Source organism: Epinephelus fuscoguttatus, linkage group LG22 (assembly GCF_011397635.1).
Source record: "Epinephelus fuscoguttatus linkage group LG22, E.fuscoguttatus.final_Chr_v1".
Classification (NCBI taxonomy): Eukaryota; Metazoa; Chordata; class Actinopteri; order Perciformes; family Serranidae; genus Epinephelus; species Epinephelus fuscoguttatus.
The window spans coordinates 18,200,635-18,453,977 of record NC_064773.1 but is presented as its reverse complement, the minus strand read 5'-3'; the positions used below and the strand labels follow the sequence as shown (position 1 = coordinate 18,453,977).

Genomic DNA, 253,343 nt, shown 5'->3' with positions numbered 1-253,343 from the left:
CTAATTTATACAATGTAAAATGCCTTAGGCTTGTGCTAATAACGTTAGCATGTCGTATTTGCTTGGAAAACGTGTTTAATATAAGACAGTTGTTTTGTTTGTTGGTGAACCTTGTGAGTTGTAACGTTACCTTTGTAAAATATTGCTGTTGTGACTGGCTTCATATGAGAAGAGGAAAAGTCAGTTAGCCGCTTATTCAATGTAAAATGCCATAGGCTTGTGCTACAAACATTAGCCTGTTGTATCAGTGGGGAAAACATGTCAAGCAAAGACAAGTTAATGAGCTAAAATTAGTGTGTTAACTCAGGTATTGTGCTCCATGACTGCCAGTCAAAGCTGGAATTGATACAGTCCCATGACTAATGCTGAGTCATTTGACCTGGGTGCGAATGCCAATTATAACCTTTCCCATTACATTAAAAAGTCAGATGTTTGTCTGGGGTTTTTTGTGCAGTGGAAAATGGGCTTTACACTGCTACAGGTAGCTACATGCTTACGTCAGGGGAACATTTCATCTTGGTTGCTGATGTTGTTAGTTTCTACATGCTTTTCTACAAGCTTTTATTGGTGATTTTTAAAGGCAGATATTGCTGCTATTCTTTGCTACACTATTTCTGGTTGCAATGACAGAAAAGGCAAGATATAGAAAAGTGGAAATGTTGACTATTCAATTGACCAATTTTCAGCAGGGGAACTTAAAGAGACAGTCGCTAGACAGAACATTTCACACAGAGGGTGAATGTGCAACAGTAAAGGAGTATCATTTGGCCATTAAAGCATGTAAACAAGTTCTAGTAGGAGCCAAAAATATATGTATGTACCTGACAATGAGTATAAAAGGTCCTCTTTAAGAAAAACATCCCACTAAATGTCAGTAGAGAGTACCTGTATGTGTTTTTAGGGTCACAGTAGTCCTTCTCAATTGTCTCATTAGCAGGCAAGGCGTTCCAATGATCGTTCTCCCAGACCTGCCATCTGTACGGCAACTTCTCATGAGCTTTAAAACATCGGTCTGAGAACACATCGACCATAAAAACAAAATTAAAGATGATTAATATGACAATTGTACTTAGGTACACAAAATAAATGTAGTGGTCAGCATGATGATCTGTGATGTGTTCTTGATTACTCACCCTCATGTTTACAGTGTCCTTTGATGAAGTACATGCATATCTCAGTTTTATCTAAAGGAAACAAACAAAAAGTAAACCGTAAAGTGTTTTTTAAACATGTCACAGTTCTTTTAGACAACTTTTGCAGCTGGTGTAGTTTACCTCTGACAGGCCTTTGCCTTGGCCTTCTGTTCGGTCCATCATCACCGTTTGCATCGTCATTGACAGCACCAGGGATATCATTAGTCGAGCGAGTTTGTTTCAGGTCTTGATGGTTGCCCTTGTTTCCTCTGTTGCCCCTGTTGCCGCCTCTGCCTCTGACAGCTGTTGAATTTTTAGTTTGCTCTCTGTTGTGACCGCTGTCGCTGCTCGCATCAGTGTCGTTGGCAGCAATAGAGATATCACTGGTGGAAGAGTTCATTGGCTTTTCTTCGGTCGTTCCATCTACGCTGCCCCAATCCATGTCATCATTGTCATCAAAGATGTCACTCGTAGAGCTGGTTCGTTGCAGGTCTTCATGATTGCCCTGGTTTCCTCTGTTGCCCCTGTTGCCTCTGTTGCCCCTGTTGCCCCTATTGCCTCTGTTGCCTCGGTTACCACCTCTCCCTCTCCCTCTGTGCCAACTCCTTTGTGGTAAATTCTGACCATCCTCCCTGCCGGCGGAAGCAGAGTATTCACCGGTGGAAGAGTTTGGTTGACGGTTGCCCTTTCTGTCATTGTACTTCAAAGCCATTTGGTTTGCATAAACAGTCTTCAAAGAGCTGAAGATCTCGTCAGGCACGCCTCTTTTCTGCAGGTTCTTGTATGGCTGTAGAGCAGTAAATTCATGAGTCTTGGAGCAGCTGCAGTCACGGTTCAGGAACTTGTCACAGATATGCAGCCTGTGGCAATCAAAACCTTCCTTACACAGGCCAGACTCCCCGCCACCATTGTTGTAATCGTGACATATCTGGTACAGGGAAGAAAGGTGGTTACAGTCAAGCAAAGCAAAAAGTAAGGAAATACTGTTGTGATATTGACAACATTACATTTTTCAATAAACAACTCCTTTAAGATGATAAATACAGATACTGTCCAACTAATCCCCAACAATCTGATTTGAGAAACTCCTGTGGATGAATCATCTGTATGAAGTCAAACTTACATCAGGCAGCAGCGACCTGTCGCTCTGCAGCAGCAGTGTGGAAAGCTCCGCCATGCTCAAACTGTCCAGCCCATGAGCCCTCAGCAACCCCGCATTGTGTTCAGAGTGCAGCGTATGGGAGAATCTGCATCCTCTCCTGTCACCAAAGAACACAACGTGTATAATTCAGTCATGTGTTGGATTTTTTTCAAATATATAATTGCTTGATAAAAGAATAAATTACTGCGTGACATTTTGTAACTATAATACATTTAATTTAGCTAAAAGTACATCTTACTGGATGTTTATGAAAGTCTTATATATCCTCTTGAGACCTGAACTTATGTTTGGTATGCATTTTTAATTTCTCCTAGATATTTGGGATCAGTTGGACCCAATAAATATAAATAAAAAAACTCAACATTGTCAACGATAATAAAGTCCCAATGTCCTCAAACGAGACAATAATAACGTTACAATGTCTTCAAACAGTTACTTTATAAATAACAGCGTGTTAGCTTGTTACTGTTGATAAAATTGGTCAAATGTGTTGCCATATCAAACGACATACATTATTAACCATAAAATGTGATCAGGTTTTGGACCTTGTCCACTTCTGCGTCGGGATTGGCTGCAGACTGACTTGGCAGAGATGGCTGCCATCTTGTTTTTACATGGATTAGTGTATTGTGGTCTCACTACCACTAGATGGCATAAAAAAGTGTCCACGAACGAGGACAACAGGTCTGAGTTAAGTAGAATGACGTATAAGGTCAAGTAAACCCAAACTGTGATGTCCATGTATAACAACACGGGGTTTCAGGAGGGTATAATAACCTATATGTGTTGGTCCCTCAACACTTGGGACTCTGGGCCTGTGCCCTGTGGGCCTGTTCAATAATCTGTCCATGGGTACTGAATATGTTTAAGTGTCTTACTCTTGACTGATACCAATCTAATCTAAAGTAACATGTTCACAAGGCTAATGGTCACCATTGCAGCAGAGCACTGAAACACGGCTAGCAAGATACAACTACTGTAATTAAGTTCATATGAAATTTACATTATATGTACAGTATGTGACAAATGTAGTCAAGGAATTGCTTCTTTGCTTTCTTGCTGACAGTTATGAAAAGCTTACTTAGCTTACTAGCATGAGGACTTACAACTAAAACCCCCCAAAACCAAACCATAAAATCTGTATGTCCTGGAAAACTACAGAAAAATACAGCTTTACACAGCCTTAACCTTTGAGTGACGTGCTGTTCTAGCCACAGTGTTCTCATTAAGCAAGTGTGAAGTGTTTTCATTAAGCAAGTAAGATAGGAGAGGCTGTCTTGAAGCCTATCAGCAAGGACAGTTCTTTGTGTATCAAAGATGCAGCTGCAGACTGTCTGTATAAATAGATACTAAGAGAAGAAGAAGTAGCTCACTGAGCCTGAAACTCTGGGGAAAGTTTATTGTGCCCGCTTGCAAATGTGATGATAAAACTCAGAAAGACAGTCTTCGTTTGTGAGCTCTTTATCACAGAGATTTCCACCACAGTTTACAATTTGTTTTTACTTTAATATAATAAATATAATTTTATAACAGTGTAGATACAACTTTATTATTCTGCTTTTGAGGTGCTGGAAAGGCTTTATTGCTTTTGGACAGAGTCAAGCTTCTGCTTCCAGTGAGACAAACTTCTACCATGTGATGTTTGTTGCTTTTATATTGTTATATTATATATATTTTAATTTAATTTGTTTTGTTAAATTATTTTATTTTATCTTATGTGACTTATTCTTATTTATTTATTTATTTATTTTAACAGAAGCGTGAATGTGCATATGTGTAACTGTAAAGTGAAGACATTGGAAAGACGTGACATGTGAATACATAAATAATGTAATATATTTTAGCTTTTGATTACTTTTTTTGTAAGATTGACATTAATTTCTTCAAAATACAAATGAGACTGACATGAATAGAAATAAAATAAAACAAAACAAAATTAAATTAAATAAAACATAACAAAATATAATTGAATAAAACAAAATATAACAAAATTAAATACAACAAACCAAACCAAACTTAAACAAAATAATAATAATAATAATGATAATAAAAGCAATACTACTATGTTTAGTAATATTACAATAAAAATAACATATCACTGAAAAAAATAAAATAAATAATTCAAAACAAAAGCAATAATACTATGTATAGTAATATTACTACAACAATAAGATATAATTGGAAAAATAAAATAATGAAATAAAACAATGAAATAGAAGAAAATAAACCAAGAATAAAAAAACCCCCAAAATAAAATCAAATAAAACCAAACATAAAATATTATTAAAAAAAATAAATAAAATATCACAAAATGAAATAAAACAAAACAAACTAAACTAAAATAATAATACTAATAAATGCAATACTACTACATATGGTAATATTACAATAAAAATAACATTAAAAAATAATAAAATAAATAATAAAAAATAAAATAAAAGCAATGATACTATGTATAGTAATATTGCAACAACAATGAGAAATATTATTGGAAAAATAAAATAAAACAGTTTGTGTTTTTAATATCAGAGTCGTAAGCGCATGTGTCCTTGCACGCCAAGCGTCCCTGAACACATCACGTGTGTCAAGGCCTGTAGAACAGGGCTTTAAATGCAACCAACCGCGTCATACTTGACTACAACACCTAAACAACCCCGTGACAGCGTCTTTTTAAAAACTCAGTCGCTTTAATTACACACCAATGATGTTATTACTTTGGACTTTAACATTAAGTGTTACTTTTAAAACAGCTGAGATATCTCTGAGCACGTCACGGGTCTATCTGGTCTGAACCCATATGACTCACCTAAGGCCTCATACTTTGAACAATCATACTTACCTGGTCTGAATGAAGGGGCAGGAGCCGGTCATCAGGTACTTTTTGCACAGGTGTAGCCCACTGCAGCCTCCAACACACTCCATTGCTCTGCACAGCTTCAGGCTGGTCCTGGCCACCACCTTCGGCTGCCCGTAAGGACAACACAGAGCAAATTTCTCCTGGTTATTGATGATCTCATTCGTTGAGTCGCCCGAGCCGAGGTTAAACATCAGAAAATCTGTGTTAACTGCTCCTTGATTGGCGCAGATGAACTTCAGTATTTCTGACTCCATGGTTTTAACGCTTCCGTGTTTGCCTCCACCTGCACACAAAACAACACAGCGACTGCTGAGTGTCTGCTGGCTTCACTGAAGTAGGAAAGTCCAGAATCATTTCTGATGATTGGAAACCGAAACTTAACTATTTTTAGCAGGAATAAAAACTGTAACGCTGCTCTCGACCGCTTGGGGGCGTTGCTGTGCTGTGTGACCTCATGCAGCCCTGTATTAACAGGAGGACAGAGGAGAGACATTTATGTTTTCATTACTCTTTTTTTTTTTTGGGTAAGATCAACATACATTTCTTCAAAATGAAAAAAGACTGAAATTAATAAACATAACATAAAACAAAATAATATAAATAAAATGAAAAAAACAACAACAACAATACACTATAAAACAAAATTGAAATAAAATAGAATAGTACAAAATGAAGTAAAAAAAAAAAAACTATAAAATGCAATAAAAACAAAATAAACTAAAACAAAAAGAAAAAAGACAAACATAAAATTAAATAAAATAATATAAGTAAATAAAATAAAACGAAAAATAAAATAAAAGAAGCCAAAATAACATAAATAACAATACAAAAACAATAAAATATAAAACAAAACAAAATAAACTAAAACAAAATAAAATAAAATAAATAAATGAAATAAAATAAAACAAAAAAATAAAATAAACCAAAATAAAATAAAATGAAATAAAACAATACAATATAAAATGAAACAAAACAAAACAGAACAAAATGAAATAAAACAAAACAATATAAAATGGCATAACATAAAATGAAACAAAACAAAATAAATTAAAACAAAAAGAAAAAAAAAGACATAAACAGAATAATATAAAACAAAATAATATAGATTAATAAAACAAAACAAAAAAATAAAATAAACCAAAATAAAATAAAATGAAATAAAACAATATAATTTTATAAAATGAAACAAAACAAAATAAAATGAAAACAAAATAAAATATAATAAAATCAAATGAAGGGCGGCACGGTGGTGTGGTGGTTAGCACTGTCACCTCACAGCAACAGGGTTGCCAGTTTGATCCCGGGTGTGGGAGCCCTTCTGTGCGGAGTTTGCATGTTCTCCCCGTGTCAGCGTGGGTTCTCTCCGGGCACTCCGGCTTCCTCCCACAGTCCAAAGACATGCAGATTGGGGACTAGGTTAATTGATAACTCTAAATTGTCCGTAGGTGTGAATGTGAGCGTGAATGGTTGTCTGTCTCTATGTGTCAGCCCTGTGATAGTCTGGCGACCTGTCCAGGGTGTACCCTGCCTCTCGCCCGATGTCAGCTGGGATAGGCTCCAGCCCCCCCGCGACCCTCAAGAGGATGAAGCGGTTAGAAGATGAATGAATGAAAATCAAATGAAAAACAAAATCAAATAAAATAATACAAAAACAATACAACATAAAATAAAACAAAACTAAATAAAATGAAATAAAAAATAAAATGTATTGAAATGGAATAAAACAAAACAAACTAAAATTAAATAAAGTAAAATAAAATAAAACTGACAATACACTGAAAAAATGGTGTCATATTCATTTACTGAATTATCTTACTGACACATTGTGCCACTGAGGAGAGAGAGTAGATTAGCCTCGCTGAAGTTGATGCAGTAGTTTAAAAAGAACTTTTCTAACTCAAAGCAGAGTTACAAAGTGCTTTACATGTCAGTAATTTAAACAGACGAGACATGAAGACAACAACTTTTAGGTAAGGTTAAGTTAGGTTTTGGTATATCAAAACTGAGGGCATAAAAGACTAAATGAACTTCAGACTCAAGGCTCTCTGATAAAAATATGTTTTAAGAAGGGACTTAAAAGACATCACTGACTAGGCTGACCTGATGTCCTCAGGCAGATTGTTCCAGAGCCTCTGGGCCCTGACAGCAAACGCTCTGTCCTGTTTAGTTTTCAGCTGGACCCCTGGAACAGACAAAAGACCTCTGCCCAATATAGCTAGGTGAGAGACCATGAAGAGCCTTAAGGTAATCAGTAAAATCTTAAAATCTATTCTAAAAGACACTAGGAGCCTGTGTAAAGAAGCGAAACCATAGACTATATAAGGGCTAAACTGGAGTGATGTGATCATGTCTCTTGGTTCTGGGTTCAAGTGTCTTTACACTGTAAGTGTTTTCACAGTAGGTGTGTAAAATTACGGTTGCAACTTTTTAAAAATCCTATTACTGTAATCCAGTTAATGTCATGTGTCAGTGCCACCACCTATAAAACATGTGCAACATGACTCCACTGTGGTTACTTGAAATTTAAAACACTGTAATTCTCTCATACTGTCTGCCATAACGTACCTGTATCCTAATGCTCCGTTTTATTTCCTATCTCTTCAAGCCCCCATCTCAAAACAGCAAAATCTACTCTGATCAGTCGAGTCTTCTGCACCATCACTGCAGCGGAGGCTGTAACACAGTAGTGACACTCTCTACCCTGAAAAATCACAGATAAAAGCTTTTAAACCCAAATCGTGTTTGCCTGGTGTTAGCATGTAGCTACATGTAGCAGTGTATGTAATCTGAACCAGTTCCCAGCTGGTGGGTCGCCGTAAGTGACTCGTGAATGTGCCAAGTTTGTAAAAGACACACTTTATTTTAAAGTAAAGTGAATATCTGGCACAGAGCTTTTATTTTGAAGAGCTATTTCCTGTTGTAAAGAGACAGACAGCTACTGTACAGAGACAGCAAACTAGCTTGAAGACACGGCCAAACACAAGTATGACACTATATGTATTAAACTGTGTGGACCTTGAACTAATGACTACAGACAAATCTGGACCCTGTGGCTGGACCAGTTGGGAACCACTGTAATAATGTCTACCATTGCAAAAGCCATAAATCAATTTAATGTTTTAATTTTGTCCTAAATTTAGATAAACTTCTGTGGATTTGTTTTTGCAAATTTAATTTTTCATGATAAAAAAATCCCGATTACATCCGCTGTCATTAAACATAAAGAAATAAGTAAATGAAATAACATAAAACATGCAAATCCAATTATTTACCATGTCTGTCTGCAGCATCAGGAGATGAGCGTTCATCATCCCTCTGCTTGCAGCACATTTCCCATCAGCCTCGTTGCTTCCTGTCCCCCTCCCTCTCCCTCAAGTGAATATAAAGTACATGTTGGAAGTGATTTTTCCATGATCTTTTACACCATCTGCTGCCACCAGAAACTCAAGCTTTAAATTTCATCCCTCAGGAAGAACGAGAGCTTTCTCTCTCTGTCAAGTCTAACCTGGAGTCTCACAAAGGCTAAAAACAAATTAAAGGGGCATCAATGTGTCCAGACTGGGGACCTTTTCTAGATGCTCCCATACAGGGGATGGATCATATGTAGTCCCCAGTCCTCAACTAAGTCAAACACTTGTGGATGATTTTAGAGATTATATTCCCTCCATCAACACCAAAACACCAAATAAGGGAATATCTGTTGGAAGAATACAGACCGTTCCTCCAGTGGAGTTTCAGAGATTTGGAGGTTCTGTGCCAAAGAGCACTGACACTGTTCTGGAGGCTCATGGTGGCCACATTACAAAGACATTTTATATTGTTTTTCCCTCTAATTTGTTACTCATAATCTAGCACTGCACCATCTGTGAGGGGAAACCTGTGCCAACAAAGTTGTTTCTATGGAAATAACTTATCGTGCAGCAGTTAAATCTATTTCAAGCAGTATTATCAGCTTTTTGGCCACTTGGGGGCAGCAGAGCGAGCATAAACATCCAGCAGATACAGCACAACATTGACATTCATTCAGATATTTAAGTCTACTAAATCTGAATTTCCACATTCCACATTCCAGTGCAGATGCAGTCCCCTTTGGACTTTTACCCTTCTGAAGAACTTCACCAAACTGAAAGAGCTCAGCTGGACTGGACTTCACTCTGACGACCACTTGAACCTACTTAATTTATTTAAGGCCACTGCACACCAAGTCCACATTCATCTGAAACTTTCTGGCATCATAAACATCTTCGTAACAGGTTTGATTTTCTGCGTTCTTTAGCGTGCGTCAAAAACCTTTAGAGAGTTGTTTGACTGAGAAGCAGTGATCACCTGAAAGAGAGCGGAACAGGGTGCACGATGGTAATATTCAGGTGGATGATGATGACGAGGAGGATGATGTGGACTGCACACAGACAGAGAGCGACAGCGTAGAGATAGATGGAGGATGGCTCATCCCCTTGAGCCAAGGTACCGAATGCAAGACACAAGGAGAGAGCGGCAACAGCCAGGGAGGTAACTCTAGGGGAGAGAATCAAGGGAGCAAAAATGTCTTTCCATTTTGTCTTGTATTGCGAAGTTTTGCACAAATAGTACAATAAAACACTTTGGAGTGTGCAAGATTTCCAGACATAACTTGTTTGCGGATGACAGATCTAAAAACACATACAAACAGGGCGCCCAATAGCTCAGTGAGAAGAGTGGGTGCCTCTTGTTTTTTGGTCATGCTGGCAAATCTGAATGAATTACAGTATTCTGTTGTGCTCATGGTTTCAGTTAAATGAACCGAACGATTGAATTGTGGAGAATGTACCCGAGCTTACGATTTGTAGCATGTCCATATTGACAAATGTTTAAACATTTATCTGCGGATGCACAGTCTAAGCAGCTAAATAACGTTAGCTCAAGTGGGTAGCCAACAACCTGGTTTTAAATATCCAAAGAACTTCTATAAAAATGAACAACTTGGCAACCAGACCGGCCGTTTTGCTAAGCCCCGCCCCTTTTTGATGGTCCGATAAGATGTGGGCCTAGGCTTTTAATCTAAGTTTTAGGGGTTTATTCCCTAAAGCAGGATTTATAGTTGTGTGGCAGACCCTACGCACGTCGCCTACGCCGTTGTGAGCATTTATACTTGTGCAGTGGTGTATCTGTGTCACTCTGCAGTTACACCTCCGAAACACTAGTCGGTGGTGGAGGTTTCTGTGAAGTGCTGTAAAGATTTAAAACACACATTAAACATGGCTTAATAGAGACAATTTCGAACACAAGTACACAAATCAGCTTCAAATACAACATGCTAATGTTATTAGCACAAGCCTATGGCATTTTACACTGTATAAATTAGCCTAGCAGCTAGCAGACTTTTCCTCTACTCATATGAAGCCAGGATAAATCACACACAAGAATTAAGATGCTATTTTTGTAGAGGCTTTATTGTCTTCACAATTTATTGTTTGTTCTGTCAAATTAAAGTAAATAAAAGCTTCGTTTCCACTGAGGGAAATGGTTTCAGCTTATAGAAATAGACAAGAGGTCTGCATCCCCGCAGCGTTTCTGGGGAGGTGCACGTCAGGCTACGGTATAGCTACAGCGTCGATTCAAGGCAGAGGTATAAATTCTGCATTAGGGTCAATGAAGCAGAGCTGTGTTGTCGGAGCCTGGTACTAGGTTATGATTGGCCAGTATGTGTCTGGGGGGCGGGGCTTAGCAAAGGGTCAATCGGGCCTAGGCTTTTAATTGAAGTTTTGCGGTAGTATTTCTTTAAATGCATTGTAGAGTTTTGTATTAAATCTTTTGAATGAAAGTCAATGACTGACTTTAAATTTAGTAAGTAAAGGCGTTATTCAATATTTATTATGACCAGAATTGTGTTTCATGGGTTCCTTTAAACCCACAGGCTGATATTCCTTTATCTAAAGTTACACTGCTGCTGCTTGCTTTGTAATTAAAGCATGGAGGTTTAGCTTGTTGCGTAACCGCATTTGCATGAAGCTTTGATTAAAAAAAAAGAAAGAGGAAAAAGAAAGAAATAGAAAAGGCAGTGTGTGTCTGTCAGAGTGTGTCTGTGAGCCTCTGCAACTGCGACCTGCTGCGATTTCCTGCTTCGGGTTTCCCTTTAAAAGGGGGCAAGGCTCAATGCTGGGAATTCACGTCATTTCGCCGTTTTACACACATCCAGATCAATGAGACAGAGAGACAGGAGGAGGGGGGAGAGAGAGAGAGAGAGAGACTTGCTCTTCCAGGAAGGGATTATTAACCAGCACGCTGCCGACCTATGAAGGGAAAACACACGCAGACAAAAGAAGTTTTCACACCGACAGCCGCGCTATGGAGCCGGCCAGCAGATAAAACACAGAAAGCAGGCTGAATGCAACAAAAACAACTTCTCCCACAACAAGAAGCCGAGCAGTCGGGCTGCTTTCCTGCTCCTGCTGCTGCTGTGTGTGTTTGTGTAGGGAAGGGAAGGAGATAAAGAGGAGGACACAACGGAAAAGTGGAAGGAGAAGGAGAGAAGTTGACGGGAGATAATGTCTGAATCCTCCTCCGCTGCGAACAAGGTAACACACTCCCCTTTGTTTGCCTCTCCACCTCAGCTTTTAATCCCTCATAGTGTATCCTCCGCTCTGCAGGGATTTATACCTCCTCTAAAAACAACCGTGGAGCTCGCGCGAGCCCGCAGCGGCTGCAGCGCCATTCAGTTGAGGCGCGTTTGTTTTGCTAGTCATCTGTTGCTCGCGCGGCTCCACGCTCGCAGCTCGCCTCCACTCCGCTGATGGGAACAAGTCGTGACTGTGTCTGTGTGTGACACGCTGAAAAAACACGTTGCGTTTACTGCCTCGGAAAGTGACCCCGAGCCGGTGGGCGAGCGTGGTGTTACCCACGCGTTTGCGAGCGCGAGCGGCGACGAGCGAGAAAGCGTTTAAGAGGATTCTCGTGCAGTCACAACACAACAGCAGGGGTCATAAAGAGGAGCTGTTAAACTCACTGTAGGATAGGCCTATTATTAACACCACACATACTGTAATGGGATAGGAGGCCTGCCATTGACGAACTCACTGTACCGCAGTGTAAGTCACCACATACATAAATACAACTGAACAAGTGCTGAAATGAATGGCCAACTTTTGCATCATTGATTAATTGTCATTTATTGAGAAAATCCAGCTTCTCCGATGTTGCTGCAACAATTTGCTGCTTTTTTGTTCATTATTGCAAGCTGACAAGTTGGAGTTTTGGCCAGTTGAGAATTGTACCTGGCAGTTTTTAATAGGGTTGGTGGGGATCGGTAGTATCGCGATATTTTGCGTGGCGATATTGTATAAAAAAAATGGGCGCCAAGTATCGTTTTTTTAATTGGCCTATCTAAATTATTATCTCAGCAAATTCAAAGTAAACTTAAAGTGTGTGTTGTTTTTTTTTTTTTGGCTAGTTTTTTTTTTTCGTGCTTTGTTGTATTTGTGTAATGTCTTGGCCAAGGGACTACAGATAAAAAAAATAGCCTTTTGACATATTCTCGTATTTTTATACCATGTGTATTTATTAAGTTTCACTGTCCCTTCTTAAATAAACAAAACTAAACTTTTGCAAGCCTACTAAAATAATAAAATAAGTTGCTTAGCAAAGTTTTCAGTCAATACTTTGGCTTCTCCAATGTGACAATTTGCTACTTTTTTTGTGTATCATTGTTAGCTTACAAGTTTGAGCTTTGGTCAGTCGAGAATTGTACCTGGCATTATGTTTTTACAGTTTTTTTTTAATAGGGTCCGGGAAAAAACGATACAGCATACCGAAGTGAGATGCTGATAAGTTGGAGTTTTGGCCCACAGTTTTTTTAATATGGTGGGTGAAAAAAATGGATACAGCATAGTATCGTGATATTTGTGTGACAATATCATATCAAAAGAGGGGCGTCAAGTACTGATTTTCGTTTATTAGCCTATCTAAACCAAATCAAAGTTTTGGTAGCCTACTAGAATAATAAAATAAGTTGCTTTTACATTTTGCTGCAACAAAAATAACTGAAGTGAGATGAACCAACAGACAAAGTTTTCAGTTGAAAAAGGGCAATAAATCACAATATATGTTAGCACAATACTCAGCATAGTCCAGCTTCTTCAATGTGACAATTTGCTTTAGGTAGCCTTGACTACGGATAAAAAATAGCCTTTTTGCAACTTGTGGCATTTTTATACTATGTTTTTTTTCATGAATTTGCATTGTCCGTTCTTAAATACACTAAACTAAACACGTGCTAGTCTACAAGAATGATAAAAGTTGCTTTTTTAGCCCCCTAGCTACATTTTGCTGCAACAAAAATAACTGAAGTGAGATGAACCAGCATCATTTGCAGTTAAAGAAGGGTAATACATCGCAATATACGTTATTGTTATTGTATACTCAGCATATCACAAAACATTTAAAATCTCAATAATATTGTACAGGTGGGAATCACCAGAGGCTCCACGATTCGATGTTATTGCGACACGCAAGTCAGGATATGCTGAGTATTGTGATAACAGTTTGCGACTTACCTTACCTTTTTACCAAAGGAAAACTTTGCCAACATCTCTTTTATCTTATAAGGCAAAATTTTCAGTTTGTTCCTCTCATTTTAATCATTATGATGGCAGCAAAATGTATCTAGTAGACTGGAAAAGCAGGTTTTACTATTCTCGTAGGCTCCCAAAAGTTAAATTTATATTTGCAATATTAATAATTTATGTAGACCTATAAAATCTCAATACTTAACGTCCATGTTTCAGTACAATATTGCCATGCAGAATACAGCGCAAAATTACTAAGCCCTATCGTGACTTAAGTATTGTGCTAATATTGTATTGTGGGGTCCAACTGTGTTTTTCTAACATGTTACAGACTGAGCGACTAATTGATTATTAATTTAAAAAAACAACCAACAGATTAATCCATAACTAAAAGATACACTAGTTGTAGCCTTGCTTTGTAAGAAACTTACTAAATGGTTATTTTGGCTTTTGCGGCTGCTGATCAGACTGTGTAAACAACCTGGAGACACTTTGTGCTGGCGACGTGTCATAATGTTTGACATGTTGACACTGTTCATTAATCAGTAATGAAAGTAATCTATAGTTGCAGCACCAGGAAGAGGAAGATGTGAGAGATTAGAGAGGGAATAATCATCAACACAGATTGATCTGAGTCCCAATAGGAAATAGAGCTGAGAGATTAGCTGATTAATCAGCAGCAGGGTTCATAATCTATTGTTTTTGTCCTGAAATTAAGCAAAACAGGTAAACATACACTGGTTGTGGCTTGTTAGATGTGAGAATTTGCGAGTTATGTGTGTTTTCAATTGAATATCTTTGAGTTTTAGATTGTTAATCAGACAAAACCAGATAGATGGAGGTGTCACTTTGGGCTTTACGCACTTGTGACGGGCATTTTTTACATCTTTTTGACCTTTCGTTAGTAAAAAAAAATTGTTCGCCAGGTTAATTGTTGATATAATCGTTAGTTGCAGCTCTAATAGGACCATTATAGAAATATTATTTGGAAGTCAAGGTCAGCCTGCAAGCTGTTCAATGACAGCGTAATATGGTGTTATGAGGGATTCTCATTGCCGAGTCTGATGTCACTGCACGACTGCATGCTGGAGAACAATCAGCACTCCACTCTGAGAAGTTTTCCACCACAGGCACTGGTCGACAGCACTCCCCTTCACCTTTATACTGCAGCCCAGCTCTGTCATAAATGCAGCCTCTCTATCATAAGCTGCTTTGCCCTAACTGCCCCATCCCCTTCCCCCTTAACTCGACCTTTGTCTAGACAAGTGAATTTTAAAAAAAAGTGGACAGGAGAGAGGGCTTAGTCTCTGAGAGGAGGAAATAGAAGACTGAAAGATTATTGCTTGGCTTCCACAGGAAATTCCTGGTGCATACAGTTGGTGTGCAGGTTTCAGACTGGCTGGGTGGTGACAGCTGCCTGAAACTGGAGGGAGAAGCAGCAAAAACCCAGCTTCATTTCCTCAAGAAACTAAAGTGGCTTCATGCTCTGCCTTCATTTGCAGGAAAGGAAACCAGTCAACAGAGAATGACCACAAACTGGAAAAACTCATACCTTAACCTAGATTCAATAAGAGCACAATAGCAGAGCGAGAGTGTCTCAAATCTCGGAGTATCCTGGAGAGGGCTGCAACTAACTGTTCTCATTGTGGGAAAATATGCAGATTATTTTTATGAGTAATTGATTATTTGTTTAGTCTTATAACAGAGGTCTAAACAAAGTAAAAGGGGCTGTTAGAATGTTCAAGAGCCCCAAGGTGACCTATTCAAATTGCTGGTTTTCTCCGACTGTTGGTCCCAAAATCTAATCTCGGATCATTTAAAACAGAAATGTGCAGCAAATGTTGGATTAGGGAAACTGAAACCTGGAAATGTTTGCCCCTTTTTTGATAAATGACTTCAACAATTGATCAGGATTTTATGGTCTTCAAAACATCCAAATACTCACTTGAATATCCGCAGTTCAGATGAGGGTGGCTGCACATGTGGGTGCTGTCTGCTTTGTGCCTGGAGATGTAACAGGTGTTTCTGTGGCAAAGAAAGAAAATTGGGGAAAACTCAGTGATACAGTTATTCCTGGCTGCTGTTACGACTGCACCTATCTGTACCGACTCATTAAGAAAAGGGCACGGCATTCGTCCTCTTTTTAGAAGGTATATACTTATCCCCCTAAAATGAAACATATGGAAGAAACAGTTTCTAAAAAATATGTGCTCTAAGGTTGGAATTATTCTGATAAGCCTTAAAATGAAAAGTTTTGGATGACGAGATTAAAAATGACCCATTTATTACTATTAACTTCAGATCAGACATCCAAGTGGGTCATTTCCATACACTTGTGGGTTTATTATTGGGCAGCAATACATTTTTAAATTAGAGCTGCAACAATTAATCAATTAGCAGTCAAATATAAATTATAGCGAGGTTAACTGATAATTGATTATTTAGTTTGAGTAAAAAAAAAAAGTAAAAAGTCAAAACTCTCTGATCCCAGCTTCATAGATGGGAATATTTTCTCGTTTCCTTACTCCTCTGTGACACTAAACTGAATATTTATTGGGGTGCTGGACAAAGCGAGACATTTGAGCAAGTAATTTTGGGCTTTGGGAAACACTTAACGACATTTTTCACCATCTTCTGACATTTTACACACCAAATATCCAATCGATTAATCGAGAAAATAATCAACAGATTAGTTGACAATAGAAAAAAGTTAGATTCAGCCGTAGTATCAATTAATTGTTGCAGCCACAATGCCCAAAAAATGCTCATGAGGGTGACATCTTGAATTGTCCTTTTGTTCTGTTTAACCCAAAGATCTTTAGTTTAATATAAGACTAAGTGAAGTGTCAGATTCTCATGTCTGAGAAGCTGAAACCAGCAAATGTTTGACATTTATACTTAAAAAAAAAAAAAAAACTTCACCAAATCGGTTTTCAATGTAGTTGACTGAGCTCAGTAACATATCTATGTTATATATTGATACTGTGATATGAGACTAGATAATGTCTCAGATTTTGGATATTGTAATACCGAAAGTGTTGTCTTTTCCTGGTTTTAAAGGCTGCATTACAGTAAAGTCATGTCATTTTTAGGGATCGACCGATATGTTTTTTTCAGAGCCGATGCCGATACCGATTATTATGAAACAGAGATACCGATAGCTGATATTTACAACCAATATATGTCTGCTGAAAAAATCATAGCTGACACAGAATTAACACTAACAAAGTTGAAGAATGTGCCAGCTAAATAAAGGCAGATTTATAAAAAATAAATACACAATAATCATAAATACAAAATGTAAAAGATAAAATGAAAAACAATAAATAATAATAAAATAAAATAAAATAAAATTTGTTTATTTTTAAGAACCTAGAGTGGTACGTGCAGGCATTGAGAAGCACGCCAGGGGCAAAACAGTGCAGCCAAGGAAAGCAAAACTGTATATCGGCATATCGGTGGAAAAAAATCAGTGATACCAATAACCCTAAAAATTCATAATATCGGCCCTGGTAATTGGCCAGGCCAATTATCTGTCCACCGCTAGTCATTTTCTTAACATATCAGCCTGTTGTAGCTGTTGTATTATTTGCCTTTACCCATGTAGTCATATTTCCACATTACTGATGATTATTTATCAAATATCTTGTGTAAATACGTTGTGAAAGCACCAGCAGTCAACCCTACAATATCATCGCAGTATTGCTTGAGTTATTGCTCAAAAATATTGTGGCATTGTATTTTCCTCATATCATCCAGCCCTAGTGGTTGCCTAATGTTCTTCTATCATGCAGCTGTGAAATTGTTTTGACCCTAGATTGGCCAACTGATGAAATCAATAAAATGTATAATGGTACAATATTATGGTAAAACAATATGTACAGTTATAGCAAATTAATAAAATGATAATAAAAATAATGATACGATTTTAGTTTGTCAAAAACAAAACTGAAAAAAAATTGCGAGCATTTGCTGTGTGTCTTTGTCATGTCATTGTAAGGGTGACGTTCGGGGGATTTTGGACTCTTGGTCAGACAGAGCAAGCAATTTGAAGTCGTCATCATGTCAAAGTTTGGAGAGTTGTAGGGCGTTGCAGCTAGGACTATTTTTGACCAATTTGAAAGATATCAATGTTGCACGATATTGTAGGGTTGAGTACTGGTGCTTTCACAAAACATTTACACAATGATATTTTACATAAATAATCATCAGTAATGTGGATATAATGACTCAGTGGTTAGAGGCAAATGACAGAAGAGCTCGAACAGTTCAGAAAGTTCAAGAAAATGACAACACTTAACTGTAATGCAGCCCTTAAAAACAGGAAAGACAACACTTACAATGTTATGACATCCAAATTTTAACAGAATATCTTGTCTTATATCAACGTATTGCCCACCCTCGTTGTGTACTGCCTTGTGTGTGCTGTACCCAAATGTTTTTGCTGCAAAGGTAGTCTGTGATTGGCAGATTTATTGGTTATTATCATCATTTATTGGGCAAGAGCGTCAAACATTTGCAGGTCCCCGCACTCTTAGAAACTGTGATGGAAATGTTTTACCGTTTGCAGACATTTTATAGAGCAAATGATTGATGCTAAAAATCCAGCTGTGTTGTTTCCGAGCCACTAATGCATCTCGAAAACCTTTGCAAACAGAGTGTTGGTTGGTTTAAGACTTAACTGCGCCGCAAAGCAACATGTGCCAAATCATGTTTGGCATTCTGGATATGTGCGTCTTCAGAATATGTGTACACAGCGTGACAGTTTATTAGGCGCACCTACTCCTCTGTGTGCAGAGATGAGACCAAGGCTAGCCGATGTTGTGGGTGCACGGTGAGGTGAGGCGAGTTGGCGTGGGGCTGTTTGGGTTCAGGGCCGGTGCGTCGTGGAGCTTTGTGAGCCATGCTTTGTGTCTCTGTGTCTATTCATAGCAGGAGAGGAGCTCTTTCAGTCCTTCCGCGAACCCGCTGCCAAACTCCACTTCCTCCCCCGTCCATGCTCCCGCCGCGAGGCCAGCCAGCCGAATGGAGGACGAGCCTGCCAGGCTGCCTGCGCACCTGCGTGAGTCACACACACTCTCTCCCTCACACACACACACACAGATACACAGATGAGCAGTGACTCCTACACGCATTGATCAGTCGGTCATTTGAACAGGACAGATTGATTTTCGTTGTGTTTTTAGCATCTTGCGCTTAAATGTTTGTTTGGTTGAAGTGGTAATCTGGGAAGTCAGGTTTTTATTCATACCATCCACCTGTCAATCAAACCATGTGGGCGGGGCTATGACGGTTTGAGCTTCTGCAAGTGGCAACATAAGAGTGTTTAGACAGCGTTTTCGGGCAACATGCACGAATTAAAATGTTGTGGAATATCACTTTAATAGCTAAAACCACATCACACCCTATTATGATGACACACACCACATTATTATCACGGCACGAGTGCAGGCCCTGTCATGCCGGACCTCTCAGCTGGGAGGCGTTGAAGCCAATCCGGGGTCAGACACCTGAACCGTACACGCCTCCACTGGACCAGAACTGACAGACCTACTGCACTGGAACAACCAACAGTTACACAGCAGATAATGTGGAGCAGGGGACACACAGGGGCTGGGAACCATAGAAGAAGAACAGAGTGATGGGGAATAGAAAGGGTTGAAGAAGTGGACGGTTAGGGTACGAGGAAAAACCCACAGAAGTATATGACATGGATGCAGCCTGTCATAGCTGGAAAGCTAAATAGAATAAAATGATGTCTGGCCTGATGCTTAAATTAATCTATTTCTGCATGTTTTCCTCTTCAAGGATTATGTTTTCAATAAACCCATTCATTACACAAGATGTTTACTTTACATTTTTTCTGACCATTGAATTAGACGTGTCCTTGAGCCTCCCGAAATGCATCAGCAAGGTGAATTAGTCCTTTCTTGCGACTGCACTGCGAATAATTGAATGGTGGAGAAAATAAAGGCGGTGAAATGTTCACCATTATGGAACAAATTTAAATCTGAATTACTCACCACATCTCAGATTTTGTTGGGCTGGGTGCTCAATGACGGCCACTCTGCGGCTGAAAGGCAAGTCAGCCAATCGGAGCTTTGTAGGCTGGGTTGAGTTGAGTCATCCTCTTGTGCCAGAGCCTGAAAAACAGTGGGTCTGCTCCCTTTCAGTGCGCCAGTGCTCGACGGCGAGGGCCGGGAAAACTGTTTAATGGAGTGTAATGTGTCGGCCAGCTGCAGCAACCATGTAATTGTCAGAGGGCAACAACAACAATGTCACCGTACAGGTCAAAAGCCATGGTAGCTTTCGTAATTGCCTGCATGGACAGAGATGTTCACAGTGTGATGTTATTTAAGCCTGAATGACACTCATCACTCTTCCTGGACTTGATTGTGTTTGTATGAGCCATGTGGTCGTGGTGGCATACATGTTAATCTTGCTGCTAATATTTAGCAGCTGATGTGGCCAACTACTAGTTAATTTTCGAAAACTTAAGATAGATATTGTTGTATAACTGACATCATAGAGGCAGTTGGCTGACATGATGACTCTTTTCTGCCTGTGCTACTGTTGCACTGAAGAGTTAACCTGTTTTCTACCATTGTTGAGCAAAAAATTGCCAAGTCATGCCTTAAAATGGCCAACAAATGTTGCAATGCACCAACAAAGAAGAAGACTGTTAGCAGGCAAATATGTAAACAGTGCAGGAGCTGAAGTAGTTAAAAAACTGCTTTGTGAATGTTTCATGAGGAAGTAAATGCATTCAGCATATCTGTCACCTCAAGGATGAAACACTGTTTATGTGAGTAACACTGATGAAACATAACTTTTCTTAAACATGCTCAACAGCCTTAATGTTAGGCATGCTTGATTTGTATGTTCAAACACTGACAGCTTAAACTGATATGAACAGCATGATAAGCTAAAGCTGGACTTGCTGGATTCAGACTTACTTTTTAAGACACCAGTACACAAGCTCATTGAAAGTCAAGTTTTTTTTTTAAATTTGTTTAGAAGCACTGATTGTCTATCAATTATCCACAAGATGTAATCCTGGAGTGGATTGATGTGTTCGGTCATGTATATGTGTGAGTGTGTGTATCTGCCTGTCCGCAGCTAATCTTGCAAACTACTGGACCAGTCAGCCTAACATTGTGTGTACATTTATGTTGGGCTGACCCAGATGCTTCAAAGCTTGGATTGTTGCAGTCTAAGTGTTTTTAGTTATTCTCAGACAAGGACACGTAAACTTAGTGATAGTTTTGTAACGTGTCATCATAATGTAGATTTACTGTAGCAACTCCACCTCGTCGTCCATCCAGACAAACGTTCATGCAGTTGCCATTTTGTTTGTTTATGCATTGCCGTTCTGTAGAAGGAAGCGTAAGTGTCACACCGCCAACTACTGGCTTGGCATGTATACTACAGCGCTTTTGGTCATTTTTGCGGATCTGTGTGCACGGCGATTGTTATCAAAACATTGTCATCTAAACGTGGAACTTTTTTCAAAACGAAATGAAAAACAATTCTGTTTTCAGTGGATCATTTTCGTGTAAACATGACCTGACTCGCTCTCATCTCGCAGTCCAGCACAACTGAAACTGGAACAGTTTGACCACCAGGCACACAGATACACTCACAAGATATCAAGAAAGTCGAGCGTCTGGAGTAGTTTTGAATTTTGCGAAGGTGACCCCCAAAAGTCAAGTGACTGATATGCCAAAGGAAACTGATATGCCACTAATCTACAACAAGCTAACCTCAAAACTAGAACAAGTTTGACGTGTTGTAAAGTGTTCTTTTGCCCAGCTATTGTGGCTAACTGTCACCGACTTAAGTCCCTGTTGTTCTACATTTATGACTGTATTATGAACATCTTGTAACTGCAGTGACTCACAGTTGTTAAAAAGCATGTTTACTGAAGGTTTTATACGGGCTCCAAGTTTTCTGGAAATCTGCTCAGCTAAAAGCAACAAGCCTTACTGTGTTGGCCTTCACCATGGCTCAAAAACTGACATCTACAGAAAAGTCTGGTCTCATTTTGAACCGAAACATCTGCAGATTAATTCCATATCCGGTATTTTACGATCCACTAAAGTTAGGAATGATACAAGATCAACAAATCACCATTTTTTTGTTATCTATACTGCCATCTTGACTGTAAGGGAGCCAAAAGGGACAATTCCATTGGGTGGAGATGCACTGCATTCTTGCTGCGACCTGGTTTGGTTTCTGTTCTGTCGTACCACACCGAGAGAATTGCTTGCCCGATTTTGGTAAACTTATAGGTTTAGTTGATTTGGTCATTTTTCTTGATATTTGCAGTTAAACGGTTTTGTTTTTTCTGTTTTCATTGTTGTTATTTCCTACTTTGTAGTGCCGTAGCCCACAGATAAAGTTAATACAGTTAAAAGTCCAGTTATGAACGACATGGATCAAAGACTTGTGGTTTTATTTTAGTTGTTAACAGTCCATACATCCTCATATTTATACTGTATTTCTATTTAACATACAGTGCCTGTTAGCAGGACAACTTGATCTCCTGGGGTGCATATTTATTAGCTTCTGGAATGCTTTTTGAAAGTCCTGTGGCATGTCAGGTGGAGTTACAAGAATTGTGTAGAGTGGCTGCAATCAGCTCGGGTGGACACATGTTGGAGATCTACACTTTTCTTCTTGGCTTCTTTGAGTCTGAACAATCCAAAACTGAAGTGGCAACACAACGAAGACAGCTTTTAGTCTTTGCTTCAGACCAACGAAAACAAATTGTCGGTGTTAAGTTGACCTGAACTGGTCAGCATTTGATACCACCTGAGCGTTCCTGTGTTAATTGAACCAAGAAAGAAAGCAAAGTGAGAAGCAAACAGTCCGCAGGTGGTTAACCAATCGTAAAGCAGGCGGGGTTGGAGCTGTGCCAAGAGATAGGCTCAATGTTCAAAGAGTAACCCTGAGCTGCTTTGTCCATGCGTCCGTCAATATTTAACCAGCTTATTTTTTTTTTTCTGGCAAGTGTGAAGTTCAGGGCTTCACATGGGGCTGTACCGAGGCTGGATGAGACGCACAGGAAACTCCCTCAGCCCACTTCCTCTTTTGCATTGTTGCAGAAAAAGGAAGAACGCTCAACAGGTCCGCGTTGAGTTTCCTGTCGAGTAAACCGATGGGTCAGTTCACATCCGCAGACATGTGGAAGTCCTACTTTGTTTTAATCAGATTTCAAACACAGTTCCTCACACAGCCATGACTCGCGCACATCTGCAGATCAGGAAAATGTCACCTTTTTTTTTTCTCCTCAGTGTTTAGGTTATGGCAGCTGCTGGTCGGGATCCACTCTCAGACAGACAGCAACATGTCTTTGTCACGGAGCACACAGTCTGAAACACCTCTGCTCGTCCTTTCTCCTCCCGCCTATCTAAACACATGTGCTGGAAAACAAGCCGTCCATTAACCCCCACACTCAGAGGGAGTTCTGTCCTGAGGGGGGAGAGGGGAGGAAGAGAGCAGGAGGAGGAGGAGGAGAAGGAGAAGGAGGAGGGAGGAGGAGAGGGGGGAAAAAAAAGACAGAAAGAAAAAAAATGAGGGAGGAAATTGCAGTGTGGGCAGAAATCCGCCTTCTCCATTTCCTGGGGAGGAAGTGGATTAGATCGGGGAGAGTTGCAGCCTGCTCCTCACACTAAAGAATGCTACCAGGCTCGATATTAACCCTTTCAGCCAGACACCACACTATAAACCCTAACCTTGTGAAAACATGGAAGACATCGTCTTTTTTTCCTAATTACTCCCTGAAGCAGATTTTTAATAAGTTGCCTCCTCTTTGTGTTAAGATCCTTTATCTTTTTTTGTATTTCTTAGTTTTCATATTGTCCTCTCTATTGTGGTTTAATAACTGTAGTGATTTTTTTTCATGCATTTGAGAAGACATTTCAATACAAGCTGATTTTGTGCAGTCAAGTGTCACTAAATGTAGTATAGTAACATGTATTTAAGATAAATATACTTGTTAAAAAAGTTTTTGCTCCAAAGATGCTCAGTGTCCATGGTTAAAAAAATACATACATACTAAATATGATAATTTACATATATAGAATAAGTGTGTACTTAAATTTAAATAAAGTTAAATGATATAAAAGGAGGAGGATAAGCGGGGTGCCAGTTACAGTGTCTCAAATTAAAAGCAATATAAATAAACTGTGCAGAAAAGTGCATCTATGTTACTATGTAATAAAAATAAGATTAAAAAAAAGCATTTACATATATAAAATATTCAAAATGAAAAGCTCAGTGTATAGGCTGTACGAAGGGATGCATCATACTGCAAGTAAAAGTATATTTTGCATGCACCTATATTCAGTTTATGAAGTCAACAGCATGTGAAGGGCAGGGCTCATTTTCATTAATGTGATGCTGAATCAAAATGTAGAGGCACAATTTAAACAAAAGAGGCATCATTTCAAAACTGTACATCAATAGGATGACATTAATGACCCATAGTAGAATAATGAATAATATTTCCATTTGAGGATATTTGATAAGAAGCCATACCAACGTTAGATGGCTTCTGACAAGTACTATAGAATGAGTTAGGTCTGTGCTTGTTAGTCAGTTTAATTGGAGCTAAGGAGCCCAGAGAGCACAGCGCTCCCTGACCCTGGTAATTAGGTTCGATTATTTTCTTTTCTTACGTTTCCTTTAGATTTCTTTGAAATATGTTTGTTTTTTTCTTCAGAAAGCACATGGGCTATATGTTTGGACTCTAAAGCTTAAAGGAATAGCTCAACATTTTTGGATGCTTATTCGCTTTCTTGCCAAGAATTGGATGAGAAAATCGATAAAAAGTCTTATCTACTGTATCTCTTTAATATACAGCTACAGCAGCTGGTTAACTTAGCTTAGCAAAAAAAAACAATGGAGATGGGGAAACTGCTAGCCTGCCTCTGTCCAAAGTAGGCATGTCACAATAGCAGAAGTTGAGCTGTCGATATTAATACCAGTAAAAATCCACAACTCTCGATACCCAATGCAATGCCATGGTAAAAACAAGGACAAAACAACAAATCTCATTTACTTAAAAGTACACTCCTTTACACACACTCATACACTGGTGGCCGAGGCTACCATACAAGGTGCCACCTGCTACACACTCACACACTGATGTAACAGCAATCAGGAGCAATTTGGGGTTCAGCATCTTGCTCAAGGATGCTTCAACATGCACACTGGAGGAGCTGGGAATCGAACTGATGATCTTCCAATTAGTGGATTGGAAGTCTCCTTCACTGTTGGAGGAGAAATATGTAACATGTGCTGTTCAGCATTTGGGCATGTTAAGATGTGAGTGTTGGCCTTTGTGGTTATAGGTCCCGCCCCTCCTACACTGTGATTGGCTAACCGGGTAAAAAGTAACAGTACTGACCCAAAGTTTACATTTTCCAACTCTTAGCAACCAGAAAAAAAGTCATACATGCAGCACTGAGGGCAGAACACACGCTCAAGTCTTCGTCACGCTGTTGGTGTTTGTAGAACAGTGTAAATACACACTGCTTTCTTTGCAAAGAATTTAACAGACAAATTTGACAAACTGATTTTTTTTTTTTTTTTTTTTTTGGGAAGAGCTGAGGTGAAGTTGCTCCACCTGCACTTGTCGCTGTCTTCCATGTGTTGTTGAGCTTTTGTTATTCTATACTGGCAGGCCTCTACTTCTTCCTTTGGCATTTAACGGCAGACTAGAACTCTCATAGGCATATATGCCGCTCCATCAGGCCCAGAAGAAGTGCAGCTACGGGACTTACGATACTGGAAAAACAAGCACCATTATGTTTTCAGAATTTTGGTATCGACTTGGTCGCTAGGTATCAAGGTTCTCGTGACATTCCTTGTCCAAAGATAACAAAATCTGCCTACCAGCACCTCAAAAGCTCACTTATCAACATGCTATATCTTGTTTGTTTCAGTTACTTCCTGGAGTCTGAACCGGTTGCCTGGTAACCTCATGATGACAACAAGACTCCAGGAAGTCACTGGGCCCAACCGAGAAATAGTTGAGCAGATTATGCAACAAACCAGATTTAATTTGTTAATTAGTGAGCTTTAGAGGTGCTGGTAGGCATTTTTTTTAACTTCTGGACAGAGCCAGGCTAACCTATGCTGAGCTAAGCTAACTAAATCCTGTCTGAAGCAACATATTTAGCATGTAGACATGAGGTATTGACCCCGTCTATCCAAATCTTGGCAAAAAAGGAAATATTTCCCAAAATGTGAAAGGAATACTTCCACATTTTGGGACTACAGAGTTTCATTCATATACATGTTAACTATCTGCTAGCTTGGACTCTTAGCTTGAGAGGGCATTTCAAGAAATAGACATAGCCACACACAAGCACTTGAATTACACAGTTATCAAAAAGGAGACAACTTTTTTTATTCCATTGTGTCCAATTGAACACGTCATTAAAGGAATGATCCAGCAGAATTAGTCTGTGAGAAGACAAATGTGCAGCTTTAAACAGCAGGCGGAGGAGTGCTGTCAGCCACCCATGATGTTTCGTTTGTTTGTCTGTGTCAATAGCAACTCAAACACTAAAAGGCCTGGGAGGGATTTCGCTGCCGCTCACAATGAGGCAACGCCAATGCTCGCCGACAGAGTGGATTTGTCGGGTTTTTAATTCAATCGCAATCCAGGCAATGTTGCTCGACATGGCTCCCACGTACTCGGAGCATGACGCAACTGCGAACGAGTCAGTGGGAGAACACTGAATTATTTAAAGGTCTAAAACACAAGGCATTCCAGTATTATTTTACAATAAACATTCATGAAATACAACAGAAGAGTGGCTGCAAGAACAGAAATATCTTTGTGGATGATTTAAAAAATCCATGTCCATGGAAACAAGACTGGCTGGTTTCCTTGGGTGGGTGTGTGTGTGTGTGTGTGTGTGTGTGTGTGTGTGTGTGTGTGTGTGTGTGTGTGTGTGTGTGTGCGCGCTCACAGCTGGGTTTGCACTATGCATGCTTGTGTGAGTGGGTGGATGAGTGTGAGTGAATCTTGTGTCTTTGTGCAAAGCTTGCCAGAGGTAGTGTAGGTGTATACTCTGTGTGTGTGTGTGTGTGTGTGTGTGTGTGTGTGTGTATGAGTAAGAGTGTGTGTGTGTTACCGTATATGACTGCAACCCCCCCGCCAGCTTCCTTTGGTCTCTGTTTCTCTCTTTGTGGTATATTACCCGTTTTACTGTGTGGGAGAATTGGTGTTATAAAGAATGTGTGTTTTTTTTTATGTTGTGTGTTTGGTCTTTCTGAGGGGAAATTTCCTGCCCCTGGAAGCAGCTCTTGTCCTCAGGAATTTCCTGAGTGGGCAGACGGCGCTTCCTGAATAAATGTTGTTGTTGTTGTTGTGTGCGAGTGTGTGTGTGTGTGTGTGTGTGTGTTTGAACTCTTTTCTCTTCAGAAAGGGAAACTGTTCTCACTTGCCAGCAAGTGAGCTGAGCGCAGCCCCCTTCTCTTCCTGTTAGCGACACACTCCACATGGCATTTCTGACAGGGGGGGTTAGCTTTACTCTAAACGTCACAGGGAACACACACTCGTATTACTGACTGACGACTGGTATGACGATTTCAGGCTTTAATGGGAAAAGTCAAAAACACAACTCCTCTTCCTCTTGATAGATATCCAGTTATTTAAATCTTTTCAACGTGCTCTGTAAACACTCAGTTTGGTCGTGATGCATGTTTGGAGGCAGAAAAGAAAGAAGAGATGCGGGGGTATTTAGCATGAGCAGTAAACACACCACCTACAGAAACTTAAACACTGCTTTAAAGGGGCATTCCAGAGATTTTCTATTGCACTTTCACAAAGTTTGTGGACATGCAAGAGACAGATTGAAAACAAAACGCTCATACTAAAGCTGCAAGGGCTGAGCCATCCTCTTGTCCCTAAAGCCACATTTCCTAGAAACACTTTCGGTGCAGTGCCAAACTGGTACTTAACCCATACGGACATCTGCCTAAACCTTAGATCTGTTAAGCATCTCCACTGCACACAGTACTCTTACATGTAGGTGGAGTTGATACCAGATGGTAATAGCCGTGTCACTGCTCTTTCCAGCTCTTGCTGTACTTCTTCACGGGTGATGCAAAGGAATGTCTGTACCTCACTGATCCTCAACGGAACAGGGTTGCACGCTGGCATTTTAAGAAAAATAAAGAAAAGGCTGTGGTGTTTACACAGGGTGGCGGCAGGTCGTTTAAAAAGTCTTAAATGTCTTAAATAAACATTAACTAATAAAAGGCCTTAAATTCACATTGAATGGGTCTTAAATGTTCACTGATAGAATTTTTAGGGTTGGTGCTGAAGGAAACATCATTTTAACAGATGAGAAACACTATTCGACGTGGAACCATACTTCGACGTAACATCTGTATGTGTGCAATGCCCCTATTTTTGCTCCCTTAATGTACTTATACCTCGCAAAGAGTCTGCATTGTTAAACAAGGATCTTGCAAGCTATGGAAAAATAGAAAAATGCAAGCGAAATGGCAAATAGCTTAAAAGAATAACAATGATTACCCTGTCTAAAAGCCAGTGCCCCGAAATGTTGAAGCAGACTGTACCGTATGTCTGTAGGTGTTTCAAACGTGGTAAAATCGTCAGGGTCACTGTTCATTTTGAACTGACATTAATGTGTGTACTCAGAGTATATTTTCACTTTTAGCAAGTTTGGTCTTAAATGTCAAAGTGGTATTAAAAGGGTCTTAAAATTCCTAAATTTAACTTGTTTATACTTGTAGACACCCTGTTATAGTCTCTGTCGCAGTCAATGGGATATTAAAAACAGTGGGTTTGTGCATTGAGTCCTTGTAGAGCAAGAGTGACAATTCTCTTTTGACCAATGAAGGGACAGCAGTGTTTCTAGCTCCACCTTTTAGCATAGGATCAGCATGTGAGGTACTTCAACAGAGGGGTGATGGAAAAAAAAACAGGACGAGATCGAGTAGTTTGTTGGTACTATTCAAAGCTTTTCACAAGGGAATAGCAAAAACTATCGTTCTACTGTGTAACGTACCGAACTGAATCGGACTGCTCAGTGGAAACAAGGCTTAATATGGTCCAAAATTCAAAACCAGTGGATCCTACACTTAGCATAATGCAACACTGTAATGCAGCGTATCAAACTTAATACCTCGTTGGAGTTTAATTCTACAGACTTACTGTTATTATTTGCATTATGCATCTTTATATTGTAACTGGCAATTTTGTCTGTTGATACAGAAAGTGGAGACTGACAGGTTGAGACAGCAGGAGGACATGCAGTAAATGTCCCCAGCTGGACTGTGGAAATCAGGGATGCTGCGATAATGCGCTATGCGTCTTAACCACAAGGCTACCAAGCCTATGTATAAAGATATCGGCTCTTATATAGATATAAGAATTTTTTTACTCCCTAATATCAGAACAGACATTGGCCACTAAAATCCAGTATCAGTCTGTCTTTAATAAGCGCTTCGGATTTATTTTCAACACAACAAAATATTTCTGGCACTCCTCTCCCCAACTCTCACTCACATGCAACAAGTCACCTCTCGTGAGATTTAAGTAAAGAGACTTCTCCTTCAGGCCCAGATACATCAAACTGACTGTAAGGAACTAGTGGTGATGAAGGTCGACTGTTGCGTCGCCTCAAGTTGCCTGTGTCTTGGCCAAAAAGTTGCTCTTGAACACACTGCAAAGACCACAGCCAACAGCCAACTAGCATTTACATTCTGCAACTCTGTGTGAGGAAATAACTCTCCATACCAGCAGGTGGCAGTAGTCTGTATTCGTCATGAAAAAGGGAAACTGGAAGACTGATAGGATGGATTCAAGATGCTAGTTAGCCAGTTTGCACATTAACAAGACAACCTGATGTCAAAAGAACAAAGCGTATTTACCGTGCGTTAGCCAACAAATAACTGTTTGTTATATTGAGTAAACAGAAACTTCTCTTTAGCACAAACTTGTTTCAATCTCATGCAACGGTGCATGACACACCGATGGCACGACATTGACCAACAGCCAACCACTGGCTTAGTGTATTAGGGCCCTGAAGCACAACTTTGACACAAAACAGACTGGAACAAGCTTGAGATACAAAGAAAGTTTCATTTCTCTGCAAGGTCTTTTCTACAAAGTTGTCAGACACCTATAAAAACAATCTGAGCCTGTCAGTGGCAAAAACAAGTGCTTTTACTGGACCTAAACTTACAGTGCATGCTCCAAATGGTTACATTACAACCTGTTTTGCGGCTGCTGGCTGCAGAGCTCTCTCTATCAGTACTAGATTAATTTCAAAAGTTGTTCCCATAAGTCACTTAGACACAAAAACATGGAGAATAGGGTCCAGGCTGAAAAATCAAGAATACTGGAGTTCCCCTTTGAGAAGAAAAAGGTTGTGAAACACAGCCTTGCAGTAGAAGTGATCCCTAAAGTGTTAACACTGCAAAAAATGCTGAATGCACTTTCTCCACATGGATAGAGAAAAAAAAGGAGCATAGTAAGAGGGTGTGTGTGGGGGGTTCAGACAAGCAGGGGCCTTTTGATTTAGTGAACAAATGTCTTTGAAGCTTCTGCATTTAAAAAAAGAAAAAGAGAAAAAAAATTGGCCCTTGAACAAAAGGAAGAGTGGCAGTTGACGCTGGATTCAGGAACTAACCTACAAGAGCCGGCTTGCTCCTGCGCTCAACAACAAGCTATCAAAAACAGGTCGTGCTACTTCCTGGCCATAAAAGTTGTGTGTGATTGATGATCTGTTTTATGTTTGTTTTGACTGGATGAAGTCCAGATTTGCTGGACGGGGACAGGCACGTGCATGCTGCTGGAGGAAGTGCAGGATGAATATGAGGAGGGGGGTGGCTGGGTTCTCTTGACTGAAAAGTAAAAGTGTGTGTGTGTGTGTGTGTGTGTGTGTGTGTAGGTGGATTTCCCCTGCCGCACCCACCTGACAGGGAATCAGTGTACAGAGACACACAAAGCGAGGGGAGATGAAGAGTGTGGGAGCATTAACTGTAGAGACATGTAGCTCTCATACCCACATGTCCCTGAGTCAAAGTGTCAGAAGGTCATGGTCAGCCCTCCTCCTCCTTCCTCCTTCCTCCTTCCTCCTCCTCTGTCTGGAGAAAGAAAAACCTTTTCATTATTGAGATAGCAAGACCAATATCCGCCTACTTCTGCTTCGAGAGAATAGGCAAACATTTACCGAAGAACTGAGTGACTAAGGAGCTTTGAGTGTGGAGAGCAAAGTCCCAGCCTCGCTGATGCAGCGCTGCATTTTGTATTTATTCAGTTATAGTTCATGCAGGTCAGGCGAAGCTAGAATCCTCTGTCTTTGGTTTTTATGTGCATCAGTTGTATCTTTGTGTATACTTGGGAGTGTTGAAAGTCAGGAGTTTATCACAGAACAATATCAGAGACTTTCAGATTCCAGTATGACTCAAAATAGAGCATGGGTGCAGTTTTGTTCCAGGTTTACAAATAAAGAGAAATGAAATGGTGACGCACTAGAAAAGTTGAACACAAGGGCTGTTTTGAAATGATTCAAATTACACATCACCTTTGGTAAACATTACTCGTTGCACTACACCGATGGGAAATAGAAGTTCAGTTAACATTTTTCCCGTTCAGTACTTTTTTGTTTAGAAAATTCTCTAATCAAGATGATTTGTTTCTAATTGAAAAATGTACCCAAAACTGAGATCTTGGCCTTCACATGTAGAGACTTTACTTTTGTCTTATCTTAATCAACCAGTGCTGCTGAAAACATGTCTACTTAAATGGCTAAATATCCGCCAAGCTGTTTAGAAACAGAAAACTAGTTAAAACAGCCTGTTGTGTGGCTGTAGATCCATTCAGGAAGCTCCACTGACAAAGTAAACAGGCTGCTAAGGAAGTAGATTTGTGTCCAAATGTAGGTACACAAAGCAAAATGTCTCTGCTTTGCTCTCAAAATGCTGTGAATGAGCTAAATCTCGAAAAGTCAGCTCACTTCGCCTGTTCAGGCCAACCAGCAAAAACTTAATAATTAAAAAACTAGCCTCTCACAAGTTCTGCCCCAATTTCATACTAATTACTAAAGCTATATAATCAATGTAGCTATGTAGGTTAAAGGAGCAGTTTGCCTCAAATTCAAAGATACATAGTTCTCCTCTTACCTCTAGTGTTGGAGATATTGGTTATAGAGATGTCTACCTTCTCTCCAATATACTGGAACTTAATGGTTCTCGGCTTGTGGTGCTCAAAGTGCCAAAATAATACATTCGCAAAAAACTTAACAGCAATGTCTCTTTCCAGAAATTATGACCCGATTATTTAAAATAATATGCAAACCTTGTTGTGAGCAGTTTTCTGTTGGTAATGTTGTCTTTGTACTAAACTACACCCACTGATCGAATCACTGCCCAGAAGGAAGTGTGCATCTACTCATGAATGAGAGGCTCGTGCTTGTGGCGTCCTCCTCAGATGAGCTGTAAAGTCAGCTAGCTCAGTTATGCTAGGTGAGCTAGTAGTGGATGCATACTTCCTTCTGCGTGGTGATTTGGATGGCGGGTGTAGGTTGTGTCTTTGATTTTGGGATAACTGCACCTTTTAAATAGCAAAATCAATGTGTTTAAATGTAACATTGTAATGATAGTGTTTTCGAAATTGTGTCCCGTTTCGTGACCTCATACCAACACTGTAAAGCTACATACCAAGTTAAATATACTCGCTAGCCATTTTCCAAAGGTAAAGTCGGCTACAATCTATTCAAAACAGGGTTAGAATAAGCATTTAATAGCCGATAAAATTGGGACAAAGTGATGCATTAGCTACTGTGCAAAACAGAAGACTTTAATGATTGGATAATTACCTTGCTAACAAAGCAAAATAATGTCGCTGAATATCTATCAGCTAGATCAGTGACAAAATTATCAGTTCCCTATCAGAAAAAGACAAAAAAAGAACCACATCTGTTCTTCTTTACTTATCTTACTTACTAACAGCCAGTGTAGGGAACTGTGCACATTTGACGCGATTATAGTACCCAGCGGCACCATTTTTTGGTGCATTACTCTCTCTGAAATCCCACTAAATTCAATTTTTGAACACGCTGCTGAGTGATTCTGCTACTCTGCTGTTTTCTAATCACACATAGAGCTTAGTCTCTGTCTGTCTTTCTGCTGGCTTGGATGCGTTAGTGTGCCTGCTCATTTCTCTCGCCAGTATTGCCAACTCTAGTAGCTAGCACTAGCTCAAAGTCACCAGATGATGTCATATACTCATTTGCATATACATGATGTCATTATGCATTAATAGAAGCATTAAAACTTTGCTGAATTAGATTCAGTAGAAAAATCATCAACAAAACAGAGCCGTGTCGCTGATAGTTCACCACTCACTCACGTTTCCAATCCAGAGAGAGCAAGCGTCACTGTAACCATAGAAACTCACTACAACTGATCTCCGACAGTGAGTGGCGTCCCCTCTCCTCCTACCTCTCCCACACCTACTGCACGGCGCAAGAGGAGAGAGGGGGAGAGACCCTGTGCTGATGGCAGAAGTCCATGCATCTTTTTCCTTGATAGTCTGATTAAGTCACTAAATTTGTTGCCAGTCACTATCTAGAAATTAAGTTGCTAAGAGGGTTTGAACAGTCACTAAATCTATCAAGAAAGTCGCCAAATTGCAAAAGTTTTGGCTTGTAGGGAAGCTGTTAGAGTGACGTGGCCAGCTTTCTGGCTCCGGGGCACTTAGTGACGATTCTGCCTTCTATCTAAACCCAACGTTCTCACCCAGATACACTCTCAGGCACTGAAATTTGGCAACCCCATTGATTTAATGTGAACGCTACTTGGTGGCACTGACATAACTCGGTTGGTTGCCCGATGTTTGTCCAAGGAACATGGACCTTTAAAATGGGACATGATGGAAATTACTTAAGCAATTTTTTTGTCAGTCAAGAATCAAGAGGCAGTTGTTGTAGTTTTCAGTTGGGTGAGAGAAACATAAGCAGCAGTGTGAGTGTTAGTGAGACGTGCGGAGTGAAACTGTGAGTCTGGACAGGACCTCTAAGCTCCACAGCGGGACGGACCTCATTAACTCGTCTGGCTGCGAGGGGAAGTTGAGGGCTTCTGTACCGCAACAACGAAACAAGATACCAGTGATCTCATCCTCCTCTTCCCTTCATTCATCCCAAGCGCTTATGAGTTGCCTTGGCAACTTGTGCGCTCTGTGTGTGTATGTGTGTCAGTGTGCATGAGCGGGGGCCTGAGAAACCACAGAGTGAAAATTATGTGTCATCAGAGAGGATTAGGAGCCCACGGTTTAGTCAAGGGCTTGGGATCCTGCTGCTGTCGTGCTTGAGGGTTTTATTCAATGTAAACACACACATACTCGGAAACACACACACACACACACACACACGCACATACACGAATTCACTCGCATGAACGCTGTGAATCTGAGATGCATTCAACAAAAGCAGACACTGATGACAAGGAAGACTGGAATTGATTTTCTTCCTGTAACCTGCAACAAATCTGTAACACATCTGACAGAAAACAACCAGAGAGGACAAATTTATCAGCTCAAGGAAGTGGCAGAACGTCTCGAAGGAACAGAGTGTCAGGGTCCAAGGTGCTCTCTCCGTTCTCCTCTTACTCCACGTCCGTGCCATCCATTTTCCTTTCCACCTCTAAGTAAGCAAAGGATGTTTGTGTCTCACTGGCCACACTGCAACAGAAACGCTTCTATCTTTTCAAGAATCAGTTCCTGTCGAGGTCGCATGGATGTGAGATACAAAACAAGATTCTGAAACTCGCAACTTGAGCGTGACTCAGGTTCTACAGCTGAAATCAGATACGATCAGCGCCGACATGACGGCAAATAAATCTTTGTGATTCACTTACAACTGTCACAGTTTTGGCAGCCTGCTGAGCAATGTTAGCACGGAGGACAAAGACACATGTCAGTGCAGAGAGGAAAAAAAGAAGTGACTTTTTGTCAATTAATCTGAGTAAGATATATGGGTACAGGGTTTAATTATTATTGGAAAAGATTTTTTCGGATTCTGAGTTTGATCTTGCTGCCAATGAATGCAGTACTGTGAATTTTTATAACACATTGCAGTAAATACTTAAGCATCCTACACACACTTCCTCCTGTGCATGAAATTAATTTGATTACATTTCTCTGCATTACAACTATTTTGTAAAATTTAGACACACTCCTGAGTGCTGAATACTATCTGCCACATTGCAAACACCACACTTGTACCTTGACTCATGAGTGATGTAAGCAATGTAAGCGATGTAAGTACAAAGATTTGGATGCAGGCAAAGCTGTCCACTCTTGTAGTAGACTTCAGCCAGGTCTACACATAAGCAGGTATTTTTTAAAAAACGTTATTTTCCCCCTCCATTTAAAAAAACATTCTGACCGGACGACCTTCATTCAGTCAGGACCACTTTAGTCAAAGAAAACTTAATTTCCATTTGCAGTATTATATTTGGCGGTATAGCTCCGTTCTGGGGCCTCTCTGCCTTTCCTAGGTTTACGCAGAAAGCCTTTTCCATGTGCCGACATGGAAAAGGCTTTAGGTGGAGAGAGCACACCTCTCTGCCTTCCATGTGCACACAAGGAAAGCCTGAGGCAGAGAGCGCAAACCTCCCTGCCCTTCCATGCGCCTACATGGAGAGCCTAAGGCAGGGAGAGCACACCTCTCTGCCCTTCCATGTGCACACAAGGAAAGCCTGAGGTACAGAGAGCAAACCTCTCTGCCCTTCCATGCGCCTACATGGAAAGCCTGAGGCAGGGAGAGCAGCAGCAAAGACCCGCCAGGAACAGAACAGAGCAGAGCATGTCAGTAGAAAAGTGAGCAGAACACTGACTGCTTACGTACACCACCATTGGTTAGTATAGGAGTAAGCCATGTGAGTGCTGACTCAGGTTGACTGCCTGAACTAGCTCACAGGCTTTATATATTTGTTACATCCCAGAATAGGTAAGAGTCACAAGAATCAGATATGAGCAAGAATTAAGGGCTGAGCCTGACGTCCTACTCTGTGAACTGGCTTAGTATCTGTTTCCCTTCCTGTTTGACTTTCCTTCCTCTTTTTGCGTCTTTGTTTGCGATTTTCATCTGCGAAATCCCCCCCCCCGGTCCTCCTCACACACTGAGTGCTGCTGCAGCTCTCATCACTCTTTCCTTTCTGTTTCCACTCTTCCTTTTCTCATCTCCGTCTTGCTGCTGTCTGTTAATAAACCTCCCGGTGTCTCTCTCTAACCTTACCGCAGGAAGTTTCCTGTGCTGAAACAGAGCCCACGCTGGATTGCTTCCTGCCAAAGTACGTTGTGGGACACGTTTGTTTGGGCCCCCTTCTTCCTCCTCCTCCTCCCTTCTGCTCCCCTTGTTGCTTCCTCCTTTGGGCTCTGTGCAGATGGCGGAGGCCGGCAGACCGGATCTCGGAGGGGTTTTGGCAGAGCAGCACCTCTCTCCGGCTCTGGAGAGAGCATACCGCAGCCGTGACCCCGCGACCCGGGCTGCACTGCTGCCCGCCCCGGCCTCGCTGCTCTCACAAGTCAGCCACGGGAGACAAATGTACAGCTGGTGCACGTATTGCAGATGGCAGCTTGATTCAATATTGATAGAAAGTCAGTCATGTAGTCAGTCAGGAGTATTCCAGTGCATCCTAGATCTATTCCTGTTATATAGTCCAGCTAAATTTAAACATAAAGTCATTTGAATATGCTACAAAAGGGACACTATGCTTTAGCTGTTCAAGTCAGACATCACTGGTTTTCTGGGAATATTAGTTCTCTTACTGCTGAAGTTAATCATACGTCTGGAAACAGGCAAAGGATTCTTTAATAAAAGCACTAAAACATGAGGAAATACAGTTCCTTATCTGCCCACCACTAGCTCCTGTGGTTGTGAAACACCTGTATCCCATTCCCCGACACTCTCCGAGGATGTCTGTTGACAAGCTGAGGGTCAGAGCCTGACAGACCGTACGCTGTGCTCCAGATAACCGAGGCCTTCCCGGGCTTATCTGCAGGGCTCGTGCCACTATCTGAATATGGAGGACTAGGAGGAAAGGGAAGAAATGGGAATCTGACAATCTAGACAGGGTTTCATTTTATATTGATTGCTCTCTGTGAAAACTTCCTCTGTTTGACGGGTCGGGGGAGCTGAGTGGGGGGAGAGAGGCCTGAAAGCGAGCACAGGGTTCCTATTACTTGTGTGACAGTGACATTGGTGGCCAAAGATAACAGCTGTCCGACTCCCAGAGGAAGTGTTTGAGGCCGAGCGATAAGTGAGATGTTAGAAATGAGTAGTTATTCTCCGTGTGGGTGTCATCGGTGTTCTGATCGCTGTGTTGCAAGTCTGTTTTTTTGGGTGTGTATGCGTGTGAAAGAGGAGTTAGGAAAAAAAGAGGGAGGTTAAGTCATATTGTAGATTGCTGGGTTATACAGAGAGTACAAAATGATAGGATGAGGTGGCAGTATCTATGTTAACTGAGATAAGGGGTAAATAATGGGTAAAAAAAAAAAAGAAGTGTAATACTAAAAATATACATCCTGTTATGTCAGGAAATAAGAATATCAGAGATTGAGAACAGAAATAGTTGAAAAGAGCTGAAAATAAACCTCAGAGCAAAAGTTCATCTTCCTTGATAAAGTTCCTTTATAACTCTATAAAAAAGACAATAGGTGAAGGAGGATGACGCTTTATAATGAAGAGCAGCACTCTGCTATGGACTGCTGCGGGAACGACTTTGGTGTTTTTGTAGGCTGATGTGGAAGTTGGTGGCACCTTGGTTCCCTCTTCAAAAAGTCAATGGGACTTTTTCCATTGGATTTTAGATTAGCAAACAAACATTCATGATACTCAAACGTTCTGTTAATTAATACCACTTTTTGATTTTTGAAGCATAAATGCAATCACCAGAAGTAAAAGCTAATGGCACAAGGATGTTCTGTAGTTTCATTTAGCCACTTGTTAGCAACTGCCTTTTTTGCGAGACCTAAAAGCTTCAAAATACACAAGTGGGGTATTTACTGACTGTATTTTATGTCGTAGAACAAAACGTTTCTGGAAAAGAACAAATTACAGTCAGTTTTTTGCAGTCAATATCTTTTTAATTGTTGTTACCTTAACATAATAGCGTTAGCATTGAGCCATGGTGGTGGCTGCAACAAACTGTATAAAATATTGTACGTAGGCACCATGACATCACCTATTGGTTTGTGGACTCTGGTTTTAAAGCCTCAAGTTTGGCATTTTTGCTGACACCATCTTAGATTTTTGAGCCAGAAGTGACCATATTTAGATGTGAGGATGGAGTTACCCCCAGTGCTGGCTGCTAGCTTGGTTAGCACGGTGTATATACAGCTATGGTTAACTGATAAAGCTAATGCTAATTTTTGCTCCTGAAAAACAGGCATAAAAGCATTTAGATTTGATTACAAATTTTATTTTGTTGGTAATACCACGCCTCAGTCCTGACCACATCTTTGTCATGTACAAATAACGTTAAAGCGCACCCTCTCGCGTTTTTCAAATTGTAACCAAAACCTAGTCACAATTTACAGTACACAACATTGATGACAGGCTAACTGAATCATTGTGCAATCATGTTAGCTAGCTAACGCTAAATCCTTGTGTAGCACCTGTCCAAAATGAAAATGATGAACTAGAACTAGTTAGCTAACAGTTACGTACTATTTAAACACACTTACCTGTATTTTTATTTCAGGTGTTCGGACATTTTTGTGAGCCACAATGGATCGATTTGTAACTTTTTGAGCAAGAGACTCTGAAATATCGCCCACCTCAGAAACAAACATGATGTATTAATATATGAATCCGCCAATAATAATTAATGTAGTAGCTCAGCACTGTTTGGACCATTAAGGGTTAAACTTACGTAGCACTTTAGAGCACTCTTAGTTATAGTAGGCTCAGTTCAATATGCAACTCAGTTTTATACAACATTTGTAGAAGGTGGTCCCTGCTCCATCTCGGTTTACACTGAAATAGAGACCGCTACGGCTACATCTATACTCTGTGAATCTGGGGTTACACCATAGTCACGTTCCCTAAATAACGTTGTCGTAGTAGTAGTGTCACTCTTGAAGTGGCCATGCCCTTAATATGCATACATTTCAGGCTGTAAACATGATTATTTTTGCTTTAAAGCTGAATATTTAATCATGGGGGTCTTTGGGGATTGACTCACACTTGGCGCCAGCCTCAAGTGGCCATTAGAGGAACTGCAGTTATTGGCATGTGCATGTTGGCTTCATTTTTCAGCCCAGGAGGTTGCCGTTGGGTTGCTGCTGGTGTCAAATTGTGTTGCTTTCTGTGTAAACTATGATTTATGAAGGAATTTAAGTGTGACTGCTTTCTCAGTTTTATTTCAGATTTTGTCCAGGATGTCATTATGCCAGAAATGTTTTTACAACAGAACTCACAACACATTTTCACAGTCTGTCTATTCTTTCCCGCTGCCTGTAAATGCTTGTTGGTCACCAGTGCAGATGTTTTACACTCCTGTTCCCACGGCAGTGAAAGAAACATCTCAGAGTGTGAGGGAGAGAGAGAGAGAGAGAGAGAGAGAGAGAGAAAAAAAAAGACACTGTCATTGCTGTTTCCTCTGCTCCGCTCTCCCTCCATGTGTCCCTGTCCGTTTATACACAAACTAATAAACTGTCCGTCCTCTGATGTGCCTGTCTGGGGTTCAGAAAAGAGCAGCACAGATCATAACGGATCAAATAAAATAACAGTCCTACCATTTTTCTCATATACCCCCCCCCCTCCCTTTTTTATCCTCGTGATTCATTCTGTATTCTTCCCCTTAACCTATCATCTTCTAGTCTTTTATTCTAACCTCCTCTCCCTTTCTGACTCTGTCTCCTCCTTCATCTTTTTTTTCTTTATCTCTGCTGCCGTTCCCGTAATCACTCCCTCCTTTTGGCTTTTATCTCCACTTCCTCAATATCCTTTTTACTGCCTCTGCCTCCTTCCTTCCTCTCCCCCCTCCTTCCCCTCCCCCTTTCCTCCCTCCCCCTCACTCCCCTTCACCCTCCCCTCCTTCCTGCCTTTCCTTCTTTTCTTCCTTCCTTGCCCCCAACCCCCCTATCCTTCTGCCTCTTCTCCACTGAGCTCATCCTTCTTTTCTTCCTTCCTATCCCCACATCACCTCCACTTTGTTGCCTCTTTACCAAACCCCGGTCTCAACTCATGTTTCTTTTCCCCTCTCCCCAAATCCTTCCACCTCCAGGTTTGCAGCCAGTGTTTTGGAGCAGGGAGGACGTGGCCCAGTGGCTGCGATGGGCCGAGAAGGAGTTCGCCCTGCGGCCGATCACCAGCGGCTCTTTCCAAATGAACGGCAAAGCCCTGTTGCTGCTCACCAAGGAGGACTTCCGCTATCGATCCCCCCACTCCGGTACTTGTCTTCTTTCCACCTCTTCGTGAATTTCTTGGTGATACTCGAGGTGTATTCTGAAGTGGGAAAACTGGAGACGAGTTTTTCAAATGAGTCACTTTTATTGATTGCATTAGTTGGTTCCTTTAGTCCAACTGGAGCAGGACCCAGACTGGAAAACAGGATTTACCAACTAGGACGAAATAGCAGTTTTAGATCATGGAAACACTCTGACTAGGTGCAGAAAAATCATGGAAAATTGTTGCTATTATAAATACATTCCCTTCTCTGAGGGAAAAAGTGACATTAGCTGTCACAAATTGACTGATAGGACTAAAATAAAACTGGAAATGCACAGTTTGGGGCCCTCACAGATGAGAGTAACTTGTAATAAATCAACATCCACGATCATATGTTCACTCACAACAAAATGTAGCACTGTAAGTCTTGATCAGCTGTTGCCCTTTGTGGTTTGGCCCAACATTAGAGTTTATTTGTCCATGAAAACCTGCGCCAATGTAGCTTTAAAATCAATGTGTTTACAGCAAAACTACACCCTTCATAAAATCAATAAAGTGCAGAGGAGGGAAGGAGGTGTCAGGCGACAGTGTAGGGAGGCAGCTGTTACAGCGAGGCTGCAGGGGGAGGAAGTAGGGGACGGTTGAGCAGGAAGTACAAACCAACCTCAACTGTCGCCCCGGCAACGCTAGCGGCCAGGCGAATGAATATAATGCAAAAAAAAGTCAACGGATTTCTGTTTTTTGAAATTAAACAGGATTCAGTGTCTCACAGTTTGACCTGGATATGTTATAGTTCACACAGGCTGTCAGGGCTGGAGTCAGTGCTGTGTGTGTCAGGGTGATAGTCACAGCAGTGGGATGAAATGAGCTGTCAGGGTTGTGAAATATAAAGATAAGACACAGGATCAACCCTACACAGCCTGGGAAAAATATGACAATGTAACTATGGGTCATTTTAAGTCCAGAAAAGTGTGGGAGTTGTATGAAGGACTAAAAATGCTGAAATAAATACAGAAAAAAATGTTCGACAAAGGCGAGAATAAACAAATGAAAGCTGAACCGAATGTATAAATAATTAAATGACCACATGAATCAATGTTGCTAATTAATCAGGGAATTAATAATTCATAATATAGTTCTACATTCCTATCTTATTTATGTGTTTTATGTATTTCTGTGTCTTTATGTTAACAATGTAAAACATGGAGATATAACATAATTGGTCACAGGGTCGAGTCAGCTGCCTTGATAGTGTGCTCTTTGCTGCCATTGATGTCGGTCAGCTGGAGAGCTGCAATGCTTAATCAATATGTTGTCAGTTATTAAACAGATTGCCAACTCAGTTTGATAATCGCTTAATCAGTTTAAGTAATTTCTTAAGAAAAAAAGTCAAAATTCTCTGGTCCTAGCTTCTTAAATGTGAATATTTTCTGGTTTCTTTACACCTCTGTGACAGTAAACTAAGTATTCCTTGGTTGTGGAGACATTTTCAAACGTGGTTTTGGGCTTTGGAAACAGTCATTAACATTTTTCACCATTTTCTGACATTTTCTGGACTAAACAACAATTGATTAAAAAAAAAATAAAAACAGAACAGAACAACACAAAACAAAAATCAACAGATGGATTGGCAATTAAAAAATCGTTAGTTGCAGCCCTAACTAGCTGCAGGGTCTGTATCCGGCTGCACACTTTCCCAAAAACAAGAACAACAAAAAAAAATTAGGTGATTAGGTGATGATATGAGTCATAATTTTAGTGTTAATGGTATTTTTTTTATTTTTTTAACCATTTTCATATTTTATATATATATATATATATATATATATATATATATATATGTATATGTATATGTATATATATGTATATATATATGTATATATATATATATATATATGTATATATATGTATATGTATATATATATATGTGTATATATATATATATATATATATATATATATATATATATATATATATTAAATTAAATAATAGGAACTAATACTTAAAATTAGAAACATTTAATTTAACATTTTTATATATTTTAAATATGTATATAAAAATAATGATTTTTTTTTTTTTTAATTTAATTTAATTTAATTTAATTTAATTTATTTATTTATTTTACTGGGGTCTGCACCAAACAAGCATGTTCTCTTACATCTGGAATATGACTTGTAGACTGGGACGTCTCTGTAGCATCAGTGTTACATTAATAATGTACCTTTTCCAAAATTTGCAGCTCCTGTGATTTGGATATTCCACTTGGTCATATTGCAGTTTTGATAATAATTCAATTTATTGTGCAGCCCTAATGGAGGAAAACATAAAATAATTTGAGTTGTAAAAATGTAGAAATTTTTAAATACATTTTTTTTTTGCAACTGACCACACACATTATTTATTTAATCATATAGTTATTTTAAAAAAAAATTAAATTTACGTATTTATTTAACACATACAGTAATTAGTTGTTACAACCTTTATTTATGCGTTTGATTTAAACGTTGAGTCATTGAATAAGTCATTTTTAATCCTCCATACAGCTGAACAGGAAGCAGATAAAGGGTGCTCGGTTCAGTTGAGTACATATTTCCTACAATCAGAGACTCTAATGTGCCCCTTTAAATATTATTACATGTTGTGAGGAATGATCTGAGTTATAGAGAGACGTGGCCCAGCTGACAGCTGTTGTCAAGCTTGTTTTCACATCCTGTTAAGAAACTGAGGTCTGGGGAAAAAAAAAAAAAGGAAAATGTGATTCATCATCGCAGGTTTTTTACTAGTTGTCTTCACTTGTCTGTGTGACACTGACATCATGTTGTTGTAAAATGGCTCCATGCATCAGCAACTGTACATGTTTGAAATGTTTTTGTGTTCCTAAAACTAAAACACAGGGTGTGGGGAGATAAAGCTGACAGCGATTGATTACATTTTAATATCGGTGGTTGTTTTGGCCCCGTTGTCAGTGACATCAGTGGCAACGTCATTTTAGGGAACAGAGCAAATGCCTTGGCTTGTGATGTGTCTGTTTCCTCCTTTAGGGGACTGTAAGGGTGCAGTTCCCATCAGTCCCTGCTGTGTGCCATATTTTCCTTTGTAGAAGCTCTAAGAATAATTCTTTTTTCCTGGAATGTCTTAACCTCACGTCCCACAATAAGCTGCACAGTCTGTGGAGCTACAGACACATTCTCCTCTTTCTTTATTTTCCCAGTTTATAAAGCCAAACATATTATTTGTGCAGGTTTTAGTCAAACTGTGTTTAAAAGTAGCATCTAAAATCCAGAATCAGAACTTGAAAACACCAGGAAGCGGGAATTTTCCCCACAGTGCAACTCAACGCCACAGGACCAGAAAGTGAGAACTGAAAGGGGTGTGCGCGTGTTCATCATGACTTCCTTTATGAGAATCATTTCCTTGTTATGGTAATCCTTTTAAAAACATCTTTCAGGTAATGTGTGATGGCAGTCTTTGTTAACATCACAGTCGCTGCACTCGGAGTTATGTTGTTAGCCATGTAAATGTTTTGTCACGCCGGGAGAGGAGCCGGTATTGTGGGGTGTTGAGGCAAAACAAACAGCTGTTAATCATTCAGTGAACTTCCTGCTCAGGCTCTGTGTCTGGTGTCGCCACCACTGCAGAACCACTTAGAGGAGAATACCAGGGTCATATAGAGCTACGGCCCATTTACTTGTATCAACAGCTCGTGGTGTCCACTTAATAACCTGCAATGCCTGATGCAGAAACACAGTCTTAAAGGGACAGTCCACCCAAAAATCAAAACTACATATTTCTCCTCATACTGTAGTGCTTTTTATCAGGCTAGATTTTTTTTGGTGTGAGCTGCAGAGTGTTGGAGATATCGGCCGTAGAGATGTCTGCCTTCTCCCAAATATAATGGAACTAGATGACACTCGGCTTGTGGTGCTCTAAACTGCAAAAAATACATTTGGAAAACTCAACAGCTATGTGTCTTTACAGAAATCATGACCTGGTTACTCAAGATAATCCACAGACCTTGTTGTGAGCAGTTTCATGTAGGAACTATTTTCTTTCTACCGAACTACACCCACCAACCGTATTGCTGCCAGCATATTACATAAATTACATTGTCTGTAAATTAACATATAACTGTTATACATTCAGTTATCACATTACATTTGTTAATCAAACTCATTGTCACTTGTGTTACACAAGTTCTTCGAGAATCTGCGTAATGGGCAAATAGAAAAAAAACATCAAACGCAGAGACGCCGTCAGTTGCACCGTGAAGAGGTTTTTCAGCCTGTACAGTCTGGTGGTGTCTCCGAGAGGAACAGGTTGTCTGAAAAACAGTTTGAGGATCACCTCCTCATGAGGTGTCAGTGCTGCTTTAGTGATAAACAAGTGAAATAAACCGGACTAGTCAACTATGAGGCCATAATGTGGTGAGCTAGCCTCTCAAGTGAGTGTGTTTGGCCTGTTAAATGCCACTCATATGCAGTTTTTATGCATTTTTTTCCTTTTACATCATCATTTAATGGCGTTAGGAAGGCCACACTCTTCTATTAATTAGGCCTACTGATACATCATTTTTAGGCGATAGACATTTGTACTATGCTGTGAGGAAGGCCAGGCTTTTTATATATTATTATTGCCGTCTGCAGTGCTGTCTTAATTCTCCTGAGCCTCGTTTTGTGCTGATAGGTGGGCGTGTGGAAGGTTTAATGTTTTAGTACTTAGTATTAATTATCACATGACAATGTGACAACAAACTCAGGTGATGTTGCAGAGTAACACAGAAGTAATGTAACAAGTAGCATAACAAATTACTGTCTACAGGAAGTAATTAAGAGAAGTAATGCAATACTTTTAAAAGAGTAGTTAATATTCACATTTCGCACTGTCACAAGCAGGAGCCTCTTGTCCATGAGTAGATACACACTTCCTTCTGCACGGGGATAGGTTTGGCAGGTGTAGTTTGGTAGAAAGAAAATAGTTCCTACATGACACTGCTCCCAACAAGTCTGTGGATTATCTTGAGTAACTGGCTCATGATTTCTGGAAAGAGACATTGCTGTTGAGTTTTCCAAATGTATTTTTTGGCGCTTTAGCACCACAAGCTGAGTGCCATCTAGTTCCATTATATTGGAGAGAAGGCAGACATCGCTACAGCTGATATCTCCAACACTCAGCAACTCACACCAAAACAATCTAGACCGATAAACAGCACTACAGGTACGAGGAAAGATATGGATTTTTGATTTTCAGGTGAACCGTCCCTTTAAGCTTCATAGTGTGTCCTCACTGGTTCACCAGATTAGGTGTTGAACATCTAGGAAATGTTTTTGCAATAACAAAACAAGTCTGGAATTGCTATGACGCCCTGTCCTGAAACGGTCACCCTAACATGGCATCTGCCCCCTCAGAGACTCTTCCATTATTGCTCAAGCCTCCCCGCTGCCTGGAAAGCAAAGGGAAGAAGACGGTGAAACTGATTCTGTGGATGACGACAACACTAATTTCCCTTTTTACGCAGCTGTGAAATGCTACCTATGCTGAACTCTGACCTTTTTGCATTTGTGCAGGGGACGTCCTGTATGAGCTGCTGCAGCACATCCTGAAGCAGAGGAAGCCCCATGTGTTTTACCCATCTGCCTACTTCCCTGGGAACTCCTTCCACTCGCTGCCTGAGAGCGCGGTGCAGCACCTGAAGCTTGAAGGTCAGTCCAGTGAATGCTATTCATTTTAGAAGGCAAATACTTCATCTTATGTTATTATATTCTTCATTCATTCATCTTCTAACCGCTTCATCCTCTTGAGGGTCGCGGGGGGGCTGGAGCCTATCCCAGCTACATCGGGCGAGAGGCAGGGTACACCCTGGACAGGTCGCCAGACTATCGCAGGGCTGACACATAGAGACAAACAACCATTCACACTCACATTCACAGGATCGAACCGGCAACCCTCTTGCTGTGAGGCGACAGTGCTAACCACCACACCACCGTGCCGCCCGTTATTATATTCTTCCATGATATAATTTTGTTAATATTATCACATGCTATCATCTCAGTTTTGCTCAAGATAAGTGACTCCCCACACGTTCGGCTTCTTTCCCCAGCCAACACTTGCATGTGAGGCCCATGTGGGTAGTAAATGGGCTGAAAAAATGGGCCCTATATTGGATTGTTCACATGTTCCATATTGGCCCCAGGCAGATTGCACATATGGGTGGGTTGCCCAAGTGTGCCCCACATGGGTCTTGCTGGCACCCACATGGGCAAGTGTCATGGGGCCAATATGGAACCCTTGGGCCCATATAGGGCTCATTTTTCAGCCCATTTGCTACCCACATGGGCCCCATATACAAATATTGGCTGGGACCCACAATCTGTGAGACTGATTCAGCTGTATCTTGAAGCAATGTGAACAAAGGAGGAATATAACATAAAGAGAATGTTTAAAAAAGCCTGTAATCAATTATACATGCATACAATGGCCAAAACTGTAGCATCTATGATCAAGAAATATTGACACTAGAGATCAACCAATGATACTGAAGCTCTGAAGCTTGTTTCACTCCTGTGAACCTCAGTTTCAATATACTGTCACAGCTTGTGTCAAATGGGGGAAAACCATGTTGCATGATGCTGATGACGTCTACCACTTCAGACGTCACTGGTGCTTCGGAAAGCACTTCATTCGGTTTGACCATTTTGCAACTAAAATATGTTACTGTAATAAGGATAATAACTGAAATACAGCCATGTGTGTGTACACTATAAAGGCATAATATTAAGTATAAGTACACTTACACCCAACACCATTTAATAAGGTAAAGAAATTAATTAATTTTTATTTTACTATAACATTACACAATACCATCTTAATGAGTTAGTCAGTAGCAGTTTATTTTCAACATATAAGTATCAAATAAACATAATAATCATATTAGTAGACAGCATGGAAACTGAAAACAACATAATGATTTGATCTACTGATAGCTCCTTATCAGTATAAAGCTGTACAATAATTAATTCTCCCAGACCTATTCCGATATATTCAATTAATTACCAATAATATTTGTCTTACAGCAAGATATAAATTACTCCAAAAATAAAAGTATTACAGATTTCATAACACAGAGGTTTGTCGAACTTTTTTTAAGTACACGAGACCACAGATGCTAATATTCTAGAGGCGTTGTGGTGAAGGGCGGCTTTATGTTTAGAAAACCACCAGACGTCACTGTGTTCGCTGCGTTTGAAGCCCCAAAGCTTTGATTCTTTTTCAGCACAAGGAGAAAGAAACCTTCAAAGCTTTATAGATTTCATGCACCCATCCTTAATTTACACTAATGATCATGCACTATAAAATGTAAAGGTCATTGTCTCTCTAAATTAGCTAAGTGACTTTAAGATATACTAAGTAGGGCACTTTATAGTCTCACACAGAAGTAATCCCTCTCAACCATCACTTATGACCCACTAGAAGTGTGTGGTGGTGTATTTTCCTGCTGAGACACTGCACTCTGCCTGTAGTTTCTTATTCTCTGCGTTAGTGGTGTTGATGGCCGTGTACCCTCACAGCGCTCAGGTGAGGTCGGGGCTTTATAAAAAGGTAGCGACCAGTTGCCAGACTGAAAAAACGCAAATATAAAGAGGGGAAACGCCAAACAAGAATCTAGGATTGGCTTTTACTTTAACTGGTTATATATAGCAGGCTAACTTCACTATCATAGCAGACACTTTTTTAGTACAGCATATAGAGTATTTTTCCGAGCTAAGAATTAAATCTTAAAATCGCTGTTTAAAATAATGTAAATGTAAAATTGTAGCTAAGCATGGCTGCTAACGACAGCTGAGGTGGACTGTAAGCATGTAAAAAATATCTGATGAGGATCATTAAGCATTTCTCCAAAAAAAAAAAAAAAGGAATTGTATATTGGTCATTTCTGAACCATTTTGCAAAGTCAGGGTCAAAATTAAAAACTTTAAAAAGTAAAAGAGTTAAATCAAACATTAAATTCAGGGGGCGGGGAGTTGAAATACCTGAGGGTGTTTTTTGCCTCTGATCTGAGGAGTAAGATCACATGTTGGCTGTAAAACCTGCTCCACAAGGAAACGCTGCTTTATTTAAACAAGCTGCCGAGCACCACAAACTGCCCCATTGGCTTGCCGCAGGTCTGCTGGTATTTATCACTACTGTCTTCCTTGTTGCGAGTGCTACTTTGTACGTGTGGTTTTTTTTCCATCCATTGTACGTGAATAAAGGAATCAAAGTTCCCATCACTTCATGTCCAACACAAACCAGATAACTTTGACTGATACTCTTCAACAATAAGCAGCAGTCTCGGCCTAACTGCAGGATATCAGTGACACCTAGTGGTCTGTATGTGTAAAGCCAGAAACACCAAGAAGCCAGTGATGGGCACTTTTTTAATTTACTGGCAGAGGGGACAGATTTTTGGATACTAATGACATGAAAAGCTCTGCTGCTTTTAACAGATGCAAGTAAAGAAAGACTTAGTGGAACTTGATATACATGTGCAATGAGTGATTTAAAAAAAACACATGGACAGCCTAGATTAGACAGGGTGGCCGCAGGTCCTAAGAAGCCTTAAGAAGTTCAGTTGTTTTAAATTCAGTTCGGCTGCACCATCTATGTTTTTTAAGTCATGTTTCTGCTGTTGGCACGATGCGAAACATAATGAAAATACACAGACTTTTATAAGTTGAACAAACACATTTTAATTTTCCTGAAATTATATCCCCTCTTCCTGTCAAACGTATTGCCCAAAAGTAGATTATTTCTTACTTGTACATTATTTGTACTGTTTTAAATTTAGCCAAGTCCCCGAGTTTCAAAGCATGTGACTTTAAAAACACTGTGTGTTGCCTATATCCAAAATTCTGTACAATCCTAATGGCTTTTCTTTTTGTAATATGTGTAATGTGTATAAATAGCTTTTATATGTGTTACCTCAGACCTCCACACAGTAATTAAGATACAGTAAAATGAGTGAGCAGTAGATGATATATAGTGATCTATGGTCCAGTATATCTTGATTTTCCCGTAACTGCAGTGCTCCTCGCCAGCTTTGATTGAAGGTTACTTATTTGAGGTTTCCATCTGATTTTGTGATCCAGTACCACTCCCATAACACTTTTTCTATATCAACATTATTATAATAATCTTAATTTGCACTTGCATATCAATTTTTTTTTTATTTCTAAATAACATCATGTTGGTCTTAGTCAAATTTAGCGACAGTTTGTTTTTGTCAAACCATCAATTCAATTGTGATCTCCATCAAAAGCAGCTGTAAATCCTCTCTGGAGCATGAACTAAAAATGTCTTTAAAACTCTTGAATCTAACTTGTTTCTACCTGTAGACACTCTGTTGGATTCTAATGTCAGCCAGCACCACAGTCTTGAAGTCAGTAACACCTTTATCGAGCTCATACTATTAAATTTACGCTGTCACAATCAGAGGTGTTGATTCATCTCTGGTATTTATGAGGACACAGTCGGTCACAGTGTTTTCTCACTCTGCTACTGACAGCCAATATGTGTTTACTGTTGGCACACCTGTATGGCAAACACAGGAAATGGTGTACACCCAAAAGCTTGAGACAGAAAAAAGAGAAAAACAGACATCACGATTTCTCAGAGCTGAGAGTAACGTCCTCCAGTTGCTTTTGAGTCTGCCAAAATTCAAAGATATTCAGTAAATATAAAATATGTCTGAGAAACTGAAACCATCAGTTGTTAAACTTTCTGCTTGAAGAATGAAAGTAAGCTTTATATTTATAAAAATTGTGTAACATGGCTGTAGATATTTATCACATATTGTATCTTTTGTAACCCCAGAAACGGTACGGCGGGCCCCACGTGGTACAGAGCCACTCCCCCAGCATCCACCAACCATCGAGCTGCGGCACCGCTCCCGCTCCCCCCACCATCCGACCACCAGACGATCCCCTCCGGAGCCCAACCACCCCCGCGTAGCCAATGAAGACCACCTCCAGACCTTCTCCCAGCTGCCAGACAGCAACCACCACATGCCCGAGGAAATGTACCCTCTGTCGGTGTCCCCGGCCGCACCCAACGGCCGCTGCGCAACGCCACGAGAAGCCCCCTGCCCGGGCAGCCCTGGGAGCCAGGAGGCGGGACCTCCTCGCGTCATCCAGCTCATGCCCAGCGCCATCATGAACCCCCTGCTCCTCAGTCCGAGCAGGGGCGGCGGGGGTGCCGCAATGGACTTCAGGCACAGCCGAGTTGGACCCCCGTCTCAGGCAACGCTCGAGAACGGGCGTGAGGGGAAGGTTCAGGGACACCACCATCAGATACCACTGTCCCAACATCAGCAGCAACAGCAGCAGCATCTCCTGCAGCAGCAGCAGCAGCAGCAGGAGGAGGCGCTCTACAGGAACCACGTCATCATGCCCGTGTCTCCTCCAGAAGAGCAGCAAATGCCCATCGGACGGATAGCAGGTAAGATTTAATCCTCATAGCGTTGAGCATTGGCATTACACCTGTTCCTTTAGTCACCATGTGAGCACATGCTTACAGGATGTGAGTTATTTATCTTGTCCCTTCGGTATTCTCTGACATGTAGCATCACACAGAGCAAATACCTCCGCACCTCTCATGCAAACTCTGTTTCCCTGTCGTTTCCTTGCAGACTGCAGGCTGCTGTGGGACTACGTCTACCAGCTCCTGTCAGACAGCAGGTACGAGAACTACATCCGCTGGGAGGATACAGAGACCAAAGTCTTCCGCATCATGGACCCCAACGGCCTGGCCAGGCTCTGGGGTAATCACAAGGTAAACACACACTCAGCAGGCTCCAGGTGTGCAGTTAGTGCTGTCTGTGATCAGACTGCAGGCGGCGAAGAGTCAGTGAGCAGGGCTGTCCCAGATCCAGGCCAGAGAAAAAACTGTCGTAGTCATTTCAGTTTACAGTTTAAAGCTGCATTAATCAGTACTTTTATATAAACAATAGCATGATTAACTATGTAAAATAAAAAGGTGTTTGACCCAACTTTGCAATCCCCCTCAGCTCTACAAGGCCCCTCAGCCAGAGTTAAGTAATTGCTTTGGCTTTACGGTCCACAAACTTTGTTAGCTGGATGTCTGAGGAGGCAATTGTTAGCTAACACATTTGCCATTACAGCTTTATGAGGTGGTAGATTCTAAAGCCCTAATCACACAGGACCACTATTACCAGGGGACCTCAAGTCATTTAGAAACTACACATTTCTTTTAGCAGGTTTGCCTCCATGGTGAGCTGCCATCCATCTGTTTGTCTGGGTTTAGCACCAGTGCGTCAGTTCGTGCTGCAAATCTATTGGTTGGCTGATAGACGTAGGCCATAACAGCAGTCACACTGTATGTGATTTTAAAGTGTACAAAATTAATTAAGGCAGGGATTGTGCAGGGGACGTAGGAGGTAAGGCTTATGGTGAAAACCTCCCTTCTAGAATTTCAAATCTAATCTATTACAAATAATATTTATCTCCTAAACATGAGAATATAACAGTCAAAACAATAAAATATAATCAGAAACGGTCATCCCATATTTCTAACACTCTCAGAGGTTTATCCCAGGCTGTCTTTGATCGCAAGACCACGACAACAGCCATCCTTGAGCCTCTCTCACTGTGCAACGTAGGACCAATATTTTAGAGCCACAACCAAAGATATCGCCATGCTTCTTTCACGTTGGTCATCTTTCGTCTAGGACAGCCCAAAATCACAGTGTATACTGGGCTTAATCCGTGGATATGATGTCAAGACCATAGCTATACTGCTGCCGAAGAGCGCAGTACAGTGAGGAAATAAACTGTTCGTAGCTGGCACAAATCGATTGGATTTTCAAGCGCTTAAAAATTGGTATGCATTTCAACCATCACTGACGTGTGTGTCATGCAAGAGAGACAACAAAAACAAGTGGACTGATTCATGACGTCAACTCATGCACTGAGCAACATGCGGGGTAATGTTCCACCTTAAAAGTTGCAGGTAGCGTCAATGGTAGCCTTTGAGCAACACAGCGAATTAAATTGTTTATTCTCAGTCTCACTAACTATGTGAAATGCTGCGCTCATCTGTGTTACAATAATAATATGAGCCCAAATCAGTGAGATGCAGATTCGCACAGGGCTAATATTATAACATGTCGTCTGTGTTTGGTGAAATATGGTAGGTAATTTGCCATGGAATTTAACATGACAAATTAGAGATTCACACGGGATTAAGATCAGATGATCACTGTCATTACAAATTACTAGAGGTCCCTAGGTAATACTGGTCCCATGTGAAGAGGCAGAGGTTGTGTTTTCAGCTTGTGAAGTAACCAATAACTGGTGCGGCTTTCAAAGGCAGAGAGCATTTAAAGATGTAGAAAATGCCTCATTTTGTAGATCAGTAGCATCACATTATTATTGTTGTTGTTGTTATTAATAATGACACGTTTGTTCTTTTACCTCTACAGAACAGGACCAATATGACGTACGAGAAGATGTCGCGAGCACTGAGACACTACTACAAACTGAACATTATCAGGAAAGAGCCTGGGCAAAGACTTCTATTCAGGTAAATCGACTGAAAGGAGCAGTGTGAGGGATTTAGTGGCATCTAGTGGTGAGATTGCAGATTGCAACCAACTTTATACCCCTCAGCTCGCTGTTCCTTTCTAAGCATATGTAATAGTACATACAGTGGCCTACAGGTAACGTTAAAATGCAAAAGAGCCCTCTCTATAGCCAGTGTTTGGTTTGTTTGGTCCAGGCTACTGTAGAACGACATGGTGGAAGAGAATCTGCTCTGTGTGTTGTTATAAACGGCTCATTCTAAGGTAAAGGTTAAACACAATGATGGTTGGGAAACAATAGTTGTGGGGCCTAAATGTAGTTTTACATTTGTAACTTTTAAGATAAGGGTCCTGTTATTGTTGTATTGTACCTTTAATTGGCCCTTTTTTACACTTTCACCAGTAGGGGGAGTTTTGGGATCTGAAGGAGTTAATTGCAATGGAGACACACAGTTTTTTGACCTCCTATTTCTTCTATCTTTTATCAGTTTCTTTACCTTTTTTTCTGGATAATTTTAGATTTGAAAGTGGATGATTGTTTCTGTACCATCTTTGAGTTTTAAAGTAAACTGTTAAACTTTATCGAGTGGTCCGGTGGAGTTTTTGCGTGTGGATTAAGAATAAGGGCATGATTTGTGCGTCAAGCTATGCATCACTTATTGGAAACCTACAATAGTTATGAATATTGTATTCTATTTCTGCCTCTAGATCCTGGTAAATCCTCACACTGGACCTTTAAGTACACCTTTGTTTCAATCAGGCTATTCATAATTTATTGATCATGTTTTAACCCATTCTGTAATAAAATGACTGACCTTGTTTCCTCATCTGTGTGGCGTTCATCAGGTTCATGAAAACTCCCGACGAGATAATGAACGGACAGACGGACCGGTTGGAGCACCTGGAGTCCGACACAGACGAACAAATCTACATCAAAGAGGAATGCTGAGGAACTCTGGGAAAAACAAGTCCATGAACTACTTACTTCTACTACTACAGCCGCTGATGCCTTTCAGAAGCAGCCTGAACAATCGACGTTAAAATCTGGAGCGCGGGGATGTTCGCCCGTATCAGTCCCACACAGACAGACACGAACTCTCTCTTCTTAAGATTGCCTTAGGATGACGTTTTCCTAAAGTCAAAAGAAAAAAACAGCATCAGTTGTTGTGATTTTCCCGACGGAGAGCTAAAAAGACTTTCTGAGTGTTCCCTTTTATTTCTGAATGAACTGCAAAAGCCAATCACTTTGTGCTTATGTCACTTTGATGATTTTATTGTCTCCTCACATGCATTATACTATGGAATTTTGCTGTTTGTAAAAAGAAAATTGGGTGTGTGCGTGTGTGACAGGAATGTTTTCACCATGGAATAAACATTTTTGATCAAACTGTATCCTCTTAGTGTGAAGTGTACTTAAAGTCACAGTGAAACAGTAGTTAGAGCATCTTCAGCATGGACGTATAAAAAGAACTGGATACAAGGATTGTCTTTGTTCCTATGACAGTTGCTCAGTGGTTCATGAAGCCGAAACAATTATCAGGATGACCGACACTGCTTCCACATCGTGTGGCTCATAGAACACACGCACTAGAGACTTCTGCCAGCTTCATGTGAGCTGTGACGCTCAAAAAAATTACCCTCCTTATTTACAGACATTTCTTTCACCATGTAAGTCAATGGGGAAAAGTCATTGGTGGGCCACACAGCATCACATGACAGATGTAATTACACTGTTTGACCACATGAAAATTGGTGTCAAAACACGGCACACTTCCTGGGGGCCTTGTCTTTAGCTTCCCTACTGTGACGAAGTTCCCAGTGAAAGAGAATACTGGAGGGTGTACCAAGCCCCCAGGATGTGTGCCAGGCTTTGAGGCCAAAAGTGGAATTTTAACACCCATGTCCATTACGTGATGCTATCAGGCACATAAAGAATTTTTCCATAGACTTCCATGGCAATAATAAGCAGTCAATAAATTCAGTCTGGTAATATTTGTTGAGTCTAAAAGAGCCACACGATTAAATCATTTTATCCCCATTCAAATCAGCCAAGGGTTAAACAAGAAGTTAGCCATTTGGCCACCTTAAGTCTCTAGTGAGCTTGCTGTATGGGCCCAACGATGCTGAAGATGTGGATAATTTCATACTGTGGAAACTGAACTTTTTCTCGAGCTTCACGCTTCCCTGAGTAACTTTAATTGGAGTGAACGTGGTGCTGCATCCAGTTCTCTTTACACGTCCATGTGGTGTACATTTACAAGAGGGATTTAAATCAAATCCCTTGCATGTGATTGGACTGCTTTAAAGTTTAGCGACAGCTTACTTGTAAAAAATCTAATGGGATTTCCATTGATTTTGGATTATTACAGAAAATAAGCTCTGTGGTAAACAAAATTTTATAAAAAAAAAAAATGTATGAAACGTTTTGTTGAGCAAGATAATTTCCACAAATTAACACCACTTTTATGATTTCCCAAGTATAAATGCAGTCACCAGAGGTAAAAAGCTAAAGTGTGGCTATAAACAGACTACACCATGGTTGCATGACTTCACCGCTGCCACCACAATGAGGCTGTAAAGCTGTCTTTGTTTTGATAAACTTCCTGCCAAAAGCTGCTGACTTAGACCTCTGCTGACCTCACCAGGAAATAAATACATCAGCACCATCTAGTGGACCAAAAAAGCAACTGATCTCATTATTCTAGTGCCTAAAGTTGTATTAAAAATGTGTATTTGCCTAAATCTAACTAACCCAACCAAAGAGGGTCAGTAAGTTAAAAAAAAAAAGTTGTGCCAACGGTGCACATAAAAATATCTGCCCCTCTAAACATCCTGCTCAGGCCCCCAGGAAATGCGCTTTGAAGCCAACAGAGTGCTCCATGGATGATATTTTTTGTGGGCTTACACAGTAGTAGCATTGCACTGGTTTTCTAGTCAAAAAGACAATGGGATGTGTCCAATGGGTTTTGGATTATTGCTGAAAATAAGCTCTGTGACAAACAAACATTTATGATACTGACACGTTTTGTTCAGCAAGATAATCTTCACAAATGAACACCACTTTTATAAATTTTGAAGCCTAAATACAATCTCCAGAAGTAAAAACCTAATGTAAGGCTCTGTATTTTATTTAAATTAACTGTCATTATCCCTGGATATGATGTAAAGGCCATAGGTGTAGTGCTGCCAGAGAGCACGGGAAAGATGCTCTGCCACTTTTTTTACTCACAGTAAGTAAATAGAATATTCACAGTTGGCATAAATCGGTTGAAATTCATATACATTTTTTTTAAGTGCTTGGAAATCCAGTCATCACTGAAGCGTATACGCCATGCAACAGAGACAATAAAAAATAAATGGAGTGTTGACTGATTCATGACGTCAACTCATGCATTGAGTAACACGCAAGGATACATTCCACTTTATGATTTATGATGCGTAAATGCAATCAACAGAGTTAAACTGATGTATGGTTATACACGAACTACACCATGGTCGCATTCTCACCACAAGGAGGCTGTAAAGCCATGTTCAGCATAGTTTGCTGTGATGATGCTCTGCAGTCCTGTTTAGCCACTTGTTAGCAACCGCCTTTTTTAGGACACCTGAAAGTTTCAAAATTTACAAGCGGTGTATATACTGATGTATTTTACATTGTTAAACAAAACATAAAAGCTTTTGTTAACCACAGACCTCATTTCAGGCATCTACCCAAAAGGTAATTCAAAGAACCCACTGACTTTCTAACACTGATTTTATGACATATATCTGGCGTAATAAAAGATAAGTGATCAATTCACAAAGATATAAGATATTTACCTGAACATTAATCCCCCATTTCTCCATGTTAAACTGTTTTGTTTTTTTTTGTGTAGTACATCAAACGTCCACATGATGGCAGTACTGTGCCGTTTTTGGTGGGAGAGGCGCAGCAGTGGATTCTGTCCACAGTTCAACAGTTCATCAAACACGCCTCTCATTAAAGGGTCATTTACAGGATCAAATGTGGCTGCACTTCATTATGTTGCTGGGACTTTTGGGGAGATTAAAAAATCCTGTCATATTTGTGTTTTTTGTGAACTGATTGCTTTTGGTGGTGATGTTTCAGAGGGAAATAATCACTGTGGAGTTATGTATTACTTATTGACTGCCATTCCCGTGTCGTGATTCATGAATTGCGCCCCAGCAGGGAGACTCTGAAATATAGTTCTTTTGTGTTTCACTTCCTAAATTAGTAACTTTAGTATTTTGATGTCATCTAAATGATTATATTTTGTGAATTATTGTTCTACACATGTTCTACAAAAGAGCTACTGATGGTGTAGCTGGTCAGTTTGAGACCATCACGACATGCGTGATTAAATGACTGATCACACTGAGATTCATTTGTCGGTGATATCAGAAGCTCAGGATCAGTCACGACGTCCAGATTAACAGGTCACATCTAAATATGACACAAATCCCCGTGAGTAATCAGACTACTGTAACGCGTTACCAGCGGAGGTACAGCGGCGGTGCGCCGTGCGCTCCGGAGTCTCCATAAAAGTTAGTGCGCACAGAGCTGAGCTGTCAGACTGGGGAGAGACGCGGCGGAGCAGAGACTGCAGACTCAAGTGATTGATCAGGATCGATCCCACTTTGAGAAATTAATACATTCATCTCCAGTGTGTGGTCTGATCCTCTGGGTGACCATCAGCCACCAAAGGCGCACCAACAGGACGCAATTAAAAGCTGATTGAGTCCAAACAGGCTGCGGGTTGTTTCTGGACTATCACGGAATAAAAAGAGGGGAGCTTTGGATGCGGGAGGATCTCGGCTGTGCGGTGGATGAGATGCCCATGGTGCCGCGCCACAAGACGAATACTCGTGTGTGATTGTGACAAGGCTGTTTGATTTCATCCGGACAAAAACGAAGCACCACTCCCGTTTTTTTCTCTTCTTCTCCTCGCCAATCCAAATGTCTCCACATCACAGACACGCCACTGGATTGTAGCAGCAGCCCCACCGATGGTTTGAGAGGGCGTTAAGGTGCGGGAAGGGAGTGGGACAATTACAGGTAAGAGCCGTGCACGCGACCCCGACGGTCATTTTGTGCCCTCTTTCGGGGGCTGCTAGGAGTTTCCCCGGCGCTCAGTACGCGCACAGACCCACTCAGGCTCTGCAAGTCTTTGCTTTGTAGATCACCAGCACCGCATCCATATCCAATCAGGACTGAAAGTGTTACCGCAAAACAAGTATGAGGCCCGTCAGTCACTCTTCATCTCCTCATCTCCTCATCCTCTCATCCTCTGGGGTGAAACAGAAATTCATATTTTGCATTTTTCAGTTTTTTAGTCAGTCACTGATCTGTGACTGATTCCTCAAACATATTTCTTAACACAGCAGAACAATTTAATTTCACTTTCTGACATCAGATGCATTGCAACTATTTTCTGACAGTCATACCTGTACATGCTCATAGTGCAGTGATGCTTTCCACTATGCTTTTTTTTAAAAAATTTTATGTAAGAAAACTTAATCTGGGGAGAATTTTATTATAGCCTTTATATTATTATATTTATTATATTTTATTTATTTTTATTCGAGAAACTTAACTTGGAGAGAATTATATTGTAGCCTTTTTATTTATTTATTTATTTATTTATTTATTTATTTAATTCATTCATTCATTTTAGAAAAACTGATTTGGGGAGAATTTCATTATAGCCTTTACATCGTTATAGTTCTTATATTTTTTATTTATTTATTTTAGAGACTTGATTTAGAGAGACTTTTATTTTAGCCTATCTATTGTTGTATTTATTATATTTAATTAATATATTTATTTATTAATATTTTAAATTGTATTTATTATATTTAAATATTTTATTTATTATATTTTAGAAAACTTGATATGGAGAGAACTTTATTACAGCCTATATATTGTTATATTTATTATATTTTATTTATTTATTTATTTTAAATTTTTTTATTTATTTTAGAAAACTTGAAGACCATTTTATTGTATCCTATATATTTTTATATTTATTATATCTTATTTATTTGTTATTTTTTGAATTTATTTTAGAAAACTTAATTTGGAGAGAATATAATTATATCCTACATATAATTATATTCATTATATTTAATTTATTAATTTATTTAATCTTATTTTAAAGCCTTGATTTGCGGGCGAATTTTATTATAACCTCTATAATTATATGTATTTTTAATTTATTTTTTTGATATTATTACAGGATTTGTCTGGATTTGAAATTTTTCCATGAGTGCTCTTTGAAACGTAACCTCATAAAACTTGTATTAGTATTTTAGTTAAATTCAGTGTTTGGCTTTATAAGTGCAGTTTACCAGTTGACAGTCCTTTTAATGGAGCTTTACGATCCGTGCAGTTGGCTTTATTTCACCAAATCAGTGTTTGCTACCACACAGTCCTCAGTTTATATACAACCAGGCTGGGCTGACAGAGATGAGACTGTTTTATGGAGTTGATAGAGATTAACAAAGTCCACACTGGAGGCTGTATACGATGAACACGTCTTCAGAAGGATTTAGTCTTTATACTGTAAGATATGTTTTGCTTATAGCCTTCATTTAAACTCCACTGTCTGATACTGCATGTGGCAATACGTCTCATGGTTTGGTGTTATTTGCAGGCATCACCAAACAGCTGTCAGGAAGTTAACCCATTTTAATAGCGCTGTATCGATTTGACCTCCTGCACTGAGACTAACGTCAGCTCACCTCAAGCAAAACGAGTGAGTCTTCTGCATGATGAAATACAGTGACACAGCGGCGGGAGGTGGAGGCGGGCTGGTCCGGACACTTCCTCTTCCACCTGCAGCCGCAGACCCCGATGCTTTTAATTAGGAACAAAAGGAATTGGACATGATGTCAGTTTACAAGAGAGGGATGATACAGTGGATGAAAGGCAGCAGGAATAGACTGCAGACAGAAATAAAACACTCACCAGAGAAGCATACAGAGGAGCAGCGGAGGGGAGTGCAGATTGTAGTATACTTCAGGAATTTCTCAGAGGTGGAGCTGCTCAAAGAACAGCACATTTTCACAGGGTTAATTAAAAGCAAACGAATGGTTGAGAATAAACTTTGTGCAGCTGTTGGAACATAACACTTGTCTTCATAACAATAGCTTCCCTTCCTTTCTTACCCTGACCTTTAGTTTCACATCACACAGACAGGAACACTGTGGCTCCACAGTTCGTCCAATTAAAATCACCAGTCGCAACAATTCTGCCTTTAAAAACTCTGAATTAAACAAATGTTGGTGAAACTCCCATTGCTGCCGTTTGTATTTCTAATTCAGCCTCTCAGCAAACTCGTCACAATATTACTTGTTTAAAAAAAGTATATTTTCAGTCCTTAAAGTAATTCAAGTACTTTTGTGTCTCAGTGGTAACTAAGTAGACTAGTAGTTAAGTAGATTATCTGGCTATAATATAATTACAAGCTACTTTTCAAATTAAGATTTTACATTAAAGGTGCTGTATGTAACTCTAGAGAAAGATAGCTGATTGTTGAGTCTCACTCCAAGGTCGTCAAAGACAGATGCTTTGGTTTGGTGGTTTGTGGCAACACATTCTCACGCCGACCTTGTCACATATCGACGTTTGGTCATGGACTTTCCACATCCAGAAAGGTACCCTGGGTGCGTTGGTTGTTGACGTTCTGGGACGCCGTGTCAAGTTCAGCCTGTTACATGCATTGTCTTCTTTCGTTTTCACAGGAAATTTACTGTTTACATACAGTCTCTTTCAAAATAAAAGCCGGCAAAACACAGCAAATTGACGTTTTTTTTTTTTTTTGCCTTCAACAACTAACACGTGGTTAGGTTAAGGAATAAAGAACAGGGTTTGGCTTTATTATCTTAGGGGAGGTGAACACCGGCCTCCCAGGTGAAAGTCGGTTTTTGTCGACCCATATACCACACCTCCAACCCACCCTACTTGGACTTTCGTCAACTTAACTTTTGTTCGTGTCCCACTACATTTCCCGCCGTCGATCAGTCTTGGCCGTCGGCCAGTTGCTGTTGTAAACTGCAACAGCGACTGGCTGCATATCATGCTGATGTTAAAAGACTGCTTTTTCATCAGTGTCTGATGCTGCAAGTCAGGTTGTTCAGGCCAACTACCAACCCACAGGGTCTATATTTGACAACCTAGGAATGAGACTCAACAATCAACTATCTTTCCGTAGGAATACATACAGCACCTTTAAAGAATATTTGATGGACTTCTAAAATACAGTAGTATACTGGCAAAAAAGCAGTGTCTGACTGGGTCATGTTTCAGATGTCTATGAGTTGTTAGCCATTCCACCAATGAGACATTTCACCTTTTAAACTTCTCATGTTTTTTTTTTTTTTTTCCAATAAAACACCCTAAGAGGTCAAATCATCCAATATTAAAGCAAGATTCAGTCAAAAAGTAAATTTTAGGGCTGTACCCGACTCAGAATTATGTCAGTGGAATCAGATTTGACTGTTCAATATAAATATTTGACTATTCATCCCTTCTTTTTTTCCATGAAGAGTTTGAAAGTTTGAACAGGGTTTAGCGGGACGTTCGGGGTCACAGTGACGTTCACATAATATAGTAAACAAGTCAAGTTAGGCTTCTGAGCCAAAGCGTGCTAACTATGCTAAAAACAGGTTGGAAATGTTATCGTATAAGGTTGCTGTGAGCTGTAAATTCACCACTTCTAAAAAGAAGGCAGAGGATAACGTTATCTTGGAGTCTAACCTGGCAAAGCTTTTCTTCCTCTGGGCAGCTGCCTCGTCTCACTCAGATTCACCTTGGGTCTGTGTCTGCAGCTGCCTGTACCGGGGAGCAGGGTGGACATGAGGAGCGCTCACTCTGCAGCTAAATCTGGGGACTGAAATGTCTCCAGATGTACACCACTTAAAACCAACTGGAAAAAAACATAAAAAACAACCCAGATTGCTTGACTTGAAAAATCGTATCTATCTATCTATCTATCTATCTATCTATCTATCTATCTATCTATCTATCTACTTTTAATACTTAAAGTACATCTTGCTGCTCATATTTCAGTCAGCTTTTGAGTACTTGTAAAAGAGTGTTTCTACCTGAATGAGTTGGGACTGGGATGTGGATGCTGCTGCTGTCTCTCAGCACAGAGCAGAGGGATGCAGCAGATCACACATGACGTCATCTGGCACTCTACAGCAACTTTCTCGCAGCCAGCAGCTACTTCCTGAGAGTTGGCAGCCCAGGCAGTCCCCAGTTAGCTGGGAGCTCAGGTTTAAAGCTCTGGGCTGCCCGCCTCGGGTCAGACCGGTTCCCCCACCAGCTGGGCGACCTGGTGCCGACTGTCTGGCCAGCGCCGGCGGATCAGCCAATGTCACCTTTTTTTTCCGGAGGGTCACGTGACCTCGTCCTCGCACCGCCTCACCATTGATCCAAAGTGATGACACCGAGGCTTCACGGTCTGCTGCTCCTCGCCAACCAGGCCGAGGTAGCGCTGCCTCTGAACAGCTGTGACATGAAACACACCAGCAGTGGAGTCTTTGAATTAGTCTGTCTTTGTGGGGGCTTCATCAAACTTTTTTGTTTTAAATTTATCAAGAATATAATAAATTGTGCAGCTACATTTACAAATAAATCTATGACAGGTACAGCAGGAACAGCAGAGACAAACACTGTAACAGAAGCAAATGAAGGGACACTAGGATGTCAATAAAAACACACACAAACGATGCCAGACAGTTGTGTTAAAACAAGCATTTATGTAACAGCATCATGTCAGGGTGATACGTGTCTATAGATGACTCTGAGGAAGCACCAGAAGTAAACTAGTACTGTGGTGGCATCTCCCTAAAATACACACATGTTTGAATGCCAGCTGTCCTAAGTTCAGTTCTCAGCTTGTGCAACAGTAGTGTTAAACTTCTGTTTAACACTACTACATTACATTAGCTACATTAGCCAAAACACTGTTTGGCTAATGTAGCTAATGTTAACGTTACTAAGGGCTGCGGTCATCCCACAGAATAAATATAATTAATCAAATAACTGTGGTGTTATTGTGAAATTTCTCATCATCTGGCTCCAGTGTGGGATTTCAGATTGCATCCTGGCATCGCAGAATCAAAAGCGACGTGACAGTTCTGACATTTATCACAACAGCCTCGTCCTTTAGTGTGTGACATGTAAAGTGTCAGCAGTGTAACATGTAAGAGTTTATCTTGTTCTCTGATTTGCGGACAATTTTTGCCGCTTTTCTCCTACTTTGAGTTAGCCGCTAACTGCTAGCAGCTACATTTTTAATATCTCATGGTGGGTCACATGCATAACACGTCATCAAAACATCACGATGACCTTGTTTCGGCACATTTAGTACATCCGTTCCCAGCTCAGAGGCGAGAGAAATCTGTCCCTTTGTTCCGCAATTGTACCTTTCATACAAAATAGCGAGGCAGCATAGTAGCATGGAATTCCTGCCTTGAAGATAAGGTGTGAAAGGGGCTAGTGTCACTTGCCAACGTTGTTATTGCAGTGCCTCAAAGTGGTGGAACACACAAAAGGTTTGCTGAATTCATAAATAATCTCACACTTTTTTAAAAACATTTTAACCATTAAAAAGCTCCTTTAATACAAAATAACCATGTACACTAATTATTTTGTCGTCGTAACATGGTAGGAAAATGATGACATTAAAGACAGCTGGATTCCATTTAGCTGCTTCACTGTGCATGCTGGCTGACTGTCACACTGAGAATTACTGACGCACTTCAACACAACACAGCCATCTTGAACGTTACTAGTTACACCTGTGCTTTTCCTGTTATGATAATTCCAAATGTTTGCTGTAAAATAGGCCTGTTAGTGAACGTTAGAGGCGCTGGTGGATGGATTTTGTTACCTGTGGACAGAGCTGGTGGTGCAGTGGTTAGCACCGTCACCTCACAGCAAGAGGGTTCTGCTGTCCGGCTTCTTCTTCTTTCTGTGTGATGTTTTCGCGTTCTTCCTGTGCCTGCATCACTTTCCTCTAGGTGCAACAGTTTCCTCCTACAGTTCAAAGACATGCAGGTGAATTACAGACACAGATGGGCACAAATACATCAAAAAATATCTTGAAATGATAAATACTTGCTCGTCAATTCTATCAACACACAAGTATTTATATCACTGGTATTCTGTAATCTGAAAACACAAAACTACATTCTATACAAACTGATACTATCACATTTGAGGCATTTAGTCTTAATATGGGTCTGATTTGAACCCCTGTACATTAAAAAGATGAGCTCTGCTAATTTCCCACGTCATAGATCTAAAGTGACCGATCAGGATATCTTGGAGGTGAGAGGCTGTGAATTCAGAGGTGCATGCTGGGGGAATTCTGTCAGTCAAAGCGACCACTGACTGACTGAGTGAACAGCCAATTGAAATGCACCTGGGGGAACTGAACAGTGAGACCACGGTGATGCACTCGTTCTTTCAGATGACAAAAAGAGTGGGAGTAAATGATACATATAAGTGCAGAGGAGGAAGAACATCTCTGATATCTCCAACTTTATGAGAAGCCAACAGATCGAGTACATCAGACAGAAAACAACACCATTAAAAAGTATCATACAGTGCAAGACAGTAGATCAGAAAAGAAGAATGTCCCTCCCCTTCTCCTTAATATCAACAACAACAACAACAACAACAAGTACTCTCCTAACTCTGCAGTCCAGGGGAACACAAATGAAATACAGTAGTTCACGATGAGTGCACCGCTGGACCCAACAGGATACTTCACATGATTCACTTGCATTTAGCCAAAGACTATGATTGGGCTAACTGTTGTACAGTTTCCTACAGTTTAAACTAGCTGCCTGTGCTATGAAGCAGGATTTGGAGCTCGCAAGGTAACTCTGGGTTTTCAGCACTTGGTACGCTGTGGTTACCATGGTAACTTATGCTGAACAGTTCTTTAGGATATCAGATCGCAACCTGTCAACACCCCGACCTCTGACCAATCAGATCACTGAAGATAAAGTCTACATATTGTTATAGGTCAGCAGAATCATTTCATTGTTCCAGGGCTCTATTTCCACTGGTTTTAAACAGAGCTAACAAACACAGAGATCATATACAACACTAAACACACAATTTTAGCGCTATTTGAAATCATGCAAAGTTTATTTTAGTCCACAGTGACAGCTCTGCTATTTAACACTCTGCAGCTAAAAATAACACAAGACACCTGTGGTGTGAGAACCAGGGGAAAAAAGATTATGTTTTATTACAAAAATAATCCACACACTGTTAATTGGCCCCCGTTATTATAAACTAGTCCATACACTTTGAGTGCACAGTTGCCCATGTACAGTTTCACATGGTGTGTGTTTGGGATACAGGTCATAGGAAATTGCAGATTAAATAGTAAACTGAACCCATTAAGAAGAGCAATGTATTCAGACAGAGTTTGAAAATGTGGAACAGACAGAATGACACACTGACAGTTTCCGTGATTATGTACAGCATACCATACCATGACTTAGTCATACCAAAAATTAGAAAAAAAACCCTCAAAACATTCGGCCACAGGGAGAGCCACAGCGATCAGTCGCATTTTAGCCATTTTTAAGCATTTTTCTGTTGTTATAGCGCCACCCAGTTGCCAATTAGAGTTAAATTTCTCCAGTCACCTTGAGGCGTCCTGTTCTACATATCTACCAAGTTTAGTAAAAATCGATATGGCGGTTAGGCCTAGATAAGAGATTAGCTCTCTAGTGCCCCCATTTTGTTTGATGGGGTCAATAATGGAGGGGTCCCCTCAGATTATGTGTGGTCATATGCCTACAAAGTTGCGTGGTGATCGGTGAAACCCTTGAGATGTTAAACACCTTTATGTGATGAGCCACGCCCTCCGCAATATTCATTGCCTTATAGAAGCTCAGTTTTAGTAAGTTTTCCAACTTTTGCCAAGAGGGAACTTTAGATATTGGTCCCTAGATTATGTTCACCGAGTTTCATGCAGATCGCTCAAACTTCCTAGGAAGAGATCGATTTTAAGTGTTTTTCAAAAAATTCAAAATGGCAGAAAATCTATATAACTGGAAGTTATGGGTTCTTGAGGCAAATTTGTTCCTCATGAGGAGAGGCATCTCTATGTTTCATGTCTCTATGACATACGGGGCATGAGATATGCCCATTCAAAGTTTGTGATTTCAGTCGGTTGCTATAGCGCCCCCCTTTGGCCAATTGATGTAATATTGCTTCATTTGCATCCTCCCATGACCCTCTACCACTGTGCCAAATTTCACATGGATTGACCAAGTCATTATATAGAAAGATGCGTCACTTCAGTCAGACAGACTTCATCGTTCAGTAACTAAACTACATTTCCATTCCTTACTTCAGCAGCAGAAACAGTCTGACATCACTTTAAAGTGTTTTAGGTGACACATTCGGAGTAGTTTTGTCATCACTGAACTAAACAGCGGAAAATATAATATATAAATAGCCCAGTCATATCTACACTTAATGTAAGTCTTGGCCGACGGTGAACTTTTGGATAGTGTTTTCAATGTTTCTGCATTTTCTGGTTAAAGATTGCAGAGCTTTATTTACATCCCACGCCACTGACGTTTTACTGTCTCACAATCGCAAACACTTTTAGCATTATTTTATCTCATATCATATGAAGCAGCCCACTTCATTCATGGTTCTGATGATGTCACTCGTAATTAACCCCGCTTCTTTCACATACACACGCTCTGACATCACCACTTGCAGGTTTTTCCCTCATTGTTCTAAGAAAACAGTGCTGAAGGTGAGAGTGGACATGTTCGATGACACGTTAGTTACACTGCTCAGAGGTTTCTTCTTGGTCCATACGGAAGCTCAGAGAGGAGGTCGGGTGCTCGGCTGCAGCACCTTGATAGCCGACTCTGTGCTTCTCCTCAAACTATTGGAATTTGTGTAATATATCATCGGCTGATTGGCACCCACTGTGCGGGCGTTTGATGTAAGTAGGAAGCGAGGGCTGTTTTTTTTCCCCTCTCCCCGCCACTCTCTTTCACATTCTATTTGATCTGCAGCTCACTCTGCTCTCCCTCTGTTTCATTTGGAGTAAAACAAATTCACCAGCCGCTGAATAAACAGCAGCTCTGCAGGAAAGATGGAATAATAACAAAAGGTTCCGATACATTTTTCACTCTGACCTCTGTCTTCTTCTCCCGACTTGGCCTCCTCTTCCTCTGATTAGATTTTTGTCTCACTTGCCTGCCCAACACATGCTTTCGGCTTTATTCTGACTGGTCATTTCACTGTATTTTACTCTGGCTGCTGTGGACGTTTGTGTGATAAACCTGACTTTAACCACCACTTTTGATCTGCTGTAAACTCTGGATGCTAAAACTGTGACCAGCAGCTTCTTTGTTTTAATCCCCTCACCTGCTGGGAGAGTTCAGGTCCATCCAAAACTAAAAAATAATCACATTGCAATGATCTTTTCTGGGGGGAAATATTTGCAGCAAAGTGTGGCTGAATACACAGACACAGATCTGGCTTCTTTCTTGTTTTTACTAATTTTAAAAATGATGTTTTGTTTATGTAGTTAATAATTTATGGACTGGAAAATGGGCCCATTAGCAGAATATGATGATCGAGATCCATCTTAAGCAGCCAGCATTGATAAGAGAATAGCAGCATATTTGAAAATCAAAGCAGTTCATAATGGGATTTTCTCTCTTTTTACAAATAGTTGCACAGACCCTTAGAAAACATGTCCATAGCTGTCAATAACTATGTTACATGTACACTAATTTTTCCACTATTGTTCCAAACATGACAACATTCTGGATTTGATATGGGTCATGTAAACAGCAATGTCTGTTTGCATACAGCACATACAGCACTAGTAGAATATTCATTTTCGTTTGCCATGTACACAACTTAACAGGAATATTGTCTTTTTTGGAGTAAGGGTAAAAGTAGTCATTAAATAAGGAGCATAAAGGAAAATTACCCCTTTTTTTGGAACCTTAATAAATGTTTTTATAATGTTGACCTTCCGTATAATTTTATAGCTTTATTTATATCTATGTATTTAAGGGAATGTTTAGCTTTTATTTTCTTCACATTGACAACATGATAACATTTAATTAGACAGTGGAGAGGTGACAGGACTGTTGGGATTAAATGTTCAGTGTCTTAAATCTCCACCATGATGCCATATTGACCATCATTTTACTCATCCACATGACAACAATTTCACACCATAGTCATATTAACTAAAACACTTAATTCCAAATAAAGAAGAGGACTGTTAAATGTTATACTCAAATTATTTGTTGGAAATATCTATTAGATTTTGCAGAGCATTATAATGTAGTTGTGAGCAGACTGAGGCATTCATTTTAGTATTTAAAGTCAAATATTACCATTGATGTAAAAATACAAACGTCATAGGAATCTATGAACATGAACTACGATCTCCGACATGAAAGCTACACACCCACCACCCACATGCCTCTGGCCTTATTTTAATACTCTACAGCAGTGGTTCCCAACTGGTGGGTCACTAAATGGACCGCAAGTGACTCCTGAATGTGTCAAGTTTGTAAAAAAAACATGCTTTATTTTGAAGTACAGTCAATTTCCGGCACAAGCTTTTATTTTAAAGTGCCGTTTCCTGCTGTAGAGTGAGTGACTAAGTGACAGCTACTTGACAGAGACAGCAAACTGGCTTGACGACATGGCCAAACACAAGTATGACCCTGGATGTGTTAAACTGTGTGGACCTTGAACTAATGACTGAGGAGAAATCTGGACCCTGTGGCTGGACCAGTTGGGAACCACTGATCTACAGTGTGTGGTCTGAATATGTGCATTTAGGGCGAGCTGGACTCTCTTTGCTAATTATACAGTACATAATCAGGGCGCAAAGTTAGCTGCAAGGGGCAAAGTGTAACATTAATTCAACCAATCAGAGTGTCATCTCCCATTCCCTTTAAAAGCCAGGTGTGTCTGCACCTGGTACACTGCTGTTTACATGGTGGATTCAGCAAATTGGAGAAGCAGGCGGTGTTCTGCTGAGAGTAATGTAGTAAGAGCATTATAATGTCACTGCAGCAAATGCTGTATTATTTTACTGTATTATTTCACCCACCTGCTACTCATACATGTGTGTGACAGAGCGTACACGCATTGTGATCCCGCCTATAGGGACATCTTACTATCTGTATAATGCACCCTTTAAAGGCAGGAAACTAGTGTGGCATTCTGACTTTCGACCAGTTTTTTCTTGGTCACTTTCTGCTGCCCAAAATAGCAACATACCAACAATGTGCCTGACTACACCTCATTTGAAGACCTACACGCCCATGCATGCACAGATGGGTGCAAATTATTACACGGTGTGCAGGCTGGCGGTGAAAATGACAACTGCGTCAGTCTCAAACTAGCAATGAAAGTCGCGCTTCGCCTTGCACCGCTTAACGCCAGGTGTAAGATAGAACCTGTACTCTTCACCTTACAACATCAAGGGCACACTGAGTGTTGGCACTGCACACGCACTGTATTGTAGAATGGTCCAACATATATGTAACTCCTGGGGATACTGGGCTGCCTGCTTGGCCTATATGAATGAGTTGTAAAGATGTGGCTGTTGATGCCCCGTGCCTCCAGATCACAGCAATGAAATTGGGTAATAAAACATTATGGTAACTGATAAGAATGACGACTCCCAGAAGAGAGCAAAAGCTAGAAAATATTAAATATTCCTTTAACCCCTTAAAGCGAGAACACTCAACTTTGCACGGGGCCACTTCTGCAGAATAACAGGAGGCCAGGGGCCGGACATTTATAAATATATAATAGCTAAATTGCATGTTTTCAACCTTTTGACATTTGCTGTCCTCACTAAGTCTCAGCAGCCCCCACAGGTCAGGTGAACACAGGGGCGTTTCAAGGATTTACAGTATTCACAGTAAAAAATCCTTTTGTGAATCAGTTTATTTTCATTGTGAATTAGAAAATGGTTGACAGGCCATCAAGTACCCTATCATGGGTCAGATTTGGCTCACGGGCGTAAGGTGACCACTAAAGAGATGAAATGACTTGAAATCGCTCTCGATGAAAATCTTGTTATGCAGCTGTGAGGACGTCAGGAAGTTACTGTAAAGTACAGAGCTCTCCTGCCTCCAGAAATTAAGGCTTTTTAAAAACGGACTTCTGCTTTCTGTGCATGCTGCGACGGCGTGTCTTGTCGTCTCGTGTCGTCCCAGAATCCTCCTCTGCTGGGACAGCCCTGGTCTTTGTAGTTAGTGATCACGCTGTCCTCCCCCTCATCCAGCAGTCCTACTCCGGCTCGCTGTGATCCTATTTCATGCAGAGGGAGAAGGAAAGGATGAAGAAGAGGGAGAGTAACTGAAAAAGACAGTGAGAGAAAACGGAGATCCGCTGGTCTGTGTCCAGGCTTCTTCCCCCCGCGTGGACGTTTTATCTCTTCAGCAGCGTCTTAGTGTTGCTCTGTGTGTGGCCCAGCGGCTCATAAACATGTGCCGGTCACGCAGGATAAGCCCAGCCTCCGAAGGCCTCCAAACAAACACACCGACGCACATTTTGGACGGCAGGAACATCTTTCTTCCCCAAGTCATTTCATCTCTCCTCGTCTCTCCCAGCCATCCCCTTCCCTCCATTTCATTTCGATGGCTGATGGTTTGTGCAGAGCTTTGGGCCTACAGTACTTTCATGATGTGAGCCAAACCCATCTGGGACTCAATATCCTGTTTACCAGCTCTCAGCACTCTGAAAACCACAACAATACTGAGCTGAGGCAGAAGTTCAGAACTCATTACAGTTTGTTCAGGTCACGGCCAAGGTCGAAGTCTTCTCCGTTACTCTGCCACGCCGCCTTCAGAGAGCAGACTCTGTTACTGCTGCCTTTTTTCTCCCCTTTTCCAATCTACACATGTTGTCATGTCATGCTTTGTGAGCAAATCTCCCAGAAACCTCATCTGAAGCCGTTATGGTGGTCCAATAGATAACTGACTGAGCCCAAGAAAAACTCAGCTGTTTGATATTGCCTGTAGATCTGAAGCCTTAATAGAAAAATAAAACTATCTGATGTGGTGGATTTCTTTCAAAGCGTAGTTCACTGTGACCCAGTTAACTTACATTTAGTACATCATTCCCCGTGTTTCACCGAAGGTCTCTTAATGATACTCGCTTATTTTGTTCTACTTTATTTTTTTTTTCTTTCTTTTGTTCATTGTTATCGTTCAGATTATTGAGGCTATTGTCTGCTGCTGTATGTGTTTGTCATGAGGGGGATGTGATCTGTCTGCTACATTACCATCAAATGAGACAGGAAGTAAACTGACAGAACAGAGAAGAATAGAATGGAAAAGACTTAGTGGTTACTGTGACACAAAACATGGAAGAAACTTGAGTAGAGTCAACTTAAACCGTATGTCACGCCAATGACCAATGAGACAGATTGGGGTTATCTGACCTGTGTTCAAGCCAAGTCAAATCAAACCAGCCAACATGGGTTAATCCCAGGTCATCACAACTCAGATACGACCTGGGTCGCAACCCAGGAGCAATGCTGGAAATGGGCGGGGGACATATTCAGTGGACAGTAGTGATGGAAGTAATACGTTACTGTAATTCCACTACTTTTAGCGGTAACTAGACATGTAACTTATTACTTTTTCAAATAAATCACACAATTACAAATGTCTGAAATTTAAATGGGCTTGATACTTGTTACTTTTTTGTGTGATCAAAGCAGACACATTTTTTTTGTAATTTAATGTCGCTCATAGTGATGCGTGGCTCAGGAGTGGCGCTCAGTCCCTCCGTCTTGTGTGTTTAAGAGAGAGATAGGAGAATGTAAGGTGGACTATTGCACTCAAGTGAAGATGACCTTTGATCTTCTGGATATAAAAGGTCATCAATTCATTATTTGATTTGATTAGTTGTAAACAAAAACATGTTTTGTGAGTTCACAGTAAAATTTTCTCAAGGTGTTCTTGAGATATCGCGTCTATGACAATGAGACGGATGAAAGGTCTCTCTGTATTGTGATTTGGGCTGCAACTAACGATCATTTTCATTGTCGACTAATCTGTCGATTATTTCTTCGATTAGTCGACTAATCACTTCATTGAAAAATGGGTTACAATGTTGAAAAATATCTGTCTGTCTCTCCCAAACCCCAAAATTATGTCATCTAATGTCTTGTTTCGTACTCATGCCAAAGGGTTTTAGTGCACCGTCACGGGAGAGTGTGTAAAGCAGCCAATATTTGAACTGGAGAAGGTGCAATAAGAGTATTTTGGGGTATTTTTATAGTACTTTTCTATGAAAAATGACTCAAACCTATTAGTCGACTACTAAAATAGTCACAGATTATTTTAATAGTCGATTAGTCAGTCGTTGCAGCCCTAATTGTGATACATATCAAGTTGCCAGATTCTTGCCAGTACACAGCCTTTTTTGATAGTTGGACAAATTCATTAGACAGACTTTCCATTGACCAGAAGACAGTGACTGCTTCCGAAATACTCCCTCACTCATTTTAACGACCCAAGCTTTTGTTTGGTTTGCATTTTTAATTTCTTCTAGGTAAGTATAAAAAACTAAACATTGCCAATGATAATAAAGTCCCAATGTCCTACAACAAGCTGAGATAAATTCCTTATGTCTTCAAATGAGTACTTTCTAATTAACAGTGTCTTAGCTTGTTACTGTTGCTATAATTGGTTAAATTTGTTGTCATACCAAACTATAAACATTATTAACCATAGTTTAACAAGTTTCAACCATAAAGTGTGATCAGTCTTTTGGACCTTGTCCTCGTTTGTGTTGGGGTCGGCTGCAGACTGATTAGGCAAAGATGGCTGCCATTTTATTTTTACATTGATTGGTGTATTGTGCTCTTACTGCCACTAGATGGCACAAAAAAGTGTCCACGAACGAGGACAACAGGCCTAAGTTAAGTAGAATGAATAATAAGGTCAAGTAAATCCAAAATGTAATGTCCTCATATGAGGACACAGGGTCTCAGGAGGATATATTCTCAGACAATAAACAAAGGTCGACTCTATAGCGAGTAGTAACTTAGGATGCTTAATAAACCACAGTTACTGAGCACCATCCACTGAGTGAATTTTAAAGGACCACAAAACAAAAGCAACACCAGAAGTGCAGGTTAAACATCACACTTCAAGATAGGATGTATAAAGCAAGTAGTGACACAAAGAAGCAAATGGGGATGAAGGGAATACCATGCAGCTACCAGCTATAGGAGCAGTGATTAGTTTTATTGTAACATTAAAGCAAGTTCTTCCTATGTATTTCATCACTGAATGCAGTGTGTTGAGATGGTATTGCACCTGCCTGCCTGTTAGAAATCAGAGATGGAAACAGGCTTTGATGTACAGACATGAAGAACTTCACAGAGAATTAGTTTCGTTCATTAGACATGGAGATATAATGTGAATATATTACACTTATATCCACCTACATGTGAACACCGAAAGGTATCTTTTCTATTTATACCCGTCTTTCTTATGATGGTGGTTAAATATTAATTCTGGTGTGTATTGGTTATGTGGAAAACATACAGAGTGCCCTGTGTGTGTTTCCCTCTGGCAGAGTTTCAGCCCCTCCACACACACTCACACTGAGCTGTACGCCTCGTTTGGCTCACTCTGCGCCCCCGGGCTATTTAACCCGGGGGCTGTAACCTAAAGACCTGATACTGGCAGCCTGTGGCTTTCAATCTGACCACTCTCCCCCACTTATCTGGCAAATAAGCTGTTTTAATTGCTTACACACAGAGCCCTATCAGGCCATGTAGTGAGCATGGAGATAAGGGTTACACAGACTCAGGCATTAGTAACAGGATGAGAGGACCGCAGAAAAACAGAGCTGCAGGTTCCCAAGAGGACGAAGAGTCAGGAAATAGCTGTGGCCATCCTATTAATTTCAAACTCACAGAGCCGTTCCTCCAGCTCACTGTGGGGCTCGGGAGGCAGCTGTTGTTCCCCTGAAATCAAAGCAAAATTTGGATTCTCTCCTCGAGATGATAGTGTGCGGTGTACTGACATTATCAATGGGCCGACAGGGAGTAAAATTACACAGGTTATTGTGCAAGACGACCTTGACGATTTCAGCTTTTTATTCGCGCAGATAAAAAAAAAAGAAGAAGAAAAATGTGGAGCATTTGCTGCTAATTCAGAATTTTAATTAGTCCAGCTGCCAGGAATTTGTCATGCTGACAACTTACAGATGCTTACAGTACACACGACACAGCAAGGACATAAAAACACCACCAGTGGCAGAGCTTTAAAATGTTTTTTCACTTCAAATTAGACCAGGCATGTCATTCAGAAAGGAAAGTGTACAGTTTTTTTTTACATTTTAAAGACTTATTTTGGTATTTTAGTGGTTTTTTGTTTTGGTTTTAGCCAACATTCAGTCATTTCTCAGCCTCCTGCGACCTTCCCTTCCAAAGAAATTTGGACTGTTGAAGGTTCACCATGTATTGTTTTGACCTGTGTGGCCCGCATGAAGAGCTAGTCAACACAGCGGCTGGGTAAATGTCAGCTACACTAGGCTTCTAATGAGACCAGAGACTAAGGAGAGGGCTGACACATCATAGGCTCGGTGCTGAGAGGCTCATTTACATTCTACCAGGCGACAGCTGGAGATATGAGCGCAGAGAGGGAGAGAGATGGAAACAGAGAGGGGCGGGAGGGAGGGAGAGCTGGAGAAACCAAGAGGCAGCAGGAGAAAACATGTTAGCTTTCAGTTTGCAAACATTTCTCAGGAGAGGAGATGATCTCATTGGTTGAGTTAAACCTCAAAGGGCGGAGTCTGGATTGATTAAAGCTGCACAAATTCATGTTTTTATGTTAAAAAAGGAAAAAAAACCCAATGAAAACAAATGATGCAAGTCCCCTGAGAACTATGTAGCATCTTTCAGCTGTTTGGATTTTTACATCTGCAACTCTTTTATTCTCACTGCTCTCTTTACAGACAAAGTCAGCAACTGGCTGATGAACACAGAGGAGCATTTAGCAGCTAAAGAGACGGATATTTTCTCAGGAGCTGGTAGGGCTCGATTAATCGAATTTTTGTCTAGATTATGATTTGGGCTTTCAACGATTATGAAAACAAAATAATCTACATAAAACAATTATGCACTTCTTGTCAGTTCACTTTCGTTGTCTTGTGTTGCAAATCAAATGCACCTGGAAGGCGCGCACGTGCAATACCGCCCCCTCCCCTCCTCTCCTCTATTCACTCCACGATCCAGTCAAGTAGTTGAACTCGTATAATGCGAGGGGCAGGTGATTGTGGAGGATTTCAAAAACAGCGTGCGGAAAATGGCAGAGGGAGAGCGAGAGAGGTTGGTCTGTGTGTGTGTGTGTGTGTGTGTGTGTGTGTGCATCAGGGCCAAACTCCGCCGTGCGCGATACAGAGAGCAGAGGAGAATTGTAAACACGTGACCATGTGGAGAAATGACATGCCATCGTGTAAATAAGTCATCACGTGCGCCGCATAATTGTTTGCATAATCGTGATTTCAATTTTGACCAAAATAATCGTGATTATGATTTTTTCCATAATCGAGCAGCCCTAGGAGTTGGTGGAGACCACAACAGAGCTAAAAGCAGAGTAAACATTTATGTGTAAACTTCACATGAACTCAGAATAAATGCTAATGTTGCTGCCTGTCTGTTGCATGTGTAAATAGGCAACTGTTTGCTAGCATGTTATCCACATCAACTCTATGAAGAGATTATCGATACAGCATTGTATTGCAATATTTTTGTGTGGCAATATCGTATCATCACACACAACCAAGTATGGATTTTTTTAAATTATATAAATTATTATTATCACAAATACAAATTAAACTTAGGCTATTTGAATATTAAAATTAAATGCTTTCTCAGTCCACTGCATACATTTCGGGGACATCATTTACAGCCGAAAAAAGGCAATAAATCACAATATATTGCAATATATATTTCATCGCAATACTCAGCATATCGCAACACATTTAACATCGCAATAATATTGTATTGTGACTTAAGTATCGTGATAATATCGAATCATGGAGCTTCTCGTGATTCCCACCCCTAGTAACCATGGGTAAAAACAATCGTGGCCCAAAACAGGAACTATTATAACAGATAATCTTTTGTTTAGGAATAAACCCGCCTCCAACTGTCTATAGCTGAGTAGAGCAGGCTTATGCTACTGTATTTAAATGTCAGTCGTAGTGGTGCTACTAAGAGAGCCAAATATTGAATGAGGTGGTTTGTGGTGTAAGAAGTTTAAGAACCACTGGCTTACAGTAATGCAAGATGAAGTAGCTTTAGGCTGAACTAGATGTTACCAAAGATGGTGGTTTCAATTTAATAACAAATAATGTCAGAGCTAAAACCACCAAAACAATACCCTATAAATTAATTTTCATTATTATTAGAGACCCAGTGAAACAGAAGTTAGAGCGCCTTTAGCTTCTGTCCTGTGATGTATTTCCCAGTGAAACTGATTACTTTAGCAGTGCACACTTACAAAACAGATTTAAATCAATCAATGGTGTGTCTGTATCACTCTGTAATTACACCCCCAAAATAATAGTTGGTGGCTAAATTTCTGTGAAGTACAGAAAATTTTGATTGATTCAACCAACCCACCTAAAACACACAGACAATATGGCTTAATAGCACCAATATTAAACAAAAAAATCCAGCTCCATTGTAACTCACAAGGTTCACAGACAAAACAGTAGTCTCATATTAGACATGTTTCCTCTACTTATACAACATACTAACATTATACTAACAAGTATATGCATTTTACACTGCATAAATTAGCCCAGAGGCTAACAGACTTTCCTCTACTCATATGAAGCCAGGATAAATCACACACAACACTTAAAATGCTTTTCTGTGGAGGCTCTATTGTCTATAAATTATTGTATCTTGTCTTAAGGAAATGATTGAACAGCATGTAGTCAGGCTACAGTGTGGTGTAGGTGTCTGGGCAGAGCTTATGTTGTAGGTACGGCATCGCTTCCATGCAGAAGTATCAACAACGCTTTCGACCTCGGCCACACTGTTTTGCCCAGTGACATTACAACACACATCTCTTCCTATCTCTCTTCATATTGCTCTGTTACCTACTAAAGTATGGTTTTGAATGACCAATGTGGCGAGCGAGTTATGCAAAGTCTCATTTGACTGGATGAGCTTTTGTAAACACCCCTGAGTGCAGGACGACTCATCATACATTGGAGGGAAGAAGACAGGGATTTTAATGTAAAAATACTCAACTTATATTTGGCATATAACCAATGATAAAATATCACATAACACAGGGACAGAAAACTAAAACTTGAAAAATGTATTTGTCATTTCACTGGGTCTTTAAAAGGTTTATGTGCTATCATATAGGAAAGAAGAATGTCTTGTGATTTACAATGTAAATGCATTATTGACGTGCTACTTCCTCGTACACTTCCACATCCTCCAAATGATCTGCCAGACATTACAGAAACAGTGAGAAATACATTTATGCACTTTCTTGGGAGAGTTAGATGAGAAGAGGATCGATACCACTCTCATGTCTGTTCGCTAAATATGAAGCTACAGCCAGAAGCTTGTGATCAAACATCTGACAATCACAACAGAAAGTTTTGTTCTCAGGCAGTTCCCCTTTCTTTAATGAAATAAAAATGGTTACAACCAAGAGGAAAGACAGATCCATTTTTGTATCACTCCTATCGATGCTCAAAACAACACTTGTATTGATAGTATTGACACTTCAGGTATTGATCCAGCCAACCCTAGACTGACGCTCAAGGAAAGGCACGACATACGTGAGCAGAGAGATAATACTGCGAAGCCTCAAGGTCTGCTGCTAAACTCTGCAGACCTTTCAAGTTCAGACCAGTCGTATTAGCTCACAGCGACCTAGATAATCTAGTTTGCTGGCTCGGTGACCTTTCAACAACATAAATGCCATGATAATCAATGAATAATGAAATAGGTCACTGTATTTTCATATATGTGTGTCGACTTCACTTTCAGACTTTTACTTTATGATTTATAAATATGTTACTGATGCTGAGAAGTTTGTGTAAAATTAAAAATTGTCTATGCACAATATTCTCGACCGTCAGCCTGCAGTGTTTAATCAAATGTCACGCAGAGTGCGAATTTAAGCGTGATCCTGTGGTCTTACATCAGCTGCAATTCTCCCAATCTGACAGAAAACTGAATTTCTGATGGAGAGTAAGGAGGAGTGGAGGCGGTGTTGAATGTACTCTGCATCACGTCCTTGCCTCTGTAGCTCCCTATCCACTCTGGCTCAACGTCAGGCTACTATAAGCTTGTGGGAGAGAGAGAGAGAGAGAGAGAGAGAGAGAGAGAGAAAGAAGGAATGCAGTCACATTGGCTTGTGAGTACAGTAAAATGCCAGAAATGAGCACCAGCGAGTCTCCAGACAACAGCGAGCACTGAGCTGCAGTCTCAAGGCTCTGTTGATTTGTTGATGTACGCGCCAGATGTTCCAGGTGGCACTTGGGATGCTTGCCAATCTGTTATAGTTGCCGCAAAGATTCATGTCCAAATTATTCAGTTAGCAATGTGTTTTGGCCTGCGGATATTATCACAGAATGAATAAGTGGGTTTTTATTACTTTTTGTTGAACCAGAGCAGGAAGTAGAGACACACTGAACTTTAAGACTGAACTGTGGACCATCACACCCAGGTCAAGACCTTGTGCAAAGTAATCATAACTGGTCTGCTTGCTGATACATTTGTACATAGCCTATATAAAAATAATGGTAGTAGCCACCATGACATCACCCATTGGTTTGTGGTCTGAGGTTTTGACCATCTCCATCCTGGGTTTTTGGAACCAGAAGTAACCATATTTGGACAACGGTGTTGATCTGACTCATAGATTTTGGTGGCGCCCTTAATTATATGTAACTTTAAGCCTTAATAACATTTAAACGGGTGAGTTATATAACAACTTAGCTTCTGTTCAGTTGTTTTGAATGGTAAAATTAGCTATAGTGTCAAAACTGTTTTATATACCAGGCTGTACACAATTATTTTTGCTATGTTGGGCATTTCAACATAGTGGTCTCTGGTAGGGGTTGGCAACCTTTACTATTGGGACACATTTTTACAATTGGACAATGACAGAATCACTTTAGGGCTCATTTACGCTCAACGTTAAATACGGATCCGGATACGGACAGAGCCTTCTGTCCATCATTTCGTCCATATTTTTATCCATATTATACGGAGCAGTACCATCGGGAATCGTGGGGGCATTGTTGCTGTCACTACCCGATATGTAGCTCTAGTGAGACATGAAGAAGAAATAACAATTCAATTTCTCTCATCAGCAGTACTAGAGAAAAGAATTCTCCGTCCTCCAGTTGCGATGTATTCAACGGCCTCACCAACCACCGCCTCCTACAACGCTGCCCCTGTTTTTGTCTTTTATGCAAGAGGTACATTATCAATATCTCCTCCACAGTCGCCATGTTTGTTTTTGAGTTTGTTGTTGTCATAAACTTTTGACTCTGGGCTGCCTCCTGGTGGATATATTGGTTAACATCCATGCCAACGTAAAGGGCGCATGGAAGTATATGAGCAGTGACGGTAACATCGTTTGAAACGGACGTATACATTTTCGTACGTAAAGGGAGCATAAATGAGCCCTTAGGCTTACAATAGTTACGAATGACAATTAACAGTCATTCATTTCTATATAATTTTTTTTGTCAAGAGCAACAGAGAGTCACTGGAGAGGGGCTAAAGAGCTGTATGCAACTCCGGAGTATGGATGTAGTTGCAGCTCTAGTTGGGATAGTTATGAACAACACATTGTCACGCCAATCTTGCCACATATCGACGCTTGGTTACGGACTCTCCATATCGACATGTGAAGTGCAATGTACCCTGGGTGCGTTGGTTGTTGACGTAAGTTCTGGGACACACTGTGTGTTTTCAAAATACATTTATGTTTTCACAGGAATGTACAGTTTGCATACAGTGTCTTTCAAATAAACGCACTACAATGGTACAACGCACGCACATGGTCAGGTTTAGACAACAAAAACATGTGGTTGGCTTTAAAAAGAAATAACAGGGTTTGGCTTGACAATCATAGGCGAAATGGACACTGGCCTCCCAGGTGAAAGTTCCTGGTGGTCGGACCCACCCACCCTACTCAGACTTTTGCCCCCTTAACTTACGGTGTTGTCCTGCCCTGGTTCCCCCCATGTAAAAAGAAGGCTTTTTTTCGTTGGTGTCTGACACTGGCAGCCACTGTACAAGTGCCGGTATTCGATGACTTCGGAATAGCACGAAGGCGCAGCAGATTTATATGAACACTTTTACATTGACACTAATTTAACATTCGTGTTTTAAGGACTATGAGTGGACATTTAATAGTGGTATGGTTGGAAAAATTTACTTATTTAATAGTTATTTTGATTTACATTAGTTTACTGTTTATATTTGGTACCGTCAATTTGCTTTTATTTCACCTTTTAATCAGTCAATCCTTACCTATTTTATGTTATCATTATTTTTCTAAGTTTCTCGTTTTTGTATTGAAAATTTTGAAAAAATAAACTTTAAGTCATTAAGACCCGGATAATTGATATTGCTTCCATATTAATGGGCCCATAGAGCAGACACATTAGAGGCTACCGCCAGTCGAGGAGGCTACTTCCAGTTTAGCATTACACTAACTTGGATGCGGATAAAATGATTAAAACATGCAGCTTTTCTACTTTTCTAGACATTTTAAATGTTACTGAAATGAGTGGATCAAATTCTGATACTGAAATGAGTCATTTCATGTGGGCTGTGACGCTCAAAAAAACATATCCATTGATTTACAGGCGTCTCCTCTGCCATGTAAGTCAATGGGAAAAAGTACTTTTTAGCCACATGGCATTATGTGATGGATCTGGCAATTGTAATGCCACTGTTTGGCCATCACAAAGTTGGCTTCAAAGCCTGGGGCACTTCCCGGGGACCTGCTTCAGAGCCACAGGTTGCCTACCCCTGGTCTAGGGGACTGACTCTGATTTTGGAGCCAGCTTCAAGCTGCAGTTTTTGGCACTTCCAAATTTGCTTTATTTGTCAGCCCTGGAGATAAATGCTCAGTTTGAACGATAATGCAATCACAGTTCAAAGCAAAGAGGTTGGAACAGTTGAGTTACAGCGTGTTAATTAGTAGGATTTTGTTACCTTTGGACAGAGCCAGGCTAGCTGTTTATCCCTGTTGTCGATCTTCTCATCTAACGGTTTACAACTTTACAGTTTTTATTTCATCATATTACTGTCATCAATCCTCAAGGCACAGAAGGCAGTTGTTTTCAGTAAAAAGTGCTGATAAACCTGCTGTATGTTACTTCTTCAGCACCAATTGACAAACAGACAGCTGGCGACTACCTCCTGAACAAAGCTAAGTACTTAATGAGACAGATATTTTTCTCAGATGTTGGTGGAGACCAAAAAGAGCTTGAAGGTGAGTGAATATTGGTCTTTCCTATTGATGCCTAATGATTATGCAGAGGTTCCAACATTCAATAACCATACGTCCATGCTGAAGTTGCAACATGTGGCATCTTTTATCTAGACATAATGGCCATTATAAATGTACAGACTTTAATGACAGCTTTTTACTAATGAAATTCTTACATCAGTGTCCAACACCAGAAGCCTGGCTTTATATCAGGACTGTTTGATGTCAGTTCAGTCCTGTTTCAGTATTGTTTTGGAAGTGGATGGTTTATTTATCTGGAACAGCAGATGTTATCTCTGCACCGGCTGTGGTGGAATCCAAAAATAAGTGATATGCTGCACTGATGGAGGGTGTCATATTTGCGATAGATGAAAAGCAGTGCCACACACTGTCCTGTGACCTCAGTGCTGTATCTGACTCCTCTCAGCTGTGTTCTTCTCAGCTGCCTGCGTACACTGGTGGGGGACTGGTTTGCTCCTGATGAACTGAATGTTTCCTTTTCAGTCTGAAGGACAGCACACATCAAGTTCTCAAATAGTCAACTTTAATGAGTTTAAAGCAGCACAGGAACCAATTACATCGTCAAGCTCAAGGTGCTGACAGCTAATTACAAAACCCAGAGTGAAGAAACACTTGCAATGAGCAAACTCTCCTCCTCAGACAACACACCTGACTGTTGAGAGCCATCATATTCAAGCAGTACTGTATGTGAAAATACACCCCTCTTATCAGTCTCAAGAGGAGACAATCACATCCTCATCAAGGGAGCTACTAAAGACCGAATCACAATGTTTATTTACAGTAATATATTACAATAAATATTACAATAATGATAGAAAGTCCCTGCATCAGGAAGGCCTCATAAACTGACACGTTGCTGAGCAAACGCTGCCTTAATTGAGCCCTGTTTCCACCAAACACTTTGGGTATGGTACCATTGGTACCAAAAGTAACCCTTCAGACATGGTACCTAGACCCTAGCGCAAACAGGACCCGTAGATGTGGGCAGGGTTGTTGTCACTCACGGCTCAGTTCAGCACTCACTGTATTTCCTCCTTTATCAGTCTGCGCCTCGTTTATTGTCCACAGAACCTTTTAGTACCAGACCTGTGTGCTAGGTACCCCAACAGAGGGGGGACCAAAAATGGGGACGGTACAGAACGGTTCCATTGGTACCATCCACAACTTTCTAGGAGATGCACTTGACACCATCAGCCAGGTTGAGTTGAGCTCAGATGGCCAGTTCACACCACTGCAACTTTTCTCTGCAATGTTCTAAAAGAGTTTAGTCTCACTGCAAATTTTTGGTCTGAACTGGGCTTTACTCCCATGATACTTTGCCTCATGGTAACCACTCTGCTTCCAGCTGGCTACATGCAGCTGATGCTGCGTGCATATGGAAATCATGACGGGAAAAGAAATTGTTTTCTCTCAATGGAAAAGTGTAGTCTCCTCAAAGCTTATGGCTGCTAGTGATGGTGATAGACAGCAAATGTGCGCTGGGAAAGCACCTGTGGATTGATAATGTCCCCATAATGAAACAGCTCCTGTGTTTTGAAACAGTCACTAAAATTCAGTAAATAACAATGCTGTGTGTTTCATTAATTTATATTGATGAACTGTCAACTATAAAAAAGGTAAACCGACGACGATACTAAAAAAGAAAAAAATCAGTTATAGATTTTGATCTTTGAAATCATGGAATACTGAAGAGGTACCAATTTTGATTGATCCAAGACAATTCCATTACTCATTGGAATACTCATTTCTAAGAGTATTCCATTACACTAAATGTGTGATGCTATTACACTTTACAAGCAGATTGGTTTGGATTATGAATAGATTGGATATGAGGACAGATGTGAAGACTGAGAGGTTTAATAAAATGTTCTCTTAACATCCACTTCATGAAGGCACTCAGGGTATCAGCACACCCTAGCAATTTGCAGTTGCTTCCTGAGGAGCCTTTATTCAAAGGTGTAAGATCTGATACATGCTGAGGAGCATCTGCTCAGCATAGCACTTATGTGTGTGTAATGAGACTGAGAGGTATGTGTGTGTGATTTTGCACATGAAGGTATCAGACTCCCGTTAAAGCTGAGGTAGGCAGAAATCTGTTAAAAAAAAAAAAAAGGCAGAATTTGGAAATACGCCTTACTCCTGCAGCTCTACACTCTTTTTCCTAAGCCCCTACCATTAGAGGAACACGGGCATATACATACGATTCTTATCGTGACCTAGTGTTTCTCACACACTGATTTATTTATTCTTATTTCATTCTACTCTCTTCCTTAGTCAACTAGCCACCCCGCAGCCTCACTGAATATGGCTGTGGGCTGTAGCAACTCTATTTCAGCCAGTGCAAACCCCCCAGCGCATGTCACAGCGGGCTGCTGGCCAGTGGCAGTGTCAGGTCTAACCTGTGTAACAGCAGCAACAGAAAGTTTGCTGATCCTGCAGGGCACAAAATTACCCTGAAAAGCTGCAAATCTGAACAGAAGTACAGTGAGTTGTTGCATAGAGATGATACACCATCTCATCTAGTTGCATTGGCGTGAACCGGCAGGTTTTTAGAACGTTGCAGAACGGTGCAATGCAAGTAGATGCCTGTTTCAACATGTCTTGTCCTGAATCTTTGGTCTGAACTGGGCTTTAGACTCTCTTTTTGACAAGTCTGTCCTCCTTTTTGAGTTGCTTCACACTGTAGGCAGTTGTTGCCAATGCTGGAATAGCAACTTTCTCTGCAGAATTCTTCAACATTGAATCGGGCTTTCACCATCTGAAAGGATGTGCACACACATCTGCATTTGTAAAACAGCCTGAAAACAGAGCTGAATTCTAGTTTTTCTCAGTCCTCTTGAATATGCTCAAAGTTTATTATGTATTTTTTCCCCAGTGATGCCAAAATAGAACTGCCTACTGATGGAAATTCATCTGAACTAACAAGAACAGTTGAGCAAACTATGCACACATGTCTACTGATTTTTGATTTCAACTTGAATTTGAAGAGATCAGCTCTGACATATTATTTCTGGCATGTAAATGAACCTCATATCAAACACAGCTGAAGTTGTTTGCTCTCTCTGTCAGGATGTCATTCAGTCAGTCGTCTGGTTTATTAGATATGAAGCAATGACCATCAGCTACAGTAACTCTTTTTGGGAAATGTATGTGAATCGATGAGTAACTAGCTCTGTGGTTACCAATTTAACATCGTCCGCTGTGCTTAATGTGAGTTAAATCTGTGACCGTTCAGATTATATTCTGTGATGAGTTTTACTGCTCACTTATGTGCTGTTGTTAGTCTGTCCCCTCCAGTCTTCTGTCTACTGAGCAAATAATCACAAAGTGACAGTTGACTAGTAAATGTGACCGACTGCTCTCTGATCAGAGGCCTGGTGTCTATTCGAAATCTTAATGGTGCCTCCCGGTCACTGCATTGTGTACAGAAACCAGTTATCAGAAATTCATGACTCAATAGCATGAAATGATTCGAGGAGTTGTTTTAGGGTGCGTTGAGTAATTATCACTTTTGTTGCCTGCTACAGGCGCCAGTAGGAGCTGCAATAGGTTTATCTCTTCCAACAAAAGTTTGTGGAACACTAAACCATGACTACATTCTCCTCTCATTCACTTTGGCTACGGTGGCTTGACAAAAAGGTCCCTCTTGAGAGAATAGTGATATTTTTTAGTATCGTCCTCCACTGCTGTCTTTGGACCAAACGTGCAGCAAAGTTTTTGTGGAGTGCGATTAGATAGAAAGTCAGTGCAAAGATAGACAGAAAAATAGATGACAATATGTACATGTGTGAGTTGAAATGTTTCAACTTGAGCATAAATATTCCTGTCTGTGGGCACCCAGAGCTCTACGACTCAACATTAGTACTATTCAGAGACGGAACAAAAAAGGGGCTTCAAGAAAAATGAATGAAGCCACAGGACTGCAAGATAAATTTTGAAAACATGTATTTGTTACTTCCAGGAACAAATACCAGCCAACTGCAACACTGCACAGAAGTAAGCGTGCATCTACTCATGGGCGAGAGGGCTGTGCTCGTGACACCATGAGATGATCCTTGGCTGAGCTGTAGCATTAACTAGCTTAATAGTGCTAGGTGAGCTAGCAGTAGATGCACACTTCCTTCTGTGAGGTGATACGGTTGGCAGGTGTAGCTCAGTAGAAAGAAAATAGTTCCTAGATGAAACTAGTCACAACAAAGGCTGTGGATTATCTTGAGTAACCTGGTCATTGAGTTTTTCACAAAAACTTTTTTTGGTGCTTTCAGCATCATGAGACTAGTACCATCTAGTTCCATTATACTTGAGACAAGGCAGACATCTCTACAGCTGATACCTCCAACACTCAGCAACTCAAACCAAAACAATCTAAACTAATAACTACTGGGAAAAATACTTTTTTGATTTTGGGGTGAGCTGTCCCTTTAAGGCTGTTTGAGCATGGAAGCTCATTCTTGGCCCTGGGAACAGTATGTGTGACAAAATATTCGTAACTCAAAGGATTGCTTTCTAGCTCACAGACTCGTGAAGACAGCAGCTGAAGAAAGCTTCTAAGGCCATGAATGTTGAAAGTACGAGCTCCTTAGATATTTTAACTTGGCCACATTTGGTCCTGTTTAAAAAACCCCTGAATGATGCCCACACAGAGGGCACAGAGTACCATTCCTAATTAAGTTTCACATTTTTTTTTTGTTTTGTTTTGTTTTGTTTTTCTGCAACGAGGCAACCAATAAAATCTTACCGACTTATGACCTCTCTGGTTGACGAACATTTGGTTGACTGTTAGGGGGCAGCGCCTAGTCAACACTAACATGAACAACCCGAAAATGAACGAGGAACAGGAGGGGAGCAACATAAAGGAGCCCCCTTACTTGGGGAAAGCCACATGCATCCTGACATGACATGTTAGATCACTGACTTCAGCCTGGATAGAGTCAACCAGTGTATTAAACTACCTGAAAAGTTGTTTTACAACTTTTATCATTATTATTATTATTTTCTGTGCAGATGCACTCGCCTACAAAATCACACATCACACCAATAATTCTAGAATAATTAATTACTCCCAAACAGCTCTTCAGGTCATCTGGTGAAAACTCCTGCTTTTTCATATCACAATAAATATTACATAAAAATTAAATATTGCAATGTCAAGTTTTTTTTCCAGTATCGTGCAGCCCTAGTAGTCGTCAAACGTTTAATAACCTTGTCGTGCGTAGGTTGTAGCTTTTGCTCACATTGCTGTTTACTTCACAAGAACCGAGATGGAAGAAGAAATTAAGGCTCATCCTTGTGCAAATCTGCTTTTATAATGGAGAATAATGTAAATTCATGCAGTGTCATTATGTCTGACAAGCCTTTAAAACTGGACTGTGCAGTTTATATTTTCTCAGTGCCAACACAACAACACCAACGCAGACCCTCGCTGTGATTTGCTGAGGGCTATATTCAGGCTGAATAGCCCTAGTGGGTGGCATTCTGGTTGGTCAGTTAGTCAGAAGGGTAATTGTAACATCCTGCTTTCTTAGTGGAAATCCTCTCTCTGCTGTCTCTCCATCTTTATAGCCACCATCTACTTTTAACTATCTTATAAAAGCTTAAAACATAATGAGCAAGGAAAAAAGTGTGCCAGTAAGTATTAAGATTGGAGTTTTAAACAGAGGCTGCAGCTGTGTGGAGAGGGAACATATTGGTGGCTCACTGAAGCTGATAACAACCCTGTTATCAATTGCAAACATTTTTGGGCAATAAGGCGGAAAACTTCCTGCTTTTTAAATCTGTGATCACCAGCTTATATACATGTGTCTCATAACAGGGCTGACTGAGCTTTCCCTACGCGTGCATTCGCATGCAGTTGAACCTGTGTGTCGAAACCCCACGCTTTCCAGGCTTGCGACATGCTGAGCGCAATCATTTACCCGTCCAAACAGCACATCAACAGCTTGCAGAGTGACAGCCCCTTTAATGTCGGCCTTTCAAGAGATTTCAGTCGTCGGTTTACCAAATACGTCGAGTCATGTGGCTGCGGAGGTTTTTAAGGGGAACTTCTGAGTGATAGTAATGAGCTCTAGGAGACAGCAGCGCTGTGGCTGTAGCCGGCACGGCGCCCAATTATCCGCCGGCACCTGTCGAAGTCGGTCGTGGCTGTACGGAGTGGCGCCTTCAGACGGCACGCATGCAGTCCCACACCTCTGCTTTCTACTGTATGTCCTCTACTCTCTTATAATGAGGGGGGAAGGGGATTGCTATGGCAAAAGCATACTGAATTGTATATTTCAGAGGCTCTATGAGAGAAACTCACTTCTCTCTGAATTGTCCATTTTTTGTGCGGTTCTCATCATATTCGGACCTGGTCCTGACTGCTCACTAAAGAATAACTGAAATGTGACTGTAGCCTTTAAAGTGGAGAGATCCCAATCAGCACCTCTTCCAATTAGTCAGCTGCTGAGCAGTGTCGCACTCACATGCATCTAATCAGTTCTTTATATGTACACGTGTGAAAGGAGTGATGAGCAGGTGACACTGTGTTACATTCAATATACTTCATCCAAACTTTAAAACTGAACTAACATAAAGTAATGTCTCGATAGGGCTGCTCGATTATTATTAAGAGCATGATTGTATTACCAGCTTACCCTTCCTCCCCTTTAAGGGCAGTGGCCTTGTGGGTAACCTTCTCTCTCCGGTGTGTCATGGTGAGGACTGCATGTGGCAAATAGTAATGATAGCCAGCAGAAAACAGTGTGTAGATAAGCTCAGGGTTACTGTTAAACCTCATGAGAAGACTGTGTTTATTTATTGTTTTGTGGGGAGTATCACAATAAAGCCATTGTTGGTGAACGGCACCCGAACGCCTCACAATCCTTCCTTCAGCAGAGTGGTTCAGACTGCAAGAAGCCAGTGACCAGCTAACAGTTTGGAGCTGGTAAGCTGTCAATGAGAGAGGTAACATTTGACCTTTCGCTAAGCCCCGCCCCTTTGTGATGGTCCAACAAGCTGACAGAGTTAGCATGGAGCCCACACTGTAACTAATTAACTGCACATCCTGAAGAAATATGATCATATTTTTGGAAAAATGAAACAGTGATTCCAGAGAGAAGCAGACAGAGGGGTCTACAGTCTGTGTTTGAAGGATATATCCAGGATGTCAAAGTGACTCAGCAGCAACAACAGGTTAAAAAGACAAAGATAGTTAGAAGCTAAAGCCGAACTATCGGCTACAGATCACAGTGTAAAAGTGAACCACCACATCACTGCTGATCGCCACACAAGACAAAGAATATAAAGGGAAACTTTGCTGATACTGAGCCAGCTGTGTGTGCAGATAAAAAGTGTTTGGCCTCGCCCCCGTGCCACTGCCAGCACCCGGACCTCCACTGCTGGACTAGTCAAGAAAATTGCCAAGATGGCATCACTGAGCACAGCGCTGTGGAGGAAAGGGTCACGCTGGATTTGTAACATAAAACACAAACACACACATGCACACACAATCAGCAAGTAGTTCAAATAAGTAAGTAATGCTTATAAAGTAAGTTCTTGGGTAGGGGAGAAATCTAATTATTGTCCTAATGCATGTATATACAGATGCATGGGTTTACAGTAATCAGGTTACTACAGTGCATGTAAGTGGATCGTCTGATTTCCTCTGTAACCTGATTTTGGAGTCTTCTGTTGAATTACTACAGAAATACCCTGCTGTTCAGAAGAACTATTAATACTTATTATTTCACAGTAATCAGTATCTAGTTCCTAAAATGTTTAGGCAGAGGGTACTTGCTGTAGCTCTGGTTGAGGGTGAGAGGTTGTCAGTAAATAGTTTGTTGGTCACAGGGAAACAGAGATCTGTGTGGGTACATGAGACCCTAATAAAGAGGGTGGGTCACGGGGAGTACCACCAGCTAGTCCAGGAGCTTCTCCTCCATGATGGCTGTTTCCAGGCATATTTTAGGATGGCCCGGGGGCAGTTTGACAACCTGCTGTCTATCGTCAGGCTGTATAGCTCTGGGTATCCAGCAACTGCTACCACCAGTTTCTCCTCCATTGTTTACCAACTGTAAACTTGTTGTCATGACCACTACAGAAGGCCCGCCTCGAAAATCATCCGATTGGACAATGGGAAAAAAGAAGATGAAAAAAGAGATGGCGTGGGGCGCTCTTCTGCTCTGAGTTGAAGTTTTTTCAACTCCAGGGGTTAAGAGCGCTCCGGCAGAAAAACACCAGGTGCTTCGAGCACAGAAATGCTGGGCGTGTTGCAACGTGCCTCACACTAAAAACATTTACGTTAAATATAATTACTGTGTTTTAGCTGCTAAAACGCTTTCTGTGTGATCGGAGCCTCATACTAGAAACGCTTTCCCTACAAATACAACATGCTAACATTATAAGCATAAGCTTACAACATTTTCTGTTGCATAAATTAGCCTAGCAAGTAGCAGGGAGCAAGACTTAAAATTTGATGTTGTACGGGCTTTACTGTCTTAGCAATTTGTTTGTTATCGGTAAAATAAGTGTAAACAGAAGCTTTGTTTCCACCGAGGGAGATGGTTTTCAGCTTTAAAAAACAAAAAAACAAAAATAAAAACAAAATCAAACAGGAGGTCTGTGTTGCCGTGACGTGTTGTTACATTTCTGGGGAGGTACATGTTAGGCTACGACTGTGTGGCCTATACACATCGATTCAACATAGAAGTACAACCCTGCTTTAGTCTGGCTATGAGATTCTCCTCGAAAGAAACATGGAAGTAGTTATTTGTGCAGATAGGTTGAAATGGCGTGTTTAGACCCAAAGTAACATGATGCTCTTACAGTGCAGCAAACAGTCAGTGGGTGGAGGTCAGAGTGGATGGATAAACAAAAGAACACGCTTGGCTTATTACACTGGAGATCCCAGTCCATAAGTGGCCTCAGATCATGAAGGTGAACCCTCCTTAACAATAACTAGGTAGTTTTAATTGACTAACTTGTATTTCTGAAATCCAAACATGCATTTTTGACAAACGGCCCGCTCTGTCGTTTAGATATGACACATACATAACTCTGGGATGAATCATTTTTATAACACGGCTAAAGAAATTTGTCCTCTGACTCTGAATGGCTTCGTGTCAAATTTGTAACTGTGTAATTTGAATTCAGTCTCACTGATGTGTCAGACACACACACTCACACACTCACACACTTACACACACACACAGCCCTCAGTGCTTCCCTTATCTTGTTGATAGATGATGTAATAACTTGGTGAAATGTAATAAATTGTCTTTACATGGCTTAAAAAAGCAATAAAGTTCTTCAAGGCGTTCAATTCTCAGATAACATAACATCCCAGTATTACATTACCTGCTCTCATAATGTTAACTGATGAGCCAATAAAATTAACAATATTAAGAGGGCCACAGTATTATTATTGCGCTTCTACTTGAAAACATGCTACCGCACTGATTTAATTAGCACTATTAATCAGCTCAATGTCTCCCCCCCCGAAGCACAGTAAGTCTCACTTACGTACGCTTTAAACTGCTGAAATAACTCATGGTAATATTTATGATGCATGCTGTCTGTTATGACTGTTAATTTCACTAATAATTAGTCCCGAAATAAAAATGCTGCTAATTGGGTGAGATGATTCCTCAACACTGTGTCATGTTTTAAGCGAGTGTTTTTAAAAAGGGTTTATGGAGGTGAATCAATTCAGTGGCATTGGGAAAAATATATGTAAAATTAATTAAAGTTAGTCAGGAAAGTGTTCAAACTTTATCATAACTATAATTTGAGTCAGTCCAACGCACCACGCCCTCTGCATCCCTGTCACTGCCGGCACGATATGCATTCACACAGCATACGTTTCCCTAATCTCGGACGTGAACTGTACCCTGAATTCTCCGCGTCGACGGCGACGGATTCTATAAATGTGGTATTTCATATTTTAGCATTCATTGTCATACATTACATTTCCTCCGACAAAGGAAGAACCGGGGGGCCACCATGTTCTTAATCACTTAAATCCACATGCAATCTGGCTCAGCCATCTTAGCCAGGGCCGCGGATCCATTAGTCCCTTCTCATTTCAGGGGGAGAGCTGCCAACCCATTAGTTCTGCTATGCTCCGCTAGATTTCCATATCCTTCCATTTCAGCATTTTCTGCAAGAAAATGGGAAGAGTTGCGGATTAATTTGAACTAATCCTCCATTTTTCTATTGCCTTTAATTACTTGTTCCGGCCTCTGACACTCTGAATGGTCATCAGCAGTAAGTTGACTTAGCATGGGTCCCGTCTTATTGTTAAAGCAAACGGTCCTGTGTCTGTGTTTAAGGGTATATCTTGAGGCTTTAGCTCGGCATTAACGACCGCCAAACACACTCACGGACTTTGATTTCTTTATAGAGAGATCTTAAAGTGGATGTCTTTGTCTCACTTTTGAGCCACTGCTAGAGTCGCCTCTTGTCCCTTTTGATGGATTTCTAACCCTGCTGAAAACCTATTTTCCCATTCTACAGACCTTTAGTTCAGTGTAAGTCTCATCGCTCATTATAAACAGACTAAATTCAGACTGCGATTACACTGAACAGTCGACTGATCTCGGCTGGTTGGAAGTTTCCCCCCGCACTGCTCCGCTTTCCCTCCATTTGCCTCAATCCTTCTTGCTTGTTCTCTATCTGCAGTGAGAAGATTGAACACGACTCAGGAAATATGGCCTCTGAGAGCCTCTGTAACCCCCGCCCCTCTCCAACTCCCCTTCCTCCTCTGTTCCCGCTTCCACCCCCAGCAGTCACACAGCATACAAGTCAATGTGACCGCTGAGGCAGAGCAGCCTTTTCATACCGCTAACGTTCAAAGCAGGCCCAAACGACCCGATGAAAGCAATCTAATACCACAAATTAGCCTGTCACTTAGCCTGGATTATAAGCCTCACGAGGGCCACGGCTAAAATAACTTGAGCCTCGTTGTTCCGTGATGTAAAACAGCAGAGAGGAGTGTAACCAGAGAGAGAAGGGGAAAAAAAAGAAAGAAAGAAACAAAAAACAGGTGCAATTTAATTTTAAAGCCTGTGTGCTCTGCTCAATCGCCTTATGTAATTAAATTGATTTTTTTCCCTCCTCCCCTTTCGTCTGGCCATTCTGTCCCAGCAGCCCTTGCCAGATGTCGGAGAGCGGAGGCGCTATTCAGGGGCCGACTTGCCGCTGCGCTTCCGCTCTGACACTTGAGAGAGGTCAACACGAGAGAGTAGGAGATAACAGGGCGAGAGGAGCTGTTGATTTATGGCTCGTGTCGACGGAGCTCGTTGCTCGCGGCGCATTCATGACCGCCGTTGGTGTTGTAATACAGAGACGGTCGGAATGTAAATGCAACCGGTGGAGGAGTGTGAGGATCAGTTATGATAAGCTGCCAGGGCTGCCCTCTCTCTCCAATTTCTTTTTCTTCCTGTCTGGCTCTTTCTTCCTCTCACACACACTCACACGCACTCATATACTATGATTACAAAAGCATTTATTGGCCAGACTCACTCCGCTTCACCTCCCTAAATCAGCGTTTCGTTGCCCTCTCTGGTTGACAGTTTCCAGTCTGTTTGACCTCTAACAGTGATGGCTGAAAATGAACAACAATTTTGAATGACTTCTTTTTTACAGTCTGGTATGTACCGGGTCAGACTGTTGAACATCCGAGAGCTCATGAATCCCCATCTTTTCCCACTCGCCCACTCAGTGCTATTGTAGGGTGCTGCCCATGCTGCCTGCTACAGTAAGTAAACAAGAAGCATTGAATCAGACTTGAGTACAAGACCTCTGCAGGCCAAGGCCAATGGTGCATTCATTTGCTCCTCCGAGGGTTGTTCTTCACGCAAAAATGCTTTTCTACATAAATTTAACATTTCCGATATGGGACTAGTCGTAAAAACAAGATATATGATGACACTACCTTGGAATTTGGGACCTTCTGACATATACATATACATAGACATATATCACCATTGTCAGACGTTTTATAGACTATGAATGGACAAAACAATCAGCACATTAAATATCATCAGTTGAAGCCCTGAATATAAGATCAGAGCTGGAGTTATCCACTAATCACTGTGTAGCCGGCCTCATCTATCTGATTTAGTACATTTTCCAGAATGCTTTCCAGAGACGTGGTGTTGTTGTTGCAATCAGCTGGAGCTTTTACACAGCAGGAGACAAAGACAAAAATGATGAGAGATTCCCCAACTGACCCTGATTCAGAACCAAGCCTGTCTTGTTGCTGCATTGTGCGCGGGTCTTTTTCATCTTCTGAGGGTGTATAAATTGGCCTCCATGGCTCTTCTACAATGGATTTCTACCTGTGTTTAGTCTGGCCCACTGGTTGTAGACTGTGGCTGTAAACCTGCCACTGGATGGCTATTTAGGCCCGCTTTCTCCCTCCCTACACTATGGGAACAAGTAGGGCTGCTTCCTAATAGTCCACCAAATGTTAGTCAACGGTCATTAGTCGGCAAGATTTCATTAGTCGCTTCGTCGCAGAAAAAAATTGAAACTCTTAGGAGCTGCACCTTGTCAAAATATATCAAAACCTATATGACTGGAACATTTGGGAATTTAATTTGAAAGGAGAGACACAGGACGTCCTGAATCCCTGTTGGATCAGCAAATTTTCTTTTGCTGCCGTTCCAGAGCCGCTTTCTGCCAAGCAAACATTTCAATGTTTGCCCAGTTAGCAAAGCTAAGATACCAGCAGTAGCTAATATCTAACACTAAGCTGTTTAACAATCCCAACAAACACACATCCACACTGGTGTTGACTCTGCTGTTAAACCGGTTATCCTCCTGAGACACTGTGTTGGGAGCAATTGGAGTAAGGAGCAAGGAAAAATTCATCCAGTGTAACAAAATGAACCTTACTTCCAGTATGAAGACTTTGTTTAGTTTTTTTAATACTTATCAGCTCCTACTGATCCAAAATAGCTAGGAAACCTTAAAAATGCATAGCAAACAGAAGCCGGGGTCTCAGGAGTCCAATCACGATGCTAACAGTTAGTCATGTCACTGAGTGTGTGCGGCCAGGCAGACTCTCGCAACTATCCCCAGTGTGAAGCTCACACTCCTGCGGCAACAGCTACAACCCTTACAGGTGTGATGTGGTGAAGTTGAGCGCTGTGTATTTGACAGAGATGTCGCATTTGAAAGTATGGTTATACTACAAGCTATTCAATTCACATTATGGGTATCCAAAGAAGTACGCTTTTGGTATTGGCATCACTTTAAGGGTACCTTCATTTCTTTTTTACAATGTCTGGTTGTAGACAGATGGCCCTGTTCTTGACAGGTGATGTTTTAGATTACAGAAACATTTTTTGCTGCAACCCCTGGAGTTGCTGAAAATGTCTGGACAGGATGTCACATTGTCTACTTTTGCTCAACTAATACTCTCTATTCCACATGGATATCCACATGTTGACAGTGACAGCAGTGGGAGAGCTGGTGAGGACTCTATGATGTACATTTTTTTTCTCTGGCTCACTGGATGAAGATGCCACTTTGTCATGCAGTCTCCACATGAAAAGTCCTGCACACATAGGTATTAAGTCATAAATTAATCCAGGTTTACATGGTTCTTTGACATAAAACTGGGGTGGGAGGAATCACACATGACGTTCGGTGATGATAACTGGCTAGCAGATATACCAGAGCTTGGGAGCTAATTAAAGAGTATCATAATCGCCTGTCAACTTCTCTCTTGTCGTCCGTGCAGCGCTGAAAAGTTTCATTAGACGCCTAAAAATAGATTCCCCCGTGCTCCGACACCTCACTCCTCACCTTTTCTTCTCATCAAAGCATGCGGGAGCCGACTCTATTCATGTTCCCCCCACGCTTATTGGCTGCAACTAATCCGAGGTGGGAATTTTTGGGTTTCCGATCACACAGACAGAAGGAAGTGCACCGAGGTTGAGCGCGCTGAGCCTGTCACCAAGGAAAGCATTTATAGTCACAAGTGAGACGGCGTCGCACAGGAACAACAAAAATAAATAAATAAATAAAAAAAAGGGAAAATTGCTCTTAAACATGGCGAGACAACTTGAGAACTCGCGATCAATGCTTTTTATATCACCCTGTCGTCTGCTGTGTTCTTCACAGCTGTGCCGTTCACATCTGAATTTAGACACAAATTCTCTCCTTGTTCATATCTGCTTACTTTATTTTCCTATTTAGCTTTACAAAGAGTGAGGCAGCACAAGCCTTGGCAGCTATTTCACACAAAGCACGCGAATATCACAATGTTTTGATTGACACTCTCCTCTTCTGCGGCTTTGTTGCTAAGTGTATACTTTCCATTTTCCTTCAGCTCCATGTTGAACCTGAATAAAATCTCTTTAAAAAACAGCGAGGATTTAAAGCCAATTATATCAGTTTAGACTAGAAACCCTTCTTTTTTACTTATAATGCAACCTATTATTATTTCACAGAGAGAAGAAAATGTGCCAAAAGCTCCTCTAGGTGCTTTAACTTGTCAGGGACAGAGAGGTAAGAGGCGGCGGAGGGAGGGAGAGTATCCAGAGAACACTGCACACTGACACGTACAGGCGCAGGACTCAGGCACTGGCTGTTTGTTTAATAATGATGATAAATGGCAGGCTAACTCAGAGTGTAATGTATTCCTATTCTCCTATGTAATTTCTTAAATAGCTTTTCTTCCTTGTTTTTAAAGAGAAGTCGACCCCGCTGTGAATTTGAAATGAATAGCAGTTGTTACAGTGATCAGTCCCTCCACACTGCAGTCAGGATTTAGCTGTAATTTGATTGTGTTTAAGTTGTTTATGCGCACAGAAAAATGACATAAACCACACTGTGAGGCCGCCCCTCAACACAGCTAATCTTATCAGCTTCTTATTTGTTCTAGCAGTACATTTTCTCAGAGGAAACAGACAAAACTCTTGATACAGAAACGTAATCAGCAAAGTTAAAGATGTTGTATCAGAGTCAAACTAACACTCAAGGCCCTTAAAATCCATTCTCCCACTCAGCTTCTTACTGAAGGGGATTCCTACACAATAGGTTTTCATATTCGGTACGACTGCTCCGCCCCTCCACTCCCCCGCTGCTCAGCTTTAACATTAGCAATGTTGTTTCATACCTGAGTAAAATTGTGTCAACATCTACGTAACATTTTTGTCCTGCTACAGTGTAGACATTGGCGCCGCAGATGGACACTGCTGCCCCAAGCACTGTAATCAGCAGGGACTGGGCAAAGCAGGCAAAGCTCCTGGCCGGAGGTGAAGCCTACAGTTGGAGCTCTCTGCTTCACACCACAGCTCCAACTGTAGGCTGAAAGCAGCAGTGAAATCAGTCTGTAGCCAACCTGGTCTCACTGCAAAGTCGTCGAAATCCAGTGCTTGGCACTTCCAAAAAAAGCTGTCCTTTAACTTCGCCACGATATGCGGCCCCGTTGCCGGTATAGTCCAACGGCGTTTGGCAGTCTCAGGGGAAACGTGACGGAACAAGCACAAAAGTTACGTTGGCAAAAGTCTGAGTAGGGCGGGCAGACAAACACTGACTTTCAGCCAGGAGAGCAGTTTTTGCAACCCGTAAGAATCTAAAGCCAAACCCGTTTTCCCCTCTAAACCTAACCACGCACTTTTGTTGTTGGAGGAAACGTCAATTAACTGTGTTGTGCCGACGTAATGCGTTTATTTTGAAAGAGACTGTATGTAAATGTAAATTTCTTGTGAAAACAGAAGTGTATTTTGAAAGAAGACAATACATGTAACAGGAAGAACTTGACATGGTGTCCCAGAATGTCAACAACCCAGATATCCAGAGTACCTTTCACATCGTATCTGGACGTGAAAAGTCCATGGCCAAACGTCAATATGTGACAAGGTCAGAGTCAGAATGTGTTGCTGTAGCAGGTTGCGATGCCATCTGATACAGAGGCATCAGTATTAAATTGAGACTGTGTCATATATGGTTAAATACGTATTATCATATTAAAGCAGTGGACTTCCATGTTTTGATACAGTTGGTGATCACACCTGATGCATACTGTACATAAGTACACATGAACCATACTCTAGATCACCTTTTCAAGTGGACTCAGGCTCGGATCACTGTACCGTGCCCCAGTACTTTGAGTCAAGTGTCCTCGGATCGGGGACACTTGGGCCCATTATATTCACAATATCAATATAATAACAAGAAAACTAGTAATGTGACATGCATAATCCAAATATGTACAAATACACTTTTTCGTTTTAATGGCTACGACAGTATCACAGAAATACATAAGTTCTTTATGTAGTCCCTTACGCCCACATGACTAACCTGTGAGGTAGATTATCAATCAAGGACTGAGCACCACTGTGCTCTCCAAGGTGTGTGCATGTTTCAGAGATAGAGAGAAAGAAAGGGTGGAAGGTGGACTATTGCACACAATGTTTCTGTAAGTTATTAGTAACAAACTCAGAACGCTGCTTTGTCACCTTGACTTTCCTGAACTTGTAATATTATCTAGTAAGCTTATCCAAACCCACCTGACGTCTGTCTCTTTTTTTGTCAAATGAACTACACTCAAAATACAAGTGTAGGGAGGCGGAGAGAAAGACTGTAACCACAACTGTACAAGGGCACACAAACAGTGCAGTTATAGTTAATGGGTGGTGAAAAGGCAACCAGATGGTGCTGAGGGAGGGAGACAAAGCCAGACCGACAAGAAACAGAAATGATTCAAGAGGTGCTGGTTTATTTACACAGTGTAATCACATGTGAATTATTAATATGATATTAATATTTCATTTTGAAATATCACAGTTATCTTTATTCCAGTATATCCTGAAACACCTATGTATTTATCAAAATTATTTAATTCTTTTATTAAATGTCGGGAAGCAATATTTCAGATTTAAAACCAAGTGTGATCACTGTCAAACAATAACTAAGAAGAAATCAAAGAATTTAAAACTTATTTTGTTTATAAAAAGACATGCCACAACATTTTGACACAACATTAAGACATGAAACGCTTTTAGTGTGGTGTTTTGTTTGAGCTGGAGGAAAAAGGAAAAATGCTGTGTCCTCTAAGACATCTTGATAAACGTTGATAGTATAAGAACAAGACGTCTTCTACCTTAAAAGAAAACCTCTGGTCTTTAGAGACCCATGATCACTACGTCTTGTCTACTTCCCTCAAGGTTTTTAACAATTTTCTAGCGCCAAAGTTTGATAAATATTTTCTCCAAAAGGTTTACTGGGTCTTTAGAGATGTAATGCTCTTGTATTTTTAAATATGTTTAACAGTATGCAGGTAGTAGATAATGGCGGGTGTGGTTGTGTTTTCCTGTTTGGCCTCATTTTGTGTCACTCAAGGCAGTATTTATTATATATGCTGGTATATATTCATTAAAAAAAATACATTAAAAATAAACTTTGCTATGCTACAACAGACATCCACGCACTGGCGCCCAAATAAATCAAATGTAATCATAACTAAACAAATAACTATTCTTATTTTTAGGCAGTCTAGTGTTACGGTGAACTGCAGTTTGCACGTGGCTTGTCCAAGTGGCAGATTGAGGCCGTTGCTTGACTGCTGAGGGTACAGTCAATGTCAGACACTGTACTGTCTCTCTAATTCATTATTATGAAAAGGTTTATTAGCAGATAGCCCCTTGAGAGGAACCATCTAATTTCCGAGGGGGTCCAAGACAAAACACACAACACACTTCTTTACAATGGACACAATCACAACGTAAAACATTCATACATGGCTCTCATTTATCGACCCACCCTGACATCATTCCCGTAAGACCACAATACCCGCACATAGTAGAAGGGATGTACATGCAACAAGACTCCTGGAGCATCAATATAATAATAATAATGATGGTAGTAGTAGTAGAAGTAGTAGTATGCCTCACAATACAAGAGGGCATGAAGACATTAACCGTCAGAAACACTAACATGATGTTTTAAGAAAGGATAATAACAAGAAAGAGGGATGCACACAGACGTACATGTTGTTTTATAACCAGATACTGAATGAAAATATAACAAAACACTGAGATAATATAATATAATAATATGTGCATATAATATATCTGTATTCCTATAAAGTTTTGAATGTTGGAAAATACATTTTTACACACAAAAAAAATCTGCTTGCAACTATTTTATAGTTAGTTGTAAACTATTTATTAAATGTTTACATGGTGTTTATAAATGCTCAGTAGGAGGATTAAAATAAGGTGTTAATGAATGTATGACAAATCTTAAAATGATAGATAAAGCCTTGTATAAAGCAACGAAACGCACCATATTTAATTTAGAAGCCACAGTCCCCATATCTGCGCTCTGATACAGAATGCAATTTCTCCGCTGTTATCAAACTGGGACAAAGAAAAATGGCATTTAATATTCTGATACATGTAAAATCAAAAAGCCTGTGATTCAGCTTATCACATAACTGACAGCCGAGCTGAGGGACAGCAAAAAAAAAAAGGCTCACACTCAGGTTGCCATGTCCTGTTATCCCTTTTTTTTAATCCCAAATAACAACTCTGCCACAAATGTATTAAAAATCTTTGAGGTGTCAGTGAGACGGCAGAAAGACAAGACGCACTGCAGCCAATTGAATCAAATCAAACATCTCGATGCATTAGAAACTGCAACAGCGTGAAATAGTGACCCACAATGCTGAAATCAAATCAGACCCCGAGCTTCCTGCTGACTGCCACACACCTGACTGGCTGTCAGGGATAAATATAATTTTTCATACATCATTTATTTATTATCCTCCATGTTGTTCTGCAGTCATCGAGCTGACACGCTCATCCACAGCCGTGCACGGCGACAGCGAGGGATTCTCACACAAGGACGCCGGGCTGTCACAGGGATCAGACCCGCGTCCTTCCAGTTGTAGGACGGACTCTGCGAGGACACTCTGACACCACAATGTGACACTGATGTATTTTTTAAAAAGTGCTGACAAAAATGCCACTCGCTGATTTAACCCACTTTGGACCCTGATGCAGAGTTGACAGTGTGACTTCATCTCCGGCGTGTCCTTCATGAAACTGTTTGGGTTTATGAAATTGGACACTTACTGTGTGTTTTGTGAACGCTGTGCTCAGAGCAGTCGAATTTATTTTTGACTTTTACTTTAGTTCTGAAGCAACTGTTATTTCTTTTTCTTTGTAAAGGCAATATGTTTCTGTTGTGTTGAGGAGGAAGACAAGGATGTGGTATTTCTCCTTCCTAGTTTTAGGGGGAAGCTAAGCTTTTGAAACACATTTATATCGTCATGGGGCATTTTTCAGTGACACAAATTTATCATTAGTCCTTTCATGCATTAATTATCATGACCACTTTGTAAGTGTTTTATTCCTCTTCAGGGCATGAAAAAAAATTCTGAAGTTCATTTTTTGCTCCTAAATCCTTAGCTTCTCCCCTCTCTTTCTACTTCCCCCCATAGCCAGCGATGCCTAATGTCTTTTCCTCCCAATATAAAATCAATATTTGGAAAATTTAACAACTGTATTACTTCTTAGATGTTACTTGATTTTTTCAGATTGTATATACCTGCCAGGGTCTCCTATTACAGAAGGATTAGCAACATACTCTTCAGCTTCACATTTCTCGCCTTCTGTCGGCCATCTTGGTTTTGACAGATTTGTGTTGCACTGACAACACCTGGCCAGTAGGTGGCAGTGTACGGCATTATGCACTAGGGTCTACTGTAGTGACTTAAATGCAACTACAGCATCAAAACTTTCTTCTTTAGTTGTTCATTGCCTTCTTCCTGTGTTTTTGAAAGAAATGAGGTCAATCAGCTCAGGTTTCAAAGGGTTAAACGTTGTAACAGGAGATACACTTTGAAGTCTTGAGTTTGATAGGGTTTCGTTAGATATTAACAGGAATAAAAATGCATTTTACTCATCACTTTACAACTTTGCTTTATTACAGTGCCTTTATTGTTTTTGTGCAAAGTTTCTTAATCTAATGTCTAGCATAGTGTTCTGATGAAGAGGTGCAAACGAGGATATCTATGGAGGTGATCTCTGTTTATTCTAATAAAAGAGGTAAAATTGCCTCATTTTATTTGCTTGAATCCCACATTGTTTTATACAGAAGCGTATTGCATTCACTTGACAACACAAAAAAAAATTTTATTGAGTAATTTTTTCTGTTTTTCTGAGTAATTTTTGTATTTTTCTGTTTTTCGTGGTAATTTTTTTTCTGTTTTTCTTGTCAATGTTTTTCTGTTTTTCTTGTTAATTTTTTTTCTGTTTTTTGTGTTTTTTTGTGTGTTGTTTTTCGGGGTAATTTTTTCTGTTTTTCTGAGTTTTTTTTTTTTTCTGAGTTAAGAGAGCAATAGAACAACAGAGGCTTTCATTCCTTTCTTGAGAGCTCGATATAATGGAAGCAAACATGACCCGCTTGTTTAGTTTAAACAAAGTAAAACTGAATTAAAGCATTTTATAAATAAAGTTTATTATTATTATAAAAGAGGTAAATAATAATGACACAAAAAATGAAATGACAGGAATGTCTTAACAGGCTACACAATAAGTTTAAGCTGGTTTATAAATGCAGTTTATGTGCTTCAATAGAAAGGCTACGTGGAAATTTCTATGACCATAATGTTGCTAACATCTCCTATGAAGTACAACAGCACAAGCATGAGACCCATATATAGGGGGAGACTTATAGGAGTGAACGTAGTGGTACAGAAACTCAACAGGTTATAACTATTTACACAGGGGTTGTATAATTATAATACTACATATTATGAATAGATAATACTGTACAACTGGCTGTGTTACACTAACATACGTCATATATATTACCTTATGTAAAAGGTAGTTTTATAATAAATCCATATTTTGATATTAATATTGCTTTGAGGTGTGGTGCAGATATCAGGACCATATTTCAGTGGTGTATTAAGTATCTGAGGGCCATACTTACTTACCAGGAAATTACTTTGGTAAAAGTGTCTGATATTTACTGTATTTAAGTATAAAAAGTTATTTTATGATACTAAATGTAATTAAGCACTGAAAATAAAAGTACAAGTAAATGCTGGTAATAAAAAGCAAGCGGTCAGAATTCTTAAGATTATGACAACATGTTCATCACCTTAAAAATAGAGTGCACATTACTTGAAGAAAAACAAGGTCTTCTTCACAATTTAAAGGATTTAAAGAAAACATCTGAACGATCCAGGGCTGACACACTGCAGTGGAACATTAACCACGCAGTCACCTGTCACAAATCTTGATCTCCTTCAATCATTACTCGCCCTCTCTGCTGTGGGACACCATTTTCTGCTTCTGTCATGGAGTCGGTATTGTGGAGTGGAATGTAGTCACTAGCATGTAGTGTCTAATCTGACGTTGAGCCTGGAAGTAAAACTTAACTGCGGCTTTGAGAGCACTTATTTGCACTTGTCCTTATGTGACTAGCCTATAATCTAACTTGCAAGTTCGGACCACTGACTCACCAAACCTCTGATTTTATATTGTAATAAACAAGAAAAGGAAATACACAGAAACCGGAGTAAAAGTTAAAGTTGACAGAAATATAAAGTACACATAGAATAAAATAGCAGAGAATGGAAATACGCTGGTAAAGGAGAAGTATCTAAAATGCCCAGTGACGCCCCTCAAACCCACACCTTGTCACCTTTTCACACTCGTTGAGTTTGCACCCCTGCACGTGAGGGGGGGACAAATCTGATTGAGACATGTCCGGCTGCGGTGTGAACAGAGCCCGAGTGAGGAGAGGCCTCGATTTCACATCTCACCATTGAAGAAGCCGAGGCAGAGCAAATATCAGTGCTGTTACCCGACACTGATGCTGAGTGCCCTTTCAGAGAGTTAACCACCAAAACGACCTTCCGTAACGACACGTCGAGATGCTATCTGAGAGGCCGCGCTCATCAAAACCGCAACAGCCAAATGGTCTCAACCTTAGTTTTCCTTTGATCAAAGTGTCTATGCATCACCGTCTCATGATCCAGTGTGCTATTTCAGTCCAGGCCCACCTTCACATATTGCCCGGCACCATCAGCACGCAGCAGAGTTCATGCAGATCACAGTGTACCTCTCCAAAACCAGAGTCTCCTCTGCTTTCTTTTTATAGTTAAGATCTCATAACACAACAGCCTACTGTTTGCTTCCCTGTAATTGCTCTCTTAGCTGAGGCTGTTTGAATTATCAATGAGTACAGTCATTTTAGTAAAAGTAAGAATGTGTGTGTAACGTTAGAGAGCAGAAAAACAGAAATTTAGTTAGTTACATATAAAACTATTGTATCATGGTTTAGTTCATAAAATATGATGCATTTTATAGAATAAATTCCACAATATTGTATTGAAAAGTTCAAATTAGTGAGTAAAATCCTGCTTTCACAACCACACATTATTATTAAAAACCCAATATTCTGATAAATAATAATACAAAGCCAGTGAAAACCATGTATCTCCAGATGTTTGGGATAAACTGAAGGATGAAGGGTTCCTTTATGTGATGAGAAAAGTCTTCCCTTCCTTAAAATAAACTCTGAAACCCTCTTAAATCAGCTGGAAAATGCATCGTCACAAAGATGAAAACAGGGCTGCTCTTCTGACTCCATGAACAGTTGACTTTTTAGAGACACATTGTTCTCACAGGACAAACATATGATGATCCTAAGATCTACTGCTGTAGATTTAACGACCTAACAATACATTAAGAAGTTAAAATTAGTGCATCCATAAACATCTACAGGCGTAAAATTTAACTTAATGCAGTGGTAATATTGATTCAAAAACATCATATTTAATAGTAAAACACTGATAGGGAACATTTTACTGCAGTTTAAACAAAGTTTTGAATGCAGTGGAGGATGGGAATACTTCCTCCACCAGTGCCATTGGTCAAGCACCTACAGCAAATGCCGCAGCTCATTTTAGTGGCGTTGCTGTACTGTAATCTCTCTGTAAATCTGCGCTGATTTACCACAGCTATGTGCCACCGCAGACTTGCAGACCCTCTCTTCAGTAAGCATGAAATTCTCTTCTGTGGTTCACATCCAGTGCCACTGATAATCGAGCCGAGCAGTGCGCTAGATAAATGAAATGTAACCGTAGTGACTGTGGACAGTGAGGGTCAAACAAAGAATATAATACTATTATTGACAGTCATATGTAGGGTAGTGCGGGGATGAAATTTCCCATACTATGATCAAGGGTGGCTAAATTGCGCAATATGTAGTTTTACCATCGGTTTGGGCCCGTTCATTCATTCATTTTCCGTAACCACTTCTCCCGTTAGGGGTTGTGGGGGAGCTGGAGCCTATCCAAGCTGACATTGGGTGAGAGGCGGGGTACACCCTGGACAGGTCGCCAGACTATCACAGGGCTGACACATAGAGACAGACAACCATTCACACTCACGTTCACACCTACGGGCAATTTAGAGTCACCAATTAACCTGCATGTTTTTGGACTGTTGGAGGAAGCCGGAGTACCCCAAGAAAACCCACGCTGACAGGGGGAGAACATGTGAACTCCCAACAGTTTTCGAATACCCCACCCTGGGGTTCGAACCCTCTTGCCGTGAGGTGACAATGCTAATTGCTTTTGCAAATTACTTAATTTATCCTCATTTTAGAGCTTTAGAAAGAAGCTTTATCATCAGGCAAGTATGAGGTATATTGTTGCTTTTTAAATGGCAAAGATGACACATTTTAAAACAAATTAAATACTATCCACTGTTAAATGCAGGACACAGAAGGGAAACTAGGCGCAATGAGGAATGGAGCGTTTTTTCAGTTGAGATGCTTCGGTTGAGTCTGGTTGCTATGACACAGAATATCTGCAGAGGTAAAATGTCAGCATAAAGTAGAGTACATTACCTGGGTGGAGGAAGGACTGAAGCACAGAGGACGGACCCATCAGTCTGCGTGGGTTCACTATCAAATCCCCCTCCACTGTTATCGTTGTTTAGTGACAGTTGGTCTTTGTGGTATTTGTCCCGCCCCTCCTCCACTGTGACTATACAAAGAGACAGTGACAAATGTTTTACCACACGTTAAAGACTGCATTCATCGTGACAACCATAGTCATTTCACCTTGAAGTTGATGCAAATAAAACATGGTCATTTTGTTAATGTGTCATATGGATGAGAGTTTGTAACGAAGTTGTCTTATTTTAGTTAGCCTCCAAATGACCTCATGTGCCTCATTCACCCTGTGACTTTGTCCTCGCTGACTGCCTATCAGAACTACACGAATCACACAAATTACCTATTTGGGATTCAAAACATGGATTTTTCGCTGAAGGGTGACAAGTTTGCAGCCCTGCATGTGAGTCAGTGATTACAGCTTATAATCAGCATGAGCAGTGGAAAGCTTTGAGACGTCAGTGTTCAGCAGAAAGAATCAGTTGATTTTTGTTTGCACAAATCCACAGAAGATCTCGCAAAGTCATTCTAAGTGATAAAAAAAGTGAAGTTTGATTGGTGATCAGAAGAGACTGGCAAAAATCAGTGAGAAATGCTGAACTGAAATCTGTTAGAAACAAGCGGGTGAGACAGACGTATGTATTGCATGTGGATATTTCACTGAGCTGTCAGGTCCTCGGTTTGCGATATGGATTACATCCTCGAATTGATACGAACAGTCATCCAAACATAATCAGATATGAGCAGCAAATCAGAAGTGAGCATGAAGGCCTGAGGAGTGAGCCGAGCCACTTACAGTCTCTTTTGACAGAATTTGGATTGTGAATCACGCGGCGGAGCAGCTCGATGCCGCTGCAGGCTGGTGTGTAATGATTTGATTAGCAAGTCGTCAGGACAATGCGCGAAAGTGAGGCTCCTTTTATAGTCCTAAGTTCATACATCAACGTGGCCCTGACAGCTGTCTTGTCTTGTTTATGAAGTGAACTGAGCAGGATTTGTGGCGGATGCTTCACAGCGCGCGTGACAAAGAGTGGGCAAACTCCGTTGTTTGGCGTGACAGGGTTGAGAGCTTCCCTCCTCAGCTGTCAGGAGGGAACATCTGTGTTTTGGCGAATGAGCGATGTTTGTTCTGCGACGGAGCAATCGGCTCCCTGCAGCCGTCCGAGGTGACAGTCTCTGTCACGGTCCAAGTAAAGAGTGAGATAGAGATGGAGGGGAAAGGAGAAGGAGGAGGAGGGGGGGGGGTAATCCCTGTATCGAATCCAGCTGCAGAAACAGAGAGGGAAAGTCCAGCTTTTTATGGTTTAGTAACACTCCCTCCGCCCGCCCTGCAATCTGTGTGATACTGTGGATTACACACTTGCCTTGTGCATTTCAAGGCAGCATCTTCATACAACTGAGGGAAAGTGAAAATTGAATCTTTTAAAATGATTACTGGCACGAAAGTAAAACACATTATGGTTTACTACTAAAGCTGCTTTGCAGGCGGGATATTTATGGAAAATGCACCAGAGTTAGGAGCCTTAAAGTGTCTGAAACGAGCAGGAACTTCCCCTCAAAGTCCCTCTCCAATCAAAAATGTGTTTCTCTCTTGTTACTAGATTTGGATGTTTGACCTTCATGGTGCAGAATAATGTTCATGCAGAGTTTGATACACTGACTTTACATTTATCTGCTGAATGGTTTCTCTGTGCTCACCTCAAACCTCAGAGTAAAGGCAAACAAACACCAAACTGACTTAAAAGGACTAGTGGTGTCGAAGGCCGACTGTTGGGTTGCCTCACGTTGCCTGTGTCTCAGCCAAAAACCTGCACTTGAACAAACCGAAAAGACTGCAGCCAATGGCCAGCTGGCACCTACATTTTGTGCCTGTGTGAGAGGAAGTAACTCCATACCAGCAGGCGGTGGTAGTCTGTTTTCATTATTCAAAAAGGAAAACCAGAACATCAGCTGGATTCAAGACACAAGTAAGCCAGTGAGCACATTCACAACACAACCCGATGTGGAAAGAACCAATGATATTTACTGTGCGGCAGCAAGCACACAAACAATTACAAGCTGTTTCTGCCAAAGAGCTCAGTGACTAAAAAAAAACATGTATAAACATATACTTATAAAACAAGTTAGTTTTGCTCTCACTCCCTCGTGACTTTAGTTGTTTACTTTCCTCATTTCCATTTCTCTTCTTGCTTAACTGCCAATCAGAGGGATTTCCCTCACTGACAGGCTCCGTCTGATTCAACATGCTGAATCAACTGACAAAAAGCCAACAAGGGGCTGACAAGTGCAAACGGTGCCAGACACACCATAAAAAACTAGGGCAACAGACGCTCACTGATGACCCAACATTGGATGTTTTCCGACACTTGCAGGGTTCCCCCCAGAAAAGTCATTAGCCCAGGTGGCAAGTAACTTTTGACGTGGCTGGTAACGCTATGCCAGTGCTGTCAAGTTTCTTTTTTGGCAGGGTCCAGACTTTGTTTTTACTTTGATGGTAACAATGCAGCTAAGTTACATTATTATTATTTTAAGTGTAAAGAGTAGAATTTGGTCTCGTATGCATACGCATATGCTCCAGGGCTGCCCCCTAATAGCTGACCAAATGTTAGTTGACCAGCAAGGTCATTAGTCGGCAAGACTTCATTGGCGGCTTAATTGCAGAAAAAAACAAAAACAAACAAAGATGAAACTCTATCAGGAGCTGCACCTTGTCAAAATAAATCAAAACCTATATGACTGGACCATGTGGGAATTTAATTTGAAAGGACACACACAGGAAGTGTCCACACTCAGCAGTCAGACAGGAGTCAGGTTAATTTCCAGGGCTGGTACCTGCGGTTATTCCACAGGCTAGTTAATAACATGTCGGGCAGGAAATCCAAAGTGTGGGATCATTTTGAGAAGGTGAAGGATGAACCCAGGGTGATATGTAAACTCATCTTCATTGGTCGACTACAAACATGACGTATCATCTGAAACATGGAAGTAGCTACATGCCCATAAAATATAGGCCTATATTAATGAAGGTTCATTAGTACGGTTTTGTATTTCTATGTAATGTAGCACAGTGTTAACAATGTTACTGATACTATTCTTTCTCACACCTTCAACTCAAACCATTGTGTTAATAATTAAATTAACATCGTAAACATGTGGGCGACTAGTCGACTAATGGTCCTAAATAACGACTAATGGTCAACTAGGGAAATTCTTAGTCGGGGGCAGCCCTAGATGGCTCTGTGCTGTATGTGTGTGTGTGCACAGTCAGTTTCATTTTCATCACCTTTCATTGTAACTATAGCAGGGTGTTTTTCTTTAGTCTCTCCTCTATTGTAGTTTAAAAAACATCTTAAAATACGGTTTTGAAAATTTCCTTATGATTAGGCTTATGGACTGCATACACTGGCAAAAACCCTGACTTGTCCATCAGGAGCAGGATTTATGACATCACAACTAGTTTGAAAGTCAGGCATAACAGTATAAAACTTACATAAGTGGCATGTGGGAATTTAAGGTCTCCAGTGGCCCTATACCAAATGATTTTCAGTGCAGTAGGAAACATTTTGTGTCCAGCAGTTATGTCTGCCAAACATGTCTGCAGGGGATCTTTAACTCTGGATTTTGCCCTTCCTGTATTTGACCAACAGGGCTATTCTAAAGAAAACTTTTGGAAAGCCTGTGTCAGATAGCACCCTGAACTCTCCAGCGACGGTGGAACTTCTTCACCACCTCCACCCACCACAAACTGAGAAGATGACATATAGTTCAGATGTTACTGCACAGTTTCTAGCTAATGACTTCCTCCAAATGAGGCTGTGTTTGGAACATAAAGTCCAGGCTTTAATGCAAAAAGTGGACTAAAACATACTTAATGTGGAGTGCTATTCATATCAAGATACTTGAGCTTTGGGCAAATTGGGCAAAAAATTAAAAGCCTTTTAAAATGTGTACTTGAAGGTTGACAAGCTTCAGAAATTTTAGTTACAACCACCTTAAAAACTCGACATTGTGCAGAAAGCAGGTGAAGGATAAATACCGCCGTTTTTTTTTTTTTTTTCTCTGCAAACGGCATTTAATATTAGTAGGCCAAGGACGACGGAGGCATTTACTCGCTAATGAAAAGTATTGTGGCTTTGTGTAAGCCCATCAAAGCAGCAAAATAAGTGACACAAATGGGACAACAATGAGAAAAGAGGTCAGAACCAGGATCTACTTGCAGATACTTAAGATACTTATCTTTTCCTTTTGATGCTTTACAAATTGTAGATGTTTGATGCACTCAATTTGTTTCTTTCAGGTTGAATTTTCACTGAGAAATCTCAGTGCTATTAGGCAGAGAAATATCCTTTTATGTACTGTCTGTTAGTGCCAGTGTTCGGGCTTCAGCTCTTGTCAAACAGAATACAGTAGTCAGTCTAAATCTTTGTTAAGCTGTCACCTGCCTGTGCATACAAACACAGAATTTGTAGAGACATCAGAAATCTGCCACCTGCCAAGTCTCTCTCTGTCATGGAAAATCAGCATAGGAAAGTCTGTAAGTTAATTATATCTGACAACTAAAACGGAGAGGTAGCTCGTAGTGTGTCTGTGCTGAACATTAAATGCTAAGTAAGATGAGGTAACTTTATTTCAGAATGTAGGTAATTATATACAAGTAAAAAGCATCATCTTCGCTTGTACTCCAAATACAACCTGAGTTTAATACTACTACTACATACTTACTACTAATACATACAACTATGCAGGATTTTCCTAAAATACAAAGTTTAGACCCATACAGAAGTTATCCCTCTCAGTCATCACTTACAACTCACTAAAAGTGTGTGGAGGTGTATTCCTCTGCAGAAACTCTGGCTGTATTTTTTAATTTTCTACTCATTTACTGTGTTCGGGATGTTTATGGACGTGTACCCCCACAGTGCTCAGGCGAGGTCAGAGTTTATAAAGACACAAAGTACCGAAAAAAACACAAATACATTGAGAATAAAGGCCAGATGAGAGTAAATCTGGGGCTGGCTTTCACTTTCACATGCATATTTAAATACATTCATTCATTCATTTTCCATAACCACTTATCCTGTTGGGGGTCGTGGGGGGCTGGAGCCCATTGGGCGAGAGGCGGGGTACACCCTGGACAGGTCGCCAGACTATCACAGGGCTGACACATAGAGACAGACAACCATTCACACTCACATTCACACCTATGGACAATTTACTAATTAACCTGCATGTCTTTGGACTGTGGGAGGAAGCTGGAGTACCCAGAGAAGGGCTATTCAAATACAGTAACCAACAATCCTGAGTTAATCCTTAGTAACCTAAGTCAACTGTTACCTGCTAACTGACCAACAGCCTAAATTAGCTGTTAAAAAAAACAGCCTATTGTTGACTTGCTAACACTAACTTTGACTTACTAAGTACCTACTAATTCTAGGTTTTGAGTAGGTACTTTCAATCAAAAAAATGGTTAAATGACGTACACAAAATAACGCCATCATTTGTAGTCAGAATTCCTATTTTTTATGTGTACTGTAACAGAGGAGCTCCTCACTACTCAAGGTATCCTCATACAGCGGTTAGCATGATTTCCTATGAGAATGCACACACAACAGTTTGTATGATATCTTAGGAATTAGCGCCCCATGACTGATATTATGTCCATAACGCAAAGTTAGGTAATTAATGTAAAGATACGGGGGTTAGGTTTAGGTAATTAAAGTTAATGTGTTAAGGTTTATGAAAAAAAAAACATGATGACAACGTACCTTAAAATGACTCAAAGTTCCCTCAAAGTTTATCCAGTTGCCAACACCAGTCTCCTGGGAAAAGTCTCAAAGTAAGTTCTGTGTTTTGTGACCCATCCACTGCCCCAACCTACCTCTATCTGGACTGCTTGGGAGCATTTTCTTCTTTATTCCTGTCTCAGTGCATTAGCCAAGTGATTGTAGCCTTCCAAAGTATGTGGGTTATAAATTACTGTCTCATCATTTCGTGGAATTTGTACAAATTTTGGTGCATTACTTTATCTAGGCAAACGTAACAGTGCATGAGAACAGCCTGCACTACTCAATAAGTCAGGGTGCTAAATATAGAAATAATATTGAAAATAACAATTCACTTCATATTTGTTTAGTTTTCTAATCTGAAATTGCTGGTAACCTTTTGAATGAAGCTGCAGTTAGCTGTTAGCATATTCCTACAGTATATCCTGTGACAGTGTGTGATTTGTTAAAAAAAAACAAAGGGGGATTTATTCATCATGTTATGATTGATTACCAGATGTCCATACTGTCTGTCCTCACAATCAACAGCTGTAAGGACTTTTTCTGCACAGAGTGTCTGTCTTTATCTCTTAACTCCACCAGTTGATGTCTAGCTGCTTGGTGTGCGCAAGAGTACAATGCAGGCTCATGAACCCAGCAATGTGGCAAGATAGCAGCCAAATGCACCCCACCCAGGGCATTGGGAACGTGCCAAAATCACTTTTGGTAATGTTGTGGCCAGGCTCCCCTAACCTGGTTACCCGGTGTTTAGAATCAGGCTGTTCTCGTGCAATGTTTGCAAATTTATCTATAAAAGTAGTGCACCAAAATTCATACATATCCCACATAATGATATGAGATAAATTTGCGCATAACTCACATATTTGGGAAGGCTGTGATCACATGATCAACATGTAGTGGGGGGTAAAGAAGGAAGCAGTCTCATGCGGCCAAGTTAAGAGGAAGGTTGGGGTGGTGGATGGGTCACAAAACACAGGACTTTCCCCAGGAGAGTGGTGTTCAGAACCATGCAAACTTTGAGTCATTTGGTCCATGTTACATCCTCGCCATGTTTCTTTTCCTAAACTTAGCCACAGGAGCTTTATGTTAATTATGTAACTTTATGTTAAGAATGTAACGTTATTTGAGGAGCACTAATTCGAAGGATGTCATATGAACTGTTGTGTGTGCATTTTCGTAGGATATCATCCAAACTGTTTCTATTAGGATACACTCTTAGGATGGAGTCCTGGTTGAAAGACTAATAGGAACAGACAGTCCTGAGGGAGTTAAAAGCCCCTTTTACACTGCCAGATTTTCGGTGAATGTTGGGCCGTTTGCCGGCAAGCTGCGAGCGTTTAGACACAAAGAGCCGGGTTGGCGAGTTGATCCGAGGTGCCCAATTGTCCACCTCATAGGGTAGTCATATTGGTGGAACACTCTTAGCTTAAACAGACCGAGGCGGCCTTCTGCAACGGGAGGGGATGTTGATGACTTGTGGGAGGGGCTGTTGATGACGCCGCACGTGCGACCCACTGGTGGTGGATAAACAGGAAACAGCTGATAGCAGGAATTAGCAAGCAGCTAGCAGCAAGAGGGAAACGCAAACCGGACAGACACTGTAAAGATGAGCAACTGGGGAGACAAGGAATTGATTTTGTTTTTACTGCCAATGCTGAAATAAGACTGATTGGGCTTTCCTGCAAATTTGCACAATTCCTGTTTAAAAAGGGCTAAAGTGGAGCAAGAAGTTTAAAGTTTTCCACAATTTTTTAGCAAAGCTGTGTGAACTGTTTTCAATGTGTCACTCTCTGTTTTTGTGGAGAAAAAATGTGTACCATAATTTATCAAAATATGTGTTTCGTGTGTGCATAAACATGCAATGACCCGTGGTTACTATACAACAATCCGATACTGGTAGCACAAAATGCACCCAGCAGATCTGCCGTGCGTAACTGTGGCTTGACAATGTGCTGACTCCAGTTAGAGACAGGAACAGATGCTGTATTTAGCCTACATGTTGAAAAGAACTACTATGGATAACTACCATAAACAGTCCAACTTTGTCTCCTCAGAACATGATGTCAACAAATATTCTGTATCATCCCCAGTGTGAAGCCACTTGAAACTCTGATCCTTAATGTCTTTCTAAAATAGCTTGTATTGCTTATCAACTTGCATAATGTACTGGCAGGAATTTATGATGCATTAATCTATTTCTGGGATTAAAAAGAATGAACACAAAGACGGGATATCAAAAGCAGAGAGAGGTAACAGCCCCCATCTCCCCTGGCAATTCACATGAGTTCATCCATTTCCTTTGCACTTAATGCTAAAATAAACTGCTGTAGCGTGCTTTATATTTAAGTGTAGAATGACCCAAGTTGATAGACATGTTAGTCATCATGCTAATCAGCTGTTAAGAGGAGAGAGCCCCAATATGGCTGCCAGGAGCCGAAGAAGGGAACATAACAGAAGGGAACATAACCTGAAACTTTTTTGATGTATTGCTCCGTCTCACTGTCAGTGCAGGAGAAAAAAAAATATTGGGCTACGTGTCAAGCTCGGGGGTTGTTCAGTGTGTCTCTAGGCAACAGTAAACCATATGTTATTATTTCTCCATCGATAGCAATAAAGTGAAAGTAGACTCTGGGCAGTGCTGCACTTTGGCCTGTCAAAACTTTTCCATTCATTTTGTTTCTTTCTGGCAGTTAAAAAACCTTCAGTGAAAACTGGACCTGGTTAATAATGTTTATTTAGTTTTTATTGTTAAGTGTACTCTAATGGAAAACACTGCTAAAGAAAGTAAATGCATTATAAGAATAAAATCACAGGTAAGGAAGTTGTAATTTATAACTGGAGGGGTGTGTTGAGGTGGTTAAAGTGCAGGGGCATTACTGCTACACCAGAAATAAGGTTGGCAACATTACTGCTGTATAAAAATGCATCTTTTGATTTAATTGCGCTGGGAATTTGCTGTGCTTGTTACAGTGAGGTGTTTTCATCTTCGTGAGTGTAGGAGTCTTTTAGAAGCCAGTCAATGTGTCCGCTCACCAAGGTCAAGCCTCGAGTGGAGTCTTTTTAAAGCAGGCTCATTGGTCTGCCGCCATTCAATTTTGGTTTTTTTTTTCTTATGGAGAGGAAGGGAGTGGGAGGGCAGGACGAAACGACTGAGACGATCAGAGTTTGTGGTCAGAGATGGGGATTTCTTGCTTCATTCAGTTTTAAACAAATTCACTTTGTACTCTTGAAAGGAAATCCGATGATCTACACTGCCAGCTTATCCGCCGCACAACAGAGCCAACTCATAACAAAGGGATAAAAGTCCAATCTCTGGATAAATTTGAGCACACAAATCCAGGAGAACTACCGAGGTGCCACCAGTGAAAAGAATATGCATTATTCCTCACTAAAGGTGTTCATTTGCATTTGAAAGTGTCCTCAAGTGCAGCGCAATGTACTCTCGACAGGAAAGCGCTTTGTCTCTGCTGGCAAATGGAGGAGATATAAAGCGCTGCAGACAATCAGAAGATAATTACACATTTCATTTAGGCTTCGGTTTATTAGTATTTGTTTTTCATCTGCTATCCTCCAAGCTACAATGTGTAGTTCATGTTTCATGCTTATGGCAACCATCTGCATACATTATGTGTTTCACTTCGGGGCATATTCTGTGACTAAATGTATACATTATACATGAAATATTTTCACACTAAAATCAACAATTAAAACTTCCAGCCACTGCAGACTGTTTCTTTAGTTTGTTTCCTTCCAAAACACCCATTTGAATCTTTGTTAAAACCTGCAATATAACGTCCCCAGTGGCAATAAAAGCTCCACTATTTAAACGTATAGAATGAGCAACTAAAACCTGTAATAATAGTAAACCAAAGAAATTATTACCAAGAGAGTTAACTTTATTGTTCTGGCCTGATGGGAGGGAATATTCAGAGCTGATCACACATAAAGGCAAAGTTAAACTTTATGGGAAATAAGTCCATATGTTTCCTTTTTGATAGCGAGATAGGCAGATCTATATCAATCCCATGTCTTTGAATTAAAGAGGCAACAGATAGGATTAGGTTTTTTTTCTTTATTTTGGCGCCACCTAGCATCAGTGGTGTCGCACTGTCGCAACGACCAAATTGACCGTGGAGATTAGAGATGATCAGTAAAATGTAGGCTGTAAAGCCACCAGTATACCTCTATGTATATGTAGAATCAGACGGTGTGTGGACACTCTACTAAACTAGAAAAGCACTCAGAGAGTGCAGACCTCCACCAAGCAGCTCGAATTTCCCGCCATTTTATTATTTTATACACTTCGCTTCAACCAATCACCACCAAAATTATCATCTGTTCCTTGTCCCATTATCAACCTTTCCTGAAAATTTCATCAAAATCCAGTCAGAACTTTTTGAGTTATTTTGCAGACATACAACATTTCTGACATGCTCACTGAGTACGTACCAGAGAGATCCCTTAGATCAACAAACAAAGGTCTCCTCACAATACCCAGAATCAACTCCAATTCAGGTTTTGGTCATTACGGTCCCACTCTCTGGAATTCGTTGCCAATTGAACTATGGTTTGCTACTTCAATGTCTTCTTTTAAAAGCAAACTTAAATCATATCTATTCTCACAAGCCTTAGTTAGGGTTACTGAATTAGTATTATTATTGTTATTATCTCCTGTTTTTAACCGTGATAAGAAAGATATCCTCTTATCTTGTTTAACCAACACGTTTGATTACATCTTATGTGTTTTTATAAATGTTAGTCACTCTTATCATAACGTTTATGTTTTGTCATGTACAGTGTACCTTTGTTTCTGTTTTTAAGCACATTGAGTCTGCGCTTGTCGCATGAAATGTGCTATATAAATAAACTTGAAACTTGACTTGGCGGAGGTAATAAATGAGTAAAGAGACCGAGCAACAATTATCAGATTTACCTGATGATAAAAACAAACAGCAATGCAAATAATTATACCAGAATGCACAGTACCACTACAAACAACTCACAATAAATTATACCAATATGTACAGTATCAGTACAAACAACAGTAGACACAGTGGAATTATACCAATATGCACATGTAAACAGTCCCCATTCTAGAATAAACGGTACCGTATGGAAACGATGCGGCCGGTTGGAGCTCAAATTGAATGGGAAACAAAGTTCAGTGTTCACTTAGCTGGGCGTAACTTAGCTGGGCGATGTCCGTTGATAGCTGCCTCCGTGAGAAGAGAACAGAAGGAAGGGAGGGGGGTATCACTGTCTGAGGGCCGCCGTAGAATGGCAACGAGGATGTCAGCCGACCAACACTCACTAGCCGGTCCCAGCTAGGAATGAACTAGCAGCCAGTACAGTACAGTCCTCTCTCGTCTAGCTAACATTAGCCGTGTTACTTACTGATCCATTAGAAAGAAAGTTAGCTGGACATCGGTTTTGAAGTCTCTTTGGTCACGGAGCTCCCTCCATCTCTTGAACGCCTGACTGAGGTTTACTCTTGTTTTTCCTCTCTTTTTATCACTCTCCTTTTTGCTCTTCTTTGCCTTCTCAGACAGAGGAGCTTGTTTTCTTTCGCTAGGCCGTTTTTCACTTGTTTCCAAACTTTGTCCGTCTGCTATTGTGCTCGTGACTCAACTATCTCATGCCCAACTCCTCATAAGGACCAGCTCCAGTCCCTGATTGGCTGACCGACCAGTTTTGCAATACATGACGCATTTCCTGCCATAAAGCAGATTTTTTCCGCGAAATTTCAGCACCGGTGGCAGAAGCTTATTACAAAGATTGCAAAGCCACTAAGTAAGCTATGTAAACGCTGATAGTCTGATTTTACTGTGGCCACCACCCTGTGCAACCCACATTATTTTCATAATGATATATTCAGGAAAAAATGCTATCCGTTGCCTCTTTAAGTACCGAGCTGAGGTCAGATGCATAAACTATGTGTATGCACAAAAAACATGCATACACCTTTCCTGACACATAAACTTTAAGAATGTGTGCACCTTACACATTCTTCAGACCAGGCGTACACGCAGTTTTAGCTGAGACAGATGAAATGATAAGGAGACTAAAAATAAGTTGACAGATGGATAACATTGTTTTTAGGTTGTTTGCCAGCTCCACTGATTGTGTTATTATTTTTGTAGGCTGCACAGCGTTCTGTAACATGTCAACATAAGGTGCATTTATAAAGTTAATTTTAAATTATTTATGAGTGATTAATTCAATCACTTTTTATGTTGTATCTCCCTGTTAGTGATTATTTTAATTTCATACAGTGAAGCTTTTTGTAAAGTCAGTTTTAACATGAGTGCTATGAGTGAGTCACTTATCATCCTTCTGACAATTATTAACAATGATGATTGAGATTTTACTGCGAAGATGGTTTGCAGAAATGTGATAGATGGATCACATCACATCACATCACATCACATCACATCACATCATTCTCACAATCACACACAGATTCATACCGATATTTTAAGATGATTAATTAGTGGAACCACATCTGTAGGAAATGACAGATGTTCTGGCACCGTTGGACAACCTTGCTGATGTGACACAGTCATTTAAGTTGCGCTACCATATTTCTCACTGACAGGTTTAACTAGCGGTGGAGGGGCACAAGTATCAACATGGAAAAGGATGTTTAAGGGTTTTTCTATATCCGTTTACAGTGAATTGTGGGTTTGGAAATGAAGCTCGTGCATGGGTCGGGAGAGAGTTACTGCCTTAAGTGAGGGAGTTCAAGTATTTCGGGGTTTTGTTCAGGAGTGAGGGTAGAATGGAGCGTGAGATGGATTGGCGGTTTGGTGCGGCATCTGTGGTGATGCAGATGCTGCACCGGACTGTCGTGGTGAAGAGGGAGCTGAGCTGGAAGGCAAAGCTTTCAATTTACTGGTCCATCTACGTTCCAACTGGTCATGAGCTCTGGGTAGTGACGGAGAGTATGAGATCGTGGATACAAGCAGCCGAGATGAGTTTCCTCTGTGGGTTGGCTGAGCCTTAGAGATAGGGTAAAGAGCTTGGACATCTAGAGGGAGCTCGGAGCAGAGCCGCTGCTCCTGATCGAGGTCAGTTGAGGTGGTTTGGGCATCTGATCAGGATGCCTCCTGGGTGCCTCTTGTTCAAGGTGATCTGGGCATGTCCCACTGGTAGGAGGCACCGGGGCAGACCCAGAACATGCTGGAGGGATTAAATATCGTATCTGACCTGGGAACGCCTTGGGGTCCCTGAGGAGGAGCTGGAAAGTGTTACTGGGAAGAAGGATGTCCAGGGCGCTTTGCTTGGCCTGTTGCCCTCACGGCTTGGCCACGGAGAAGCGGGGGTGAAAATGGATGGATGGATGGATGGATGGATGGATGGATGGATGGATGAAACAGGCGTACGCATCGCATCTGGCCTCTGGTGTCAGAACATGGTTAGCCTAGCTTAGCATAAAGACTGGAGGCAGGGGAAAGCAGCTCAGAGCTTACAGACTAAGTGGTATTAATTGATTTAATTAGATATTGTTTTTACAACACTGACATACTATCTCTGTGTGAAGTCGTTATGCAGATCATATTAGCAAATAATTACCTAATTACCTAATTACACATCCAGCAGACAAAGAGCAATATTGGTATTCATTTTGTGTCGTGTTCAGGGGCAGAATGAGGGGTGGCTTCTGAGGCTCAGACCCCAAATATTTCTCATAAGCCCCAAAAGCTATTCCCCAAAGGAATCTAATGTAACAGTCAATGTTCTTGTGTTGCCTACTATTCAATTCAGAGTATTAAAGATCACATTTACTTGGCATTGTTGGAGATCCTTGATTTGCAGTTAGAGCAGCCCAGATTATTATGGCCTGGATTCAAATGTAGCAGATTTGTCAGCTAAATATTCATTCTGTGAACTCTATTCCAGCACAGTAACAAAAATAGGTTTCAAAATTAGTAATGCTGTTCAAGCCAAATCTTCAATGTTATGTAACTGAAAAATACAACCTGATTCCAAAAAAGTTAGGACGCTGTGTAAACTGTAAATAAAAACAAAATGCAATAATTTGTAAATCCTTTTTGATAGAAATATTTAACTGAATACCGCACAAAGACAGTGTATTAAATGTTCAAACTGCTAAATATACACTCATTTTGAATCTGATGTTTGCAACACGTTCTGAAAAAGTTGCAGACAGACAGTTGCATGTTTACCACTGTGTAACATCACCTTTTCTCTTAATAGAGTCAGTTAGTGACACTCAATTGTTTGAAGTTTTGAAAGCGAAATTTCTTTGTCAAGATTTACAAGCAGACCCCAAAAATCTGTGACTTATTAGTTTCTTTGTACAGGAGGTGGCTTGAAGCTGGCATTGCAAACAAAAGTTTCTCAAAGTATTAAATAAATTTCAGTTAGCGTCTTCAGCACTTTTTCCACTGTGTTGTTCCACGTTTTTGCACATCATTTTTATGGATTGAAATGTTATGATTTCTTTATCTGTGTAGCTTTATTGAGCTGATACCAAAGTCTGGTCTAAATTTCATGCGAGTCGCTGCACTGGAAACATGTTTGATGAAAAAGATGTTGACGGGTTGAAAACGTACTGCCACCACTGTCAAAAAGTATTTGCAAATCACTACATTCTGCTTTTATGTGCGTGTCACAAAACTTCTCAACTTTTGGAGTCGGAGTTGGAGGAACATCAGACTGTTTTGCCTAATTTTAGGTGGCAGGAGTGAAAATTAGTCTCCCTCAACATTTGCTGTGTTATGTTTTCAGAATCATGAAGACAGTTGGAAGACAAGCAGATAGAGAATAAAAAGTAGGCTCTACAGGATCATTTTTTTCCCTTGGCAACTGTTATCTTTTTCTCAAATAATGATAAATGATAAATGAACTCAAAAGGCTTGAAAAATAGGGCATATAGCTGCCGTATATGGGTTAGAAAATCTCAGGTTCCACCTAGGTTTGGGCAGAGCTTGAATGTTTACAACACTGGTTCCACCCCTAGTTGTGTTTAAGGCCAACATGTGTTAGTCCAATTCACTCTATTTTGAGCTTTGGTTTGGACCTTACAAACTTCTGAAAAATACCGTGTCTGGTTCTTCAGCTGCTACATGCTTCACTTTGCTCACCAGCAAGTTGTTAACTTTGTCTGCTATTTGTTACTGAGCAGGTAGTGTAAAGTGGATTTTCTTTTTTCACTTAAAACAGCAGCCTGCTGCGTCTGAAAATGCCAAAAGACCAAAACAGTGAGCTTAAAGATGCTAAAATGCTTTGTGGGACCATCATTACGAGTGACCCTTTGCTCATTATACATGGTCATTTAATATTGAGCATAGTGTTCAGGCAGGACACGATGTCAAGCTCAGCTCACATCCCAGCTACATCAGCTGATCTCAAACAGCCCAATCAACTGATGGAGCAGCTGACTGATTAAAGGGAGTCAGCTGACAGATCACATGATTCCTTTCTATGCAACCAGTTGGTGAATCACATTCAGGGTGCCCTATTTAAAGTGCTCTGGCCTGCCTACTGTTGCTGTTTCCTCTGCAAGCTGCTTTGCAACCCACCTCCACCCCAGCTCCTCCTTTTCATGCTGTGTCTGACTTATCAATGTCATTTCTGTTTGTCATTGATGCTGCTCTGTTCTGTTCCCAGGGGTCTTTGCTGCTGCTCTCCCTGCCTTAGGCTTTCCATGTAGGCGCATGGAAGGGCAGGGAGGTTTGCACTCTTTGCCTCAGGCTTTCCTCATTTGCACATGGAATGGCAGAGAGGTTTGCCGTCTCTGCTTCAGGCTTAGGTTTGCTCTCTCTCTGCCTCAGGCTTTCCTCATTTGCACATGGAAGGGCAGAGAGGTGTGCTTTCCACGCAGGCACATGGATGAGGCTTTCTGCATAGGCCCGAGGAAAGACAGAGAGGCCCCAGAACAGAGCCATACCGCCAAATATAATACTGCAAATGTCAAATGTTTAGTCAAATCTTTAACTGAAGTGTTTCTGACTGAGCTATTGTAATATAAAGATATTAATTGGTGAGGAGAACAGGATTATAGTTTCCATATGTGGTCCACGTTAGTTTCTTTGAACAACTGTAAGGCTCCCAAACCATAGGCATTGAAGTGGCAGGAAACTGTCATGTCATGAATTATTTTTCTAATATGAATGACACAGTTGTAACAGTTTAGGAAAAATGACTTCCTGCGCAGCAGAGAAACTACCAGACCTCGATAGACTGGATACAGGCTGAATCACCTTGCTCTGTTGAGAGCAGCTAAACACACATTTACTGTATAAGAAAATATAGTGACACCTTAAACAGCAGGTAGTTTGGATTCATGCAGCAGTTATTGTTGTGTTTTTCCAAAGTTACTAAAGACCTCCATTTCAAGGTCAAGATGTAAAATGGCCTCAAACTGTAACAAATCTTCAGCGACTCGCTCTGCCAAGCACACCGCTGCACCAATGACAACACAGCACATTCAGGGACAATGAGATGTCATTTATAGAATTGCACCCTTAGACAGCACCCAACAAATGATTCTGTCGTGCTCTGCCCTGCACTCTGTCACCAATGACCCTTTTTTCTCTCTCTCAAACACACACAGACACACATACACACACACACACACACACACACAACTGCAAATTGCACAGGAACATCGACTGGCCACCATTTTAGCCCGGCCTCCAATTCTTCAGCTAACCAGCGGCTATAACTCTGTCACCATACAGGTGAACATTAGCGCCCACTGCTCTAATACAATTACCTAAGTGTTCAATTTGAGGTCCATTTGAGCAAATTTATATAAACCTCACCATTTCATCGATATCACACTCAACATTCAAGTGAGTCTCCTTCCACATGTCTCTCCAGCTACCTTTGAATTCCCCGTTGTCATGAAGCTGTCCTCTGTGGAGGTTTTTACATCATGTTTGTGATGGAAAAAATCCACCATGAAACCATAAAAGATCAGCTGGGTCCATTTATTTGTTCTGTGGATAAGTGGCTAAATGACATGGTGGTCACATATTTCCAGCATGCAGCAATGAGCACTCTGGGAAATATAGAATATCACTAATCAAAGTAGATCAGGCAAGTTGTAAAAAGCAGGGTTACAGTAATGAGAAAAAAAGTTATTCTTGGAGGCATCAATACTTACACCCAGTCTTACAACCCGCACAAAGGGGTGTGCAGTGCAGTGCAACCATTACTGCTAGTACCAGAATGACACGGTTGTCATTTTCAGGCAGTGCCCATGTATGTAAGCAGCAAATGTACTTGCACCAATCTGTGCGCTCATGAGCGTGGAGTTCTTAAAATGTGATGTAGTCAGGCGCATATTGTTATTTCAAGTTAGCGGAAAGTGATTGCTAAATTTACTGGTAAAACCTGGTCTAAAGTTGGAATGGCGCAGTATTTTCCTGCTATTTAAAGAGTAAATTACTCCACTTATCAGTGGATGGGTTGCAGTTGGGTGAAAACATGCATTGTTATGAGCATAATATTAATTACATTCTATAAAGTGTGAACATAGCAGAGAGCAGAGCAGAGCTGCTGTCTGACTCCCCTTTAAGAGAGATGCTGTGCACCTTTATGGATCAAGAGCAGTGTAACTTCACTGATTATTTCAGAGGCTAAAAGTTCAGTTAATTGAAGAACTAAACACAGCCCCTTTGCTTCTTGCACCTTGTTTTTCCAGATGCTTTTTAACTAGCAAAGGTGACATGTCCTAAATGCACAAACAATGCACTTTCGACCTTGCACTATAGACCATTTAAATGGCCTTCTGCCTTGATGGAGAGTCAATTGTAGAGAAAGACAGCATTTTATCCACCACATATACAGCCACAGGCTACATAAGTTCCTTGTAGCTGCAGTTGTCTGGATTTAAATCCAGTTTTAGTTGTTTAGACAGTGTAGGGCCACAGCCATCGTCCATGGCGAGCAGGGCTCATCTTTGGTGGGGTGTATTTCACCGAGCTTCACATTAATGTGCTGTTGTAGTAGGTGTTTTAGGAAGTTTGAGGCTGTGTTTTTCAGAGTGGAAAAGAGTCTTTGTACCACCTCCTGCGTACAATTTACATTTTCTTGTATCTTTCCCCCTGAAAAATCTAAATAAAGTGAGCATTTCCATCTTCCATGCTAGCTTGCTGCTTTGCGATGCGTGTGTGCAGCAATTACAAAAAGTAAGTGTGATTAAGTGATTTTTGGATTTCAAATTTGTAGGGGGTTGACAACAAAAGTAATGTTGTGACGAGTTATTTGTTTTCAGGGTAACTATAATAATATTACTGAAAATGTGTCAGTAATGTGTTACACTACCCATTACCGAGAAAAGTAATAATAATGCTGTAACGTTCTTGCCCAAGACTGGGACATACATACATATGTATAGATAACCCAAAAACATAACGCCCCTGGCCATGGCTGTGGCTGGTGCAGAGGCCTAAAAACATTCACAACTACATTTCATGCTTCAGATACCCGAGCACGTCCAGCAAAAAATCTGTGTATGTCTGTCTTAACCTGGTATTTTCTCAAATCATTTAAATCAATCTAATGTCCCCCTTTTGCGGGTCCTCATAAGATTTTTTATGATATGTAAACAACTACTGTATTTGAGATGATTAAGTGGTTTACTCATATGACCTATTGTTCAAAAGCAATGCCCCTAGCAGTTCGATCGTTGAAGACCATTTCAAAATACAACCACCACAGCGGGTTCAATAAACTCTTCTGTCAGACAAAAAACAAAGTTATAACTCATTTTTGAGGAGCTATGATAATTCACAGATCGATATGTCAACAAAAACCCTGCTCATGCAACCAAAGGTCCAGACGATCTTTATCCAGTGCACTATTTTTATTCCTAACACATTATTACATCTATAATCCTCCATGAACTGCTGCTGCATTATTTCAAACATTCATATTTCTCCACATACTGTCCACAATATCTCCAGAAGGCATGTAGATATTGCTGATAGCTTGGTGTCAAAATAGTGGCTAAACGCTGACCTTTTAATTGACACTTCACCTGAGCCAATTGGAGCATCCACACTGACAGTCTCAGATTCAATAGGTAACAAGGGTCTGTGTTGAAGGGAGTGCCTCCCTTTCCTACTGGGGTCTCAGAGCCAATCAATAGCCAGCAATTGGCCCGATGGCTAATGGGTCTTGTAGTCAATGACCCTCCTCACCTCTAGAGGACTTTTTAGGTCATTATTGCCATCATAGACTGCTATAAATGTACGTAAATCATAACCAAATGGCTCCTCTTTTGTCTTTCTTTTCAGTTTAGGTTTTGTTGAATACAGTAAATAAATTAAACTCCTAAATAGACATTTCTGTCTTACAGTACATTAATCTACCCCACTTTTTTTGAAAAGCTCCTGGACAAAACTTTAGAAAAACGTGTAAAACTTTCACTTTCTGTAATCTTGTTATCTACTTTGAATTCTGACAATGTGAGGGTTCATGCTATGGTCCCATTGTGTTTTCCAGCTAAAAAGTCCTAGTTATGCAGCATCATTTTTCATAAAAACATTCAGGCGAAGATTAAAAAAACTCTTACATTTCAGTGTGTTAAAACTTATATAACTTAATGACAGAGGCACTTAAAGTGATTCTAACAGTCTTTGAAGTGTTACCTTTCAGTTAAGACCATGCATGTACATGTACTTAAAATGTAACTGAGGCATCTTTCAATTTACTTTGGATATGCCTTGGATAGGTGTTTTAGGTGAGTCCAGGTGGATTTTACAGGATTAAAAAAAACAACAACAAGATGAATTGTTCGCATGGTGTCTTTGTATGTGCATATAGTCAGTAGAAAAAGTTGTTTCCCTTGTGTTTCTGTTGTCATTGCCCACATTTCTTGGTGATAGACATCTTATTTTTAATTTTAGACATGCGAGTCCTGTCTGTGCTATTTTGACACATCGCTCGATTCTAATTCCTGTGTGCCGCTGTGAAAATCTGGACAAAAGGTCATGTTTGCCTTGCCAAAATAAACTTAATTACACAAATAATCTGAGATCCCCAACGAGGTTTATCCAATCTATACGTCAATGAGGCAGGCAGATAAGAGGCGGTAAATAAGGTGTAAACGCATCTTGTAACATTGTACGTTCACGCCATACGATACCATGCCTCTTCCAGTAATTACCGTACCGCTCCTGCATCCCCATTTGAAATCTGATCGTTGTCTGTCAATGATAACACACTGTGCCAGATGGTGTATGCAGTGTGGCCTCAGCTCCACCACACTTCATTAGGGAGAGGGATACAGAGGAAAGGGTACTGTGGAGGGGTGGATTAGCCACTGCGGCCTGCTCGCTCTCTCTTCCGCTCTGCCACAGAGCCGAGAGAGGCTTATTGAAGCCTGTTGGGGCAGCAGAGGGTCTTCACCTTCTGTTCATGTTCCCGGTGTAAGAGCCTTGTGTTGGAGGAGAGAGGGGAGGAGGTGCAGGGGGGAAGAAAGAGAGGATTTGGAGACAGTGATCTAGGGCACATTCACAGCTGTAGTTTGTTTTTGAAAAGCAAGAGGAAGGATAAAGGCCCGCATCTCTTCTCGATAAAGGCAAATACGCATTCAGACGAGCTGAGCGATTGCGGAGTTAAACTGTGAGCAACACCCTCTTCCTGTTCTAGTTAAACATAGTTCTTGTATGATTCTGTTCTGAAGGTAAGAACATTATATGTTGAAACTACAGCTGTAATAAATGACCTACTCACGGTTACTCGTTTTTCTTTTTCCCAGGATGAGTGAGCGATACACGCCGATCGGATGTAAAGGGGCTCTACTTGTAATGGTGCTTGTGATCAGTGTCTGGGAGATGACCGTACCAACAGAAGGAGCTACAGGTGAGCACATTAACCTCCTCTACTCCACACCTCCCTACTGTACACCCATTTCTGTCTGTTTTAGGGGGGACAGGGGATCTTTAGTGGGAGCTAGCACATCATCAATATTAGTCACATCATCTGAAAGCTGAAAATTTATTTGAGATGCTGCTCAGCACAGTGTGTCAAGTTTTCTTATCATAACTCTGTAATAAACAGTGTGTTTTGTTTAGGCGCCTATCAAAACTCTAAAAGTTCAGAGTGTATCGGGGATTAGAACATTAATGCTCAATTATATCTCATGAGCTGTGTGTTGCTACTAAATTAAAGGATTTTGAAACGTTTTTAAACACTTGAGAGTTGATAAAAATGGTCAAAAATTAATCTTAAATACCACATTAAAACACGTGTAGGCTTATCTTCCATTTTGATATTAGTCCATAACCAGTCCCAAGAAGAACCTTCCTTCTCCTGATCACCATTTATTCTACTGAGCATACGTTGATCAGATGCTATTTCCATCGTTGCATTAACCGATTTAAGAACTGCATTTTTTGGTGATTGGATGGCAAGCACTTCTGTTGTGGAAACTGCTGAGAAACCCCCTTAAGCTGCTTTCACACCGCTGTGCGCTAACTGCCCTGACAACCACCTACCTGCAAGAGCGTTCAAGCAGAAAGCAAAGCGTTTTCAAAAGCGGCCGCTGCTGCTGTCCATGGCAGTGATGACAGGCAGGTGCTTTGATGAACACTGGCAGAAGTGCAGGCTAGCTTGTCGCTGCATTCTGTAGCAAGACAATGGGAATCCCTGAAAGTACCAGAGATTTCTACCCATTTGGACAATTTACCAGTCATCTGAAGCTTGGTGGAAATGTGATCCCAGGCCTAGTTCTTCTTCTGGTTGTCCTTAAAAGTTGCAAGTGCCGTTATTGAGGGTATTCAGACATCAACATTATCATCTCCACCTCCATCTTTTCTACTTTCTGCTTCCACCATGCTCGCTATTTGATCAGCCAAATCCAGGCATCAACCGCCAAAAGTTCAACATGTGCATGTTCATGTAGACAGCAACCACTTCATACCCCTACCGCCATGTTTGAAACCACTTCCCCTCACTGAAATCAGTAAAGGTGGCGAGTTAAGCAGGATTTATACTTGTGCGTCAGCCCTATGCAGACCCTACACCCTAGCCTACGCATGTGGTCTACGCTGTCGTGAGCATTTATACTTATGGTGTGCCTGTGTCACTCTGCAGTTTCACCTCCAAAACACCAGTCAGTGGCGGGGTTTCTGTGAAGTGCTGTGAAGTTTAGTTGATTCAAAACACACTTTAAACATGGCTTAGTGGAGACAATTTCAAACACAAGTACACAACTCATCTTCAATATAACTCCCCACAAATACAACATGCTAACGTTATTAGCACAAGCCTAGGGCAATTTACATTGTATAAATTAGCCTAGTGGCTAGCAGACTTTTCCTCTACTTACATGAAGCCAGGGACAACAGCAACATTTAACAAAGGTAACATTATAAAATTCAGCTCCATTACAGCTCACAAGGTTCACTGACAAAACAACTGTCTTATACTAAACACGTTTTCCAAACAAATATAACATGCTAACATTATTAGCACAAGCTTATGGCATTTTACACTGTATGAACTAGCCTAGCGACAAGCAAAGATTTGCTATACTCATATGAAGCCAGGATAAATCCCACACAAGACTTAAAATGCTATTTTTGTGGAGGCTTTATTATCTACACAATTTATTGTTTCTTATCTGTGACATTAAAGTAAATAAAAGGTTAATTTGGTATCAGCTTACAAAAACAGACAGGAGGTCTGCGTCGCAGTGACGTGTCGTTACATTGGTGCACATCAGGCTACAGCGTGGGGTACTGCGTAGGTTCTACATCGACGCAGAGCCTATGATGTAGGTACAGCGTCAATTTTACGCAGACGGTTAAGTCCCACTTTACTGTGAGGTGGTGTGAAAGCCCCATAATTATCAATACACACAGGAATAAAGCCATACATCCTCTGAATGCTTCAGGTCTCTAGTTTGTAGCTATAAAGTTTCATGGGGCTGTGATTATCCTTGAGGTGACAATAGGTCATTTTATACAGTGAGGTCAAATAAAAAAAAGGTCTCCTTACAATGAAATGGCTACTGTGGGAACTAACATCATCACACATGAATAAAATTGGGTTCATTGAATCCACAAGAATCTCAGTTTTCCAGTCATACCTAATTTATGCAAATCAAATACTGTTTCGGGACCCAGTGTGCAGAAATATTCAAATACAATGGGTGAAAATAATACATTTCAGGGCTTGACGCTAACTTTTTTCCCAAGGAGCACATGTGCTCCTAAGTTGAAAAAGTAAGGAGCGCACAAAGAACTTTAGGGGCACAATGTAAATTGATCAAATAATGTGTTTTCCGTAATAAACGTGATGCAAATAGACATTTACAAGCAAAATTATTTAATGAATTTGTATACAAAATGTACAGAAAGGTAAAATCATCAAGTTTTGAAAAAGTATTGCAATTTAATTTTGTTTTTAATGTTATTGTCTTATATATATTATCTTTGCAATATGATTATCTTATATGTTATTACTATCCTAAAACATTCTCCAGGTCCTCTCAAACTCTGCAGGACTTATTTCCACCCTGCCCAGCAGTGGTACCATGGCGAATGGTCCCTAACTGTGGGGAGAACGGAGCAGGCTTCCCCGGAGGTCCGCCGCTTTTCCCGGTCCCTCTTCTCCGCCACACTTTGACTTATTCCCACCCAGCTGACAGCCTGGCCGGTCCCTAACTGCATCAATAAGTGATTAACAAAAAGGGGGATCAAAATAAAATAAATAAATAAATAAAATAAAAGTCAACCAGCCACCCTCCTCCCCTGACAGTCCCTTCATAAGTAAAGAACAGTCCCTAAAGTGTGGTGAGGTTTGTGGACCGTTAGATGGCTGCCACAAAGAGAGAAGTGAACGGCTCATTTCCCCTCTGACACGCCACATACCTGTGTGCCGCCACGGCTCGGTTGTCCAGGTACTACTGGGCAGTCATGACACCAACGAAAGAGGAAATTACTGGACCTGGAGTCGGACTTCTCTGTCGCCGGTAAGCCATTATCTTACGCGCTATGATCCTCCGCCGTATTCCTGTCTGTGACCCCCGTTCAACCCACAACCGCCGTGATAATAGGGGCGTCCCAGCGCCCACTCCACTAACTTGACGTGGAAATGAACGGTAAGGGAAGGCAGCTGGAGGTCCTCCAATATTTGCGGTTAGATTATCATATTTTTTTACTGACAAAAATATAGGCTGCTTCGGCTGATTTTTTATGCGCACATGCGCCCCTAAATATTTTTTACAGTTCGCACACACCTATTTTTAGTCTCAAATGCGAGTGAAACGCTCGCACGTCGAGCCCTGCATTTACACAACCTGCAAAAAGCTGCAGGTTGTTGCCCCAAACTTTAAGGAACTAGCATAAAGTGTGCATGTCTGGAAAGGAGGCAGTCATGGGTACCCATAGAATCCATTTTCATTCAGATTGAGATGAGAGGTTGAGGGACCCCTGTGAAAATGGCCATGCCAGTTTTTCCTCGCCAAAATTCTGCCTAAATTTGGAGCTTTCTTTAACCCCTTCCCAACAAGCTAGCATGATACGTTTGGTACCAATGGGTTCCTTAGGGTTTCACCGGTAACTCTTTTTAACTCAGCCAAGGACGCCGGCATCCTAGTTGAGTGGAAGTGGTTAAAACTGAATCTACACTTTCTCTTTTATCTTACTCTTTCGTGCCGACTGCATTGCTCTAACTTCTGAAGTATTGGACTTTCTCTGTGTATAAATACTTAAGCACTTTTCTCTTATGGGAGCAAACGCACATTCCAGTGAGCCAGCCTTACAAAAGGTTAAAACTTCCACCACCTGCTTCTGTCTTTGCGCAATTTGTGCTAACTCCCACATCATCTTGAGGCATCAGAACGTAAATATCTCCATGATACCACTTGAGAAGTTTCCAAAGCTGTTGTAACAACTTGTCGGTTGAGGAGCATTATTAGCATATCGTCTGACAGACTACCTTGATCCAACTGCCTTATTGCATACTTATATTGCAGCTTGGTTTATGTGCTGGCAGAGGGAAGGATAAAGCTGATGGTATTCTGTATTTTTAGTAATGCCAACACACAAAAGACCAACAAGTGCTGTCTGTGTGGCCACGGCCTGATATATCTTATTTCTCTGTGCTACAGACCTTTATGAAGACTATGAAAAACACATTAATAAGCTACACTGTTGCACTGCTGGGTGACATGTTCTTTTATTACTATGAAAAACGCAAACTAATTTATTGTGAAGCAATCGCACACACTGGTCTGCTGCTGGAAATACTCACTAAAGCACCAAACGTATTAATGTGCAACTGAAAATAGTCCCCAACAATTCACGACTTAGTCTTGTTTGAGTAACACTTGCTAAAAACTACAACGCCCAGCTGTTTGAGTAAATTACTGGGATTAAAAAACTGAAAACATATACTTGTGACCTGTTTCAAAGATTTATAATGAGAGGGTTTGGAGATAAGCACCACAGTCAGGGCAGGGAGGTCATTAAGTATTAAGAGACTAATGAATTGCTGGTTTTGGTACTTTGATAATGCCAGTCTTATCCATTATGTCATTTTTATCAGATGCATGTAACCCAAAGTAGGGAGCAAGCAGACACTGAAATTAGAACCTTTCCCTCAATGCAATCTTAAAAACAATAGTTTTTAAAGAGGTGTTCCAGTGATTTAGTACTACACTTCAGTTTTGTTATTAGGGGAACCACATCACAATAGAAATATGAGAAGTTGATGGTCAAAAACTGATGCAGCAGAGCCTGAGATATGCCAAACTTACTCCCTAATGTGAGTCAAACTCTAAAATCTTGCATCCCACATTTCCCATAATGCATTTCAACAGATAGAGGCAAAGTCCCTCCCCTGCTGTCAGACCACCATGGGACCTCATTTTGAAAAATAAATAAAAAATAGTTACACATACATGATGTTTGTCAGTTTAAAAGAGAATTTTCCAAGTCAAAAGAGTTGCAGTTTGTCATGAGACTGTTGAGAGATGAGAGAGATCATAACTTATTCTCTCGCTGAAGCTATGATGCCTCTGTGTTTGGAGTAACGGGTGTTCCTCATTCTTTTGCTTCCCTGCTGAAAAAAAGACCAGAAGTCGCTGTATAAAACCATAAACTGTGTATGATAATGAACGTAGCTACCGTGATGTCACCCATTGGTTTCTGGACTTCCGTTTTGAAGCCTTGAGTTTGGTATTTCAGCCATTGTTATCTTGTTTGTTTTTGGGAGCAAGAAAGTGTCCATTTTTGGATGAGAGGGTGGAGCCGTTGGGGAGTGAGGGCTGGATCTGAATCATGCATAACTTTAAGGGTGAGTTATATAAAAATTCACCCATTGAACAGTTGTCATGAATGTTGAAATTAGCTTTTGTACCAGGCTGTAAACATGTTTATTTCTGCTGTAAAGTTGGGCATTTTAACCTGGAGGTTGATGGGGATTGACTCTGTTTTGGAGCCAGCCTTTGGCACATCTTTACTGGCTTCATTTGTTCACCTCAGAGGCTGCTGCTGGTGTACCAAAGCAATACACATGCCGTGTCTTTACCCGCCTAAAAAAACGCAAGGTCAGGCACTGGGTGCTGCATTTGTGCCTTTTTTGAGCCAGGTTTCAAGAGGGCAGCAGAAGGTTGCATCTGAGGTTGCTAAGCACCCTTAACAAGCACTGCATCATAGCCTGTTTGCCTGAAATCCTGAGTGCAGAGCTGATCTTCTTCCAGGCACTGTTTGTGTGTAGGCCTATCGTCCGTGGGACAGATGTAAAGCTCTGGCAGCTCTGTACCAAAATGATCATCTTTTCCATATTTACCACAGACTGATATTTACTGAAGAAGGTAAAGGTATCTGTCGGCTGTGATTGGTTGTTCCTTGTCACATGACATGTGGTGTGCGCTGCTGCGTTCCAAAAGTTAAACTCCGTTCACCTCAGAATGCAGCCATCCCGCCCTAAAAAATAGGCACTGAGGGCGCAGAAAACACAGCATGTAAACTGCCCCTAAAACACATCAAGTAAGACTGTGTTACATTTGTGGGTGGAATATAGCTCATGACAAACATCATGTGTGTAATTCATGGCACAACTCAAACTGAGACACAAACGTATTTGCCCTTTGCCCCTGATTACCGTGTATATTTTTTAAAATAAGATGCCATGGTGGACAGTGGACAGGACTTCGCTTCTCTGTTGTCCCCAAAGGGGAAATTTGTTTCCACAGAGTTTGTATTATGTGTGCCACCAGGACACAGACACACTGTACTCTCCATCACTTCATAAAAAGAGTGATACATAGAGCTTTTTTTGTGATTAGCAAGCAATGAAATTCAGCTCGCTACGGCAGCACACACCATGTCGTCACAGTGTGCGTCATAGTAATATGTTTTCCTGTCTGGTAAATGCCTACGTCTGTCAAACTCCACATGCAGTTTTTAACACAAGCTTACTTTACCATCAAAAATATATTCTCCAAGCCCAGCCTGAGATATCTCTCATGACATCATCAGGGGTTACTTTCTTTTTTCACAAAGCTTCTCCAGAGCCAGAGAAGACAAACAACTGTTTTCACAGGCTGAGTCATACTCTTTATGATGAGTAAACTGAAACTGATGTGTAAAATCGGAGTTCCCCTTTGAGATGTTTATTCCAGTAGCTAGAAAGAAAGAGCTGGGAGACTTTGAGTAGCAGGAATCATACCAGGTGAACTGCTGTTCATAGAAGAAGAAAAACAAGAAAGTAGCACAACTCTGACGACAGCCAAAGACCGCTAAAAGTTCAGCTGCAGGCTGTGTTTCTTACCCTGTCATATCATTCTGCAAAGGGTTCAAAAAGTGAGACCGTTGCTCCAGTCTTAAAATAAAGAAAAGCTAATTAAGGTAAAGACAGTTTGGCTATGTTCACATTACAGAGCTCAATACCAGTTTTTTCCCTGGATCTGATCTTCCTGCCTAGACTGTTCACATTCATATTTGAAATGACCCAAAGTGACCACAGTGTGAACACATCTTTATCCTGAAATGCTTCACATACAACCAATAACGTCACACATGTGCACATTAGAACAGCAACAAACCTCACATTTGTGAGACGGAAAAAATAAATGACAGTGGTGCCAAGCTCATCTCCCGAACGATTTGCTGCCGAGGTCGGATACCAATCATCATATGTTGCAGAGGCGACTGCCCATTGTTCCACAGGGCCAATTCTCCGATGACACATGACTAATTGTTTTGCAGAATTCTGTCTTCGGACCTTCATCATTCTGCGTAACAATTACCCAAGTGCCTCGCTTTGGGAGAGTATGCAGCTATTTTCTGCAATGTGCATTTGTTTTCAGGACAACAGGTTGTCGTACAAATGAACTTTCGGTTCAATCGGATATTTTTCAGAGAATTGAGGCTTCTGGATTATGGAAAAAAATGGTAAATGGACTGTATTGCACTTGTAAAGCACATTTCTAGTCTTCCAGTCACTCAAAGCGCTCTTACACTACATGTCACATTCACCCATTCAAACACACATTGGCACACTGGTGGCCGAGGCTACCATACATGGTGCCACCTGCTACTCAGTAACCATAAGCCTGCACTCACACACCGATGGAACAGCCACCGGGAGCAATTTGGGGTTGAGTGTCTTGCCCGAGGATACTTTGACATGCGGACTGAAGGAGCTGGGGGTCGAACCACTGATCTTATGAACAATAGTGAGCACTGGAACAATGGCAAGAGGGTGAGAAGATGAAGGGATGCAAAAGCCATGGTTTTATGAGCAACTATTTCTGGTAGTCTGTGGAGAAAGAAGTGTGGGTGCAGGAGAGAAGTCAGGAATGGTGGGGCTGTGGTGTGGAGAGTTTCAGGGAGGAACAGTTTATCTAAAACTTTAGGATGACCAGGGCTACATTCCAATATCTGTGTGGGCGCCTCACGACAGCACTGACACATGCAGGCAAGATGTCCCTGTAGAAAATGTCTGGCAGCTGGGTTCAACTGGCTGGTGACCGGGGCAACCTACTGCCGCAGCAGTACGGCTACAGCAGCCTTCTGTAGTTTCAACAGACCGCTCTGACGCTATGTTGAGGTGCTGCTGCTCAGTGAAAGACCATAGACGTATGCACATATTCCATTTTAAAATTCCATACTTTTCTAGACTCAATTTCCAGACTTCTTGTAGGGTTTTTTCCGACCATATTTAACATCGGAGTACAAATAGCCAGCCGTTCAGTCGACACACCTACGCAGAAAGTTGTACAACCTTCCACTGTCAAATCCTTAACATACTGAATCAATCTTATAGCCTTTCATAAACAAGTTTGTCCAATGTGTCCATGGAGGTGATGATGAACGCAGCCTTAAAGATACGGTTTTTCTATGGAGAAGACTGCATCACCACATAACCCATAAATGCTCACACAAACTTAATATTTGGGTGGTTGTGATGCCATGTATATGTGTCCAGATTCAGTACAGTTATAAGGCACTTGGGGTGGAGCTGTTTGCAGGCTGTGACATGCAGGGGTACAGGCAGCTCTGTGTAGGAGTGTGCCTTCAGTCACATGCTATACTTCTTGCCTTGCTTTCAACACCATCAAGCTCAATCTGGCCCACACTCTCTCACACAGTGGAAAACATTTTGGCTATGCTGGCATAAAAAAAAAATAAAAAAAACTCTGTATGTATGATCCATTTATTTTTAGAAATTCTGAATTTCACATTTTAGAAAACAGAATAGTTTTGAAACACAGATATTTTTCCATACCCTTTTCTTTTTCCTCCCAGAAATGATCATAAATAAACTTTATTTATTTAGCACCCTTCATACAAGAAATGCAGCACAAAGTGGTTTACAATAACTGCATTGTAGGCACTGAGCGCTTCACATGAAAACAGAATGAACGCACAACAGAACTGATTCATAGTCATAGAAATGTAAACTATAAATCATAAAATCAAGTAAGATCCAACATTTTAAAAGAGTTGCAGCAGTGTGAAGTGTAAAAAGAAAGTGTTTCAGACCTGTATCAGGAAAGTCAGAGTGATTTTAAAGGCCAGAATTTAAAAATCATGTATTGATCTGGCTTCTCTGATATCTATGGGTAGTGTGTTCCATAGTTTTGGGGCGTAATTGACAAAGGCCGCATCCCGATCTTCTTCCAGCTGTTGCTAGGAACCTCCAATAAACCAGCAGCAGATGATCGCAGTGTTCTTGGAGGCAAATAGTTTACAAGGGAGTTAGCAATGTAGCTCAGTCCCAGCCCATTTAGGGCTTTGTATACAAGGAGAACGAGCTTGAAATCAATTGGAAATGTAACAGGAAGTCAGTGCAGAGCAGCTCAGACGGGCCTGATGTTCTCTCTCCTCTTGGTTCTGGTTAATAGCCAAGTTGCAGAGTTTTGAATGAGATGAAGTCTGTCGATCGATATTGATATGACCGTTCTTACCTAGTGATAGGATATGCATCAGATTTAGGACCATGTATAAAAGTGTCCCATTCTGATTGGAAAAAAAAAATCAGATTTCTGTGTCCAAAAACAATCATATTCATCCCACACTTGCTTGTAATGTGAATATCCTTTGGCTCACTCAGTTGTCCCCGTCCTGTCATGGCGGCCCAGCTCGAAATAAGGTCAAAGTTCTCCTTCACATCGAGACAAAAACTACTCTTCTCTGTCCACAAGCTTGTTAAGTCTCCATTCATCTGTTCACTCACTCTGTAGGAACCAAGTGGATTTGCGGAGGCAGCTTTGATGTACTCATAGTGTGAAGCCTCAGCTCTCGACCCAAAACAGAGTGCCCCGCTACACCGACACAAGAGGAGACACAGGACAAACGCGTGTCCTGCCACGTTCGCTTCAACTTGTCATGCGAGGTGTTTTGAAGGGAATTTCTCGCAGCGCAACATCACAGATAAAATGTCACAGAAGTTAATGGGGGAGTAATTGGATTGAAACAGCTATTTTGGAGGTGTGAGCCCGACTCGTCTCCCCCCGCCTCATTAAAAGTGTTGTCGAGTCGTCACTAGTAAACCCAAGGAGATCAATTATGGCAACTCAGCAACATTACAAGTCGAGGCCAACCCACATGTTTCATCACCGGGAGTCCCACTGACAATACACAGCCTCAGGTAATTGGTGGTGTAAAGGCAGCGCTGTGGCTGGACAGGATGTCTATTTGTGAGCATGGAATCGCGCATACCTCTCTTCTCTTTGTTGACCAATTAGACGGGAGCGCGGCGCTTTGATGTGCATGGCTTTGATTGGCAGCGATCCCCACTCAAGGCACTCATCATTTCAGCAGGAAGTGGATCAGAATAATCTCGCACGCATTCAATTTCTCTCTGATAGCCACCGCAGCCCCCTAATTTCCCCTGGGTGTTATTTCTGTTGCTGTAAACCTGTTATCATTCAAGGGATGAAATGAACCCAGAACACATCCAAAGGAAGAGAAAATGTATTTCTTCCCAGACAACACAAGAAGAAGAAAACTAAGCCTACTCTGACAAGCAGGGAAAATTTAGCTCATTTCAATGAGGAGACAAGTAGATATTCTAAGGCACATATGAGCTTTCACTTCTTTAAATAACCAGTTTGTGTCAGTAAAGACGGGATCATATTTGCACATATCAAACACGCTTTTCTACTCTCTGACAGTTATGTAAATTCAGTTTATTTTCCTTGTTGATATGTGAAAAAAAAAGATGGTTTCCTTTGTGTTCTCTTGTCAGACAGAGATCCTTTCTGCTACTGTGGATGTTTACAACACAAACTTAAGAAATGTCAGCGGTCATTCTGTTCGTCCTTTATTGACCAGAAGGCAGGCAGAGCGGAGAAAGAAGTCAGGCAGGATTCAGTCCCAAGACGGCTCGGCTCACAATCTGCGGGGACATCTGATTTGTTTTCATTAGCATCTATTCTAATGGATCCATCGAGTTACCTGCTTTCCTGTGCTTGTACATGAGCCCTTCCAAATTCCACTTGTTTTCACTTTCCTTGTTGTTTTATTAACCTTCTTACACTTTCAAAGGTGAGTTTAAGGTGTTGATCGCATCAATGCACTGTCCCTGGTTCCAGTCTTGTGTATTGAGTACAAGATGTTGTGCTTTAGGCCACAAAGATGAACCGCTTGGCTCAGAACGTGCTAGCGCTGAGTGGAAGAAAATCAGTTCATGCTTTACCTTCCAAAATATTAAGTTTAAGGCTACATTAAAGGGCCAGTTTACCCCAAAATCAAATAGACATGACTGGCATCTAATAGCACCACTGAGCTAGCTAACGTTACAGCTCAGCTGGGGAGGATGCCATTAACATTTACATCTCACACTGTCACTAGTAGATGCACCCTTCCTTTTGTGCAGTTATATGCTTAGTGGGTGTAGTTTGGTAGAAAGTAGGGCTGTCCCGAATACCATTTTTTAACATTCGGACCTTCAGCAGAATTTATAACGAATATCTGAATATTCGTTCACGGCGGGCGGGCGGGGGGGAGGGGTGTGTGCTGTGGCCGTGCTGCGGCCGTGCTGCCTGCTTTCTCTGGTTTTACGCCAGGCTCAGCTCCTTTCAAAGACTCCTTGCGAAGCACTCCTCCGGGGTTTTTTGGACCTAAATGTATTGCGGAGTTTTGCACAGTGGCGACCAGATCTTTGCTCTCAAACCACAAAAAAATGTAATGGCACAACAGTCTCCTTTAGTACATTATTCTATGCTTTCTTTTGATTTTCACATTGGCTAGTCATCCTGTTTAATTTGTCTTCTGATTAAATCGGAACCACTGAAACAAGTTGGACCTGCGGGTCGGGCAGCAGTGATAGTCTGTTAAATCGGTCTGTAAATGATATTTTGACATTATTGGCCATTACTGTCATGGCATCCGAAGGTACTGATGCGTTGAGCAGGTGACAGTCCGCGGCTGTTTTCAAAACACACTCCAAAAGAAACTTGTTGAAACTTTAAACAATAATTTATTGTACAAAACGGGGGAAACAAACGTTGACAAAAATGGTTCCATAATTCATATTACATTCAGAAGATAACGAAAAAACAGCTACAAGTTAGAGGGAATAGTGATAAAGTGGTAAAGCTTGGCATTGATCCTCAGCCTCAGACGGATGTGCTCAAGCCTGCCATGCGCACAAGTTCAGTTGGTAGGCGATACTATATTTTCATATTTTTAACAATGGAATTTAAAAGTTTTGATTTTTATTGATAACCTATATTTACCAACAACAAAAAGACGACATTTAGCACCAAAAAAAATATGTAAATAAATAAATAAATAAATAAATTTTAAAAAAAATACAAAAAAATATGTAAATAAAAAAACGAATATCGAATACCAAATTTTCCTAACGAATACCTACCCGTAGAAACGAATATTCGAATATCCAAATATTTGGGTATAGCCCTAGCAGAAAGAAAATAGTTCCCACATGGAACTGCTCACAACAAGGTCTGTGGATTATCTTGAGTAACCAGGTCATGATTTCTGAAAACAGACATTGCTGCTGAGTTCTTCAAATGTATTTTTTGGAGCTTTGAGCACCACAAGCTGAGTCCCATCTAGTTCCATTATATTGGTGAGAAGGCAGACATCTCTACGGCTGATATCTCCAGCACTCGGCAACTCACACAAAAATCTAGACTGATAAATAGCACTGCACTAGGCCTGCAGCAATCGATCCTTTTAGTAATCGAGTATTCTATCGATTATTCTGGCAATCAATCACGTAATCGGGTATGAAATACTGAAAGGGTATGAAATAAAAAGTCTCTGAAATGAGAGAAATGAGCAACAAATTTGTTCTTGCTCAGTTGAACATGGTGGAACCCTCTGCACCAAGATGTCTAAAGTATAACTCTGTGACTTAAGAGTATAATTAATCTTTTTTCATTGATATTTATTACTTGGCCTTTATAAGTTCCTGTGACTGGCAAGAGTAGACTCATTCACTGTGGTCAAGGGGTTCCTTACACCTACTGATAGCCATAGTGTACGTACAATCTTTACATGCATTAGGAATCTCAGCAAGCAATCACTGATTAGGTTAAATGCAATTAAACGTGACATTGACGTAACCTTGTTGCATCGGATCTGTTGGGCAAATTCGATGTATACACTGAATGTTTTCTACTTAGATGTTGTAGCATTGAGGACGTGCTATTGTGGTATGCTAACTCTGTTTTGCAATACACACTGAACTGTTTTCATTTTAACTTGTGATAATCTCACACCCTTGACACAGTGTCGTTTTCTTTGGGGTGTCTATCGCTTTTTTCTTGCCCCTTTTCCTCCATAGTTTTGCAATCCACGCTTTACAGCCACGTTACAGCTATGTGGGCTGTGAACAACGAAAGTAATGAATGCTTTGTGCAACAGAAACAACCATCCATGCAAAACACAGCCCACTGTATATTTGTACTGGATTTAACGAAGCCTCGAGGCTTTGTAGTCATCAAATTATTTGAGTTACTCAAAGAATCGTTTCAGCCCTACACTGCACAGTTTAGAGGACAAACATGTCTTTTTGATTTTGGGGTGAACTGCCCCTTTAAGCCTAAATTAAGAGGTGTTTTATAACATTGATAGTTGTGTTCAGTCTACTGGTGTTTTATTATTTATGTCACCTGTATCACAACAGCAGCAGAAATACTAAATAAATGTAGACAGTTAAAAAAGTATATAAATTACAGTGATTGAACATATACAGCAGTGGTGTCAAACATACGGCCCGGAGCCAGAACCGGCCCGCCAAAGGGTCCAATCCGGCCCTCTAGATGACTTTTAACACCTAATGTCTATGCACATGTGAAGGCTGAGAGGTTTCAGGAGTGGATACATACTTAATGTAAAATGCTGCCTTAGAGGCTTTTCCACTCCAACCAGAATACAGCTCTCTGAAATAACAATGAACACTTTCTGTGGTCATATTTAAAGATGTTGAACATTGTGCAAAATATTGTCAACCAGCACCTTCAATAGAAAAGAATCCATGTCAGACTTCTATCTTAAAACAATATGGGTGGAACCCTGCTGCTGTGGCACTGACAATACTTGAGACTGTAAGGCAGGGGATGACTTAACCTGCTTCTTCAATAGCTTCCACTTTAGTGGAAAATTATGAAAAAAAGGCACATGTAATATCCGTGAGTAGAAGATTAAGTGAATGTGGAAGACATACTGTTGAAGTTGCACATAATTGTTGTTGGTCAATGGATGAACGTTTTCAGAATGAAAGACAAATTTGAAGGGGTTGATACTACAGGTTATCAAGCAGTGGTTTCAGTGGCCCGGCCCACTTGAAATGAGTTTGACACCCCTGGTATACAGCTACAGTAATGTGGGCACAGATTTCCTGGACGACAGGGCAGACCGGGTACATGCCAAACTTAACGCATTTGTTTATCCGTTCTTTTTTTGCCAGCATTACTTGATCATGTAATGTCATTCCCCTCATCTCTCTCTTAGAATTTAAGACATTTTCAGACTTTTTAAGGACCCGTAAACACCCTTTCTCGCCTCAGGATGTGAGTGTAGAAATGTTATTTCCTATCTTGGTTTATAATTGTACAAAATCAGCTTGTCTGTCTACACACTTCTCAGCAGTGGTGTTAATCAACAAGCTTGGATTTGCCTATTCCAGATTTAACAATCTTAAGACATGAATGCAACAAAGAAGATACTGACACACTCAATGTGTTGCTGAGCATAGTTGTGACGTGTATATTTATATTTTGGGAGATAATCCTCAGTGATTTAGGTGAACACAAAGACAACTTTACATCGTGTTTACAGAAACAGAGGGATACATCTCAACGCGGCACGTCTCTAGACACAGTGCCTTCAGATTTTATGGTTCCCCAAATGGATGTTGAGAGTTCAAGGTTAATTCAGACCTTCAGATTTTCTTGTGTGATCCCTGCAGAGACATTACAGCCTTGAATTTCAGCGTCAACAATAGGAAGCCACTTAGCGAGAACCAAAGCATGCAGGTTGCTAAGGGGACTTGAACCTGAGTGGAATGAAAGATATTTGATGGTTCACTCAGTATTTTTAGACAAGCAGCACTCAGGTGGTATGGGTGTAGTTCCAGTTTGCAGTAGAGATTCTTCTGTTACTGTTGTAAATGCTGCACTGACCTCCATGTCTGACTTACTGTATCTCTTGTGTTATATGCATCAAAGATTGTTGCTTGCTCTGCACCTTAGACTTTCTGCACTTTGTAATAAAAATGACTTATATGATGCATAAGAAGCATCTTGCCAAGAAAGGAAAACGCTGCTTGCACCCTTGAGAGAGCAGTAACTAACAGCCAGAGACACTACAGGATCCCCATGGTAAACATAACAATCAATCCAATGCTCACTATTTTACACTGAGTGTGACTCCCTGATTCTGATTTGTAATTGTGGCTGAAAGATGGATCCTCGTCTGTCACTCTTCAAAACTGCTACTAACAAAGTAACAAATAGTTTCAGGGGAAAATCGGTTCATCACGATTAACATAACTGTTCTACAGCTCATTATGTAGGTTTGTACAGAGGGAATTACACTCAGTGAGCTCATCGTCAAAGATCATTTCTTTACACGAGAGCAGGTATTTTTGGCAACACACACAACGCTGTGTATAAAGCAAAGCAATGATTACATTATCATTTTCGACAGCTTCATGAATGATACAAAGTATGCATCATTTGCAGTTCAGACTCAGTCTCCAGAGACCAATGTATAAAAGCTTCTCAAGCAGAGTCATTTCGGTACCGCAAATAGCCCATCACTTCGCACTGAAAGCAACTTTGGCTCAAAGGATTCACTGAAAGGAACAAAAGTCTGGTAAAAACAATACTGTCAGACAGTCAGCGTCAAGTGTTGGGAGTTCATGTTGGAGTTAGTTCTCAGGATCTGATTGAAATTTGGTTCCAGCTTAGCTTTTACGAAATTGTGGTTTTATTAGGGTTTGGACTAGAGTCAAGGAGGTGATGAGAGTGAACACTGATATCACTTTTTAACTTGACAACTGCCTCAACCCCTCAAGATCTTGAGCAAGCAGTGGTAGGATGTATACAGATCACAGCATGCAGTATTCCTGCTATACATATGACTAATCATGATTTCATAACAGAAAGGTATTTGAATGAAGGGCTGAAGTAAACAGGTTTTTTAATTTCATCAGCCGTACTCTTCACAGATGAGAGCAGGTTCACACTGAGCACATGTGACAGGCGTGAAAGAGTCTGGAGACGCAGTGGTTAACGTTATGCTGCCTGTAACATCATCCAGCATAGCCGGTTTGGCGAACGGTCAGTGATGGTCTTGGGAGGCATATCCTTGGAGGGTCACACAGACCTCCATGTCAGAGCCAGCAGTGCCCTGACTGCTGTTAGGTGTATGGATGAAATCCTCAGAGTGATTGTCAGACCTTATGCTGGTGCAGTGGGCACTGGGTTTGTCCTGGTGCAGGACAATGCCCAGTCTCATGTGGCTAGAGTGCTGAGGCAGTTCCTGGATGATGGAGGCACTGATGCCATTGACCGGCCCTCTTGCTCCCATGACCTTAATCCAATTCAGCACCTATGGGACGTTATTTATCAGTGCATCTGATGGTGCCAAGTACCGCCAAGACTGTCCAGGAGCTCACTGATGCCCTGACCCAGGGCTGGGAAGAGATCCCCCAGGACACCATCCACTGGCTCATTCCCAGACGGTGTCAGGTGTGGGCCATACACACTATTGAGTCACATTACGAGTTGCCGTGATAAAATTCGTGCCAGTTGGATCAAACTGTGATTTCAACTTTTTACTTTGATTTTTGGTGTGATTTTGAAGCCAGTCCTCAGTGGGTTGAGCAGTGTATAACAAGTTTGTTTCAATCTCACGGCCTCTTGGCATCAGCCATTTGTTTGAGTTTCTCTTTTCGTGCTCCGGGCTGAACTGCCAATTAGAGTGATTTCATTCACCGACAGCCTCCACTGTCTCCGTCGTCAATTCAACATGAATTGGTGGAAAAAAAGCCAACAAGGACAAACGAGAGCAAACTAGTGCCAACAGTGTGCAACACAGTCCATTCAGACTTAAAGTTTTCCATCTTTTATAATATCTTTTAATATGTATTTTGAAATTGGGCTGTTGTTTAAAAACAGCGTTTTAGACGTAGTCTTGTCACCTAACAAGGCACCTTGGCAAGAAATCATTGGTATTGATGTAAACCTTGTCAACAATCAGCAAATAGTCATACTTGTAATTGTCTTTTTTAATGGAAGAAAAACAGATAGAAAAAGGCCAAAACATTATTATGGTGATTAGCCATTTAAGACACGATGTAATTGTTTATCGATGGAGTCTAAAATGAGCCCACAAAAGTAAAACTTTAGACCGTTTTGTCTGAGATAGTTAAAGGTAATAATGTGACATATTGGACTTTTTTCAATCCACTTACAGCAGTTTATGCTTTGTTAAACTGTCACGTAATTACTGTAACTATGCAATTATTGTTCGGTCTGGGTCTAGGCTGCATGGCCAAATAAATAGGCCTGTCGAAATAAGCGCACAGCCCAGTCGCCAAAAGAAAATGTTGGCATTCTATGTTTCTGGAAGCCATGAATACGTTACATTTGTATGTTTCATAAATATCATATAAACATTTCTAAAGTGATGTATTATAATAGCTGGCTTTGTCATCGGGGGGTGGAGGGGATGGTGGATTGCGTGTCATTTAGGCGAGGCGCCTGCCAGGCTTTAATCACTGTTCAAAACCAACAAACAATAGTGGTGGTTTTTTGGTAACCCTTTGTGGTGTTTCCACCGACGTTTGTTTCACCGAATCTGGTCTATATACCAGTGCACTGCAGCATGTCTCAGCAGCATTTGTGGCACTGAATTTGTGTTTTTCTACCAAACCTGGATGTTTTTAGCAGGATATGGCAGGGTTTCTTAGTGGCGTTTCTGGCACTGAACCCAGGTTTCTTTTACACCAAGACTGTGTCTTTTTAACAACACATCGTAGTGTTTTCCAGCAGCATTTGGGGCACCAAACCTAAATGTGTTTTACACACTGCGACATTTGCCAGTGGCATTTGAGCCACTGACGGTCATTAGTCGTCAAGATTTCACTGGTCGTTTAGTTGAAGAAAAAAACAAAACATAAAACAAACAATCAAACATGAAACTCTATTAGGAGCTGCGCCTTGTCAAAAACAATCAAAACCTACATGACTGGACCATGTGGGATTTCATTTTGAAAGGACAGACACAGGAAGTAGCCACGCTCAGCAGTCAGACAGGAGTCAGGTTACAAACCAATCACAGCCGACAGATATCTTTCCCTTCTTCTGTAAATATTCAGTCTGATAAATACAGAAAAGTTGATCATGTTAGCGCAGGGCTACCCAGAGCTTTACATCTGTCCCACAGACGATAGGCCGACACACTGATAAACAGCGCCTAGAAGAAGATCAGCTCTGTTAATAGGCTGTACGATGCTTGTTAAGGTTGCTTAGCAACATCAGACACAACCTGCAGCTGACCTCGGGTTTTCCATGCGGTTAAAGACTCAGCATGTGTACGGCCCTTAATTTCCAGGGCTGGTACCTGCAGTTATTCCACAGGCTAGTCAATAACATGTCGGGCAGGAAATCCAAAGTGTGGGATCATTTTGAGAAGATGAAGGACGAACCCAAGGTGATATGTAAACTCATCTTCATTGGTCGACTACAAACATGACGTATCATCTGAAACGTGGAAGTAGCTACATGCCCATTAGCCCACAGCGTCATTAACAGGCGGCTCGCTCAGTGTGTGACATGCACTTGTAGATAAAATATAGGCCTATATTAATGAAGGTTCATTAGTACGGTTTTGTATTTCTCTGTAATGTAGCACAGTGTTAACAATGTTACTGATACTATTCTTTCTCACACCTTCAACTCAAACCATTGTGTTGACTTTGCACTCACTAAGTCTGAGTCATTTTGTCCTAAAAACCGTCAGCTTACTAGTCACTGAAGTTTACCTAAAGTTGATTCCATGGTTTACCATTCCAGTAAGTTCTGATTAGCCTTGAAAAGGTTGTGTTGCACTTTTCAAACAGGTTTGATTGATGCTTTGACTCACTGGATGTGTGCTTCAAACAGCTCACACATCTGATGCAAACAGTGCGTCTTCATTTTTCAAACACAATCTGTTGATGTCATCAACAACAGATACACCAGCACTTTTAACTTCAGGGAACTTTTACAAAAAGATTAGTTGAGTCGCAGCACGCTTCAGTGGAGAGGATCCGGGGGAATAGTGTCAACCTCCATGCATGATGCTCTCACTGTGTGACGTGTTGGGAGTGTGTGAATCACCTCGCTGCTCACTGTCTGTAAGATATTTAGTCTTCCTGTTGTCTCCAGCAGGTTTGACCCTGAGGGTAGACAATTACACTGTTTTTATACCCTGTGATATCTTAAATGTATTCAGTGCTTGTATCGGCAAAGGGTGTGACGACAGCCTCTCTGTAAGGTCATATGTGAGTAAACAGCACTGGAAACAATGGGCTGTGCAAACTATGAGCTACTAATTAAAAGAGACGTGTTTTTTTTATTTAGTGTCCTTGTTATTTTCTGGAAGTATCTCTCCACTCCACGTGATTTTCTTCCTTTTGCCTGCAGGTAAAGCAATGTAACAAGCCTGAGGACTTTTGTTTGTAACTGGCTGTATTCAGTTCTCTTCAAATGCAAATTTCTCTTTATCCTTCTAAAACTGTAAAATCAAGTGGAAACAAAACTGTAGTAAATCATCCATTAGGAGCAGGTTCTGTTGTTTTGTACACCCATGATGCACATTTGTGTTTCCTTTTGTCACATATTTATTCCGAAAATGTTTAATAAATCTGTGTCACTGTATAGGCACATGATCCTAATCTAAAATATCAATTAAAAGGATTATTAGAGTGTCAGGGCGACAGGTTCTCACTACCAACTCGTCAAATACAGAAGATGATCAGTGGCCCTACACTTCTAACTACAGTGGTAAAGGTAGAACAGGTCGTCCACTCATCAGGAGACTGGCTGTTCAATCTCCAGCTACTACATTTCACATGTTGAAGTATCCCTGGGGAAGATTCCGTACGCTGTGCCATTACCATTTACCTCAAGCTTGGCTATAATATGCCATTAAACAGAGAAGAAGAAGCAGAGGTTGTGAACTGGAAAAGATACAAGTTGCCATCAAACCCATCTATGAGAGAAAAATGGACAGAAGTCTTCAAGAATTGGTTTCATTTGGGCAAATTACAATTGTTCTTTCATGTCAGCTAGTATTGTTTCATGCTGTCCGGAGATGAGGACAGATGTTGTTATGGGAATAACTGGAAAGACGCCAAAAGCTGATCAGTCACTTGAGTTAAAAGATCGCTTCATCAGAATTTATTTGGCAAAGGTGGTTTCTATATTCAGTTTAGCGCATCACTTCTTTCTGACAAAGGCAAGAACTTCCTCAAGCAATCATAAAACTGTGCATAAATATACATTTATGGAATCATGGCTTATGATGCTGTAGGTACTCCTCTAGGATCAGTTTTGGATGCTCAGAGACAGTGTGTCAATTTCAGCTCGTTACATGCATACTGTCTTTTCAAAATAAACTTCCGTCGTCACAGAGGTGTAGGTTTTGTTGCCAACACTACTTCAGGTTTAGGCTACAAAACTATATGGTTAGGTTTATATAAAAGGGTCATTGCTTGGGTTAAAATAAGTGTGTTTGTTATGGAACATACGAAAGTAAATTAGTGAGTATGTCACGTGATGTATGTGACAAATGTCACGTTTTGTGTGTGATACATGAGGTTAACTGCACTGTTAAACAAACATACTCAGTGTATCACATTGGGTTGCCAACACCAAACTTTTTGGCTCTTATACTACGTCACTGCTGCGGATGGTTTACACTGGAGTTAGCTGAAAGCCTGGTGCATCTCATACAGAGTCTTCAAGCCAGGTTCAGACTACAGGAGTTTTGAAATCAAGTAACAGCACAACGTAAGGACAAAGTTCTCAGGTGTTCCTTGCTCAAATCTCAAACATGCACACACTACAAGATTTGAAAATAATGCTGCATTATCGTGTCAGAGGGAGCGTAAATGCATCACCTTACATGATCTCATGGGGAAGACAGATGTAAACTAAACAGCGACTGACATGGTGCAACAATTATCTGTGTTGTAGAAATAAAAGCACAGGGCGAAACAAGTCTCGATGAGGAAATGGTTGAGGAGATTTGGTCGACATGGGTTGTCTTCCTCAGTAAGAACTGGAGGAGAGATTTAAACTGTCAGTTTAATATCCTTCACCAGTTGTATGCTAGCTAACGTTAGCCTCAAGAGCAAGAATGTTAACCGTTGATTGGAAATGCCATCAGCTAGTCCATATGACGTGAGCGTCACTGTAATTTTCCAGATTCTCAATCCTAAATTATAAACATATGAAATTATTGGAGAGGTGGCAATGAGCCTGTGAGCAGTTGGGCAAGTTTACGATGATCTATAAAACCAATGACATTACCAAATAATCTGGGCCAAACACTGTATTTACCAGAGTCCCAGACTGGATTTCTCCTCTGACTGATGACAAACCCCATATCTTCTGAACAAGCAGCTGTAATTGGGGACGAGAACGGGTGGTTAGAGAGTTTGAAATAATGTACATAGTATCCCCACCCTATTATACTTTTTAGTGGTGTAAGTCCCAGAAACAAAAAGAGAGAGTCGCTCCAGTAGTGTCAAAATTACAATCCAAGAACATTCCCTGAACCACCTCATTTGAACTGCACCCCCAGATCTTAGTTTTACGTTTGAAGAACAAATAGTTGAAACCTTTATACTACATCAAAATAACTTCTCATGGGAGACTGAATTGCAGTTTAGAGCTGCTTAAGAGGGAAAGACGTCATATCATCCCGAAGTAAAACAATAGATATCAGACAAAAGCTAAACCCCAAATCACAACCTCAGACAACTGTAAAAATGAGCAGAAATTGTGATGTGTAGAATATTTAATGGGGTCAAGAATCATGGAAAGGAAACTAATTTACAGTAGACAGTTACTGGACTTTTTTTTTTTTAGAAAAGGTTCAGTTGAGGCAGGGTTGGTTTTCGGTTTAGATGATGAAGTTAGTTTAGTTTAATCTGGGTTACATAACAAGTCTACAGACATACCAGCAGCTCTGTGAGGCTCTACTTTGGCACATTGGTGCTGTCAGCTAAATGTTTACTGATGTTTAGCAGATATAATATTTATCATGTTCACCATCTTAGTTTATTCGGTTTTTAACCAAAGTGTTGGACAAATTTTGACTTGATGATGACGTTAAAAGTCAGGGGATGACCAAAGTTATTTCATCTGTTACATTTTCCTTAGGGGAAGATAAATGTGCAGCAAAATTTACCATCGAATACCTGAGACTTTTCACAAAAAACCACAAATGTCAACGTCAATGTGGCACTAAAGAAAAGCCAATGGGATTCATCCCTGGAACCCTTAGCATTTGTACAAAATGTAATTGCAATCCATGTGACAGTTGTTTTGGTCTGGACCAAAATGGTGGACTGACCACACCGATACTGACTTCCATACAGTGCCACAGGGATGATGGTTTTTTTTTTTTTTTGAAGGCCAATCGGGAAGATTTTTCCATTGGATTTTGTATTATCGCACTTTAACCTTAATGGTATTTACATGTTTTGTTCAGCAAGATAATTTTCATAAAGTAACACCAAAATTCAGGAGTGGGTATTTACTGACATAATTTATGTCGCAGAACAAAACGTGAAATCTATTATCCACTGATCTAAGATGCGGGAACCAGGAGTGTTAAAATGCCAAATAATTTTTGGGTATTTGGAGTCATTCCTGCACTACTCTATAGAGCCATGTTGCTAGCAATACTCAAAGTATCTCTGACAAAAGTGAAAGCAACAACATCACAAAGAAATTTGAGAAACAGCACAAATCATGACGTGTAGATTATTTGAGATGGACAAGAAGAGACGTGTGAGATCGTTGCCGATCTTGGCCAACATTACTGTATTTCAGAGACTGTAGCGGGCTGAGTTCTGAAGCTAGAGTAAAGATATCATATAAGACTATAAATTTAGGGAATCCATTGGGATCAACCACATCATACAAAGTTTGGCTTAATTTTGGCAAGGGAAAAACAGCATGAGCATTTTCACAGGGGTCCCTGTCTCCTCAACTCTCACCTCAAGATATCGGAATGAAAATGGTTCGCACAAGTCTCCCCTTTACATACATGCACACTTTATGCTAGTTCCATTCAGTTTTGGGCAAAAACCATGCAGCTTTTCTCACATAATAGTTATTTTTGCCTATTGTAGTTGAATATTTCTGCATACTAGGGTCTGTATGGTCTCGGAATTGCATGAATTGGGTTTGAAAAACTGGATCTCAGGCATCCATCAGTGGATGGATGGCTTTCATAGATATATTGACAATAAGGGGATACTGAGCAACTTCAGAACTACAGAAATCTCCAAATGTTGGAAAAAATGAATAACAGTGTCTATGTCTTTGTATCTTAATCTGATATTTTGGAGGGATTTTGACTATTTTTTAATTAATTCTCAAGTGGTAAAAAAAACTGCTTAAATTTTGCACCACTGATATCAACTCAAAAATTGCTGACACAACTAATTAGACGTAACTGAGCATGAGAACGGCCACCATATACTTCCACTGTAATGTTCTAAGCCCTTAGACACTAAAGTTTCAAACTCTGAACAGATGCCCGACCGAAACACAATGTTTATTAAAGATTTATGACTACAAAAACTTGACACACAGTGCTGAGCTGCATCTTAAATTCATCTTCAGGTTCCCAGCTTTACAGTTGAAGCAATATGAGACAAGCATTTGTTAGACATTTTCAGAAAAGTGGTTGACTTAAGGCAACAAATATTATGAAAACAGCTAAAGCTAATTTTGTTTTTGGTCCAGGCCACAAATTGCAGAGTTAAACTGGGTCACCTGAGTTAAAAAGTACATTTCTAGTATTTTTCATGCATGGATACTTTTAGCAAACATAGCAATGGTTGAGTAGCAGACAGGAAACATGGAGAGAGCAGGGGAGGATATGCAAGAATGGTTGCCAGCCAGAATCGAGCTCTGTTATACAGTATATTTCTTCACCACCAGGCCACCAGGACATCCTTGAATCCTGTTATTTAAATTTCATGGCATCATGCTTGTCTCATAAAACTTTGAAAGACACAAATCTACAAAACACAACCACAGCAGCAGCAGCAGCAGCGTGTCCAGGGCCAGAGGGATCCTCTCTGTCACAGCAGCAGCGCAGCAGGTTTAAAGCTGGTTTGCAGGACAGACTGATTCCCGAGTGAAATGCTTTTCTCCGTATCTGCTGGCAGGGGGAAGCTGAGTAGGCATCCAAGTAGAACTCCAAATCCAGTCAGAAAAACCACAGCCTCTCAGTGTGAAACATGTCCTTTAGAGAGAGACATACTGGCAGCACTTCTCTTACATCTAAAGCAGCTCGGCTTGCTGCGTGTTTGTCTTTCAACTCTCTTCTAGTTGCGGCCGGAGCATGAGTAAGCATCCCGCTACTTTTGCTTTTGGGAGACTACCTGAATTATTTTAGATGTATGAGGACAGACAAGGGGGGATTGTTAGAGCAGACATGTTATCAAAAGTTGAGTGCATAATGAAAACAGAACTTCCCTTTCCTGTCTCCCTGTCTTTTTGCTTTTTAAATTTGACTTTGTCCTTTTCTACCTGCTGTTGGCTTATAAATTCTCACAGCAGCCATCAGTGAAATGTTTGATGCGATGCAATCACAGGAAGTAGGTAACCCAAACAGTGTTGGGGGGGGGGGGGAACGACATGGTGTGAGGAGTATTACACTCCCACTTAATTTTTAATGCAAATGCAGTGTATTCTGAGTTCTAAAAAAAGAAAAGGGTAACAGGTAAATCTCTGAGGTATAGTGACACTCAACAGTTGCACAGCATCTTTGTCAGATTTAATATCATTCAGTCCCAGCAGAGCAGCTGACTTCATCACTGTTAGTCTCAGCAGTTGCTTGTTACAGCAGCTGGAAAGTGCTGCTGTCCACCAATATAACACGCCGAAGTGAAAACGTAATTAACTGGGTTTAGTTGAGCCGCGACAGTATAGACAGTTAGGTCCAGTTTCACGCAGTCATTTCAGATTTACTGTTTACTGCAGCAGCAGTGAGTATCTCAGCAGAAGGACACCTCAAGAAAATGTCACATGCAATTAAAAGAGAATGGAGCGGCTCAGGCTCTAAATAATTCAGACAATGGAGCGTGATCTGGAAATTGGCTCCAAATACTGCAGCGCTGCACTTTCCCCTTCACATATCTGAATTTTTTTTTTTTAAAGGCTGCTGCCTGTTGTGGGAAATGTGGAAAGGTATCAGTTCCAATCATTGCCATCTCGTACTGGAGTTATTATTTATTTAAAGATACCTTTTATTCTTCGATTACACTGATCAGGATGAAAATAATGTCCTTAATGATGTTTGTGATGCCAGATTCTGATTGGTTACCTCATATATGCTGTTTAAAGCTGCTGCTAGACGTACTAAATGGTTTTAAAGGGACAGTCCACCATTTTCAGCACCACTCTACATGTAAAAACAGCTGGACAGTGTCTAATGTGGCGCTGGAGGGAGCTCTCTTAAGTCTAAGACTAGTCCATACCCATTGGTAGCTTTGTCACCTTCTACCTATGCCAGTCCTCAATGCCTATGTGCAGTTTCACATAGATTGACCACGTCAGTGAGTAGAAAAACGTGGGACAGACAGAATGACACACTGACAGCTTCTGTAATTATGTACAGCATACCATACCATGACTTAGTCATACCAAAAATTAGGAAAAAAACATTCGGCCACAGCGATCGGTCGCATTTTGGCCATTTTTAAGCATTTTTCTGTTGTTATAGCGCCACCCAGTTGCCAATTAGAGTTAAATTTCTCCAGTCACCTTGAGGTGTCCTGTTCTACATATCTACCAAGTTTAGTAAAAATCGATATGGCGGTTAGGCCTAGATAAGAAATTAGCTCTCTAGCGCCCCCATTTTGTTTGATGGGGTCAATAATGGAGGGGTCCCCTCAGATTATGTGTGGTCATATGCCTACAAAGTTGCGTGGTGATAGGTGAAACCCTTGAGATGTTAAACACCTTTATGTGATGAGCCACGCCCTCCGCAATATTCATTGCCTTATAGAAGCTCAGTTTTAGTAAGTTTTCCAACTTTTGCCAAGAGGGAACTTTAGATATTGGTCCCTAGATTATGTTCACTGAGTTTCATGCAGATCGCTCAAACTTCCTAGGAAGAGATCAATTTTAAGTGTTTTTCAAAAACTTCAAAATGGCGGAAAATCTACATAACCAGAAGTTAAGGTTTCTCGAGGCAAATTTGTTAATTTGTTCCTCACGAGGAGAGGCATCTCTGTGCAAAGTTTCATGTCTCTATGACATACCACTGTGCCAAATTTCACATGGATTGACCAAGTCAGTGAGGAGAAAAACGTGGAACAGTTTTACACACACACACACACACACACACACACACACAGTTTTCGTCATTATATAGCAAGATCGAAATTCCATTTTGTGTAGATCCATGTTTACTGGATAGAAGTAATTTTCTTCTTTGCTTTAACAGGCACAATTTACAGTTTTTTGGTGATTACCGCCATCAATTGGCGATTAGTGGAAGAGTGTCAAAAGGTCAGCAAGAGTGTGTACCGCAACCATGCCCAAATTAATACACTGAGTGCTACTAGTGGTCAAAAACCCCACAGGTACCTTTAAGACTCAAAATTTATGACAGGAAATCTGGGTTACAAATTCAGAGTGAGGGCATACAAAGACATAGGCATTAAGGGAAATTTAGGTTCCAGTGTTTTTGGGCCTCACCTGACCTTTAAAAGGTTTTTAATACTGATAAAAGGAAAATTCATAGAAAAACACTGAAGAGTGTGAACAAAGCACTCCACTGACCTTACACATTCAGTTACGCCACCATGGTTAGCACTACTCAGCCTGTGAAAACACTTCGCATCTTCTGTGGCTCTTAAGGAGTTTTGTCAAAAGAGTAAGAAGTCAAAGAAGTCAAAACATAACCCCGATGTCACAGCGATATCATCAGAGATATCTTAGCCTGCACTCTGAGAGTACAAAGCCTGGGTTACACAGTGGGGGAGTATGAATGAAAACCAGCATTCACTTTCAAAAACTTTAAGCCACTCAAACAAAACGATACTTTCAAAAGAATACTGCACAAAAAAGAAACTGAACCTTCTGTTAAAAAAGGGTCCCTATTTCGGAAATTGGTAGTCTGCTCTCCCTGGTAATTTTTCCATTATTGAGACAGATTAGACGGATGCAGAGCAGACAATAGAGTCCCAAGAGAGGTATTCTCATGGGATTTAAACCAGTGCCAGCACTGTGAGTGTGTAAATGAGAACTACTGCACTAACACTGGACTGACTCCTCACTGATTGTTCCATCTTTCCTGTTGTTTCTCCAGCAGTGCACCATGTCCGAACAGGCACCTGCGAGGTGGTGGCGTTGCATCGCTGCTGCAACAAGAACAAAATCGAGGAGCGGTCACAAACTGTGAAGTGCTCCTGCTTTCCCGGGCAAGTGGCCGGCACCACCAGAGCTGCCCCGTCCTGTGTAGATGGTACGCTCCAGTTGAATATTTCATGGGCTATCTTCTTTTCTTTCTTTCCTTTTTTTTTGCTGATACGCCTTTCCACAAATCTTGGGGATTAGTTTTGCTGAGATCATCGATAAGTGTTCCAGCACACACTAACTCACTTAAGTGTAATTTCTTCTAGAAGAAGCTGTCAGGGGGGCGACGTATAGATTAGAGCAGTCTGTCTGAGATCATTTATAAGCATCACAGTTTGTTGTTTTAGCATATTGTAACTGCATGGGAAGACTTGGTCATTGCATGTTTGATTAAATATGAATAGATCCTAAAAAGGAAATAAATTAATTTCATTACCACACTATACTAGAGACACAAAGATCTTTTCATGTAATATGGGGAAGAGACCAGGGATAACTGCATAAGATAATTATGCCATTTAAATTCAAATTCATAAATTGTCATGGATTTTTAACTCATCTGTTGATTATCTGCTTAACTGCTTGGTTTTCAAAATGTCATAAGGATTAAAGTGTTTAACTGTCACCTGGCTTAAAGGCTCCTAATAGAGTTTCACGTTTGTTTTATTGTTATTTTTTTCTGTGACTAAGTGACCAATGAAATCTTGCCAACTAATGACCTTTTTGGTCGACTAACACTTGGTCGACTATTAGGGGGCAGCCCTAATCAGCGCAGATGATTAATTCACATCCAAATACTTTCTTTCCCAGGACAAGAACACCTTGCTGTTGATGGTATATTCCAGTATTAAGCACCAGTGCAAAACATTTCTGTATCCCTGACACAAGATCGTGCTCAAGGGGACTGTAGTCCCATTTCATGGGACATTTAATACAATACATCATAAACAGCGAAGCTACTATAAACACCAGGGAAATGATATTGTACCTCACAACATAAAACAAAACATATCACACTAGAGCTTAACACTCATATCAAACTCATCATTCAAGGCAAGTGTCTCGAGTCAGTTGATCCAAAACATTTCTCTAACTAAACTTTTCGACCAGCTCTTCTATATGCAGCCTGGGCAATTCCCTGAAATCTGACCAAAGACACAGGATGTGGATGCTCATGAAAATAACTTGCAACAGGATGATGACGCTGTTTTCATCTTATGGAGCTCATTATGTTCACCAATTCTCTCTCTCAGGGAACATATTAATAAATAATGCTAATTCTATAGCAAATTATATAAAATCAAGCCTGTGGTTTGTTATAGCTTTTTCCCTGAAAGGTTCCATTAGCCTAATATCATCATCTGAAAAGTTATAACAATGTACGTCAATCGATCAAACATTTATTCGTCACACAGAAATTATACAAGGTACAACTCCAGTGAAATGTCATACCATTAGCTCCTTTAACTTCTGCATTGTAATTGAACCTTTTGCGTCTTCTTACTTTGTTGGCTGCTGACATCTAATTGTCAATATTTCCAGATGGTTTTTGTCATCCATGTCTTTTGGTTGTGGAATATTTTATCTGTCCACACATCCCGAACTGCTTCATACAGCTTTACTGTGAAATGAGATCTCACCCGTAAATAGTCAAATTTGTGGTAAAGTTGCTGTGATTGGACAAAATTGTAGGTTGCGAAGAGCTCATGGGGATTGGCTGAATTAGTGTCGTATCGTAAACTGGCATTCCTTCTTGTACTCCACCCCCATTTTGTAGCAAAAATGCCTAAAATGACATACCCAAATTAAAATGACTGTAGCTTCTGAACCGCTCTGACTACATGCATGAGGTCTTGCCAGAAAGAAAACTCAAGTTTCTTGTGAAAGTGTCAGAAGCACTCTAGGTGACACACAGACAGAGTAATGGGCCTCTGAAGTCAGTAAAAAATGAAGATTTTGCCTAAAATAAAATAGAAAATGTTTTTCAGGATGAATAACTGTCTGTGGCTTCACCTGAGCAGGTAAATGACACTGTGGGGCTGTAGGCACACTATCAATGAACATTTGTTTCAAATTTGAAGAAGATTGCTCAAAGTATGACCATTCTACAGTGTTTTTTCCATGAAAAGATCCAGGTGGAGCTCCAAATGACAAGTCGGTCACTCGGCTTCAAAACAGTACTATCAATGATCAAACAACACTCAGCCAGCTTCAAACACTGTACTGTATTGAAATCAGGTGTGATTATGATAGCTGATGTTGTTTTTGACACAGAAACACCATAAAATATCACCAAATAAAGTCATATGAAACGTGAAAGTTATGATCCCACTTTCTAGATGGTATATCTCAGCCAAAACTAGTGGTAGGAGTGACACTCTTACCTTTTATAAAACAGCTAAGTCCCCGCTAACGGCTCCACATAAGATCGCGAGTAATCCTTTAACTTTTCCCGTCGAAAAACGGCATGACGTGACTTGTCACCACTCATCGTGATTTTGGACTTTGTGTGTTTAGGCTGCTCTGGTGCGAAATACATAAGAAATAAAAGAATAACAATGTTATTTTTGAAAAGCTGAGAGCTTCCTGAATACGGCAATACCAAACATCACATGGTTTGATGACGTAGTGCGTCTGGGAGATACCATTTAACAGAGGAGGAGAGGAGCGAGGATGTGGGAGTCCTGGTGGAGTTAAAGAGGTTAAGGCAATTTATCCAAAACCTTTCCCTAACCTTACATTTAGTCTAGATCTCCTCTGTGCAGCTTAATGTGGTCAATGGCCTGAAATCTGAGTGAAGACACAGGATATAAATGCTCATAGAAATGACTTGGGGCAGAATAATGAAGCTGTTTCACCTTTGTAACTCATTATGTTCCCCAAGTCTCTGTTTCAGGGGCATATTAATAAATAATAGTAATTCTACAGTAAATTATATAAAGTCAAGCCTGTAGTTTGTTAGAAAAGTCCCCTTGAAATGTTTCATTAGCCTTACATCATTTTAAAATGTATAATAATGTAGCAGTTGAACGACTTGCATGAACTAGTATGAGCAGTATCAGTGGTAATACTAATTTAAGTAGTAGGAGGATATAAGAAATACTTTGACAGTGATAAAAAAACATTTGTAGCAGCACTGCAACTTTCTGATTGTCATATTAGACTGACTTAACCTTGTTATATTTGGCTGTATGCACCGCGTGGTGAATCATGGTCCTTCCAAAGAGGCTCCTGAGGTTTGTTTTAATCACCTATGAATGAGTGTGAAGCTGCCTACTGTCTGACTGTGAAGTCAGCAGCCCAGAGGGTCTCTTAGCATGCTAATGTGTCAGACCTCTCTGACTCGGCTGAAGTGGCTGCTTCACTTTAGTCTGAAAAGCGCGGGTTTCTGGCTATACTCTGGACCCAATCGTGTTTGACCTATTCCTTGACATTTTAGTATTGACATTTTCTGCAAATTAGAGCTGTGAGCCACTGGCCTCAGTTTAAAGCTCCATGGGTGATCCCACAAAAAAAAATGTTCAGCACTTAACCTTTTAATTATTCTTTCTTCTACAACCAGGGATTACCTTTAGCTCCACTCTGTGGGAGACAATTTCCTCTTTATATGAAGACAAATGGACCTCCAGATATCTGAAGAAACGAGTAGCTTTGAATGTGTAATTCAGAGAGGTACAGCTGCAGAAAATACATGCAAACTTCACTGGAGTTTCTAAAAAAGTGTCTTGATCGCATGGTGACTTTGGACTTTAAAGGCACAATAAGCGTAAATTCATCATTTCTAGATTGAAGGAATTAAAAAATCGCTATGTGAAGAACTAGAGGTGTAATTTCATCTGGAGTATAGCATTACGTCACACACCTTCTCTCTGTGTTACAAGCTGGTCCAGCTGCGCGTTCATGTACGTTCATGTGAATCGCCGCCTCCTCCTTCCTCTCGGAGCCCTTGGCCCTCCCTCCCTATAAAAGGCCAGTGAGCAATGGCAGCACATATTTTCGAAGCGAAATGGCGGAGAGCGTAATGAAACGTTCACCTGAAGACGACCAGGATCTGACATTACCTCTAAAGAAACAATGATCATTGGCGAAGAAGTTGTCGGATAAAGAAAGGGACAGAATCCTGATTAACACTGGCCTTGCATTTCCAAGGTGGAGAGCACTGTGAGAGCTAAAGGGGCTACAATTTGACTCGGAGCTAGCTCTTCTTCTCCTGGACAGGTAGCCTAAGTAACAACATAAAGTCAAATGTTTGTTTTAATTAGTGTTACAGTAACGTTAAGCACATGTCACTATGTCGATTCAATTAAATTTAATGTTACAATCGTAGCATGGGTTAATGTCCGGAGCTTGAGTTATTAGCGGCTCGGTCCCACCAATGGGTCAGGCGTTACGGTTGTGTTAGGTGAGTAGCCTGGCAGCCCAGCTAACATTTGCAATTAGCATTGTAAAATGTAGCCAGTCTAAAATATGGCTCTCACTCACGGAGAAGAGTAGGAACATTAGCGTTAGCTCCCGGTGATAGCACTAGCCGGGATCCAGCGTTGGCTATTGGAGTAACTTACAACTATGGAGCGCTTCTACCAGCTCTTCTAGTCACTGAGCCTCGCCTCGATTTCAGCAAATATATTACATTTATTACAGGTACCATCATCATTGAAGTAGGCAGGGGAATAGCTAAACACAGCAGAGACCAAGAGTGAGTGAAAGACATCGCTAACTGCTAAACTAAGTTTAGACGAGGCAAGTGGGGGATGGGGGGGTGTGGGGGGTGGAGAGCAGAGGTAGAGGAAGGAGTGGCTCATGACACACTTTGTTTTGGTCTACAGGCAGTGCACAACAGAAAACCTAGCAGTGAAACGATTTCGCTTTTTGCCCCTTTAACACATTCTGTTGGTGCTGATGATCCTGAAGGTTGTGATAGTTGATTTGTTTCAACATGATGTACAAGATTATTATATTATTATGGGGGATTCTCAATGACAATGTACCATTTCACAGGTGGGTTATGTGCCAGACTATTTCTTCAAACCAACCAGAAAAGATCATGTTTTTGCTCAAAATACCTGGGTTTCGGTCACAATCAATACTGGTAAAACAGCATTGTGTTGGTAAAATAAAAAAAATAAAAAATCAACTGCTTTTCATGGTATGCTATCTCAGCAGGAAATGCAGCAATGGCTCTGTAAAATCCAACCACTTTTCATGCCACTTTCCCAGCAGAAATTCAATAATGTCTTTGTAGAAACCAAATCCCAGCAGGAAACCAAGTGATTTCTCAGTAAAAACTAAACACTTCAAGTGCCACTATCCCAGCAGGAAATGCAGAAATGATTTGGTAAAAATCAACCACTTTTCAAGGCACTTTACCAGAAGGAAACACATCAATATTATTATTATTATTATCATATTATATTCTTACGTGTGCTGCTGCCTTTCTTGGCCAGGTCACCCTCGTGAAAGAGGTCTTGATCTCAATGGGTCTTTTATCTGGTTAAATAAAGGTTAAATAAAATAAAAATATGTTGGTAAAAACCAACTACTTTTCATACCACTAATCAAGAAAAGCTGGAAAGCCAGCAATTTCTCGGTAAAAACGTTGATAATGCCCTGTTTTGGTAAAAAATCAACTGCCTTTCGTGCCACTATCCCAGCAAGAAACCCAGTGATGTCTCAATAAAAACCAACAGCTTTTCGTGGCACTATCCCAACTGGAAATACAGTGAGGGGTCCCTATAAAGTGCTCACAGTGAGGGATAAAAAAGCAGCTGGAAACACAGCAATGATCTGTTAAAAAGTCAGTCAGTCCTCGACTAATCAGTGCTACTGTCCTGGTCCAGTAACTGCCTGGAGGCACTGCCTGACAACTGGTCTCAAATGTCATGTGACTATGGCTGTGCAGGTCCCTTGAGATAATCCCATATCTACAGTATACACACGTGATGGTCAAAGATTTTATTACCAGTATCTGTGAGGAACAACAGGCTTAAACACAGAGAAGAAAGTGACATTGAGTATTATCTATGTCAAATCTTATCATGACCTTTGCTGGAGAGCCTTTGTTAGGTCACATGTTGACAGTCGGACAGAGCTGCAGGTTGAGTTTCCAATTATCAACTTAATAGCAAAATTACAGCTCAGTATCTGCTGTACTGTTTGAGCTAACTAATGTCACACTGTTGCCAGAACTATATGCGTTGGCCACACTCCAGAGACACTCAGCCACAACACTCACACTGTAATTAAGGCATTTTAACTTCTCATTAAAAGAAACGCCAAGAGTTTCCAACAGTTTCTTTTTAAAAAACATAACAGATGATATATAATTGAGTGTGGCCACAGAGATCCGACGGCTCAGCCCTTTACTTTCATAAAGGCCACAGAAACATTACTGATCATTAATGTATATGAGCTCAAGGTCAAAGCGAAGATTTGAAGGCTTTTTAACAGCTACAATAAAGAAAATCACATAAATAAAAGTATAAATCTATTTTTTGCTCCCAGATGTTTCCAGTCTGAGCTGCGCTCGTGTTTTTAAAGCATCATTAACTGTTAAGTGAAACGTATCCCCTGCACTTTGTGTATGTTTGGTTATCAATACTCCCATTTCATTTCATGAGAAACCTTTGTGGCTTTTTAATAGCTGCTGCTGCACAACCACCATCTGCTTGCAGTTGACCTGATGCAGTTTTACACCACACTGCTGCTATAACCATGGCTGTGTGGTACAAATTGATTCCCTCACGTCATAAAGTATCCATTCTGTGCAATTTACTCTAGTGAGGCTCCGGTGTTATGGGTGGATTATAATAACAGTCCTCTTCATTAGAAAAGAACACTAATGCTGGTGGAGGGGGATGTGGAACGTACATAATGACCTCTGTAATATGCCAAATTTAAATGATGTCTTGTACAATGGAGTAGCAGAAGCTTAATGCTCTCTTTTATGGAGGCAACTCACTGCGGCTGAAGGTTTTCCCGTCAGATGATCTCTCCCCAGTTCCCATCTTCAACACATGGATATGACAAGGATCTCAACACCTTGTGTGTTTGAATACTCAAAATAGATGTGTTGCCACTCAAAAGGCAAAGCTTACATCATTTACCTGAGACAGCTGTCAAGATGTGACATGACTTGTTGAGATACAGCTATGATGATTTGATTGGTATTTTAGGAGAGATGCTTTGTTTCAGGCTTATAACGTTATAGATGTGAGCTTGAAACACAAAGTACGTCCTAAAATAAAAGTCTGCAAATGTTCAGAGTTGAGCATGAAGCAATGTTCATATAGACACTTGATTTTCTTTACATGACGGTGGCAACAAAACAGCTTGGACAAAAATAGGGCAATTTGTAGGTCGAAATTAACATCATAAATACTAAATGACACTTCCAGTCACGATCCTTTGCCAAGCATCTACCAGAAGATTTATATCGTTGAAAACAAGCAGCAAAGTCCAGGGCTGAAAAATGAAGCCAACACGGAAACGCCAAAAACTGCAGTTCCTCTAACGGCCACTAGAGGCTGGCTCCAAGAGCGAGTCAATCCCCATAGTCCTCCATGTTAAAATGCTCAACTTTACGGCAGAAAATGTTTACAGCCTGGTACAAAAAACAGTTTCGGTCTCTAACTCTCTAGCTAATTTCCTTGTTTATGACAACTTAGTCTGAGTGGGCGGAAGTTCGCTACATAGATCAGCCTCTCATTGGGCGGAATGAGCCACTCGCTGAAGTCCCGCCCTACCACCTCCAGTTGTGTAGCAGTTTTCAACACGTCCTTTACTAACTTTTGCGGTGTTTGATCTTGCGGGGATGTAGCCATTTTTCTGCCATGGTTCGCGTCCTGTAGGCGATATTTTTCTGGGTGTGTTACACCAAAACCTGTTTCCTCCCGGCAATATTTTTGCAAGCGCACCGTTGCTGGCACCACCAAGAACGACTGTGATTGGTTGAAAGAAACAAAAAAAGCCAGGGCGTTTTTTTCTTCAATCTTAAAGTGAGAGTCGGTGCAGCCAGACCTTTCTTTCCTTGAGAAAGGTCTGGTGAGCGAGACTAATGACAACTATACAGGGGATGAACTCACCCATTTATACTTTATTAAGCCTTAAAGTTACGCATATTTTAGGGCATGGCTGCTTTGAGTGACAGGCTGTCTGCAAATTGTCACCTCGGGCACTCAATCCCAACTCGTCAAATACCACCCATATGTCAGCTAACCTAAACATCAAAATGTGACATGCTAGGTAGTCCCTTGTGTCAGTTTTGGACATTCACAGATGGTGTCTCAATTGACGCTTGTCACATGCACTGTGTCTTTTGAAAATACATTCTGTTTTCACAGGAAATGTACAGGTTCTTCTTATTACATGCATACCATCTTTTTCAAATAAACTTACGACGTTTTTTACATTTATTTCCTTAATTTTAGGCAACAAAAGTCCCTCGTTAGGTTAAGATGACAAAGTCATGGTTTGGCTTAAATTAAGTATGGCTGTCATGAACATAATGTCACATCATGTGACATAGGGCGTAACACACATCCTAAGCATAGTAGGCTACGTATACTAGCACATGACATTGTTATTAAAATAACTCCACTGACTTTTGGTTTTACACAGGAAACAAAAAGTGGGCTCCTGGGTGAAAGTCTGCTGTTTGTTTGACCTATCCACCTCTACTCCCACCCACCCTCTATGGACTTGCTCACTCTTTACACTACAGTAGTTGCCAGCACTGTCACAAATAGCTGCCACCTAATGCCTGCAAAATGTGTCTCCGTATGTCAGTGTCTGAAACCGACATCCACTGAAAAAAGCGACGATATTTGACGAGTTTGGTTGTGGCTGGTGGTGTCAGGTGTAACTGTCGCCAGTGTGTATCTAACTGCCGCAAAAGGATCCTCTGTGCGTCAGCACCTGATGCTGAAATCACTGACAAAGCGGCTGTATTTGACGAGCTGGGATTGAGAATAGGCTGGGCTTTTAGGCAGATTTACCCCTGACTCCTGCACAACCTCAACCTCTCGTCCAAATATGGTCACTTCTGGCCCCATCTCCCCAAAAAAGATGGCGACAGCTGAAATGCTAAACTCAAGGCTTCAAAACAGGAATCCACAAACCAATGGGTGACTTCAAGTGTTACCAATTACTAGTTACCCTGTTAAAACTGTAATAAATAACACAATAACACAACGTAAGTTATTACATTTGATCACTTCTTGATTACTTTTCTAACAAATGTTTTAAACAGAGCAATACAACTGAAAAATGTCTAAAATATTGGCATGCTGGCCGGCATGTTTTAGTTGTTCATCACAGCTGTTTTGTTGCCACAGTCAGTAGGACTGGATTAATTTCGTCCGTAAATGTGTTTTCCAAAACAGCATCATTTAGCTTTTACTTGTTGACAATAATTGTAACACATTTTTTTCATAATTTTAAGTTTTCAAAATAGCTTTTTTTCTTTTTGTTTAAATTTATTTTCATGTCATTTTTATATCATAGAAAGAAATCATCCACAAATATTGTTCTTAGGTTTTTGTGTACACAGTTAACACTAGCTTAGAGAATTACAGACAACACCAATAAAAATATCTCTGACTGATTGCTCTCCGACCTCTACGTCTCTCTACCAGCCTCTATAGTGGAGCAGAAGTGGTGGTGTCAGATGCATCCGTGCCTTGACGGGGAGGAATGCAAAGTTCTTCCTGATCTGAAGGGCTGGAGCTGTGCTACAGGGAACAAGATCAAAACTACTAAGGTAGGTTAAAGAAACAAACAGTGCCACTTTCAAAAACCATCACTGATAAATGATAAAATGATTGTTAATTAAACGTCAGTTAATAGTTATTTAACTGGTCACAAACAATGACACAATAATTACTAAAGGTAAATGATGATATTTTAACAGTTTATTGCTGCACACTACATTTTATACATCGTATTAAATATTTGTTAATGGCTTGTAAACTGTCTATTAACATTATTTGGGTGGATATTATAAAGTTGCACCTGATTATTCTAGCACTAATAATAATTAGTCAATATTATTATTAATTCTATTGTCTTGTAACAGTAAAAAAACTATTAATTGAAGTTTAATTAATTATTAATTTACCATTTATTAATGAGGGTTATTATTAAGTATTTAACAAGCTAGTGGGCATCACTGCTGCCAAAAAGACGCTGGCTCTACACTGGCAACCTCCTCACACAGTTACAAAGCTCAGCGGATTAACACATACACTGATATAATTACTATGGAGTGATGAGAGTACATGGTGCGCGTACCGATACTATCTCAGCATGGAAAGCGATGGCAAATAAAATCTAGGATTTGCTGTAATCATCATTACATCAATTTTGGTTTATTGTGTTTTGCTTGTATAAATCTGAGGCCAAAAAAAAAAAGTATTACCACACAAGCACTTTTATGATATTCGAACCTGTTGAATGTGACCTCGCACACTTCAAACTCCTCAAAGTCAACCGGCTGCAGCTTGTCTAACAGTCTTCCTCCCTGCCTTTACCTAAAAACAGCTAGTGTTTGCAGTCGCTGCTTAGACCCCTCTGGGGCCTGTAATCAATGGGCTGCCATGTCTCCTTAGCACTTTCAGGCCACTTTGAGCACCCAAACTGGCCAATTACTCACTCCAATTACCTGCTTTTAACGTTGTAACATGAGGCGTGTATCCTTCACTGTGTTATGACGACCCGTAGACTTCAGTTCTGCCTCTCTCCATGTACTTAATTATTTAAACTGGCCGCACCACACCTGCCTGGAGCCGGGAGCCTGGAGCCTGGGGCTATTGATTCAGGGACTTGTCGGGACCTCAAAATGGGATATATTTATATAATTTTTTTTTCTTTTACTGGTCCAGGGTTTTGAGACGAGCCTGTCTAACATCAAGAGACAGATTTTGTTAATTTTGGTAACTTAGATGATGATAAGGCTGTAGAGTATGAGAATTAACATATCTTTTCCTTTGTTGTCTTCTCTGTGAACGCCTGGAAAGATTTCTGCCGACAGAGACCAGCTCTGGTAACGTCAGATGCTTCGCAGCGCAGTCCAGGTAATAAATCTGCTTTTATATTTGAAGGTTTTACGTCTCTTTTTATTGTGGTCCTAACTTACAAATGAAAAATACAGAGAAATCCCCAGCAGGGACCATTAATGTGTCTCATTATTACCTCATTGCACAAAAAGAATGTGTGCATATTATTTACTACACATCGTCATTCCTCACTGTCATTAAAACAGACAAGGCAAACGGTATCATTAACCACTTTTCCCAGTGGTGTAACTCCACCAGAGAGAGGAGCACGAGAAGAGGTGTACGATCCACAAAGACAACAACAACCTGTTCAAAGCATTAGCATTACCCAGTGGATTTATCTCGCACACCTTTGAACTCAGCAAGAGAAACAAGTTTCTTAAGTTTTAAATCTTTCTGCAGGCTGTCTGAAGCAGCGGGAGGTCAGACTTTCTTGTTCACCTCTGCAGAGCGTTTGGGAAAACAGCACAACATAAACATGGGACCTCCAGCTATACCGACCTCTGTTGCTCTGTATCATAAGTGCATTCATTCACACTGGAGACACCTTGAGAATTCACAGTGTAAACAAAGCAGTGACTGGCTACTACAAATCTCACGACACAGCAGGGAATACAGTCTGTCAGTGTGGAGGAAATCTCACAGTGATGAACAGGGTCTGACATGCAAAGATGCTGAGCTGCAGCATTACAATCTGGGCAGTTAGAGCTACATTTGAAATTCACATTTTGGACTTGTAAACAGTGGGGACGGATTGATATGGGTAGATAACCTTATTATAATTTTTTAGACTAATACTGGGACTGCAATTCTGTATGCCATTTTTTTTTAAAGATCCTTATCCTTTGTATTAAGCAATAAATCATTTTATAGTATGACCAACACAACACTAAATACAGTTAACATCTAAACTGCTCATCTGTGTGGGCCAGGCCTACATGGTTGTGTTGGAATGAGATGAATTGATGCATGAATTGATAAGGATAACACATAAAAACAGAATGATGAGAAAAGACATTGAACTGTTTGCTCTGGTCATTTGATTGGTGCAAAGAACACACTCACTAAGTTTGAGAGCGCTTACCCTAGTCTTACACCCATTTTACATATTAAACACAAAAATCCAACTGTACACCAACACAGATTTCTTTCTGACTAACATTATCTTAATTAGTATGTTAATTCATAGTAAACCAAACTTCACTCGAACTCAACACAAACAAAATCAAACTCACCGAAACCATTTTTTTTTAACCAGGAAGTCTGTTCTATTAATGTGTGCTTATTCCTCCTTTTTCTATAAATGATTACTTTTTTTGATGAATGGGATGTTTCCCAGTAACCACGTTAACAGTGAAGTGGCGGTGGGCAATGCAAGAAGAAAAGATGCAGTGTCTTGTTTTGTGTGATAAGTTACAAACTCGTCTACATTTCAATGATTCCTCACCAATAGACAGATACACAGAATAATGTAGTAGTGGCTCCAGACAGATTTAATTCTTTTGTTTTTGGACCAAAACTGGCTCTTCTGGTAGTAAAGGTTGCTGACCCCTGGTTTATACAGAGGTAAGGCTGCTACAACAGTTAAAATGGCTGATTAAAATGGAAATGCCCTTTCTTCTTTTGCTCTGTTTCTATGGAATAACATAGCATTATTTAGCTATGGAATTGTAAAAATCTTCAATCACAGTACTATATTATAACTTGTAACTTCAAGCCTTACAAACATGTAATATTAACATCATCATAAACATGTTGCTCCTCCCTCAGCCTCTAGACCGTGGTCGGGAAGCACACAGTCTGCTCCGATCATCGACACCTGTCTGCTCTCAGTGAACCCACAGTTTTCTCTGTCCCACTTGACCACACACACGTTATAGTAAATGATGTAATATTTAAACACATGGATTGCACTTAAATCTGGTATTATTCACAGTAATTCACAGAACAGTTCTAATAACGATCCATCATAGAGACAACCATCTCTGAATGTTTTCTAATCTCCTTTCATAGAACTGTGGCACACATTTAAGACTCACTTTGATCACTTAAGCGGATAAAAATAAAATCATAAAAACTAAACTCTTAATTAAACAAGAAGTCCTGCCTGACATTTCTCACTTTTGAAATGCAAATAAAAATGAGGAAGGGGACAAAACAAGTAAAGAAATAAATAAAGAAGAAGAAAAGGAATCCCATTGGTCATGTTACTTACATCTCTGTGATGTACAAACAACTGAGAGGAATGTTAATGTGCATAAAAAATGTGTAATAAACTCAGTCCACCTTGACCAGATATTTGTGAATTTTAAGGAGCATGTCAGTTTCTGCATTCTACATATTTAATGATCTATCTCTGTTCAGTCATCAATCAAGGGAGCGTCAGGTGGTAGGTTAAAGTATCTTCATCGTTATTTTTTTGCATGCCAATATTGCCTTTGAGGTTCTACCTTCTGAGTTTATTACTTGTGAGATATTACTTATGCACAGAACATCAGATCTAACAGGGATTAAGGTGCTGAATACCTCCTCTAAAGTCTGCTGTGTACTCTTCCAACAAGTGATCAAAACAAAGCAGCGCCAGGCTATACGGTAATGATTTGCATTATTCATCTGGTATTGCCTCCAACAATCAGAGTCAGTGGTTCTGTGACGCCTCTGCAAAGCTCATAAAAAGTGTTATCTCACACTGCCACTTGGGCCAATCACGGTGCAAAGTATTCTGTAGTGCAACTTTACATTGAATATTCTGCGACTCAAAGCACTGTTTGCACCGTGGGTGTGTTTGTATCAGATGCAGATTTTCATGTCGTAGTAACATGTGAGCCTGACAGTGAAATACAGATTTTTCTTGTCCTCCTGCTATCTTATGTTCTCCATTGCCCACCTACTAAATTAATACTAAAATCAAATTCAAATTAATGCAGAACGACATGTCGCCTACAAATTTCCCTCAAGAACAGTCACAGTAACACTGTATAGGCGAGACACGGGTAAAAACATTTTGCTTTTCTGTCAGAGTAGGGGAAAGAAAATGTCCAAAATACACATTCAGGTGTTTATTTTAGTTCAGATTTCTTTTCTGGAAATGTGTGCAAAAAGTGCATTTTTAATTAGACAATGCCTCATTAGCATATTTAGACACAACTCAGAAAAGTTGTAATACAAGAAAAAAAAAAGTCTTAACATGAGTGATCAGCTGAAGAAGTTTCATGGTGATATTTCATAGTTAATTTTTTCTACCCTATTCACCTGTACAGTCTTACTTTTGCTCTAAAAGTCTTTTACAATAAATATCTTTAAAGGCCATTTTCTCAGTTTGTTCTCATACTCTGAGCCAAAAATCTCCACTTGAGTAGTCCTAAGTTTTATTCCAATCTATATCCCTAAGATTTTTTTCAGAGGGGTTTGTTCATATGTCATTCAAATGGCCAAAATTGATTTTTTTTATGGCTGTTGACATTGTTTTCTGAGTTATGGAGTGATTAAAAGATATATCTAAAACAGTGGTTCCTACCTGGTCCAGCCACAGGGTCCAGATTTCTCCTTAGGTATTAGTTCAAGGTCCACACAGTTCAATACATTCAGTGTCATACTTCTGGTTGGCCTTGTCGTCAAGCTAGTTTGCTGTCTCTGTTAAGTAGCTGTCTGTTAGTCACTCACTCTGCAGCAGGAAACAGCACAAATAAAAGCTCTGTGCCAAAAATTCACTGTACTTAAAAATTAAGAATGTTTTTTACTAAGTTGACACATTGTAGTCCATTCAGAATGGACCCATGACCCACTTCTGAACCGCGACCCACCAGTTGAGAAACACTGATCTAGAAGTCCCCCTGTAAAAATGTTTGACAAAAACGTTTCAACAAAGTGACACAAGAATTTTGAAGCTGGCTTTATCCAATGTTCAGATTTCTGATGTGGAAATAGAGTGAAGCAAATGTGGAAGGTGGACTATTGCAAGCACTGTAAGTTATTAATGCAGAAAACTGTGGATTGGGCTGCACTGCCAGATGCAAATCCAGAGCTTCATTACAGACTAGGGATGCACGTGATTAGTCATCTTAACGATTAAACATCTGCCCCTGCACTAGTCAGCAAGGTAAAGGCTTCAGGAAGTTCATGGAATATGTTGAGCCTGAATACACCTTTTTTTAGACTAGTCGACAAGTCTTAATTACAATTTTGTTTAGTAAGTTAGTTGCCAGGAACATCACTATTACAGACCCCCCAGATTTAATGCTTGAAGTGAGGGTTAACGACTGCACCGAGAACACTGGCCTCAATTGTGTTCCTCACTTGCTACATCTTTTCAATTCCCCCAAAAGAGCCAATATGCCACCAATATGCAAGCTAATAAGCAACTAGTTAATGGTGAATATTTGAACCTGAATATAAAGTACCACAGTCACTGTAAGTTGTGATTTGTGGCAATAGTTACCCAGTAGGCCTGACATTAAAACTGAATTTGATGAACCTGCAGTGTTTCTGCTTTCTGTTTTTGCTGATTTCACAGGCAGATTCTCACATAAAAATCCTGCCTGGTGCAGCTTTAAAATGCCCGTACTATGAAACCTCAGACTCGGTAGTCACAACACAAAACATATTGCTGAGAAGGATACTGTGGTGTGCCAATTACACGGCTGAATTACACAAACACAAGCCCATGCACCTGCTGTGTTAAATCTTTCAGCCAACCTCACTTCAGGCACTAAATGGAAATGAATCCTTTGCCAGTTAAATTAGCACTTGTCAGCCACCAATTAAACGAACGCAACACCCACTGAAGACTTAGTTTTCCTCTCAGTATTTTTAGCATTGTTTCAGACAGTCACTCAAATACTGTTAATGATTTCCCCCCCTCCTGAAGTGAGGCACGGTGTATAGATCCATCTCTGAAGACATTTTCTCTTCTGACAAGAAGCAGCTCTGCTCTTTGTCTTTTCGGCGTGGAATTATTCTCAAATTAGTACCACATTAATCACAGTGACAGCTGAGAATGTAAATGACTCTGTAAAGGGAAGAATTTATTACAGCCGGTACAGGGAACAGCAAAGTGCTGCAACAACCTAAATTTATGGAAACTCTTTACCCTGTGTTTGATATGATTATGCAGGTTTTCTTGTCAAGTGATGGCCTGATGGTTTTTGGATTGTTTTGCTTTTCTGCATAATTGAGGATGATTTATACGACACTGTGCAGCGCGGTGCTGCTGCTCTGGCGTGTTCTGTGTCAAACGACTCATTTGTGAATTAATCTAACCAGGCTGTCAGAGCTGTGTGTTCCCTATCAAAAGTTCAGCATCCATAATGGAGCCTTACAAGTTCGACGATGGCTTCAGTCAGTCCGTCAAACCTACGTGGCAGCTGCCAGACGGTTGGAATCGATAGCGGACGTCATTATGAAGGTTGTTATGTTATGTTCCTCGAGAGCCTTTTCCAGAATGTACTTTTGGAGGAGCAGAGGAGCTGCCAGTCAGCCACTGGGCTTCATGACAGGCAATTTAATCTCAAGGAGAATGGAGGTCTTCAGAGTATCTGACAGCATCGAACTAGGGGAGAGAAAACCTCGGTGTGAAGCACAAACCCAACTCACTAGCATCCTTCATCCTGAATACTGCCCAACACCCTAACGGAGAGATCGATGTGCTGATACATGAAGCCAATATAAGTCTTTTATGAGATTCTGGAGTGATACTGAATCTGAAAGAATTCCACAACTTGACCTTTATACTTGACTGTTGTCTTTCACTCTGTCAGAAGGACTGCACCGCATAGAGAGCAGCCCGACCTGAACCCTGCAGGTTGACTGGGGCAAGATTTTTTCCGACACTGGTGCTAAAACGATACTTTTAAAACGGCAACGGTGCTTCAACAGAACTCGAACCTGGACTTCTAAAAAATAAAACACAAACCATGTCAATGACACCCGACACACACACACATGCCTGAGGCAACGCTTCTCACACGGGCTCTGCAGGTGTGCTATCCTGTTAACAAGGGTGCCAAACCTAAAAGTAAGGGGTTCTGCAACACAAACGCACTGCTCAGTAAAGTGGTGTGGCCTGGGGAGTTTCTTTTGTCTTCGAGTACAGGTTAAAAAAAAAAGGCTAAGCTAAAAGGGCATTCCATGACGCACTGCGCCTTCTCCGTTTGTATTTTAGTCAATTACAATGTCACGTGTCATCAGCTTGCACTGTATGAACATTTACTGGCCCCTGCCCAACCACTGGGCAGGGTGGACCTTGATGTTGTTAGTTTTGATATTCTTTTACCAAAATACATTATCAGTTTTCAGGCAATTACAATGATGTTTTTCACTTGCTAGCATCATACAATAATGGCAATATCCATCCAGTCAACATTATACAGTTGGAATAGGCAATTTAATTTTAACATCATTGGACACAAATCCTATATTGAACTGTAATCACACTGTGATTCAAGTGGTCTGAGAGAAAACTAGACTCGGCTCTTGGCTCTGTTTTCAGGCATGAGAAAATCTAGCCTGTTAGGGAGACTTTGGCCAATCACGGGTCACTTCAATAGAGGGCATTTCTACTCGCAGTTCTACAAATGCATGCACATGCGCATGTCCCTTCAGTGAGAGCCTGATCAATGGCAGAAAATCCTGCAGAGAAAGTTGCTATTCCAGCATTGACAACAACTGCAAATTAACCCAAAGAAGGAAAGCTGACTTTAAAAAACAAAAACAGAACCAAAAGGAGAGTCTGACAATAAACACGCATCAGTATTGGTGAAGCGATTCAAAGACGATGGAGAAAATTTTGCTGATAGTTTAGCCTTCTGCTAACCGGAGCCAAAGGCTCACAGCTGTGGCCCCATGTTCATCACAGTGTGTCACACCCCATCACCATAGACCACCTCATAAAGAAGAGCGGGCAGCAGCTCCAGAGAGCCGCAGCAACCCAAATCCAGCAAGCATAAACCCCAGCTACAGGTGACTAGACAGCCCCGACTCCCCACTGGATCAGCAAACTTTCTGTTGCTGCCATTGCACAGGTTAGACCCTGCAGTATCACTGGCCACCAGCCTGGTGTGACACCTGGTTCTGGGGGTTTTCCACTTGCAAAATTCAAGCCGCTACAGCCGCTGACCGAAGGTCCATCTCCAAAGCTGCTGCCTGCTTTCCTCCTGGAAAAGAAGTAGTGGGAAGCAAGGTGGAGGCACCATGGGGTGGCTAGCTAATTCTTGTCTCATTTATGGTCTGATAAACAGAGAGAGAGAGCCAGGCAAGGAGGGGCTGTGTGAAAACACTTCGGTCAACTCTAGAATGAAATAAGATTAAATAAATCAATGTATGGGAAACACTGTATTAAGTGTGCACATGCCTTTGATTGTCTGGTGGGAGGGGCTTAGGACAGAGAGGGAAGGGTTTGTCCACATTTCTGTCTACCCCAGCTTTAATCAGGAGATTCCCAAATACAATGACAAAAGCATTCCTGCTCCTAATCACACAAACCCTTCTGAATTTAGAGACTCCATGGCCTAGACCTGTAGCACCACCCTTATGATAAACTACTTCTAAGCCTCCACAAAAAGAAAACTGTGAGCATGCAGTTTGTTTCATCCAACTCTTCTCCAGTATGAAGCCTCTTAAGGCCTCTGGCTGGGGTTTTAGACCTTTAGCCTTATTTTTCATCTGAAGATAATGAGCTTTCTCACAGTGGCAACCATTAAAAATAAACTGCAAGAATAAAAAGAGCCTCCAGTGTTGAATAATGCATCTGATTTTGTAGCTGCTTTGCCAACAGCTTTGACATGTCAATCAGTGTGGGTGGGAGTCTCATGTCTTCCTTCTCGGATCTTCTGTTGATAAAGTTGAGTTTTATTACTTTGGGTCGTGCCCTTTTCTTTTTCTGCTCAGCCATGGTATCAGTCTCTGCTTATGTCAAGTGCTCGGCTTCATTGTGTTACACCACTCAGATAAAGAGAGGCAGGCGTTTGTGTACAATATCGATGAAAATGATGTGAAGTACCATTCAAACACACAAATATATTCAGTGTTGCTTGTGGGGGTGAGCTTCTTAGATGGAGTTTTGATGTTAGTAGTATTCTGATGGCTCTGATCTGATTTTAACACATTTTCTTTCTGCCACAGGTGAACCAACAGGTCCGGTCTTTGTCGGATCATCAAAAGAGAAGTAATGCAAAGGACCTTTCTGTAAATAGAGACTTCCTTTCTTCTGGACTGCAATTAATCTTTGAAAGAACTCTGAATGCTTCTTCTTGAACTCTATGGACATCAAGCCCTGATCATTCAGCTCTTCTTTTCGGAGGACTCCATATGATTAGCCTTACGGGACCGCAGGATTTATTCTCTGACATTGTACTGCTTATAGTGGGATACAACGGTGAACTTTGCCTATGTGTTGATTTCTAGAGTAATATGTCCTCTACGGGGGATTTGTATCACAGGTTGACCGGAGAGAATGGCAGGTCAGTGTGTTGTAAGCATCGCAAATATTCAATACAAAATGTGATTTTGTTTTCTCAGTCGATTGTGGCTTTCTTCTCTAACAACGTGTAGTTTCAAAGGTTCAGATAAAGATTAAAATACGTGGCTGAGCAGCAGTTATTCAGGGTGATTTTCAAAGAAATACACAACCACATTCATCAGTGTGTCATTCATACTATGCGCCACAGCACAGAAAGGGAAAACAGACCTTATTTAGCTAATACTCAGCATAAACCCACTACACATTATGAGGAACGCTGACCTAAACCAGTGCTGTGGAAAGGTATAAACTGATCAAACCTACCAGCTGTTAACGGACAGAAAGTTGGATCCGGTCGTGGTTTATCTTTCCTTTGAAAATCACTCTGCCATTTCCTGCCGCTTCTGCCAGATTTTCTTTTTGTATCACAGCTCTGGAGTTCAGATTCTAGACAACAGAAGTGTAAATTAAACACACAGCATCTGGTCACTGGCTGTGTGATGACAACAATGTTCCCAAAACTGTTTTTGACTAGTGACTCCAGTATGATTTGCTGATCACCTCTCAGTAGGTATCGCTGACACTTCCTTTGTCTGTGTAAGTGATGACATCAGTAATAAACTATGGTTGTGTAACTAAAGCCATGTGTCTTCTAAGCATCTGTGCGCTAACAATGACTGGTTTTTGGCCACATTAGCAGCATGGCTCATGGGATGGCAAGGCCAGTCTGTCTGTTATTGGTATTGGCAGGGTATGCCTTGTTGAATGTCATCAGCCTATCTGCAAATAACATGACATTCACCAATGGCAACGTTTTTCTGTTTTGTGTAACGGCATCCCGCCGTCAAGGGACAATAGAAAACATGTTTAGGACGAACAGAAAACAGAAAAAGGTGCATCTAATATCACTGTGGATAAAAAAATAGGGTTGTCACTATATCAGAATTTTAAACTTAAATACAATAGTACAACAAAAAAATGATCCTCGATACCCATTTCAATACCATGGCAAAAGGGAGCTTTAAAAAGGGTGTTTTAAATAACAACCTGCACACAGTGCTGGTACAGAAAAAGTCACTGAGCACACACCTTCAATCACATTGAGAGTTTGTTGCCCTAACAGCCACAGGTTTAGCACCAATACATTTTCTTCTCCTTTAAGTGCATTTCCATCCACTCGTTTTTATGTGCATTTTCCATCAGTGCATAAAAACCCTGATTGGAAATGTCCAAAATTCTAAAAACATCTCTAAATACTGCAAAAACGTTTTTATGCTAGGGGGAAGCTGAAATGTAAATGCAACTCTGTGCAATGGAAACATTCAGTGAATAAATGATGACATACAGTCAGGAAGTAGAGTCACTGCAAAGGGCAGTGCGAGCGCTCTTCATTGTCTCTCGAGGCTTTTAACAGCTCATGCATGCACACAGGACTGTTAGCAGAACTCTTCTTAGAGCACATAGTTGTAATATAAGCTGTTCAAAACTCTCTTTTTCCATTGTCCAGTGTGCTCTCTGTTATTACAGAACAAAAATTAAACATGACTGTTTTGTTTCTGCTCCAATTTTTCACAAGTTTAAGATAAAGATCTAAGACATTTTCATGCACTTAAGACATATTTCTCTTACAGAAGTGCATTACACTCACTGAATAAATAAAAAAAATAGACACATTGTCTCGTAATTACGAGATCTTATGTCGTAATTCTGACTTATCTCAATGCGCTTCTGTAGTCTACAGATATAATGCTTTTATTCTGAAAAATGTTGACCGGAAGTACCTTCCTTGTGTTTCTCAGCAGACTCACTTTACAAATCAGCTTACGTTAACGTTATTACGATATCAGCGAAAGGCCTATTGTAGTACGACATAACATTTCACTAATGTAAGATGTCTCCAATGATGTTTACCTGAATTTGGCAGTACATCCAACCGGCTTCACAACTGCAGAAGTCAGTTATGACAATGAACTCCTGTCAGGTCAAGACCCTAATGAGGACAATGAGCCTACAGATAAATATCTCTGAGATGGTTTCTCATAGTTTGTACAGAAATTCTTCAGTTGTAAAAACCAATTATTGCATCAATTGTTTGGGTAGCTAGTCTTACACGATTTTGCAGGTGAAGACACTGGATGTGAAGGTCCTGAGCTGGTGTAGCGACACGTGGTCTACTGTTGCAAGGCTGGTTGGATGTGCTGCCAAATTCAGGGAAACATCATTGGAGACATCTTATGGGAGTGAAATGAACATTTAATTGGCGGGCAACAGCTCTGATGGACATTCCTGCAGTCGGTACGCTCCCTCAAAACTTGTGACATCTGTGTCGTGTTGTGTGATCACATTTTAGAGCGGCCTTTTGTTGTGACCATCCCAAGACACACCTTGGTAGTAATGATGCTGTTTAATCAGTATCCTGATATGCCACACCTGTCAGGTGGATGGCTTGTCTTGGAAACAGGAGAGGTGCTCACTAAGACAGATTTTAAGAAATTTGCAACCCAAATTTGAGAAAAATACCTTTTCAAATAACCCTTGAAAAATGGGAGCAAAAACAGTGTGTTGCATTCAATTTTTTTGTCCATTGTTTTCCTTGATCTGAGGTTTGACTAGCACTCGTTTAATTCTGTCATCTCATCACGCCTTTGTTTTCTGCAGACTTTTGACTGGAGAAATAAGTTGAAAAGTGCATAAATTCACATTTAAATTGGCTGATTTTCTAAAAATTTGGTTAAAATTTGTACTGCATTTTTCATCTGTGCAGCCTTGGATTAAAAATCTGACTGTAGATTTGATTTTTTTCATATCTTTTGTACTTTGGATACTGTAAATTTACAGAGACTGTATCGTTTTAAACACGAAGTATAGAAAAAGTAATGTTGATGCTTTTGACAACTTTAGTTGGAAACACATTCCAATGTTTTTAACACACACCACTATGGCCTGCGGCTATGCATCATTTTGCTGAGCTGTTGATTGTGTATGTTGTGTTTAATTGATCCAGTCTTTTATTATCTGTTAATAACTTTCACTGAAAAAACAGTGTATGAGCCCGTTGGTGAATAGGAATGTTGCTGTACAGAAATTACCAATCCATATTTTTCAGACCCCCGACAGCTGCAGAAAAAGTTTAAAGTGGCCCGATGACAGAATGTGAGTTCAATCAAGTTCAATCAGCTGCTTGCCTGTCAGCCCTAATTCCCCGGTAACATCAAGGGTCCTTTACAAACTTGTTACCTCAGAGGGGGATCCTCAAGTTATCAAATCAACAGCCAGAGTAGGTTTTCAGCAACTTTAAAAAAGGCCTGTCATGACTCATGTTATCACAGTGGGTGAAATCACGCAGTGTGAAGTGAAGCGTTTTGATGTAAACCAGCAGGCAAAATGGTCACTTTATTTTGAAATGCACAGCCCTGCAATAGATTTCTAACTGCTTTGTGGTTTCTTGTTAAATTGTTTCAAATGATTGTCTTTTTTATTTCACCCTGCCTTCCACAACAAGAGCACCATCTGTTATCCTCATGTTGACCCATTCTGAGTCCAATCGTGCTCGGAAAAAAATGAAACAATCCTGTGAATAATGACTGTATCTCTTTGTTTATCCTTTGAGGGGAAGTGTTAGCACTTGCTCCTCCTGAAATGCTCCAAAATTACAAGATGGTGCTTCATCAAAAAAGAGACACAACAATTCTCTGGCTAGATACGAGACAACAACACCAACAACACAGGTTTTTAAGGTTCAGCTTGACTTACTCTTTCCAAAGACATCACTATCTGTGACTGCTAACAAATGTCAATAAATCTGTTCAGCAATCACGGAACAAAAGATGCTCCATTTAACTTCAGAACTTGCCAAAGAATCATGGTGCTTTGGTGTTTTCTTCAGCATCACAGTAGTCCAGTGGTAACAGTCTGTGCATCCATGGGTACTGTGCAAACATGAACTGCTAATACATGCACATACACACACATACTTGTTGCTTAAGCTTAATGATCAATGAACAAAGGTCAGCTATCCATCATCACACATGCCGCATGTGTTGCACCCTCAAATTCATTGTTTTCAATGTAGATGCTTGGCAGGTGCTCTCAAACACCAGAGCAACACCGGCGTCGTGTATACACATTCCCGAGCGGCCATTTTTCAGGGTGTGACAGCTGCGCCCCAAGATGAACTGAGTTCAACTTTTGGATTGCAGCAGGACGCACCGCATGTCATGTGATGAGGACAGAATATAGGATCCTTAAATGTTGATTTAAAAAAATATCAGCCATGCATAATTCCTAAAATAATTCAATAATGTAAACGTAAGTTCAATAAACTCAAATAACCATTTTTTATGCAATCATTAAATGATGTGTTACCTGTGAGCTAGTTCAGGCAGTCAATTCAAGCTGCACTGATTCATTCACATGTGTCACACCTCACTCTCCATATAACATCTACATACCCTCTCAATCTGGTGGTCTATAAACTGCAGAAATTTCCCTCTGCCTTGTCAGTGCCACTGCTGCCCTACATCAGTATTACTGCCTGCTCTTTCCACCCTACCTCCACCCCAGCATCCACCTGCAGCCTCCAGCTGAGGAGGGCAAGGATATTTAATCATCACTCCCCAATACCTGATGTAAACATATCTGTGGGGAGTGATGAGGCCGGAGTCTAGACGCCAACAACTAACTGTGTTCTGCTGTTGTATTAAACATTTCAAACGTGAGTTGTCTCTAAACTGCTGCAACAAACACGATCACATTCATGTCTACATTTGTTCACTATGTGTTTCTGCTAGCACTGACATGATACCAGATTTTCACTGCACGATTATTGTGGCCAAAAAAATTCACGATAAGGATATTATTGCGTCATCTGTAGAAATTTTGGAGGGAAAAAAGCTATTTTTTTCACATCAGTCTTTGATGTTGTTAATTGTTTGTTTCATTCTTAAGCAAATGAATTACACCAAAAGTATGAGTATAGGGAGTTGGAGAAAGAGTCTGTAACCATAACTGTAAGGAGTAGACGCTGTACCAGGTTGTAGTAGTAGTACCAGGTTGGACCCCTTTTGCCTTCAGAACTGCCTTAATTCTTGGTGTCACAGATTCAACAAGGTGCTGGAAACATTCCTCAGAGATTTGGTCCATATTGACATGATAGCATCACACAGTTGCTGCAGATTTGTCGGCTGTACATCCATGATGAGAATCTCCCGTTCCACCACATCCCAAAGGTGCTCTATTGGATTGAGATCTGGTGACTGTGGAGGCCATTGGAGTACAGTGAACTCATTGTCATGTTCAAGAAACCAGTTTGAGATGATTTGAGCTTTGTGACATGGTGCGTTATCCTGCTGGAAGTAGCCATCAGAAGATGGGTACACTGTGGTCATAAAGGGATGGACACGGTCAGCAACAATACTCATGTAGGCTGTGGTGTTTAAACCATGCTCAGTTGGTACTAAGGGGCCCAAAGTGTGCCAAGAAAATATCCCCCACACCATTACACCACCACCACCAGCAGCCTGAACCGTTGATACAAAGCAGGATGGATCCATGCTTTCATGTTGTTTGTCGCACCAGAAATCCAGACTCATCAGACCAGGCAACCTTTTTCCAGTCTTCTATTGTCCAGTTTTGGTGAGCCTGTGTGAATTGTAGCCTCAGTTTCCTGTTGTTAGCTGACAGGAGTGGCACCTGGTGTGGTCTTCTGCTGCTGTAGCCCATCTGCTTCAAGGTTGGACGTGTTGTTGGTTCAGAGATGGTCTTCTGCAGACCTTGGTTGTAACCAGTGCTTATCTGAGTTACTGTTGCCTTTCTATCATCTTGAACCAGTCTGGCCATTCTCCTCTGACCTCTGGCATCAACAAGGCACTTTCACCCAGAGAACTGCCGCTCACTGGATGTTTTCTCTTTTTCATCCTCTGTAAACCCTAGAGATGGCTGTGTGTGAAAAATCCCAGTATATCAGCAGTTTCTGGCACCAACAACCATGCCACGTTCAAAGTCACTTAAATCACCTTTCTTTCCCATTCTGATGCTCAGTTTGAACTTCAGCAGGTTGTCTTGACCATGTCTACATACCTCCATGTATTGAGTTGCTGCCACGTGATTGGCTGATTATCCATTTGCATTAACAAGCAGTTAAACAGGCCTACTAAAGCGGCTGGTGAGTGTATATGTGTAATATTAGCATGATATCAATATTTCATTTTTAAATATCATGGTTGTCATCAATAGAGAGCCATCTAGACACGCCTAGCTTCTACCTAAAAGGTCAAGGTGTTCGTCCCAGGAAACATATATCAAAGGGGGTAAAAGAAAGTTTGAGAACCACTGAATTAGACGACCTTAGGACCCGCTGCTCATCAGTCCTGTACCTACACAGACAAAATTCTCCCATAATTTAATATGTGATTCATGACATTATCTCAACTACAATTTTTCCAATATTACATATAATTCTGTTGTCTAGATGAGAGCTTCTTAAATGATTTTAGCTGAGGACCCCAGTGAGATATTAGCCTCCCTTGCTCTGGGAAACAGGCTTATTAAAAAATTTCATACCCCTGTCATAAAGGGACCCACCAGCAACAAGCCTGTAAGTCAATTTGGATCTCAACCCACAGCTCAAGAAGTGCTGCTCCGGATTACTGTTAAGGATTTTCCACGCCTTTTTGTTAGATTGCTGACACCTCTCAATTTCCAAATGTTTTTCTTTTGGGAAATTACAAGAAAAAAAAATGTTTCCACAACAGAGGTAATAGTGTAATCAGGGGGTTATTCACCTGCAGATGCTTGACAGACAAAGAGTTGAGACAGTTTGGGAAACAGATAACGTGCTTGTGTCTTCAGGATTTTAAGTGGAACTTGGTTTTTCCTTCTGTAACGTACTGTGGTTGATGTAAACACTGCTGCTTGTCTGCATCTGTCAAACACAGTCACACTGAATGACTCTGTTTCCCAGCCAGCCATCCTTTTCCAAACAGCGAGTCTGTGAAATGTGTTGCACCCAGAACAGAGAGATGAGCGCCGCCTAAAGCGTCTTTCTCATGTTTCACGAGGAGCGAGCGCTTCCTTCAAACAAGCTTCATTCTTTTTTACCGAGGGCGTCCTTTGGCAAAACGATAAACATTTTCCATGTATCAAAAAAAAAAAAAGGCTGTGGCACTGCTGGCCTCGGCATGTCCAAACAGTTTGACATTTCCAGGGTCAATGCCAGGCTCCTGGTTGGTATCTGAGTCACTTCAGAGGAGTTGGAGGAGTGTCCGGGGGTGGGGGGCTGCGAGATACAGAAAAACCTCGCTTTCAAAGCTTTGATTTCTTTCAAGAGATTCAAATGAAGTAAAGGCAGGCAATTCTCCCTCTGCGTTTTCCTTTTTTCTTTTTTTTTTTTGCTGCAGTCATTACAAGAGCACATCAAAGGAATCTCCTCCTCTCACCATATGTTGTATAGTTTCATAATCTAATGAGGGTTTTGTAATTACACAGTGCACCGGGGGAATGGAGCTCATTGATTCTCTAGGAGAAGATATTTCATTTAATTTAATCGTTTTACATAACAAAAGGACTTGTCAGAATTACATGTTAGAGGGAGACTTACAGATGTGAATGTAAGTCACTCTTTGAGAGATATGTCGTCTCTCAAAACCTGATGTGTTGAAAAGTGGAGAGTGTCACTTGCAAAAGGTAGCAACATGCAGGATATTTTTCATCTGATCACGTAATTTGTTTTCCCGGTGCAACGCAGTAGTCTGTATGACATTTCAATATATGCTTGATATACAACTAATGAATGCTGCTTTTTTTTTATGGATGCGCCTCGCATTCAGCAATAGGAAATCCTCTGATGCATTCATCAAGCCATCAAATGACGAATGAGACACTGGCTGTGGTGGAATTATTTATATGTTTCTGCGGGTATAATGAAGGCTATAGCTGTGAGAAGTGTTGATTCACAGTAGCCTTCTCACTAGCTGTGTGTTGAAATCCTTTTAAGCCAAGCCTGGGAACTCCAGTCTGAAACTTCGCTTTGTCTCAGCTGTGAAACCTCCATCTTCTCCAGTCGTGACCAGAATGCAAACAAACAGCAGCTTATGGAAACTTATGCCTTAAGTTTTTATTCTATCTAGCCATCTATCCATCTCAAATACAATAAAAGTAAAGAACATCATAAGGTCATTATAATGCTTATAAACATCTGTGAAATTATGTCCATGTGTATCAGTCATCAAGGATCAAAAGTGGTGTGAAAAAGTGAAGTCAAAGCAGTTCAGCACTCTTGTGACAGAGAGAGTAAACCTCAGTGGGCGGGAGGAAAACTAGTCCTTCTTGGCTTTTTGCTGAGTGGCATGAGACATTATGATATAATAGGTGTATTCATATTCATCCTGTTTAATTCCTTTTGTCACTCATAACTCTGAAAACCATGCCTATAACATGGCGTGACCCATTTATATGGCAGTGGCACAAGCTGTAAACACAATACAAACATACATACATACTGATCAGCCAAAATATTAAAACCACTGACAAGTTAAGTGACTAACACTGATCGTACTGTTACAATGCAGTGTTCTGTTGGGAAACCTTGGGTTCTGACATTCATGTGGATGCCACCTGACACACTCCACCCACCCAAACACCAGTGCAGACCGGGTACCCCCCCATTATGGCAACCGTGCCGTTGCCCCAGTAGCTGTGGCCCCACCCAGCAGGACAATGCGCCATGCCACACCACAAAAACTGCTCAGGAATGGCCCAAGGAACCTGAGAAAGAGCTCAAGGCATCGACCTTGCCTCCATATTGCCCAGATCCCAATCTGATCAAACATCTGTGGGACATGCTGGTACCCCATCTCAGAACTCACAGGACTCAAAAGATTTGAAGCCAACGCCCTGATGCCAGACACCAGCTGACACCCTCCAGAGGTCCTGTGTCCATGCCTTGACAGTTCAGAGCCATGTCCGGTCCAACGAGCACCCATCGTGGATTGGGGTCCCTCTGGGGTAACAGCACAGTCCTCAGATGTTCTATCAGACTGAGATCTGAGGTATTTGGAGGTCAGATCAAGGCCTTGAGCTCTGTGTCCCGTCCCCCAGGTCATTCCTGAGCTGTTGTGTTGAGGGGGTTTACTTGCAACGGTGTTTAGGTGGGTGGAGCGCGTCAAGTAGCATCCACATTAATGCCAGGTTTCCCAGCAAAGCATTGCACTGTAACAAGACGATCCACGAATGTTATTCACTTCACCCACCAGTGGTTTTAATGTTTTGGCTGATCAGTGTATCACTTTATGAGTTGATTCAATGAAATTCTTAGAAAGCAGAGGCCTCTTTGTACATCCAGGAGAGACGAAGCAACCATACTTGCACTCTACTTGTGGTTCTGTTTTGATTCCCACCAATATCTGATATCTAAATTTGCATTTAGCTACTTTTTGCTGCTTTTAACTATTTACCGACTGCTTGGTAAGGCCCTGATCACACAGAAAGTCCCATTCAGTCCCATTCTTAGGCATAACTGTCTCTGATGTAAAAGAACTCTTAACATTACCTCAAACCACATACAATCTGGTAAGATGATCTTTTTTGCCATCACAAAATTGGGGTTTTGCTGATGATTCGGAAAGGCCTGACTCTCATGTAGTGTGTGTACATTACTGGCATTATAGATGATAATTTTCTGTAGGTTTTTTCCACTACAGGCAACTCCTTTCACATTTCACATAGTTGTTTAACGTACTATAAACATATAATTATTGATGAGTCCAGATTTAACCCATGCGTTTGTGCGGACATTTAAATTTATCCGGATATGTCAATGAAAACTGAATTCCTTTGCCTTTGCCCACTGCAGGTATTTGCATCACGTCTTTTTGCCTCTGCCTTAAACAGTTCCCAGACCATCCCATAATATCTTAAATCGCCTGGTAACACTTTGTATTTGAGTAGTGCAAATGAATATGATATAAATGTCTGCTTTCATTACGTCCTTTTAATATAAAACAAATGATTATATTATATTACAGATTTGGTCATGCATTTTTAATGTAATACATCATCCATCTGGCAAATTAGCACTCCCAGATTAGTGCACTCACTTTGTATATTGTAATTACACTTCTTCTGACAGGTGCAGTGGATTTATGAAGGCCTCAACATGATTTTTACTATTTGAGGTTTCTCTCAGCTCAGATTGAACCAGGTTTAAGCTTTTATTTGTGATTTCTTTGAACTAATTTATGATTTTTCAGTGGGTTTTAATTTCTGGCGTCAAGCACTTATTACTGTTCACCTTTAAAACTAACTGTGTGGGTGCAGCTATGATGGCTCTCTTAAATTAATTTTCTGGTGATTAAGTTCAGTAAACATATGATTTTAAAAAAGAAACGGTGCTCAGGAAAAAGAGAAACTTACATCAATACTTTAAATGAATCTATAATCCGTGCTGTAGCAGCCAGTAAAGTCTCACTGCAGCTGTGAGACGCTGGAACAAAGATTAAAATGTTCAGAATAAATATGAGGCATTACTCTATTTAATCAACAGGTGCTGTAGTTTCACCCGAGCAATGTAATTGGCTGAAGACGTGTCTGCCATACTGATGACCGCCACGCACAACAGTGTAAAGAAAACTTTTTATTCAGACCACATGCATTGGTAACTGCTGCATAAATGCTGAGCCCTCCCCTGTGGATATTCTTTACTGTTATTATAGGTGCTACAGTGATACATTGCAGTTGTGCCCATTAATGTCGTTAAGACTGCCCTCAGGAGTGTTATCCCTATATTTAGTTATCGGATATTTGATGAGGAATAGATCCCCGAGCACGTACGCCGGCCAGAGCTGAAGTTATGAACAGTATCCGGTCCTTCTCACGCCAATAAAATGGAGACGTCTCTAATTAGCACCAAGATGGATCGCGCCTGTTTGCCGCGTTCCCCTGAGCTCTGGGAAGCATCCCCCACAGAGCAGTGTTAGATTACATGTGGATAAGACAAAGGAAGCAAGGGGGATTCATCCTGTTTATACTTACAATACTTTACTTCCTGTGTCTCTGTGTCAAAGTAAGCACATCCCCACCCTGCTCAGCATCACATCACAACAACCTCTGATCTCTAAGATCCCAAAGGACTGGCATTTAACAGTTAACGATTACAACATGGGTCGTATCAATCCTTCTGATTATAACAGTTTACTCAGATCTGGAGATGTGCAGTCATCCTACAACAACAGGGTCCAATCACACAACAATCCCCTGTTTAAGCCACGATATCTGAAAGCACTTATCTGGGAGTGTAACAAAACTGACCACATCTAAAAAGTAACAACGCCTGTCGAAGTCGGCTGCTGCTCTCACGTAACTACTTTCCACTTCTACATCTCATGACCATGGCAACCCAGAGAGCCACACTGAGAAAAAAAAAAGAGTGGCCAATTATACTTGTATATGAACACCCACCAGAATCATAGGAGACCTTATAACTGGTGTACAAAGAAATCAGTTGTTTAAAAAATGGGCACGGAGCATCAAGTATCAAACATGAGCTAACAAACAATGTGTACAACACACTAAATGTGCTGTATTACTCGTATTAAATTGCTTATCATTCTCTCTCTTTTAAGCTACTCTCCTTTTTGAAGTATTATAGGAGATGAGGGTTGGTGGATACCAGTAACTGGCTGTGACTGGTTGGGTTTAAGGACAATTTGGGAACAGCTACTGCAGCAAAAATACATTATCAGGTGGCAAATTTGTTACCTCCTAATATGGCTGTTTCAACTGTTAGTGGCAGGGTCTGCCATGCCTCTGCTGGATTCAAATAGTTTTGCACAAGGGATCAACAGGACAGTGCATGGACATACTCAATGAAATTTGGAAGACAACAGCCTGTGCATGCTCACATTGCACCTAATTTGTCATGTGGAAACATAGCTGTGTCTGAACCGGTATCGCTACAAAATTCTATAATAATCACACGACAATCACTCATTCAATCAATCATTCATTTGTTTGTCACATTAAATCATACCAGGTACAAAATACGAAATACTATCTGTCAGTTCCTTCAACTTGTGCATTGTAATTTAGCCCTTTGTAGCCTAGACTTACATTGAGGCCTGCTGCTTTATAACTGTCCATGTATCCAGACGTGCTGCAGTGCATGTGCTTATAACATCCCGGATGATACAGGTAATCCACGGTATATGGTTGTGGAATGATTGAACTGTAATTCTGGGTGCAGTTGCTTCTGTTGTTTTACTCATTAAATCCACCACAGACTCAGTGAATTTATTGATGTCACTGGTGATGTAAAAGGCGTCCTGACACGTGCTCCAGATTCTGATTAGCTCCATTTCTCGCGTCACTGGGGGAATGTGTCATCGTTTGCATATTCTGACGTCAACAAAATGGGGGCATGGTCGCTCCTCCTGAACACGGGCAGCCACCTTTGAATGGCATAAAGCAGTGATCCAGAGCAGGAACAGGACAACACCTCACATTCCCAGTGTCACACCAGTCCTCATAAAGCACATGTCTGCTCCTGCTCTCTTGCCAGAGTCCTCTGCTGGATATCCTGTTGGAAACTGATGCAGGCACGGCAATGCCATACAATGACTAGCAGAATGGCAATTTGACAGAAAGATCCACATGACTGCAGCTGGTGCACATCTTATCCATCTTTTCCACAATGTTTACTGATGTTTACATTTGAAAACCTCGACCTGACCAGCTAGCAGAGGTCAGCAGGAAAGGAACCACAAAAAGCAAAATAACAAAAAAGCAAAACAGTCTTAAGAGAATATATTTAGCAAAGTGTATTTCTTCTGCTGTGAGTCATAATCATGACTTTTTGAACTGGACCCTGGGACGTGTATGATTCAGATGTTTTCAGTATTATCACCAGTATGTACACATGTGGCCAAATCTGCCAGAGCTGAAAGCTTTAAGATTATAACTTGTATGATTTTCAGTGTTGGGCAGGAACACGTTAAATTAAAAACATTACTTTTTCTAGTAATAAGTGGTGTAACTAATTACTGATGAAATTTCAGTAGTTAAATTACAGTTACTCCAAAACCAAACAACTCTTGATAATGTTACTTTTGTTATCACATCACTACTGACTTGAAATACAACATTACATCGTCGCATTGCACAGGCACGTCACAAAGCAGCAAGCTAGTTGGAAACACTGACCTTAGTGGCTGGAAATATTCCCATTACTTTGATTTTGTCAGGAGGAAAGATGACAAGAACACTGCTGCTGCTGCAGGTAGTCGGACTAAAACTCCTTCCACTGCAAAAGCACATCCTCAAACCTCTGGTCTGAAACACCTCGGCTACTTTGACCGACAACACAACAACGTGAAGCTCCAGGAAATACACCCCACCAAAGGTGAGCCCTGCTTGGCCATGGCAGTCGGCTGTAGCTCTACATCAGCTAAACAACCAGAACTGGATATTACTCGTGGACATCTGTGGCTACAAAGAAGCGATGAGGCTTGTGGTTGGGTAAAATGTTGCTTCACAAGTGACTCTCCATCTGTTGGGCAGAGTCGTGGGAGAATACCAGGGAAAGTAATATAACGAGTAGTGTGACGAATTACTGTTGGCATTACATTTTTAGAGTAACAAGGCCAACACTTCGGATTTTCCATCCATACCTGACCTCTGACCTCCAGTGTAGATGTGTAGGATTTTGTTTGTGGATTTGAAATACGGTACCAGCCGCATTGCTATTCAATATATAATACATACATTTAGCTCTTACACCTGATGTCAATCAGAAACTGCATTTTTGGTGAATAAATCATAAAATTTGAAGCCCAGTCGACCAGCATGAAGGCAAAAACTAGGAAGCCGCAGCACCATAGATGTTAATTTTATACCACACTGACGAGTATCAGCACCATTTTTGTGGGGGAAAAAAAAAAAAAGCTGTCAAAGCTTCCAGAGAAGTGAGCAGCTTTGCATTATGCTCCAGCGAGGTTTAGCAACCAAATTAAAGAGGCACGGATACAATGAACACCAAGGCATCTGGCACTGCATAATGTCTGTAGAAATCAGTTTTCCTCAAAGCTGTCTCTTCATTGTCTGCCCGCTGACACAAATTTCTGATTCTATTGTGAAGCTAAAAATTGGTTGAAAACTGGTAAAAAGCACGAGCAAATGAGATGCTGCTGAGTGTTACATCCACTACAACAAAGCAGACAAATGGATGGCATTGATGATTTCAGTGAGCCATCAGTGTCATCAAACTTACCTGTGTGCAGCATGGAGAAGCACACAGCCACTAGATAAAGCATAGTCATTTGCTTTGCCATTGTGTCTACTACCACTGCTACGACGTTATTATCTGGGCAGCGCGGGATGAATTTGCTATCATAAAACCGGCCCTGTGACAACAATAGTGCGAGGAGATTGACAATAACCAAATAACACGTGAGTGAGAAAACACAGGCTTTTCATGAAAGGAAGTCATTTCAATAACTGTCAGATGTCTGGTGGCAAATCAGAACTGAACGAATGTGTCTTTTGTCAGTTTTGTCAGTGTCTTTGTTTCCTGACAGTGTCTTTATCTGGCTGATCCAAACATGTCGTCTAGGTGTGCCTCTGTATTCATCAAGGCCCGGCAGAGATATTTTCTGCAGTGTGACTCGCTGCTATATATGCCGCGAAGCTACAAAATCATAATAGAGTTTCTCTCTCAATTCCCTCGTGGCGGCTTTTCTTATTTTACTCATTCAATTATAAAGAATAAAATATGGGATTAGATATTTTCGGGGCTCTTTTTCCTCTGTGCACAATCCATTTTATTCCTTGCAATTTCACGCTTTGTGGAATTTTCCAGTCACAAGTTAATTAATCAGGTAGAGATGGTGGGGTTACTTCATCTCAAGACTAAATGACCCATATTTAGCACAAAGAAAAACTTCGCCGAGGTGTGTGGAGAAGAAAAGGCAGCACCGGAAGCCAGGCCCTTAGCGTTCAGCAGTAATGGTCCCCGTTTCATCTCAGGGCCGCTCTTAACGAGATAAACCCTCTCCTGACAGTGACCTGAGATGAAAGTAGGAGACACAAAGCCGGCAAGAGTTCAGGGAAAGTTCTCCAATGCCGCACCTACCCACCCACTCACCCCGCCTAAACCTATCTCAACCCCAGGCCCTGTGCTGCTGGGGAGGGAAGTGGGTGGGGCGGCGGTGGACTAGAAAAGTTCCTTTGCCTCGATAACAACTTTGTGGTTGATCCCACAAGGAGGCCTCGCTAGGTGCTAAAGATGCCGGGATTGACGGCTCTAATCTTGCCGACTCTCTCCGTCTCGCTCGAACTTGGCCTCTTCTTTTGTTCTTTAAGCCCCGGATTCTCTTGTTTCTACAACTCTATTTGGACGCAGCGCTGGTTTCTGCTGAGGGGAGGAGGGGAGGATGCTGCTGCAGGAATCACAGAAGCGGAACAGAGGATGCTGCCACGGTTGAGGCAGCAGAGGTTCAACGTCCTCTGAGGGGACAAACTGGTGTGTGTCAACCTGTCGACCCGTGTGAACGACTGGGATTTTGATCAGTTGTTTTCTACCTGACGTACAAAATGAAAATAAAATAAAACCCAAATAAAATGAATGAAAACACTCTACCGTCAGATAAGTGGTAATTTACTGGTTCTCATCCTGGCTGCTTTTCATTCTCGCTGTCTAATCAGGGAATATTTTACACCTGGGATACAAGTTGAAAGCAATTAACTACCTGCAGAGGCAGAAAAGAAAGGCAGCACTACTCTGGGATCTAGTGCATTAATAACTACTGGCCAGATAAAAACTAATTTGTTTTGGCTGACTCAGGAACATTTTGTAAACAGCAAATTGTTTCATTGAAAGGGTTGTGAAGTTGCATTCAAGAGGTGATTCTGGAGTTGAAACCAAGTTGCTGTCAGGGTTTTTCTCTTATCCTTCTTCATGTTGTGGCAGAGAAGTATCAAGATGGTAAATGGGCTGCATTTATTAAGTGCTTTTTTAGTCTTGGCCACCACTCAAAGTGCTTTACAGCACAGCTACTATTCGCTCATTCACACACACATTCATACACTGGTAGCTGAGGCTACTATATAAAGTGCCACCTGTTCATCAGACTAACATTCACATACCAAATTTGGGTTCAGTATTTTGCCCTGGGACGCCTCAACATGTCAACCACAAGGCCAGGGATCACACCAATGACCTTCAAATTATAAGACCTTGGCTGTACCTCCTGAGCCACAGCCACAACAGCAGGCACAACACATTGACACCACTGCTTAAATTAATGCCACATTCACACTATATGGAATGGACATCAGACAACTCAACACAGCTGTAACTAGAATTTTGGGCGCTCAAGATCAGTGTCACCAATCCAGTATTCGACAAACTGTTCCTGAGTAATGGCCAGAAGTTTGCATAGTGAAGTTGACCTTTGACCTTTTGGATATAAAATGTCATCACTTCATCATTATATCCTATTAAACATTTGTGTGAATTTTTGTCCTTATTAACGTATGAATTCTTGAGTTATGGCCAAAAACACGTTTTGTAAGGTCACAGTGACCTTGATATTTGCCTCCCAAATTCTAATCAGTTTATCTTTGACTCAAAATTTCCAAATTTGAAGAAATTCCCTCAAGGTGCTCTTGAGATAACACATTAATGAGAATGAGACAGATGCAAGGTCACAGAGACCTTGATCTTGGACCACCAAATACTGTTCCTTTTTGATTCCAGGTGAACATTTGTGCCAGATGGACAATCCAAAACCATAATGCCTCTGGCCATGGCTATTACTGGCATGGAGGCATAACAAGAAAATACAGGCAGAGGGCAAAGTCTCTGCAGATAAATACACCACCTAACACTTCCAATGCAGTGGCTCCCAACTGGTGGGTTGTGGTCAAAAAGTGAGTCATGGGCTCATTCTGAATGGGCCGCAAGTGACTTATCAATGTGTCAAGTTTGTAAATAACTTCTTTTCTGAAGTACAGTACATTTCCAGCACAGAGCTTTTATTATGAAATGCTGTTTTCTGCTTGAGTGACTAATGGACAGCTACTTAACAGAGACAGCTAACTAGCTCAACGACATGGCCAAACACAAGTATTATGCCAAATGTATTAAACTGTGTGGACCTTGAACTAATGACTAAGGAGAAATCTGGACCCCGTGGCTGGACCAGTTGGGAACCACTGCTCTAGTGGGCCATTACCGAGAATTGAGAGTGGCTAGTTCTATATGAGACTATACATTGTTTATAGGAAAATCCTGCATAGTACATCTTTAAGTTGAAGGTATCGACGACAACAACAGGAGTTAGGAGAAAGAAAAAAGGTGACTATTGAGTAAAGGGCAATCGTTGTGACATATGTGACATAAGTTTAACTAAAATGGAAAAATATTGGTTCGACGAGTTTGACTGAAATGTTCAATATAATCTGTTGATTAAAAAAGACTAAAGTGTCAACAGTTTTCATCCACAAAATAAAATGATGCTAAAATGGTATAAAATGGTAAAACTAATACAAGACTATTGCCCAGAGTTTTAGTCAACTAAAACTTGATTAAAAAAAGAAAAAGTAAAACAGGATGATATTGACTAAATATAATAAAAACTATCAAAGACACTTAAATAATGTAACCTTAATGTTTCCCTACATTGAGTCTGGAAGACATCTACTGAGAATCATTTTGAACCAGCATCTGAAAAACACACCAATTACAGTATTTTTAGGCCCTGGAACAAAGTAATTCCTGTTAAGCCTTGAAAACAAAATAAGCAGAGATTTGCAGTCTGGCTTGGTGATGAAAAATCCACAGTTTGAGACAGAAAAGTTATTTCTGAACCTAGTTATCTGCTACAACCGAAATAAAAGGTGAAGTCATACAAAGTTGTCTTGCCTGATGAGTTCATTCTCACTGTGTAAACCTTAGCCTCACAGAGGTGGAACTATCCAGTTGGCTGACTTGTTAAAATTCCGCTTTTGCACTTTCACTGCATTCTTGTGGTTATAAAACCTTTCTAGTAACATACAATTCTCCCTATTTTTACTGATGTAATTGCCTTTATTCTCTAGATAATTACCCCAAGCTAGTTTGCTAACTCATAACTCAGAAGCTGGCCATTCTGTTGACCTTCCAATTAGAAATTCTTGCCGTTTGTTGCACCAGCTGTGTGTAAGCTCAAACTTAGCCCAATTATAATTTTAACTATTACAAAGTTACTAATTTGATAGTACTGATACTCCACAATGAGCTGAACCACCTACAGCTGAACACTGGCAAGAGAAAGGAGTTAGTGGTGGACTTCAGCAGGCAGAAAACAGTCCTACCCCTATATCCATCCAGGGATTGATGTGGACACTGTTATGCACTACAAGTACCTGGGAGTCCATCTGAGCCAAGGCTATGTACAAGAAGGCCCAGAGCTGGCTCTACCTCCTGCATAGGCACCGATCATTCAATCTCTGCAACACCATGCTTGAACGTTTTACGAGTCGGTGGTAGCCAGTGTTGTCTTCTGTGCTGGGGCAGCAGGGTGAGGTCAGCTGATGTAGACAGAATCAACAAGATCAATCAACAAGACCTCTTCACCATGTGCTGCTCACACATAGAAGCACATTCGGCAACAGACAGATACCACCATGACGCACCATGGAATGCCAAAACAAAGTCCCTCTTCCTGTGACTGTCAGACTACAACTCATCTACCTCAGGTTAAGCGATGCACAGTGGAGTCATGGTCTAACTGTATCTTATTGGATTCTCGCCATTATGACTCTGCTCCTCACAGCTGACTCTTGGGACATAACATGCAAAAATATTGCATATAACAAGGAACTGCATGGATCTAATCATGAACATTCTGTATCATGATGTACTCTTGAACTCTTTCACCAACTTCAGTTTTAACACTAAAAAAACATTAAGCAACCATACTTTATAGATCATCCATACTGGTAACCTGTTTTTGTTGTTGTATACAATGCCTCACACCTTATTTGTACCTTACTGTCAGCAGATTTTCTATTGTGGACCTCATTGTTTGGACCTAAGTTCAATCAGGAAGACTTTCTTTATGCTATACCCAGGGCTTGACGCTAACTTTTTTCCCTAGGAGCACATGTGCTCCTAAGTTGAAAAAGTAAAGAGCGCACAGAGAACTTTAGGGGCACAATGTAAATTGATCAAATAATGTGTTTTCCGTAATAAACGTGATGCAAATAGACATTTACAAGCAAAATTATTTAATGAATTTGTATACAAAATGTACAGAAAGGTAAAATCATCAAGTTTTGCAATTTAATTTTGTCTTTAATGTTATTATCTTATATATATTATCTTTGCAATATGATTATCTTATATAATGTTATTACTATCCTAAAACATTTCCAGGTCCTCTGAAACTCTGCAGGACTTAAGCCTCTTTCACACAGAGCTTCCGCAGCGCCCACCGCGGGGTAGGGCGCAGAGGACAGGATATGGGGGAGTACAGGCTCGTTCAGGAGCCACAGCTCCATGGTGACCGCTTTCAGGTCTACTTCAGGCTCTTCTCTGCTATTGGACGCGCGGCGCCGAGGTGTCGTCACAGCACATTGCGGTGAAATTAAAAAAAATTCATTTCGAGCGCAGGCTGGCGGCGCGCGCCGCTCAGCTCGGCGGCAGAGCGGTGCGCTATTGCGCCACGGTAGCACATACACAATGAATGGGTTCGTCGGCGGAGGTCTGTGCTTTGCGCGCTCTGTGTGAAAAGGGCTTTATTTCCACCCTGCCCAGCAGCGGTACCATGGCGAACGGTCCCTAAAGGCCTCTACACATTATCAGCTGTAAAACCGCTGGCTGTCCTATTGTTTGTCTATGGAGAGGGCAGCAACGCCTGACAAAGCGGCAGCGCTACCTTTGGCGTCGCGCACGATATTCATTGTGCCGACAGTGGCTTGGAAGACCGCCCATAACCGTGTCACACAGGGAAGAGGGAAGGCGTCTGGAGTTCCTCCAACATTAGATTATCATATTTTTTTATTGACAAAAATATAGGCTGCTTCGGCTGATTTTTTTATGCGCACGTGTGCCCCTAAATATTTTTTACAGTTCGCACACACCTATTTTTAGTCGCAAATGCGAGTGAAACGCTCGCACTGTCGAGCCCTGGCTATATCCATTCATAATTCTCTCTCTGTCCCACCAACCAGCTGGCTATAGGCGTTCTTTCTCCTAGTTAGCCTATCAAATTTTGCCACAATCTCCTTCAGCCATTCATTTCGCTGCTGCCAAACTTCAAATCTATTCTCCTCTCTGCTCCTGTCAGCTGCCATTTCAGGTGGAATCTTCTGACCTCTTACACCCCATTCACCTCCAATCACCTTATCCAGAGCCCAGGACGAGCTCATCAAAAGCCCACTCCTCTTCAACATCAAGATCCTCAGCTATCTCTTCATCTCATCTCATCACCACCACCACCGTCTATACTCCATAAGCGGGGTTCCCTAATCTACTATGTCTTTACCACACTCCTGGAATATATTTGCTATACATTTGCTTTTTCTGCTATGTTACTTAAGTCCTTGCATTCTTTGTATCTGCACTCCTCCAACTGTGCATTGCAACTGCTACACGACACTTCCCCGCAGGATTTATAAAGTTCTAACTTATCTCTTATCTTGAGTTGCAATTTATGCATGACTGATAGGTCTGGTTATCTCCGCTGATATTCCAAATCAATTTGATACACAAGGTTGATTTGATTCGATAAGATTGTTGTGGCACAGCTGTCCTGCACAATGTTACATTCCAATTACTTTCTCTTTAACTTTTGTTACTTTAATATCTTAATGACTTTGTCTGAAGTCAAGCATTTTTAATTGCTTTGTTAATGATACAGGTGCTCACTAACAGACTTGCCCAGGCTAAAAAAAAAAAAAGTTCATGTGATTCTGCTCAATAAACTATAAATAAATTTGGCAATATTTCATATTTCAAGTTTGAAACTCAGTTTGGCAAATGTCTAGATATACTTTCTAATTACTTTCACTTGTCTGATTTAAAGCAGTTTATAATTGCCTCGTTAATGTTATAGGTGCTACACAAACTTGCCTTGCCCACAAAAAAACAAATGTGAATCTTCTCATTAAGCTTTAAATTTAATTTGGATATTTTTGTATTTGAAAGTTTTAAAGTCAGTGTAACGTATAGATATATATACGCATCTCATCTTCATGAATTAGACACAATTAATTTGAAGAGCTGCTCTGATGTCAGCGTGAATATGCACTCCAGTGAAGCCATGTTTGCTATTAGTTATACTGTACAACACGGCAGCACCTCATTAACAGTGTTTGAGGAGTAGGATAACAGGATTGCTAATGAATACGTCCCCTGCTGCTCGAATCAACATATGGGGAAATGACAATAAATCCTGACCCCCCTCCCTTTTACTAACCCTTTGTTCGCTGTCTATTCATGAGTATGTGAAGCCATGGGATTTATTAGAGGCACAGCTCTCCTGCTCTGATCCCCTCTCTTCGGCAGACAGCCTGTTTGTTTTGCAGACAGAAACCTTGGCGAGCTGCGGCGCTCAAGTGGACACCCGGCTGCTACTGTGATACATTAATGACCGCTCATTTCCGTGGTGCGCCGGCTCTCTCATTGAGAGCGCTGCATGGTAAGCACCTGTGAGCATCAGCCAAATGACAGGATATCCCCTCATCCTCCCAAATACCAATACACACAGTAGCAGCTCAGCCGACAGACAGAAAACCAAACTGAGCTGCTGAAAATGCCCCGCATGGTTTACCCTCTCCGTACTGCCAAAGCCAAGCCCACTACGATATGTCTTGAGTACCACAACAATGACCCAAGACATGAAAAATACACAAATTCCCCAGCTACTCTTCTTCATGTTTTGGATCTCCACTCCACATTGGTAAGCTTTGTGGTCTGTGACCAACATACATAGGTAACTATTCCCAGGCACAAACCATCACTGCTTTTCTCTGTGTAAACCTGATAGTGCCTGTTGGTCAAATTATATGTAAACGGTTGTAGCAATCTGGAAGAGGCCCAGGTGACCTTGACATGCTAGACGGATGAAACATATTAGGTTTCAATACAGCTGAAGGAGATAAAAGACTTCTCCTAATTTTCTGCTATTAAGAGCAATTTGGAAAATTTGTAGCTTTCATTCAAGACTTTATTTGATCATTAAGGACAATTAGGGCTGATCTGTGTTTGCCGTGCTTGTTGCTGTGCTTGTGCTTTTCACGAAGAAGGGGTAAAAACAGTTTTTCAGCCACGCCACAGTCTAGGAATGGCAATGTTTGCCCGTCTGTCCAACGTTTTAATCAAGACTGAAATATTTCAACAACTACTGGCTGGAGTGCCATGAAATTTGGTACAGACAGTCATGTTCCCTCCAGGATAAATTGTAATAGCTTTGGTGATCCCTTCACTTCTCATTTAGTGCCATAAAAAAATTTCAAAATTGCCCAATACTCTCACTTACTGACTTATTGTTGTTGAGAAGACACAGCAGGATGGAGACGGGTAACTTTTTTTAAAGCAGCAATTTACTCTTCTCCACACTTCATTTATGGATGTATAAAGAAAAACGGGATACATTGTTGGAGGCAGGGCCCCGCTGACTCCTATGAAAGTTGCTCAGTGGCGCATGAAGCCAAAAAAGTTAGACTTCATGAGTGTAAAATTACTTGAATCTTCCTCATCATTGGACCCATTGAGCAAGCATACTGGATACTTTGCTGGCAGAGCAGCTAACTTCTGGTTTAGCCCTCCACCTAACATAAATGGAGGTCAAATTATTTAATTGTGTGGCACTTCTAGACATTCAAAAAGCGGCAAATTTTTAACAAGAGTTCTTAACAATTTCAGCCATGTTTGTAGGGTATTTTAGGCCAAAACATGATGTAACCAAGTGGATTTTGTGCTTAAACCTAATCACAACAGTGTTTCCCATATATTCATATCTTTGTGGTAGCCAGACTCAAAACCAACATCTGCCGCTATTGGAATATATACCTTTTGGTCATTGCACTACACTCTCAGAGTGACTCTGGACGGAGGAGCCAGCAAAATGCCAGGCAATGGGTCTAAAAGTTTGCATTCACTCAGCTCTGCAGCAGCTGGTTCTCTCATCCACTGATCTGATCAGCTCAGATCAGTTATCCAACCTGCAACTCAAACTCCACCAACTGCTGCTACCGCCACATATACTGTACTAGACTATAATTCTGTGGGAAACACTGCACACGTTAACCACAGTGCTGTCACAACATAAAATTGATAATTGAAACATAAATAAACATTAAGTTCCAACATATCTACTACCTATGAAAGGGACAAATGTAACATATCTACATGAAATGTACAATGCACACCCCCACTGTGTCTAAGATAGCCTCACGGAGCTGTTAGTTATTTCTTGTTAAGTTACCAAGTTAGCTAGAAGCAGCAGTATGTTGGTATTCTTCTTAACATACAACACTTCTGCATTTTATTATTGCCTTAATGTGTTTTGGTTAGTTTATGCTCGTCTTCGCTTACTAATAATCATATAGCTTTAAAATATAATTCATCCAAATGCAGAATATACCACTTTAAATGCTTTAATTAGCCTATCAAATCATAAAATCAAAGTTAACATAAGAAAAAATTAAGCAAACTTTCTGTTGCTGCTGTAACACAAGTACGCAGCACTGAAGGATCATCTCTGGAGCCACTCTCCTTCTGGTCAGTTTAACATCTGCAAAACCAAGCTGTTAAACAGTCCCAGCAAACACTCACCAACACCGAAACAACTTTGACTCTGATGTTAAACTCATCAATAACCTTCAGGTAACGTTAGCCGTGTGATGCTTACAGCTAGCCCTGTCACTGTGTGTGTGTGTGTGTGTGTGTGTGTGTGTGTGTGTGTGTGTGTGTGTGTGTGTGTGTGCAAGCTTACTCTCACCAACTGTTCCTTAGTGCGGAGCTCACACTCCCCCAGCAATAGTCTCACGATAAACAGAGAGAGAGCAACAGCGGGGCAAGGAGGCCCTTGGCGATGCAATACACTGCACACAGCTCCACTATAACATGAGATTTTACCAAGTTTAAATTGTAAACAAAAAGAAGATATTAAATTCATGTTCACATGTGGGAGGTTGGGTGGCAATTACTTAATACATGTTAAATGAATACTGATGTTTAATTCTTGTACTAAAGTATTTGTTGCAATTCTTATAACTGATATGTACCTAATAAGGAAGCAATGATTAGTTATTGGTTATGGGCTGTCACATCGCTCTCCGAGTTAATCAGAAATGGTTCTAAAGAAAGTGGTCAATATGCAGATTCACAGAAACTAATCACTAGTCACAGGCTCATTATCATATTGAGCAGCCCGTTAGTCATTATCTGCTGATTCCAAGACATTCAGTAACTATGTGCTATGTATTCATCGATTTGCAGCCTGATTTGCTCCTAACTTGGTCATTGATCACTTTCATTTTGTAAAGTGTAACCAGTGAGCAGGACCTTTATTTAGAAACCACCAGTTCAGTCCAGTGTGGCAGTTCTTATGATTGGTGAAGTGGTATCCAAACTTCCTGGACCTTACCACAACAATGAAAAGAAAGGATTGCTTTATTGGCTTGCAGGCTGAAGCTGGAAGATTCCGTCTAAAGCAGCAGATGCCACGGTAAATTGAGAGCTTCTCTCATCTCAGCAGTGCTCTTAGTTAAAACCAGAAGGCATGCTCGGTCTTCCCTTCCTCAGCACTTGGGAGAGAGAAAGGAAGGGAGCCCGTTGTTGGCTGGAGATGACTGTCGGATCCCAACTGGAAGTGTCGCTGCAGCGGTGCTGTGTGTGTGTGTCATCTGTGTGATTGTGCCAGGCAACAGGAACTGTCTGGCCAAAGTCACAGATGGCGTTCGAAGCCATTGGCGCTTTGCAGTCGCAGAGGCTCAAGGAGCTCTCAACTCTCACGCTGTCTTTATTGTGATTAAAAGTAGAAGCAGACAGAAGCTGTCTGACACAAACTATTATACAACAATGGTCAGGTACTTCAACACAGCTTTTCATGTGTTAGTTTTTTGCAACTTTTTATGCTGTCGTCATGGCCAGGTCTCTCGAACAAGAAGAACTAACCTGATTAAATAAGGATTGAATTAAATAGCAGATTTCCTCTGGGCATTTTTGTTTTTATGCTTCTTTGTAGACTGACAAAGGAGTTTTATTTCTTTTATTAACCTGGCAACTTAAAGCTGCACTCATCAATATTCTTACTTACCACTGCCATAATGACTGTGTGTAATATGAAGGTTACCGAGGTCGTCACCAGACTGCAATTCCCTTCAACTCTCAGCTCACTGTTTTGTTTTTACTACCCTTACTGTTTGGGTTACTCTAACCATTCTCATCGATCTCATTTTCAGCCTTAAGAGGTGGCTGCTTTTCAGGAAAAAGCTCCAAAAATTGATTACATGCTACCTGCCCAGCACCAAGGGCCACACAGACAAAGTTAGCAACTAGCGGCTGAAAAGTGGAGAAAAATCAGGCTCTTTAACTGCCCACTGATTTTCTTCCACCAGAGTTGGTGGAGATGAACACAAAGCTAAAAGAAAAATGAATTAGGGATGGACTGATGCCACAGTTTTTCAGATGGAGTACAAGCACTTGCATTTTGGGTATTTTCTGATACTGATATGAAATGAGTACTTAATAATACCATTATGGTTCCATCAATGACATTGAAAACATGTTTCTCACCCAACTGACTGTACAGTTATTTAATAAATGAGGTAAACTTAACCAACAGCTTGTTACATGACAAAGGCTACACAAATACTCATAGAACTGGAGTTACATCCGAGTAACTATTTACTATGTTTGTGATGTGGTGACAGCTGGGAGTCTCATACTTTGGCTGCAGTAGTATTACACTGACAAGACGGCGAAATCCCTTATTATCAGAGGTGAAGCAGAGGGTATACTCAGATATACCAGATAAACCCACCTCTTTTTCTGGTCGTGTACAGTATACCCATCTGTCAAAAGCCATTGGAATACATAGAGTATACCCACTTCCTCCATAGTAATCTACCCATTTACAGAGTAGTACATCCATCTCATAAATAACCACCCCACACCTGCATATTATCTACTGTACAACTGACAGTGGCTGGTCACAAAGAGCAATGCACTGGGTACAAGCTTCTGTTCATTTTACCACGCGTGGGTTATCTCTGCACATTTTCGCTCACTTCTCTGGCGTTTGCTGCAAAGTTGGATGTTGCTCGCATTCACAAACTCCTTGAACTTGTGTCATATTGGTTCTTTAGATGTTATTTCCAATTGCTTGTGTTAAGTGAGCTATTTTCATTCCCTCCTCTTGACACTTAAAGGAGCTATATGTAAGAAATATAAAGCAAATAGTCATAAAATCATCCTAATATGTCACAGAGACTAAGGAATAATGTTCATATAACATACTGATCTCACCGACAACAATAGTACAGCCAGAATATTCGCATTTAAAACATTTTTTTACGATCCGCAAATCATGTTTATGTTTTGAATTCGTGTTTTGGCCTGTTGCGCCACCCACCACCGTCTACCAGTCACACAGTCAGTAGAGTCTCAGCATCAGTTAAAGTTACGACTGAGCTACAGCAGCACAGCAAGCAGCATTAGCAGTGACCCAGTACATAGCATTAGCAGCCGGCTCCTCCTCAGCTGTATCCCGGCAGCAGCGTTAGCAGTGTCCCAGTACATAGCATTAGCAGCCGGCTTCTCCTCAGCTGTATCCCGGCAGCAGCGTTAGCAGCAGAGAAGCTGGATTTGCTCGAACGGTCTGCTGGAAAACCGAAGATCAAGGACGCGGCGACAGGGCCCTGCCACGGCAGCCATCCGTGGGCAAACAAATCAGTCTCCGGCGTGCCGCTGTCCAGCAACCTCGAATCTGTAGGGGAGGAGGGGCGGACACGACTCGCGGCAGTATTTTGAATTTGAGTGCAGTAACCATTTTGGCCACATTCTTACATACAGCGCCTTTAGAAGAGCATAGTTTGCTCTGCTTTACTTTTGTCATTATCACTCAACTGATAAGAGGTTAACGTCACGCTGCCATAAAGTGGTAGCGGGTGCTGTTTTATTAGAGTCGTTTACTGAGTACAAGTACAAGGACTTGAGCAGAGTATCAGACAAATAACCGATACTGTTAACAGTATTGGCGCATACCTAGAATGAATGTCGGTCATGGTTAAAAGAAACCAATGCTGACTGTCGACATGGTAATCGGAAAGCAGTCTCACAAGTTAAAGCCCGACACTTTGTCGTCTCCCCTCTAAAATAATGTCTCACTATTTTTTCTTTGCTCTCGGTGGGAAAGATGTACAGATGCTAGAGGGCTTTGTCACTTGGAAGTCGCTTTTGGGAATTCACTGAAACAACTGATGCTGTCCTTTTTCTCAGGAGAATAGTTTCTATCATCCAGATGTTCAGGGAGAAGATTGAAACTAAAATGAGGTACTTCAAAGATTTATTTTAACAATTTTGCTTTGAAGGGACCTTTCCCTTGCTTCTATTATTCAGTACCTGATATTCACAATGAGGGGGGAATTCTCCCCTTAAATGCTTCACATAGGGATTCTCTCTGCTCTAATTTGTCGTCTCTTTCCCCTCTCTTGTGGTCATCTCTTCGAGTCCATCAGTGTCATTAGTCTTTCTTTTGGTGGTTCCCTCTTCTCTCGTCTACAGGCTTTACTCCTTCCCTTTCCCTGCGATATGAGAAACACGTTCTGAGTGGGGAAATGAAGTTGTCATTTCATATTATTGGCTGGTAAAAGGTGCAGCACCATACATTTCACAAATTGAGCAGCTCATTTCGCCATTGTTAAGTTCTAGTCACAGATATATTCTGAAACTTCTGTTTGCACCAGTCCTTTTGTGTTCCACCTGTGGTCCATCATACTTGCATGCTCTTAACTTCATTAGGGATGCACCGATATGGATTTTTTTCAACCAATACTGATAACCGATAATTATCTGCTTCTCATGGCTGATAACCAATATGATAACCGATAAGTTCACATTTTTGTAATTTAAAAACAAAGTGTATAACTTGTAGTGTATGAACACCTGAGGGTAAGAATGGCTTAGATGTAGTGAGAAAATATGGCTGATTTAATATTCCATCACCCTGACCTAACCAGATCAAACTGACATCACTATTGCTAACACAACAAAGCAGTCTGGCTTCATATTAATCGGCACTATTTCTTGACGATGATATATATCAGGATATACATCATGCATCCCTACTTCATATCATTGAAACCTGCCTCTATATGCTAAAGAGACGTGCTGCAAGAGCAGAGGGGGCTCGTAGCCTTGTAAAGAGAGGGAGAGAGAGTGTTGTCCAGGGCAGAAGCTGCTCGTCTGATACAGCGTTCCGGCCAGTCCTTCTGCGTTACACACTGATGCAAACGTTGGCTGAAATTGATTAGATATCGCTATAAATGAGTGTGGAAATTTGCCGCATTATAAGAGCTAGAATTGTGGGAATTAACGGAAGGATGCACAATAACCACAATTCCCCACTGAAATTCAGGCCTTGATTTTTAATATTATTCTGTGTAATTACCTATTTTATTGACCAGAGGTGTAATGATCCATCACTATTGACAAATTCATCGATTCAGTGATCAGTGATCCAGTATCATCGAAGTAACAAAGTAACAGCATCGATCTATATCATCATCTTTAGGATACGGCCTTACTTTGAAAATCTGCTTCACCATCAAACAGCGCCACGTAGATAATGGCAAGCAGCTAACACAGAGACAATGAGGATAATGTTATTTACTCGGGAATAAATCTGCAGTGTGTAAGCAGTTTTGATTTCAGAGAAAATATGGGTCAACATACAAAGCACTTCTGTTAAATAACCTTGTTGTTAATCCATGTATTATGGCTATTGGGAGAAGTTTGGTCTTCAGAGCTTTAAGCCAGATTGCCCTGAAGTTTTATAAAAAAGATAATGGTTTGGGTTAAAAGGAAAAGACTTCTATTGACTCTAGTTGTTCTTTTATCTCAGACATGTTAGGATGTTACATACCTTGACATGTTTCGGCGGAAACTTCCGCCTTCCTCAGAAGTGTCACTTGGTGGTGGTTGTGACGCGTCTTTATCAGCTGATCTGTCAATCAGCTAATATTAGGGAGGCGTGACACCACCTGCTGTCCGTCTGCCGCCTCTCCAGGACGCTGCTCCAGGTGTGGGAGAGCCCGTTCATCGTCCCTGGGCCCCGCTTCCTTATTTCAATAGCCTCCCTGATCCAGCACTGATATTTGTTGTCCTCGGTGTGTATGACTCTGGCCTTGTCCCAGTCCCCTTTTGCAGTGATCTGTTATGGCTGATTTGTAGGTTTCTTGTTGTGCCTTTTCTTTTATTGATCCTTTTTGTCTTATTTTCGTCTCCTTCTCGCATTCCTTTTGATGTTCTTGTTTACGTGTGCTGAAGCTCCTCCCTGTCTCCCCGATGTATGTTTTATTGCATGATTGGCATGGTATCTCATATATGGCGTTGCATTTATTGTTTTGTCCGATCTTGTGTTTTGGGTGTACCAGAATTTGCCGTAGTTTTGTAGACAGCAGACAGACAGCAGGTGGCGTGACCGTCCTGTCAGTTTTTGACAGGACGGTCACGCCTCCCTAATATCGGCTGATTGACAGATCAGCTGATAAAGACACGTCACAACCACCACCAAGTGACAATTCTGAGGAAGGCGGAAGTTTCCACCGAAACATGTCAAGGTATGTAACATCCTAACATATCTGAGATAAAAGAACAACTAAAGTCATTATCAGAAACCAAAGAAATAATGAACGCCACTGAACCGAAAAGACTTCTTCTAGAAAGAGCTTTCTGGCAGAACGCCCTGAAGGCTAACCTACACCATGTGCTGTTTTATGCGTTTAGGTGGAGTCAATTTAAAGTGAACTTTACTGCACTTAACCGGTTACAATTATTAACAATTATTTATGTGTTGCTGCAAACAAAAAAGAAAGAGTGGCAGCTTCTTCTGCATTGTTTAATTGTGTTAAATGGGCATATCATGTCATCTCATGTCAATCTCGGGGCCCCTGAATTAAATTATCAAAACTGTATCATGGCAGACTTTGTGATATCGGCAAATGTTGTATCACTATCCAAAGTATCGATGTAAAAGTGTATCCTGACAAGTGATTTACACCCCTATTATGTACAGGTCTGGAAAATATAATGCAAGTCGGTCAAAAGGGCCCTGTCGGATTTTCTGCCTTCAGGGCCCCTTCTGACTCTACAATCTCCTCTGGTGTGCGCACAAAAGGATGCCATACAAATGCATGCTCCTAAAACAGATGAAAAAGACAAAAGCAAATCAAAAGCTTGCAATTTCATGAATGTCAGCTTCTCCGTCCTCTCGCAGTCGTCATGATCTCTATGTCTCCAGGGGTTTTTCTTGTCTCTTTATCATGCCACTGCTGGGGACAGGAAGTCAGGAGGGTTCAATAGGGATGGTGGCACCTCATGGAAACCAATTATACATGGGCTCCGAAGCCTTCATTTCTGTGCTGGAGCTTTCAATGGTTTTGATATTCCATGATGAATTACCACAACCAAATGAGAAGGAGAGAGATGGGGGGGAGCAAGAAAGCGAGAGAGCAAGAGGCTGAAAGAGAAAATCCAGGAGGAATTCTTTGCCTTAACTCCCTCGGGGCGTTCAGTGTGTTGGTGGAGTACTGTACGTTTCTCTGGCAAGCGTATCTCCTCTCTTCCACCCACGCGAGTCTCTCAAACCGAATGAAGTCCCAGCGGAGGAGTTCCTTCATCCAGCCACAGTGTGCGTGCTCTTGTGTTGCACACCTCCTCTTAATTAAACAATGGCAAGCGCTGAAAACGTTGTTTGACAGAGACTGTGGAAATTAACTTTGTCTGAGGAGAGGAAAATATAAAAAACTCAAAGCTAATCTCACAGGATGTAAGTTCATTAAGCAGAGAAAGAAAGCTGGACTGAGCTCATTGTGCCTTGTGTGTCGCCTCTCTTTGGTTCAAGTGTTGCTTTGACTATATTTCGAAGGAAGCACTGGACATCATTGCAACACGGTGCCTTTTCTTTAGCTTTTATGTATTCCAGGATCCTGGCGTCTGTGTACTGTATACCCCTGCTAATATGAGGCAGCAAGTACATCATTACTCAAACAATGCGTAGACAGCTGTACACAAAGTCCTCTGGAGAGGAACCGTCCAAACCACTGACAGTAAGACTTCTTTTTATCTGAATAATCCTGGAAAACTCAGGTTCAGCTGCATATTTCTTTGTGCAATACTGAGTACGTTTACATGCACACATACTGTACATACTGATCACTGGCAGTAATCTGCTTAAGGCAATGTTTTGTTTACAGTGTTTGAACACTGCAGACTTCAAAGTGATTGGATTTTTATAATGAACCACTTATTAGAATGATGTAATAAGCCATCTAGGACTTGCACAGTGGTGCAGTGGTTCACCGAGGGTTCCTGATTTGGTCGTCAGGGACCCTTCTGTGTGGCGTTTCCATGTTCTCCCTGTGTCAGCGTGGTTTTCCTCTGGGTTCTCCAGCTTCCTCCCACAGTCCAGAGACATGCAGGTTCGGTTAACTGGTGACTCTAAATTGGCCGTAGGTGTGAATGTGAGCAAGACTGGTTGTGTTTCTCTATGTTTCAGCCCCGTAATAGTCTGGCGACCTGTCCAGGGTGTACCCCGTGTCTCGCGTAATGTCAGCTGTAATCAGCTCCCAACAGCTCTTACCAGGATAACAGGTTACAGGGAAAAAATGGAATGGGAGTGAGAATTACTCAGTGTGGTACAGATCAGTGACTGGCTTTCCTTCTTACATTTAGGGCTGAGATGGTATGGATTTTTTTTTTTATAAAAAGATAAAAAACAATGCACCACAGCGGTTTGGCGGTTAACCACCTGCCCCTGCCCCAAGTTCCTAAGCTGCCACCCTCCTAAAAATATGTTCTTTTGTTTTTATTGTGATTACAGTAGGGCTGCCGCCTAATAGTCGACCAAACGTTAGTCGACTGGAAAGGTCATTAGTTGGCAAGATTTCATTGGTCACTTTGTCGCAGAACACAAATGTGAATCTCTATTCGGAGCTGCGCCTTGTCAAAATAAATCAAAACCTATATGACTGGAACGTGTGGGAATTTAATTTGAAAGGGCAGACACAGGAAGTGTCCACGTTCAGCAGTCAGACAGGAGTCAGGTTAATTTCCAGGGCTGGTACCTGCGGTTATTCCACAGGCTAGTTAATAACATGTCGGGCAGGAAATGCAAATTGTGGGATCATTTTGAGAAGGTGAAGGACGAACCCAAGGTGATATGTAAACTCATCTTCATTGGTCGACTACAAACATGACGTATCATCTGAAACATGGAAGTAGCTACATGCCCATTAGCCCACAGCATCATTAACAGGCGGCTCACTCAGTGTGTGACGTGCACTTGGAGATAAAATATAGGCCTATATTAATGAAGGTTCATTAGTACGGTTTTGTATTTCTCTGTAATGTAGCACAGTGTTAACAATGTTACTGATACTATTCTTTCTCACACCTTCAACTCAAACCATTGTGTTGCTCCCCCCCCCCAAATTATATCATTTAATAATTACATTAATATCGTTAACATGCAGGCGACAAGTCGACTAATGGCCCTAAATGACGACTGTTGGTCGACTAGGAAAATTCTTAGTCGGGGGTAGCCCTAATTTACAGTTCCCACACTAGCACTTGGTGCCTAACACACAAAGTGTTAAGTGAGTGTACATCATGAATGTTACTGTATAATTCACTGCTTTATCAATGCAGTCTATGAGCTGCACTGCAAACTGAATTCTCTACTCACAGTGACAAACAGAGTGACAGGACGGCTGACTCATGAACGGTCCAATACGAGCTGAATGTGCATTGGCAGGTCTGCATTACATACTGTATGTATGGTGTATGAAATATCAGTATCGTCACAACGTTACATTTTTAGAAACTATGATAATCTGTTCACATCTCTCGCCTGCATTCATGTGCTGTCTCAGTCCCTGTTCCTGCCCTTGCAATTCTTATACTCATACAACTGATACCGCAAACTACTGTTACGGATAGCAGGACATTACCAGCAGAAACACTGCTCTGGTTGTAACTATAGTGCAAGAGACTGTGATGTTTATTACAACCAGAAATATTTGTGTAGCTGTCGTACGTTTTTAGTTTTGGCTCGACTATTACTAACATGGCAGCCGGGTCACAAACTTTCTCATTTAACAGCTAAACAGTACACTAAAAATGTATCTGAAAAAATTTGAGGCGAGAAATAGGTAATGTAGTGACTTAATTTATTTCATAATATCTTAATTCTTAATTCATATTTGATCAGCTCTGCCTAGTTTGACTGCATTTCACCAGCAGTGATTGACATTTTTGACACAGTAGAGACTACTTGGCTCTGAATGGTTGTTTCGTTCAGCCAGTGAATTCTCGCAAATGCCATCAGAAGCACAAAGAAGAGAAGAGGTGAAGGAACATGATTTTTTGGCAGATTGTCTCATGGACTACTGTCAGGATAGAATGACAGTTTAAGGAAATACGACAAAAAGTTATTTTGATCAAACTTACCAACTGTAGCTTTAATCATGCAATGTAGGCCAGCAGAACAAACGTATAATATACTCTTTTCTGGAGGTAAATGAAACGCCAGGTGCAAAACTATCTTCCAAATGTGCACAAAAACTATTTACATGAATTCATCTATTCCTGTAACCTTCATTATTATAGTGCAACTGATTAACTCTTGAAACTAAAGACACTTTTTTAACTACTTGGGATGGTTTTTGAAGCTGTTTTTCTGCGTAGTGATAAATCTAAAAGACATGTTTCTAGAATAACAGCAGAAATATTTTTTGAAAACACATACAATATAAGTGGTCTGTTGTGAATGATACTGGCCAAAATCATTATCGCAGTCCAGCCCTGCTGGTCCTCATTATCCATCCCTGTTGACATGACAATTTCAGTAATGACTTGTTTTAAGTCAGTCAGTTATTACTGAGTAAAAGTACATTCTGTGAGACTTCTACTTTGTTTCGTTTGATGTGAACTTTCCCATTAATTGCAGTGCAGGTAGAGTGCTGTTAACCTTGTTGGCTTGTAAAAAAAAGTCTCTGTGATAAAGGTTTAGGTTCAAACACTGTTAAAACTCAGAGAGTTTGGCTGTAACGAGGTGGAGTGCTTCACAGATTCTGGCCGACATCTTTGCAAATGTGATTTATGCTTACGGCGCAGCGAGGAGCTCAAATCTTTAATTACCGTGCAAATTACTGGCCACTGTAATTCATCAGTACACAACCACCAGAACCTCATTTCCACACTAATTTAATGAATAATTGCCTTCTTGGAAAACCTGCCTCTTCTACTATAATGGCAGAGGCCTTGGAGGATACGGCCACTAATGTGGAGCCGAGTTCACACGTTCAACCGGAGCTCTACCTGTTTTTAATGAAACTCATGACGGTGCTGTGAGGGTGAACTGGCTTTAATTGCATTGGCGTTCACATCTTCATGCTGCAGGGAATTTGGCTATTGTAAAACTGGTTGTCTGGGATCTCTGGTGCTTTTATTTCCCGTTCAGACAGTAGAGGATGGAGGAGGCTCATTGACCGTCTGCCTTAATTCCCTTCCAGTTTGAAAGCGGCCACTGACCACAAACTCCCAGCAGTATTTGAAAGATAAAGCCTTGCACACGTACTACTGGAGCTCATAAGGCTGGGTTTCATTCTGTGTATGACATTTATTACAAAACCCTTGAGTAAAACTTTCTTTCTACGACCAAGGAAAGCAATATATGTCACATACTGCACTGGAGTCTTTCAGAGCTGCATAAGATTTGATTTTAAAAATATTTTCTTCCTTTAAAATAGTTTTTGTTTTTATCATAATGCATCAATCTTGGAGTAAATATTTTGCTTTGCTAGTGACAGATGTGTTCCTTACAGTCAGAAAACTGAGATCTTACTGCGCAGAAATGTTGTGTTTAAGTAAAAGTCTATTCCTCTCCCCGCAGAGAGACCCCAAAACATAAATCCAATCCCTTCTCTATAGATTCAACCCGCCATGTTAACTCGACATCCTTCAACAGAAAGAGAGGAATCCAAAGGAAAGCTGGTACAAACGTGCTGACCTTCACTCGCTCCAAAAACACAAGATCCTGCGCATTCGTATCCAATCAATTACTCGGTGGCTTAATTGATTTGCAAAGGTAATCACTGGGCACACATCCACCAGGGCAGAGTATTTGATGTTTTAATAAATGGTTTTACAGCAGAACTGGATGCCTGGATCGATTCTGCCTCTGCAACCTTGATTATAGCACGAGTTGGAAGAAAAACAGCAGTGTAGCAGTGGAACGAGCCAAATGATGCGATTGGTTGGGCTTACCTTTATTGTCGGAGCTGAGGTGTTGTACAGCGGCGTGGTAAAAAAAATCAAAGCTGACCGCATGACTCAATTTCCACTTACAGGAAGGAAACTGAGACCAGATGCTTACTGTAGATCCTATGATACTGCAGAAAACGCAGTAAAATGTTAAAAATAAATACGAATCAGAATGAGCCGTTTAAGAGTCACCTACAGCTGACATTTATCATGATGGATACACAGCACACAACACTGTCAGATCTAAAGTGCAACTGAATTACTTTAATACAAGAAAAGCTGAGTCACTGTCACTGATCACTGCTTTTAAACTACAGAGCAGTTTCTGAAAGGCCTTTTAACTGTTTAAATTTAAACACTGCAACTTTACAGTGCTTATTTCTTTGACATATCCACCTTATTTTTCACGGAAACATGGAGGCAAAACAGAACGCAGCCAGCTTCCGTGTTTTTGTGCGACACTTCCGGTCCAGCACTCTTACCACTGTGTAAATGGGAATCGCCTTGTTGTTTACCTTGCTGAGTTTAGCTATATATATGTATATATCACATTTTTCACATCACTATATCACCGTTTAGACTAATCTGATGTTTGTAAAGTCTATAAACACAATGACTGAACAAACATTAGTACTTTCTCTGTGTGTAATTAATAACATGGTTATCGTAGATTAGCTGGGCTAACCGTTAGCTGTTAGCTGTTAGCCGTGTCTGTAATAACTCACTAAACTCCCAAAGTGGCCCGTGAAGAAAACATTTTCTCCAGCGGATGTCTTAGTTACAACATGATTGAGCTAACTGGAGCTGACTAGTTATTACACTCCACCTAGATGAAATATGGTAAGAAAAAGTAAAGATGTCGGCTAATTGTCGATATTTTAGCTAATACACTAGAAACGGCGTTTTTGGGACAGTAGGTTCATTTGCGGCTTGTAAAATAGGGTTGTAAAAAGATAGATCTACTGAATAAATCTAATATCTAGTAAAGCCGAAGTAGTTATTACACTGCATCTAGATGAACCATGTTAAGAAAAAAAGCAAGGATGTTGGCTAATCGTAGTTATTTTAGATAGTACTCTAAAAACGGCGTTTTTGGGACGGTAGGTTTTTTGCGGCTTGTTGTAAAACAGGGTCGTAAAAAGATACATCTACTGAATATATCAAATGTCTAGTAAAGCTGAACTAGTAATGACACTGCACCTAGATGAAATATCTTAAGAAAAAGTAAGCATGATGGTTCATTTCAGATATTTTCGCAAGTTCTCTAGAAACGGCGTTTTTGTGATTGAATATTTGAATAGGCTATAACAAATATCTAGAACAGCTGAACTATCACGTTATTACTATTATTATTATTATTGGTGGGAAATTATAACAGAGGAATGTATTTGCCGTTTTAATATCAAGGACACTTCCGCGTTTTTGTGTGTATACAGGAATGTTAAAGATATCATTGAGGAAAACGAGGTTGACGTGACGTAATTGAATCAGGGAATCCGTGTGTCCACCACGGGAGAGGACCCTAACTGACTTTACATTGGCATTGTTTTTGTGGTGGCAGCACGTAATTTCAACCCATTACGTGCTGCCACCACGGAATGCGGTGTTAAGAGGTCGTGGTCATTTCACGTATTTCTGTGAGATCAGGTTGGTTTTTTTGGAGCCAAAAGTAACCATATTTGGATGAGAGGATGGTGCTTGGGGGGTGGGAAGGGGTGGATCTGACTTAGAAGCCAAGGACACCATCGGCAGACGACATGTCACTCAAAGCGGCCCACCCTTAATTATGTGTAACTTTAAGCCTTAATAAAATGCAAACGGGTGAGTTATATAAAAATTCAGCCCCGTGCAGTTGTCGAGTTGTCGTCAACAGGGAAATTAGCTATAAAGACAAAAAAAACAAACAAACACTTTTTGTACCAGGCTGTAAACATGTTTATTTCTGTTGTAAAGTTGGGCATCTTAACATTGATGTCTGCAGGGACTGACATGTTTCTGGAGCCAGCCTCAAGTGGTCAGTCAAGGAACTGCAGTTTTTGGCACTTTCGCGTTGGCTTAATTTTCCAGCTCCAGAGGGTGCCCCTTAACATGAACAACACTCACCCCCAAATTCCACCAGATGCGTGTGGGTTGCATCTGCCCTCCGGAACGGCAGCGGAGCCGATGTGTTTCAATTCTAGTCAATGTGTGTGCTTCCACTGGCTGCGGCTGTGCTGCATTCCGGCTCCATCTCAGCTGCGGCGCTCCGGAGCCCTCCGCAACAGATACCCAGGACTTCTATTTTTGCCGGACGCCGGAGCACAACGCAGCAATTCAGCACAGAGCAGATCGTGCGGGGCAGGAAGTCGTGCACAGAAACAAAATAAAACATCTGGTTAATTTTCAAAATAAAATACACAGTGTTCACGAAGGATCATATTTTCCTGCACTACACCTTGATGGGCAGAGGCAGGCGTGAAGTCAACAGGTCAGAGGTTTTCAGACATCATTTCACCCCGTTGACACCATGGAGGGGATGTTAATCATGGAGGTGCACTGAGATGTCTTCCTACTGCTCCTCTAGTTTTGTGGTTCTGTTTATAGAAACTGCATCTTGTTATATCGCGCGATTATGCGTGAATTCTTGAGATCTCGTGGGTCCTCGTGACTCCCGCTGTCTGGCGGAGCTGCACCGCTCCGCACAGCAAACGCAGCCGGTGGGTGTTGACAGATGGCGGAGTACGCAGCGGATAACCAGAGCTGCTGTTCCGCAACGGACACACATCCAGTGGAATTCCGGTGTCAGCCTCCCTCCATGCTGCAGCGCCCGGAGCTCTCTGCTAATTAGCCTGCCACTAAAGGTTTGGCTTCATTTACCTAATCCCTGCCGGTGATGAGCTGGGAGCTCCTGGCGCTCCCACACCGAAACACTGTTCCTCTGAACACACTGCAGTGACATAGAGCTGGTTGAAAATTGGCAAATTTTCCGTTCAGTAGCTTACTTTTCACACTGCTCTGACTGTTTTGGCTTGTTGCAGCCAAAGTAGCGGCCATATTTGACGAACAAGACTGGCCTTCAGTGGACATGCCCCGTTTCAGAGCATAGAGTAGAATTTAAGTACTTTGAGTAGTAATTTTGTTTTTTATCATTCAACTTTGGCTCCATGATGAATGATGCATTTTTCTGTGGTGTGACAAACTCAGAATACATATTTATTTTTGCTTTACCCTGACTTTAATGCCAAATTCAGACAACATAACATCAGACTGATGATGCCCCCACCCTCCAGATGTTGTTTTATCCTGCATGTGTCACAGTGGTAGCATATGGGACACCTCACAAAGTCCTGACAAAGAGATGTCAGAATCTTTTTGCCGTCACTCACTGAGTTTGACAACTTCTCCTGTATAATATATTCTATGATGTCACAATGACCCACTGGAGCACAGAGCTGTAAACATGGTGATGATTCACGTTTCAGTTCCACTGATCATCAACTCTGATGTGAAAACATTAGATTTCCACACACTCAAAGAAATAAAAAGTGTGTATTCTGGTCATAATTCAGTAGTAAAATCTTTGCACACTGAGGAGCGTGTCTCCTCTGTGGCTGCTGACAGCACCATCAGCTGAAGTGTGCATCACACTGTACTGCAGTAGAATAAGCAGTGGCAGCATCTGGTTAAAAACTAGTTCAGCTGACTCCTCTAGCATTCAGCACACAGAGCAGGGGGCATCGGCGCAGCGAGCAGAAACAAGTCACGCTGTTCTGCACTCTATTTCCATCACAGTTATTTCTGTAGTTAAGCAGACATGACTCAGTTTGTATAAGTTTATAGCCTGCCGTGCTGTTAGCCTGTGTTGTTTGGTGTATGATGACACCGCTTTAAAAAAGCACAGGGACTCAACTAACAAAATAAGTTTCTACTCTGGGGCTTCTGGACTCATTATTCGAATCATCAGTGTTTATGGGGCAGCCCTACTGTGTACCCAATCACTCACCCCCCTTTCTTAAGCCCCTTTCCCACTGGACAAAGAACCACTAACACCCACTAACATCTGGCTTTGTATTTAATGGAGGAGGTTACAACAGGCATCCATTTCCTGGAACAAACTACTCTGAAGTAGTCATGGGTTAATGTCGGCTCACACACAACACATGGGTGGACACACCAACTTTTGCCATTTTTTTGGCACTATGCAAAGACACATTGCCAGAAATTCTGTCCGTCTCTGTCCTGAATTTACACCTTGTTCCTGTGTTGATAATTTGTTCAACATTCAAAAGGAGTGTTGTGCTGGCTGCTATTTGGTGACACAAACATCTGCTGACTGAAAGTTTCTAAAGAGATTATAACACTTTTAATACAATAAACTTTGCATTCCCATGGCACCCCTCACATGGTTTACAGTCTCTTAAACACATATATTGGATTAAGTGTTATCAGGGTGCAAAAAAGGCAACACAAAGGCCTTACCTGCCAAATTAAATATAAGTGAGATATTTTGTTGTTTATTTGTTTATTTTTAAGGGCCAGTGAACATTAATCAAAGTTGACATACTCAAAAACAATGTAAATGTGCCGGGGTTAGGCAAACAACTAAATTGTAGCTAATGCAACAACAACCCACAGCTTTTGTAAACAAATAAATCATGTATGAGAGTAGTGATATTTAAACAATGCAGCTATAACTAATTTAAAAAGTAGTAAGATTATTAAGATTTGCAAAACACAAGAGTCACATGAGCTGCCCCTAAACTAACACACAAATAGAAAGAGAGTTTTATTATGGTTTGATTGCTGATTGTCATAATCTATAAATGATTTTAAAAATGATGTTCTCTGAGTGAAAATGCCTTGTTGATGCCAGAGGTCAGAGGAGAATGGCCAGACTGGTTCAATATGATAGAAAGGCAACAGTAACTCAAATAACCACTTGTTACAACCAAGGAAGATCAATTCTGAACCAACAACAAGTCGAACCTTGAAGCAGATGGGCTACAGCAGCACAAGACCACACCGTGTCCATCCCTTTATGACCACAGTGTACCCATCTTCTGATGGCTACTTCCAGCAGGATAACGCACCATGTCACAAAGCTCAAATCATCTCAAACTGGTTTCTTGAACATGACAATGAGTTCACTGTACTCCAGTGGCCTCCACAGTCACCAGATCTCAATCCAATAGAGCACCTTTGGGATGTGGTGGAACGGGAGATTCTCATCATGGATGTGCAGCCGACAAATCTGCAGCAACTGTGTGATGCTATCATGTCAACATGGACCAAAATCTGTGAGGAATGTTTCCAGCACCTTGTTGAATCTGTGACACCAAGAATTAAGGCAGTCCTGAAGGCAAAAGGGGTCCAACCTGATACTAGCAAGATGTACCTAATAAAGTGTACAGTGAGTATGGGTTATAATATGTTTAGAGGTTATTATAAGATGTATGCCCAGTGACACCAAACTTAAACTGCTTACTGCAGCTTTAGGAGCTCAGTCCCCACAGATGCCAACTGACTGCTGTTAATGGTGGCTGCTAATCGGTACTGCTTCTTCCTGTGTCTGCTTTATGTAGTAATGAAAAGCACCTGTTTTATCAAAAGGATTAGTTGTTGTGCATAATCACACATTTGATATCACTGTATGAAATCACTGATTGGTCAAACCTACAGGTGTATCTCTTGTTCAGATATGAGCACCTGAAAGTGTTGTTTCCCAGCGGATGCTCACAACTACTTAAAAAAAAATAAGAAATGTTCCACAGATGAAGGCAAGCAAACACCCAGACAGATTTTAGTGTTAAAACATAACCCTACCTTGACCTTAAAATAACTTCCTCTAATTACCTGGACAGTCGTACTCCGGAGTCATGTCAGCTTCACACTGCAGGACTGGTTTAACACAGTCTAATGGGAGAGCCTAACAAGATAGTTGTTCCTCAGTAAGTTTGCTGTGAAACTTTGCTCCCAGGAGTTTCATAAGTCCTTTTGGATCTTTTTTCAGATAGCTTGAATAAAAACTATGATCATTTAAATGAGGACAAATACTCTGAAGTTAAACTTAACGCCTTCGCGGCTCATCAGAGGATCCTCCAGCCTCTTTGTACACAGCTCCCCACCTTCGCAGTCTGCTCAGTGCAGAGGAAAACGGTGCCTCTGGGAAGCATTTCTGAAGTTTAACATTTCCATGGGTTTACTAGTTGAAAGGCTGCCCATCAGCCAGTTTTAATTGCCTTAGGGGGCCATTAGGGCAGGTCATCCGTCACTCAGGGCTGCGGTTCAGGGCTGCATCGGCAGCACGCACCACTGTGGAATCAGACCATCTGATCTGAACCACCACCCGGTCAGACCACCACTGGCCTCCAACCCGAGGAAGACAAGGAAGTGACAAACTGGGAATTTCTTTCTTCTAATAAGACAGATAAGCTCACACCTGGAATTGGAATTTTTACCTTCCTCTGGTGCTCAGTTAAAGAAGTATTTTACTGCTGAAGAGATGGGCTTTAATAAAACTAGGACATCTATGCAGTAGAAAGACGTAGTACTTTTGAAACTGGTGCTACAGAACCATAGAAAACAGAAAAATGATGCTTTTGCTCAAGAGGGAGAAACTGTAACTACCAGAATACACTGCGCTACATCTGACTAATTAACATTCCCACTCGTGGCGAATTTAGGACTAGGCGATATGGTCAAAAATTCATATCTTGGTATTTGCAGGCTGACTGGCAATACTCGATATATATCTCGGTATTTTCTACGGAATGGGCTACATGTTTTCTGTTGCAAGTCAAAGCCACATTTGAGATGTCACACACACTCTTATAAAAACACACTGTGATATGAAAATAAAATATGATATACCCCTTTAAGAACAAGTACCTTAAAATGACCAGACCTCATTTTGTTCTCGTCAGTCTGTCAAGCATGAAGAACAGCACCTCACTGCTGCTGTTTGTTGTTCAGGGCATGTTCCTCAATTTCAGATTAATTTCTCAGGTTAAAGCTTTGGAAAATAGATGGTTTGGCTCTGGTCCAGAAACACAGTTTTTGGGTTGATGCTTATAAATAATACCAAGGTTACAATAATCTGATAAACCCAGACTGCCAGTTTAAGGTAATGCCCTGACGGTGAAAACATCTGATTACTTTGGATGCTGCTACCTTTCGGATTTACACTGCATGATTTTCAATAAAACATGGCAACAAATCATTTTTATTGTGTTGTATTATTAAAGCTACTCTAGTCCATATTTTGGTTCCTGTTGTTGATTCCTTCACATCTCTTTCTTTTGATCCTTTCAGTCTCCCTCTACAAAAGTTCCTCTGTATACTCTGGTTCATAAAGGTGTCCTTTTGACTCCACAGTGAGATTTCATTGTTGCTGTCATAATAACTATTTTTTTTATTTTCATGTATTTGTTGTCTTGTCCATAACCTGCTGAAAGCCTGACCCAAACAGCTAATCTACAGTGCAATGGGCTTGGGGGGGGGGGGGAATCAAACTGGTCTGAGTGTGGCTAGCACCACTAGCAGCAGCAGCCCTCGTTCCGTGCAGGTTAACATCCAAATGCTTGAGCTGAATGTGGTTGCTCTTTGCTCCAGTCGAGTGATTATGCTAGTTTATATTCTGACACAGCCTACATGCTACCTTGTTTTCATTTTCTAGATCAAAGTACTGCCAAACTGCGCTGGTTTTGCGAGAGGACATCTCTCCAGTTTCCCACTGTGCTGTTTTAAAACTCCAGTCTTCTCGAGCATTACCACGAGGAGGGGGACTGCTGTCTGAAGGCTCTGATGCACCCACTAGTGGCGGGCGGGCGGCTGCATGACAGTTAAGCAGCATTGTACATGAATAAAACACTAATTGGTTTAACTGACCAATAATATCTCTGGTGCTGACTAGTGAGGGGGCAACTAATCGCGCACATCCCTAAATTGCATACCCACAATGGGCAAGTGTGAACATCCGCAGATGGATACAATCCGACTGGCAGCCCCTGGTTCAAAAGTGAGGGTATGCAGGTAGGTTTAAGGGGAATGGAACAAGAGCCACACTGGATGCGAGTAAAAGACAAATAAATCATGTTGAAATCAAACAATCTGATACATCAGTTCCATCGATAATTGTTTGATTATCAAATTGTTACCCCTGAATCGTAATCGACTTGAATCGTGAGGTGTCTGGAGAGTCCCACCCCAACAATGTGCTACATGGCCCAGCTGCACTTATGTGTAGGAGTACGGAAGTCAGACAGTTGAGAAAACCCAGTGCCAAAGCAAAGGGCTGTCTAACGACGTGAAGCGTTAAAAATATTCTCAATATAACGTACACTTAAACTGATATTGATGTCAATGTGGGCCTTTTTAAAGTGGCTAAAATTTAAAATAAAAAAAAATAAATAAATAAAAATAAATAAATAAAAAATAAAAATTTTGCTGCTGCCCCCATTCACAGCAGTACATTGCCTAGCTTCTGTGGCAGTACTCCTGGTTGCTTCTCTAAAGTGGTAGCGTGCCATCTACTGCCAGTAATACACTGACTTAAGACTTTCATTAGACTCGCTGAGACATGTGACAGCTTTAAACACTTGGTGTGTCTCATATCAGATACTTCCAGTAGTACACTTTCATGTAGTATACTATGTGCACTATGTAGGTCTTTAGCGTAGTGCGCAAATTTCAACAAGGTAGTGTTGTCTCAAACCAAACATGGCCGGTGTGCACTCACTGGAAATGACAACCGCAAATTAGCTAGTTAGCAAACTAGCATTAGCATTCGCGTTATCGTTCGCGGTACCAAATCATTACAGACAGCTAAATTAACCCAATAAACATACTGCTGGCTTATACCTGACAACAGTATAGTGGTGCTTAGTGCAAAAAACACATGTATTTGTACAATGCAGCGACGTTCACAGTCGCACAGTCCTCAGCCGCTATTTCCAGTTTGAAAAGTGGTCCCTCCCCTTCCGCTACGTAGCCAAGATAGCGACCATTGAGGGCGAGAAGTGCCCATACTTCCACACTCAACTTCTTGACAGTTTTGAGTGTACCATCCAGGTTCTCATAGTGCACTGCATTTTTCCATACTTCTCAGTGTGAACGCACTTCTGCACTCAAAATATTAAGTGTAAGTACAGGAGTACGCGATTTGAGACACAACTAAAATCTTAAAACCTATCTTTTTAGACGTGTATTTTTGTAGCTTTTATTTAATTAATTGATATCAAACCTGATTTGTATTTTAATGTATGTGTGTGTGTGTGTGTGTGTGTGTGTGTGTGTGTGTGTGTGTGTTACTCTATCTTATCCTGTCTTTTTTCTGTATTTCCTCATTTTATTATGTAAAGCACTCTGACTTGCACTAGCTGTATGAATTGTGCTATACAAATAAAATTCTTATTCTTATTATCATTTTAAGTACCTCGCCAACCACGCTTCAGAAAGTCCAAACTATCATTTTGAGTATAAATCATACTTTTACTCAGCAACATCTAAGAGGCAACTACTACACTGTATTATTTTGGTTCAGTCTCCTTGCTCTCATCAGGGGGGTTTCCATTTGCAACAGGCAGCTGTTCTCAGCAAAAAGCCTCCACTAAACACACTGTGCTCTACCTGTTCAGCACCAAACTGAAGACAAAGTTAGTGACTTGCTGCTGAACACAGTGGAGCATTAAGCAGATAAGGAGCCAGATATTTCACTCAGGAGCTGGAGGAGACCAGAAACATGCATGTAAATGCTTTTTAAATTCAGTTATTCTTTTATGTAAATGTGTTGCATTCATTGCACTATAGAAACAATGTTTGCGATAAATATCATCACGTATAAAAAGGGGAACGAATACATATACATTAAGCCAAATATATGAGGTTTACGTTCGTCTGGTGTGCAGATACGCAGCTTCAAATAAATGCTAATGTTGCTCCATGTCTACAGGATGTGCAAATAAGCAACTGATTTTCACCATCACAAGGACATATTCCAGCTCTCCAACAAGTCTTAAACCAAGAATGTTTGGTCAGAGAAATAATTAGATTGTATAATTTTTAAACAACAGAGAGATGAATCTGAGAATTAGATGAAGCCAAGGAATTAACCCTAACTACGAAGATATCTTGCCATCTTAAATCCTAAACCTGAAATTTACACTTGCAAAGGTCACAGACTGAGATGTAAGAAATGATTTATAGGAATAATCAAATCGGCTGAGAGCAAACAAGTAATAAGGCGAGTCAGTGCTAAATCAAGATGGGCATAAAAGCAAATAAACAAAAAAAGGCTGAACTGTGAGGGAGTTAATGAGAGCTGACTGAAGGTAAAAAAGTCATTTCTAAGGAGAAAGTGATGTATTGTTGCATGGCTGTGCTGGCTGCTGCGCCTGTGGCTGCAGCGGGCCCTCAGAGAGCCGCAGTCCACCCTCACCTGATTATTTTTCACCTTGTTTACAGCGGCACTCCTTCATGGCACTGCCTCCATCTCCCTCCCCTGCATGGACCTGTCTCATTACGTCCATCTCAACAAGTCACTCAGCCGAGAGAGAGAGAAGGAGGAAGGGAGGGAGGAAAGAGGGAGAGATGGGTTAGGGACAGGTAATACAAGGACAGGTGAGGAAAGACGATTAGAAAGAAATGAATATAGTCGGAGGAACACTGTCTAAATCCGTCCTGACAAGAGACGAGAAAGTGTTTAGTGTGGAAATCACTCTGAGCGTGTAAATTCATCTGAAGCAGGACGGGCAGGGAAGGACAAAGTAGCACCTTACATCAAGTGTGGCTCTGCTTTATATCAGGAATAACGTCTCGGCAAGGAGTAAACAGTTATTACAGCACACATACACAAGCAGAGCATCCTGCAGCAGTCTCTGCATCTCATTAGTCTCTCCTCATACGCTGTCAGTCACAGCAAAGGTATGAGCTGATATGTTTATTGGGAAAATGAATGTATAGTCCTGTGAATCTGTCATGTGTAAGAGGCAGCATGCCCAGACTATCAAACAGGATCACACCAGGGAGTGCTACAAAAAATGCTAACATTTTTGTTAGCACTCAAACGCTAACACCAGGAAATAGCCATACCCCACCAAGTCCAGAAGACTCTTGCCTTCTCCTGCACAGTCAGGTTTTACATATTCATAACTACGGTAAATGGCTACCAGCTACTGAAATATTGTGGTTGGTAACAGTTGCGAGCCAACCAGCACAAAATATATTTCGACTAACCACTTTCTGGCTTCATATTCAGCAGACACAAAAAACGTATACATCTTCTCATTTAGGCATATTTTCCAAAATGTCAAACTGTTGCTTTCATAGTTAGACTACGTTTAGTGCTCCTTATTATGGGAAAACTGTAGGCAACATTACACTCGTAACTCCATGTCCTAGATCAGCTATGAGAACTGTAAAGGATGATAAGCTATTTGTTGTTGTAATCGTTTCAGGGGTTGCTACATAAACTTAGAGGAACAAGTTAAACTGTGCCTTCAGTGGTGGTTGTGGTCCATTTAAAGCACAAGACCAGACTGGGACCATCTGGTCTTTCAGTGGGGACAGCTGAACTGACTGTGAAACTACTGAAAGTGCTCATTTTAGCTGTGATCTAAGAAGCCAAGTCAGACAGGTCATCTCCTGATAGTGAGGGAATGATATATGATTTTATCAAGAACTGTGATTTGAAAAATAAATAAATAAATAAAATCTACCACAAATTACACATTTAACAGCTCCCAAATACAAAAAAATGTCCCCTGGGATCTATATATATATATATATATATAAATCAACAGGTGATTTCCTTCGTTAGGTAAATCCTAAATGATTGAGTTGGGTTTTTATTCCACCTGGACCTTTATGCTCTGCCATCACGCTGTAACCTGTGACAGGCTGTCATGATACCACAACTATCGCACATTCACATATATGGAGTTTGATTTGTTGCACGTAGGTTTACATTACCAAAGGTTTATGACAAAATCACTTGACGACGCCGACTCCCGTGTGCACACAGTGAGAGAGGAGAGGGAGACAAGCTGTGCTGCTGTCAGAGGAGCCGCTGAATGAGTTCCCTCTGAGCAGTAACTCAAAGAGTCTGAGAAGTCTGAGGCTGTTCATAAAACATTCAGGACGTGCAGGTATAATGACGCCACAGTTTAACGTCAATATGTCAACAAGTCAAAATATCACGAGTATCACAATATGAATTTTTCATATCATAGCTAAAATTATACCAGTATTATCCTGAACGAGACAGTATGGCACACCCCTACTGCATACACACAAACTTTAAAAAATGCAAAATATATCAATTAACCATTGGCATATTTCATATGAAAAGATGCATCACTTCATAAAAAAGGATATTCACTGTCCTATCTGTGGCACATTAAAAATGTGTTTTTTGGTGTGGTTCTAGTATATTTTTGTGCCATTTATATGAGTTTTAAGTGTATTGTAATGGTTATTGGAAGTATATCGTGAATTCAAATTTGTACATTGTCCCACGCCTATCTCCTGATTTGCACTATTTTGATGAAATCCACCAAAACACATGACAGTCAATTAGTAAGTTTAAGCTGACATATCATACAATACACATCTCTCACACATGGCTCACACATTTCTTATTTATCTTTTCAGCATGCAACAATATATATACAGTACCACAAAGCCTAAAAGGTACAGATCAGTACTGAATACTAAAGGCATTTGTAGATGTCAACGTTAAGTCCAAATCAAATATACCAATGCATGTATCAAATACATTTTAGTAAAAGTTAATGACAGCAACAAACAGCAAACAAATCCAGGAGGAGAAAAGCACACAAAGCTACCATCAAACCTGCACAGGCCAGTTCACAGTTCACACAGATCAACAGGTGACTGCACAACCAACAAATGCATCAAGTAGGAAAAGTCCTAATGATCTAAAGTTCTTGAAACTGTGTCCCTTCTCACTGCGGACATCAGCAACACAACAGCTAGTGTACAGGCAAACCAAGCACAGCACATAATATGACCTCCATAACACCAAGTTACATACTCATACGGACATTAAAACATCAGCACAGAAACCAGACAGACAGACAGACAGACAGATAGACAGACAGAGGGTCTATCTGTCTTACCTTACCTGACATTTAATCCCAGTCTCCTCTCTTTCATGAAAGGCGAAGTGTCCATGTCCCACTGCTCTTCCTGTAGTTCCTTGACAATCTCCATCTCTGCTAGCATCACAGAAGCTAGCATTAGCAGAAACAAGCTAGCTAGCCTTGTTGCTTTAATTAAACATTGTCGTTAAAGGGCCAGTGTGTAAAATGGGTTGAAAACAGTGACATCAGTGGTCAAATTCTAGATTGCAGGGCTCACTCGCTCACCCCTCCCGTCAAAAAGCCAAAGACAAAAAGCCTTGCGCACGAGTTTTTCAGGAGTAGGTCTATCTAGTGAGGAGGTGAATATTTATTTAGAAATCTAAACCATGTTACGATATTGTAATTAATCCCTCATGAGCAGGAGACCAGAGGAGCATTCGGGAAAAAGGCTAGTTTATTTGAGCACTCCAAAAACTCCAGTAACACTCCACTCCATCCCAAACTCTGACTCTTCTAGCGTAACAGACACACTTCATACAGACATACTCGTTTACCTTACTGAGTGGGGACCCCCCTCCCCTCTCTGCTCCACCAATCTCCAGCCCGCACACTGACTGACAGCGTAGCCGGTAAACAGAGCTCAGCTGTTTATTTAGCCTAGCAATATCTCCGGACTATAGTAGCTGCAATGGACGACTTTGAACGCGATTTTGAAGAGTTTCTTGTAGCGGACACAGACCCAGAGCCATACCTGTTTGAGCCGGAGCATACAGATGAGGAACTCCATGTGTTTGATGCTGAGCAGGCCAGAAGAGAGGCTGAATGCACTGAATGGGATTTGGTGCTACCGTCGTTGGGGAGATATATCATCAGGAGGAAAAGCGCCGCAGAGAGCATCACAAGGAGTGAAGTTGCGTCTTCTTTTCCTCGCAGATGACGGTTCGGGTTCATTCTGTCCTGTTGCATGGTAAGTGTGGTCCATTCCCAGACTTTATAACTAAAAAAACTTTTCACTACTATCCATCGACGAACTACTAACACACTCTGCTGTTTCCTCCTCCTCCTTCCTTCCTTCCACTGTCTTCGCTGGTTCATTTGTACACGCGAAACGCGTTCTCTGGCTGGCTGGATTGTCCGCTCAGTCTGCCGTACATACATGGTGGCGCAAGATGGCGACCTCTCTAAAGCAAGGCCCTTGCTCTATATATATATATATATATAAAAGCATAATTATAAGGCTACGAAAACCAAATGAATTTTATTTTATAGCGATTATACACTTGTATAAACATATTAATGGGTAGAATATTCAGATTCAGATTCAGATTGACAATAAACCATGCCAAATATTACACACTGGCCCTTTAACTTTCTGGTGTGTGAGGCCAGAGTACAATTAATTTGCTTCACACCTCACTGCACAGTTCACACAAATAATAAACTATAAAATCGTGACATACACAAGCCTTCCAGAGTCCTGTCAATTTAGTTCCGTGAAGGCATCACCGATTGATTGTATTAATCAGCCCCACCTGTCGCCTCTCTGCTGGACTCTACGTCACGGATACTCATCCTGAGGCCATTTTAACATTTTAACAAAATGACAGGAGGCCAGGAGCAATTTCATTAACGAAAATAATAATAAATATTTGTGTGCAATGCATTAACTGCCTGTTTTCAACCTTGTGATGTTTGCTGTCCTCACTCATCTTTGTCAGGAGTCAAATCCAGCTGCAGGTCAGGGGCGTCTCTAAGATGTGAGGACACTGGGGGCCCCAGCCCAAACCTCTGTTTGGGGGTGGGGTGGGGTGGGGGGGGGTCCTGTTGATCTTCCCCTGACACCTTTTTTTATAAACAAGCTCTATTTTAATGCTTTTTATTCACTCTGGCAACATATTGAATTACAAGTGTGAATCAGTTTATTTTCATCGTGAATTCTAAAACGGCCAACGGGCCACCTAGCACCCAGGTGAGTATCACTGCTTTGCGTTGAATTTTTAGGTAAAATATAATTTTTGATCACAAAGGCTGACATTTGCCCGCCATTACAACCCACAAGGGCGCTGTTTCACTCATTCAAGATTTAAAGATTTAAACCATGGAAAATCTTTTTTTTTTAACTATTTATTTATTTGTTTATTTTTATTAATTAAAAATTACAGGAATAGAGACAAAGCACATTTAGATTCCGGACACATCAAAGAGGAAAAACAATTAGCATAGTAACAGTTGACCGCCTATAGATTACTAATGGATTAATAGATATTGGTAGGAGTCAACAACCAAATGGGGGAGTGCTTTTGTTTTTTTGTTTTGTTTTGTTTTCTAATTATGTGTTAATTTTAGTTTGTATTTACTCATTTATCAACAGCTTGTTTTCCAAGCAAATTGTTAATCTTATTATTTTGACAATTTGTTGATTAATTATGAGTTATTCATGGATTTAATTGTGATTGTTCAATGAACTTATGTCCTCACTTTGCATGTATGAGTGTCTTTGTTTTGTTTTTCCTTTATTTGTGCTTTATTTGTTCATTTTTGCTTCATGCATTGTTAATTTTTCATCTTGGCTACATGTCACAGTGGTATCTCACATCTTGAAAAAATAAAGTTGAAAAGAAAAAAGAGCAAAACAACTAATCAGTCTTCGTTGACTTTGTATTGCATGAAGGTGCCCCCTTGTCACTTAACCTACGTCTGCAAGCAAGCAACAGAAAATGCCTAACAGCTGCTTTGTTGTGGGATGCACTACCATCAGGATAAAGAACAGAACTAAGTTTTTATAAGCTGCTGAACAAAAAAAACCTATTGGACAATAAGGCATGAAGCATAAGAGGTGAGAATGGGAAAACTGTAGGATCCTGGCACTCAGCATGCCTAACATTACACAAGCAGCAAGTATTTTGTTAATTTGGCTGGAGAAACTGAAGAGGTTGAAGCTTACTTAGCTATACAATACCTTCTTCAATCTTTGTTTGGTTAGATGATCTTACCTGGTGATTCAAGCAAAATGCAATTAATTAAAGCTCAAAGTATTTAACGTCTGGTCATTTAGTGGGATCATTTCTCTGAAATAAGCAAGGTAACGAGGGGGGACCCTGTGGCAGACTGACAATACTGAGTTCGTCAATATAGCATTTCCTTTCTGGCAGACATAAAGTGCTTAAATCTAGTGTTCTTAGCTAGATACAAGTGTTTTGTTAATGTTTTAGCTGCATATTGTGGCACCATTTATTTTCCCCTGTGTTGGGCATAGTCTCCAGAGTGAGACACATGCGCTTTGTTTCTATAGCTATTATGAGCTCAGTGTGTCTTAATTAGTCACAATCACTTAATCATGATGTATAAGCTGGTAACAGCTGCAGGCTACACCTTGATTTTAGAGACACCTATTCTTATCTGACCTATGAGTTTGTAGACTTGTTTTAATTGAAGTCAGACAGAAATTAAATCATACAACTGTCACTGTTTCCAGCTCTGGATATTTATAATGTCCCTTTATGCACAAAGCACTTTATGCACTGCAGGAGTCATTTGTATGAGTGTGTAAGACCCCAGTAAATAAAAAACAACAAAAACTTCCAGCCTTTTGAAGTTGCAATTACCACATTAAAAGTAGTGTTGCTATGTCTTCTGATCTCAGCACTGAAGCTGTTTAATAAAATATAAACAACAGAAATGAAAGCCAAGGTACAAAAATAAGACTCAAAGTACACTTTTCCTCGAATTCCACCATGATCTGATTTCATCAATAATAAAATGATAAGAGCTGCAGCAGAGCCTCTTTTTCACAGTGTACGTTTTCAGCATTGGGTGCTACTCAGCTTTTTAATGAGGTCTGTCATGTGGAATCTTCGACTGAATCCATCAGAGTGTATCATGGAGGTCTCTTTGTTTTATCAGCATATATATGCAATGTGGTATAAGTTTGACCTGCAGCCCATCAAATTACCACTGAGTAAAGGCAACACATAAAATGGCCAAATAAGCGAATCATTTTCAGAGTTCGGGCAAAGTTAAAGTGCAGTTAGTCACAGTTTGAGACCACACCTGCCCTGTTTGGTTCGGTTCAGTCAAACTTAAGTTCGTTTGCCCCTAAGTGTGGTTCCTTTGGGCAGGTGTGGGCACAGCAATCACGCTCAGGTGCGCACCAAAAACAGCCGGACCAAGACCTTCAATGTTTTTATCCCGCATGGACATTCTGACCAAGAGCAACACATTCTCACTCCGACCTCCTCACTTATTGACGTTTGGTCATGGACTTTCCACATCCAGATACGACATGAAAGGTACCCTGGGTGTGTTGGTTGTTGACGTTCTGGGATGTGGTGTCAAGTTCTGCCTGTTACATGCATTGTCTTCTGTCAAAATAAACTTCGGTTTTCACAGGAAATTTAATGTTTACATACAGTCTCTTTCAAAATAAACGCACTACGTTGGTACAACACTGCAAATTGCCGTTCTTATCCAAACGCACATGGTTAGGTTTAGGAAAAAAGACCAGGGTCTGGCTTTAGAATCTTACAGGACATGAACACCAGTGTCTCGGGTGAAAGTCTCCCCCACCCTACTTGGGCTTTCGCCGCCTTAACTTTCATCCTTGTCCCACCACATTTCCCCCTGACGCCGCCGGGCACCATTAAACTATTATGACAACTAGCTGTGTATCATGCCGACGTTAAAGGACACCTTTTCGCTGGTTTCTGGCGCTGCAAGTCACTGCCCAAATGTTGGATTTCAACGACTTCAGAGTGGGACTTACGAGTGGCTCTTACGTTCAGCTTCCTCGCACAAGGTATTTTATCTAGTCTGCTTGTAAATGCTGTGGTGAGAACACGGACCAACTCTAGGTGATTATGCAACTTTAGGACAAAATTAGTCCCTGATTCGGACCAAAGTAAGCGAACTCTAGGTCTGAAAGAACCCTGAGGTGTAAAAGTGTCTCCTGGCAGAGTAAGGGTTGTTTGACAGTTTTTACTTTTTTCATGCCATGTTCAATATAAACAAACACCTAGAGTGATCACAGATGAAAGTTATGTAACACTGAAGGGGTCTCTGTTTCTAAAACTAATCAAACAGTCACATCTTAATCTGTCATTGGATGTAGACGCAGGTTAAAACGTCCAAACTGACAACCTGTCCTCCATGCCGCGTGTCTCGCATGCCTCATGTTGACTCATGCATCTCCTCCTGTCGCCAAGCCCCGTGGATCATCGATCTGTCCCTCCAGTCTCTCAGAGGCTCCCGTTCACCGCCGCCATGGCTGCGATTAGCTTGTCACTCTCCACATTTCTGGAGCAGAACTAATCAGGCTGGAGAAGAGACTTGCCCCACTGCTATCCATGCGTGACTTGTCCTACCAATGTATGCAAGCAAAGAACAGAAGCACAGCAGAATTGGATTTTATTTCCAAAATCTCTCTGGTGAGCTGGTGGGAAGCCGATCTGTTGCGCCGTTTGAGACACGTGGAGTTCATCTGTCTTCTGTGTAATTGATCAGCAAGAGTGATTGAGTGTATCAAGAGGTGATTATAGTCATTAACAGGTTTAGACTGATATATTAGTCCATTAGATACTGACCGTCAGCCAGTCAAGTTCTCTGATGTGATGGGGGAGAAAGTCTTGACTCTTTCCTTTGATTGTTTTCCCCTAAGAAATCTGTAAATCCTCAGTTCTGATTTCTGTTCTTATCTGGTCAAAATTAAAAGTATCTTTCTGCTGTTTTAATGCTCCCCCCATCAGTGCTCTGCAGGTGGTGTGGGTTTTGGTAGCAGCTGACAATGTCTGTCAATAAATTGGTGCAATACCTTTGTGCACACTAATAGCTCATAATGTTATTTTTGGTCCAACGGCCACACAAGGTTTTAACCTGCTCTGGGGGCTGTACATGAGTCACTCTGTCTGATTTGAAAGTACTGAGGTCACCTGTTGCTGCTTGTTTGTCCTTGCAACAACTGCACAGTCGAGGTTAGTTAGAACCACAGACTGTAAAAATAATGGCTGTAGCCAACATGTCGTTATCCATTGGTTCGTGGATTCTGTTTTAAAGCCTGGAGTTTGGCATTTTGACTGTTGCCGTCTTGGATTTTTGGAGCCAGATGGCGTTTCTCAAAGTCAGGATCTTTCCTTGTTAGGATGGGCTCTTCTAAGGACAGATCCTACACAGGCAAGGCAAGACTCCTTCCTAGCGTTCGGTGAACACACATTGGAAGAGGCCCCGCATTCAATTCCTGCAAGTTGTGCCTTAAGAATTGTGGGTATATGATAACCACTGAGGATACACACATGCATACTTGAAAATTCTCTGAATGAAGGATTCTGTTCTCGGTAGAATTTGAAGGATCCTTGACATTGGCAGGATTTCATGACCTAACATCCTTGAAATTCAGCCATTCAAGGTTCCTTCCTTGACTTTGAGTATATTGTGGTGTATCTTGACCCAGAAGGGGTCAGAGTTAGGTTTAGACAACAAGGCTACTACAAGATTGATACTCCGTCCACCGCTCTGAGTGTTGAATAATGGTGATGGGTTTATAGTGGAGTTTGTGGAAAGCCCAGTGTGTCTCACACAGACGCAAAATGGTGTCCCCAGCATCATTACAGTGATTCCCAAATGGCGTGTTTTTGAGGCCTGGGAGTGAGACCAGGCTGCTTCATGTATCTTTACCGGTTTTGAGTAAAGTGGTGAGCAAGCAACTACTACCTACATGTCCAAAAAAGGTTTTATCCTCATTCTATGTTGAGATGGACTCATTGCATGGGTGGAATATGGTCCTAATAACAAAATATGAAGTGCAAGTCTCTCAAACACAATCCAAGGCACATAGCTTGTGCAAAATTAAAATACTTTACTTTTACATGGCAATATGTACTTAAAATGACTTTAAGCAATTCAATAAGGCCTTAAGAAGATGGAATAAGCACAGGATATAGCAAGTATCCAAAGAGCACTTGTGTGTGATCACCACAAAGACCTAGCAGCGTTGTTTTCAAGATTTTATCCTCCTTTGAAAAATGGAAAAGATCACAAAAATTCAATGAACTGTTTGACAGAAAATCTCACACACACTGAAAACATTTCACCTCCTGATCTGAATTGGATCTTTGTTGTGTTATGTGCATCTGATAGAGAGATGAAAGCACCACTATGAAAACATTGATTTCTACTTAAAGACCTGATGTGAGGTCTCTGTAGAGAATAAAATAAAAATCCGTCTTTGTAGGGGTATCCAGGTATGTCGTCACACCTCTTTATTTTTTCTGCCCATGATTCAGTGAGTCACACTGACACTGAGGCACGTGGCAGCAACAGGGGACGCAACAGGGCTCCGCACGGACAAATTAAAAATTCAGCTCTGGGATAAAAGTTTCTCACTTACATGCTTGGCCCCAAAAGCACTTTATTCAGTGCAAACATTTCTCTTTTGAAATTAATTCAGTGCTGCATATTTGGCTGCATAAAATATTAACAGTATTTTAATATTTTAGTGCAAATAATGAGGGCTCTTGACCTCTGTATTTAAATTTAATCATTACATGCAGAATTTATAAGCTGCATTTTCCCTTGTCTGTCGAGGGAAATTTTGCCAGTAATTTTCCCATGAAGTGCAGATTGATGAGGAGGTCGTCTCACCATAATAGATGAACACAACTGAAAAATCATCAGGCAGAAATTGTCATGAAGTGCCCGTTTTCTGAGGGAATAAAATCTGTCCACTAAATGAGTAAAAAGCCTTCAGAGTCTGGTCACTTAATCAAACCAAATATTTTGCTTTTGGACTCTTTAGCTGTAAAGGTTGAGCAGTGTGACTGTGATAAGGTAAAAGGGGCCAAGCATGAAGCGTGTGACAGTTCCATCACGGAGCGCCGTCGCTTGCACAAGCTGAAGGTCAGCTGCAACGTAATTGCTGCGTCCCGTTCCCATTTGTCTAAACCGGGGCGTTTGCGTTCAGAAATCAGCTGCAGGTGAAAAGGCATTTGGCTGCCTGTCATCCTCAGTCACCTTCATCCCGGCCCATATCAGCACGGAGCCGTGACAGGCGGCCATAGGTGGAGCTGCGGCTCTTATCATCAGCCGGAGACACATTCCATTCTATATATTTACATCCTGGATATACTGAGTAAAATTGCAAACACACACACACACACAATGTAAATGATATCTGTGTAATGCAACTGGAATGTGGAGCGTCTTCCTCTGATTGTGCGAGAGTAACAGTTTTGCTGGTTGCAAACAAATGAGGTGATTATATCGTGTACTATTTCTATTTCCTAGGTTATAAATTACACACATTTCATATTTATTTAAAGGGTCGGGTCACCAACAAAACAACATATTCTCCTGCTCTCTGTTAGTGGTATCCATGCAGATATCAGTTTTAATTGGTTTTTAGATATCAGGTTTCTGCTTCCAACCAACACAATCCATGGACATTACCATCAGTTTGGAAGAACTGCATGTTCCACCAAAGGGAATCTATTCACAGCGAGGTCCTCTGTGTTATTATGATTATCATCTTGGATAGTAAAGACACTGTCCCTGAAAAATGAAGTTACACATTCTATTCAGCGCTTTAATTCAAGGTTTTTAAGAAGTACAAAAAAGACATACAGCTGCTTTCATGCTTTTTTCTGTTTTGACTGAAGCTCATGAAGGACCTCATGTACAGAACGAGCCCGTGAGAGAATACTGGACGTATGGTCATTTTCACACAAAGCTCAGCAGTTATCAACATGAATGTTCGTGAAGGCTATGATCAAATCTCACGTCAGGTCTCAACTCTTTTATGCACGTTTAAGTGTGCATACCTATGAGAAACTATTACATTACAGCCTACATTGCTGCACGCTCTCTGTCACAGCTCACAGTTGCCTGGCTCAGAGGGACTGGCTCCAGGTTGACTAAAGGCTGGACACCACTGTTTCTTTCTTTATCTTCGAACAGAAGCAGCTGCTTAAATAGCCCCTTTTAGAGCCGACGTCACAGGGAAGTCAGTTTTTTAGCTGTAGGCAAAACACAGCCCTCCACCACAGGGCTGTAGGCTACATAGGAGTCTTAAAATGACGTCTTGTGTTATTGGGAGCCAGAATAGAAGGAGTCATGGCTCAAAACCAGCCGCCATTGTCTGTCAACAAAAACAAAGATGGTTAAATGTGATAAGACGAAAGCACTGGACGGATGTGCAGCGCATACTTCATATCAGGTTAGGGAAAATGTATTTCCTGTTGTAGAATAATGTCATGTGTATTAAAGGTTATCATGTCCACCTCATCAGAAACTGGGGAGATATTAAGAGGAATGTTGGATTTCTCTGAAACGCTAACTTTTTTAGCATTGATAGCAAAGCAAACTGGAGGAAACTGTTCAAGTGTCGTCCTCCTTTGTAAGATTGGCATAGTTATCAACCACAAAGCTTCCTGTGACATCATCCATCCACCGAGTGAGAGCATACAGATACACATGTATCATCTTCCTCCAATGTGTATAACAAGCCAGCAGAACTTGCTGGATAGCGCTAGCTTATGTCTAGTCTGGGGCTGTTTAGTGGCCGTTTGGGTAAGGAGACGGAACCAGGGTGAGAGAGACAGGAACCGGAGTTCGATGGATGCGCCTTTCCGTCAAAGTAAAAGCACCAACCTAATAAAAATGCATGAATGAATGTTTTCAGCAGCCACATTTCAGCAACCAATCATTTCTATGCAGTGACTGACAAATCTGAACAATTTATGAATTACACACAAATCCTATCGTTAGATGATTTCTGCGCTCAGATCTGCACTGGTTTGTACGTTAGCTTGATAAATGTTGGGCACTGAGTACAACACTGAGCATAAAAAATTTTATTGCAACAAGATCAACATGTTCTCTCTAAAGAAAAAGAAAAACATCACTTAAAACTCTACACAAAATAAATGTTTCCACATATACAGAGTGGGTTTTATTTTCTGAAAGCGCACTTAATGGATTCTGCATCCATGTAATTTCTACTAAGGAAATGTATAGATGTGGCGGTCGTGACCGTAAAAAAGGTGAAGGTATGTTATTTTCTCAAAGTGGTTTTACATTGGACTCCAGATACGAAAAAGAAAATTATGATGTGGGATGCAAATCTCCACTCAGGTCGAGGTCAAACATCCAGGTTCATGTTCAGCTCTATATTGTATCTCTCTAATCTCTGCTGCTAAGTAGAACACTTGTGAGATTTGTAAACAAAATGCTGTTTATTCTGGTCGCTCTGCTTCGACTGACAACTGAGTGATTAGCAGCAGCTGCAGACCCATTTTGTGTCAGCGAATTAGCTCAACAACATCCGACTTTAATAAACTCGCAAAAGTGAGAATGCAAACAAGTGAAAACATGAGGAACGAGGAAATTATCCAAAGTGTTTACAAGCCTTTGTGATGAGGATAATATCACCAGGGTTCTTGGCAGGAACACTTGAAGACAGTCTTTGGATTCTGCACACAGTCAGCACTGTTGGAAACACTGTACACTCCTGTGTTAGCTCCTGTTTTCCTCCTTCAGGAGAAGCTGCTGTTAACATACTTGTTTGGCATGACAAACAGCAACAACGAGATAATCCATCACGGTAAACACAAGGAAAGTTTGTTTTATTCCTATTTAGCCGAGCTAAGTTTTCATATCAGTGCTGCATAATGTTTCTGTGTGCGTGGTATCAGTCACCTGACACCCACATACAGAAACAGAAGCAGGTAATTTCAAGCAAAGGTTTGAAATCTAATTGCATATACTGCGAACAGCTTGGGGGGGTGTAAACTATACATAGACAGAGGTAGATTATTTCTCATAATCTGTTTATTTAAAGTGTCTCTTTCTCTGAAGCACTCTCTAACTACTGTTTTGAAAAGTCTTCTATAATTGAGAAGTTATTATTACAAATGGAGCAATTTCAGGCCCCGCAGACACAGTCTTCTCCTCTAATAAAAATCGAGCTGCAATTTTGTCTCTTTACGGAAAAACTGTCTTGCGTCCGTTCTCTTAAAACGCTTACAAAATATCTCAGCACCATAACACACTACAAACCCACAGTCACACGTACTGTACACAAGGTTACTAAGTTCAGAACCAGCAATATTTTGCTCTGCCTGGTGGAATTGAGCAACACGTAGCACAAGGTTACATGACACAGTGTGCAAACAGTTTGAGACATGTACCTCATCAAAACGCCATGGCTCTTCTTCACAATGGGAGATATGCTGTCAGCAGGTGACAGCGGTGTCACCCACGTGTTTTGCTCACATCATGACCTGCACGTCTGCCTGAAATTCAACAAACTTATTTCATGAAAATAAATTAGTTTATCAATAATATGGTTTCTGCCTAATTCTAATGGAGCAAATATGAAGTAAAGTCATTTAAATGAAGTTTCGGCTTCCCTTAACATTAATATCCTGACATCACTCAGCTTCACTGCAGTGACTACCCGCCAGCTGATGATTCTCAGTAATTAGATTTCATTACTGGTGGATTGTTTCAGCCATAAAAGTATTACAAAGTATTGCTGGAGGCAGAAATTAGTTAGAACTCAGTGGGTGGACCCAAGACACCGCTTTTTATTAACATAAAAGTTCCGTCTTGGCACCGGAAATGATAATAATCTAAACTCAAGGTGCTAGCTCTTTAATGAGCTTTAAACTCTGTCACAATATCTAATACACTGAAAACAAAAAAGCTAGTGACAGTGAGTTTTAACAAACATTTTCCAACTTCAAGAATGAGCTTTTAAGCCAGAGTACTCTAAGAGAAAAACATCAACTCATCTTTGGCTGTGTATTTGACAATGTCATATATCATGAGATCACAAGTTCATAAAGAATAGCATTAAATGTGGTAGGATTATTAGAAATAACAACAGTAACATTTTGTTGGAGCTGTACATTTTGTCTCGCTAGTCTTTGGCCCCACATATTAAACAATTTGAGAAAAGATTGTTGTCCAAGTGGCAACATTTGGGGCTGAATAATGATACCAACACAGAAGTGCCACAAACTGTAATTCATTGAATGGCCACTAGAGGCTGGTGTTAAAAGTTAAAACTTTTAAATTCAATTTATTATTTAGAATTTTTGTTGAGGGGCGGCACGGTGGTGTGGTGGTTAGCACTCTCGCCTCACAGCAAGAGGGTTGCTGGTTCGATCCCGGGCGTGGGAGCCCTTCTGTGCGGAGTTTGCATGTTCTCCCCGTGTCAGCGTGGGTTCTCTCCGGGCACTCCGGCTTCCTCCCACAGTCCAAAGACATGCAGATTGGGGACTAGGTTAATTGATAACTCTAAATGGACCGTAGGTGTGAATGTGAGCGTGAATGGTTGTCTGTCTCTATGTGTCAGCCCTGCGATAGTCTGGCGACCTGTCCAGGGTGTACCCTGCCTCTCGCCCGATGTCAGCTGGGATAGGCTCCAGCCCCCCCGCGACCCTCAAGAGGATGAAGCGGTTAGAAGATGAATGAATGAATAAATTTTTGTTGAGCGTTTGTGAATTTTATCTCCATGAGTTATTTTTATTCAGTGTTATTTTCAATATTTCCTGTGGAAATGAAGTTGCTGCACATCACTTACTCTGTACCTCCTGGGTTTCCGTAGCTCCTTCAGTCTGCCCCTCACACTGCCGTTTTGCATCGCTGGGGCTAATTCGCATTGAAAAATGCTGCTTTTGTTTATGTTGTAATCTTTGTTGCATATTTTTTTTCCGTCTTTATTGTCATGTTAGCCAGTTGTTTTGTGTTGTTTTGAGTGCTAATATGGGTTTTCTAGACTTTTGTTCAATTAACTTTTTACCACCATTTGTAATAGAGCGAGCCGAGTTGTGTCACATGATCAATACAGCGCTGCAGTTTTTAACATCCAACATCTAGTGTAAAATGGTGTTATTCTGTATGTTTAGAAGCAGAGGTGCAGAGATAGGTGTCCACAAGGCAACTGAAAGGCAAGGCAAATGAAACACACTAGACTTCTGAGCATTTATACCTCTGACCGCGGCAGTGGCTGAAAATTATACATTTTGATACACACAGGTAGACTATATATACTCTGTAAAAGTACATCAAAGCATACATTTTTGTTTCCAAATATTTCTTTGAAAACGAAACCATTCATACGGTCAATAAAAAAAACATTTTGTTAATAATAAAAAATGAATGTAATCTCAACAGTGACCACGCCAGCCGGCGGGACTGCGGCGCTTGGAGAGGCGCTGCAATCCTGGTGGTCCTAGTGTAAAGCACCACGGACAGTGCCAATGCATCTATCGCTGTAGCTCAGAGGCTCTGATGCCTGAGTCAGAGCATGTGAGCAGAGCTGGAGCTAGAGCTGCCTCAGCCATAGGTTACTGGTAGGAAGAAAAATGGCTGCTGACGAAAACTGTCACTGTCAACTGCCTCCAAGTGCCGCATCATATGTAACTTCATTGTTTATGCTGCCCGTGTGCTCAGAACCACACAATGAATGCATTTTTGAGTAACTTCCAAGAAGTTATGATAAAATAAAAAAAATATTACAGACTATAGAATAGGACTGACAGCCTCTCCAGTGTCTCATGTCAATTAATTAACACTATCTGTCGGCTTTTTATAATGCCTTTTTTTTTTTGCTGCTGCGCTGCTGCTGCACTGTGTCTCCAGTTGAAAGTGGTGATTTGCTAAATACATTCTACAATAATAAATTAGATTAACTTTTGGTCTATAATATTGTTGGCTATATTACGCATTTTAATGAAAAAAACCTTAAGAATAAAAGAAATAAACACAGAAATAATTACTGGAAACTTTTTTTTAATTACTCCTCCTCTCTGACATACTAACAACACACACACACACACACACACACACACACACACACACGACTGGCACGGTCACTATTGAGATTACATTCGTAATTGCGGTTGGAGGTATAAATTTGCAGCTATACTTTTAATGAAGCTGACATGTCATGACAGTCAAGCATCCCGCCCCCCCGAAATACCCTGATTGTTTCAATGACATCATCAAAGCAAAAACGCAAGTCTGTTGATTTCTGTCACATTGACGAGCGATTGCAACTGAGCGATGAAGCGATATCGAAGGGGCGAACTGAGCGACAGCGAGAAAAAAAAACACAGGTCCGGTGTGAACACAACTTAGGTCATTAGTTCAAGGTCCACAGAGCTTAATATTAAGCATCATACTTGCATCTGGCCATGTTGTTGAGCTAGTTTGCTGTCTCTGTTAAGTAGCTGTCTGTTAGTCACACTCTACAGCAGGAAACAGCACTTCAAAATAAAAGCTCTGTGCCAGAAATTCACCATACTTCAAAATAAAGCATGTTTTTTACAAACTTGACATGTTCACGAGTTACTTGTGGTCCATTCAGAATGGACCTGCGACCCACTTTCGGACCATGACCAATCAGTTGGGAATCACTGCTCTAAGAAGTCTGATGTTCAGTTTTTGGGTACATTTTAAGCCTGTTTTTGCTTAGCATTAGCATTAGCATTATCATAGTTAACCATAGTTGTCAATGCACCATGCTAACCAAGCTAGCAGTTCATGTCAAAGTAAGCTCCAGCCTCTTGTCCAAATATGATCACTTCTCGCTCTGAAAGTCCAAGATGGCGATGGCTAAAATACCAATACATCAAAATAGGAAACCACAAACCAATAGGTGACTTCACAATGGTTACGTCCATTGTTTTATATACTCTATCTATGGTGTAGCCAAAAACTCCCAGAGGACGAGAGATCCTCGAGGAGCTGTGGTGGAACAATTCATGACAGATCCACCTCCATAACAATTTATGGTTGAACGCTCTGGAAAAAACTAATTGGCCCAGTGGGTCATTAGTTGGGAATAAATTACAAACACAGATTCTATGGCGAAGTAAATCATGTGAATAAAATAAATGCAAAGTAAGACGGCAACAGTGCTATTGATCCCAAGAAAAAACAAGTGACTGCCAGTAATATATTTCTTAATCATAATTGACCAGATTCAGTTGGCTCAATGGAAATCTGTGTCTGAGTTCGGTAAAGGGACTGTAATACAGAGCGGGAGCAGAGTGAGGATCAGATGAACAAGCAGAATAAATTGAAAACAGGACAAAATATAACGAAATATACTCTGAAAAAAAAGAAGTGTGTGATGAGTGAGAAGATAGGCACATACGGGTGTCTGAGCCAGGACAAAGAACACCTCTAAGACCTTAATTCCACAAGAAAAGATGGATAGGGGATATTGATTCCTGTGCGTCTTTCACCTGCAATCAGATACTGTACAAATTGCCTTTTGTCGATTTGTAATTATATTGGTGAATGATTTCCTAGCAAAGCCCTGCAAGTGATAAAATGTGCTTTTTTGCTGATGCCTGGGTTAGTCATGCGAGGTGGTGAGAAAGCGCAGCGGAGGCTTAAATCTAAATAACTGATGGAGAGGAGGGGGCTTTGTATCCCAGCAGTGTGAGTATTGTCTTAATAACAAATCTCGGCCAGTTCAACAGCGTTACGCTCGCCGTGAACAAATTTCCGTCTCAGTCTACATGACCTCGGGCCGCTGACTTTATCCACAGCTTGGGGATGTGAAAATAAATTTGTTGTGGTACAAGTTCATGCTCCGACTACTGTCAGTGATGCAGGCATGGATATCTACTAAAGAGATGGATAGGGAGTGATGAGAACATACTTATTCTGTCCTTTAAATCTTTGAACTATAAACCGCTGAAGATCTGGAGTCAAACAGCCGGCAACACTGCATCACAATCACTGTTCAGGGTTATTCGTTCATGTAAAACTCCACCAGGCTGATGCATTCTGGTCCTGAAAGGTGAGAAACATTCCTCCGCTCCCTCTGTGGCTCGTCTGAATCCTAACACTGCCCTGCTGTGGGCTTCTGATCCTTGAATTCATTTTTTCCCGCAAGCCTGTAATGACTGCATCAGCGGATGATGGTGCAGGAGAGAAAGAAAAATGGCAAAGGCGATAGTCCTCGGCTCATCCGCTCCGCTCGCTGCCACCTCCATCTCAGGTGAATTGCATGAGATTTACTTATTGTCATGGCAACACTGACATATTCCAATTTGAGTGTTCAACTACTCAAATGCAGGTGGCATGCCACAAGATCCTTGAGGTTCTTTAAGAGGGTAGGAGCGCATCTATGCACTTAGGACCTGTGTCTCCACTCAGAGTTTTGCTGTTTACACTGGTTTTGACACTATGAGCTGCAGAACTGTACGAGCCTAAACCAACATTCATGTTTTGTGAGGTCACTTGATCTAGTTTTTATAACGTTGGTGCCACAGCAGTATTAACTTGGACATTACAAGGTTGAAGCTGCACCAATCAATACTTTTATAATAACAATTCATCCAGCCCAGTCACCAGAAGAAAATGTTGGCATTGTACATTTCTGCAAACCATGAACACATTAGATTATACCATATCAGCGTTTCTAAAGTGGCATAGTATATACGCTGACTTTATCATCAGGAGGTGGAAGGATGGTGGATGGTGTGTCACCCAGATGTAATGCCTGCCAAGCCGCAGGCCGCTGTTTGGGACCAACAAACAATGAAACCGGTTGTTTTTAAGCAAGTCATTGCTAAAAGCAGATTTTTAGACACCAATTGTGGGTGTTTCATAGCAATTGATTGCTGTTCCTCCAGCAGGAAAGCTGTGTATTTAAAGCCAGAGCATGGTATTTTCCGAACCATAACCAAGTGGGTGTTGATTCTATTCATCATATTTTAATCACAACGCTGTTGAAACATAAAGTTTCAATGTTTCTGGCATATAAAATGGACAAATGTAACAATACAATGCCAACATTTTATCTAGCAATTGGGTTGATGTATGAAAAGACTACGTATGAGCAATGTGAAAGGTGTTGCGTCAAACCCCTTGAGAAATATATCCCAACTGTACAGTCTTTCTCAGCTCTGTGGAGCATCATAGTGTCTTTCATTGTCTTGGTTTGTTTTGGTGTTTTTTGTCCTGTGGTTAGGTCCGGATCACTCTCATCAAATCTGTTTCCAACTGCAACAGCAAAAAAAGCTCTGATAAGCCTACTGTGCACATTTGCCCATCTTGAAATGGCAAACACACATAAGCTTCATTCCCACTGGACAACACCCCCAACCTAACACCTAGTAATCTCAAGAACAAATGACTCTGCAGTAATCACAGCTCCAGCTCAGATTGGCTGCAATTGGCAGTAATGACAATATGACACCCTGGTGAACACGTTCATTTTTGCCCTTTATCGGACGTGACCATAGCCAACCTTTGCAACTCTTTGTCATCGGCACAAAGTTTGAAGTGAGAATGAATTTAAGTATCAGATATTTTTTTTTAAAAACTGTGGTAACATTTTCACTGGCTTCCATGCAGCTTTTTACTGTTTACTAACCTGGTTTTGGGTACTTTTTTTTTTTTTTTGCACAATATCTTTATTAGGATTTTTTCAAAGTAATGCAAGACATACAAAAAAAAAAAATAAGGATAAAGGTAAAAAAAAAAAGGCAAATAAAAAGAGTGAGTAAAATGAGCAAAAACTGAACAGGGCGTACACTTCAAGCAATGACATACATTGTTGCATCACTAGTACTCTAAGTTCAAACACAAATTCTCAAGGAAGAGGTGAGTGGTCTATTATCAATGATCAGGATCCCCATTAAACTTAGTAAGATGGTCTAAAAATGGCCGCCAAGTCTGGTAGAACTTCTTAAGATTGTTCATCATGCTGTATCGAATTTTCTCAATGTGCAGTACAGAGGTAAGTTCTGTCAGTCATGTCTTGAAAACGGGTACAATTTCTGACCTCCAGTGCATCAAAATCAGTCTCTTTGCTATTATCATTCCATACATAATAGTGTTCTGGACAGGGAGGGTATGAGACAGAGAATAGCCCAACAGTGCCACCTCTGGCTCGGGCTTAAACACACAATTATACATTTCAGAAAAACATTTGAACACTTTACTCCAAAAATCATGCAACTTTGGACACGTCCAGAAAAGATGGGCTAGGGAGCCATCAGCAGACTTACAGCGATCACATAAAGGAGAGATTGTAGGATAGATTCTATGTAACTTAGTTTTTGAGTAGTGAAGTCTATGTGTGAGCTTAAATTGAATTAACTGATGTCTGACATTAATTGAACAGTATTGAATCATGCTGAGGCTCTCCTCCCAAACATTATCATCAGTCTGTAACCCCAACTCATCTTCCCAAGCTGTCTTTAAAGAGTGAGTGGAAAAATTCACTTGACCAGAAAATACCTCAACAAAATCAGAAATCAAATGTTTTGCATCAGGAGGGCCAAGCAAAAGTTTATAAACCTTGCTATCCTCAGGGAGAGACTCAAAATTAAACACATTTTGGCGCACATAGTTCCTAATTTGTAGGTATCTAAAGAAGTGCGATGATGGAAGAGAAAACTTGTCTTTTAACTGAATGAATGAGGCAAACTGTTTGTTAATGTACAGATCTTTTAAAATGACTATGCCTTTTAGCTTCCAACTGTAGAAAGTTGGGTCAGAGAATGAAGGGGGGAAATGCATGGTTTGTGACACTGAATGTGACATACTAGAAAAACAATCAAACAAACTAATGGACAAACAAAAAAAGAAAGGCATATTCATCTGTTAAAAATGGAAAAGGAATCTACTGCCTTTTTTTAGCAGGTTTAGCTCAATTGAAAAAGACCTGCATAAACGCACTCATTTTGGTGTAAATGAGCGAACAAAATGGAGCAAAAAGCTTCCAATAACATCCAGAGAGTTCCCCCAGCAGTTGGTGGAGACCAAAATGACGCTAAAAGGCATCCTCCAGCGTCAAAATCCGCCACTTGGGGATTGTCCCCAGAGTCATTGTAGGCTCTGTTGTTAGTTGTATTACCTTTTAATGTTTTTACTAATAGGTTCATCTCATATATGATTGTTTTGTATGTTGTTTGGACTAACTAACTATGGCTGCTGGGGCACTGTTTAGCATCTGTGTGAGACGCACCAAGCTTTCCACCAACTCCAATGTAAACCCATCTGTATTGTTATTAGACACTCAGAGTAACATACTTAGATTAATGAGCATGAAATCCACTCTGTGCTGGCAGGCAGGGAATTGGATGGGTCCAGCAAACACCAGATTTTGACCCAAGAGAGTGGTGCTCAAACCAATAAACAGCAACACTGGTTGCAGCATTTGTGGCACTCAGAGGCAGTTGTTTTTTAGCTACACATCACTGCCTTTTCAGCCGTGGCTGTGGCACTCCAAGGCGGGTGATTTTGGCAACATCCATTATCTTTCCCAAACCATACGCAAGTAGTTTTGTTGCCCACATCTAACTGCCAACCTCGTCTGCGTCAAGACACAATGCAAAAGACTGGACTCAGTGTTATTTTAGTAGCAACAAGGGGCTTGTGCCCAAGCGGCAAATGACGAGTAGGGATGAGATCACATTGTAAAAGGAGAGTGAGTATTGGAATAAAATCACCAGATGGTCAGAAACACAAACTCAAATGAATGCCAGTGTTGCTCTGTGTCTGTTGGATGTGTACATAGGCAACAAATCCAAGTTGTAATAGACCAGAAGTATCCTTTGATAATGGGAGAACAGCTAACAAAGTTGGTATTTGACTGGGGATATAACGTAGCTAGAAAATGGTTTTTGACACATTTTTGCTGTGATTTCTCATGTGAATCTTTCTCCCATTGTTCAGTGCATACTGGTGTACTGGTTTCCTCCCAGAATAGATATGAACAGTTTGAATGAAGGCTTAGAGAGCGCTGCATCAGCTTCCTAAAACCCTCGCCTGGCTATCTCCGCACCGTCCCACACCAGAGGTTTGACAGAAACATGTGCAAATTTTAAAAAGCAGCCTGGATTTCCGGATGGGCAACTTCATTCATCTCTGTGTGAGAGGAAGAGAGAGATATCGTCTACCTACCCTGCAGCCAAAATAAAAACCCATGGGGGTTTGCAAGTCAAGACACTTTACATGCAAATTACTTTGCATGTAAAGTGCAATTACCGTCAGGAGCACTTTGTAGTATAATGAAAGAAAATAGCAGAATTAGGAAATATATTTTTTCACCGGACTGCTGGATGATTTTGTGCACCATTTAATGTACAGCTGTGTCTTCCTTGCTTGTGCCTCAGTTTCATTTTCGGAGGGTGAAATGAGGCCGGTGATAAAACTGCAAGAAGGAATTGTGGCTCTGCTGTCTCACATTTTCCCATCTCAGTGGGACTGACCCCAAGCTTCGCCACAGCAGACACATCTTCAGATATTAAAAGATTATGCCGGTCAGAGGTTACAAAGACTGTGACAAGTAACTGAGACATGAACAACAATCTGAGCAGGTATACAGGTATATCTCATATTAGTTTCCTGTTGCGTCGCCTTTATCTCATTCCTGTTGGAGAACACGTTTGTGAGCGTCAGTCAGGGTTCAGCAAGTCTATTTTAGTTAGTGTGTGTTTGGTTTTAGCAGCTCGCTCAGGCTGTGTTCACAGCCAGGATGTTGTCTGAACTCTGCAGTGTTTCCTACTTTAGTTTCTCCACCTGAGAATGCTGCAATTTCCAGCAAATGACAACACAGAGAGCCCTGAAAATGAGAGTTTGTCTAAGAAGCAAACTGTGTTTTGGTTCATTAGGAGTGAACATACTCCCAACCAACAGAATCAAATGGCCCGAAATGCAAGGAAGCATAGCTGGGAGGAAGTTTCAGGCGGGGTAATAAAGTTTTCATTTGTGTAGCAAATGAGCAAAAAGAGGGCTCTTTCCTGTTTTGTTATTTACCTTTATCTGATTTTTTTTGTCATCTTTAAATAACAGAAAATGTGGACCAGGCAGGTTGACACAAGATGCAAAACTCATGTGTTATTAAATGGACATAGATTTATTCGACCAAACATTTCTAACAGTTACATTTCAGAAGAAACAATGGAAACATATGGATTGCTTGTTTTAATGCAAATATCTTGCCCACAAGTAGCTTAAATGTTTTGTGTAGCCTAACCTTTCTGTTTACTAGTGCCATTCTCAACCTTCCTGCTGTAACAGGTTGCTGTACTGTACTTGGCAAACAAAATCCCACTGCACACTACCTGCCCAGCACCAAACAAAAGGCTGAATTGTAGCACCTATCTTGCGAACAACGTGAAGCATTTAGCTGCTAAAGAGGCAAATATTTTCCTCAGGATTTTGTTGAGACTAAAACGGAGCTAAAATGAGAAACAGGTGGCCAAAAACACAACTTCAAATAATTACTGATGTCCTCTCGTTGCCCATCTGCTGAATGTGTAGGCAACTATTGATCACAACAACTTTATATGTCTATGTTGTGATCGCAGTTTGTTCTGCTGCCCCCAAGTGGCCAACAAGACAATAGTTACAACTTTGACCTCAATTATCAACCCAGTTGCCAGAAGAAAATATTGGTTTTGTTTCTGCAAACCACAAATGCGTTACATTTGTATGTTTCACATGTATCATACCAATGTTCTAAAGGTGAGACACCTGCCAAGCTGCAGACCACTGATCGAGACCAGCAAACCACAAAACAGGTTGTGTTTGGCTGTTTTACAAGCTGTTTGTTAGGCACCAAACCAAGTTTTTACCGAGACAGCACCTTGTATGGTAGCCTCGGCCACCAGTGTGTGAATGTGTGTGTGAATGGATGTATGTGACATGTAGTGTAGAATAAAATAACTGTTGGTCTCCCAGGTGAAAGTCCAGAGTTTGTTTGACCCATACAGACTTTCTGGCTCTGTACACTACCATACTTGTCTGGAGTGTTGAAAAATGCTGCTGCCCAGTACGTCTCAAACTGACGCTAAAGGTGCCTTGGTGCATCTGTGTTTGGTGCTCGAGGCCACTAACCCAGCGTTTGACAATCCAGTATTTGACAAGTTGAGTTAGCTGGATGGTGCCACCAAAACCAGGTATTGCCAAAACATGATCTTTTCCTAACCATAACCAATGATGGTTTTTGGGCCTACACACACATTAATCACAGCATTGTTAAAGAAAGGTAAAGTTTCAATGTATTCACTACATAATACTGTGGTTTGCATAACTGTACAATACCAACATTCTTTCTGGCGACTGGGTTGCAAATATAACATCTGTCATTGAATGGACAGGAAAAGAAACTGCTTACAGTTGAGGTACAAAACAATCAAGGGACAACAAACACAACCACACACACTGTCAAAATACTACGTTGAATGAGTCCATTGAAACGGACTCATGGAATCTTGCGGAGACATGCATAGCTCTGATTTTATGCTGCTGAGTAAATCAGTGTTTGGCACAGAAAACAGCATTTGCATTTTTAATTAGCCACAGATTCATCAATCCACAGTGCCCAGAGACACAACTGTGTTTAAGAGTCCTCACTCCGGAGTAACACGGAGGCCTTGAGGCCTGCAATTCAATTCGCAGGAGATCCTGCAGCACAAGATGAGTGGGCTAAACAAGAAAAACAGTATTCCAAATGACGATATGTGATATGACAGTGCCTGATAGTTATGGTTTCAAACTGAAAGGAAATTTGAGAAAAGATGAAACACCACTAAATAAATAATAAATAAAAGCTATGAAAATCAGTATGAAAAGAGAAATACCAACCACAACATGACATACCAAGAAAATAACCAGCACAAATAAAGCCAAACAAAAGAAAGGAGCACTGCCGAAATGACACCCAGCAGGTACCTGCAGCTTCATAAAAGCACAGCAACTTGATTTGTTAAAGTTTCCTGTCACTTCAGGAGTTAATTAGCTCTTTCTGTCAGGATTCGTGTCTTGGCAGCCTATCATCACTCTGCAGCGGCCAAAAGAAAGCAATACAGTTTCTGAAACAGCAATCTGATCAGTAGTAAAAAGTCCTACTTCTCAGCCTCTCAGTGTCTAAAATTACACAATATGCAAATGTAAGAATTAATTTCAAGATTATTTAATTAAAATACAGCCCATCTGTCACTGAAACTGTCCAATAACGAGCTGGAGTCGTGTTGTTCACGAGCCCTTCTTGTAATTGATCAGCGACAAACTAAGTGACACAAAAAACAAAAATACACCAAAGTGAACTTTTCTGCTCGGGTCTGGACTAAAGTAAATGAACAGCAGGTGTGATTGCACTCTCGCTGTTCAGACGGGAAAAAGCTCCTGCTGTGGTGCATCCTGCTCAGCGCGGTTCACATGGCAACAAGACCCTCCAACCTCAAGAGGTCGGCCACACGGGAATCCTGGGAAGCTGGGCTGTCAGATCCGGCAGCCACTCAGGCGTAGTATATGAGGCAGCGAGGGAAAAGAGCAACACACACACACACACACGGGCACATACACACGCGTGTTCACTCAAATTCCCAAAATCCATCAGCGATACTCCCCATCCTGCATTACTGTCACACCACTCTGTGTTTGATTCCAGAGCTCCCTTCCTCCTCCCTGGCAGCCATCTCGGTGTTTTACCCGGGTTAAACTGATACTCTCAGGGGCCAGATGGGTGGCGAGGGCCCAAACTGGCAGGTGGGAGCCAGGGTTTCAAGGGATGCAATTAATCTCGATCAAAATTCCCCTTTTAGGTGTGATTAGAAACGAGCTGGGCGAAGGAGAGAGGCAGAGCATTCCAGCAGCGGGACAGCCGCACACTGAGACCGGGGATAATTTGTCTCGCTAACGAGGATGTAATATTGATCAGGATGCTCAGTGAGATCATACAGCATCTCTGTAACATTTTTTCCTGCGTATTGATTTCAAATATTCGACCAGGTCACAGCCTCAAATAGTATCTGATTTGGTTTAGGACAGCTTTAGTTGTATAGAGCCCTAAAGTGGTCAATATTAAGTAAATCATTTTCAAAAGTGTGTTCATCTTTATATATATACACATATATTCATTTTTACATAATTTACATATGTTTATTCATTTCATAACATATTAAGACCAAAAATGATTTCATTATCCTTTTATTGGAGTTTATTTTTATTTCACCATATTTTTCTCTTCCAAATGCCCATTTACAAAAGTCTTTTTTTATTTTTTTTTTATTATTGTTTTATGATTATATTTTCCCCAGCAATACTTTTTACTTCATACTGTCACTTTATTCATGTCAGTGAAGTTATCATCAGTCACCACCAGTGTTGGGAGTAACATGTTACTGTACTTTTGGTGGTAAATAAAAATGTAAATAATTACTTTTACTCTAGTAATTAACAGAATTAAAATCACTGGGATTCAAATGGGCTTGTTAATTTGAATTTATGTCTTGATAATATCAGACAAACGTAAGATATACCCTGTATTTCCCTGACTTAATGTCACCTGTAGTGATGCGTGGCGGAGACTCACCAAGGCAATTCAAACTTCCTGTCCGGGAACTACAGACATTATTTTGTTGTTGAGTTGTAGTCTTTGTGCAGAATTTGAATGACTGTAAGGATATTAAGGATAAACCTCAGTGTGTTTATGTTAGTATATCATTTATCACTTAAATTTATTAGGCCAGTTGTGATAAGAAAGAAACAGTCAAATTTAAGAAACAGTTATTTCATCTTACCCGACCAGGAGTATAAAAAACTGACTGAACTGACAACGTGTAGTTGATAGTTATAAAGTAAGTATAAAATTTTGTTATAGATGCCTTTGACTGTTTTACAAAAAAAGAAAAAATAAACATGACAGAGATGGGTTCGCCTTTTTCAAGGGCATATATAGCAAATAATTCAATGAGAGTTCTTCTTTGAACACAGGCATATTTTCAAGATGGATCACTCATGAGGGCCCATCCTCCACCCAACACATTGTTGGAGGGCCCACTCTCTCTATACCCCCCCACCCCACCCACTCACATGCCCCAGTGTAACTGCACTGCCTGCACTGTCTATATTTATTATTAAGTATAGGTGCTTTGTAGCAAGTAGCAGACACACACAAGCCCATGAAGATGTAACTACTTTAATGAGCGCTTAAGCAACACTTTAATAGCAGCCATTGAGAAGCTGGCCACACTGTTACGTTGTTGCTCGTAGTATGAATACAGCATTAGAGGTGGTGACTGTTGACACCTGTCGAGAAAGTGTCATTGCGATATAAACTAAAACAGACGATTGAAAATCTAATTATCATGTATCATAATAATCATGAAATAAATATAGTATAATAATTTAAGTAATAATAAGTGGAATTTTCATAACTTCTAATGAAAATGTTTGAGTTGTTTTCATTATTTATTTATTTATCTTACTTAAACCAACTTTTAAGTTTGCACTTAAATGTAATTGTTTAGATTTCATACGTGATTTATTCATTTAATTATTTTTATTTTTATTCTATTCATTTTGTCAGTATTCATTTCATAATATTCTTATTCACTTATTAAATAAGTGAATAATATTCTTATTCACTTATTTAATATTGAACAGTTTGGGGCTCTCTATATGATGCTATCTGTATGGTTTTTTTCTGAAGAAAAATAGAACTTCCTGTTTGGTCATAGTAAAACAATGTAACAGCTGCTTGTCTTCTGTTTCACTGCTTATTACTTGCATGTATTGTGAATGTAATTATCACTTATATTCCAGTCGTCTTTTTCTCCTTGCTGAATACCATGACTGTTGTCGCCGCGGCAGCCCAATTCCCCCACGGGGATCTATACTTTTTTATTGGATCTCACGCTGTGTTTGGCTATTTGATTCAAAACCAAACACTGAGCAGAACCAGGGAGAAGAAGCTCAGGCTGTGGCGCATTCATCGCTTTGAATTCAGAGGCTTCCTCTGTGATAAAGACCCTTGATCCTTCTGAGCCTAACCTTCAGCGTCGACTCACACTGAAGTCGTGCCATCAGTGCTCGGCTTTGATCACCATGTCAACAGATATATTTCTCGCCCGCGAAAGCCAAAGGTAGGAAGGAAGAGCGACACAGGGATCCGAAGCCGGCGTTTTCAGCAATTAATAGGGCGTTCTACATCATTAGTCTGGGTGAGCGTTAATAAAGCGGAGTGTTTGAGTGGGCCACGGGAGGTTATTTAAATGCAAAAGAGTCCAAGAGCCCTCAGCAATCCATCTCATAAACCTGACTGTGGACTAAATGTTTGATTCATAATCTCCTAGTAATGACTTTGCTGTCAGGATAGGTGTCAGAGTCAGATTTCATCCTAACCTTGTTTGCATAATGCTGCAGGGCCTTTAAGGTGAAACACAATGACAAAGCCCCATAAAGAGCCATTATGCTTCTAATGGCAGAATTCACTCTGAAATCACATTATATTACAGGATAACTTATGGTGCATCACAACCAGCAGGTTCTAAGCTGTTTACTTGAATCCTGCTGTGTCTCCTCGTTTAGTTGTGTTTGTGTGGATGACAACAGATGACATTTAAACTCCGGTGGCAGCAACAAGGATCACTGAAAAACAGGAATTAGTGGCTGGAGTATGCACATGAAGTCTCCCCATTCACTTCAACGTTGTAGCTCACTCCTCCGCTCTGTTTTCACAAACATTTACCCAGTGATTTAAGGATTCATTATCCATTATGTTGTCAGGGCGGGGCGGTCTGTCAACCACTTTGGTCCGGGCTGAAATATCTCAACAACTATTGGATCAGATGAAATTTAATACAGACAGAATCTTAATGACTTTGGAGATCCCCTGACATTTCCACAGTGTCCCCACGAGGTTGGCATTTGTGTTATTCACTGAAATGTCTCAACAACCGGTGAATGGATTGCTATGACATTTGCCGCATACATTCATGTCCCCATTAGGATTAACTGTAATAACATTAGCTATCCTTTAGCTTGTCATCCAGCACCATCATCAGGTCAAATTTTCAATTTGTCTGATACTTTGGGTAATTAAAGGGACAGTATAACCCAAAATCAATACTGCAAACTTTTCCTCTAAAGCCTGGTACACACTGTGCAAGTTTGGGCTGTCCCAGATGAAAGATGACCAAGGTGAAAGAAACATGGCAATATCTTTGGTCATGGCTCTAAGGCAATGGTACTACAAGGTTCAAGGATGGTCATTGTCACGGTCTGGAGCCCAAAAACAGCCTGGTCATCAAATTTGGGATGACCATCTCACTGTGTGACTGCTGCTACGATCTATGTTTACTAACCAACCAATAAAAATGCAGCATGAAATGACGCACTGGTGCTAACCCCAAACAAACGGATGGATAGCAGCTTGCCATGGAGGCAAAATGCGCTAAAAGAAACGTGTGGGATTCCAGCAAAGAGGAAAACCTTGTTGACTTGTGGCATACATGACATGTCCTCCAGCTCTTACCATGATCACTTAAAGAAGGACGAAACGTGGAAGGAAATAACGAAAGTTGCAGCTGCCAGGTGAGCAACCTAGCTCAGATTCAGCACTCCGTCTATATGCAACACTTTTATTGACTACAGCCCAGCACAAAACAAAATCAGACCTCCCCATGTGCCTCGTGTCACTCAGTCCACTCAGGTTTAAACCAAAGACTCAGGCAGTGTCCTTCTCCTTGGTCTGGGCCGCAGTCCTCCGAGGGCCAGCACACCACTGTTTGACAAAGGGAGAGATGTAATCAGAAGAAACCAGCAGCAGCTGTGCCAATCAACTCACCTGGTAACACTCTCATGAGCCATCTCAATTAAATCAATTAAAAAAACAAGGGTCAGCATTGGGGTAGCCTTTCCCAGGTGGAGAGAGCTGCTGAAGGAGAAAGGTAATACAATTACAGGCCAGCGCTAACAGCGGCTAACAGCGGCTAACAGCTAACAGCTAACAGCGGCGCAGTGATACGAGGAGAGGGATGAGGCTGTTAGCGACTGGCCGCTAACAGCGGCTAACAGCCAACAGCGGCGCTGGCCCGTGATTGCATTACCATTCTCCTGGCTCTCAACGAAAACGCCGAAGGCGGTGCTGTATGTCCCTTGCTGGCGGGTGTATTCTCAAGATGGCAAAACGTAATGGAACCCCACAGACGACTTAATAGTACACCAGTGATGACATATTTATGAATGCAGACATCAATTTTTGCCAATAAACAACTGAAAATGTTACACAATGTCCCTTTAATTATTTGCAGTGTTTTAGAACAATAAAATCAGTTGCTTTTTCAATTCACTAAATACATTTTGCTGCAATGAAAATGACTGATTGTGCTGTGCGATAGAAAGAAAATAGTTGCTACATGAAACAACAAGGTCTATGGATTGTCTTGAGTAACCAGGTCATGGTTTCTGGAAAGAAACATTGCTGTTGAGTTTTTCAAATGTATGTTAATTCCCTGTATTGTTATCTCCTCATTATACTGTATAAAGGTAAGTATTAAAGCAGTGTTTCCATTGGTGAGCCATCAAAGCCAGCTCAGAGTCCTCCACAAACTCAGCAGTGCTACTTTACCGGGGATTGGCTTCAGTAGAAGTACGAAATGGAACTAATTGTTTTGTGCTTTTCATGAGTCAGACTGTGCAAATAGACTTCTTATAAATGTTTAACATCACATCACACACACAAACAAAACACACACACACACACACACACACACACACACACACACACACACACACACCACACACACAGGCAATCACTTCTCGTCTTGACTCTTGTGCTTAGTCACACAAAGACTGCTTAATCCACAGCAGGGCAAGGGCTCAACATGTATCCACCATTAGCACCACAGGGTTCCCAGACCTTTTCACGACTTGTCAAGGACCCATCATAAAATGTCCATGATGAAAACAACTGAACAGTATACTTTACTCCAAATGTTAATCAATGTATGAAAATTAGACAGCAGCCTTTTCTAATTTTTATAAGTTGGTTATGTTCATATTAACTTCACGTACTTCAAACAATGGGCAAATCAGTACATAAACGGTATGCGAATCCTCTTGACCATACCTCTGCCATCTCCAACAGCCATCTTTCAAAGCATTTGTTTTTATTTCTAAGCAAGCATGTTAGCATTTAGTTTGCCTTGCTGCGTTAACGTGTCGGTAAATTTACCAGAGCGCGAGCTAGCTTATGGTAAACATCTACTCCTCCTTCTAAAATTTATGATTTCTAATAAAACTTATAAACAGACACTAACACATTCGATAATGTAAGGTGAATAAATGTGATGTTTCATGACCCCAAATTAGCAGCAGACCTTAGTAAAAACACTATTATAAAGTCAGAATAAAATGAATAACTTTAAGCACTCATTTTACATGATATGAAAGAATTACAGCAAATAAGTGACACATTCTCAGACTACATGACTAAACACATCATTCAAGGTATGCTGCTGAGTTAATTTTATAATGGGCAATTTTCTAATCTAGCTTGAGAATGAAGTCAGACGGAGAACGACAGGGATATCATGTACTGACATTGAGTGACAGACCTGTCATTTTCCTGCAAATTCAGATTTATTACTTCTCCACTCTCATAACTCTTCTGTTGTTATTATTTCTTATGTAATTCTAAGCATGTGCATCAGAGTAGGGTGAGCACAAAATTATGGGACAAATCACATCCTGTATTGATTCAGTAAGGAACAGAACATTTTGTTAATACAGGATGATCCAGTATTATACAAGACAGATGGCAACCTATTCGTCCCTGTAGGCAGGCGATGGAAACTGTACCTTTGGTTACAAGAATAAATCTCTTTTTGTTGTGGTTGCATGTTCAACACTGTTGTAAAGGCAACAAATTTAGCTTAAGTGGGACTTATACTGTAAGGGACCTATACTATGTAGAGCCTACACCGTTGTAAGCATTTATACTTGTGTGGTGGTGTGTCTGTCACTCTGCAGTTACACCTCCAAATCACTAGTCGGCGGCAGGGTTTCTGTGAAGTGCTGTAAAGTTTACTTGATTCAAAACAAATATTAAACACACATTAAACACACATTAAACATGGCTTAATGGAGTACACAAATCAGCTTCACTATAACTCACAGCATTCACAGACAAACACTTGTCTTTATCTGGACACATTTTCCCCACAAATACAACATGCTAATGTTTTTAGCACAAGCCTATGGCATTTTACATTGTATAAATTAGCCTAGCGCCTAGCAGACTTTCCCTCTACTTGTGTGACACCAGGGACAACAGCAACATTTAACAAAGGTAACGTTACGAAAGTCAACTCCGTTACGACTCACAAGGTTCACTGACAACAACTGCCTTATACTAAACACGTTTCCAAACAAATATAACATGCTAACGTTATTAGCACAAACCTATGGCATTTTACATTGTATAAATTAGCCTAGTGATGAGATTTCCTCTTCTCATATGAAGCCAGGATAAATCACACACAAGACTTAAAATGTTATTTTTGTGGAGGATTTATTGTCTTTACAATTTATTGTTTCTTATCTGTGAAATTAAAGTAAATAAAAGCTCTGTTTCCACTGAGGGAAATGGTTTCAGCTTACAGAAATAAACAGGAGGTCTGTGTCACCGCAACTGTAGTTACATTTCTGGGGAGGTGCACGTCAGGACATGGTGTTGATTCAACGCAGAAGTATAAATTTGGACAATGCAACAGCAGTAGTTGCTAAACTGAAGATGAATTACTTTCGAAAGAACTGCCGTTGATTAGCCATTAGGACTAACCATAAACAGTCAATGCGACTCACCAGCTTCCTGCGACTTTCGATATCTCACTAATTACACCTATAATCAATTCCACAGTCGTGTCCTCAGGAATAACGTGGATACCTGGAACATGGAAGGAGAAACAAACAAAACAAAACGTCACGCATCGAATTACATTAACAGCTACAAAAAATACATCTGTTGTTATGTTATATTGTGGGAAAGGTCTTCCATGAAAGATTACTGTAACAGTTTCACTACACAAAATAAAATTCCATGACCTTCTCACAAATTCTATGACTTTTCCAGATTTCCAGGTTTTCCATGACCGTGGGAACTGTGGCACCGCTGTCCCATCACCACAGCACATAATATCCCTTGACGTTTGAGTTACCCAGCTATGAGTGTCTGCTGATGGAGGGATTTGAGGAGGGAATAAATTAGCGGTGACACATGCCTGACACCTTCAACTGTATGTCACTGGTAGAACAGCAAACAGTGTTCAGGGTTAACGACTGAGCACTGTTGCTGTGGTGAAACATTTAAGAAAAAGGAGAGGAGGTTTTAGGAGCAGATAGTTTCTTGGACTGGAAACGCCTTAACATATGAATGGCACTTGAAGTCCCACAAACCCTGTAATCCCCATTTTCTCTATGGGTTTGTAGAGGTGTTCATTTGCAGTAAAAACAAAGATTGATAGTTATACTGTCACAATAACGGTTCGTACATTTTATGAGGTTTTGCAGGTGCTGTAAAGCACGAGAGATATACAGAGGAGTGAAATGTCCCACTGCTGACTGCTGTCAATTGAGGCAGAAAGCTAAAATGGCATCCCACGTAGATGTTTTCAGCGCTTTAAAACACAGCGCAGCATTTGAGTGCAGAAAGTATGAAGCTGCTAATGTCATTAGCTTCTACATTCATACTTTGAATCCCTCACAGCAGGGCAATTACTGCCAGGCTTGACAAAAAGCAAGAGGAGAACAGAAACACTAACTGCTGCTCATGGATTTATTTGCCGAAAAATGAGCTTTGTGCTCGATGATTTAAAAAAAAGAGCAAAAAAAAAAAAAAATAAAAGCAG

General features: G+C 40.8%; 3 protein-coding genes and 1 long non-coding RNA gene across 6 annotated transcripts in view; 2 read left to right on the top strand and 2 right to left on the bottom strand.

Moving 5' to 3' along the window:
* Positions 1 to 5,496, bottom strand: part of si:ch73-252i11.1 (uncharacterized protein LOC553517 homolog) — a 17,126-nt gene extending 11,630 nt beyond the window's left edge. The window contains exons 1-5 of the mRNA XM_049566333.1: positions 5,135 to 5,496; positions 2,257 to 2,392; positions 1,275 to 2,061; positions 1,134 to 1,184; positions 886 to 1,012 (exon numbers count right to left, since the gene is read on the bottom strand). Coding sequence (XP_049422290.1) covers positions 886 to 1,012; positions 1,134 to 1,184; positions 1,275 to 2,061; positions 2,257 to 2,392; positions 5,135 to 5,406 — 1,373 coding nt within the window. The 5' untranslated portion in view covers positions 5,407 to 5,496. The remainder of the gene's footprint in view (positions 1 to 885; positions 1,013 to 1,133; positions 1,185 to 1,274; positions 2,062 to 2,256; positions 2,393 to 5,134) is intronic.
* Positions 5,497 to 11,331: 5,835 nt separating this feature from the next.
* Positions 11,332 to 54,108, top strand: etv6 (ETS variant transcription factor 6). Of its 3 annotated transcripts, none has more exons than XM_049566347.1 (8): positions 11,332 to 11,706; positions 18,628 to 18,754; positions 39,979 to 40,143; positions 45,707 to 45,841; positions 49,992 to 50,615; positions 50,806 to 50,948; positions 52,618 to 52,718; positions 53,563 to 54,108. In XM_049566347.1, exons 1-8 carry the CDS (start codon positions 11,677 to 11,679, stop codon positions 53,663 to 53,665), a joined length of 1,428 nt encoding a protein of 475 aa, XP_049422304.1. In that variant the 5' UTR covers positions 11,332 to 11,676; the 3' UTR covers positions 53,666 to 54,108. The 3 variants fall into 3 exon arrangements, with proteins under 3 accessions (XP_049422304.1, XP_049422303.1, XP_049422305.1); XM_049566346.1 differs by having other exon boundaries at positions 18,625 to 18,754; XM_049566348.1 differs by lacking the exon at positions 18,628 to 18,754 and having other exon boundaries at positions 11,333 to 11,706.
* Positions 54,109 to 57,285: 3,177 nt separating this feature from the next.
* LOC125882582 (chemokine-like protein TAFA-2) lies at positions 57,286 to 173,403 on the top strand. The gene is made up of 6 exons (XM_049566370.1): positions 57,286 to 57,772; positions 125,734 to 125,837; positions 153,524 to 153,679; positions 163,203 to 163,327; positions 164,583 to 164,639; positions 172,740 to 173,403. Exons 2-5 carry the CDS (start codon positions 125,735 to 125,737, stop codon positions 164,610 to 164,612), a joined length of 414 nt encoding a protein of 137 aa, XP_049422327.1. The 5' UTR covers positions 57,286 to 57,772; position 125,734; the 3' UTR covers positions 164,613 to 164,639; positions 172,740 to 173,403.
* A 75,642-nt stretch (positions 173,404 to 249,045) lies between these two features.
* LOC125882584 (uncharacterized) overlaps positions 249,046 to 253,343 on the bottom strand; it is a 4,577-nt gene continuing 279 nt past the window's right edge. The window contains exons 2-3 of the long non-coding RNA XR_007448348.1: positions 252,301 to 252,382; positions 249,046 to 249,217 (exon numbers count right to left, since the gene is read on the bottom strand). This is a non-coding gene — a long non-coding RNA (uncharacterized LOC125882584). The remainder of the gene's footprint in view (positions 249,218 to 252,300; positions 252,383 to 253,343) is intronic.

Excerpts from the sequence above, each read along its gene's own strand:
- LOC125882582 (XM_049566370.1), top strand. The coding sequence starts at position 125,735 with ATGAGTGAGCGATACACGCCGATCGGATGTAAAGGGGCTCTACTTGTA. Across the intron at positions 153,680-163,202 it reads TGCCCCGTCCTGTGTAGATG|CCTCTATAGTGGAGCAGAAG; the intron begins GTACGCTCCAGT and ends TCTCTCTACCAG. Across the intron at positions 163,328-164,582 it reads ACAAGATCAAAACTACTAAG|ATTTCTGCCGACAGAGACCA; the intron begins GTAGGTTAAAGA and ends ACGCCTGGAAAG.
- etv6 (XM_049566346.1), top strand. The coding sequence starts at position 11,677 with ATGTCTGAATCCTCCTCCGCTGCGAACAAG. Across the intron at positions 18,755-39,978 it reads CAGGCTGCCTGCGCACCTGC|GTTTGCAGCCAGTGTTTTGG; the intron begins GTGAGTCACACA and ends TTCCACCTCCAG. Across the intron at positions 50,616-50,805 it reads GCCCATCGGACGGATAGCAG|ACTGCAGGCTGCTGTGGGAC; the intron begins GTAAGATTTAAT and ends GTTTCCTTGCAG.